We start from the raw sequence: 262,868 nt of genomic DNA, 5'->3' as shown, positions 1-262,868 counted from the left end.
CAGTGCCACCAGAGTTGCTATAAAGTTCTGAAATATATTATGTTTCTTCATAAAAGTTAAGTTCTACAGTCAGCATGAAAGTCAGAAACTACATTGCGGTTTTTTTGTTTTGTTGTTTTTTTGAAACAGAGTCTCACTCTGTCACCCAGACTAGGCTCACTGCAGCCTCCACCCTCTGGGCTCAAGCCATCCTCCCACCTCAGCCTTCTGAGTAGCTGGGACTGCAGGCATGCACCACCACGCCTGGCTAATTTTTTATATTTTTTGTAGAGACGGGATTTCACCTTGTTGCCCAAGCTGGTCTTCAACTCCTGGGCTCAAGTGATCTGCCTGCCTCAGCCTCCCAGAATGCTGGGATTACAGGCCTGAGCCACCATGCCCAGCCAGAAACATGTTTTAAACCAACCCTCAACCAACCCATACTTTGGAGAAATACCTACAGAAACTAAGATTGGTGGGAGGCCCAGCAGCGTCTCACCTCCCATCTCAGACTCAGTCCAGGACACAGGCTCAGGGGGCAGAAGGAGGGCTGATTCGCCTGCATCTTTTGAAATTCTTTCTTTCTGTCTCTGCCTCTGCCTCTCTCTGTCTTCCTCCCTTCCTCTCTCTCTCTCTCTCTCTCTTTCTCTCTCTCTCTCTTTATTTATTTCACCTGAGTTTCAGAGTCCTTGGCTGAATTTGTCCACAACTTCCTGCAGCTCTAGCTGGGAGCCGAGAAGCATCACTGAGGACCACAGCCCCTTGCTTCCCAGAGCCCGGTCCCCTGCACTGAGACTGCTGTTTTGGCGCCTGTGGTGGTCCTCTTCATCCTCCACTCTGCTTCCCAACTCACTTACCACATATGGTCACCACCTCCTGGGTCATGTCACAGGGTACCAGGGCTGGAGTTGTTTCACCAGGTCAACAGGCATGGCTGCTGCCCTAGTTAGAGAATGTCCTAGAAGACAGGTCAAACCATCATGACATCCTTGGGACCAGGGGATAGGAGACAGAGGCCCCCAGTGCACAGTTGTGTGCATTGGTGCCCATATCCCCTTGCTCAACTTCTAGGAACTGGCTCTGGCCCCCTGCACACTCCACAGGCCCCTCCTGCCAATCTGCCTCTAACAATTTTCCTGCCTTCCCCTTTGGAGGGCAAAGACCAGAGGTGGCCCCTTGTTTTGTTGAGAAGCTCAGGGATCTGGTTCTTCCAAGGAGTCTTGGAATCAATCCCTCCTTGTCACTGTGCCCTAGAGTGTCTTGTAGCCTCCATTCCCATGGGTCTTCTTGGGCAGGTGGCAAATAGAGCTGACTGAGCAGTAGGGTGACTCCTTCCAACCTAGAATCCCAAGCTGCACAGTAAGGACGTAAGAGGACCGCCAGGCCCAGCACTCCCACTCTCCCCATGTGAGGGTAAAAGTTGATGACATCTCCCAGCCCTGCGAAGGTCCCGCATCCCACTACCTGCCCTCCCGCAGCTGGAAGGGCTGACTCCTGGAGAGGGAGGATTTACCTGAGGGCTCTGACCACCTTAACTGCCCAATGCCTTTCTGGAGACAGTGGCTGCCAAAGGAGACACGGACCTGTTGCCCATCTGGACAGTGTTTGTCAGGGAAGAAAGGGCGGCTTATGCAGCAGCCAGGCAGCACCGGGAAGGAGCTGGGTTGCTCCCGCCTTCCCGTTTGCATCACGCGACTCCGCGGGTCCCAGCGCGGCCCTGGCTAACCCGGATCGGCGCCACTGCCGGGTCACTGAGCCTCTCCAGGACGGAGCCTCGCTTCGCGCAGGAGCCCAGGCCATCCTCGCTGCGGAAAAAAGGCGGGATTCCTCTCCTGACCCATAGTAAACGAGCTGCGCTGGGGCGCGGGGAGCAGACTGCTTTTCTGGGGAAGCCGTGGGGCTCTCCACTTTTCGGGGTGGGGAGGGGAAGCTGAGCAGGGCGCAGACCAGGGGCCTGCCACATGGCCTCTGCGCCAAAAGAGTAGAGCCCAGGATGAGGGGCCCCTAGCCAGGCAGACCCAGCCCAGGAGGTTTTGGGTCTTGGGGCCTTGGGTGTGGACTGGTCCTAGATGAGCCCGCCAGGTTGGGTGCCACCGGCCTTGACGGGTTCAGGAGATGGGACGTTATGTCTAGACGCCGCCACGCTTTATCGCAAGCCCGGGCCTCATCTAGACCCCAAGGGGCACCCCAACCTGTTTAGGGTTCCCGGGACTCGTGCGCTTGCCCGCCTAAGGCGGTAAATTGCCATCGTCTCCAAAGGCCGCCCCCACTTCGTCCGCTCCCCACCCGCCCCCAACCCCAGGCTCAGAACCCGCCAGAGCAATCCAGGCCCGTTCTCTAGGTCAGAAATGCCGGCCCTGGGGTCATTTGTCCCTGTAGGGAGAGCGCCACCCGCTTGCCCCGGGGCGCTGTCCAAGCCGCGGTGCTGAAGCGCTCCGGGCCCTGACTCAGCGAACACACAGTCGTCACCGCGTGCAGCCGCCACTCCCCAGCCTGGGCCCGCTCCAGGCCGCGCCCACACCGGCTAATCATCCGCCCGGATGCACGTCTGCCTCATCAGGCTTAAACTAGAATCGCCTCGGAGGTTGGAGATTCCTGAGGAGGCCCAGAAAGGGCCAATGCTTGTCCCGGGCCAGGCAGCTGGGAGAGTGTGGAGCTCCATTCCTGAGCTCCATCCCGGATCCCGCAAGCAGCGGCTCACTCTGCCTGCTCCAGACCCGTCCCCTCCAGTGAGCCCAGAGGAGGGTCCACTCACTCTCGAAGAACGCATTCTTCCCACTGGCATCCAAGCCCAGCAGACCCTGCTACCTATGGGGTGGTGGGGGGGAGCGCAGTCAGACAATCCCTGGAATTGGTCCCGCACACCGCCAGCAGTGAAGATGCCTCTCTCCCTTATTTCTGGATGCCCCCCACAGCTTCTATGGATGCCCACAACCCCTTCCTCCCTCCACCCTCAATGTCCAAGCAGGCAAAGAAGACCGGGTGTCCCCAGTGAAGGGCTCTGCAGTGAGGGGTCTAGAATCTTGCCCTTGAAGGAGTAAATGATATCCCTCGAGTTGAGCGTGATCATGATGGCATGATATTGGGCCAGGCACTAGTCCAGCAAAGAGAGGCCAGAAGAAGCAGCCAGATGGCAGTGCTGGTGCCCAGAACCATGACCTGTCTTGCCCCAGGCCCCCACGGGTGACTTCTTAGAGTCGGCCAAGGATCAGTGCAGGCCAGGAGAGAGATGAGATAATAGTCAAGGCAAAAGGGTTTTGAGAGGATGTTCCAGGGGAGCAGAGCTAGCTGCCAGCACTCATTTGGTAGATACAAATGTCGTGTCCTGGTCTCTGGTCTCGGCAGATGTGTTCAATAACTCACGTCTGGCATCTCCAACTGCTAGGCCGTTCCATTTCGAGCTGTGGAGAGCATTCTGGCTAGACCCCGTGAGCAGGGCCCCAGGGGACTGGGCTCTGTGTCAGGGATGAGTTCACACTATGGCAAAGAGCAGGTGGTGGCCTCAGGGCTGTTGAGCTGTCCCAGAACAGGATTCTTTTCTTTTCTTTCTTTCTTTCTTTCTTTCTTTCTTTCTTTCTTTCTTTCTTTCTTTTCTTTTCTTTCTCTTTCTTTCTTTCTCTTTCTTTCTTTCTTTCTTCCTTCCTTCCTTCCTTCCTTCCTTCCTTCCTTCCTTCCTTCCTTCCTTCCTTTCTTTCTTTCCTTTTTTGAGATGGAGTCTCACTCTGTCACCCAGGCTGGAGTGCAGTGGCATGATCTTGGCTCACTGCAACCTCCATCCCACGGATTCAAGTGATTCTCCTACCTCAGCCTCCCAAGTAGCTGGGATTACAGGTGCCCACCACCATGCCCAGCTAATTTTTGTGTTTTTAGATAGACATGGGGTTTCGCCATGTTGGCCAAGCTGGTCTGCAACTCCTGACATCAAGTGATCCACCTGCCTCAGCCTCCCAAAGTGCTGGGATTACAGGCGTGAGCCACCTCGCCCAGCCCAGAATCAGGATTCTTAAAATGATTGTGCTGCATACTGAATCATGTTGCTTTTGACTCTTGTAGCTGGCCCCCTTCCTTCTCTAGGGTGCCTGCTGGTACACCCTGGATGATGTCTGAGACAGATGGTGCTGCTCAGCCCCTTGAGGGGCTGCTCTGCCCCATGGTTGAGGTGGACTGTCAACCATGGGGCAGGAAGATCTAACTCCCCTCCCTCATGGTCCTCACATTGTGGGTCCCCTGGCAATAGATAATAACAAGTGTCACCATGGACATTAGAGTGACCCCAAGAGACAGAAAAGGTGGGTATTAGTGAACACATTAGGGGAGACAGAAGGGCAGAGAGGGCACGGGACAGTCACCAAGACTCCTAATGACTAACTTCTTCAAACTTCTCAGCAACATCCTCTTCCCTGTCCCCTGCTCTCCACCTCATCCATCAAGGAGCTGATGCTAATGGGGTTCCCTTGTTCAGAGCCAGACTGCTATGGTTACTATGGTAGTTAACAAACAGCCACTCCAGGCTCTTAACAAAGTAATCCTCCTGGAGGGACAGAAGAGGGCTTCTGTGGCCCGAGGACCAACATGTTACCTCTTGGCTGGCTTGGCAGCCATGGCAAGGACATGAACAGCATCCACTGAGGAAAGGAGACTGCTGGGCACACCGTGGGGAGGGGCAGGAGCCTGGAGGAAGTGCAGATGTCGGGATTTGGCTGCCGGCCACACCTGCTGGGCCCTCAGGTCGTGAGACACAAAGTGTTGCTTTACCTTCTCATTGCGGTAGCCAATCCAGAGCTGTGACAGCAGTTGTTGGGGAAGAATGTGAATCCAAACGCATTCAGCAAGCCTGCTAGAATGGGAAAAACCCAGGGGGCCCTGGGAGAGGGTCTCCCTGAAGCCCAGGGTGGCAAGGCTCCCGCCAAATAGAATAATTCAGCATCTGTATAAACCAGAATAATTCTACCACCTGGATGACCTACAGTAAGGCTGAGGAACATCACACTGGGCAGTGCACAGAGCAAATGCAACCCTCCATACACCACCTGGAATGGTCCCCGTTTCCCATTCTGCTCTCTCTGTGAGCCTAGAACAGATGCAAAGGCCCAGTGGAGGATGAGGGGCAGCCCCAGCGCACCAAGGCCTACTTTTGAGTCTGTATTTTCTGGTCCTGTGTCTCTTAGGAGTAGCCCCTTCTGCTGGAACTTCTGAGCAGCTTTTTAATGCCTCATCCCCAGACAGGAAGAGATAGTCAAAGATTGTTAGCCTTTTTGAGGCCAGATGTGGTGGCTCATACCTGTAATCCCAGCACTTTGGGAGGCCGAGGCAGAAGGATCACTTGAGGCTAAGAGTTCGAGACCAGCTTGGCCAACATGGTGAAACCCCATCTCTACCAAAAATACAAAAATTAGCCAGGCATGGTGGCAGTCCTGTAATCCCAGCTACTCGGGAGGCTGAGGCACAAGAATCACTTGAACCCAGGAGGTAGAGGTTGCAGTGAGCCAAGTTTGTGCCACTGCACTCCGGCCTGGGCGACAGAGCAAGACTGTCTCAAAAAGACAAAAACAGAAACAAAATCAATTTGATGGAAAGAAAGAACTAGTCTAAGAAAAAGAAAGAGCTTTTAGAATTTAAACTGTTTAGCCAGGTGCGGTGGCTCACACTTATAATCCCAGAGCTTCTGAAGGCTGAGGTAGGAGGATCTCTTGAGACCAGCCTGGGCAACAAGTGAGACCCCATCTCTTAAGAAAAATGTTTTAAATAATTTAAGCTGTTTAATAAAAATTCAGTAGGATTGGAGGATAAAGTTGAAAAAATCTCCCAGGAAGTTAGCTGGAGGTAGGGGAAGGAGAATTGGAGTAAAAGAAAAGGAAGGAAGGAAGGAGACGAAAAGAGTTAGTTGATTAACTTCGTATTAGTAGAAATTCTAGGAAGAGAAAACAATAGGGAGGAAATTATTATAACGAATTTTTGTAAATCCCCAGAATGGAAGAGCATATGTTTACCAGCTGAAGGAACTGATACCACATATCCACATAATGCGTGAAAAAAATACCATAGAAAGCACAGCACTGGCAATTTTGAAAAATGCCTACAGGATAAACAAAAGATCCTAAAACTTCTGGGGGAAAAGAAGTCCACCCCCTAGGGACTAGATATTGTCACAGCAACACCGGAAGAATACAGAAGTAAACTTCAAATGTTGGAGGGAAAACTATCTCCATATGGAAGTACATATCTAGTCAAAATATTGATCAAATGTAAGAGTAGAAAAAAGATATCATTAGATGTTCAGGGTCTGAAAACTTTACCTTCCATGTACCTCTGCCAGGAAACTTCCAGAGAATGTACCTCACAAACGTAAAGAAGTGAACTAAAATGCAGAAGCTGTGAGACTCAGAAAAATGGGATGTCATGGGGTGGGAGTGGAGTGCCTGGGGACCCCATAAATGAAGGGGCAGAAACACTCATGCATGACAATTCATAGCAGGAACACGAGGCAGCCAGCCCAAACAGAAGCGGGAGGTCTGAGAGCTCCAGAAAGCCTGGGAGATGCCCTGGTCATTTCCCTGTCCCACCCTCCTACCCCTGGTGCCTCACCCAGGGCTGGCAAAGGAAGGGAGCTCAACTCATATGTGGATGATGGCAGATCCAGCGCACAGGCACGAATGAGTTCATGATGAAAGTGAAGTGCCAGGGCATGAGAGTGAAGTGCCGGGCAGGCAGTTCCCTCTGAGCAGCTGTGCCACTACCACTTGACACACACTACATGCTCCTGCAGCAGCCCTGTTGCTGCCACCAGACGCCCACACCACCCCGGGAGCCTCTGTCCTCGCCCAGCCAGTCCTCAGCATTGTCCCTACCTCCATGGGAACAGATATGAGAGGGATGCTGGTGAGCGGCAAGCAGGCTGCTCCAGCAAACCCTCTTTCATAAGTAACCCAGTTAACTTCTGAGGTGCCCTGAGCATCTGCTATGCTTGGCACCAAGTGCTTTATATGTGTACTTTTTAATCCACTGGGAGGCCATTTTATAGGGAGGGAGCTGAGGCTTGGGGTCTGAGGTGGGGGCACCAGGCTCCATCTCCTTCCTCATGTCCTGTGCCGACCCTGGGTGATTACCCTCAACCTCAAGTCAGAAACCTGCCCCTTGTGGGCAGGGACCCAGCATGGCCGGAAAGGGGTCTTTGGTTGGGTTTGTGTGGTCTACATCATGAGTCCAGTCACATGGGATTCCCAGTACATGATAGGGTATTCTGGTACCTCCAAGACCTGGGGTGGCAGGGCAGTGAGAGGGAGGGTATTTGTAGACCAGATAATGCCAGATTTGGGTTCAGTGCTACTGGACCCATTCTGTATGTGGAGCAGAAACAAGGGAGCCGGGGCCCTGTACTCCGATGTCTGTAGCTCAAGGAAGGGTCTGACGCATGCCCTAAACAGAAATCCACCATGGCTTAAGGCCAGGGGCACTGGGCAGAAGAGGACCAGGCAGAGGATTGCGGTGGGCTTTGGAGAAACCAACACTGTCCTGAGCTCACATGTCAAGTACAACACAGGAACGAATCCCTTCACCTTCCTCAGCCTCAGTGTCCCCAGCTAGAAAAAGGGGGTCAAGACAGCCCCTCCTTCAGGGTTGTGGTGAGGACTGTCCTGGGCCAATTGGCCTAAGACCATAAGAGACAGACCTGTACTTCAACTAAGTAAAGATTATTGACTCTCTTAGTAATAGCAGAGACCACACACCAGAGGACACGGAGATTGCCTCACCAAACAAAGGAAAATATAGTTATTATGCTATAGTATTGGAAAAAAAGGTAGAGTGTAGATGGAATTTTTATTGCACCAGCTTTTTGGCTGGGTGCAATAGCTCGCACCTGTAATCCCAGCAATTTTAGAGGCCAAGGCAAGAAGATCACTTGAAGGCAGAGTTCCAGACCAGCGTGGGCAATATAGCAAGACCCCATCTCTACTTTTTAATAACTAAAAAAATAAATAAACCTTTTTTTAAAAAGACATGATCTTATTATATTGTCCAGGCTGGACTCAAACCCCTGGGCTCAAGTAATCCTCCCACCACAGCCTCCAGAGTAGCTGGGACTTCTTACAACAGGGAGCCACAGTGCTTGGCTAACGCACTTTTTTTTATAGACTCAAAGCTAAGGCCTGGACTACGAAGGGCCCAGTATTCTATTTTCCTTGAAAACTACATAAACTTGGAATGTGGTGCCCAGAAAACTTTTTTTTTTTTTTTTTAGATGGAATCTCAGTCTGTTGCCCAGGCTGGAGTGCAGTGGTACAATCTCAGCTCACTGCAACCTCCTCCTCCCGAGTCCAAGTGATCCTCCTGCCTCAACCTCCTGAGCAGCTGGGATTACAGGTGCGTGCCACTATGCCCTGCTAAGTTTTGTATTTTTAGTAGAGACCGGATCGATGATCCCTCAGGGATCATAGGATGGAGAGACAGAGGATCCCTGGGGAGGTAGGGTGGGAGGGAGCTGATGAGCCGTGCCACTTCTGAAATGCAGGGTGTGTGGCTCTGGTGCAGGGAGAGGCAGGTGGATGCTGGGAGGTCAGAACTTGCAAGGGCCTTGGGGCTGTCATGGGGGATGGGCCCCTGGGGCACCCAGAGTACACCGGGCAGGTCTCAGGGCAGGCTCCCTTGACCCTGGCAGGGTGATGTGGTCACTCCCTGAGGGACTCCTGTCAGGGCCCGGTCGCCCACCCTGGGCGGCCCCCATCCCACCTCAGGGCTAACCTTTCTCAGCTCCAGCAGAAAGCACCACCTCGAGTCCAGGACGGGCAGCCCCACTGGGCAGCCTGACCGCCCCCCACGCCAGGGGCCCCAGTAACCCCAGCCAGGCTGTCCCTACACTCCTTCTTCTCCCAGGTCCTGCCCCTTCTGGGAGTCAGCCCCACAGGAAGGCCCTTGTCCTCCCTTCCCTGTGCCTTCTCCTGGGTTGAGCCCTGAGCTGGATAGGGACAGAGCCAGTCCTTTCTGGGGATTGGCTCCCAGTCTGGGATGGCTCCAGGCCCTGTGCAGGTCCTCAGCTTTGCCTGGGTTGTCTTACAGTGAGACGGAGCTGCCTCCTCTGACTGCGTGGGAGGTGAAGGTAAGAACCTGATGCATGGAGGGGCTGGTCCAGGGATGTAGGGACTGGGCAGGTGGTCGGTGAGGCAGAGGAGGCAGCTGGCCTGGGCGGTGGTGGGTGAGGGCAACACGCTGTCACTGGGAGGGGCAGCAGTCCCTGCTGGACCTGACCCCAGGTTGCTGTGACTTTGGCAGTTTGATAAAATTCCAAAGTGAGAACCACAGTCCTGGCTTGGGAGTGGCTGCCCGCTTGTGTCAGGACCCCACCTAGAGGCTGGGACCTAAGACTGGTGTGTTTGTGGCCTGAGGATGGCATGTCCCCAGGTCCCAAAGCCAGCCCACTGGTGCTCATTTGCTCAAAGGCTCTCAGCCATTGAGGTCTGCCCTTCCCTGGCTCCTTCCAGCTGGCTCCCACCAGGGGTCCAGAGCCCAAGACCCAGCATCCACGGGTGGCTCTGGAAAGCCTGGCAGCTCCACTAACTCCAACATACCTCATTTGACAGCAAATGTGGTGGGAGATGAGACGAACGAGCAAGTGGATGGAAATGCTGGGAGAATGGGAGACATATAAGAACAGTACCAAAGTAATGTGTGGAGGGAGAGGCCCCTGGAAGCACTCTCTGCAGAGACAGGGGACAGGCACCCATGGCTGTGGCCTGGCACCGTCAGCCTCTCAGAGGGTGGGTGGCACACTGTCCTCGCCCAGAGGACTGCAGGCCTGGTCGCCAGATTTCCTGCCTATTCGTGCAAGCGTCACCTTGCTGGGAGGGAATCTGAATCTAGGGCTGGGACTACCCGGAGCTCAAGGCTAGGGATGCCCTGGTGACCTGAAGGAAGGAAAAGGTTCAGATCAGAGTTTTGACTCTGAGTGTCCATCCACTCTCAGTCCTGGGAAGAGAGGCCCTGTCCCAGCTTGATCTCACCTCTACCGAGGAATCATGGGGCCAAAACCGACAATTTCCAGAATCCTTGGGCTCTGGTCTTCACTGGGGTCACCCGGTGGCCTGTGATACCAGATTGTTTTTTGCACACAGCTGATAGATCTAGTGTACAAGGGCATTCCCATGAACATCCGGGGCCTGGTGTGGTCAGTCCTCCTGAACATTCAGGAAATCAAGTCGAAAAACCCCAGAAAATACAAGGTACGCTCAGCCAGAGCATAACAAACAGGACAGGCCGTGTCAGGGGCCCAGGTCTCCAGCTGGAGGGAACGTCAAGCACACCCTGGAGGGGGTGGGGGCAAAGGTCAGATGAACACCCTGGGCACAGATGGTGACACAGTCACCACAGACAAACTGGGCTCTGGTGACCCTCCCCGGCTTCAGTAACAAGCCAAAAAGCAGCTTTCTGCACAAAGAAACCTTCCTTCTGTCCTTCCTTCCCAAAGTGCTGACTGTGGGCTGACTGCCACTGGGGGCAGGGAGCCTTCCATCTGTTCTGAGGCTGCTTCCTCCTCTTGGCCCTGCCCTACAGATCATGAAGGAGAAGGGCAAGAGGTCATCTGAACACATCCACCACATCGACCTGGACGTAAGCGGGACATTAAGGAAGCATATATTCTTCAGGGATCGATACGGAACCAAGTAAGCCTACGGGAGCCACAGGGTCCCAGCAGAGATGGGGTGAATGAGAGGGATGGGGGCTTCCCTGGAGTAGAAGCCAGGGTCACCCAGGAGGGATGACACAGGTGCCAAGAACTGTCCCGACCCAGGGAGCAGCCGGCACCATGAACCGAGCACCTCCCTGGTTCCAAGCCCTGGGCCAGACTGGAACATGTGGGGCCAGAACCCAGGAGGATCCTGAGGAGATGGAAGGCAGCAAACAAAATCATGCACAATGGTGAAGGGTGCTCTCCCTGACCCATGGGGACCCATGGTAGGACCCACGGGAGGGTGGCAGGATAGAGGGCCCATGAGCTCCCCCAGGCAATAATGACAGCACCAAATGCTGGGAGAATTAGGGGTCCTGGAAACTCTCATCCAGGTCTGCTGGGAACATGACATGGCACAGCCACGTTGGCAGCCAGTTGGGAGTGGCTCACAAAGCTCAATGGACTTGAACCACACATCCCCAAAGTGTCACAGATATTGAACCCACTGATTTGGAAACTGACATCCACATGAAACCTGCATGCCAGGTTCACTGCTTGATTCCTCGTCACTCACACACGGAGCCTTCGGGGACGGCCTTCAACACGGGGATGGGGAGAGCAAGGCTGGTCCTCCCTTCAAACAGAAGACCCAGTGAGAAAAGGGAACGAGCCAGTGATGCCCGCACGAATGTGGGTGGATCCTAGATGCATTTTGCTGAGGGACAGAAGCCAGACCCAATAAGCTACCACCGTAGGATTCCCATTCCTAGGCCATTCTGGAAAAGGCCAAACCACAGGGACTGAGAAGCAGTCTGGGTGGCCAGGGGCTGACGGATCGGGGAGAGGCTGGGTGCATAGGGGCCACCCTGGAGACTTGGAGGATGAAGGAGTCGCCCCAGGAGGGGCTGGAGCGGTGGCCGGGAGACTCTGCACATTGGTTTGGAACCGTGGAGGAACTGTACACCCACAGACTGAACTGGCGTGTGTGCAAACTGAAAAAAAAAAAATCATTCAGAGTGAAAAGGATCAGGCAAGTCACTGTACAACAGGACTATTTGCATGTCACAGATGTGGATTTTACTGAAACTTTTCTTCAACAGTCTCAGGCCCTGAAGAGCTCACTGCTTATCTGGTGAATCATCTGAACCTGAAATGGGATTTGCTGTTAGGATTTGTAGACAAAGTGAAATTAACAACATCTGCACAAAACAAACCAAAGCCCCCTTTCTCTGTTTCCTAGGCAGCGGGAACTATTCTACATCCTCCTGGCATATTCGGAGAATAACCTGGTGAGTATTCCCGGCAGTGAGGTTCCCGGGCCATATTTCCATATTGACAGGAGTGGGTGTCTGGTGGGGGTGTCGTTGCTTCTTTTAAAGTTAGTATTTGTGACCCACCAGGATATAGGAGGTAGGATTCCAGCTCACCGATGGCATAAACCTTCAAGCAAGGGGGTGGTCTCAAGGGGTCAAGCTGAGACACAAAGGAGTCAGGGCCCGGACTCCTGGTGTCACCTGGGCCTGACCACCACTTCTCAGAACAAGAAATGACGCCCTCCTCCTGGGGCTGCCCCAAAGCCCATGAGCTTGGCAGCATCGCACACAGGATGGTGCTATCAGCAGACATTTTGGACAAGGTGCTGAAGTGCCTGATGGACTTGGCTCTTGTCATGAAATGAATGTGCATCCTGAGGAAGCCTCTTTTTCAGAGGAAGCCTCTTCTTCAGAGGAAGCCTCTCCAGTCACCTCTGCTCTCTCCAATGACATGAGTCCTCCCAGGTGACCTCAGCCCTCCCAGGTGATGTCCTTCCATGGTGACTCTGGCTCTTGCAGGAGGTGGGCTACTGCAGGGACCTGAGCCACATCGCCGCCTTGTTCCTCCTTTATCTTCCTGAGGAGGATGCATTCTGGGCACTGGTGCAGCTGCTGGCCAGTGAGAGGCACTCCCTGCAGGGTAAGTGAACAGCTGCCCCGGGGACCTCCTGCAGCCAGACCTGGGGATGGCCACCCTGACCAGGTGATCACAGCTTTCAGCCAAGGCACCCTCCTTGTGTCGCCAGCTTGTTGGGAGACTTTAGGATGTCTCTGCTGAGGGTCCCACAGGAGTCCACGGCTGACCCCCAAAGCCCAAATCAGACGCCTCTCATCCCCATCAGCAGAGGGCATCTCATCCTCCCCGTGGCCACCCTCTGTGTCCTGGAGCCACGCCCTCTGGCTCTGATTCTGTGCAGCTGACTCTCCCCTCCCTGAGAGTCCTCCTGCCCTCCAGCTGCCCGGGCTCCTGCTGCCATCGGTGCCCACGAATGGGCCGACCAAGCCCAGGTGGCAGCATCTCCCCATCCCCTGTTCCCTGGCCCGACCCCACTACCAGGAGATGACCGGGAAGCCCAGCGCCCACCCAGTTCCGGCCACCCTGTCGTGGCCTGAAAGTCAGGCTTGCCCTTTTTGCACCCTGGCCCAGGAGGCCTCCAGGGGAACCTCCAGCCAGGCTCCAGGGAATGTTCCCGCCCCACCTCCCCAGGGTAAAGGCCGCATGTTGGGGTCACCAGAGGGGAGGGTGGGAGGCCTTGGGGTTTGGGGGCCTCTCCAGCTGCCCAGCTCTTGCAGCTGATGGCTCCACATCTTGGGGGAAGGCTCTGATTTCATGATGGGCTGGGGGCTTCTCAGGATTTCACAGCCCAAATGGCGGGACCATCCAGGGGCTCCAAGACCAACAGGAGCATGAGGTAGCCACGTCACAACCCAAGACCATGGGGCATCAGGTGAGTTCATGGTCCCCTCAGCTCTTCCCAGAGGCCCTGCCTCCCGTGGGGCTGTAGGAGCAGCGGGGCTGGAGCCCCTCGTGGGGCTGGTGACTGGCTGAGTCCCAGCCAGGGCCTGACCTGGGACGTCGGGTTCTCCATGGGCTAGCAGTTGGTTTCCTTTCCTGCCCTGGAGGAGACAGAGGCACAGGGATGGGGGCCCAGCTCCCGCAAAGCAGGGCAAAGGGCAGTGTGTCCACCGGGAGTGTGGGAAGGTGACAGTGTTGTGGGGAGCTCTGGACACCGCCCAGTGTTCTGCACTAGGGGAAGGGTCTTCAGAGACCCGAGAAGAGGGAGGTTTTTAGGGCAGCCCAGTGGCCTGAGCACCTCTGTTGCTTCCATCAGGACAAGAAAGATCTATGTGGGCAGTGTTCCCCGTTAGGCTGCCTCATCCGGATATTGATTGACGGGGTAAGGAGGCATAGGGAGACCCTGGCTCAGGGACCTTCCTTGCCCTGCAGTGCCCTGCTTCCCCAGCCCGGGGGTCTGGCTCACTCCCAGCCCACAGGAGGCTCAGGCGGGTCCCCAAAGGACACACAAGCAAAACCCTCTGCCCAAGAGGGGTCATCCCAGGGCAATGGCTGGGGCTCAGGCCCAGCCTCATGGGCAGACTGGGCCAGGACCCGACTTGAGAGGGCTCAGGGAAGCCTCAAGCCCTGGGCAAGCCCCTCGCTCCAGGAGCCACATCCCCACTCAAATGAGTGCCCCCCATGAGGAGCTTCAAGACCTTGTCTGACCCAGCGTCCTGGAGGGCTCAGGCGACCCTCATGGGGAAGGTCACTGACTCTGGAGACTGAAGCCCCAGTGTGCGCAGCTCGAGCCACCAGCCCCAGCCTGGAAGGACCAGGTTCTTTCACACCTGCTGTCCCCACAGATCTCTCTCGGGCTCACCCTGCGCCTGTGGGACGTGTATCTGGTAGAAGGCGAACAGGCGTTGATGCCGATAACAAGAATCGCCTTTAAGGTTCAGCAGAGTAAGTCTACGTGTGCCCAGCGGGGCCTGGGGAGCCCTGGGGTCAGACCCCGACTGGCCCGAGGGCAGCTTCCTCACACTGTCCTCATGATCCGCTGTTCTGGCCCAGAGGGAGGTCCGGCCAGGTGGGCTGGGCAGGACACTGTGACACCGAGCCCATCCCTCACATGACCCAGATGAAAGTCGAGAGTGTGGTGAGCACTTCCCTGTCCGGATCGCCCCCCAGCCACAGTCTCCTGTGTATATCTGGACGCCTGCGGTGGCCAAAAAAGGATCCGGCACCGCCCAGTAGGAGGCTGAAGTGGCCACGGGGTATGAGCTGTGACCATTCCCAGGTAACTCCCCTGGCCTGATATCCACCCTGTCCCTAGAGCGCCTCACGAAGACGTCCAGGTGTGGCCTGTGGGCAAGTTTTTGGAACCGGTTCCTTGATACCTGGGCCAGGGATGAGGACACTGTGCTCAAGCATCTTAGGGCCTCTATGAAGAAACTAACAAGAAAGCAGGGGGACCTGCCACCCCCAGGTGGGCTCCAGTGCCATGTCCCCTCCCATGTCACCCTCTGGGGTAGTCAGTAGTAGGGGAGTGCCCGGGACCCGCAACCCTACTACCTGGGCCTTCCTCTTCACCTTTTCTTCCTCCTCTTCCTCCTGGACTCTAAGAAAGTACAGGAGGCCCACCGGTCCTCAGGGCAGGCGCTCAGTGCGTGTATACTGGACATGCTGTGCACGCAGGAGGGGGATGTGGGCAAGACCCTCCAACAAGCCCCCTCCCACTTTCCACAGTGTCTCCCTCTCCCCCTCGCAGGGCCCTCCAAGTTACTAGACGAGCCCAGACCCATTTGTGGGAGACCCCGCCCCTCCCTGCAAGCACCCACAGCCGCAGAGAGCAGCAGAGGCCCCTCACTCCTGCACGCTCCTCCAAGGTTGCCAGGACAAGAAGCCTGGAGCCAGGGAGACAAGGGAATCCGTGTCCCTGACCCACAGAGCATTCAGGGAGAGGGCACAGGCGGGACCCCGGGCCCAGAGCCAGAGCCAAGAGTTCAGCCAGAAGTGGGAACGGTCAGTCCTGGCATGGACTGGGCAGCCCAGGAGGGCAGAGGGTGACCCACGTCCGGGCCCAATCACCCACTGCGGAGACGGGTCCCCACGTGAGGTGACAAGGGGCTGGGTGACATCCAAGGCCCCTCCCACCTGAGTTCTGACTGGGGGCCGTATCCCAGGCCCAACAGCCCTGGGACGAAGGTGTGTGGCAGGAAGCCCCCAGCCAGTCTGAACCCTGGGGGCAGTCCCAGGAGCCACCCGCCATGCCACGACAGCTTCCCCACGCCAGGCAGCATGCACCCCTCCCTCTGGGATCAGCAGACTACAGGCGTGTCCTCGGTGTCAGGCCACGGGGGCCACACAGAGACCCCGAGGACTCCAGAGACGCAGGCAGGTGGGGCCCAGCCCGGAAAGGCCTGCGTGGGCTCACTGGAGATGCTGACCGCGTCTGTTTTCCTTTCAGCCAAACCCGAGCAAGGGTCGTCGGCATCCAGGCCTGTGCCGGCTTCACGTGGCGGGAAGACCCTCTGCAAGGGGGACAGACAGGCCCCTCCAGGCCCACCAGCCCGGTTCCCGCGGCCCATTTGGTCAGCTTCCCCGCCACGGGCACCTCGTTCTTCCACACCCTGTCCTGGTGGGGCTGTCCGGGAAGACACCTACCCTGTGGGCACTCAGGGTGTGCCCAGCCCGGCCCTGGCTCAGGGAGGACCTCAGGGTTCCTGGAGATTCCTGCAGTGGAACTCCATGCCCCGCCTCCCAACCGACCTGGACGTAGAGGGCCCTTGGTTCCGCCATTATGATTTCAGACAGAGCTGCTGGGTCCGTGCCATATCCCAGGAGGACCAGCTGGCCCCCTGCTGGCAGGCTGAACACCCTGCGGAGCGGGTGAGATCGGCTTTCGCTGCACTGAGCCACAACGTGGGCATGGACTTCCCGGCCCTGCAGTGCACCCAGCACTGATTCCGACCAGGGCACCCCCTTCAGAGCTAGGGACGAACAGCAGTGTGCTCCCACCTCAGGGCCTTGCCTCTGCGGCCTCCACTTGGAAAGTTCTCAGTTCCCTCCAGGCTTCTAGAAGCATCTGGGCCACGGCTCATGGCTGGATAATTTCCCGAGGCTTAACAACCCAAGCAAGCTTCGCATCCTCGTTTTATTTTTGGTTAAACTTATGAAAATGTATTAAGAAAGAGTGCAGCTCGAGAGAGATTCAGAGATGGAACACACCAGACCCCAGATCACAAAGCCAACCATGCCCGGCCCCTCCCAGCACCCCCAGCCCCACGACCATCGTTCTGAATTCTGACGACACCGTGAGCCTGCCTTTGTACTTTAAACTCATGGCAGGATGACCACCTTCACGTTTTGAAATAAATGTTTCCTGTTGAAATGATTTTAGATTTTAGACAGAAGTATTGAAAAGGCACTATAGTGTCCTCCTACACCTTCCATCCAGCTGCCCCTAATAATGATGTTTTGCAGTCCCATGGCACATAAGAAATTTAGGCCGGGTGTGGTGGCTCACACCTGTAATCCCAGCAATTTGAGAGGTCGAGGTGGGAGGTTGAGGTTCACTTGAGTCTAGAAGTCTGAGACCAGCCTGGGAAACCTAGGTGGACCCGGTCTCTAGAGAAAAGTCAAAGAAATTAGCCAGGCATGGTGGCGTGTGCCTATAGTCCCACCTAGTCAGGAGGCTGAGGCAGGAGGATTGCTGGAGCCCACGAGTTCCAGGAAGCAGTGAGCCATGATTGCACCACTGCACTCCAGCCTGGGTGACAGAGTGAGACTTTATCTCTTAAGAAAATTTAAGAAATTTAATGTGGGTACAATTCTATTAACTAAATAATAATGTGAACTATTATCTAAGGTTATGAAGGCTAGAATTATCCCATAATGGTGTTTTCTCCTTGGTGTAATATTTCACAAAGAGACAAAGAATACATATGTGTGTATGTGAATCATTCATGCTAGTTACCACGTAAATAAAAACAAGCAGCAAATACGAAGTTAAAAGTGAAGTTGAAGTGTAAATGCTGCTGTCCAGATGGGTGAGGCTTACTCATCCGCCAAGCGACGTCCTCAACCTCGCCTCCACCGCACACAGCGTTGAAGTTTCCATCTCAACAGAACATACACATCATGAAGCTTTACGGTTCATAAACGGTTGAGAAAGCTAACATCAAATTCTTGCATGCCAAGAGTCTACAAATTATTCCATTCACAGATGTTATAATCGGATTTATTTATTTATTTATTTATTTTGATACGGAGTCTTGCTCCCAGACTATAGTGCAGTGGCGCGACCTCGGCTCACTGCAACCTCCGCCTCCGGTGTTCAAGCAATTCTCCTGTCTCAGCCTCCCGAGTAGCTGGAATTACAGGCACGCGCCACCATACCCGGTACTTTTTTGTATTTTTAGTAGAGACGGTGTTTCGCTATGTTGGCCAGGCTGGTTTTGAACTCCCGACCTCAAGTGATCCGCCCACCTCAGCCTCCCCAAGTGCTGGGATTACAGGCGTGAGCCACCTCGCCCGACTCTGATCATTACTTCATTAGGATAAAACCATTCCTTAGAAAGGTCATTCAATTCTGATGATTGTATATCTCATATTTTTCAAATACTCTCATTGTTAATAAGCGTTTCACTCCACTAAGGCTACCCTGGCATCAAACGTATTTCAGATTTGGCTAGGCCCGGCAGCTCATGCCTGCCATCCCAGCATTCTGGGAGGTCGAGGCGGGTGGTTCACCTGAGATCAGGAGTTGGAGACCAGGCTGGCCAGCATGGCAAAACCCCATCTCTACTAAAACTACAAAAAATTAGCTGGGCGTGGTGGCAGGTGCCTGTAATCCTAGCTACTCGGGAGGTTAAGGCAGGAGAATCCCTTGAACCTGGGAGGGAGAGGTTGCAGCGAGCCGAGATTGCGCCCCACTGCACTCCAGCCTGGGCGACAGAGCAAGACTCCATCTTGAAAATAATAATAATAAAATACAGTGAGGAGTTTTTTTTTGTTTGGTTGGTTTTTTTGGGTTTTTTTTTGTGTTTTTTTGACCGAGTCTCGCTCTGTCACCCAGGCTGGAGTGTGGTGGCGCGGTCTCAGCTCACTGCAAGCTCTGCCTCCCGGGTTCACGCCATTCTCTTGCCTCAGCCTCCCTAGTAGCTGGGACTACAGGCGCCCGCCACCACGCCCGGCTAATTTTTTGTATTTTTAGTAGAGACGGAGTTTCACCATGTTAGCCAGGATGGTCTCGATCTCCTGACCTCGTGATCCGCCCACCTCGGCCTCCCAAAGTGCTGGGATTACAGACGTGAGCCACCATTCCCGGCCCAACACAATGAGTTTTAATAGACAGTCAGGATTAGGTGACATTCATCTATCTAGTCCTACATGCCATTTTGGCATTGAAGGGTTCCACAGGGCTGGAGTCACTTAGCCCTAGGTGCACAATTCTAGTGTATGAGTATACTTTTCTATTCTAAAGCCGCAATGGGCAAAATGGGTCAGTGTAATTGTAGAATTCATCTTCTACATATCAAGCACTGTAATAGGTAAACATTTTATATACATCCTCTCTAATCTTTGCAACATTCCACAAAGTAAGGGTTATTTTACCCATTGAAAAATCACTGGAAAGTCAGAGGATTTAGGGCCATTGCCCCCAACATCTACAGCCCACACCAGGATTTGAACCCAGATCTGTCTGGTTTCAAAACCCTGCCCTAATCATTTCACTGTATTACCAATCCAAGGAATAAATAAAGTTAAGGTATCTTAGTCAGATAAAAGTGGCAAATTAGACCAGGCGTGGTGGCTCACGCCTGTAATCCCAGCACTTTGGGAGGCCGAGGCAGGCAGATCACGAGGTCAGGAGATCGAGACCATCCTGGCTAACACGGTGAAACCCCACCTCTACTAAAAAAATACAAAAAATTAGTCGAGCGTGGTGACACACGCCTGTAGTCCCAGCTACTCGGGAGGCTGAGGCAGGAGAATCGCTTGAAGCTGAGAGGCAGAGGTTGCAGTGAGCCGAGATCGTGCCACTGCACTCCAGCCTGGGTGACACAGTGAGACTCCATCTCAAAAAATTTTTTAAAAATGTGGCAAATTAATGAGAGGAAAATTTAAAAAGTTAACCCCACAAACCAAGAAATCTATTTATGATTATGTTTTTTGTAAGAGACAGAGTGTTGCTCTATTGTCCAGGCTAGTCTCAAAGTCCTGACCTCAAGCAATCCTCCCGACTCAGCCTCCTGAGTAGCGGGGATTATAGGCATTACAGGCATGAGCCAATGCCCCAAGCAAGAAGTCTGTATGTTCTTATCATACGTGCGACGAAACAAAATTATACTTAAGAAACTGACAAATCATGGTAATATTTTAAATATCATGACTACACTGAAACCCTGCCAGAGGTATTTTTAAAATGTCAAGGATTTTTTCGATTTTTTTTTTTTTTTGAGACAGAGTCTCCCTCTGTTGCCCAGGCTGGAGTGCAGCAGTGAGATCTTGGCTCACTGCAACCTCTACCTCCCAGGTTCAAGCGATTCTCCTGCCTCGGCCTCCCGAGTAGCTGGGATTGCAGGCACGTTGCCACCACACCCGGCTAACTTTTGTATTTTTAGTAGAGACGGGGTTTCACCATGTTGGTCAGGCTGGTCTCACACTCCTGACCTTGTGATCCGCCCACCTCGGCATTCCCAAGTGCTGAGAATACAGGCGTGAGCCACCGCGCCCGGCCAAAATGTCAAGGATTTTTACGCTGATGTGCTTAATGTGCCCAATCTGCAATTCTAGTGGTAATCAGTGACATACCCATAAATCAGAGAGTACTTCTATGAAAATAATCACAGCCTACAAATACGGATAAAACTCCTCAGCTTTACCTCTTAGATGGTTCTAGACAGTTTCAGAATTCATGCCTCTTTCTTCAACTCTCTCATTAATTTTATTACCCTTGGCAGTAAAATAATCTTACCAATTGCTCTCCCTATGAAATTGTGAATGAAAATTCCCATTTCTTTTGCTAGGTCTTGTTAGCTGCCATCTCTGGGAAGGAGAAAGTGTTTTTATAGATAGGCATGGCAAGGACAAATAATGGAGCTGAAATGCAAGGGTGGATGGCAAATAAATTGCATCTTGTGAACTACCTCCAACTAACTTCTGCCTGGAGCACTGTGTTTAAAAGGATTCCTAGGCCACATCTGGAGGGATCCGGGAAAAAAAAAAAACAAAAGAGATGTAACGAAGGTAAGCGGAGAACCAGTAAAGTGTAGTGCTACAGTAGCCTAGGGTTTCAAGGAAAGGAGATTATAATATCCAGTCAGGCAGAGCAGCAGTCAAACAACATGAAGAAAAATGTCCATGAGACTTGGCATGTAGGAGATCACTGATGTGCCTATTGACAAGTTCAGTAGCGTTGTGAGGGAAAAGTCAATGGGCTAAAGCGGAAATGAGTGCTGACACAGAGACAGCAGGTGTAAACCAGAGACAGAGCCAGTGTACCGGATGGCTGAAGTCAAATACTTACGTAGCAAATGGGGATAGAGACACGTGTCCGATGGATGTATTGGCCTTCTCAGGACAAATATTCCATCCCCTGAAAACCACAGGAAAGGGGTAAAGAAGGATACTCCTATAGGTCAATTTACAGAAGAGAGCAAAACCTTAAAATTGTCAACGAAGTAGGAGCTAAGAACCTCTGTATCAGGTGAAGAGACAGGAAGGTCAAGACGGGGAAGGAGAAGATTTGCTAAAGATGTTGAAGAGAATGAGAGAACTAAACAGGGCTGGGCAAGCAAAGGCATCAGGCAAGGCTGAGTACTCAGATGAGGTTGAAATTATGGAATAGTTACATTAAAACAGGGTTAATCTGTATGACTAGGTGCTTTTTCTTTAGCCTTCAGATACAGAAGTAGAACAACAGACTGTGGATTGGGCTGGCATTTTGCCAGGATACAGCAGGAAGACGGGCACAGGAAAGGCCCAATGTTGGGAGTATTTCCATTAATCTCCTATGAGATCCAGGCTGGCTAGGGTAGCAAGGCAGGTTATAAGAAGAAAAATACAGACAAACTCGTGAGACTGCAGAGGCTTGGAAGGAGAAAATGTGTTGGGTGACAGTGAGATGCAGAAGATTTCTAAGGTGATACACCTGTAGAGGAGAAGGTGGAGGTCCCAGCCCGGGGAAAAGGTGGCTAATCTGCCCCTGGTGATGACCACTGGCATTAAAGGAATCCAGAAGAGATGAGGCTTTTTCTGTTTGTGGAAGTTATCTCCTTGTCCAAGTTTCTCTTCACCACTGAAAACCTCTGAAAGTTGTCAACTTCATTAAGGTAGATTCAGAAGACCTTTTGATTCAAAACGACAAAATGCTTCTAGAGAAAAAGCACATATGTCTGGTCAGATAATGCGTGTATGACTTCGGACAAATCATAGCATTTCAGTGTTTGAGGTAATCTAGTCTGTCTGTCCTCTTTATTCCTTAACTCTCCATCTGTACAGACAGAAACAATGTAATCAGCCACATAACTTGTATAAAATAAATATGAGGAGAGAACCAATTATGAAGGCAGAAGTTCTTGGGGTGAGGGGAAGAATTTTAAAATACAAAATTAACTAGCTACTTCTTCAAGAAGAAAAATATCAGGGAGTACTGAAAGAGAACAATTGCAGAAAGGAAGAGAAATTAACGTGAACAGCAACCAAAAACCTTCTAAGAATGTATCAACAGTCCAGTGGAAAACAAATACCCACCCTGATGACACCTTGATCTTGGACCCATGGCCTCCAGTACTGTGAGACAGTAACATTCTGTTGCTGAAGGTGCCCAGTCTGTGGTACTGTAAAACAGCCCTAGGAAACTAACACAGCCTGTTAGCCCACAGATGGTGGAGAGAAGGAATGCTCAGTGGAGCTCCAGGCTTACTGTCTACAGCTCCCAAAGTGTGCTACGGGACCCTTGGATGGGTGTAGGTATGCAAGATAATTTTGGGTGGTGCAGGGTGAATAATTTCAATTGACATAAAAATGTGTTTCTTTTACTGGGTAAATCAGGGGTCCCCACCTGTTAGGAACCAGGCTGCACAGCAGGAGGTGAGCAGCCAGCCAGGGAGCAAAGCTTCATCTGTAGAAACAGCCGCTCCCCATCCCTCGCATTACCGCGTGAGCTCTGCCACCTGTCAAATGAGTGGTGCCGTTCCATTCTCATAGAACCCAACTGTGAACTGAGCATGCCAGGGATCTAGATTGCATGCTCCTTATGAGAACCTAGTGCCTGATGACCTGTGACTGTCTCCCATCACCTCCTGATGGGACCATGTAGTTGCAGGAAAACAAGTTCAGGGCTCCCACTGATTCTATGTTATGGTGAGTTGTGTAATTATTTCATTATATATTACAGTGAAATAATCATAGAAATAAAGCACACAATAAATGTAATGGGCTCGAATCATCTCTGCACCATCCCTTCCCCTTCTCCCAGGTCCGTGGAAGAGTTGTCTTCAAGAAAACTGCTCTCTGGTGCCAAAACGTTTGGGGACCGCTGGTGTAAATGTTTCTAAGAATAGTTAAGCAACTTAAGCTTCACATGCTACGAAGAATACAGCTTTAAATGCTAATAAAAATAGGTGCAAATGAAAACACTCTTTCTGTGGTCCAGGGAATCTTAACCATTCTATCAGAAAGACTTGCAGCTTGGAGCTGCAGCTGCCCTCCCACATCCTGTCCACTGTAAAGCCCTGCAACACACACATACACGCGCGCACACACACACACACACACACGCTGTGCTTCATGCCCTCACTAGGGTGGTCTGGGAGGAAATGCGTGTCTTTAGGAGAAATGAAGACAACTCAGGCCCCTCATTCTCCTGGTGTTTGCACAAGTGCCTTCTCTGCAGACCATGCTTCAGTCTCTTTCTTGGTTCTCCCTCTTACTGAAAGAGAGAAGCAGAGGCCCGGCACATACTCGGCTGCTTAGGGCTCAAGCCAAGTTCGCAAGCTTCCTGGGGAGCCTAGTGAGATGAAGGCACTGCAGAGCCTCCCCAAAAGAGTCGTCGGCTTTTCGTGGATCCTTGAGCCCAGGAAGGCGATAGGTGAGACATCACAGTTCATCAGAAGACACGAGCAAACTCCGGCGAGAAAGGGCAACGGTCAAAGATTTTATTCTCTCGGAAAAGGGTTCTCGGGCTGTAAGCAGCAGGCAGAAGACTTTATTGCACGCGTAGTTAGGTGATGGCGACCTACGGTTTTCACTGGGGACTGGGATCGAGAGTGATCCGACCTCCTACTCATGCTCGTCTCTCCCTGTCTCTCTCTTTGCCTTTTGTGTCTCTCTGCCTGTCTCTCTCGCTCCTTTTCCTCTCAGCCTCCTCTGTCTCTCTCCTTATCTCTCATCCTCTCTCTCTCTATCTCACTCCCTTCTCCCCATCTCTCTTTCTCTCTCCTTCTTTTCCACTTCTCTCACCCTCCTCATCTCTCTGCCTGCCACTGTTCAGGCTCCTGGGGCCCCACGTGGATGGGCGGACACAGGACTCCTAGGCTACCTTTCATAGCGCAAGCAGAGGGCTGCAGGACCTTGGTCCCCACCTCCCAGCATCCTCAAAATGAGGGGTGTGGGGTGTGCCGTGCTCTCCTGAGTGGGCGCCCCACACTCCAGGAAGCAGAAACTGCAGGTCACAGCTGGCTCGAGTGGTGCCCACGGGGCTGCCAGCTTCCATCGTGTGATCTGCTGAGGCCAAAGCAGAGGACAGCAGCCCAGGCCCATCTCTGCAGCAGGGTGGGGGTAGGGGTGGGCTTGGGGGTGGGGATGGGGATGGGAGCCGCCAATGCAAACTGGCCCCTGGCTGGTTTCCTACCCTGCACCCTGCCATGCAAGTCCTCCTCTCCTACCCCTACCCCTGTCTGCCCCACCTCCACCCCTAGGCTGCCCCACACCCAGGCTCCAGAAGTCTCCCAGGATCCAGGAACTAAGGGCAGCCTCTGGGTTCCATAGCCCCTAGTCCATGAGTCAGCCACCCCTCTGCGTGCTGACAAACCTTGGCTCTCATGCCCCACCCCAAGCCAAGCACACAGCCCTGTCCCCCCACCAGCATTATCACCGCCTCCTGATTTTGGCCCTGACAGCCCTGCTTCCTGGTAACCTTGCCCCCTCCCACCCTGCTCCAGGCAAGCCCAAAGGCCAGGCCCTCCACCCACCCTTCCTGGGGGCCACTCTACTATCTCCTTGCCCAGATGTCTTAACCTGGCTTTACCAAGATAGAATAAATAACAGGGATGAGGCCCCGGACCCCGCCAGGAAGATGTGCCAAAATACCCTCCATTTAGAAGCGGGAACAGTGATGGGGCCTATGGATGACCCCAGGATTGTCACCCAAGCAGCAAGAAGGGCAAGGAGCCCGGTTTCCTGCCCTTACCTGGGGAGGACGTGGCCAGGGCTCCAAAAGGCCCTGGAGAGGGGTGGGCAGGAGAGCAGATCCACCCTCCTCTTGAGGAAGCAGCCACCATCCCCAGGAAGAGCAGATGGGGGCACACAGGCAGAGTCCCCACGTGCTGTAGAGCAGGGCCAGCAGAACTGTACTCAGCCCCAGCCCCAGGGGAGCTGCAAGATAGACTGAGACCCTCACAGGTTGGGCTCTGTGTCCCCACCGAAATCTCATCTGGAATTGTAATCCTCCTGTGTCAAGGGAGCAACCTGGTGGGAGGGGATGGGATCTGGGGACAGTTTCCCCCCTGCTGCTCCCCTGATAGTGAGGGAGTTCTCAGGAGAGCTGATGGTTTGAAAGTGTGGCACTTCCTGCTTCTCCGCTCACTCCCTCCTGCCGCCTTGTGGAGAAGGTGCCTGCTTCCCCTTCGCCTTCTGCCATGACTGTAAGTTCCCTGAACTGGGAGTCGATTAAACCTCTTTCCTTTATAAATTACCTAGGCTCAAGTATTTCTTTATAGCAGTGTGAAAACAAACTAATACCCCTTCCCTGAGGCGCCTTCTCCTTAGGCAACCCGCTGCCCCCATGCTCCTCCTCTGCCCCCTGTCCTTTCTTTTCCCCTCATGAGGCCCAAGTGATAAACGGGGCCAGCCCCAGTCCCAGCCCCAGCCCCAGCCCCAGCCCCATCCTACTGCAGGCCTGTGTGGCTGCTGGAGAGGCCGTGTTCCTTTCCTCTCCCCGAGCCTGCCTGATATGCTTTCTGGATCCTGGAGGAAACTGACCCCCTATTCTCATACTGGTGCAACATCTTCCAAGACCTCAAAGCTGTACCATTTGAGCCAGTCTTTTTTCTTATCTCCACTTGCTAGGGCTGTCATTGGGACAGTCCTAGAGGGTGGTGCCAATGGATGAATGGATGGATGGACAGTAGTCCAGGGATGATGTCCCTGTCTGTCCTGAACCGGGCCCTTCCTCCAATGAGAAGCCTTCCTGAGTGAGTATATACAGTCATCCCTTGGTATCCATGGAGGATTAGTTCTAGGGTCCCCGGGAATGCCAAAATCCATGGATGCTCAAGTCTCTGATAGAACATGGCCTAGTATTTACGTATAAGCTATGCGCATCCTCCCGTATACGTTAGACCGTTACTAGATTATGATGTGTAATACAATGCAGATGCTACATAAATGGTCGTGATACTGTATTCTTTAGGGAATGATGACAAGAACAAAGTCTGCACATGTTCAATAGAAACATAACCATCCAATTTATTTTCTGAATATTTTCCATCTGCTGTTGCTGAACCTATAGATGCAGAGCTCCTGGATACGAGAGCCAAGTGTGCTTTGAGAGTAGGGTGGGTGAGGTTGCTAATGAGTACAGGGGAGCAGGTGTTGATCAGGAGGGCCCTGCACTGGGGCATCTGGACGTCCTGCCTCAGGACTTGAGACTCCAGTTGGATGGCACAGACAGACTCAGCCCAGGTCAAAGCCGTCCCCTTGAAGTTTCATTTTATCCCAAGCTCTTTCTGGACCCTGGAATTTGGCATCCCCTAGGCCCTGCGTGGAAGGACAGATGAACCAGGTTTTAGATAACATGTCTAGAAGAGTGAGCCCCTACTGTGTGCTCGGCACTTTCCCCACAGGATCCTCTAGCTAGAATATCCAAGGGTCATGGAGAGAAATACCCAGTTAAAATATCAGAAATGAAAAAGCGATACCATTAGATACACTAAAAAGACCATTAGGTAATAGTATTAGCTTTTGTATTCTGAGATCCAACAGCAGCAGTCACTTCCCTCCACCCCTATGTGTATCCCACGACCACCCTGGGCGGGGAGGGCTGAGGTTAGGGAGCAGCCATGGATGCTCTGATGCTGGCCCTGGGCCTCGGGGGTGACAGTGATGAGGAACTGGGTGCACACATGAGTGGGGCAGCCGGGCCTGGCCAGAGAAGCAACACACATGTGCACAGACATGTTTACCCACATACACGTGTGCACGCACGTGCACAAACACGTTGCAGGCAGGCATGTTGACGCCTCAGGCAGCGGAGGACCCTGACTCTGGGTGCTGCTGACCCGGGCAAGGCCCCACTGTGATTCGTGCCATGACCTCAGAATGTCACTGGTGCTTAGCACCTATCTGCTCTCTGGCCTGCGTCAGTGGTCTACAGCAGTTACACACAGGCAGTGGTATCTGTGAGCAGCTCTGTGGACTCAAAGGTTTTCTCCCTGAGAGGCATGACCCAGGCCAGCTGATTCATCAGAATCAGGTGAGCGTGACCTGCTCTCTTCCCTCCAGGCGGACTTGGGGACAGTGGCTACGGTGCGGGCGGTGTTGGCCTCTGTGGGGCAGCTACCGAGGAGGGTCATCCCTGAGCACTCACCAGGCGCCCGTTCTACACTGCCCGTGTAGACGATTGGCTCTTTCGTCTCCATGGTGGCTTCGTAGAGTGGGTGCTGTTCCCAAATGTCCCCATTCGACAGATGAGACGTCTGGGGTCAGAGAGGCAGTAACCGGCCTGGGAATCCGGACATGACCCTGAGTTTTGCTCTCAGCCCTGCCGTGTGCTGTGCTGGAATTCAGGCCTGAACCCTGTGACCTCCCTGCCCTAGATCCCAAATCTGCCCAGGTTTCCCATCCCGATGGGGCAGAGCCTGGTCCTGGCAGAGCCACTGGTATAGAGCCACTGGTACAGATCCACTGACGGTCCTCAGAACACCTCTGTGCCCTAAGCTGGGTCCTGATGGTCGCTGTGGGCCCCACTGAACACACATGGTCCCTTGTCCGGGGGAGCCTGCTGCCCTTGGGCAGCTGTGGAAAATGAAGGAGCCCTGGAGGGCTGGCTGAGGGGAGACTATCTTCCCTTGTGTTCAAAGGGGTCCGGGCACTAGGGTTCTCCCCAGGTATTTCTTGCTCTGCGTGGTCCTCTTGAGGCCTTGCCCTCCTTTTGCCTCGAGTATTCCCAGGAGGGACGGTCCATCCAGCTGTTCTCCAGGACCAAGGACCCACTGTTCTTCCTCAGTGACCCAGGAAAATGAAGCCTCCTCCTGTTGGGACGGCTCAGAATGGTGGACTCCACAGTCCCTCCGCGAGAGACGTGGTTTCCATGCGTACAATAGATCTTCCTCATCCCCCAAACCCAACACCCTCCTGCTCAACAGGCGTTATTCCTAAAGTGGCTTCACTGTTCAGACTGAAGAGCCACGGTAGCCAAAGTGATGAGCGGAGTAGAACCGAGCAGTCGGGAGAGATCTTGCTCCCTGTAGGAAACTGGGCATCTCTGAGGCCCTGAGCATCCCAGGAGGCCGATTGCACAGAGACCTCTGGTCGCTGACCCCAGTCTGCCTCCACATCCCTGGAATAGCCCATCATGGGCCCTTCACCCTTGGCAGGTGGAAACCATTCAACCTGCTGGGGCCGGTGTGTCCCCATTTCATGGCATTGGGGGACAACAGGATTCTCTGTCTAGGTCCCACTGTACTCAAGTCCTTGGGAAGATGCCCACCCCTGCTTGGGACTTGAGACTCCAGAGACTGGAGCAGCTGTGGGCCACTGGGTCTGGCCCCTTTTTCCCTGGGGGCGGCGGTGGAATGGGGGTTACGCAGCCAGCCAGCATCTGGGAGCCCGGCGAGAGCGGTTCAGGTGTTCTCCGAAGCCGCCGCGTACAGTGTGACCTTTAGACAATTCTGTCTCACAGGATGGACGTGGTAGAGGTCGCGGGTAGTTGGTGGGCACAAGAGCGAGAGGACATCATTATGAAATACGAAAAGGTACAAGTCGGTCTGCTTCTTGGAGGGAGGCCTCTTCCAGTGTGCCCTGGTCAAAGGGTCCTGGGCTCCCTAGGAGCACAGGGCAGGGACGGGTGGCCAATGCCCCCAGGCCCTTGCACCCTTTACCTTGGACCCCTCAGCAAGGCTCCCTCTGGGCTACAGGGACACCGAGCTGGGCTGCCAGAGGACAAGGGGCCTAAGCCTTTTCGAAGCTACAACAACAACGTCGATCATTTGGGGATTGTACAGTGAGTCCTCTGCACTCCCCTCACCCCTAAAGCACCTGTCTCAGCTCAGGGATGGGTTTGCTTTTAGAAAGGCCTTTCTGATGCAGGACATGTCTCACCAGGTCGGGTCAACCTCCTTTCCAGGGACAGAACTCCTCCCTGACTCCCCTGCAGGTCCAGCCCGAGGTTGTTAGGCCAGAGGTGTGGGGCCCATCTAGGGAGCCGGTGGGAATGGAGACTGGGCTAGGTCAGGCCCCTGGGCGCTCAGCAGTTCTGTCGGCAAGTGAGCACAAGAGGAGCGGGGCAGCCTGAGGGTCTGGCCCTGTCTACTTGGAGACAACCCCGGTGAGATGCAAGGGTTATGGCCACAGGGTGAGGGGACGCCTGGCCCAGCCTCAGGGCTGTTGTCCAGCAGGTCTCTGAGGGCCCACCTGCCCCTGTTCTCCCCCATTCCCCTAGAGCTACAGCCCTCACTGTCCCGTGAGGGGAAAAGGCATGGTGACAATGGGGGCTGTAGCCCTAGGAGAACGGGGGAGAAGATGGGCAGGGCCCCGTTCTGGGCATCTCACGGTGAGGCCAGGGAGGCAGCAGGGCTCGCGGCTAAAGACCTGGGTCTGGTGCTGGGAAGGGATCTGGGGCCGGGTAAGAGGAGCCCAGCCAGGAGCCCATCCCTCAGGGATCACAGGATGGAGAGACAGAGGATCCCTGGGGAGGTAGGGCGGGAGGGAGCTGACGAGCCGTGCCACTTCTGAAACGCAGGGTGTGTGGCTCGGGTGCAGGGAGAGGCAGGTGGATGCTGGGAGGTCAGAACCTGCAAGGGCCTTGGGGCTGTCAAGTGGGGTGGGCCCCTGGTGCAGCCAGAGTACACCGGGCAGGTCTCAGGGCAGGCTCCCTTGACCCTGGCGGGGGGATGTGGTCACTCCCTGAGGGACTCCTGTCAGGGCCCGGTCGCCCACCCTGGGCGGCCCCCATCCCATCTCAGGGCTAACCTTTCTCAGCTCCAGCAGAAAGCACCACCTCGAGTCCAGGACGGGCAGCCCCACTGGGCAGCCTGACCGCCCCCCACGCCAGGGGCCCCAGTAACCCCGGCCAGGCTGTCCCTACACTCCTTCTTCTCCCAGGTCCTGCCCCTCCTGGGAGTCAGCCCCACAGGAAGGCCCTTGTCCTCCCTTCCCTGTGCCTTCTCCTGGGCTGAGCCCTGAGCTGGAAAGGGACAGAGCCAGTCCTTTCTGGGGGTCGGCACCCAGGCTGGGGCCGCTCCAGGCCCCGTGCAGTTCCTCAGCTCTGCCTGGGTTGCCTTACAGTGAGACGGAGCTGCCTCCTCTGACTGCGCGGGAGGCGAAGGTAAGAGCCTGATGCGTGGAGGGGCTGGTCCAGGGACGTAGGGACTGGGCGGGTGGTCAGTGAGGCAGAGGAAGCAGCTGGCCTGAGCGGTGGCGGGTGAGGGCAACACGCTGTCACTGGGAGGGGCAGCAGTCCCTGCTGGACCTGACCCCAGGTTGCTGTTCACTTTGGCAGTTTGATAAAATTCCAAAAGGAGAACCACAGTCCTGGCTTGGGGGTGGCTGTGCGCTTGTGTCAGGACCCCACCTAGAGGCTGGGACCTAAGACTGGTGTGTCTGTGGCCTGAGGATGGTACATCCCGGGGTCCCAAAGCCAGCCCACTGGTGCTCATTTGCTCAAAGGCTCTCAGCCCTTGAGGTCTGCCCTTCCCTGGCTCCTTCCAGCTGGCTCCCACCAGGGCTCCAGAGCCCAAGACCCAGCATCCGCGGGCGGCTCTGGGAAGCCTGGCAGCTCCGCTAACTCCAACATGCCTCATTTGACAGCAAATTCGGCGGGAGATCAGCCGAAAGAGCAAGTGGGTGGATATGCTGGGAGACTGGGAGAAATACAAAAGCAGCAGAAAGGTAACGTGTGGAGGGAGGAAGCACTCTCTGCAGAGACAGGGCACAGGCACCCATGGCTGTGGCCTGGCACCATCAGCCTCTCAGAGGGTGGGCGGCACACTGTCCTCGCCCAGAGGACTGCAGGCCTGGTCGCCAGATTTCCTGCCTATTCGTGCAAGCGTCACCTTGCAGGGAGGGAATCTGAATCTAGGGCTGGGACTACCCGGAGCTCAAGGCTAGGGATGCCCTGGTGACCTGAAGGAAGGAAAAGGTTCAGATCAGAGTTTCGACTCTGAGTGTCCATCCACTCTTTCAGTCCTGGGAAGGGAGACCCTGTCCCAGCTTGATCTCACCTCTACTGAGGAATCATGGGGCCAAAACCGACAATTTCCAGAATCCCCGGGCTCTGGTCCTCACTGGGGTCACCCTGTGGCCTGTGACACCAGATTGTTTTCTGCCCACAGCTCATAGATCGAGCGTACAAGGGAATGCCCATGAACATCCGGGGCCCGATGTGGTCAGTCCTCCTGAACATTGAGGAAATGAAGTTGAAAAACCCCGGAAGATACCAGGTACGCTCAGCCAGAGCACAACAAACAGGACAGGCCGTGTCGGGGCCCAGGTCTCCAGCTGGAGGGAACGTCAAGACCACCCTGGGGAGCTGGGGGTGAAGGTCAGATGAACACCCTGGGCACAGATGGTGACACAGTCACCACAGACAAACTCAGCTCTGGTGACCCTCCCTGGCTTCAGTAACAAGCCAAAATGCAGCTTTCTGCAGAAGGAAACCTTCCTTCTGTCCTTCCTTCCCGAAGTGCTGACTGTGGGCTGACTGCCACTGGGGGCAGGGAGTCTTCCATCTGTTCTGAGACTGCTTCCTCCTCTTGGCCCTGCCCTACAGATCATGAAGGAGAAGGGCAAGAGGTCATCTGAGCACATCCAGCGCATCGACCGGGACGTAAGCGGGACATTAAGGAAGCATATATTCTTCAGGGATCGATACGGAACCAAGTAAGCCTACGGGAGCCACAGGGTCCCAGCAGAGATGGGGTGAATGAGAGGGATGGGGGCTTCCCCGGAGCAGAAGCCAGGGTCACCCAGGAGGGATGACACAGCTGCCAAGAGCTCTCCCGGCCCAGGGAGCAGCCGGCACCATGAACCGAGCACCTCCCTGGTTCCAAGCCCTGGGCCAGACTGGAACATGTGGGGCCAGAACCCAGGAGGATCCTGAGGAGATGGAAGGCAGCAAACAAAATCATGCACAATGGTGAAGGGTGCTCTCCCTGACCCATGGGGACCCATGGTAGGACCCATGGGAGGGTGGCAGGATAGAGGGCCCATGAGCCCCCCCCAGGCAACAGTGACAGCACCAAATGCTGGGAGAATTAGGGGTCCTGGAAACTCTCATCCAGGTCCGCTGGGAACATGACATGGCACAGCCACGTTGGCAGCCCGTTGGGCAGTGGCTCACAAAGCTCCATGGACTTGAACCACACATCCCCAAAGTGTCACAGATATTGAACCCACTGATTTGCAAACTGACATCCACATGAAACCAGCATGCCAGGTTCACTGCTTGACTCCTCGTCACTCACACACGGAGCCTTCGGAGACGGCCTTCAACACGGGGATGGGGAGAGCAAGGCTGGTCCTCCCTTCAAACGGAAGACCCAGTGAGAAAAGGGAACGAGCCGGTGATGCCCGCACGAACGTGGGTGGATCCTAGATGCATTTTGCTGAGGGACAGAAGCCAGACCCAATAAGCTACCACAGTAGGATTCCCATTCCTAGGCCATTCTGGAAAAGGCCAAACCACAGGGACTGAGAAGCAGTCTGGGTGGCCAGGGGCTGACGGATCGGGGAGAGGCTGGGTGCATAGGGGCCACCCTGGAGACTTGGAGGATGAAGGAGTCGCCCCAGGAGGGGCTGGAGCGGTGGCCGGGAGACTCTGCACATTGGTTTGGAACCGTGGAGGAACTGTACACCCACAGACTGAACTGGCGTGTGTGCAAACTGAAAAAAAAAAAAATCATTCAGAGTGAAAAGGATCAGGCAAGTCACTGTACAACTGGGCTATTTGCATGTCACAGATGTGGATTTTACTGAAACATTTCTTCAAGAGTCTCAGGCCCTGAAGAGCTCACTGCTTATCTGGTGAAACATCTGAACCTGAAATGGGATTTGCTGTTAGGCTTTGTAGACAAAGTGAAATTAACAACATCTGCACAAAACAAACCAAAGCCCCCTTTCTCTGTTTCCTAGGCAGCGGGAACTACTCCACATCCTCCTGGCATATGAGGAGTACAACCCGGTGAGTATTCCCGGCAGTGAGGTTCCCGGGCCATATTTCCATATTGACAGGAGTGGGTGTCTGGTGGGGGTGTCGTTGCTTCTTTTAAAGTTAGTATTTGTGACCCACCAGGATATAGGAGGTAGGATGTCAGCTCACCGCTGGCATAAACCTCCAAGGAAGGGGGTGGTCTCAAGGGGTCAAGCTGAGACACAAAGGAGTCAGGGCCCGGACTCCTGGTGTCACCTGGGCCTGACCACCACTTCTCAGAACAAGAAATGACGCCCTCCTCCTGGGGCTGCCCCAAAGCCCAGGAGCTTGGCAGCATCGCACACAGGATGGTGCTATCAGCAGACATTTTGGACAAGGTGCTGAAGTGCCTGATGGACTTGGCTCTTGTCATGAAATGAATGTGCATCCTGAGGAAGCCTCTTTTTCAGAGGAAGCCTCTCCTTCAGAGGAAGCCTCTCCAGTCACCTCTGCCCTCTCCAATGACATGAGTCCTCCCAGGTGACCTCAGCCCTCCCAGGTGATGTCCTTCCATGGTGACTCTGGCTCTTGCAGGAGGTGGGCTACTGCAGGGACCTGAGCCACATCGCCGCCTTGTTCCTCCTCTATCTTCCTGAGGAGGATGCATTCTGGGCACTGGTGCAGCTGCTGGCCAGTGAGAGGCACTCCCTGCAGGGTAAGTGAACAGCTGCCCCGGGGACCTCCTGCAGCCAGACCTGGGGATGGCCACCCTGGCCGGGTGATCACAGCTTTCAGCCAAGGCACCCTCCTTGTGTCGCCAGCTTGTTGGGAGACTTTAGGATGTCTCTGCTGAGGGTCCCACAGGAGTCCACGGCTGACCCCCAAAGCCCAAATCAGACGCCTCTCATCCCCATCAGCAGAGGGCATCTCATCCTCCCCGTGGCCACCCTCTGTGTCCTGGAGCCACGCCCTCCGGCTCTGATTCTGTGCAGCTGACTCTCCCCTCCCTGAGAGTCCTCCTGCCCTCCAGCTGCCCGGGCTCCTGCTGCCATCGGTGCCCACGAATGGGCCGACCAAGCCCAGGTGGCAGCATCTCCCCATCCCCTGTTCCCTGGCCCGACCCCACTACCAGGAGATGACCGGGAAGCCCAGCGCCTACCCAGTTCCGGCCACCCTGTCGTGGCCTGAAAGTCAGGCTTGCCCTTTTTGCACCCTGGCCCAGGAGGCCTCCAGGGGAACCTCCAGCCAGGCTCCAGGGAATGTTCCCGCCCCACCTCCCCAGGGTAAAGGCCGCATGTTGGGGTCACCAGAGGGGAGGGTGGGAGGCCTTGGGGTTTGGGGGCCTCTCCAGCTGCCCAGCTCTTGCAGCTGATGGCTCCACATCTTGGGGGAAGGCTCTGATTTCATGATGGGCTGGGGGCTTCTCAGGATTTCACAGCCCAAATGGCGGGACCGTCCAGGGGCTCCAAGACCAACAGGAGCATGTGGTAGCCACGTCACAACCCAAGACCATGGGGCATCAGGTGAGTTTATGGTCCCCTCAGCTCTTCCCAGAGGCCCTGCCTCCCGTGGGGCTGTAGGAGCAGGGGGGCTGGAGCCCCTCGTGGGGCTGGTGACTGGCTGAGTCCCAGCCAGGGCCTGACCTGGGACGTCGGGTTCTCCATGGGCTGGGAGTTGGTTTCCTTTCCTGCCCTGGAGGAGACAGAGGCACAGGGATGGGGGCCCAGCTCCCGCAGAGCAGGGCAAAGGGCAGTGTGTCCACCGGGAGTGTGGGAAGGTGACAGTGTTGTGGGGAGCTCTGGACACCGCCCAGTGTTCTGCACTAGGGGAAGGCTCTTCAGAGGCCCTGGAAGAGGGAGGTTTTTAGGGCAGCCCAGTGGCCTGAGCACCTCTGTTGCTTCCATCAGGACAAGAAAGATCTATGTGGGCAGTGTTCCCCGTTAGGCTGCCTCATCCGGATATTGATTGACGGGGTAAGGAGGCATAGGGAGACCCTGGCTCAGGGACCTTCCTTGCCCTGCAGTGCCCTGCTTCCCCAGCCCGGGGGTCTGGCTCACTCCCAGCCCACAGGAGGCTCAGGCGGGTCCCCAAAGGACACACAAGCAAAACCCTCTGCCCAAGGGGGGTCATCCCAGGGCCATGGCTGGGGCTCAGGCCCAGCCTCATGGGCAGAGTGGGCCAGGACCCGACTTGTGAGGGCTCAGGGAAGCCTCAAGCCCTGGGCAAGCCCCTCTCTCCAGGAGCCACATCCCCACTCAAATGAGTGCCCCCCATGAGGAGCTTCAAGACCTTGTCTGACCCAGCGTCCTGGAGGGCTCAGGCGACCCTCATGGGGAAGGTCACTGACTCTGGAGACTGAAGCCCCAGTGTGCGCAGCTCGAGCCACCAGCCCCAGCCTGGAAGGACCAGGTTCTTTCACACCTGCTGTCCCCACAGATCTCTCTCGGGCTCACCCTGCGCCTGTGGGACGTGTATCTGGTAGAAGGCGAACAGGCGTTGATGCCGATAACAAGAATCGCCTTTAAGGTTCAGCAGAGTAAGTCTACGTGTGCCCAGCGGGGCCTGGGGAGCCCTGGGGTCAGACCCCGACTGGCCCGAGGGCAGCTTCCTCACACTGTCCTCATGATCCTCTGTTCTGGCCCAGAGGGAGGTCTGGCCAGGTGGGCTGGGCAGGACACTGTGACACCGAGCCCATCCCCCACATGACCCAGATGAAAGTCGAGAGTGTGGTGAGCACTTCCCTGTCCGGATCGCCCCCCAGCCACAGTCTCCTGTGTATATCTGGACACCTGGGGTGGCCACAAAAGGATCCGGCACCGCCCAGTAGGAGACTGAAGTGGCCACGGGGTATGAGCTGTGACCATTCCCAGGTAACTCCCCTGGCCTGATATCCACCCTGTCCCTAGAGCGCCTCACGAAGACGTCCAGGTGTGGCCCGTGGGCACGTTTTTGCAACCGGTTCGTTGATACCTGGGCCAGGGATGAGGACACTGTGCTCAAGCATCTTAGGGCCTCTATGAAGAAACTAACAAGAAAGAAGGGGGACGTGCCACCCCCAGGTGGGCTCCAGTGCCATGTCCCCTCCCATGTCACCCTCTGGGGTAGTCAGTAGTAGGGGAGTGCCCGGGACCCGCAACCCTACTACCTGGGCCTTCCTCTTCACCTTTTCTTCCTCCTCTTCCTCCTGGACTCTAAGAAAGTACAGGAGGCCCACCGGTCCTCAGGGCAGGCGCTCAGTGCGTGTATACTGGACATGCTGTGCACGCAGGAGGGGGATGTGGGCAAGACCCTCCAACAAGCCCCCTCCCACTTTCCACGGTGTCTCCCTCTCCCCCTCGCAGGGCCCTCCAAGTTACTAGACGAGCCCAGACCCATTTGTGGGAGACCCCGCCCCTCCCTGCAAGCACCCACAGCCTCAGAGAGCAGCAGAGGCCCCTCACTCCTGCACGCTCCTCCAAGGTTGCCAGGACAAGAAGCCTGGAGCCAGGGAGACAAGGGAATCCGTGTCCCTGACCCACAGAGCATTCAGGGAGAGGGCACAGGCGGGACCCCGGGCCCAGAGCCAGAGCCAAGAGTTCAGCCAGAAGTGGGAACGGTCAGTCCTGGCATGGACTGGGCAGCCCAGGAGGGCAGAGGGTGACCCACGTCCGGGCCCAATCACCCACTGCGGAGACGGGTCCCCACGTGAGGTGACAAGGGGCTGGGTGACATCCAAGGCCCCTCCCACCTGAGTTCTGACTGGGGGCCGTATCCCAGGCCCAACAGCCCTGGGACGAAGGTGTGTGGCAGGAAGCCCCCAGCCAGTCTGAACCCTGGGGGCAGTCCCAGGAGCCACCCGCCATGCCACGACAGCTTCCCCACGCCAGGCAGCATGCACCCCTCCCTCTGGGATCAGCAGACTACAGGCGTGTCCTCGGTGTCAGGCCACGGGGGCCACACAGAGACCCCGAGGACTCCAGAGACGCAGGCAGGTGGGGCCCAGCCCGGAAAGGCCTGCGTGGGCTCACTGGAGATGCTGACCGCGTCTGTTTTCCTTTCAGCCAAACCCGAGCAAGGGTCGTCGGCATCCAGGCCTGTGCCGGCTTCACGTGGCGGGAAGACCCTCTGCAAGGGGGACAGACAGGCCCCTCCAGGCCCACCAGCCCGGTTCCCGCGGCCCATTTGGTCAGCTTCCCCGCCACGGGCACCTCGTTCTTCCACACCCTGTCCTGGTGGGGCTGTCCGGGAAGACACCTACCCTGTGGGCACTCAGGGTGTGCCCAGCCCGGCCCTGGCTCAGGGAGGACCTCAGGGTTCCTGGAGATTCCTGCAGTGGAACTCCATGCCCCGCCTCCCAACCGACCTGGACGTAGAGGGCCCTTGGTTCCGCCATTATGATTTCAGACAGAGCTGCTGGGTCCGTGCCATATCCCAGGAGGACCAGCTGGCCCCCTGCTGGCAGGCCTGAACACCCTGCGGAGCGGGTGAGATCGGCTTTCGCTGCACCCAGCACTGATTCCGACCAGGGCACCCCCTTCAGAGCTAGGGACGAACAGCAGTGTGCTCCCACCTCAGGGCCTTGCCTCTGCGGCCTCCACTTGGAAAGTTCTCAGTTCCCTCCAGGCTTCTAGAAGCATCTGGGCCAGGGCTCATGGCTGGATAATTTCCCTAGGCTTAACAACCCAAGCAAGCTTCGCATCCTCGTTTTATTTTTGGTTAAACTTATGAAAATGTATTAAGAAAGAGTGCAGCTCGAGAGAGATTCAGAGATGGAACACACCAGACCCCAGATCACAAAGCCAACCATGCCCAGCCCCTCCCAGCACCCCCAGCCCCACGACCATCGTTCTGAATTCTGACGACACCGTGAGCCTGCCTTTGTACTTCAAACTCATGGAAGGATAACCACCTTCATGTTTTGAAATAAATGTTTCCTGTTGAAATGATTTTAGATTTTAGACAGAAATATTGAAAAGGCACTATAGTATCCTCCTATACCTTCCATCCAGCTGCCCCTAATAATGATGTTTTGCAGTCCCATGGCACATAAGAAATTTAGGCCGGGTGTGGTGGCTCACACCTGTAATCCCAGCAATTTGAGAGGTCGAGGTGGGAGGTTCAGGTTCACTTGAGTCTAGAAGTCTGAGACCAGCCTGGGAAACCTAGGTGGACCCGGTCTCTAGAGAAAAGTCAAAGAAATTAGCCAGGCATGGTGGCGTGTGCCTATAGTCCCACCTAGTCAGGAGGCTGAGGCAGGAGGATTGCTGGAGCCCACGAGTTCCAGGAAGCAGTGAGCCATGATTGCACCACTGCACTCCAGCCTGGGTGACAGAGTGAGACTTTATCTCTTAAAAAAATTTAAGAAATTTAATGTGGGTACAGTTCTATTAACTAAATAATAATGTGAACTATTATCTAAGGTTATGAAGGCTAGAATTATCCCATTTTTGCCTAACTTCTCGTACCTGTCCCAAGATCCCACCTTGGACTCACCCTCTGCCTTCAGCTCACGTCTCTTCAGCTTCCTCCACATGGTCCAGCAAACACACACCTGGGCTGAATGGTAGAGCTGATTGCTCATACACAAAGGTAGACCGGTGGGCAGGGATTTTCAGACTTACACAGTCAATGAGTTTTCCTTGGTGTTCTGGAGAGCACCGTTTGAGAAACACTTTGACAGTGAATCTAGGCCTCAAGATCCATCAGCTGCTCTAGCTTGAATTTTGCTCAAGCTCAGTGAACACCTGCTCTGCAGGGTGCACGTGAAAGGGGCAAGGAAGAGAAAGCTGTAGATAAAGAAGACAGGACGCAGGGGGTCTGTCTAAGCTCTATCCCCTGCCTTCAGCACTGAGGGATGAAATCCAACTCTTAGGGAACGGTGGCCACGTGCTGGGCCAGCCCCAGGCTCTCAGGATCTGACAGTGGGTGACGCAGAGCCAGGCCTTGCCCCTGGGGAGCTCTCCAGCATACACCTCCCTCTCCCCTCCCAGCGTGCCGCAAAGCAGGCGTCAACGCCATTGTTAATGCACGGAGGAGGAACCTGACTGTTAGACCTGGGTTTTCCAGGGTTGCACGGCTTCTGGGAGACGGATGTGACCCTGAGGACAGGGCACAGGCCAGTGTAATGCCAGGATGGGATGAGCTGTGATCTGTGCTGTATAGAGGCCTAGGCCAAGGTGGGACTGACGGATGACCAGGTCAGCCGGGTCACTGAAAACACTCTTGGGTCCTCACCTGCCGGTTCCCAGGAGTCCGGAACTGCCAGGAGAGTGGTGGCAGGTCCCCCATCCTCAGCTGGGTGGGCCTGGATAGAACAGCAAGGCGAGGGCACATTTCCCTGGCCATTCCCTCCAGGCACAGCTGTGACCTGTTCATTCCAAATTGGTGGAAGTATTTCCACACACACAGAACTGCAAATAGCAGTGGACGTGGTGAGAGGCGTTTGCACATGGGATAGGCAGGATTTTGGAGGCAGAGCCTCCAGGGCTTGCCGATGGGTTAGCTGCAGGGCTTGAGAGGGAACGGAGAATCCAGGATGATGTGTTCAAATCGGTCCATTCACCTCTTCCGTTCCACGCCTGTGCTGGGCACTGGGAGAGACAGATGCACACAGGAGCCCCGGCCGAGGGGAGGTGTGGGGGGAAGCCCAGAGTGTCTGGGCAGGGTAGGAAACCCAGAGCGTCTACTGGGAGCTGAAGGCTTAGGTCCACCTGGGTGCCGTCCAGGTTCTCTGCGTGTAGAAGTATAGGCTGAGCTTCCTGGAGGAGGAGTAGCTGCTGTTGCTGGTGACCAGCACATTCAGGAACGGAGACTACTCTGTCAACAGACAGGGGGATGACCTGAGGTCTGGATGGTCTAGGGGGTGGTAGGGCCCAGGAGGACCCAGGAAAGGGTCTCGGGGATGCAGAACATCCTATGGAGGGCATTTGGGAGTCAGTGCTCAGGTCACTCCGGGTCACTCAGGTCATTTGCCGGCCCCTGTCATAATTATTGCCATATGAGAGTGCCACCCGTCCTATGACATATTTTATATATTTCTGTGAATGGCCTACTTGTTTGTATTTATGAATTTATGTTTAAAGGATGGGCAGGGGTGCTCGAGAGGTCCCCAGGAGTTTCCCTCTGGGGAGAGAGGGGCCCACCCCTTCCCAGCAGCCCTCTGAGCCCCCCGATCGCTTGGCCACAGCCTCTGCCTGGAGAAAGCATCCCCCTCGGAGATATATGGACATCAGAAGAAACCTTTCTCTGTCACCAGGACAAATCCTGTTCTTATTTGAACCAAGGCCAGTTTTCCTAATGAATGCAGGGAGGACAGCACAGATCAATGAAACCAGCAGATAATCCACAAGACTGTTTCCCAGAGCTGGGAGATTTCCTTCCCTGCCAACACTTTTCCTGAAAGGTCTTAAGAATGAGGCAAACAGTTTAAGTCTCTCTTGCACTGTTCTTTTAGTGAAAGAGTTCAATGAGGAAGGAGAGGAAGTGGAGCATATGCTTAGTTTCCAAGCTGGAAAAGTGGCCCATGGTTAACCAAGACTAGATGTAAAAGCACAGGTGGCCGCGGGTCCAGGTGAGTCGGTCCTACGATGGCACGGCTGCTAATGCCAGCAGATGCTCCTGTCCTCTCCTTTCAAGACTGACTTCTTCTGGTCTTTCATTCGTTAAAATAAAATTGACAGGGCATCATCCAAGAAGCTCTACACTTTCCCTTACTTGGATTTCAGACTCTAGATTCTGCTGAGATTTGAGCTTCATGGTGAACACATTCTTGTTGTGCTTGCTGCTGAGGGGTGTGGAGGACAGAGAGATGGTGAAATGGCAAAGTGGCTCTTGAGCATGGGTGGGGGAAGCCCCCACATATCTGAGTCAGTGCCACCTGGACACTACCCTTGGAGCATCCTGCTGAGGTGGCCATTCAGGTTTTCTTTCCTTTCCTTTTATTCCACTGTTTCTGAATCACAAATAAAGATCCAAGGCAAACAGCACATTCAGATCCCCAAGCTCTCCACCTCCAATGTGACCAGGGACGTGCACCACTTCAGGCTCATGCAGGACCCACAGCCTTTGGACCTCAGCTAAGGGACCTGCTTCTCTTCAGCACACGGGGCTTGTTTGTGTTGGGGTCTGAGCCCTGAGCGCATGGTCAAGGAGACCCCCAGGTCTTTCTGAACAGAGACAGCTGGCCTGGCGGCCTCCCTCTCACTGCATGCAAGAGTCTGTTAGGGCGGCTGTCTTGCTTCTGTGTGTTGGGAAATTCAATTTAGGTACCTAAAAATGAAAAGTCCCAGGACATCTCCATGGCTTGGGATCCACAGGAGAGCATCATTGATGCTGGGGACAATTTAAACATATAGAAACCCACAGGGCTACCTTAGACAGGGCACAGGGCACAGCACCCGGGGATGCAGAGTGGAAAGTTCACCACTACAGCCTGGAATTGCCTCTGTGATGCCTTCTTCATGACACTTGGCTGCCTTCGTGGCTGGAAGGCTGAGGCCCAGATCCCAACATGGCCACAGGCTAGCAGCTTGCTTCACCTTCCTGAACTGCAATTTCTCCATCTGAGCCTCTCTCCTAAGAGGAGTGTGCAGGGTCACTTAGCCCATATGGGCCAGAAACCCCACACGGTGCCAGGCACACAGTAGGGCCTTGGCAGATGCTGCCCCCTTCTGTCTCCACCACCCTCCTGGGGCTCCCTCCTGAAACAGCCTCCCTCAGCGCCTTGAGTCTTGCACCCTAACAGCCTCTTGCACGCAGTGAGAGGGAGGCCCCCAGGCCAGCTGTCTCTGTTCAGAAAGACCTGGGGGTCTCCTTGACCATGGGCTCAGGGCTCAGACCCCAACACAAACAAGCCCCGTGTGCTGAAGAGAAGCAAGTCCTTTAGCTGAGGTCCAAAGGCTGTGAGTCCTGCATGAGCCTGAAGTGGTGCAGGTGCCTGGTCACACTGGAGGTGTAGAGCTTGGGGATCTGAATGTGCTGTTTGCCTCGGACATGAAACATCTCACAGACTGCCTGGAAGAAGGTGGAGCAGACTGGGGTTAATGGTCAGCAGCAGCAGCATCCCCACCACTGGGGCTATCCCTTTTTAGGCCTTTACCATGGGCCAAACACTGAGCCGTGGGCTTCGTGTAACTTCTAAGCACGCTTACCTGATAGAGTGCCAGCAAAGACTCAAAGAGGTGCCTGGGCTTGGCACATAGTAGCTATTGCTACTATTATGAATGTTGTTTTGTCTTTGTTTTTGTTTTGAGACAGGGCCTCACTCTGTTGCCCAGGTTGGAGTACAGCAGTGCCATCATAGCTCACTGAAGCCTCAACCTCCCTGGGTTTGAGCAATCCTCCCACCTCAGCCTCCCAAGTAGCTGAGACTACAGGTGTGCGCCACCAAGCCCAGCCAATTTTTTGTATTTTCAGTAGAGACTGGTTTTGCCAAGTCGCCCAGGCTGGTTTCGAACTCTGGGGTTCAAGCAATCTGCCCACCTCAGCCTCCCAAAGTGCTGGCATTACAGGCGTGTGCCACTGCGCCCAGCCATTATGAATGTCAATATTGACATGATCTTGTATCCTTATGCCCACACTGGGAGAGGTCTGATTGTCCCCATGTTCCTGGTGTGGAACCACATGGAAGAGGCCTATGTTATCCCAACAGTGCAGAAGCACAGCCTGAGTCTCTTCTTTGGCTGAGCCAAGGGTGTGCTGGAGAGGCCTGACAGAAGAAGGAGCGGCCCTTGTGACCAGTGCCCTTTTGGTTCACAAGGAACTTCTCCTCTTGTTGAAGTGACTTGGCTGAGCTTGCTACTTCTGCTTTGAGAGTCAAATATCAGGATCAAGACTTTAATTATCCCCAATTTACAGATGATGAAACCATATTGGGCAGGAAAGAAAGTCACCCCAGGAGAGCAAGTTGGACCTGAGCACTGGCTGAGGACAAAGGGGAATGATAATTTGGGATGTAACTTGTTAAGGGGTCTCACAAGTGTTCTTGTGATCCAGGTGTCGAGAGGATACAGCAGAAAGGTTGCCAGGGAGATGAGGGTAGGGTGCACCACAAGAGTGGGAGAAATTAAAGAGAACACGCAACAAAGCCTTGGGACACTGGGAGGGGGATGGACCACCCAGTTTTGTGCTATGGGAGAAGACAGCAAGAAAAGGAATCTGTGTTAAATCCCGACAGCCTGCATGAGAAGCAAATGCCCTTCATTTTCTTCATCAGCGGCGAGACTGGCATCCCTGCAGCTTTGGGAGACCATGCTAGTGTAGATGCCAGCTCACGCCAGCGGGCCTGACTGGGAGACCTTGGGCTGGGGTTCTGGTCTGGGGCTCCTAGGCCTGATGGGAGGAGAGTTCAGCCCCAGGTTTCCTGTACTTCAGCTCATATCCACACAATGGTCATTATTGAAATGAGAGACTCAAAAGAAGATGGAACGTGAACTTTTTTGTTGTCCCATGTGGACACCTGTGTTCGGTTTCCAGTTCTACCTCTTGCTGTCTGTGTGTTCTTAAGTAACTCACTTAAACCTTTCTGAGTCTCATTTTCTTCATTTATAAAATAAAAGACGTAACATTTATGTCAGATATTGTCCTGAGGATTAAATGGGAGAATGAACAAGCCTCTTCTGCATTCCCCTGGCATCCAGTGGGTGGAGGCCAGAGAAGCTGCTAAACATCCTGCCAGGTGCAGGACAGCCCCCATCACAAAGAATTGACCGGATCCTGATGTCAGTAAGGCAGAATTGAGGATCCTTGGTGTGGGGGAAAAAGAATAAACTCAGAAGCTTGGCAGATCTCAGTTCAAACCCTGGTTGTATCACCTCTAGCTGAGTGACCTTAGGCAGGTCTGTGAACTCTCTGAGACTCGGCCTCCTCATCGGTAGAATGAGGTAGATAAAAATGCCAAGCTCGGCCGGGCGCGGTGGCTCACGCCTGTAATCCCAGCACTTTGGGAGGCCGAGGCGGGTGGATCATGAGGTCAGGAGATCGAGACCATCCTGGCTAACAAGGTGAAACCCCGTCTCTACTAAAAATACAAAAAATTAGCCGGGCGCGGTGGCGGGCGCCTGTAGTCCCAGCTACTCGGGAGGCTGAGGCAGGAGAATGGCGTGAACCCGGGAAGCGGAGCTTGCAGTGAGCCGAGATTGCGCCACTGCAGTCCGCAGTCCGGCCTGGGCGACAGAGCGAGACTCCGTCTCAAAAAAAAAAAAAAAAAAAAAAAAAAGGTCTTAATTTTAAAAAATAGGCCAGGCGTGATGGCTCATGCCTGTAATTCCAGCACTCTGGGAGGCCAAGTCAGGCGGATGACATGAGGTCAGAAGTTCAAAACCAGCCTGGCGAACGTGGCGAAACCCTGTCACTACTAAAAATACAAAAATTAGGCCTGGCACTGTGGCTCATACCTGTAATCCCAGCACTTTGGGAAGCCAAGGCAGATGGATCACAAGGTCAAGAGATCGAGACCATCCTGGCCAACATGGTGAAACCCCATCTCTAAAAAAAAATACAAAAATTAGCTGGGTGTGGTGGCACATGGCTGTAGTCCCAGCTACTCGGGAGGCTGAGGCAGAAGAATCACTTGAACTTGGGAGGTGGAGGTTGCAGTGAGCTGAGATCCCAACACTGCACTCTAGCCTGACGACAGAGCAAGACTCCGTCTCAAAAAAAAAAATTTAGCCAGGAGTGGTGGCAGGCACCTGTAATCCTAGCTACTCAGGAGGCTGAGCCACGAGAATCACTTGAATCCGGGAGGCGGAGGTTGCAGTGAGCCGAGATCACGCCACTGCACTCCAGTCTGGGCGACAGAGAGAGACTCTGTCAAAAAAAAAAAAAACTCAAAATTCATTTTTATATAATTTCGATGACACCATAATCCTATTCTTTTGGACAGCAGTTAAGCAATAAGAATCAAGGAAAAAAATCTGATTTAATTGCTTCACTTTTAGAGAGCCAAAGCAAATAATATAAGATATAGCATGTATAAATTACCTTTGTGTCTTTTATATCATTTATATACTTTATCTTCAAGACATGAAAATGTATGCACAAAGATATTTTATATAACCATTTATAACCATACAACTTTTATAAAAGTCTGGCCGGCTGCAGTGGCTCTCACTTGTAATCCCAGCACTTTGGGAGGCCGAGGCAGGTGGATCACTTGAGGTTAGGTGTTCAAGACCAGCCTAGGCAACATGGTGAAACCCATCTCTACTTAAAAATACAAAAAATTAGCTGGACATGGTGGCGTGAGACTATAGTCCAGCTATTAGGGAGGCTGAGGTCGGAGGATCACTTCAGCCCAGGGGGTCGAGGCTACAGTGAGCTGAGGTCACACCACAGAACTCCAGCCTGGGTGACAGAGTAAGATCTCATCTCAAAAAAAAAAAAAAAAAAAAAGATCTGGCCGGGAGTAGTGGCTCACGCCTGTAATCCCAGCACTTTGGGAGGCCAAGGCAGGCAGATCACAAGGTCAGGAGATCGAGACCATCCTGACCAACATGGTGAAACCCCATCTCTACTAAAAATACAAAAAAGTAGCCGGATGTGGTGGCACAAGCCTGTAGTCCCAGCTACTCGGGAGGCTGAGGCAGGAGGATGGCGTGAACCCGGGAGGCGGAGGTTGCAGTGAGCCGAGATCGCACCACTGCACTCCAGCCTGGGTGACAGCGGGAGACTCCGTCTCAAAAAAAAAATTATAATAAAATAAAAATTCACTGAACATTAAAAGAAAATACACAAAATACGCTGGGCACAGTGGCTCACGCTTGTAATTCTAGCACTTTGGGAAGCCAAGGCAGGCAGATCATGAGGTCGGGAATTCGAGACCAGCCTCACCAACATAGTGAAACCCCATCTCTACTAAAAATACAAAAAAAAATAAGCCAGGCTTGGTGTGCGCCTGTAATCCCAGCTACTGGGGAGGCTGAGGCAGGATAATCGCGTGAAGCCAGGAGGCGGAGGTTTCAGTGAGCCAAGATGGCGCCATTGCATTCCAGCCCAGGCCACACTGCAAGACTCCGTCTCAAAAAAAAAAAAAAAAAAAACCACAAAATATATTAATAAGACTGTGGTAAGGATGGTAAGATTATGAGTGATTTCTTTCCTCTATTGCAAACTATACCATTTCCTTTATAATGTGAAGTGTTTTTTTGTTTTGTTTTGTTTTGAGATGGAGTCTCACTCTGTCACCTAGGCTGGAGTGCAGTGGCTCAATCTCGGCTCACTGCAACATACACTTCCCGGGTTCAAGCGACTCTCCTGCCTCAGCCTCCTGAGTAGCTGGGGTTACAGGTGCACACCACCGCGCCCGACTGATTTTTGCAGTTTTAGTAGAGATGGGGTTTCACTGTGTTAGTCAGGCTAGTCTCGAACTCCTGACCTCGTGATCTGCCCGCCTCAGCCTCCCAAAGTGCTGGGATTACAGGCGTGAGACACCGCGCCTGGTCTATAATGTGAAATTTTATAGAAAAATGTCGCTAAATGCTAATCAAGTCTGCCCACCAAAGATAAACCTATAATAAAACAGGGTGTCTCAGCAACAACAACAACAAAAAAAAAAAAAAAGAAAAGAAACCATAAGCCAAGCATGGTAGCACCAATCTGCAGTCCCAAATACTCAGAAGGGTGAGGCAGGAGAATCACTTGTGCCTGGGAGTTTGAGGCTGCAGTAATATAATCGCACCACTGCACTCCAGCCTGGGCAAAAGAGCAAGACTCGGTCTCAAATTAAAAAAAAAAAAAGATAGAATTTTTTAAATACTAAAAATACAACATGTGAAGTGAAAATTTCACTCGGCAAGCTTCACAACAACAAATCTGAGATGACAAAAGAGTCAGTGAACTTGAAGCTACATCGATAGATAGAATCTAATGTGAGGCCAGGCGCGGTGGCTCACACCTGTAATCCCAGCACTTTGGGAGGCCGAGATGGGTGGATCACCTGAGGTCAGGAGTTTGAGACCAGCCTGACCAACATGGAGAAATCCCATCTCTACTAAAAAATACAAAATTAGCCAGGTGTGGTGGCACACACCTGTAGTCCCAGCTACTCAGCAGGCTGAGGCAGGAGAATCGCTTGAACCAGGAGGTAGAGGTTGGGGTGAGCTGAGATCCCACCATTGCACTTCAGCCTGGGCAAGAAGAGTGAAACTCTGTCTCAAAAAAAAAAAAAAAAAAAAAAGAATCTAATCTGAAAGAGAAAATAGAGGTTAAACAAACAAACAAAAAACAGGGCTTCAGGGACCTACAGCACAGTACCAAAAGGTCTTACATACATAACCAAAGGCCTAAAAAAGAAGACAGAAAGAATATGAGGCAGGAAAGGAACTTTTGAAGAAATGATGGCTGAAATTTTCTTCAATTTGAAAAAAGACAAATCCACAGATTCAGGAATCTCAGCAAACCTCGAATAGTCAAATGCCTTGCTAAAAAGCAAACACAGAGGGAAAACTCTTGAAGCACCAAAAGAAAATGTCACATTACACAGAGGGAACCATGACTGGATAAACGGCAGATTTCTCATCATAAAATATGGAAGCCAAAAGAAAATAAACTAAAATACCCCTTGCTAAAAGATAAGGCACTGTCAACACAGAATTCTATATCCAACCACAATGCCCTTCAAAAATAGAGGTGAAATAGATACTTTCAGATAAAAGAAAGCAAGCACAATTTATCACCAAAAGATACGCCCTGCAAGAAAGGCTAAAGAAATTCTTCAGGATTAAGAGAAATGATGCTAGAAAATGCAAATCTTCAGAAGACAAAGAAGACTACCACAAATGGTAAATATCTGGGTAAACTTAGATGACTTTTAGCTCTTAAGTTCTTAACATTACATGATTATTGAAAGCCAAAATTACATTGTTGTTTTCTGGGGCTTATAATGTACATAGTTCCAACACACATGACAATAGCATAACTGACAACAAACAGAGGTGATATAAAAGAACAACTTACAAGCTTTGTATACTTTACAACTTGTACAATATTAGTCAGAAGTGGTAATACTATAAAAACAGACTGAAAAGAGTAAAGAAATATATTTAAATTGCTAGAGAAATGTGCCAAAGAATTAAGTTGAAACCCTTCCTGATATTAAAAAATTAATTCAAAAGTGAATCGCAGACCTAAATGTAAGAGCTAAAACAATAAAACTTTAGAAAAAAACATAGGAGGTAAGTCTTTAGGACTTGGTTGAACAACAGTTTTTAGACATAACACTAGATAAAAGTAGAGGCAACAAAAGAAAAAATAACTAGAATTTACCAAACCTACAGACTTTTTTGCTACAAACAAAATCATCAGGAAAGTAAAAGGATGGAAGAAATATTTACAAGTCATATGTCTGATAAGTAGTTTGTATCCAGAATACAGAGCTCTTCCACTCAGAAATAAAAAGCTATACAGCCCAGTTAAAAATTGAACAAAGGGGCCGGGCACGGTGGCTCACACCTGTAATCCCAGCACTTTGGGAGGCCTAGGCAGGGGGATCACCTGAGGTCAGGAGTTTGAGACTAGCCTGGCCATCATGGTGAAACTCCGTCTCTGCTAAAAATACAAAAATTGGCCAGGCGTGGTGGCGGGCACCTGTAATCCCAGGTACTCAGGAGGCTGAGGCAGGAGAAGCGCTTGAACCCGGGAGGCAGAGGTTGCAGTGAGCCAAGATATCACACCACTGCACTCCAGCCTGAACAACAGAGTGAGACTCTGTCTACAAAAGAATATAATGAAAAAAGATAAGTAAAAATCAACACCACAATGAGATACTACCTCATGCCCTGTAGGATAGCTAAAATCAAAAGCCAAACAATAAAAAATGTTGGCAAAGAGATGGAGAAATTAAAACCTTCATATATTGTTGCTGGTAATTTAAAATGTTACAGCCTCTTTGTCAGTTTTTCAAAAGGTTAAACAGAGTTGCAGCATGAAACAAAAATCCTAGGCCCAAGAGAATTGAAAACAAATGTCTGGATTTGCAGACAAATGTTCATAATAATAACATTATTCATAATATTGCAAAAGTATATACAACCTAAATGTTTATCAATTAATGAATGAGTAAAGAAAATGTAGTATAGCCATGCAATAGAATATTATTTGACAACAAAAAGGAATGAAGTTCTAATAAATGCTACAAAACAAATGCTTGTACATGATGCTAGGAGAAAGAAGCCACTCACAATACACCAAATGATTCCATTTATATGAAATGTGACAAATAGGGATGGAGACAGAATGAAGATTAGTGATTGCCAGGAGCTGGGCAAGTAGGGTAATGGAGAGTGACTGTTAATGGGCCAAAGGGCTTCTTTTTGAGGGGATCCAAGTGTTCTAAAATTGATTGTAGTGACGTAGAGACTCTCAAAAAAAAATAGTGTATTAGCACACATAGAAAAGTAAAACTCAATCACAAGGTGTCTGTAAGAAACACACTTTAAGGGAAGACACAAACAGGTCCAAAGTAAATGGATAGGCTGGGTGCGCGGTGGCTCATGCCTGTAATCCTAGCACTTTGGGAGGCCGAGGCGGGCACTTGATCACTTGAGGCCAGGGGTTTGAGACTAGCCTGGCCAACATGGCAAAGCCCTGTCTCTACTAAAAATGCAAAAATTAGCCAGGCATGGTGCCACACACCTATAATCCCAGCTACTAGGATGGCTGAAACAGGCAAACTGCTTGAACCTGGGAGGCAAATGCTGCAGTGAGCCGAGATCACACCACTGCACTCCAGCCTGGGTGATAGATTAAAACTCCATCTCAAAACAAACAAACAAACAAACAACAACAAAAAGATGGTGAGTGGCTACATAGTAAAGAGAGGGAGGGACATTTCACAGTAAGTCAGACAATGAAGAAGTCATAATAATTATAAATGTATGCACCTAAAAACAAGGCTTCAAAATACATGAAGGAAAATTTGGCATAAGGCATAAACAGTCAGAATACTCAGTGCCCCAAACATGGTAAGATATTTTAGCATCCCTCTTTGTGATTGACAAAACCAGACCAAATAATAATAGTCATCATCATCATCTAGCAATGTTAAAACCACTATAAACATTCTTTTCAGGTAAACTTGGTGCATTCCCCATGAAAGACCACATACTGAGCCACAAAGCTGGACACAATAGAATGAAAATAATGGGAATCATACAGATTATGTTCCCTAACCACATTAGAAAAAAAGATATGAAATGAATGACCTAGCAGCCGGGTGCGGTGGCTCACGGCTGTAATCCCAGCATTTTGGAAGGCCAAGGCAGGCGGATCACCTGAGGTCGCGAGCTCAAGACCAGCCTGGCTAACATGGTGAAACCCCTTCTCTATTAAAAATACAAAAATTAGCTGGGCGTGGTAGCGGATGGCTGCAATCCGAGCTACTCAGGAGGCTGAGCTGAGGCAGGAGAATCGCTTGAACCTGGGATGCGGAGGTTGCAGTAAGCCAAGATTGCATTACTGCACTTTAGCCTGGGTGGCAGCGCAAAACTCTGTCATAAAATAAAATAAAATGAAATGAAATGAAATGAAATGAAATAATGAAATGAAATGAAATGAAATGAAATAAAATAAAATAAAATAAAATAAAATAATAAAATAAAATAAAATAAAATATGTAGGGTTCTACCTAAAGAACCTATATATAAAAGGGTAAAGTAAACCCAAAGTAAGTAGAAAAAAAAAAAGAAATAGTAAAAATAAGAGCAGAAGAAATGAAACAGAAAAGTAACAGAAAATTTGAAGTCAAAGCTGGTCCTTTTGTCAGAGACCTCTGAACCAGAGTGCTTCTATCTTGAACAGGTGCTGGGTCAAATAAGGCTGAGTCCTGCTGGGCTGCATTCCCAGTAAGTCATGCATTCTAAGTCACAGAATGAGATAGGAGGCTGGCACAAGATACAAGACAGAAAAACCTTGCTGATAAAACAGGTTGTAATAAAGAAGGGGGCCAAAACCCACCAAAGCCAAGATGGTGATAAAACTGACCTCTGGTCATCCTCACTGCTCATTATACACTAATTATAATACATTAACATGCTAAGAGACACTCCCACAAGCGCCATGAGTTTACAAATGCCATAGCAATGCCAGCAAGTTACCCTATATAGTCTAAAAAGGGGAGGAACCACTAGTTCTGGGAATAGCCCACCCCTTTCCCAGAAAACTCATGAAGAATCCACCCCTTGTTTAGCATACAATCAAGAAATACTCATAAAAATGGGAAACCAGTGGCCCATGGCACTGCTCTGCCTATGGACTAGCCATTCTTTTATTCTTTTACTTTCTTAATAAACTTGCTTTCACTTGATGAATCCGCCCCAAATTCTTTCTTGCATGACATCCAAGAACCTCTCCTTGGGGTCTGGATTGGGACCCCTTCTGGTAACACGTTGGAAAGACCTACAAAGTTGACAGTCTGCAAGCGAAATTAATTTATTTTTAAAGAGGAAGAATACAAATTACCAAGAATAAAAGGGGAATTAGCTCTACGATCCCAAAGGTATTGAGGGCCAAAGATTATTATTAATGACTTCATGCTAACTAATTCAACAGCTGAGATGAAAAGAAGAAATTCTTTGAAAACAAAACTTATCAAAACTGATAAAACAGAATATCTGAGAAGCATTTTAAGTTGAATTATCAAAATCCTTTCCAAAAAGAAAACTCTAGACTCAGATTTTTTCACTGATAAGTTCCTTCAAACACTAAAGAAAAAATAGCATCAATCTCACACAAACATTTCCAGAAAACAGAGAAGACAATGCTTCCCAAATCATTTTCTAAGTTGAGCATGAAGAATACCAATGCATATGCCAAAAATACCAGCACCTGACAAAAAGCAGCAAGGTTACACCAAAATCCCTCACATACAAAGATGCGCAAATATTTACTATTAGCAATTTAAATCCAACAATATATTAAGAGGAATAGGCCAGTTGCGATGGCTCACACAGATTACGAAAGTAATCCTGGCACTTTTGGAGGCCAAGGCGGGAGGATCACTTGAGGTCAGGAGACCTGCCTGGCCAACATGGTGAAACCTTGTCTCCACGAAAAAAATTAGCTGCTCATGGTGGCACGTGCCTGTAATCCCAGCTACTCCGGAGGCTGAGGCAGGAGAATCACTTGAACCCAGGAGGCGGAGGTTATAGTGAGCAGAGATTGTGCCACTGTACCCATCTCCAAAAAAATAATAATAATAATAATACACCATGACACCAAATGGCATTTAGTATAACATTTGAAAATAAAACAATGAAATTTACATTAATATATTTAAATATATAGCATTATCTCAATAGATACAGAAAAAGCTTCTGAGAAAACTCAATATCCATTCAGGACATAAACCCTCAGGAAGCTAGGGCTAGACCTTACTCAACTGTGTATTCTCCATGGCATGGCATGATTATTCCTCTTAGGGTCTGTGACTATAACTATCTTTTCAATGGCAGTTATGTTGGGTTCTGTTGTCCTTGTCATATCTAAACAGTAATAAAACCTATATTTGAAAACAATCTGATAAAGTTCATCAATAAAACCCCTACAGCTGACTTATAATTAGTGGTGTAACACTGAATGCTGTATTCAAAGAATGAAAACAAGATTAAGTCAATTCTGTGAGGGAAGAGAATAAAAGGCATTACAACTAGGGAAAAAAAGAGATAAAACTGTGTTTTATGACAATCATCTATTAGAAAAATCTAAGAAATGTACCTAAAAAAACTCGTAGAATTAATATGACTTAAGGTTGTAAGAAACGGGTCAATATACAAAAATTCTATTTCCAACAAAAAATTAGAAATTTTTATAATACTTCATAATTGCTGAAAAAGTATTTAATATTTTAAAATACAAATAGCATCAAAAAAAGACAAAATACTTAAAAATAAAAATAATTTTAGGCCAGGCGTGGTGGCTCATGCCTGTAATCCCAGCAGTTTGGGAGGCCGAAGCAGGCAGATCATTTGAGATCAGGAGTTGACCAGCCTGGCCAACGGGGTGAAACCCCATCTCTACTAAAAATATAAAAATTAGTTGGGCTTAGGGTACATGCCAGTAATCCCAGCTGCTTGGGAGGCTGAGGCAGGAGAATTGTTTGAACCCAGGAGATGGAGTGAGCCAAGACTGGGCCACTGCACTCCAGCTAGGCGACAGAGTGAGACTCTGTCTCAACAAAAAGGAAAAAAAATAAGTAATTTTAAAAACAGAAGACATGCGAGACCAAAGGCTAAAAGCAACAAACGACTGCTCAGACAAAACAAAAAAGACCTAAATAAATGGAGAGATATACTATACTAATGACTAAGACTCAGTGGTTGTTAAGATGTCAGTTCTCCTCAAACTGATCAACAGATTCAAGACAATTACAATCATGATCCCATCAGCCTTTTTTGGAGAAGACAGAAAAGAGATGATTAAAATTTATACGGAAATGTGAAGGACGTAGAGTATGCAGAACTTCGAAAAAGAAGAAAAAGGTTTTAGGACTTGCAATTCTGACTTCAAGACAATATAAAGTTACCAAATAATCCGAATACTCTAACAGGGCTAGACAAACAGATTTTTGAAGCAGAATAAAGATTTCTGAAAGAGATCCCACTTAGGCAGCCACGCGATGTTCCCAAAGCAACCCGGTGAGAAAAGGAGACTCTTTTCAACAAATGGTGACAAACAACTGGATAGCCACATGCAAAAAACTCAGACCTACAAAAATAACTTCAGACGCATCACAGACCTAAATATAAATTAGCAAAAGCAAGCCCTTTTACAGGAAACAAAGGAAATTACCTTCAAGACTTTGAGGTTAGGCAAAAGTGTCTTAGCTCACAGTAAGCAATAACTACAAAAGAAAACACTGATAAATTAAACCTAGCAGATATAAATATTTCTGCTCATCAAAAGGTACAGTTAAAATAAATAGGCCGGGCGCGGTGGCTCACGCCTATAATCCCAGCACTTTGGGAGGCCGAGGCGGACGGATCACGAGGTCAGGAGGTCGAGACCACGGTGAAACCCCGTCTCTACTAAAAACACAAAAAGTTAGCCGGGCGTAGTGGCGGGCGCCTGTAGTCCCAGCTACTCGGGAGGCTGAGGCAGGAGAATGGCGTGAACCCGGGAGGTGGAGCTTGCAGTGAGCCGAGATCGCGCCACTGCACTCCAGCCTGGGTGACAGAGCGAGACTCCGCCTCAAAAATAAATAAATAAATAAATAAATAAATAAATAAATAAATGGGTAAACCACATAGACTTGGGGAAAGTATTTACAAAACATTTGTCTAACAAAGGATGAGTATTTAGGACATATAAACACCTTCTGCAACTCAAATAGATGAAAAACGAAAACAAAGAACAGTAAAGGCAAAATGAACAAACTCATCACAAAAGAGAACACACAAATGGCCAACACACAAGCTAAAACGTGCTCAATATCACCAGTTATCATGAAAATGTAAATTCAAACCACAGTGATACCACTTCTGGTCAAGATGGAGTGAATAAAGGGGACCAGATTTAGCCTCCTTGCGTGAAATAATAAAAACCTAATAAAATGAATGAAACAACAGCACTGAAGATATTGGACAAGTAACAAAAGACAGTGATCCCTGGAAGACAAAAAACAAACGGGCCACACGTGTGCCCAGCTTACTGCCTTGAGAGAGTTTTCCAGGTCGTGGAACAGGGAGGAGGAACCCAGGCAGAGCCTGTCGTCTCCCCAAGTTGAGGAAATGGAGCTGGAAGTCCAAGGAGGCCAAGGTGCCTAGAGCTCACAAGGGAGACCAGCACTGAGTAGAGAGCTGGAGAGAGAGAGAGAAATGAAGAGATCTACAAGGGCTCACCCTAGAACTTTTGGTTGAATGACAAATCAGCACTTGCAATGTAAAGGAGCTGTCCAAGGGCAAGGTGAGAAATCACCAAAACAATTAGACGTAATAGCATCCAGGACTGACTTAAGGATGTGTATAGTACCCACACCCAAAAGTCCAAAAGGAAATGACGTGATATAATTTATATCACATTGGAGATGTGACATTGGAATACTAAGAAAGAAAAGGCTTCAGAAGGAGGAAAAATTTAACCCTAAACACAACCCTGGTCCAATCAAGGAAAACATAAAAGACCCAACAGAAAGAAACTGTTTTCAAGCAACTTAATAATGCCACAGAACAAAGTCCACAAATATTTTTAAAAGGCAAACAAAACTAGAGAAACTAGAAAACAAGGTAAAATTCACACTGGCTCAAAAGCCAATCCAAATTTATAAGACTTACATAGAAGCAGGAAATTATACCCCATAATGAAACAAAAAACAAACCAATTTTGAAATGAAACAGAAAATAGAATTGGTAGACAAGTCCTTTAAAACAATTATGATGATATTTCATATGATGAGAAGGCTAGAAGAAACAACATATTAAGTAAAAATATGAATTATTTTTAAAATTTGAACTTCTAAAGATGAAAATTACAAAGTCTAAGATGAAAAATACACTTTGAAATTTGCAACACATGAAATCAAAATTACTAACCTAAATGAAACACAGAAAAAAACACTAAAAAATGTAATACGTGATAATTGAAATAACTTCAAGAGGCCAAACATATTTGTAACTAGAGCCACAAAACAGGAGATAATATTGAAAAAAATTTTTTAGAAATCATGGCCAACAACTTTTCACATATTTGAGGGAAATTATAAGCATATATAACAAGGCACTCTTTTAATGAATTATCATTCGCTAGAAACATGAAGAAAAGTGGCTGAGCGCAGTGGCTCATGCCTGTAATCCCAGCACTTTGGGCAGCCAAAGTGGGAAAATCGCCTCAGGCCAGGAGTTCGAGACCAGTGTGGGCAACGCTGCAGAACCCATCTCTAAAAACATACATACCCCCCCCCCACACACACACACACACACACCACACACATGAAAAATGGCCTGGCATGGTGGCTCACGCCTGTAATCCCAGCACTTTGGGAGGCCGAGGTGGGCAGGTCACCTGAGGTCGGGAGTTCGAGACCAGCCTGACCAACATGGAAAAACCCCATCTCTACCAACAATACAAAATTAGCTGGGCATGGTGACTCATGCCTGTAATCACAGCTACTCGGGAGACTGAGGCAGGAGAATTGCTTGAACCCGGAAGGTGGAGATTGGGGTGAGCCAAGATCGTGCCATTGACTCCAGCCTGGGCAACAAGAGCAAAACTCCGTCTCAAAAAAAAAAAAAAGAATTAGCCACGGGTAGTGGCACACACCTGTGGTCCTTCCAGCTACTCAGGAAGGCTAAGGCAGAAGGAGGTCAAGGCCATAGTGAGCCATGACTATGCCACTGCACTCCAGCCCAGGTGACAGAGTAAAAGCCCATCTCCAAAAAACAGGGTAAACCATGACCAAAATGACTACAATCAGAAATTAAAATTCCAGTGCAGCCAAGAAAAAGATCTTATTACACACTACAAAATCAAAAGAAAGTTGAAATCGTTATAATACTATCATGTAAAGTGGACAAAAATAAAAATTTTATCAGGAAAAAAGAGCATCATTTTATATACATTAAGGGTTTAATTCATCAAGAACACACAAAAATCCTAAACATTTATTTACCTATTAATAACAGGGCTTCAAAATAAATAAAGCAAAAATGAGAGAACTGTAAGAAGAAATGAAAGAATCCACAATTATATTTTAAAATTTCAGCAAACCTCTCTGTGTAATAGAACCAGGCCAGGCATGGTGAATGACACTTGTTATCCCTGAACTTTGGAAGGCCGAGACAGGATTGCTTGATCACAGGAGTTCAAGACCAACCTGAGCAACACAGGGAGACCCTGTCTCTACAAAAAGAGTTTTAAAAATTAACTGGGTGGGCCAGGCGTGGTGGCTCACACCTGTAATCCCAGCACTTTGGGAGCCAGAGGCAGGCGGATCACCTAAGGTCAGCAATTCAAGTCCAGCCCAGCCAACATGGTGAAACCCTGTCTCTACTAAAAATTCAAAAATTAGCCGGGCGTGGTGGCACACAACAGTAATCCTAGCTACTCGGGAAGCTTAGATAGGAGAATCGCTTCAACCCAGGAGATGGAGGTTGCAGTGAGCCGAGATCATGCCACTGCACTCCAGCCTGGGCGACAGAGAGAGATTCCAGACCAGCAGACAGAAAATCAGTAAGGATACAGAAGCTTGAATAACACCAAACTGACCTAACTAACTTTAGAACACTCTACACAACCTACCAGAATACACATTCTGTTCAAGTGCATTTGGAACATTCACCAAGATATACCATATTCGGGCCAAAAAAAACAACTCTTGGTACATTTAAAAGGTTTGAAGTCTTATCATGATTTTTTTCTTACCACTATGATATTTAGAAATCAGTGACAGAAAAAAAAATCAATAGGCAATCCCCATATTTGAAATCAAAACATACTTTTAAAATAACCAATGGGGGCCAGGAGCTGTGGCTCACGCCTCTAATTCCAGCACTTTGGGAGGTCGAGGCAGGTGGATCACAAGGTCAGGAGTTCAAGACCGGTCTGGCCAAGATGGTGAAACCCCGTCTCTTCTAAAAATACAAAAATTACCCGGGCATGGTAGCCGGCGCCTGTAACCGCAGCTACTCAGGAGGCTGAGGCAGAGAATTGCTTGAACCCGGGAGGCGGAAGTTGCAGCAAGCCAAGATCACGCTGCTGCACTCCAGCCTGGGCGACAGAGCGAGAATCTGTCTCAAAATATAAAATAAATAACATAACATAACATAACATAACCCATAACACCAAGGGGTAAAAAAAGGACAAATATATCAAGTATTTTAAGACAGTTAAAGCAGTGATTGAAAGAGAAATTTATACAATTACATGACTATATTAGAAAAGAAACAAATCAGTGACTTCACCTTGTTCCTTAAGAAACTAGAAGAGCAAAAGAAAGATCGAGCAGAAGTCAATGAAATAGAAAACAGAAAAATAGGGCACACTCAGTGAAATCAAAGGTTAGACTTACACTTCTGGGACGATGGAATGGACATACTTTTCCCTATTCCTCCCACTAAGTACAAATTTAAAATGTGAACATTGTAAATAAAACGAATATTCTCTGAAAGGTGGAGAGAAGGCAAATTAGCTCAGGATCACAGGACACAAGGCACAATATAGCAGTAAATTCCCTGGGTATTCTTCTTTTTGCCTAATGTATCCTACTCCTGGAATGGAAGAAGTGAGTACATCAGGACACCGATGAACACAGACCAAAAAAAAAAGAATCCCCAACAGGGCCCGGCGCGATGGCTCACGCCTATAATCGCAGCACTTTGGAAGGCCGAGGCGGGTGGATCACCAGAAGTCAGGAGTTGGAGACCAGCCTGGCCAACATGGCAAAACCCCGCCTCTACTAAAAATAAAAATTAGCTGGGCGTGTTGGCCGGTGCCTATAGTCCCAGCTACTCCGGAAGCTGAGGCACGAAAATCGCTTGAACTTGGGAGGCGGAGGTTGCAGTGAGCAGAGATGGCGCCACTGCACTCCAGACTGGGTGATAAAGATGGTCTCCAAAAAAAAAAAACAAACAAAAAAACTAAAACAGTTGTTTAAGTAAGATGCATAGTCTCATGACAACACAAAAATGCCCAGGTTTCAATCAAAAGTTATTTGTGATACCAAAAAGATATGAAGAATCCAGAAGATTTCAAATTGAATGGAAAAAGGCAATAAACAAATGCAAACATCAAGATATCTTAATTCTAATATCTCACAGATACATCAGAATTAACTGAAAAAATTTTTTGTTTGTTTGTTGTTGCTTTTTGTTTGTTTGTTTCTTGAGACGGAGTCTCGCTCTGTTGCCCAAGCTGGAGTGCACTGGCATGATCTCAGCTCACGGCAAGCTCTGCCTCCCAAGTTCAAGCGATTCTCCTGCCTCAGCCTCCTGAGCAGCTGGGATTACAGGTGCCGCCATCGCTCCTGGCTAATTTTTGTATTTTTAGTAGAGACGGGTTTTCGCCACGTTGGCCAGGCTGGTTTTGAACCCCGGACCCCAGGTGACTAACCCACCTTGGCCTCCCAAAAACAATTTTTAGGCCGGGCATGGTGGCTCACGCCTGTAATCTCATCACTTTGGGAGGCCGAGGTGGGTGGATCACCTCAGGTCTGGAGTTGGAGAACAACAGCCTGACCAACATGGACAAACTCCGTCTCTACTAAAAATACAAACTTAGCCGGGCATGGTGGCACATGCCTGTAATCCCAGCTACTTAGGAGGCTGAGGCAGGAGAATCACTTGAACCTGGGAGGCGGAGGTTGCAGTGAGCTGAGATCACGCCATTGCACTTCAGCCTGGGCAACAAGAACGAAAGTTTGTCTCAAAAAAGAAGAAAAAAAAATTCAGCGGAACAAATATCCAAACCATATCAATGAACTAAAATAAGCAGATATAAAATACAATAAAGAAAAATGGTTTTGGCGTAGTGAATTGGGGTAGAAAAAAAATACGACAAGAAAAATGGGATTCCAAAAATGTTCAAGTAACTCAAAAGAAAGCAGGAAAAAGAACAATCAAAAAACTAAAACTAAAACGAGGCGTGGTGGCTCAGACCTGTTATTCTAGCACTTTGGGAGGCCAAGGTGGGTGAATCACCTAAGGCCGGGAGTTCAAGACCAGCCTGGCCAACATGGTGAAACCCCAACTCCACTAAAAATATAAAAATTAGCTGGGCGTGGTAGCACATGCCTGTAATCCCAGCTACTTGGGAGACTGAGGCACAAGAACTGCTTGAACCCGGGAGGCAGAGGTTGCAGTAGGCCAAGATTGAGCCACTGCACTCCAGCCTGGGCAAGAGTAAAACTTTGTCTCAAAAAAAAAAAAAAAAAAAAAAAAAAAAGGATTCTGACAACATCTGTAAGTATGTAAATGACCCAAATACCTAAAAACAGCAAATAAAAGACAAAAACTGGCCAGGTGCAATGGCTCACAACCATAATCCAAGCACTTTGGGAGGCTGAGGAGAGCAGATCACTTGAGGTTCGGTGTTCGAGACCATCCTGGCCAACATGGTGAAACCCTGTCTCTACTAAAAATACAAAAAAAAAAATTTAGGCAGTCATGGTGGTGGGCACCTGTAATAGCTACTCTGGAGGCTGAGGCAGGAGAATTGTTTGAACCCACTAGGCAGAGGTTGCAGTGAGCCGAGATCATACCACTGCACTCCACCCTGGGTGACAGAGTGATGAACTCCGTCTCAAAAAAAAAAAAAAAAAGAAAAAGACAAAGATTGACAAACTAGATTTAAAAAACATAACCTACAGCCAAGCATGGTGGCTCACGCCTGTAATGCCAGCACTTTGGGAGGCCATGACAGAAGGGTCTCTTGAGCCCATGAGTTCGAGACCAGGCTGGGCAACATAACAAGACCTCGTCCCTACAAATAATAAAAAAATTAGCCGGGTGTGATGGTGCACATGTGTGGTCCCAGTTACTTGGGAGGCTGAGGTGGGGGAATTGTTTGAGCCCAGGAGGTCCAGGCTGCAGTAAACCATGATTGTGCCACTGCAGTCCAGCCTGGGTGACAGAGCAAGACCGTGTCTCAAAAAAAAAAAAAAAAAAAGGCCAGGCACAGTGACTCACACCTGTAATCCCAGCACTTTGGGAGGCCAAGGAAGGCAGATCAAGAGGTCAAGTGTTCGAGACCAGCTTGGTCAACATCGTGAAACCCGGTTTCTACTAAAAATATAAAAAATTAACCAGGCATGGTGGCGGGCACCTGTAATCCCAGCTACTCGGGAGGCTGAGGCAGGAGAATTGGTTCAACCCGGGAGGTGGTGGTTGCAGTGAACCAAGATGACGCCATTGCACTCCAGCCCAGGTGACAGTGCAAGATTCCATCTCAAGAAAAAAAAAAAAAAGAAAGAAAGAAAGAAAACATAACCTAACACTGTTTTGTGTACAAGACATTTACTTCGAATATAACAATCTAAGCACATTGAAAGCAAAAAAAAAAAAAAAATTCAAAAGGTATATGATGCAACCATTCACTAAGGAAAAGTGGATGACTATATTAATATCAGAAACAGTATACTTCAGAGCAAAGAAAAAGTACTAGAGACTAAGAAGGAAATTATTTATTGAGAGAGGGGTCAATCCACCAAGAGGACATAACATTCCTAAATGTGTATGCAGCAAAAAACCAGACTACGAAATCTGTGAAAGAAAACCTGATGGAACAGAATGAAGAAATACACAAATCCACTATAGAGACTTCAGTATTTCTCTGTAACAACTGTTAAAACTATACATATGATCACAGCAAGAGTATTTACTTCAACCCCATGAACTAACTGGATCCATGGACATTTACAGGACATTCCACCCAGCAAGAGTGGAATACTTTTTTTTTTTTTTTTTGACAGAGTCTCACTCTGTCGCTCAGGCTGGAGTACAGTGGTGCAATCTCAGCTCGCTGCAACCTCCGCTTCCTGGGTTCAAGCAATTCTCCTGCCTCAGCCTCCCAAGTAGCTGGGACTACAGGCATGTGCCACCATGCCTGGCTAATTTTTGTATTGTTTTTGAGTAGAGATAGGGAGACTCCGTCTCAAAAAAAGAAAATAGCCAAAAGTGATGAACAGGGGATATATAAAGGTACTACTGCTTGTCTCAGCAGCACATATACCAAAATTGAATCAATACAGAGAAGATTAGCATGCTCCCTGCACAGTGATGACATGCAAATTCTTAAAGTGTTCCATATTTTTAAAAAAAGATACCAAATAAGCACCCGAAAAGATGGTCAACATCATTAGCCACTAAGTAAATACGTATTAAAAACACAATGAGGTGTGTGTAGTGGTCTGTAATCCCAGCACTTTAGGAGACCAGTCTGGAGCATGACTTGAGCTCAGAAGTTCAAAACCAGCCTGAGCAACATAGCAAGACCTTATCTCTTCAAAAACATATTTCTAAAAACATTGGCTGGGTGTAGTGTAGCACACACCCATAGTCCCAGCTACTCAGAGGGTTAAGGTGGCAATGAGACATGATCATGACACTGCCCTTCAAAGCCTAGGTAACAGAGCAAGACCCTGTCTCAAAAATAATAATAATAATAATAATAATACACACAATGAGATATCACTACCCACCTATCAACATTACTAAATGAAGACTTACGTTCACATGAAAACCTGTGTGATGTTTCTAACAGTTTTATTCATAATAACCTACAAGTGGAAATAACTGAGATTATCTTTCAGCAAATAAGTAAACAAAGTGCAGTATAACCGTAACAAACACTAAGCAACAACCCGGAGGAATCTCCAAGGAATTAAACTTAGTGTAAAAAACTCAATCCCAGAAAATTACATGTTGTTTTGTTTTGTTTTGTTTTTAGACCAGAATCTCATTCTGTCACCCAGGGTGGAGTGCAGTGGTGCAATCTCGGCTCACTGCAACCTCCACCTCCTGGGTTCAAGCAATTCTCATGTCTCAGCCTCCCAAGCAGCTGGGATTACAGGTTAATCCCTGTAATTTTTGTATTTTCAGTAGAGACAGGGTTTCACCATGTTGGCCAGGCTGGTTTCCAACTCCTGACCTCAAGTAACCCACCCACCTCAGCCTCCCAAGGTGCTGGGATTACAGGCGTGAGCCAGGCACCTGGCCTTCAGAAAATTACAAGTTCTATCATCCCATTTATATAACATCCTTGAGATAACAAAATTACCAAAATGAGGAATACATTAGCAGTTACGACTAAGTCTGGCGGCAGGAGGAAAGCAGGTGTGGCTATAAAAGCACAACAGGAAGGGAGAGGATTCTGGGAAGATGGTGCAATAGGAAGCACCAGGAACCTGAGGTCGGGAGTTCAAGACCAGCCTGGCCAACATGGACAAACCCCGTCTCTACTAAAAATACAAAATTAGTCGGGCGTGGTGGTGCATGCCTGTAATCCCAGCTACTCAGGAAGCTGAGGCAGGAGAATTGCTCCAATCCAGGAGGCGGAGGTTGCCGTGAGCCAAGATCGCGCCATTGCACTCCAGCCTGGGCAGCAAGAGTGAAACTCCATCTCAGAAAAAAAAAAAAAAAAAAACAAGTATATATAAGTCAGCAATGAAGAAAATGCAGGACTTGTACACAGAAAAATCATAAAACTTTACTGAAGTAAACTGAAGACAACATATATAAATGGAAAGACATTTCATGTTCTTGGATTGCAACACCTTAATGTTGCTAAGATGTTACTACTCCAAAGCAATCTACACATTCAATAAAATCCCTGTCAAAATCCCAAGAATGTTTTTTGCAGAAATTAAAAAAAAATACATTCTAAAACTCATGTAGAATCTCAAGGGACCTCAAATAGTCAAAACAATCTTGAAAAAGAATAAATTTGAAGACATCACACTTCGTGATTTCAAAACTTACTACAAAGCTACAGTAATCAAAACAGTGTTGCCAGGCTTGGTGGCTCATGCCTGTAATCCCAGCACTTTGGGAGGCCGAGGCGGACGGATCACCTGAGGTCGGGAGTTTGAGACCAGCCTAATCAACATAAAGAAACCCCGTGTCTACTAAAAATACAAAAATTAGCCGGGTGTGGTGGCACATGCCTGTAATCCCAGCTACTCGGGAGGCTGAGGCAGGAGAATCGCTTGAACCCAGGAGGCAGAGGTTGCAGTGAGCTGAGATCAGGCCACTACACTCCAGCCTGGGCAACAAGAATGAAACTCCACCTCAAAAAAACAAAAACAAAAACAAAACACAGTGTTGTACTGGCATAAAAACAGAGCACTGAAAGAGAATAGAGAGTTCAAAAATAAACTCTCGCTTATATGGTGAAGTGATTTTCAACAAAAGTGCCAGGATCATTCAGTGGGAAAGAGACTCTTTTCAACAAATAATTTTGGGAAAACTGCATTATCTACATGCAAAAGAATGTAGGTGGACACTTCTCTTACACCGCACACAAAAATTGACTCAAAATGGATCAAAGACCTAAACATAAGAGCTACATCTGGTGGCCGGGCGCGGTGGCTCACGCCTGTAATCCCAGCACTTTGGGAGGCCGAGGCGGGCGGATCACGAGGTCAGGAGATCGAGACCATCCCGGCTAAAACGGTGAAACCCCGTCTCTACTAAAAATACAAAAAATTAGCCGGGCGTAGTGGCGGGCGCCTGTAGTCCCAGCTACTTGGGAGGCTGAGCCAGGAGAATGGCGTGAACCCGGGAGGCGGAGCTTGCAGTGAGCCGAGATCCCGCCACTGCACTCCAGCCTGGGCGACAGAGCGAGACTCCGTCTCAAAAAAAAAAAAAAAAAAAGAGCTACATCTGGGCCGGGCATGGTGACTCACACCTGTAATCCCAGCATGTTGGGAGGTCGAGGCAGGTGGATCACGAGGTCAGGAGATCGAGACCATCCTGGCAAACACGGTAAAACCCCGTCTCTACTAAAACTACTAAAAAACTAGCTGGGCATGGTGGCAGGCGCCTGCAGTCCCAGCTATTCAGGAGGCTGAGGCAGGAGAATGGCGTGAACTGGGGAGGCAGAGCTTGCAGTGAGCTGAGATCGTGCCACTGCACTCCAGCCTGGGCAACAGAGTGAGACTCTGACTCAAAAATAAATAAATAAATAAATATAAAAATAAAAATGTCAACAAATTTGCTCAACTATAACAGAAAAAGAAAGCTTACAAGAGAATGTAGAGCTCATAGTTTCTACTTAGTGTTTGTTAGATAAATGGTTTAAATGGACTGAAAATCCTGAAAAACTGCTTGAATCATAAAGAATCTTTGAAATATTATGGAAGCATTTTCTAGCTTGTTTCTTGAAACCTCTGAAAAAAACCTCCTCATGTATCAATACAAGCTAACCTGCTTTACAGAAATCAGAAGAAAACCATGGCTGGGCACGGTGGCTCACGTCTATAATGCCAGCACTTTGGGAGGTCGAGGTGGGCGGATCACGAGGTCAGGAGTTCGAGGCCAGCCTGGCCAACATGGTGAAACCCCTGCTCTACTAAAAATACAAAAATTAGCCAGGCATGCTGGCAGGCGCCTGTAATCCCAGCTCCTTGAGAGGCTAAGGCAGGAAAATAGCTTGAACCTCGGAGGCAGAGATTGCAGTGAGCCGAGATCGCACCACTGCACTCCAGCCTGGGACCCAGCGAGACTCTGTCTCAAAAAAAAAAAAGAAAAAAAGAAAACTATGTATTTTATTACATGTACACATTTGTCTTTCATATACTTGTAACTCAGAAAACCATGCTTTCACAAATGTAATAATAGAAATACAATAATATTAGCAATCATAACATTTGTGAAAGTGTAAAGAATAAACTGGCCAGATGCTGTCTCTTACACCCTAGAACCCAGGTTCTGGTCAAGGCTTGTCTTGGTTGTATGAACTCACTTCATGGACCTGTCATAAGGCTCAAAAGAGATACTGTAAACAAAAGCATCTTGTAAACTGCATAAGCCTGTAGATTTGTGGTCCATCTAAATCCAGGCACTTTAACGACTGATAGCTGTCCCCCCAGAACCTCCTTTCTCGATTCTTAACATAAACAACTTATACTTCCAAGTCCAGTTCAAAAGTTATATTCTTGGAAGCCTCCGCGTCCCTCCTGTCCATCCAGGCAGAACTAATCCATCTACACTCTAGTATTTTGCTCTCATAACTCTTGGCTCTTCCCCAGTTCATTCAAGAGTGTAACGAGCAGTTAAAATATGTCAGACATCATGCTATGCACTGGAGAAAAAATCTTAAATGTGTGAAGCTTACAAAGCTTTTTCACACACATTATCTCATTTCATACTTTAAAAATATCCCATAGGATCATGATTATGTGTTTACAATTTCTCTAACCAGAATAAATTCCCAGGGGGTAGAGACTAAGTGTGATTCATCTTTGATTCCCCAGAGTCTAATGCAGTGTCTGGCACCCAGAAGGCACCCATTAAGCACTTGATAAATGAATGAGTAAAGGAGTAACAAACACTTGTTCGATTACTAAAATGTCAATCAGGGTTAACACTGAAATAATCTTTCCACAAAGTTTCCACAGGGGAGAGGGGAAAAATACATTATATTATATACAAACACATCTGGGGAGCGAAAATTCCTCCCTATAGCAGAGCATCTCCAACTCAAGTTTAACTGTTTAACAAAGCCACATAGCAACTGAGGATGGATTTGATTTTACTACTGGACTAACAAGCTCTTAGTGAAGAACAATGAGTTCTGCATAAAAGCTCCTATGTAGATCATTCTGCTTGGTAAAACTGGACATTATTACACAAATATTAAAATAAACACTTAAAGAGCTTCTGCACAGCAAAAAAAAAAAAAAATCATCAGAGGGAACAGGCAACCTACAGAATGGGAGAAAATGTTTGCAATCTATCCATCTGAGAAAGGTCTAATATCCAGAATCTATAAGGAATTTAAACAGATTTATAAGAAAAAAAAACCATCAAAAAGAGGGTGAAGGATATGAACAGACATTTCTCAAAAGAAGATATTTATGCGGCCAACAAACATATGAAAAAAAGCTCATCATCACTGCTCATTAGAGAAATGCAAATCAAAACCACAATGAGATACCATCTCACGCCATTTAGAATGGTGATCATTAAAAAGTCAGGAAACAACAGATGCTGGAAAGGATGTGGGGATACAGGCATGCTTTTACACCGTTGGTGGGAGTGTAAATTAGTTCCATCATTACCAAAGACTGTGGCGATTCCTCACAGTGACCAATTGAAATTATATTTTACATGTAATAAAACCATTTTCTATTTACAAAAATCAAATAAATTCTCGTAAAGCAAACACGCCTCCATTTATTTCCCACTTTTTGCACAAAATTGGATTTTCACTGTAACTGAGGTGTGCTAAATGCATGGTTAATCTAGTGTCAGCATCATCTTCCTATAAATTACAGATGCCTTCTGTGAGCAGGTCTCCTGCAGGCTCATGTATGTTGTATTTTGAAATCTACTTTAGAGGATATTTTAAGACTTTTAGAACCAGAAATACCATTTGACCCAGCAATCCCATTACTGGCTATATATGCAAAGGATTGTAAATCATTCTACTATAAAGACACATGCACATGTATGTTTATTGCAGCACTATTTACAATAGCAAAGACTTGGAACCAACCCAAATGCCCATCAAGGATAGACTGCATAAAGAAAATGTGGCACATATACACCATGGAATACTATGCAGCCATAAAAAAGAATGAGTTCATGTCATTTTCAGGGACATGGATGAAGCTGGAAACCATCATCTCAGCAAACCAACACAGGAACAGAAAACCAAACACCACATGTTCTCACTCAAAAGTGGGAGTTGAACAATGAGAACACATGGGCACAGGGAGGGGAACATCACACACCAGGGCCTGTCAGGGGATGGCGGGCAAGGGGAGGGATAGCATTAGGACATATACTTAATGCATGTGGGGCTTAAAACCTAGACGACAAGTCGATAGGTGCAGCAAACCACCATGGCACATGTATACCCATGTAACAAACCTGCACGTTCTGCACATGTATCCCAGAACTTAAAGTATAATTTTAAAAAATTTAAAAAATAAAAAATAAAATAAAGTCTTGTTTCAGGGTAATATTAATTTGCGTTACCACCTATTTCAACACGGCAGACAATTGTACCATCTGAGACAAATGGAGCTTTGACATGAAATCTTAAAATACCCCATAAATGGTGGCCGGGCGCGGTGGCTCACACCTGTAATCCCAGCACTTTGGGAGGCCGAGGCGGGCAGATCACAGGGTCAGTAGATCGAGACCATCCTGGCTAACACGGTGAAAACCCGTCTCTACTAAAAGTACAAAAAATTATCGGGGCGTGGTGGCAGGAGCCTGTAGTCCCATCTACTCCTGAGGCTGAGGCAGGAGAATGGCGTGAACCCGGGAGGTGGAGCTTGCAGTGAGCCAGATCGGGCCACTGCACTCCACCCTGGTCAACAGAGCCAGACTCCATCTCAAAAAAAAAAAAAAAAAAAAAAATACCGCATGAATGGATTGATAGACAAAAAGCGAAAAAATCCAATGCTACCAGCTCTCATAAGCTCAAAATTCAATTCTCTACTCTACAAAAATCCCTGGTATAAGTGAGAGATATACTTCAAGATCTTTGCATATTCCAAAGTTTATGGCTATTACTGCCACAGAGCTTCTTCCATAAACTTCAAACGTTTGCACTGAAGAGCACTGTGTCTGGGGACTACTTTACTATCACTAGCTTCATAATGGTGTTTTCTCCTTGGTGTAATATTTCACAAGGAGACAAAGAATACGTATGTGTGTATGTGAATCATTCATGCTAGTTACCACGTAAATAACAACAAGCAGCAAATACGAAGTTAAAAGTGAAGTTGCAGTGTAAATGCTGCTGTCCAGATGGGTGAGGCTTACTCATCCGCCAAGCGAAGTCCTCAACCTCGCCTCCACCGCACACAGCGTTCAAGTTTCCATCTCAACAGAACTTACGCATCATGAACCTTTACGGTTCATAAACAGTTGAGAAAGCTAACATCAAATTCTTGCATGCCAAGAGTCTACAAATTATTCCATTCACAGATGTTATAATCGGATTTTTTTTTTTTTTTTTTTTTTTTTTTTTGATACGGAGTCTTGCTCTCACCCAGACTATAGTGCAGTGGCGCGACCTCGGCTCACTGCAACCTCCGCCTCCGGGGTTCAAGCAATTCTCCTGCCTCAGCCTCCCGAGTAGCTGGAATTACAGACACGCGCCACCATACCCGCTACTTTTTTGTATTTTTAGTAGAGACGGTGTTTCACTATATTGGCCAGGCTGGTTTTGAACTCCTGACCTCAAGTGATCCGCCCACCTCAGCCTCCCCAAGTGCTGGGATTACAGGCGTGAGCCACCTCGCCCGACTCTGATCATTACTTAATTAGGATAAAACCATTCCTTAGAAAGGTCATTCAATTCTGATGATTGTATATCTCATATTTTTCAAATACTCTCATTGTTAATAAGCATTTCACTCCACTAAGGCTACCCTGGCATCAAACGTATTTCAGATTTGGCCAGGCTCGGCAGCTCATGCCTGCAATCCCAGCATTCTGGGAGGTCGAGGCGGGTGGTTCACCTGAGGTCAGGAGTTGGAGACCAGGCTGGCCAACATGGCAAAACCCCATCTCTACTAAAACTACAAAAAATTAGCTGGGCGTGGTGGCAGGTGCCTGTAATCTTAGCTACTCGGGAGGTTAAGGCAGGAGAATCCCTTGAACCTGGGAGGGAGAGGTTGCAGTGAGCCGAGATTGCACCCCACTGCACTCCAGCCTGGGCGACAGAGCAAGACTCCATCTCGAAAATAATAATAATAAAATACAGTGAGGTGTTTTTTTTTGTTTGGTTGGTTTTTTGGGGTTTTTTTTGTGTGTTTTTTTGACCGAGTCTCGCTCTGTCACCCAGGCTGGAGTGTGGTGGCGCGGTCTCAGCTCACTGCAAGCTCCGCCTCCCGGGTTCACGCCATTCTCTTGCCTCAGCCTCCCTAGTAGCTGGGACTACAGGCGCCCGCCACCACGCCCGGCTAATTTTTTGTATTTTTAGTAGAGACGGAGTTTTACCATGTTAGCCAGGATGGTCTCGATCTCCTGACCTCGTGATCCGCCCACCTCGGCCTCCCAAAGTGCTGGGATTACAGACGTGAGCCACCATTCCCGGCCCAACACAATGAGTTTTAATAGACAGAGTCAGGTGACATTCATCTATCTAGTCCTACACGCCATTTTGGCATTGAAGGGTTCCACAGGGCTGGAGTCACTTAGCTCTAGGTGCACAATTCTAGTGTATGAGTATACTTTTCTATTCTAAAGCCGCAATGAGCAAAATGGGTCAGTGTAATTGTAGAATTCATCTTCTACATATCAAGCACTGTAATAGGTAAACATTTTATATACATCCTCTCTAATCTTTGCAACATTCCACAAAGTAAGGGTTATTTTACCCATTGAAAAATCACTGGAAAGTCAGAGGATTTAGGGCCATTGCCCCCAACATCTACAGCCCACACCAAGATTTGAACCCAGATCTCTCTGGTTTCAAAACCCTGCCCTAATCATTTCACTGTATTACCAATCCAAGGAATAAATAAAGTTAAGGTATCTTAGTCAGATAAAAGTGGCAAATTAGACCAGGCGTGGTGGCTCACGCCTGTAATCCCAGCACTTCGGGAGGCCGAGGCTGGCAGATCACGAGGTCAGGAGATCGAGACCATCCTGGCTAACACGGTGAAACCCCACCTCTACTAAAAAAATACAAAAAATTAGTCGAGCGTGGTGACACACGCCTGTAGTCCCAGCTACTCGGGAGGCTGAGGCAGGAGAATCGCTCGAAGCTGAGAGGCAGAGGTTGCAGTGAGCCAAGATTGTGCCACTGCACTCCAGCCTGGGTGACACAGTGAGACTCCATCTCAAAAAATTTTTTAAAAATGTGGCAAATTAATGAGAGGAAAATTTAAAAAGTTAACCCCACAAACCAAGAAATCTATTTATGATTATGTTTGTTGTAAGAGACAGAGTCTTGCTCTATTGTCCAGGCTAGTCTCAAAGTCCTGACCTCAAGCAATCCTCCCGACTCAGCCTCCTGAGTAGTGGGGATTATAGGCGTTACAGGCATGAGCCAATGCCCCCAGCAAGAAGTCTGTATGTTCTTATCATACGTGCGACTAAACAAAATTATACTTAAGAAACTGACAAATCATGGTAATATTTTAAATATCATGACTACACTGAAACCCTGCCAGAGGTATTTTTAAAATGTCAAGGATTTTTTTGATTTTTTTTTTTTGAGACAGAGTCTCCCTCTGTTGCCCAGGCTGGAGTGCAGCAGTGAGATCTTGGCTCACTGCAACCTCTACCTCCCGGGTTCAAGCAATTCTCCTGCCTCGGCCTCCCGAGTAGCTGGGATGGCAGGCACGTGCCGCCACACCCGGCTAACTTTTGTATTTTTAGTAGAGACGGGGTTTCACCATGTTGGTCAGGCTGGTCTCGCACTCCTGACCTTGTGATCCGCCCACCTCGGCATTCCCAAGTGCTGAGAATACAGGCGTGAGCCACCGCGCCCGGCCAAAATGTCAAGGATTTTTACGCTGATGTGCTTAATGTGTCCAATCTGCAATTCTAGTGGTAATCAGTGACATACCCATAAATCAGAGAGTACTTCTATGAAAATAATCACAGCCTACAAATACGGATAAAACTCCTCAGCTTTACCTCTTAGATGGTTCTAGACAGTTTCAGAATTCGTGCCTCTTTCTTCAACTCTCTCATTAATTTTATTACCCTTGGCAGTAAAATAATCTTACCAATTGCTCTCCCTATGAAATTGTGAATGAAAATTCCCATTTCTCTTTGCTAGGTCTTGTTAGCTGCCATCTCTGGGAAGGAGAAAGTGTTTTTATAGATAGGCATGGCAAGGACAAATAATGGAGTTGAAATGCAAGGGTGGATGGCAAATAAATTGCATCTTGTGAACTACCTCCAACTAACTTCTGCCTGGAGCACTGTGTTTAAAAGGATTCCTAGGCCACATCTGGAGGGATCCGGGAAAAAAAAAAACAAAAGAGATGTAACGAAGGTAAGCGGAGAACCAGTAAAGTGTAGTGCTACAGTAGCCTAGGGTTTCAAGGAAAGGAGATTATAATATCCAGTCAGGCAGAGCAGCAGTCAAACAACATGAAGAAAAATGTCCACGAGACTTGGCATGTAGGAGATCACTGATGTGCCTATTGACAAGTTCAGTAGCGTTGTGAGGGAAAAGTCAATGGGCTAAAGCGGAAATGAGTGCTGACACAGAGACAGCAGGTGTAAACCAGAGACAGAGCCAGTGTACCGGATGGCTGAAGTCAAATACTTACGTAGCAAATGGGGATAGAGACACGTGTCCGATGGATGTATTGGCCTTCTCAGGACAAATATTCCATCCCCTGAAAACCACAGGAAAGGGGTAAAGAAGGATACTCCTATAGGTCAATTTACAGAAGAGAGCAAAACCTTAAAATTGTCAACGAAGTAGGAGCTAAGAACCTCTGTATCAGGTGAAGAGACAGGAAGGTCAAGACGGGGAAGGAGAAGATTTGCTAAAGATGTTGAAGAGAATGAGAGAACTAAACAGGGCTGGGCAAGCAAAGGCATCAGGCAAGGCTGAGTACTCAGATGAGGTTGAAATTATGGAATAGTTACATTAAAACAGGGTTAATCTGTATGACTAGGTGCTTTTTCTTTAGCCTTCAGATACAGAAGTAGAACAACAGACTGTGGATTGGGCTGGCATTTTGCCAGGATACACCAGGAAGACGGGCACAGGAAAGGCCCAATGTTGGGAGTATTTCCATTAATCTCCTATGAGATCCAGGCTGGCTAGGGTAGCAAGGCAGGTTATAAGAAGAAAAATACAGACAAACTCGTGAGACTGCAGAGGCTTGGAAGGAGAAAATGTGTTGGGTGACAGTGAGATGCAGAAGATTTCTAAGGTGATACACCTGTAGAGGAGAAGGTGGAGGTCCCAGCCCAGGGAAAAGGTGGCTAATCTGCCCCTGGTGATGACCACTGGCATTAAAGGAATCCAGAAGAGACGAGGCTTTTTCTGTTTGTGGAAGTTATCTCCTTGTCCAAGTTTCTCTTCACCACTGAAAACCTCTGAAAGTTGTCAACTTCATTAAGGTAGATTCAGAAGACCTGTTTGATTCAAAATGACAAAATGCTTCTAGAGAAAAAGCACATATGTCTGGTCAGATAATGCGTGTATGACTTCGGACAAATCATAGCATTTCAGTGTTTGAGGTAATCTAGTCTGTCTGTCCTCTTTATTCCTTAACTCTCCATCTGTACAGACAGAAACAATGTAATCAGCCACATAACTTGTATAAAATAAATATGAAGAGAGAACCAATTATGAAGGTAGAAGTTCTTGGGGTGAGGGGAGGAATTTTAAAATACAAAATTAACTAGCTACTTCTTCAAGAAGAAAAATATCAGGGAGTACTGAAAGAGAACAATTGCAGAAAGGAAGAGAAATTAACGTGAACAGCAACCAAAAACCTTCTAAGAATGTATCAACAGTCCAGTGGAAAACAAATACCCACCCTGATGACACCTTGATCTTGGACCCACGGCCTCCAGTACTGTGAGACAGTAACATTCTGTTGCTGAAGGTGCCCAGTCTGTGGTACTGTAAAACAGCCCTAGGAAACTAACACAGCCTGTTAGCCCACAGATGGTGGAGAGAAGGAATGCTCAGTGGAGCTCCAGGCTTACTGTCTACAGCTCCCAAAGTGTGCTACAGGACCCCTGGATGGGTGTAGGTATGCAAGATAATTTTGGGTGGTGCAGGGTGAATAATTTCAAATGACATAAAAATGTGTTTCTCTTACTGGGTAAATCAGGGGTCCCCACCTGTTAGGAACCAGACAACACAGCAGGAGGTGAGCAGCCAGCCAGGGAGCAAAGCTTCATCTGTAGAAACAGCCGCTCCCCATCCCTCGCATTACCGCATGAGCTCTGCCACCTGTCAGATGAGTGGTGCCGTTCCATTCTCATAGAACCCAACTGGGAACTGAGCATGCCAGAGATCTAGATTGCGTGCTCCTTATGAGAACATAATGCCTGATGATCTCTGACTGTCTCCCATCACCCCCAAGTGGGACCACGTAATTACAGGAAAACAAGCTCAGGGCTCCCACTGATTCTATGTTATGGTGAGTTGTGTAATTATTTCATTATATATTACAGTGAAATAATCACAGAAATAAAGCACACAATAAATGTAATGGGCTCGAATCATCTCTGCACCATCCCTTCCCCTTCTCCCAGGTCCGTGGAAGAGTTGTCTTCAAGAAAACTGCTCTCTGGTGCCAAAACGTTTGGGGACCGCTGGTGTAAATGTTTCTAAGAATAGTTAAGCAACTTAAGCTTCACATGCTACGAAGAATACAGCTTTAAATGCTAATAAAAATAGGTGCAAATGAAAACATTCTTTCTGTGGTCCAGGGAATCTTAACCATTCTATCAGAAAGACTTGCAGCTTGGAGCTGCAGCTGCCCTCCCACATCCTGTCCGCTGTAAAGCCCTGCAACACACACATACAGGCGCACACACACACACGCACACATGCACATACATGCACATGCATATACTTGCACACACACATGCACACACACATGCACACAGATGCACATACATAAATACATTCACATGTATATACCTGCACACACACACATGCACACACATACACATGCATATTCCTGCAAACACACACACACACACACACACACACACACACACACACACACGCTGTGCTTCATGCCCTCACTAGGGTGGCCTGGGAGGAAATGCGTGTTTTTAGGAGAAATGAAGACAACTCAGGCCCCTCATTCTCCTGGTGTTTGCACAAGTGCCTTCTCTGCAGACCATGCTTCAGCCTCTTTCTTGGTTCTCCCTCTTACTGAAAGAGAGAAGCAGAGGCCCGGCACATACTCGGCTGCTTAGGGCTCAAGCCAAGTTCGCAAGCTTCCTGGGGAGCCTAGTGAGATGAAGGCACTGCAGAGCCTCCCCAAAAGAGTCGTCGGCTTTTCGTGGATCCTTGAGCCCAGGAAGGCGATAGGTGAGACATCACAGTTCATCAGAAGACACGAGCAAACTCCGGCGAGAAAGGGCAACGGTCAAAGATTTTATTCTCTCGGAAAAGGGTTCTCGGGCTGTAAGCAGCAGGCAGAAGACTTTATTGCACGCGTAGTTAGGTGATGGCGACCTACGGTTTTCACTGGGGACTGGGATCGAGAGTGATCCGACCTCCTACTCATGCTCGTCTCTCCCTGTCTCTCTCTTTGCCTTTTGTGTCTCTCTGCCTGTCTCTCTCGCTCCTTTTCCTCTCAGCCTCCTCTGTCTCTCTCCTTATCTCTCATCCTCTCTCTCTCTATCTCACTCCCTTCTCCCCATCTCTCTTTCTCTCTCCTTCTTTTCCACTTCTCTCACCCTCCTCATCTCTCTGCCTGCCACTGTTCAGGCTCCTGGGGCCCCACGTGGATGGGCGGACACAGGACTCCTAGGCTACCTTTCATAGCGCAAGCAGAGGGCTGCAGGACCTTGGTCCCCACCTCCCAGCATCCTCAAAATGAGGGGTGTGGGGTATGCCCTGCTCTCCTGAGTGGGCGCCCCACACTCCAGGAAGCAGAAACTGCAGGTCACAGCTGGCTCGAGTGGTGCCCACGGGGCTGCCAGCTTCCATCGTGTGATCTGCTGAGGCCAAAGCAGAGGACAGCAGCCCAGGCCCATCTCTGCAGCAGGGTGGGGGTAGGGGTGGGCTTGGGGGTGGGGATGGGGATGGGAGCCGCCAATGCAAACTGGCCCCTGGCTGGTTTCCTACCCTGCACCCTGCCATGCAAGTCCTACCCCTACCCCTACCCCTGTCTGCCCCACCTCCACCCCTAGGCTGCCCCACACCCAGGCTCCAGAAGTCTCCCAGGATCCAGGAACTAAGGGCAGCCTCTGGGTTCCATAGCCCCTAGTCCATGAGTCAGCCACCCCTCTGCGTGCTGACAAACCTTGGCTCTCATGCCCCACCCCAAGCCAAGCACACAGCCCTGTCCCCCCACCAGCATTATCACCGCCTCCTGATTTTGGCCCTGACAGCCCTGCTTCCTGGTAACCTTGCCCCCTCCCACCCTGCTCCAGGCAAGCCCAAAGGCCAGGCCCTCCACCCACCCTTCCTGGGGGCCACTCTACTATCTCCTTGCCCAGATGTCTTAACCTGGCTTTACCAAGATAGAATAAATAACAGGGATGAGGCCCCGGACCCCGCCAGGAAGATGTGCCAAAATACCCTCCATTTAGAAGCGGGAACAGTGATGGGGCCTATGGATGACCCCAGGATTGTCACCCAAGCAGCAAGAAGGGCAAGGAGCCCAGTTTCCTGCCCTTACCTGGGGAGGACGTGGCCAGGGCTCCAAAAGGCCCTGGAGAGGGGTGGGCAGGAGAGCAGATCCACCCTCCTCTTGAGGAAGCAGCCACCATCCCCAGGAAGAGCAGATGGGGGCACACAGGCAGAGTCCCCACGTGCTGTAGAGCAGGGCCAGCAGAACTGTACTCAGCCCCAGCCCCAGGGGAGCTGCAAGATAGACTGAGACCCTCACAGGTTGGGCTCTGTGTCCCCACCCAAATCTCATCTGGAATTGTAATCCTCCTGTGTCAAGGGAGGAACCTGGTGGGAGGGGATGGGATCTGGGGACAGGTTCCCCCCTGCTGCTCCCCTGATAGTGCGGGAGTTCTCAGGAGAGCTGATGGTTTGAAAGTGTGGCACTTCCTGCTTCTCCGCTCACTCCCTCCTGCCGCCTTGTGGAGAAGGTGCCTGCTTCCCCTTCGCCTTCTGCCATGACTGTAAGTTCCCTGAACTGGGAGTCGATTAAACCTCTTTCCTTTATAAATTACCTAGGCTCAAGTATTTCTTTATAGCAGTGTGAAAACAAACTAATACCCCTTCCCTGAGGCGCCTTCTCCTTAGGCAACCCGCTGCTCCCATGCTCCTCCTCTGCCCCCTGTTCTTTCTTTTCCCCTCATGAGGCCCAAGTGATAAACGGGGCCAGCCCCAGTGCCAGCCCCAGCCCCAGCCCCATCCTACTGCAGGCCTGTGTGGCTGCTGGAGAGGCCGTGTTCCTTTCCTCTCCCCGAGCCTGCCTGATATGCTTTCTGGATCCTGGAGGAAACTGACCCCCTATTCTCATACTGGTGCAACATCTTCCAAGACCTCAAAGCTGTACCATTTGAGCCAGTCTTTTTTCTTATCTCCACTTGCTAGGGCTGTCATTGGGACAGTCCTAGAGGGTGGTGCCAATGGATGAATGGATGGATGGACAGTAGTCCAGGGATGATGTCCCTGTCTGTCCTGAACCGGGCCCTTCCTCCAATGAGAAGCCTTCCTGAGTGAGTATATACAGTCATCCCTTGGTATCCATGGAGGATTAGTTCTAGGGTCCCCGGGAATGCCAAAATCCATGGATGCTCAAGTCTCTGATATAACGTGGCCTAGTATTTACGTATAAGCTATGCGCATCCTCCCGTATACGTTAGACCGTTACTAGATTATTTATGATGTGTAATACAATGCAGATGCTACATAAATGGTCGTGATACTGTATTCTTTAGGGAATGATGACAAGAACAAAGTCTGCACATGTTCAATAGAAACATAACCGTCCAATTTATTTTCTGAATATTTTCCATCTGCTGTTGCTGAATCTACAGATGCAGAGCTCCTGGATACGAGAGCCAAGTGTGCTTTGAGAGTAGGGTGGGTGAGGTTGCTAATGAGTACAGGGGAGCAGGTGTTGATCAGGAGGACCCTGCACTGGGGCATCTGGACGTCCTGCCTCAGGACTTGAGACTCCAGTTGGATGGCACAGGTAGACTCAGCCCAGGTCAAAGCCGTCCCCTTGAAGTTTCTTTTTATCCCAAGCTCTTTCTGGACCCTGGAATTCGGCATCCCCTAGGCCCTGCGTGGAAGGACAGATGAACCAGGTTTTAGATAACGTGTCTAGAAGAGTGAGCCCCTACTGTGTGCCCGGCACTTTCCCCACAGGATCCTCTAGCTAGAATATCCAAGGGTCATGGAGAGAAATACCCAGTTAAAATATCAGAAATGAAAAAGTGATACCATTAGAGACACTAAAAAGACCATTAGGTAATAGTATTAGCTTTTGTATTCTGAGATCCAATAGCAGCAGTCACTTCCCTCCACCGCTATGTGTATCCCAGGACCACCCTGGGCGGGGAGGGCTGGGGTTAGGGAGCAGCCATGGATGCTCTGATGCTGGCCCTGGGCCTCGGGGGTGACAGTGATGAGGAACTGGGTGCACACATGAGTGGGGCAGCCGGGCCTGGCCAGAGAAGCAGCACACACGTGCACAGACGTGTTTACCCACATACACATGTGCACGCACGTGCACAAACACATTGCAGGCAGGCATGTTGACGCCTCAGGCAGCGGAGGACCCTGACTCTGGGCGCTGCTGACCCGGGCAAGGCCCCACTGTGATTCGTGCCATGACCTCAGAATGTCACTGGTGCTTAGCACCTGTCTGCTCTCTGGCCTGCCTCAGTGGTCTACAGCAGTTACACACAGGCAGTGGTATCTGTGAGCAGCTCTGTGGACTCAAAGGTTTTCTCCCTGAGAGGCATGACCCAGGCCAGCTGATTCATCAGAATCAGGTGAGCGTGACCTGCTCTCTTCCCTCCAGGCGGACTTGGGGGCAGTGGCTACGGTGCGGGCGGTGTTGGCCTCTGTGGGGCAGCTACCGAGGAGGGTCATCCCTGAGCACTCACCAGGCGCCCGTTCTACACTGCCCGTGTAGACGATTGGCTCTTTCGTCTCCATGGTGGCTTCGTAGAGTGGGTGCTGTTCCCAAATGTCCCCATTCGACAGATGAGACGTCTGGGGTCAGAGAGGCAGTAACCGGCCTGGGAATCCGGACATGACCCTGAGTTTTGCTCTCAGCCCTGCCGTGTGCTGTGCTGGAATTCAGGCCTGAACCCTGTGACCTCCCTGCCCTAGATCCCAAATCTGCCCAGGTTTCCCATCCCGATGGGGCAGAGCCTGGTCCTGGCAGAGCCACTGGTATAGAGCCACTGGTACAGATCCACTGACGGTCCTCAGAACACCTCTGTGCCCTAAGCTGGGTCCTGATGGTCGCTGTGGGCCCCACTGAACACACATGGTCCCTTGTCCGGGGGAGCCTGCTGCCCTTGGGCAGCTGTGGAAAATGAAGGAGCCCTGGAGGGCTGGCTGAGGGGAGACTATCTTCCCTTGTGTTCAAAGGGGTCCGGGCACTAGGGTTCTCCCCAGGTATTTCTTGCTCTGCGTGGTCCTCTTGAGGCCTCGCCCTCCTTTTGCCTCGAGTATTCCCAGGAGGGACGGTCCATCCAGCTGTTCTCCAGGACCAAGGACCCACTGTTCTTCCTCAGTGACCCAGGAAAATGAAGCCTCCTCCTGTTGGGACGGCTCAGAATGGTGGACTCCACAGTCCCTCCGCGAGAGACGTGGTTTCCATGCGTACAATAGATCTTCCTCATCCCCCAAACCCAACACCCTCCTGCTCAACAGGCGTTATTCCTAAAGTGGCTTCACTGTTCAGACTGAAGAGCCACGGTAGCCAAAGTGATGAGCGGAGTAGAACCGAGCAGTCGGGAGAGATCTTGTTCCCTGTAGGAAACTGGGCATCGCTGAGGCCCTGAGCATCCCAGGAGGCCGATTGCACAGAGACCTCTGGTCGCTGACCCCAGTCTGCCTCCACATCCCTGGAATAGCCCATCATGGGCCCTTCACCCTTGGCAGGTGGAAACCATTCAACCTGCTGGGGCCGGTGTGTCCCCATTTCATGGCATTGGGGGACAACAGGATTCTCTGTCTAGGTCCCACTGTACTCAAGTCCTTGGGAAGATGCCCACCCCTGCTTGGGACTTGAGACTCCAGAGACTGGAGCAGCTGTGGGCCACTGGGTCTGGCCCCTTTTTCCCTGGGGGCGGCGGTGGAATGGGGGTTACGCAGCCAGCCAGCATCTGGGAGCCCGGCGAGAGCGGTTCAGGTGTTCTCCGAAGCCGCCGCGTACAGTGTGACCTTTAGACAATTCTGTCTCACAGGATGGACGTGGTAGAGGTCGCGGGCAGTTGGTGGGCACAAGAGCGAGAGGACATCATTATGAAATACGAAAAGGTACAAGTCGGTCTGCTTCTTGGAGGGAGGCCTCTTCCAGTGTGCCCTGGTCAAAGGGTCCTGGGCTCCCTAGGAGCACAGGGCAGGGACGGGTGGCCAATGCCCCCAGGCCCTTGCACCCTTTACCTTGGACCCCTCACCAAGGCTCCCTCTGGGCTACAGGGACACCGAGCTGGGCTGCCAGAGGACAAGGGGCCTAAGCCTTTTCGAAGCTACAACAACAACGTCGATCATTTGGGGATTGTACAGTGAGTCCTCTGCACTCCCCTCACCCCTAAAGCACCTGTCTCAGCTCAGGGATGGGTTTGCTTTTAGAAAGGCCTTTCTGACGCAGGACATGTCTCACCAGGTCGGGTCAACCTCCTTTCCAGGGACAGAACTCCTCCCTGACTCCCCTGCAGGTCCAGCCCGAGGTTGTTAGGCCAGAGGTGTGGGGCCCATCTAGGGAGCCGGTGGGAATGGAGACTGGGCTAGGTCAGGCCCCTGGGCGCTCAGCAGTTCTGTCGGCAAGTGAGCACAAGAGGAGCGGGGCAGCCTGAGGGTCTGGCCCTGTCTACTTGGAGACAAACCCGGTGAGATGCAAGGGTTATGGCCACAGGGTGAGGGGACGCCTGGCCCAGCCTCAGGGCTGTTGTCCAGCAGGTCTCTGAGGGCCCACCTGCCCCTGTTCTCCCCCATTCCCCTAGAGCTACAGCCCTCACTGTCCCGTGAGGGGAAAAGGCATGGTGACAATGGGGGCTGTAGCCCTAGGAGAACGGGGGGAAGATGGGCAGGGCCCCGTTCTGGGCATCTCACGGTGAGGCCAGGGAGGCAGCAGGGCTCGCGGCTAAAGACCTGGGTCTGGTGCTGGGAAGGGATCTGGGGCCGGGTAAGAGGAGCCCAGCCAGGAGCCCATCCCTCAGGGATCACAGGATGGAGAGACAGAGGATCCCTGGGGAGGTAGGGCGGGAGGGAGCTGATGAGCCGTGCCACTTCTGAAACGCAGGGTGTGTGGCTCGGGTGCAGGGAGAGGCAGGTGGATGCTGGGAGGTCAGAATCTGCAAGGGCCTTGGGGCTGTCAAGTGGGGTGGGCCCCTGGTGCAGCCAGAGTACACCGGGCAGGTCTCAGGGCAGGCTCCCTTGACCCTGGCGGGGGGATGTGGTCACTCCCTGAGGGACTCCTGTCAGGGCCCGGTCGCCCACCCTGGGCGGCCCCCATCCCATCTCAGGGCTAACCTTTCTCAGCTCCAGCAGAAAGCACCACCTCGAGTCCAGGACGGGCAGCCCCATTGGGCAGCCTGACCGCCCCCCACGCCAGGGGCCCCAGTAACCCCGGCCAGGCTGTCCCTACACTCCTTCTTCTCCCAGGTCCTGCCCCTCCTGGGAATCAGCCCCACAGGAAGGCCCTTGTCCTCCCTTCCCTGTGCCTTCTCCTGGGCTGAGCCCTGAGCTGGAAAGGGACAGAGCCAGTCCTTTCTGGGGGTCGGCACCCAGGCTGGGGCCGCTCCAGGCCCCGTGCAGTTCCTCAGCTCTGCCTGGGTTGCCTTACAGTGAGACGGAGCTGCCTCCTCTGACTGCGCGGGAGGCGAAGGTAAGAGCCTGATGCGTGGAGGGGCTGGTCCAGGGACGTAGGGACTGGGCGGGTGGTCAGTGAGGCAGAGGAAGCAGCTGGCCTGAGCGGTGGCGGGTGAGGGCAACACGCTGTCACTGGGAGGGGCAGCAGTCCCTGCTGGACCTGACCCCAGGTTGCTGTTCACTTTGGCAGTTTGATAAAATTCCAAAAGGAGAACCACAGTCCTGGCTTGGGGGTGGCTGCGCGCTTGTGTCAGGACCCCACCTAGAGGCTGGGACCTAAGACTGGTGTGTCTGTGGCCTGAGGATGGTACATCCCGGGGTCCCAAAGCCAGCCCACTGGTGCTCATTTGCTCAAAGGCTCTCAGCCCTTGAGGTCTGCCCTTCCCTGGCTCCTTCCAGCTGGCTCCCACCAGGGCTCCAGAGCCCAAGACCCAGCATCCGCGGGCGGCTCTGGGAAGCCTGGCAGCTCCGCTAACTCCAACATGCCTCATTTGACAGCAAATTCGGCGGGAGATCAGCCGAAAGAGCAAGTGGGTGGATATGCTGGGAGACTGGGAGAAATACAAAAGCAGCAGAAAGGTAACGTGTGGAGGGAGGAAGCACTCTCTGCAGAGACAGGGGACAGGCACCCATGGCTGTGGCCTGGCACCATCAGCCTCTCAGAGGGTGGGCGGCACACTGTCCTCGCCCAGAGGACTGCAGGCCTGGTCGCCAGATTTCCTGCCTATTCGTGCAAGCGTCACCTTGCAGGGAGGGAATCTGAATCTAGGGCTGGGACTACCCGGAGCTCAAGGCTAGGGATGCCCTGGGGACCTGAAGGAAGGAAAAGGTTCAGATCAGAGTTTCGACTCTGAGTGTCCATCCACTCTTTCAGTCCTGGGAAGGGAGACCCTGTCCCAGCTTGATCTCACCTCTACTGAGGAATCATGGGGCCAAAACCGACAATTTCCAGAATCCCCGGGCTCTGGTCCTCACTGGGGTCACCCCGTGGCCTGTGACACCAGATCGTTTTCTGCCCACAGCTCATAGATCGAGCGTACAAGGGAATGCCCATGAACATCCGGGGCCCGATGTGGTCAGTCCTCCTGAACACTGAGGAAATGAAGTTGAAAAACCCCGGAAGATACCAGGTACGCTCAGCCAGAGCACAACAAACAGGACAGGCCGTGTCGGGGCCCAGGTCTCCAGCTGGAGGGAACGTCAAGACCACCCTGGGGAGCTGGGGGTGAAGGTCAGATGAACACCCTGGGCACAGATGGTGACACAGTCACCACAGACAAACTCAGCTCTGGTGACCCTCCCTGGCTTCAGTAACAAGCCAAAATGCAGCTTTCTGCAGAAGGAAACCTTCCTTCTGTCCTTCCTTCCCGAAGTGCTGACTGTGGGCTGACTGCCACTGGGGGCAGGGAGTCTTCCATCTGTTCTGAGACTGCTTCCTCCTCTTGGCCCTGCCCTACAGATCATGAAGGAGAAGGGCAAGAGGTCATCTGAGCACATCCAGCGCATCGACCGGGACATAAGCGGGACATTAAGGAAGCATATGTTCTTCAGGGATCGATACGGAACCAAGTAAGCCTACGGGAGCCACAGGGTCCCAGCAGAGATGGGGTGAATGAGAGGGATGGGGGCTTCCCCGGAGCAGAAGCCAGGGTCACCCAGGAGGGATGACACAGCTGCCAAGAGCTCTCCCGGCCCAGGGAGCAGCCGGCACCATGAACCGAGCACCTCCCTGGTTCCAAGCCCTGGGCCAGACTGGAACATGTGGGGCCAGAACCCAGGAGGATCCTGAGGAGATGGAAGGCAGCAAACAAAATCATGCACAATGGTGAAGGGTGCTCTCCCTGACCCATGGGGACCCATGGTAGGACCCACGGGAGGGTGGCAGGATAGAGGGCCCATGAGCCCCCCCCAGGCAACAGTGACAGCACCAAATGCTGGGAGAATTAGGGGTCCTGGAAACTCTCATCCAGGTCCGCTGGGAACATGACATGGCACAGCCACGTTGGCAGCCAGTTGGGCAGTGGCTCACAAAGCTCGATGGACTTGAACCACACATCCCCAAAGTGTCACAGATATTGAACCCACTGATTTGCAAACTGACATCCACATGAAACCAGCATGCCAGGTTCACTGCTTGACTCCTCGTCACTCACACACGGAGCCTTCGGGGACGGCCTTCAACACGGGGATGGGGAGAGCAAGGCTGGTCCTCCCTTCAAACGGAAGACCCAGTGAGAAAAGGGAACGAGCCGGTGATGCCCGCACGAACGTGGGTGGATCCTAGATGCATTTTGCTGAGGGACAGAAGCCAGACCCAATAAGCTACCACAGTAGGATTCCCATTCCTAGGCCATTCTGGAAAAGGCCAAACCACAGGGACTGAGAAGCAGTCTGGGTGGCCAGGGGCTGACGGATCGGGGAGAGGCTGGTTGCATAGGGGCCACCCTGGAGACTTGGAGGATGAAGGAGTCGCCCCAGGAGGGGCTGGAGCGGTGGCCGGGAGACTCTGCACATCGGTTTGGAACCGTGGAGGAACTGTACACCCACAGACTGAACTGGCGTGTGTGCAAACTGAAAAAAAAAATCATTCAGAGTGAAAAGGATCAGGCAAGTCACTGTACAACTGGGCTATTTGCATGTCACAGATGTGGATTTTACTGAAACATTTCTTCAAGAGTCTCAGGCCCTGAAGAGCTCACTGCTTATCTGGTGAAACATCTGAACCTGAAATGGGATTTGCTGTTAGGCTTTGTAGACAAAGTGAAATTAACAACATCTGCACAAAACAAACCAAAGCCCCCTTTCTCTGTTTCCTAGGCAGCGGGAACTACTCCACATCCTCCTGGCATATGAGGAGTATAACCCGGTGAGTATTCCCGGCAGTGAGGTTCCCGGGCCATATTTCCATATTGACAGGAGTGGGTGTCTGGTGGGGGTGTCGTTGCTTCTTTTAAAGTTAGTATTTGTGACCCACCAGGATATAGGAGGTAGGATGTCAGCTCACCGCTGGCATAAACCTCCAAGGAAGGGGGTGGTCTCAAGGGGTCAAGCTGAGACACAAAGGAGTCAGGGCCCGGACTCCTGGTGTCACCTGGGCCTGACCACCACTTCTCAGAACAAGAAATGACGCCCTCCTCCTGGGGCTGCCCCAAAGCCCAGGAGCTTGGCAGCATCGCACACAGGATGGTGCTATCAGCAGACATTTTGGACAAGGTGCTGAAGTGCCTGATGGACTTGGCTCTTGTCATGAAATGAATGTGCATCCTGAGGAAGCCTCTTTTTCAGAGGAAGCCTCTCCTTCAGAGGAAGCCTCTCCAGTCACCTCTGCCCTCTCCAATGACATGAGTCCTCCCAGGTGACCTCAGCCCTCCCAGGTGATGTCCTTCCATGGTGACTCTGGCTCTTGCAGGAGGTGGGCTACTGCAGGGACCTGAGCCACATCGCCGCCTTGTTCCTCCTCTATCTTCCTGAGGAGGATGCATTCTGGGCACTGGTGCAGCTGCTGGCCAGTGAGAGGCACTCCCTGCAGGGTAAGTGAACAGCTGCCCCGGGGACCTCCTGCAGCCAGACCTGGGGATGGCCACCCTGGCCAGGTGATCACAGCTTTCAGCCAAGGCACCCTCCTTGTGTCGCCAGCTTGTTGGGAGACTTTAGAATGTCTCTGCTGAGGGTCCCACAGGAGTCCACGGCTGACCCCCAAAGCCCAAATCAGACGCCTCTCATCCCCATCAGCAGAGGGCATCTCATCCTCCCCGTGGCCACCCTCTGTGTCCTGGAGCCACGCCCTCCGGCTCTGATTCTGTGCAGCTGACTCTCCCCTCCCTGAGAGTCCTCCTGCCCTCCAGCTGCCCGGGCTCCTGCTGCCATCGGTGCCCACGAATGGGCCGACCAAGCCCAGGTGGCAGCATCTCCCCATCCCCTGTTCCCTGGCCCGACCCCACTACCAGGAGATGACCGGGAAGCCCAGCGCCCACCCAGTTCCGGCCACCCTGTCGTGGCCTGAAAGTCAGGCTTGCCCTTTTTGCACCCTGGCCCAGGAGGCCTCCAGGGGAACCTCCAGCCAGGCTCCAGGGAATGTTCCCGCCCCACCTCCCCAGGGTAAAGGCCGCATGTTGGGGTCACCAGATGGGAGGGTGGGAGGCCTTGGGGTTTGGGGGCCTCTCCAGCTGCCCAGCTCTTGCAGCTGATGGCTCCACATCTTGGGGGAAGGCTCTGATTTCATGATGGGCTGGGGGCTTCTCAGGATTTCACAGCCCAAATGGCGGGACCGTCCAGGGGCTCCAAGACCAACAGGAGCATGTGGTAGCCACGTCACAACCCAAGACCATGGGGCATCAGGTGAGTTTATGGTCCCCTCAGCTCTTCCCAGAGGCCCTGCCTCCCGTGGGGCTGTAGGAGCAGGGGGGCTGGAGCCCCTCGTGGGGCTGGTGACTGGCTGAGTCCCAGCCAGGGCCTGACCTGGGACGTCGGGTTCTCCATGGGCTGGGAGTTGGTTTCCTTTCCTGCCCTGGAGGAGACAGAGGCACAGGGATGGGGGCCCAGCTCCCACAGAGCAGGGCAAAGGGCAGTGTGTCCACCGGGAGTGTGGGAAGGTGACAGTGTTGTGGGGAGCTCTGGACACCGCCCAGTGTTCTGCACTAGGGGAAGGGTCTTCAGAGGCCCTGGAAGAGGGAGGTTTTTAGGGCAGCCCAGTGGCCTGAGCACCTCTGTTGCTTCCATCAGGACAAGAAAGATCTATGTGGGCAGTGTTCCCCGTTAGGCTGCCTCATCCGGATATTGATTGACGGGGTAAGGAGGCATAGGGAGACCCTGGCTCAGGGACCTTCCTTGCCCTGCAGTGCCCTGCTTCCCCAGCCCGGGGGTCTGGCTCACTCCCAGCCCACAGGAGGCTCAGGCGGGTCCCCAAAGGACACACAAGCAAAACCCTCTGCCCAAGGGGGGTCATCCCAGGGCCATGGCTGGGGCTCAGGCCCAGCCTCATGGGCAGACTGGGCCAGGACCCGACTTGAGAGGGCTCAGGGAAGCCTCAAGCCCTGGGCAAGCCCCTCTCTCCAGGAGCCACATCCCCACTCAAATGAGTGCCCCCCATGAGGAGCTTCAAGACCTTGTCTGACCCAGCGTCCTGGAGGGCTCAGGCGACCCTCATGGGGAAGGTCACTGACTCTGGAGACTGAAGCCCCAGTGTGCGCAGCTCGAGCCACCAGCCCCAGCCTGGAAGGACCAGGTTCTTTCACACCTGCTGTCCCCACAGATCTCTCTCGGGCTCACCCTGCGCCTGTGGGACGTGTATCTGGTAGAAGGCGAACAGGCGTTGATGCCGATAACAAGAATCGCCTTTAAGGTTCAGCAGAGTAAGTCTACGTGTGCCCAGCGGGGCCTGGGGAGCCCTGGGGTCAGACCCCGACTGGCCCGAGGGCAGCTTCCTCACACTGTCCTCATGATCCTCTGTTCTGGCCCAGAGGGAGGTCTGGCCAGGTGGGCTGGGCAGGACACTGTGACACCGAGCCCATCCCCCACATGACCCAGATGAAAGTCGAGAGTGTGGTGAGCACTTCCCTGTCCGGATCGCCCCCCAGCCACAGTCTCCTGTGTATATCTGGACACCTGGGGTGGCCACAAAAGGATCCGGCACCGCCCAGTAGGAGACTGAAGTGGCCACGGGATATGAGCTGTGACCATTCCCAGGTAACTCCCCTGGCCTGATATCCACCCTGTCCCTAGAGCGCCTCACGAAGACGTCCAGGTGTGGCCCGTGGGCACGTTTTTGCAACCGGTTCGTTGATACCTGGGCCAGGGATGAGGACACTGTGCTCAAGCATCTTAGGGCCTCTATGAAGAAACTAACAAGAAAGCAGGGGGACCTGCCACCCCCAGGTGGGCTCCAGTGCCATGTCCCCTCCCATGTCACCCTCTGGGGTAGTCAGTAGTAGGGGAGTGCCCGGGACCCGCAACCCTACTACCTGGGCCTTCCTCTTCACCTTTTCTTCCTCCTCTTCCTCCTGGACTCTAAGAAAGTACAGGAGGCCCACCGGTCCTCAGGGCAGGCGCTCAGTGCGTGTATACTGGACATGCTGTGCACGCAGGAGGGGGATGTGGGCAAGACCCTCCAACAAGCCCCCTCCCACTTTCCACGGTGTCTCCCTCTCCCCCTCGCAGGGCCCTCCAAGTTACTAGACGAGCCCAGACCCATTTGTGGGAGACCCCGCCCCTCCCTGCAAGCACCCACAGCCTCAGAGAGCAGCAGAGGCCCCTCACTCCTGCACGCTCCTCCAAGGTTGCCAGGACAAGAAGCCTGGAGCCAGGGAGACAAGGGAATCCGTGTCTCTGACCCACAGAGCATTCAGGGAGAGGGCACAGGCGGGACCCCGGGCCCAGAGCCAGAGCCAAGAGTTCAGCCAGAAGTGGGAACGGTCAGTCCTGGCATGGACTGGGCAGCCCAGGAGGGCAGAGGGTGACCCACGTCCGGGCCCAATCACCCACTGCGGAGACGGGTCCCCACGTGAGGTGACAAGGGGCTGGGTGACATCCAAGGCCCCTCCCACCTGAGTTCTGACTGGGGGCCGTATCCCAGGCCCAACAGCCCTGGGACGAAGGTGTGTGGCAGGAAGCCCCCAGCCAGTCTGAACCCTGGGGGCAGTCCCAGGAGCCACCCGCCATGCCACGACAGCTTCCCCACGCCAGGCAGCATGCACCCCTCCCTCTGGGATCAGCAGACTACAGGCGTGTCCTCGGTGTCAGGCCACGGGGGCCACACAGAGACCCCGAGGACTCCAGAGACGCAGGCAGGTGGGGCCCAGCCCGGAAAGGCCTGCGTGGGCTCACTGGAGATGCTGACCGCGTCTGTTTTCCTTTCAGCCAAACCCGAGCAAGGGTCGTCGGCATCCAGGCCTGTGCCGGCTTCACGTGGCGGGAAGACCCTCTGCAAGGGGGACAGGCAGGCCCCTCCAGGCCCACCAGCCCGGTTCCCGCGGCCCATTTGGTCAGCTTCCCCGCCACGGGCACCTCGTTCTTCCACACCCTGTCCTGGTGGGGCTGTCCGGGAAGACACCTACCCTGTGGGCACTCAGGGTGTGCCCAGCCCGGCCCTGGCTCAGGGAGGACCTCAGGGTTCCTGGAGATTCCTGCAGTGGAACTCCATGCCCCGCCTCCCAACGGACCTGGACGTAGAGGGCCCTTGGTTCCGCCATTATGATTTCAGACAGAGCTGCTGGGTCCGTGCCATATCCCAGGAGGACCAGCTGGCCCCCTGCTGGCAGGCTGAACACCCTGCGGAGCGGGTGAGATCGGCTTTCGCTGCACCCAGCACTGATTCCGACCAGGGCACCCCCTTCAGAGCTAGGGACGAACAGCAGTGTGCTCCCACCTCAGGGCCTTGCCTCTGCGGCCTCCACTTGGAAAGTTCTCAGTTCCCTCCAGGCTTCTAGAAGCATCTGGGCCAGGGCTCATGGCTGGATAATTTCCCTAGGCTTAACAACCCAAGCAAGCTTCGCATCCTCGTTTTATTTTTGGTTAAACTTATGAAAATGTATTAAGAAAGAGTGCAGCTCGAGAGAGATTCAGAGATGGAACACACCAGACCCCAGATCACAAAGCCAACCATGCCCAGCCCCTCCCAGCACCCCCAGCCCCACGACCATCGTTCTGAATTCTGACGACACCGTGAGCCTGCCTTTGTACTTCAAACTCATGGAAGGATAACCACCTTCATGTTTTGAAATAAATGTTTCCTGTTGAAATGATTTTAGATTTTAGACAGAAATATTGAAAAGGCACTATAGTATCCTCCTATACCTTCCATCCAGCTGCCCCTAATAATGATGTTTTGCAGTCCCATGGCACATAAGAAATTTAGGCCGGGTGTGGTGGCTCACACCTGTAATCCCAGCAATTTGAGAGGTCGAGGCGGGAGGTTCAGGTTCACTTGAGTCTAGAAGTCTGAGACCAGCCTGGGAAACCTAGGTGGACCCGGTCTCTAGAGAAAAGTCAAAGAAATTAGCCAGGCATGGTGGCGTGTGCCTATAGTCCCACCTAGTCAGGAGGCTGAGGCAGGAGGATTGCTGGAGCCCACGAGTTCCAGGAAGCAGTGAGCCATGATTGCACCACTGCACTCCAGCCTGGGTGACAGAGTGAGACTTTATCTCTTAAAAAAATTTAAGAAATTTAATGTGGGTACAGTTCTATTAACTAAATAATAATGTGAACTATTATCTAAGGTTATGAAGGCTAGAATTATCCCATTTTTGCCTAACTTCTCGTACCTGTCCCAAGATCCCACCTTGGACTCACCCTCTGCCTTCAGCTCACGTCTCTTCAGCTTCCTCCACATGGTCCAGCAAACACACACCTGGGCTGAATGGTAGAGCTGATTGCTCATACACAAAGGTAGACCGGTGGGCAGGGATTTTCAGACTTACACAGTCAATGAGTTTTCCTTGGTGTTCTGGAGAGCACCGTTTGAGAAACACTTTGACAGTGAATCTAGGCCTCAAGATCCATCAGCTGCTCTAGCTTGAATTTTGCTCAAGCTCAGTGAACACCTGCTCTGCCGGGTGCACGTGAAAGGGGCAAGGATGAGAAAGCTGTAGATAAAGAAGACAGGACGCAGGGGGTCTGTCTAAGCTCTATCCCCTGCCTTCAGCACTGAGGGATGAAATCCAACTCTTAGGGAACGGTGGCCACGTGCTGGGCCAGCCCCAGGCTCTCAGGATCTGACAGTGGGTGACGCAGAGCCAGGCCTTGCCCCTGGGGAGCTCTCCAGCATACACCTCCCTCTCCCCTCCCAGCGTGCCGCAAAGCAGGCGTCAACGCCATTGTTAATGCACGGAGGAGGAACCTGACTGTTAGACCTGGGTTTTCCAGGGTTGCACGGCTTCTGGGAGACGGATGTGACCCTGAGGACAGGGCACAGGCCAGTGTAATGCCAGGATGGAATGAGCTGTGATCTGTGCTGTATAGAGGCCTAGGCCAAGGTGGGACTGACGGATGACCAGGTCAGCCGGGTCACTGAAAACACTCTTGGGTCCTCACCTGCCGGTTCCCAGGAGTCCGGAACTGCCAGGAGAGTGGTGGCAGGTCCCCCATCCTCAGCTGGGTGGGCCTGGATAGAACAGCAAGGTGAGGGCACATTTCCCTGGCCATTCCCTCCAGGCACAGCTGTGACCTGTTCATTCCAAATTTGTGGAAGTATTTCCACACACACAGAACTGCAAATAGCAGTGGATGTGGTGAGAGGCGTTTGCACATGGGATAGGCAGGATTTTGGAGGCAGAGCCTCCAGGGCTTGCCGATGGGTTAGCTGCAGGGCTTGAGAGGGAACGGAGAATCCAGGATGATGTGTTCAAATCGGTCCATTCACCTCTTCCGTTCCACGCCTGTGCTGGGCACTGGGAGAGACAGATGCACACAGGAGCCCCGGACGAGGGGAGGTGTGGGGGGAAGCCCAGAGTGTCTGGGCAGGGTAGGAAACCCAGAGCGTCTACTGGGAGCTGAAGGCTTAGGTCCACCTGGGTGCCGTCCAGGTTCTCTGCATGTAGAAGTATAGGCTGAGCTTCCCGGAGGAGGAGCAGCTGCTGTTGCTGGTGACCAGCACATTCAGGAACGGAGACTACTCTGTCAACAGACAGGGGGATGACCTGAGGTCTGGATGGTCTAGGGGGTGGTAGGGCCCAGGAGGACCCAGGAAAGGGTCTCGGGGATGCAGAACATCCTATGGAGGGCATTTGGGAGTCAGTGCTCAGGTCACTCCGGGTCACTCAGGTCATTTGCCGGCCCCTGTCATAATTATTGCCATATGAGAGTGCCACCCGTCCTATGACATATTTTATATATTTCTGTGAATGGCCTACTTGTTTGTATTTATGAATTTATGTTTAAAGGATGGGCAGGGGTGCTCGAGAGGTCCCCAGGAGTTTCCCTCTGGGGAGAGAGGGGCCCACCCCTTCCCAGCAGCCCTCTGAGCCCCCCGATCGCTTGGCCACAGCCTCTGCCTGGAGAAAGCATCCCCCTCGGAGATATATGGACATCAGAAGAAACCTTTCTCTGTCACCAGGACAAATCCTGTTCTTATTTGAACCAAGGCCAGTTTTCCTAATGAATGCAGGGAGGACAGCACAGATCAATGAAACCAGCAGATAATCCACAAGACTGTTTCCCAGAGCTGGGAGATTTCCTTCCCTGCCAACACTTTTCCTGAAAGGTCTTAAGAATGAGGCAAACAGTTTAAGTCTCTCTTGCACTGTTCTTTTAGTGAAAGAGTTCAATGAGGAAGGAGAGGAAGTGGAGCATATGCTTAGTTTCCAAGCTGGAAAAGTGGCCCATGGTTAACCAAGACTAGATGTAAAAGCACAGGTGGCCGCGGGTCCAGGTGAGTCGGTCCTACGATGGCACGGCTGCTAATGCCAGCAGATGCTCCTGTCCTCTCCTTTCAAGACTGACTTCTTCTGGTCTTTCATTCGTTAAAATAAAATTGACAGGGCATCATCCAAGAAGCTCTACACTTTCCCTTACTTGGATTTCAGACTCTAGATTCTGCTGAGATTTGAGCTTCATGGTGAACACATTCTTGTTGTGCTTGCTGCTGAGGGGTGTGGAGGACAGAGAGATGGTGAAATGGCAAAGTGGCTCTTGAGCATGGGTGGGGGAAGCCCCCACATATCTGAGTCAGTGCCACCTGGACACTACCCTTGGAGCATCCTGCTGAGGTGGCCATTCAGGTTTTCTTTCCTTTCCTTTTATTCCACTGTTTCTGAATCACAAATAAAGATCCAAGGCAAACAGCACATTCAGATCCCCAAGCTCTCCACCTCCAATGTGACCAGGGACGTGCACCACTTCAGGCTCATGCAGGACCCACAGCCTTTGGACCTCAGCTAAGGGACCTGCTTCTCTTCAGCACACGGGGCTTGTTTGTGTTGGGGTCTGAGCCCTGAGCGCATGGTCAAGGAGACCCCCAGGTCTTTCTGAACAGAGACAGCTGGCCTGGCGGCCTCCCTCTCACTGCATGCAAGAGTCTGTTAGGGCGGCTGTCTTGCTTCTGTGTGTTGGGAAATTCAATTTAGGTACCTAAAAATGAAAAGTCCCAGGACATCTCCATGGCTTGGGATCCACAGGAGAGCATCATTGATGCTGGGGACAATTTAAACATATAGAAACCCACAGGGCTACCTTAGACAGGGCACAGGGCACAGCACCCGGGGATGCAGAGTGGAAAGTTCACCACTACAGCCTGGAATTGCCTCTGTGATGCCTTCTTCATGACACTTGGCTGCCTTCGTGGCTGGAAGGCTGAGGCCCAGATCCCAACATGGCCACAGGCTAGCAGCTTGCTTCACCTTCCTGAACTGCAATTTCTCCATCTGAGCCTCTCTCCTAAGAGGAGTGTGCAGGGTCACTTAGCCCATATGGGCCAGAAACCCCACACGGTGCCAGGCACACAGTAGGGCCTCGGCAGATGCTGCCCCCTTCTGTCTCCACCACCCTCCTGGGGCTCCCTCCTGAAACAGCCTCCCTCAGCGCCTTGAGTCTTGCACCCTAACAGCCTCTTGCACGCAGTGAGAGGGAGGCCCCCAGGCCAGCTGTCTCTGTTCAGAAAGACCTGGGGGTCTCCTTGACCATGGGCTCAGGGCTCAGACCCCAACACAAACAAGCCCCGTGTGCTGAAGAGAAGCAAGTCCTTTAGCTGAGGTCCAAAGGCTGTGAGTCCTGCATGAGCCTGAAGTGGTGCAGGTGCCTGGTCACACTGGAGGTGTAGAGCTTGGGGATCTGAATGTGCTGTTTGCCTCGGACATGAAACATCTCACAGACTGCCTGGAAGAAGGTGGAGCAGACTGGGGTTAATGGTCAGCAGCAGCAGCATCCCCACCACTGGGGCTATCCCTTTTTAGGCCCTTACCGTGGGCCAAACACTGAGCCGTGTGCTTCGTGTAACTTCTAAGCACGCTTACCTGATAGGGTGACAGCAAAGACTCGAAGAGGTGCCTGGGCTTGGCACATAGTAGCTATTGCTACTATTATGAATGTTGTTTTGTCTTTGTTTTTGTTTTGAGACAGGGCCTCACTCTGTTGCCCAGGTTGGAGTACAGCAGTGCCATCATAGCTCACTGAAGCCTCAACCTCCCTGGGTTTGAGCAATCCTCCCACCTCAGCCTCCCAAGTAGCTGAGACTACAGGTGTGCGCCACCAAGCCCAGCCAATTGTTTGTATTTTCAGTAGAGACTGGTTTTGCCAAGTCGCCCAGGCTGGTTTCGAACTCTGGGGTTCAAGCAATCTGCCCACCTCAGCCTCCCAAAGTGCTGGCATTACAGGCGTGTGCCACTGCGCCCAGCCATTATGAATGTCAATATTGACATGATCTTGTATCCTTATGCCCACACTGGGAGAGGTCTGATTGTCCCCATGTTCCTGGTGTGGAACCACATGGAAGAGGCCTATGTTATCCCAACAGTGCAGAAGCACAGCCTGAGTCTCTTCTTTGGCTGAGCCAAGGGCGTGCTGGAGAGGCCTGACAGAAGAAGGAGCGGCCCTTGTGACCAGTGCCCTTTTGGTTCACAAGGAACTTCTCCTCTTGTTGAAGTGACTTGGCTGAGCTTGCTACTTCTGCTTTGAGAGTCAAATATCAGGATCAAGACTTTAATTATCCCCAATTTACAGATGATGAAACCATATTGGGCAGGAAAGAAAGTCACCCCAGGAGAGCAAGTTGGACCTGAGCACTGGCTGAGGACAAAGGAGAATGATAATTTGGGATGTAACTTGTTAAGGGGTCTCACAAGTGTTCTTGTGATCCAGGTGTCGAGAGGATACAGCAGAAAGGTTGCCAGGGAGATGAGGGTAGGGTGCACCACAAGAGTGGGAGAAATTAAAGAGAACACGCAACAAAGCCTTGGGACACTGGGAGGGGGATGGACCACCCAGTTTTGTGCTATGGGAGAAGACAGCAAGAAAAGGAATCTGTGTTAAATCCCGACAGCCTGCATGAGAAGCAAATGCCCTTCATTTTCTTCATCAGCGGCGAGACTGGCATCCCTGCAGCTTTGGGAGACCATGCTAGTGTAGATGCCAGCTCACGCCAGCGGGCCTGACTGGGAGACCTTGGGCTGGGGTTCTGGTCTGGGGCTCCTAGGCCTGATGGGAGGAGAGTTCAGCCCCAGGTTTCCTGTACTTCAGCTCATATCCACACAATGGTAATTATTGAAATGAGAGACTCAAAAGAAGATGGAACGTGAACTTTTTTGTTGTCCCATGTGGACACCTGTGTTCGGTTTCCAGTTCTACCTTTGCTGTCTGTGTGTTCTTAAGTAACTCACTTAAACCTTTCTGAGTCTCATTTTCTTCATTTATAAAATAAAAGACGTAACATTTATGTCAGATATTGTCCTGAGGATTAAATGGGAGAATGAACAAGCCTCTTCTGCATTCCCCTGGCATCCAGTGGGTGGAGGCCAGAGAAGCTGCTAAACATCCTGCCAGGTGCAGGACAGCCCCCATCACAAAGAATTGACCGGATCCTGATGTCAGTAAGGCAGAATTGAGGATCCTTGGTGTGGGGGAAAAAGAATAAACTCAGAAGCTTGGCAGATCTCAGTTCAAACCCTGGTTGTATCACCTCTAGCTGAGTGACCTTAGGCAGGTCTGTGAACTCTCTGAGACTCGGCCTCCTCATCGGTAGAATGAGGTAGATAAAAATGCCAAGCTCGGCCGGGCGCGGTGGCTCACGCCTGTAATCCCAGCACTTTGGGAGGCCGAGGCGGGTGGATCATGAGGTCAGGAGATCGAGACCATCCTGGCTAACAAGGTGAAACCCCGTCTCTACTAAAAATACAAAAAATTAGCCGGGCGCGGTGGCGGGCGCCTGTGGTCCCAGCTACTCGGGAGGCTGAGGCAGGAGAATGGCGTGAACCCGGGAAGCGGAGCTTGCAGTGAGCCGAGATTGCGCCACTGCAGTCCGCAGTCTGGCCTGGGCGACAGAGCGAGACTCTGTCTCAAAAAAAAAAAAAAAAAAAAAAAATGCCAAGCTCACCCAGAAATAACCCCGTGCATATATGGTCAACAGATCTTTGACAAGGCCATCAAGGATATACAATGTAGATTCTTTTATTCCTTTACTTTCTTAATAGACTTGCTTTCACTGTACTGTAAAAAAAAAAAAAGGCACAATGTAGAAAGGAAACTCTCTTCAATGAATGGTGTTGGGGAAAGTGCATGAAAAAGAATGAAATTGCACACTTGTTTTACATCATATACAGAAAATTAGCTCAAAGTGGATTAAAGATTTAAATGTAATATCTGAAACCATGTAAATCCTGGAAGTAAACATAGGGAAAAATCTCCTCGACATTGGTCATAATTGGCAATATTTTTTTTGATGTAACACCAAAGCACAGGCAACAAAAGTGAAAATAAATAAATGGGACTACATCAATCTTAAAAGGTTTTACACAGCAAAGGAAACCATGACAAAATGAAAAGGCAACCTACGGGATGGAAGAAAATATTTGCGACCCATATATTTGATAAGGGGTTATTTGAAAAAATATAAGGAATTCACACAATTCAATAGCAAAAATTAATAAATACATGAATAACGCAATTAAAAATAGGCAAAGGACCCCAATGGACTTTTTTCCCCAAGGAAGATATACAAATGGCCAGCCAGCATATGAGAAGGTGCTCAACACCACTAATCATCAGAGAAATGCAAATCAAAACCACAGTGAGATATTGCCTCATAGGATAGGACGGCTCTTATAAAAAAACGACAAGAGATAACAAGTGTTGGCGAAAGCATAGAGGAAAGAGAACCCTTGTACACTGTTGGTTGGAATGTAAAGTGGTATAACCTTTACAGAAAACAGTATGGAGGTTCCTCAAAAAATTAGAAGCAGAACTACCATACGATTCAGCAATCAGGTTAGAACCTTGAAGAGAGATCTGCGCCCCATGTTTATTACAACACTATTCACAATACCCAAGATATGGAAACAGCCTAAGTGTCCAGCAACAGATGAATGGATAAATAAAATACATATAAACAATGGACTATTAGCCATTCAAAAGAAGAAACTCCTGTCCTGGATAAACCTGGAGGACATTACGCTAAGTGAAATAAGCCAGACACAGAAAGACAAGTTTTGTATGATCTCACTTATATGTGGGATCTAAGAGAGTCAAACTCATAAAAACAGATAGTAGAATGGTGGTTGCCAAGGGCTGGAGGTGGGGAAAATGGGAAGCTATTAATCAAAGGGTGTAAACTTTCAGTTATAAGATGAACAAATTCTGGAGATTTAATGTACAGCATAGGTGGTAATGGATGTAATAAATTTGATTGTGATAATTAGTACACAATATATACATATATGAAATCATCACATTGTATGCATTAAATATACACAATCCTTGTCAACTCAATATTTTTAAAAAAATTTTTAAAATGCCTAGGTCATAAGAATTCTGAGAATGAAATACAACAACATACATGAATGGACCTGCTACACAGAAGGTGCTAAATAGGTTTGTTTTGTTTTATTTTATTTCAACTCTGGCAGATGTAGACCTATTGGGAAAGAATATAGAATGCACTTGTGCACAAGGATTATCTATACGATGGTTAAATATCCTGCATACATGCCATGTCATTTCTACTCCTCAGTCAATGGATAATAAAAGCAGAACCAGCCTTCTGGTGGTCACAAAACATTTTGACATGAGAAAGGCTGATCATGAGCAATCTGGCAATGTACATCCCAGAGCGTGCATGCCCTTTGACCCACAGCTACCATGATGTCATGTCTAGCAATTAGTCCTAAGGAGATGATCAGAGATGTGTAAAGAGATTTCATTCTAACAGCATCCTCTGTAGTGGTATATGTCAGGGGCTGGTAAGCCATGTCCAGAGGAGCAGGCTGCATCTAGTCCACCACCTGTTTTTATAAAGTTTATCAGAACACAGTCATGCCCATTCATTTACAAATTGTGTATGGCTTCTTTCCCTGCAACAGCAGAGTTGAGTGTTGCAACAGAAACCTATGGCCTGCAGAGTTTAAAATATCTACCCTTTGGCCTTTTATAAAAAAAGTTTACTGATTCCTGGTGAGTATATTAAAAAGTTAGCAAAACCTAAATCTTCCAGAGTGGAGAATTAGAAAGTAAGACGTGTTGTATATAAGACAGACAGTTTGTGTGTGCGTTTATTTATAAATATATTATTCTGAAATAATGTTGTCGACATATGTTGCAGGTCTTAAAAATTGGTCAATATATAGTGTTAATCAAAAAATGGCAAATTGTAAAATGTAGACAGAATGTGATTGTGTATTTTGTGCATACACCAACAGAAAAGGGTGCTAGGAAACCTGTGGACCAACATACTAAGTGTGGCTCTTTTGATGGTGGTATCATGGATTTTTAAAAATCTTCTTGGTTTTCTGTAGATTCTGACTTTCCTGTCATGAGTATGAATAAGTATGTATTTCTTGAGAAATGTGAAAATAACTTTATCTTCCCAGATTTCTCATAATTGAAAATGTTGGAATAAATGGTCCTGGGACAGATCTTTCCATTGAGAAGGGCAGAAGGGAAACCCTGGGGATTCAGCTGGGTTTCTGTTGCATTTCTGGTAACACACAGTTGTGAAAAGCCAGTGTTGGCCGTTCCCCAGGACAGTCTGGGGTAGAGGAGGTCAGGATTTAACTACTTGAGGGTCCGGGGAACAGATGTGGCCACAGTCCTTCCTGACTCACTGTTTTCCCTTCCACAGTCCCCGTCTTCTCTTCACTGATGCACATAGATGCCTGACCAGAGGAGAGATTTAGTTTTCGTCCAAGGATTATCTGTTATGTTGCAGTTCTGAAATTCCCATAACGTTTAGGCTAGAACACAAGTGATTTCATTATCTCCAATGTGTATGGCTTGATAGAAATAGATTCCATTATGTAGCACCTTAAATCCAGATAAAACATAAGGAATTTCTATTCCATGTTTGTATGATCAATGTTAATAATCTAAGAAAATCTAAAAAGAAGCTACTTCCTATATTACAGTATGAAATAAATATGCTGAATGATTTGTTTTGGGGGGTGGAATGGAAAGGTATAAGACTGAGGAGGGTGCCTGTGGGAACAGTGATAGGAATCCTTTCTTAAGGGTTGGGTTTTACATACGTCTTTTAAAATAGATGATATCATTAATAAATTATCTGTGGGCATCATGAAAAAAGTGTATAACGTACAACTTTATGAGCTTGACAGTTGGTGAAAACTTTTCTGTTTAAAATTTTATTTGGCCCTCCCCAAAAGAAATGTTTATTTATGAGTATTAGGATAGTTCCAGCAGTAATGCCTCAAAAGAACCAGGAGGTATAGTGTTGTCTAAAATGTGGACTCAGGAGCCAGACTGCCTGGCTGTGCAACTAGCCTTGTCACTTCCTAGATATGTGGCAAGTTAATTAACTTCTCAGTGTTCTTATCTGTAGAATGGGGATAATCCTAATATACATCTCAGGGTTATATTACAAATTAAAAAAGTTAATTTTGTAAAGGACTTAGAATGATATCTGGCAAATAAAAGTGTTCATAAAAGTAAACCCTATAAAAGTGTTTACTCATTAAATACAATAATCTGAAACCATTAGTAATTTAAACATTTGTGGCTGACTTGGTAATATTTATGAAAATAAATACTGTATTTATAATCTTTGACCTTATTTGACTCCTAGGAATTTATTGTCCAGCAAACATTTTCACAGGCAGACAAAAATATTACTATAAAATCACGTTTATTACACCAATCTGTGCAAAAGGAAAAAATAGACAATTAAAATGGCCATCAAAAGGAGTATTGATTAAGTGAATGATAGTAAATCCATTCAATAGTAATCATATTATCCAAAAAGAATGAGGCATAGTCATGTGATGTGGGAAGATCCACGGCTAATGTTAAACGGTAAATGATACAAACTGTTATGCCCAATAAAATACTTTCTGTGAGAGAATATATGTTAATTTATGCGAGTGGCGCCAATGTGGAGGGTTTATGCTAATTTCATTATACCTCACAGACAGACCTGGGCTCTCCCACTCATTTTCTATGTGGCCTGGGGTAAGTCATTTATCTGCTGGAAGCCTCAGCTTCTTCATCTGTCAGGCAGTGATACCCTGACTACTCTGCAGGGTAACTCTGAGATTTCAACGTGATCATCTCAGAATATGCCTGGCAAACAGTAGGAGCTCAGAACTTGATGTTTTTTTCCTACAGCAACTGCTGTAGGGGATAGCAGCTAATGCAAGAGGTTGGTAAATCCTTATATATATCAAATATTGTAGAAACATAACTACATGCTACTATTTTTTCAAACCCTCCCCTCACCCTTTTTTTTCCCCTGAGACAGAGTCTCACTCTGCTGCCCAGGCTGGAGTGCAGTGGCGCCATCTCGGCTTGGCTCACTGCAACCTCTGACTCCCGGGTTCAAGCGATTCTTGTGCCTCAGTCTCCCAAGTAGCTGGGATTACAGGCATGTGCCACCATGCCCAGCTAATTTTTTTGGTATTTTTAATAGAGATGGGGTTTCTCCATGTTGGCCAGGCAGGTCTCCAGCTCCTGGCCTCAAGTGATCTGCCTGTCTCGGCCCCCCAAAATGCCGGGTCAAACCTCTTATATCCAGTAAAACAGCCTCACTGGGTCAATGGATATCATGTGGCTGCCTAACATTTTTACTTTATAAAAGGTCTTCCTGAGGCCATTTGAAAGTATGGATCAAAACACTTTATGAACAGGGCCACAGGTTTGCATGAGGTTTGTCAGTGGACCTCCAGGATGAAGAGACCAAAGTGACTGTGCAATTTCTAGTGGAATAATTTACACTTAAGATCTCATTTATTTATCAAAAGACCGCTGTGAGGTAGGAATTCTTAACCCCCATTTGCAGAAACAGACTTTGCCTGACACCACAGAGCTAGGAAAAAGTGGGCATAAGATCCTCATCAAGTCTGACTTCCAAAAGAAGATTCAAAAAGAAACCTCCTTGCTACCCGCCAAATCTCTGTAGAGCCAGCCATGTTCACACATGAAACAGGACAATGACAATAGCACCAGGAATAGCTACTCCTGGTCAGATGCCCTCATGAGGTCAACTCCGCGGGATGGGGACACCGGGCCCTGCTTAGGGGAAAGGAAGGGGGTTTGTAGAGGAAGCCCAGCCAGCCAAGCAACCAGAGATGGGAAAAACCTATTGGGAAGAACTTGCTTGCTCTAGCTGGGCTTTGCAAAGAACAGGAAAAGATGAGTCTGCACAGACAGAAATGGTCTAGAATGGCTGAATGTTTCATGTAGAAATTTTATTTTATGATTAATACACTCGTGCCATTTCTTGGAACCACTTGCTTGTTTAATTCTAGTCTATCAAGTGATAACTTTGTTGATATTTAGAGGCTCCTCAGTTAATTTCTGTGGGATTTTTGGTTATATTTAATAAGGAAAATAATATGAAATGTCTAAGAAAAAAAGAAACAAAGTCAATTATTCCTGAGAATGTTTAAATTTATTGAAGTACACTTGTTAATTGTTAGTATAGAACCTACATTTCATGATAGAAAACCTTGGACTTGCCAGTTGTAGCTGCTGGAATGAGGTGTTTGTCCAGTACATCCAGAACGTCGCCACAGATTAACTTTAGCTCAGTCTCAACCTGAAAAAATAAAAATAAATTAAAAAAATCAGATCGTTGAAGTCTAGAAATTCTGTAAATTATTACACATTCTATCTACCTCTGGTTTTGAGGAAGAGAGCTTAGTGTTACAGAGAATTCATTTCCCTCTCCAAACTCCCTTCCTCCCTTTTGACACAAAAGCAGAGAAAAGCTGCCTGTCGGTTATCAAAAGTATCTTTTCCTTCCTGCCTGCAATTAAGTGCTACACACACACCACCCCCCACCCCAATACCCCCTCACAGTCCAACTGCAGAATCACCAATGACTGAAACTAAACACTGATGCTACTTGGTAAATGCTGGTCAATTACATGAATCTTTCACAAAGTAGCAACTATTGTGTCCATTTACTGGGGAAAACAGAAGCTAAGACATTTGCTCAAAGGTCATCCCCTTAAAAGAACGTAATAAGCAGAGCTAGGATTTGAAACCAGGCAGGGTGCAAGGGACAGAACAAAATTCAAACCCAGGCAGTTTGCCTTCAGTACTTACATTCCTAACAAGGTTCAACAGGCAATGCCTTTAGTGGAAGAGACCAAAAACTAGTTAAGATACCAAAAATCTGTGGACCAAAGTAACAATTGCCACTCATTTATATTCATTTATAATGCTAAAAATGTGCACCACCTCTAAAGGCACATACCCAGTTTACGTCTTTTTTTTTTTTTTTTTTTTTTTTTTGAGAGGGAGTCTGGCTTTGTCACGCAGGCTGGAGTGCAGTGGCGTAATCTCAGCTCACTGCAACCTCCACCTCCCGGGTTCATGTCATTCTCCTGCCTCAGCCTCCGGAGGAGCTGGGACCACAGGTGCCTGCCACCACGCCCAGCTAATTTTTTGTATTTTTAGTAGAGACAGGGTTTCACCGTGTTAGCCAGGATGGTCTCGATCTCCTGACCTCGTGATCCGCCTGCCTCGGCCTCCCAAAGTGCTGGGATTACAGGCATGAGCCACCACGCCAGGCCTATTTTTTGTTTTTTTAGACAGAGTCTTCCCCTGTCACTCAGGCTGAAGTGCAGTGGCCCTATCTCAGCTCACTGCAGCCTCTGCCTTCCAGGTTCAAGCAGTTCTCATGCCTCAGGCCCCTGAGTAGCTGGGATTACAGGGGTGCGCCACTGTCTCGGGTTAATTTTTGTATTTTTAGTAGAGATGGGGTTTCACCATGTTGGCTAGGCTGGTCTTGAATTCCTGGCCTCAAGAGGTCCACCTACCTCGGCCTCCCAAACTGCTGGATTATAGATGTGGGCCACGCGTGGCCCAACTCTACTATTTCAATGCAGCTCCTGTACCCTAGGTCATCACTGACTTCCCAGTTGCTGAATCCAGTTGTCTTTACTGAGTTGGTCCTTAATTTAACTTACTTTTGCATTGAAGCTACTGACTGACCACAGCATTTTGAAACTCTGTTCCTCTTATTACTGTGATTCTACTTTCCTTATTTTTCATCTTATCTCTTAAGTCTGTGGCTTCTCAGACTTCCTCACAATTGATTGCTTATTTTAAAAATTCAAAAATTTAAACCTCCCGAGCAGTTCAAAAACAATATACCTTTGAAATTTTTTAAACTTTTCAGAGTTGCAAGAATAGTTCAGTGATCACCAGGTGTTACCATTTTGCCATATTTTCTTTGTCTCTGTGTCCCTCCCTTTCTACCTGCCCCCACATATATGTGTATCTATGAATATTGACATTTTTTAACATTAATAAATTTTCTTTCTGTACAATTTGAGAGTTAACTGCAGATTTCATAGCACTTCACCCCTAATTTCTTCTATACATCTCCTAAGAATAAGGGCATTTTTTTTTTTTTTTGAGAAGGAGTCTCACTCTGTCACCCAGGCTGGGGTGCAGTGGTGCAATCTTGGCTGACTGCAACCTCCACCTCCTGGGTTCAAGCGATTCTCCTGCCTCAGCCCCCCAAGTAGCTGGGATTACAGGTGCCTGCTACCATGCCTGCCTAAGTTTTGTAATTATAGTAGAGATGGGGTTTTGCCATGTTGGCCAGTCTGGTCTCAAACTCCTTACCTAAGGTGATCCGCCCTCCTTGGCCTCCCAAAGTGTTGGGATTACAGACGTGAGACTCCATTCTCAGCCTCTTTTTCCTTTTGTAATTAACAAGTGATCTATGGCATGATAGAAACAGTGTGAATATTCTGTCCCATAATAATCTTTACTTAATGGTTTCATCTGGATTGCTTCTTGCCCAAATCAAATATTACTATAGTGATTAGAAATTGGAGACTTTTCTATTTTTTCTGTATTTTTTCTATATTGTCATTCTTCTGTAAAGATTTTTTTAAACTCTTTTGTTTTTTTTTTTTTGAGACGAAGTCTCGCTTTGTCACCAGGCCGGAGTGCAGTGGTATGGTCTCAGCTCACTGCAACTTCTGCCTCCCAGGTTCAGGCGATCCTCCTGTCTCAGCCTCCAGAGTAGCTGGGACTACAGTCATTTGCCACTGTGTCCAGCTAATTTTTTGTATTTTTAGTAGAGATGGGGTCTCACCATGTTGGCCAGGATGGTCTTGATCTCTTGACCCCGTGATCCAGCCACCTCAGCCTCCCAAAGTGCTGGGATTACAGGCGTGAGCCACCGTGGCTGGCCCTATACTCCCTTTTTAAATTTTTTTTTTTTTTTTTTTGAGATGGAGGTTCACTCTGTTGCCCAGGCTGGAGTGCAATGATGTGGTCTTGGCTCACTGCAACCTCCGCCTCCCAGGTTCGAGCAATTCTTCTGCCTCAACCTCCTGAGTAGCTGGGATTACAGGTACATGCCACCACACTCGGTTGATTTTTGTATTTTTAGTAGGGATGGGGTTTCACTATGTTGGCCAGGCTGGTCTTCAACTCCTGACCTCATGATCTGCCCGCCTCAGCCTCCTAAAATGCTGAGATTGCAGGTGTGAGCCACTGCACCTGGCCCTTTTTTTTTTTTTTTTGAGACAGGGACTTCCTCTGTTGCCCAGACTTGAGTGCAGTGGTATGATCATGGCTCACCACAGCTTGGACACCAGGCTGCCTCAGCTCACTGCAACCTCTGCTTCCCGGGTTCCAGTGATTCTCGTGCCTCAGCCTCTGGAGTAACTGGGAGTACAGGTGCTCACCACCATACCTGGCTAATTCTTGTATTTTTAGTAAAGATGAGGTTTCACCATGTTGGCCAGGCTGGTCTCAAACTCCTGGCCGACATGGTGATCCACCTGCCTTGGCTTCCCAAAGTGCTTCATATTGTTAGCCCTAATTCTAGTCAAATTCCATAGCGTTCTTCCTCTTTATTTTTATTTTTTTATTTTTGAGACGGAGTCTTGATCTGTCCCCCAGGCTGGAGTGCAGTGGTGTGATCTCGGATCACTGCAGCCTCCACCTCCTGGGTTCAAGCAAATCTCTGCCTCTGCCTCCTGAGTGGCTGGGATTACAGACACCTGCCACCATGCCCAGCAAATTTTTGTATTTTTAGTAGACACAGGATTTCATCATCTTGGCCGGGCTGGTCTTGAACTCCTGACCTTGTGATCCACCCACCTCGGCCTCCCAAAGTGCTGGGATTACAGGCGTGAGCCACCGCGCCTGGCCTGTATTAGATATTTTTAAGTCAGTTTCCTAAGACAATTAAATATTTCAGGTAGTTGGGACTTTTCTTTTTTTGGTTTGTTTTATTTTGCTTAATTTAACCATTTTAAATATGATTCTCTGGGAATTTTTTCTTCAAAATATAGAATATGTGTGCATTAGTTTGCTAGGCTTGCTGCAACAAAGTACCACAAACTGGGTGGCTTAGACAACAGAAATTTATTATCTCATAGATCTGGAGACTAGAAGTTCTAGATCACGTTGTTAGAGTTGGTTTCTTCGACAACTGTGAGAAACCTTATGTTCCATGCCTCTCCCCTGGCTTCTGGTGGTTTGCTGGTCATCTTTGGCATACTTTGGCTTGTAGGTGCATCACCTGGATCTCTGCCTTCATGTTCACATGGTGTTCTACCTGTGTGCATATCTGTGGCAAAATTTCCCCTTTTTATAAGGATACCAGGCATATTGGATTAGGGTTCCTCTCTACTCCAGTAGGACCTCATCTTCACTAATTACATCTGCAATAACCCTTTCCAAATAAGGTCACATTCTGAGGAACTAGAGGTTAGAGTTTCAACATACGAAATTTTCTGGGGGGTGGGTAAGGGACACGATTCAATCCATAACAATATGTTTATGAGTAAATGAGTTAGTGTGTTATTGTCTTTCTGCCACCTCAGAATCTGAGAAAACACAGTTTCTTTTTCCATTCCTTGGGCTGTAGGTGGAGAAGGAGGAGGATGATGATGGTGATTATTTTTTGGTCATGCCCCATAATGTGACCCACTTTAAAAAACAACAAACAATTGTAAGGAGGAGAACTGTCATACACCTACTGCCCAGCTTAAAAATAATTAGATCATCTTCTTTAAACATAACTGTCATCCCATCATCACACCTAAGAAGTTGACAGTTTCCCCAGTTTTTTTTTTCTCTTTTTTTTTTGAGATAGGGTCTTTCTCTGTTGCCCAGGCTGGAGTGCAGCGGCATGATAGTGGCTCATGGCAGCCTCATCTTCCCAGGCTCAAGGGATCCTCCCATATAGCTGGGACCACAGGGGTGCATCACCACATCCAATTTTTTGAATTTTTCTAGAGATGAGGTCTCCCTGTGTTGCCCCACCTAATTTTTTTGTTGTTGTTGTTCCATTCTTTTTTTTTTTTTCTCCTGTTTGTAAGGATTTAATCAAGGTCTGTATGTAGTTTGGTTACTATGTCTCTTAGGTCTCTTTTCCTTTATAGATTCCCCTCGTGATTTACTGAAGAAACGGGGTCATTTGTCCTGTAGAATTCTCAAATTTTGATTTTGCTGATATTATCCCCAGAGTGTCATTGACCATGTTCATCTGTTCCCCAAATTTCCAAAAACTGGTAGTTAAATTTAGGTGGTTGATCTGATTCAGATTACACTCTCAGTATCGCATATGCTTTGATCAGGAGGCATAATGTGTACTTGTGTGTGCGTATGTGTGTTTTTTTAGTGATGTTAGTGGTCACTGCCTGTGTCAGCATTTCACTACCAGGGTAATTTGGCAATGTCTGGAGACACACTGATTGTCACAGCTTGGGAGAGGGAATGCTATAGGTACCTTCAGGGGTAAGAGTCAGCACAGCACAGCACAGCCCCCTAACGCAAAGTATTAATAGGCCTAAAATGTCAGTAGCCCTGAGGTTGAGAAACTCTGGCCTACTTTTGTAGTTTCATCAGGTGTTTGTGAAATGGTTTTATTCTAACTGTTATTTCTTCTTTCTTTGTTAGCTGGAATTCTTTCATAAAGAGAAACTCTTTGATCAGTTAGTTACCCAAGGTACAGTTCATACAGAAAAGGCAGGATGTATGTTTGATTCTTTCCTAGTTTTCAAAATAATGAATTAGTTCCCTAGCATCTTCCAAAATTGACCAATGAACTTTGTGTGTGTTTTTTTCTTTTTTAGTATATTATGAACTTACACGTTTTAACATATTTGTGTTTCCTTTCATCGCAGTTATTTTTATTTTATTTTTATTTATTCATTTATTGTTTTCAGGCAGGGTCTTAACTCTGTCACCCAAGCTGTAGTGCAGTGGTATAATCGCTGCCCACTGCAGGCTTGACGTCCTGACCTCCAGCAATCCTCCCACCTCACCCTCTTGAGTAGCTGGGACCACAGGTACACCATCATGCCCAGCTAATTTTTGTGTTTCTGGTAGAGACGGGGTTTTGCCGTGTTCACCAGGCTGGTCTTCAAATCCTGAGCTCAAAAGTAATCCACCTGCCTCTGCCTCCCAAAGTGTTGAGATGATAGGCGTGAGCCACCGCACCTAGCAGTTATTTTTATTGGTGCTCGTTTTTTCCCTTCGTTGAATGCTGGGTGCAGTGAATGCTGGGTGCATCTTCATGTTGGGTTCTGAGTCCTTTTGACATGAGCACATTGTCTGGTGTTGTACGAGAGAGCAAAATAAGGAAACTGGTGTTCTATGCTTATCTTGTACATTTTCCCCACACTTGGAATCAGCCATTCCTCCAGGGAGTGCAGGTTCACAGTCTGGGCTCTAAGAGAATTATAAGGTCAATGTGGTCATCATCTTTTAGTATTAAGTCAGATATTCTAAATTATTATTTACTTCTTACATTTGGCCCAAGAGTTTAACCAGATATTTTGGGAAAGAGAGAAGGAATTAAATAAATAAATCTCATGGTTAGAACTGAAGTGATAACTATACTTTCACAAGGAAATATAACTTATAACCCATGCGGAATAGAAAATTATTTTTGCTCCTTTAGATTTCTGAAGGAATGAAATGAGCTGTGGGAAGAAACTTTAACTGGAGCATCTTACCAGTATTATTCATGTTTTAACTCTGCTTCAGTAGTTTTTCAGGTTTATTACAAACCTGCAGTAGCCAACTGAATTAATTATCTCTAAACAGGGATTTAGCCAGTGGACTAGGCACACTGAAGCTTTGTGAGAGGGGAAATTGATATTCACATTTTTTCCAGCTTGTTTTGAGCTCGATATATTCTTTTTTTTTTTTTTTTTTCATTGAGACAGACTCTCGCACCGTCACCTGGGCTGGTGTGCAGTGGCACGATCTCTGCTTGCGGCAACCTCTGCCTCCCAGGTTCAAGCAATTCTCCTGCCTCAGCCTCCCGAGTAGCTAGGATTACAGGCGCCCGCCACCACGCCCGGCTGATGTTTTGTATTTTTAGTAGAGACGGGGTTTCGCTTTATTGGCCAGGCTGGTCTTGAACTCCTGACCTCATGATCTGCCTGCCTCAGCCTCCCAAAGTGCTGGGATTACAGGCCTGAGCCACCATGCCCAGCCAATATATTCACATTTTTAATAGGAATAACAGTATACTAAAATCTTTTTTAGTGCATGTTTAAGATTTGAAGATGTAATTTGACTCAGTACTTTCCACTTGCATTTTTTTCTTCCACTTGCATTTCTCCACTATTAGAATAGTGCCTGCTAAGACTATTCTAATACTTTATTATAGTTAACCCCTGCGAAAAGAGCTCCCAGAGCTTACAGTGCATTTGATTGATGTCATATGGACTATTCATTATTTTCTAAATTATTTTGTTTGTATAGAGCAATCTGAAGAGGATGTAAGTCAGTTTGATTCCAAGTTTACACGTCAGACACCTGTCGACAGCCCAGATGACACAACTCTCAGTGAAAGTGCCAATCAGGTGTTTTTGGTAAGTGAAAGAATTTCCATGTAGTCATGGGAAATTTTAAGTATGAGGATGGGCTCTTCGATAAGAAAATTCAGTTTGCTTGCTTTGCAGCTCATGTAGGTAACCTGGCCCACTTTTTTTTTTAAATAAGCCATGCTCTTATAAATTATTGATACCTACAAAATTGATTTTCATAATCCAACATTTTATTTTAGCAATTAGAGTGGGAATGTACAATTCTTTGGAGAGTATGATTCCCTTTTTTGGTTGGGCCACAGACTTAAAATGATGTTTGGCTTAGCATCTCAACCAAAAATTAAGTCATAGCAGTGGGAGAGAAAAACCTCACTAACTACATGTATTTTATTTCTGAAACAGCTATAGATTTTTGGTACCTTTTTTTTTTTTTTTTTTGAGACAGGGTCTCACCTTGTAGCCCAGGCTGGGTGTAGGGTGTAGTGGTGTGATCACAGTTCACTACAGCCTTGACCTCCCAGGCTCAAGTGATCCACCCATTTCAGCCTCGTGAGTACCTGGACTACAGGTGTGTGCCCCATCCAGCTAATTTTTTATTTTTTTGTAGAGACAGAGTCCCACTATTTTACTCCTGGACTCAAGCTATCTTCCCACCTCGGCTTCCCAAAGTGCCAAAATTATAGGCATGAGCCATCATTCCTGGCCCTATTTTTGGTACTCTTAACATAAGTAGGGGATTTTTTTTTTTTTTTTGAGACTGAGTCTCACTCTGTCATCAGGCTGGGGTGCAGTGGCGCGATCTCAGCTCACTGCAACCTCTGCCTCCTGGGTTCAAGTGATTCTCCTGCCTCAGCCTCCTGAGTAGCTGGGACTACAGGTGCCTGCCACCACGCCCAGTTAATTTTTGTATTTTTAGTAGAGACAGGGCTTCACCATGTTGGCCAGGATGGTCTTGATTTCTTGACCTCATGATCCACCCGCCTTGGCCTCCCAAAGTGCTGGGATTACAGGCATGAGCCACTGCGCCCGGCCAAGTAGGGGATTTTTTAAACCTAATTGTGAATATTTGACATCAAATTATATTGGTTCATATGTAATAGTGAATTCTTGTTGTAGAAATATCCGTATAGATTTATAGCTTGTCTCCTCAGAAAAGTAAAGGTTTTAGATGTTGGCCAACAGAAATGATGGATTTATATCAGATGACCATCAATGCATACATACTATTTTGCTTAAATACCATATATGCTTGTTGATTTTATTACTGTACTTATATGTCACATGAACATCTTTCTCATTTTGTATCCTTTTTTTTCTTTTGTCGTTCCTGTATGGAATACCTCTAGGGAGAATAGAATATGGGGAAAACAATTGTTTGGGAGTGTTTTTTTCCCTCTTTTTGAGTTCACTGGATTTGTCACTAACTTAATTCTATGCTTTTCTTCCCCACACTGCTCACTATATAACACAAGTAGTGTTGTATCTTATGGGATGGGAAATAAGCTCTAAAGTTAGCATGGAGCTGGGACATGGTGGCTCAGGCCTATAACCTTGAGGTCAGGAGTTCGAGACCAGCCTGGCCCACATGGTGAAACCCCATCTCTACCAAAAATACAAAAATTAGCCGGGTGTGGTGGCATGTACCTGTGGTACCAACTACTTGGGAGGCTGAGGTAGGAGAATGACTTGAACCCGAGAGGCAGAGGTTGCAGGAGCCAAGATCGTGCCACTGCACTCCAGCCTGGGCAATAGAGTGAGTGAGACTCTGTATAAAAAAAAAATAATTAAAAAAATAAAGTTAGCATGGAATGCAAAAGTTGTGTATAGTACAGTATGGTTTCAAGTAAACAACACTGAATAGTAATAATCCTATAAATTAGTAATATAGAGCACGTAGGCAAAATATAATCTTACAGTATTAATTACATAAGAGATAAAAGATGAGTGAGTGCATGCATGTTTTTAAATTCAAGTTTGATGTGTGCATGATCAAAGTTACGGCATCTCTGTTAGTAAAATCTTAGGTTCACTCAGGGAAGTGGGCATGAATCACTTTAATTTTGGCTTTTTTTTTCTCTTTCATGTACTACTGATGTGGAATTTATACCTTTGATTTAACATAGAGACCTTTTCATCAATTGAACATTGCAGAATTTCAACTTATGTGACAGTTTCCCCCCACAAAATAGAAGCATTTTATTTAGCTACCAAGAAATCCTAAGTTGTGGTGGTAAATGTGAGCTATTGACGCTTTCGTTGCCAGTTAAAAGTATTGTTGAGCTTTTCATAATTACTTAAATTGGCTATAACTGATGAACAGAGCAACTCATTTGTTAGGTTGTAGCCAGAATTCTGTACATAAAGTGGGTCTCTTGAAACATTAGTAAAAACAAAAATAGGCCAGGTGCAGTGGCTCATACCTGTAATCCCAGCACTTTGGGAGGCTGAAGTGGGTGGATCACAAGGTCAGGAGTTCTAGAACAGCCTGGCCAATATGGTGAAACCCCATCTCTACTAAAAATACAAATATTAGCCAAGTGCGGTGGCACACGCCTGTAATTCCATCTACTCGGGAGGCTGAGGCAGGAGAATCACTTGAAACCAGGAGGTGGCAGTTGCAGTGAGCCAAGATTGTGCCAGTGCATTCCAGCCTGGGCAACAGAGCAAGGCTCTATCTCAAAAAAAAAAAAAATTCCGCATACATAAGAAGAGAATATGCATTAAAAAAATCAGCAGAGCCTCACATTCCAGGATTTTCTACACAAGAAACCATTCCTAAAATATGTGCTTGGAATTACTAGGGTTTCTCTTGCAAACATTTTAATAACACCTCATTTGTTTTTTTTATTATAATATTTATTTAAGCAAAATTTCTTTTTTTTATTTTATTATTTTATTATTATTACACTTTAAGTTGTAGGGTACATGTGCACAATGTGCAGGTTAGTTACATATGTATACATGTGCCATGCTGGTGTGCTGCACCCATTAACTCGTCATTTAGCATTAGGTATATCTCCTAATGCTATCCCTCCCCCCTCCCCACACCCCGCAACAGTCCCCAGAGTGTGATGTTCCCCTTCCTGTGTCCATGTGTTCTCATTGTTCAATTCCCACCTATGAGTGAGAACATGCGGTAACACCTCATTCTTTAGGGGTGTGGTTATATGTGTCATGTTATTAGATCTTTACAGCAACTCTCCTGGGTAAAGCGGTTATTACTAGGTCATTTTATAGAAGGAAAAATAACCAGTACTTTTTTTTGCTTTACTTCAGTAGCTATTGCCTCCTTCAATTTGACATTTCAATCCTGGCACATAGTGGGGGCTCAACAAATATTTGCTGGAGGAATGCCATTTAAAATACAGTGATTGGATAGGAGAATATTTGAGGGCATTAACAATTTTTAAAAGCCAAAAAAAAATTACAATTGGACTTATGAGATTTTGATTTTTTTGTGTATTTTCTTTTAAAAAATAAGCTTCTCTAAGCTGGGCTTGGTGGCTCATGCCTGTAATCCCAGCACTTTGGGAGGCTGAGGCAGGTGGATCACCTGAGGTCAGGAGTTTGAGACCAGCCTGGCCAACATGGTGAAAACCCGTCTCTACTAAAAATACAAAAATTAGCTGGCCGTGGTGGCACACACCTGTAATCCCAGCTACTAGGGAGGCTGAGGCAGGAGAATCGCTTGAACCCGGGAGGCAGATGTTGCAGTGAGCCAAGATCACACCACTGTACTCCAGCCTGGGTGACAGAGCAAGACTCTGTCTCAAAAATAAATAAATAAAGTATATAAATAAATAAATAAGCTTCTGTTTTGGCTTCCTCCAATGTAGTCTCTTTGAGTAGGAAGAAATTGTTATGATTCAAACTAGTAAATTCTTTTTTTTTTTTTTTTTTGAGATGGAGTCTTGCTCTTATTGCCCAGGCTGGAGTGCAGTGGCGTGATCTTGGCTCACTGCAGCCGGCTCACTTGAACCGGGTTCAAGTGATTCTCCTGCCTCAGCCTCCCAAGTAGGTGGGATTACAGGTGCCTGCCATCACGCCTGGCTAATTTTTGTAGTTTTAGTACAGATGGGGTTTCACCATCTTGGCCAGGCTGGTCTTGAACTCCTGGTCTTGATCTGCTGACCTATATCCGCCCGCCTCGGCCTCCCAAAGTGCTGGGATTACAGGTGTGAGCCATTGCGCCCGGCCGACAGGTAAATTCTTATATCAAAAAACTGAGTTAGACTTGGTCCCTGGAGCTGTTTTCCATCCCTAAAAAGATGATGTCAAGCTATCATGTATAATAAATAACAACTCAATTGACCACATATTTTCCTTTAAGCCTAATGATGAAATAATATTATAATGAAATACTTAGAAGTTTTAAGGGAAAAAATCCTTTAAGTCATTAAATTAAAATTGAAACCAAAACAATAACTTCACTGTTTTAGGATAAAATTGGCATATGAAAGGTTTGATAGTGAACGACAGTAAGATTAACCTACTACAGCATTTGCCTTTAGCTTTTACTGAGTAATACTTGGAGCTATATATTTATAGCATTTGCTATAAATGTGCAAATGAAGACATTATTTATTGTATTACTGCTGAGATTAATATTGTCTTTTTCAGATTTCTAAAACATTACAGCAAATGCGCACATGAGGGCGCTCTAATCAGCTAGATGTGGAGAGGGTAGGCATTTGTTGACTGTTAAGTCAAAACTAGTTCTATACTTTTACAGATGGAAAAATCAAGGTCCACCAAAGAGGTTATGATTCTACACGAGTTATTCTCTAGAGGAAACAAATTGGGTATTAGAATTTTGAAAAGATTAAACAGAAATCCCTGTCAGTGAATTTATGCTGGAGAATTTTGACTTTTATCCTAGCAACTCCTTATTGAAAATCTTTACCCATGCCATGATATAATTTATCTTCAATCTTAAATGGGTTTGGTAATAGTGTTTATAAGATGTAGGAGAGTTAATTAGAATATTTATTTTTATGAACTTTTGCTTTATAAAATTAACAAATGTTAATTGTGCTTCATTTATACTTTTTTTTTTTTTTTTGAGACGGAGTCTTACTCTGTCACCCAGGCTGGAGTGCAGTGGCGTGATCTCAGCTCACTGCAACCTCTGCCTCCCAGGTTCAAGCGATTCTCCTGCCTCAGCCTCCCAAGTAGCTGGGACCACAGGCACGTGCCACCACGCCTGGCTAATTTTGGTACTTTTAGTAGAGACGGGGTTTCACCATGTTGGCCAGGGTGGTCTCGAACTCCTGACCTCAAGTGATCTGCCCGCCTTGGCCTCCCAAAGTGCTAGGATTACAGGTGTGAGCCACCAACACCTGGCCCATTTATACTTAAGGCTGATTCTCAACTGATTTGGGTAAGATCCTTAGTCTTTCCCCATCTCTGACGTAATTCCTAGTTTGTCCTTTGGCTTTCCTGTGTATATAAAGCTACCAGGCTGCTTGCAGATTTTTCGGGGAATAAGTCCCATAAACACTCACAAAGATTTTATTAGGGAGAAGCTATGATGCGAATATAGAATGTAGATTTTTTAAATTTCAAAATCAGTATGGGCCGGGCGCGGTGGCTCACGCCTGTAATCCCAGCACCTTGGGAGGTCGAGGCGGGCGGATCACGAGGTCAGCAGAGCGAGACCATCCTGGTTAACACGGTGAAACCCCGTCTCTACTAAAAATACAAAAAATTAGTGGGCGCAGTGGCAGGCGCCTGTAGTCCCAGCTACTCGGGAGGCTGAGGCAGGAGAATGGCGTGAACGCGGGAGGCGGAGCTTGCAGTGAGCGGAGATCGCGCCACTGCACTCCAGCCTGGGCGACAGAGCGAAGACTCCATCTCAAAAAAAAAAAATCAGTATGTAGAGCTGGGCATGGTGGTGTGTGCCTATTAGCCCAGCCACTGGGGAGGCTGAGGCAGGAGAAGCCCTTGAGCCCAAGAGTTCAAGACTAGCCTGGGCAACACAGCGAGACCCTCATCTCGAAAAATAAATAAATAAATAAATAAAGTATTGCAATATTTATTATATAGGCAAATTTTTTTCAACTTAAGTGCTACCCTCATCAGGGGAAGATTTGTTTGATTAGATCCCCACACAGGCTGGCCGCTTCCTCATTTCTACTTTTTCTTTTCTTTTTGAGATGGAGTTTTGCTCTTGTTGCCCAGGCTGGAGTGCAATGGCGCAATCTTGGCTCACTGCAACCTCCGCCTCCCGGGTTCAAGCGATTCTCCTGCCTCAGCCTCCCGAGTAGCTGGGATTACAGGCACCTGCCACCACACCCGGCTAATGTTTGTATTTTTAGTAGAGATGGGGTTTCACCATGTTGGCCAGATTGGTCTCAAACTCTTCAGTTCAAGCGATCTACCTGCCTCGGCCTCACAAAGTGCTGGAATTACAGGTGTGAGCCACTGCGCCCGGCCTCATTTCTACGTTTTCAAAGAAGTCAATTTTCTTTAAAAAATAAACTCTTTTGGCCACGCGGCGGCTCATTCCTGTAACCCTAGCACTTTGAGACTCAGAGGCAGACGGATCGCTTGAACTCAGGAGTTCAAGACCAGCCTGGCCAACACGGTGAAACCCTGTCTCTACAAAAAATTAGCTGGATGCAGCGGCACGTGCCTGTAGTCCCAGCTACTCAGGAGGCTGAGGCAAGAGAGTCACTTGAGTCCAGGAGGCAGAAGTTGCAGTGAACTGAGATCACGCCATTGCACTCCAGCCTGGCTGATGGGAGTGAAACCTTGTCTCAAATAAATAAATAAATAAACTCTTATTTTAAAAAAAAAAAAGCAAATCATGAAACAAAACAAAACCCAGGGCTCTGAATGAAAAAGATCTCTCCTTTAGGGGGCTAGGTGATGGAAAGGAAAATAGGTCATGAATTTCATGTTCTCATTTGTCTTCGTTAATGACTTGTATGTATATATATTTCCATTGAAGACATAGATATGCATTTGATCACCTACACTTGTTTGTATTTTGAGTCATAAATTAAGGCATTTCCTGTCCAGAAAGCACCTGACAATCTTATGATAAAAAACATGGAATTTTAAAATCACAAATGCAAATAACAAGCCAGGCACAGTGGCTCACGCCTGTAATCTTAGCTCTTTGGGAGACCAAGGTGGGTAGATTGTTTGAGCTCAAGAGTTTGAGACCAGCCTGGGTAACATGGAGAAACCCTGTCTTTACAAAAAATAAAAAATTAGTGGGGCACGGTGGCATGTGCCTGTAGTCCCAGATACTCAGGAGGCTAAGGTGGGAGGAGTGCTTGAGCCCAGGAGGTCGAGGCTGCTGTGAGCTGTGGTGGCAACACTGCACTCCAGCCTGGGTGACAGAGTGAGACCCTATCTCAAAAAAAAAAAGGAGTGCAAATAACAGATGACCTTACAAACATCAAAAGTTATGTCTTTATAATAAGTTTTGTCTACATTTAATGAAATATATTGGACAAGGAAAAAATGTAGCAGTATGCATATGGCTTTATCTTGGCCCTGCCCACTACTGTGCCCTCATTTCTTTTCCTTCCCACTGAGTCCTTCCACACTACCACACCACAGCAAACCTGACAAGCTTCTGCCTGAAATAGCACCATTGCACTTCTCTTCCCTTTGCCTGAAACATTCTTTTTTTTCTTTTTTTTCTTTCTTTTTTTTTTTTTTTTATGAGATGGAGCCTCACTCTCTCGCCAGGCTGGAGTGCAGTGGCACGATCTCAGCTCACTGCAACCTCCACCTCCCTGGTTCAAGCGATTCTCCTGCCTCAGCCTCCCGAGTAGCTGGGATTACAGGTATGCACCACCATGCCCGGCTAATTTTGTATTTTTAGTAGAGACGGGGTTTCTCCATGTTGGTCAGGCTAGTCTCGAACTCCCGACCTCAGGTGATCCGCCCGCCTCGGCCTCTCAAAGTGCTGGGATTACAGGCGTGAGCCCCTGTGCCTGGCCACCACAATCAATTTTAGAATATTTTCATTTCTCTCAAAAAAAAAATACCATACCTATGAGCACTCACTCCCCATTTTCTCCATCCCTCAGTCCTAGGCAACCACTAATTTACTTTCTTTTAGGATAGGATTTGCCTATTTGGACATTTCATATAAATGGAACCATACAATTTGTGATCTTTTGTGACTGGCTTTTTTCAAGTAACCTAATGTTTTCAAGGTTCATTCATGTTATAGCATGTGTCAGTACTTATTTCCTTTTTTTTTATGGCTCAATAATATTCTGTTGTAGGAATATAACACATTTCATTTATCTGTTTATCACTTTTTTTTTTTTTTTTTTTGAGATGGAGTCTCAGTCTGTCACTCAGGCTGGAGTACGGTGGTGTGATCTTGGCTCACTGCGGCCTCCGCCTCCTGGATTCAAGCCATTCACCTGCCTCAGCCTCCCAAGTAGCTGGGATTACAGGCACGTATACCATGTCCCGCTGATTTTTGTATTTTCAGTAGAGATCGGATTTCACTCTGTTGGCCAGGCTGGTCTCGAACTCCTGACCTCAAGCAATCCTCCCGCCTTGGCCTCCCAAAGTGTTGGGAGCCACCACACCCAGCTGTCTCCACTTTTTGACTATTATGAATAATGCTGCTATGAACATTCATGTGTAAGTTTTTGTGTGGACATATGTTTTCCTTTCCCTTGGGAATATGATGAAGCCTGGCATTGCCAGGTCATATGATAACTCTATGTTTAAGCTTTGGAGGAACTGCCAGACTATTTCCAAAGCAGTTCCAACTTCATTGCAAAGCATTTTACATTCCCTCCAGCAACATATGAGTGTTTCAATTTTTCCACATTTTCTCCAACACTTGTTATTATGTGTCTGTTTATTATAGCCATTCTTGTGAGTGTGAAGTGGTATCTTAACATGGTTTGGATTTGCACTTCCCTGATGGCTAATGATGTTTCTATGGTTTGAATGTTGGAGTCCTCCAAAATTCATGTTATAACCTAAGACCTAATGTGACAATGTTAAGAAGTGAGGCCTTCAAGGTGGTGATTAGGTCATGAGGGCTCTGCCCTCGTGAATGAAATTAATGCCCTTATAAAAAGGCTTCACATAACATTTCTTCTTCTTTTTTCCTTTCTTCTCCTGCCATGTGAAGATGCCACTGCGAGAACGGGAACAATGGAACAGGCCCTCACCAAATGCCAAATGTGCTATCACCTTGATTTTGGTTTTCCCAGCCTCCGGAACTGTGAGGAATAAATTTTTTTACTTATAAATTACTTAGTCTCAGGTATTTTGTTACAGCAGCACAAACAGACTAAGACAGAAATTGAGTGTATTTTCTTGTGCTTATTGGCCATTTATTTTCTTTTTTTTATTTTTATTTATTTATTTATTTTTAGGTGGGGTTTTGCTCTGTTGCCCAGGCTGGAGTGCAGTGGTGCAATCTTAGCTCATTGCAACCTCTGCCTCCCGGGTTCGAGTGATTCTTGTGCCTCATCTGCCTGAGTACCTGGGACTACAGGCATGCGCCACAACGCCTGGCTGATTTTTATATTTTTAGTAGAGATGGGTTTTCGCCATGTTGGCCAGACTGGTCTTGAACTTCTGGCCTCAAGTGATCCACCTGCCTTGGCCTCCCAAAGTGTTGGGATTATAGGCATAAGCCACCACCTGGCCCTTATTGGCCATTTGTATGTCTTCTTTGGAGAAATATCTGTTCAGATCTTTTGTCCATTTTAAAATTGGGTTATATCCTTTTTATTATCAAGTTGTAAGAGTTCTTTATGTATTCTAGATCCAAGTCCATTGTCAGATACTGTAGTCTCCCGTATGCTCTCTGCAGTTTCAGTTACCTGCGGGCAGCTGCAATCCCAAATATTACAGTATTTTGAGACAGAGAAAACTATTCATGTAACTTATGTTAAAGTATATTCTAGCCAGGCACAGTGGCTCACACCTGTAATCCCAGCACTTTGGGAGGCCGAGGTGGGTGGATCACAAGGTCAGGAATTGGAGACCAGCCTGGCCAATATGGTGAAACTCTGCCTCTACTAAAGATACAAAAATTAGCCGGGCGTGGTGGCAGGTGCCTGTAGGCCCAGCTACTCGGGAGGCTGAGGCAGGAGAATCGCTTGAACCTGGGAGGTGGAAGTTGCAGTGAGCCGAGATGGCGCCATGGCACTCCAGCCTGGGTGACAGAGCAAGACTCCATCTCAAAAACAAAAAGTATATTCTAATTGTTCTCTTTTATTATTAGTTATTGTTGTTATTCTATTACAGTGCCTAATTTATAAATTAAACTTCATCATAGGTATGTATGTATGTATAGGAAAAAAACATAGTACATATAGAGTTTGGTACTATCTGCAGTTTCAGGTATACACTGGAGGTCTTGGAACATATTTTGTTACATATATATCTATATATTTATAAATATATATTTATATATAGCTATATATTTATGTATCTATATATCTATAAATATATGTTTATATATCTATATTAATCTATATCTATATATGAATATATAGGTAATAGATAAATATATACATATATATATATATTTTTTTTTTTTTTTGAGATAAGGTCTCGGTCTATCGCCCAGGCTGGGATACATTAATGTTATCTTGGCTCACTGCAGCCTCAACCTCCTGGGCTCACGTGATTCTCCCACCTCAACCTCCCAAGTAGCTGGGACCACAGGCACATGTCACCACATCTGGGTAATTTTATTTATTTATTGTAGAGATAAGGTATCCCTATGTTGCCCAGGTTAGTCTTGAGCTCCTGGGCTCAAGTGATCCTCCCACCTCAGCTTTCCAAAGTTCTGGGATTACAGGCATGAGCCACTGTGTCTGGCTACATATTTTCCACAAATAAAGTGATCCTACTTTGTACATAATTTGCAAGTATTTTCTCCCATTCTGTGGGTTGTCTTTCACTTTTTTTTTCTGGAGTCCTCCAAAATTCATGTTATAACCTAAGACCTAATGTGATGATGTTAAGAAGTGAGGCTTTCAAGGTGGTGATTAGGTCATGAGTGCTCTGCCCTCGTGAATGAAATTAATGTGCTTATAAAAAGGCTTCACATAGCATTTCTTCTCCTTTTTTTGCCTCAGCCTCCTGAGTAGCTGTGATTACAGACGTGTACTACCATGCATGGCTAACTTTTGTATTTTTAGTAGAGACAGGGTTTCACCATGTTGGCCAGGCTGGTCTCGAACTCCTAACCTCAGGTGATCGGCCCGCCTCGGTCTCACAAAGTGCGGGGATTGCGGGCGTGAGCCACCATGCCCGGCACATGCATCAGTTTTTATGCTTCCTTGCTTGGACTGATTAACCAGTCAACTACTGGTTCCAATAAAGTTGGATGAGGTGGCTTATACTCTACTTATTTGCCGCCCCCGCTTCTTCCTTTTTTTTGAGACAGGGCCTTTGACGCGCTGGCTGGAGTGCCGTGGTGTCATCTTGGCTCACTGCAGCCTCAACTTCCTGGGCTCAAGCAGTCTTCCCACCTCAGCCTCTAAGTAGCTGGAACTACAGATGTGTGCCCCTATGCCTGGCTAATTTTTGTATTTTTGTCGAGACGGGGTCTCCCCATGTTGCCCAGGCTGGTCTCCAACTCCTGGGCTCAAGAGATCCGCCCACCTTGGCCTCCCAAAGCCCTGGGATTGCAGACATGAGCCACTCTGCCTGGCAACTTGTAACAGTTCTTTGTATGTTCTTGATACAAGTCAGTTGTCAGATACAGCGGTAGTACATAATTAAACATAATTATATAGAACTATATTTTATATAAGCGCAGCATTATATAAAACAGCAAAAATTTGGAAATAACCAAATGTCCAACAATAGGTAGTTAGCTAAGTAAATTGTGAAACATCCATGTAACGAAAGGTATACAACTATAAAAAATGATCTAGACCTATTTATACTGACATTGACAGATGTCTAACATAAATTACATGAAAATAGGAAGTGACAGAGAAGAGAGTATGGTATAATCTCATTTACATTAAAGTAATCAAAAAAACCAGCTTATATAATAGATACAGGCTGGGCAGGATGGCTCACGCCTGTAATCCCAGCACTTTGGGAGGTCAGGGCAGGAGGATCACTTAAGCCTAGGAGTTCAAGATCAGGCTGGGCAACATACCCAGACCCCATATCTACAAAAAGTTTAAAAATTAGCCAAGTGAGCTACGATCACGCCACTGCACTCCAGGCTTGGGGACAGAGCAAGACTGTCTCTAATAAAATAAAACAAAATAAAATAAAATAGGCTGGGCATGGCAGCTCATGCTGTAAAAGTGCTGTAATCCCGGCACTTTGGGAGGCTGGGGCAGGTGGATCACCTGAGGTCAGGAGTTCAAGACCAGCCTGGCCAACATGGTGAAACCTCGTCTGTACTAAAAATACAAAAATTAGCTAGGCATGGTGGTGCACATCTGTAATCCCAGCTACTCGGGAGGCTGAGGCAGAAGAATTGCGTGAACCTGGGAGGTGGAGGTCACAGTGAGCTGAGACTGCACCATTGCACTCCAGCCTGGGTGACAGAGTGAAACTCTGTCTCAAAAATTAAAATAAAATAAAGTAAAATAAAATATAATAGATATAGCTACATATGTGTGAAAAGGACAATAACATTAAATTATGAGTGTTTTCTGTCCTCCCTTGGGGGACCTTTCTAAATAAATAGGAGTATACTCTAAAATAATGATTAAAGGTTTAGTATAGTAAATGACTACATAAAAAAAGCAGAAAGCAAAAACAAGTAAATGGCTACAATGTCACTAGGCAATAGGAATTTTTCAGCTCTACTATTATCTTATGGGATCACAGTTGTGTATGCAGTCCATCGTTAACCAAAACATCATCATGCAGCACAGGACTGTATAGGTATGTATAACATGGACAGAAACAGACATCTCAGAAAAAGCAAGATACAAAATTGTATGTACATTATGATTAAAACAATACTAAACACTAATTTGATAAAAGAGTAACAGCAAATAATTAACTGTGTTTGGTGATGAGATCATTAGTGAAATTTTCTCCCTTTATCTTCCAATCTCTTAGTAATCTTGTATATTGTTTTTTGTAATATTTAAATAAGTTTTACAAGAGTGCTGTTGGTGGCTGGTAGTTGATATTCCTGTTTGTCTTTGTTTATGAAGCTCCCTCCTTCTCTGTGGATACCACGCTTCTTCTTACCCTGTATATCTATAACCAACTGTGAGAGAGTTTTTAATGTTTTGACAAAAATTTTTAAAGGTCCAACAGAACAATCACAATTTTTTCCACTGATTACTGTGATCCCTTTGAATAGTCTTAGCTTGCATGGTCATTTTTACAGTCCCATACTACTATGCAAACTGAGAAATGACTACATATAACATAGATTTACTCTCTATCTTAGTAATTTTAATCTTTATCATTGAGTGCTTAAAGGAACGTCTACAATGCACCATAAACCATACAGCAGAATGTTAGAATTTTCACTATAAAACCAAACACGTCATATATGCACACCCATGAAGTGTACAAACAATACATACTAAGTTATCTCTTAACACTATTTTTCCTTTTTCTGGTGTTTTGTTGTTGTTTGTTTGTTTTTGAGACAGAGTCTCGCTCTGTCGCCCAGGCTGGAGTGCAGTGGCACGATCTTGGCTCACTGCAACCTCCGCCTCCTGGGTTCAAGTGATTCTCCTGCTTCAGTCTCCCCAAGTAGCTGGGACTACAGGTGCATGCCACCATGCCCAGCTAATTTTTATTGTATTTTTAGTAGAGACGAGGTTTCACCATGTTGGCCAGGGTGGTCTCAAACTCTTGACCTCAGGTGATCTGCCTATCTCAGCCTCCCAAAGTGCTCAGATTACAGGGGTGAGCCACTATGCCCGGCCAAATCTTTAATTTCTAAACTAATTTGGAAAGACAGAAAAATTCGTATCTTCCTATGTATGTAATCAAAAAATAGTAGTCAAAATATTCATTGCATTTTCACTGTCACTCAATCTTTTGCCAATCATAATCTATTTTTTTTTAGTTTTTATTTTTAGAGACGGGGTCTCATTCCTGTCGCCCAGTCTGGAATGCAGTGGCACAATCATGGCTCACTGCAGCCTCAAATTTCTGGACTCAAGAAATCCTCCAGTCTAAGCTTCCCAAGGAGCTGAGATTACAAATGCGAGCCACTGAGCCCAACTATAATCCGATTTTTTATTTGTATATCTAATTATTATATAATTTTATATATAATTGCACAATATATACTTTATGAAAAGTAACGGTTTCTAAGATGAAGAAAATCTAACCCCTTCCATGAGTTCCAGTATCTTATTATAACTACACTAAGCTACAATAATAGCTTAATATTAAACATTAATGTTTCTTTGACCTAAGGAAGCTGATTTTTAAAAATAATAAATATTAATTTTAAACACAGTATTAAAGTATTAATAATCAAACAAAGCCACGCAGTGAAACGACATTTGAATTTTGGGAAATTTTCTTTTTTTTTCCTTTTCTTTTTTTTTTGAGACAGAGTCTCACTCTGTCGCTCAGGCTAGAGTGCAGTGAGGAAATCTTGGCTCATTGCAACCTCCACCTCCCAGATTCAAGCAATTCTCCTGCCTTAGCCTCCCAGGTAGCTGGGATTACAGGTGCCTGCCATCACGCCCAGCTAATTTTTGTATTTTTAGTAGACAGGGTTTCACCATGTTGGCCAGGCTGGTCTCGAACTCCTGACTTCAAGTGATCCGCCCGACTCCACCTCCCAAAGTGCTGGGATTACAGGTTGAGCCACCACACCTGGTAAGAATGTTGGGAAAATTTTTTCATACTAACACATTGGCATATCAGTTATCAGTTGGATAAAAGTTTTCTTCCATATAGGAAGTTATAAAATGCCACTGCCCAGAGACAAAATCTTCTGAAGAGTTATTAGATGAATGGCTGACAACATCGAATAAAAATGCACAAAGAACATTGCCATAATAAACTTTTGATATCCAAAGGGCTACATTTGAGGGGTTATATACCTAAAAGAAACCTCTTTCGGCCAATATTTACATCCCCCTTAAACTCACCTACTACTCTCTCTCTATATATGCCCATTAAGATAGGATATCTTTTGAGAACCTGCCTCCAGAAATAAAGTCTTTAAAAAGTTTGGGCCAGGCACGTGGTTCACGCCTGTAATCCCAGCACTTTGGGAGGCCAAGGCAGGAGGATCTCTTGAGGCCAAGAGTTTGAGAACAGCTTGGGCAACACAGCAAGACCTCATCTCTGCAAAAAATAATAAAAATAATTTTTAAAAGTTTAAAAATATAGCATTTCATTTTAAAAAGTGCCTAGAAAAGCAGAAGATTTTAAAACATATAAATGTCACTTGCATCACTAAATACCCCCTTAACCTTCAAACAGTCTCTACTCCAATAACACACATAACAAATAAACCCTAGGCCCTTACAGCAATTGGGTTAAGAAAGGTTAAATTTCAGAATGCATAAAGATAGGAGGCATTTCTCATTCTTATGGTAGAGACTACATGCTGTCGTCTGTGTACATGCTTACAATAATAAAGGCCAACCTTTTATTAATGTTTGCTAATAAATATCCTCCTGATTTTCCATTCCAGCTAAGATTTGATAATATAATTGACTCTTCTGTGTTTTCATCACAAGCAGCACTGTTACAGATATCATTTCCTCTTAATTTATCCACAGGCTGTGTGAATAATTTAGAAAATTATTTTCGAAGGACTCTATCTAGGGAAGTCTTTTGGGTTTTAGAGTAGGGTTCTTTCTGGTTTTCTGCAGCTGTGGGGTCACTCCATCAGAATTTCATGGTTATATCCTTTGCGCAATCTGTAACATTGTTTAAGTTCAAAACTACATACATTATTTCATCAAAATTAAAAACTTTTGGGCATTAAAAGATCCTATCAAGACCATGAAAGACAATCTACAGATATTAATATATCTGTAACCCACAGAAGTATTTGGGAGAAAATATTTGTAAATCATATATCTGATGTGAGAATAATATCCAGAATGTATAAAGAACTACAGAACTACAACTCAACAACAAAAAAGCGCACATCTCAATTCAAAAATGGGCAAAGGATTGAACAGACATTTCTCCAAAAAAGACATACAAATGACCAATAGCACATAAAAAAATGCTCATTAGCACTAGCCATTAGGAAGCTAAAAATCAAAATGACAATACTATGTCACACCCATTAGGATGGTTATTAATTGAAAGAAAACAGAAAATAACAAGTATTGGGTAGATATGGAGAAAATGGAAGGAGCACTTGTGCATTGCTGGTAGAAATATAAAATGGTACAGAAGCCGTGGAAACCAGGTTAGCTGTTCCTTAAAAGGTTAAATATAGAATTACCATATGACCCAGCAATTCCATTCCTAGGTTTATATCCAAAAGAAGTGAAAGCAGGACTCAGATAGATATTTGCACACCAGTGTTCACAGCAACATTATTCACAATAGCCAAAAGGTGGAAACAACCCAAATATGTCCCATCAACAGATGGATGTATAAACAAGATGTAGTATATACAAATTATTCAGTCAAAAAAAGAAATTAAATTCTGCTATGTACTACAACATGGATAAACCTTGAAAACATTATCCTAAGTGAAATAAGAAAGGTCAAATATTGTTTGATTCTATTTCCATGAAGTGTCTAGAATAGGCAAATTCATAAAAAGAGAAAGTAGAATAGAGGTTACCAGGGGCTGGGGAAGAAAAGGGATAGAGAATTTCTGTTTGGGATGATGAACAAGTTCTGGAAATGGACAGTGGTGATGGTTATACAATATTGTGAATGTACTTCATGCCACTAATTGTACACTTTTTAAAATAGTTCAAATGGTAAATGGTATGTTTTATATATATATATATATAACCACCATAAAAATAAAGTAAATTGCCAAAGCCAGGAGAAGGTGGGGGAGAGCTATGTACATACCCGAGTTTGTGAAGATCAGACAAAGATTCACATGAACTATTTTGAAAGTCTTTTACAATAATCCTAGTAAGACATAGCTGAAAACATAATACTGATCATGACTAAGCCATAATCCTATTACAGTGGAAATCATAATTTAGTACAATTTTTTGCTTTCTCAAAGATATGAGAAAAGCTGCATACATGTATTTATATACCAGAAAAATATACCTTTTAGTAAGGGTTTTACAGCAATGCAAATGTCAAAGTAGCACTGGCCTAAATTGAGGCAAATAGTTTTTTAACTAGTAGGCGATAACTGTGAAGGACTTAGTAAATGTGAAAACTTTGAAAAGCTGAAAAATCCACCTCTAGTATTTTGACTTCGCTGACATAGGGAAATGCACAAACATCTACTACATTCCAGATTTAGGGACTCAGGATACTAAGATAAACAGAAAAAGTCTACCCTTTCAAAAGTTTAGCTTATCTCTGCCAGGATCACAAGAGGCACTAGTGAAGAACAGACATTTTGGGGGCATTTTCAAATTCTCAAACTGACACAAATACATGAGATGCGCAAAAGTCTTCTAAATTACAGTGTAACCTACAATTGTCTATCTTCTAATAAATTCTTCTAACACATAGAGAACTTCTGTGTAGTGCAGTTTTCTGAGACCTGTAATTATAAACTTCAGTTACATTGCTATAAACTTCCAAATTGGGAGTTTGAAATATGAGCCACATGTTACTTAACGTTCAGAAGATGTATAAATGAGAGCAAAAGGTTATGGCTTAACAGAAAACTAAATAAGAAATAACTATTGATTTTTAAATAGCAACATATCACAATCATAGACACACCAATGACTGTAACCATATGGTTCTCTCAATCATCAAGCATATGCTAAATTTGTACTTAAAACGGTCCAATGTGACTTTAAAAAAAGGTTACTCTTCAAGCAGCTTTCAATCTAGTTGGGAGAGTAAATTACTACACATAAAACGTGTTATTTATGTACATATATATGTAAAAATACTCAAATACAAAGGATCCAAATGTAAGAATTCAAAGGAGATAAGTTAGTTCAGGAAAGCTCCAAAGAAGGTAAGATTTAGGCAAAGTCCAGAAGGATAGACAGAATTGAATGGAAATGAACCCTTCATAATCTAACTTCATCTTGCCTTTCCAACACATTGTACAATACAAAATTATTAGAATAGATAAAAGCAGTCTATGGCCATACCAACCTGAACATGCCGATCTCATCTGATCTCAGAATAAAAACAAATTAGAAAAGAAGCTGAGTGCAGTGGCTCACGCCTGTAATCCCAACACTATGGGAGGTTGCGGTGGGTGGATCTCTTGAGCTCAGGAGTTCAAGACCAGCCGGGGCAACATAGCAAAACCCCGTCTCTACAAAAAAACACAAAAATTAGCAGGGCATAGTGGTGCACACCTGTAGTCCTAGCTGCTAGGGAAGCTGAAATAGGAGGATGGCTTGACCCTGGGGAGTTGAGGCTGCAGTGAGCAGTAAATGTGCCACTGCACTCCAGCCTGGGTGGCATAAAAAAGTCGTTCCAGATAAGAGAAATCACAGAAATATGGAATAAGAAGAGCATACTAATTAGCCCACTTAATGCTTATTGTAGAGAAGTGGTTAAATATTTTACATAGGAATACACATGTCAAATTATATAAATCATATGGGAGAAAAAACGCTCCAAAAATTACATGGAATTTTGACATGACTTTCCAATGTACCCTATTCATACCCACTACTCATTTGCTATTTGAGAGAAATGTCTCAGAACCAGTCAAACCAAGGCTCACCTTCAAAACCAGGTGGGCACCCAAATTATAACAAGAATTAGAAATTTGTGTTTGTCCTTGCATATAAGGCTGTGTTTCATTTTTCCTTCATATTTACTACTGATTGCTTCATGAATTCAGATAATTTCAGAGCCAGGAGGCATTATTTATAACCCAAATTTTAAATGTTTATATTCCTGAAACATTTGAATATTTGCATAAATGTCATGAGACAAACAAAATTTACTCTGTAGAAAGCACAATTTACCAGATTATTACTGCTAGTTTTATTCTGTCAGCTCTCTCCTTTAAGGAGAAAGCACAGCACTAGGTAGTCCCATTTATTACATCAACATTTTAATAAGGCCAGGCACTGTAGCCCATACCTGTAATCCCAGCACTTTGAGAGGTTAAGGCCAGAAGATTGCCTGAGTTCAGGAGTTCAAGACCAGCCTGGGAAACAACAGTGAGATTCCCATTACTACAACAAAATAAAAAAATTAGCCAGGTGTGGTCCGCACATCTGGAGTCCCAGATACTTGGGAGGCTGAGATGGAAGGATTGCATGAGCGCAGGAAGTAGAGGCTGCAGTGAGCCATGATCGCAGAAATGCACTCCAGCTAGGGTGACAGAGGGAGACCCTATCTCAAAAAAAAAAAAAAAAAAAAAAAAGAGAAAGAAAGATCTGTATCTGTCCCTTGGACTATTTGCCTCCTACTCCTCCAATTCGTTCTTTATATTTCCCATAGAATAATCTTTGAAATGCACCTCTAGTCATTTTACTCAGGTGCTCTTCTTCAGTGGAAGGTACGTATGCCCTATGGTTTGAAGTCAGTCATTTCAGCATGGCAAGCCCTAGTAGTTTCTATGATTTGGTCCCTGTCTGAACACTGTGTACCCTTGCAACTGTTGCTTTCTAGATCTTGAAATGTTCTGCTTCTCCACAGGTTCCCCCTCTTATCTCTCCTATTACTTACATAAACTGCACAAATCTTACTATATAGCTTGACTGAATTTTTAGGGATGCATCCAAGGAATTATCCTGCAAAATTAAGATACAGAACATTTCCAGCACCCCAGTAGGCTCTCTTCTGTTCTCTCCCAGTCAACACTGACCCTCAGAGGTCACCACTATTCTGTCACCATAAATTAGTTTTGCCTATTTTGGAACCTCATATATACAGTAATGCAGTATTTACTTTTTTCGTGTGTATGTGTGCATGGTGAACTCATTTTTAAGACCAAATTTTATGCATCTTCTCTGTGAAGCAAAACCCTGTCTGTTCCACACAGACTTAGAGTGGCAGAGGAGTACCTTAACCTATCAAAGGCTATTTTGAGCAAAAGCCACTTTGTGTCATTGAAGCTGTAGAACTGAGCCACAAGAGGGAACTGTTAAAGTCCCAGGGTCAAGGACCAGGTACCTACGTTATCCCCACAGCACAGAAGCACAGCCTGAGTCTCTTCTTTGGCTGAGCCAAGGGCGTGCTGGAGAGGCCTGAGAGAAGGAGCGGCCCTTGTGACCAGTGCCCTTTTGGTTCACAAGGAACGTCTCCTCTTGTTGAAGTGACTTGGCTGAGCTTGCTACTTCTGCTTTCAGAGCCCAATATCAGGATCAAGACTTCAATTATCCCCAATTTACAGATGATGAAACCATATTGGGCAGGAAAGAAAGTCACCCCAGGAGAGCGAGTTGGACCCGGGCACTGGCTGAGGACAAAGGGGAATGATAATTTGGGATGTAGCTTGTTAAGGGGTCTCACAAGTGTTCTTGTGATCCAGGTGGCGAGAGGATAGAGCAGAAAGGTTGCCAGGGAGACGAGGGTAGGGTGCACTGCGAGAGTGGGAGAAATTAAAGAGAACACGCAACAAAGCCTTGGGACACTGGGAGGGGGATGGACCACCCAGTTTTGTGCTATGGGAGAAGAGAGCAAGAAAAGGAATCTGTGTTAAATCCCGACAGCCTGCAGGAGAAGCAAATGCCCTTCATTTTCTTCATCAGCAGCGAGACTGGCATCCCTGTAGCTTTGAGAAACCATGCTAGTGTAGATGCCAGCTCCCTCCAGCGGGCCTGACTGGGAGAACTTGGGCTGGGGTTCTGGTCTGGGGCTCCTAGGCCTGATGGGAAGAGAGTTCAGCCCAGCTTTCCTGTACTTCAGCTCGTATGCAGACGATGGCCATTGTTGAAATGAGAGACTCAAAGGAAGCTGGAACCTGAACTTTTTTGTTGTCTCGTGGACACCTGTGTTCAGTTTCGGGTTCTACCTCTTGCTGTCTGTGTGTTCTTAGGTGACTCACTTAAACCTTTCTGAGTCTCATTGTCTTCATTTATAAAATAAAAGACGTAACATTGATGTCAGATATTGTCCTGAGCATTAAATGGGAGAATAAGCAAGCCTCTTCTGCATTCCCCTGGCTTCCAGTGGGTGGAGGCCAGAGAAGCTGCTAAACATCCTGCCAGGTGCAGGACAGCCCCCATCGCAAAGAATTGTCTGGCCCCTGATGTCAGTAATGCAGTATTGAGGATCCTTGGTGTGGGGGAAACAGAATAAACTCAGAAGCTTGGCAGATCTCAATTCAAACCCCGGTTGTACGGCCTCCAGCAGGCCTTGGTCAGGGAATAGTATCTAGCTAAAGTTCATTGACTTCATTTTGTTTTCATTGAATTTATGTTTTGCTGGCTTTCCATTTATGAGAGTGATACAAATTTCCTTTAAACATGAAGTTGTAAATATAAACAGGTAGGCCATTCACAGGAATGTCTAAATTATGTCACAGGAAAGGTGGCACTCTCATATGGCAATAATTATGACAGGGGCCGGCAAATGACCTGCGTGACCCGGAGTGACCTGAGCACTGACTCCCAAATGCCCTCCATAGGATGTTCTGCATCCCCGAGACCCTTTCCTGGGTCCTCCTGGGCCCTACCACCCCCTAGACCATCCAGACTTCAGGTCATCCCCCTGTCTGTTGACAGAGTAGTCTCCGTTCCTGAATGTGCTGGTCACCAGCAACAGCAGCTGCTCCTCCTCCAGGAAGCTCAGCCTATACTTCTACATGCAGAGAACCTGGACGGCACCCAGGTGGACCTAAGCCTTCAGCTCCCAGTAGACGCTCTGGGTTTCCTACCCTGCCCAGACACTCTGGGCTTCCCCCCACACCTCCCCTCGGCCGGGGCTCCTGTGTGCATCTGTCTCTCCCAGTGCCCAGCACAGGCGTGGAACGGAAGAGGTGAATGGACCGATTTGAACACATCATCCTGGATTCTCCGTTCCCTCTCAAGCCCTGCAGCTAACCCATCGGCAAGCCCTGGAGGCTCTGCCTCCAAAATCCTGCCTATCCCATGTGCAAACGCCTCTCACCATGTCCACTGCTATTTGCAGTTCTGTGTGTGTGGAAATACTTCCACAAATTTGGAATGAACAGGTCACAGCTGTGCCTGGAGGGAATGGCCAGGGAAATGTGCCCTCGCCTTGCTGTTCTATCCAGGCCCACCCAGCTGAGGATGGGGGACCTGCCACCACTCTCCTGGCAGTTCCGGACTCCTGGGAACCGGCAGGTGAGGACCCAAGAGTGTTTTCAGTGACCCGGCTGACCTGGTCATCCGTCAGTCCCACCTTGGCCTAGGCCTCTATACAGCACAGATCACAGCTCATTCCATCCTGGCATTACACTGGCCTGTGCCCTGTCCTCAGGGTCACATCCGTCTCCCAGAAGCCGTGCAACCCTGGAAAACCCAGGTCTAACAGTCAGGTTCCTCCTCCGTGCATTAACAATGGCGTTGACGCCTGCTTTGCGGCACGCTGGGAGGGGAGAGGGAGGTGTATGCTGGAGAGCTCCCCAGGGGCAAGGCCTGGCTCTGCGTCACCCACTGTCAGATCCTGAGAGCCTGGGGCTGGCCCAGCACGTGGCCACCGTTCCCTAAGAGTTGGATTTCATCCCTCAGTGCTGAAGGCAGGGGATAGAGCTTAGACAGACCCCCTGCGTCCTGTCTTCTTTATCTACAGCTTTCTCATCCTTGCCCCTTTCACGTGCACCCGGCAGAGCAGGTGTTCACTGAGCTTGAGCAAAATTCAAGCTAGAGCAGCTGATGGATCTTGAGGCCTAGATTCACTGTCAAAGTGTTTCTCAAACGGTGCTCTCCAGAACACCAAGGAAAACTCATTGACTGTGTAAGTCTGAAAATCCCTGCCCACCGGTCTACCTTTGTGTATGAGCAATCAGCTCTACCATTCAGCCCAGGTGTGTGTTTGCTGGACCATGTGGAGGAAGCTGAAGAGACGTGAGCTGAAGGCAGAGGGTGAGTCCAAGGTGGGATCTTGGGACAGGTACGAGAAGTTAGGCAAAAATGGGATAATTCTAGCCTTCATAACCTTAGATAATAGTTCACATTATTATTTAGTTAATAGAACTGTACCCACATTAAATTTCTTAAATTTTTTTAAGAGATAAAGTCTCACTCTGTCACCCAGGCTGGAGTGCAGTGGTGCAATCATGGCTCACTGCTTCCTGGAACTCGTGGGCTCCAGCAATCCTCCTGCCTCAGCCTCCTGACTAGGTGGGACTATAGGCACACGCCACCATGCCTGGCTAATTTCTTTGACTTTTCTCTAGAGACCGGGTCCACCTAGGTTTCCCAGGCTGGTCTCAGACTTCTAGACTCAAGTGAACCTGAACCTCCCGCCTCGACCTCTCAAATTGCTGGGATTACAGGTGTGAGCCACCACACCCGGCCTAAATTTCTTATGTGCCATGGGACTGCAAAACATCATTATTAGGGGCAGCTGGATGGAAGGTATAGGAGGATACTATAGTGCCTTTTCAATATTTCTGTCTAAAATCTAAAATCATTTCAACAGGAAACATTTATTTCAAAACATGAAGGTGGTTATCCTTCCATGAGTTTGAAGTACAAAGGCAGGCTCACGGTGTCGTCAGAATTCAGAACGATGGTCGTGGGGCTGGGGGTGCTGGGAGGGGCTGGGCATGGTTGGCTTTGTGATCTGGGGTCTGGTGTGTTCCATCTCTGAATCTCTCTCGAGCTGCACTCTTTCTTAATACATTTTCATAAGTTTAACCAAAAATAAAACGAGGATGCGAAGCTTGCTTGGGTTGTTAAGCCTAGGGAAATTATCCAGCCATGAGCCCTGGCCCAGATGCTTCTAGAAGCCTGGAGGGAACTGAGAACTTTCCAAGTGGAGGCCGCAGAGGCAAGGCCCTGAGGTGGGAGCACACTGCTGTTCGTCCCTAGCTCTGAAGGGGGTGCCCTGGTCGGAATCAGTGCTGGGTGCAGCGAAAGCCGATCTCACCCGCTCCGCAGGGTGTTCAGCCTGCCAGCAGGGGGCCAGCTGGTCCTCCTGGGATATGGCACGGACCCAGCAGCTCTGTCTGAAATCATAATGGCGGAACCAAGGGCCCTCTACGTCCAGGTCCGTTGGGAGGCGGGGCATGGAGTTCCACTGCAGGAATCTCCAGGAACCCTGAGGTCCTCCCTGAGCCAGGGCCGGGCTGGGCACACCCTGAGTGCCCACAGGGTAGGTGTCTTCCCGGACAGCCCCACCAGGACAGGGTGTGGAAGAACGAGGTGCCCGTGGCGGGGAAGCTGACCAAATGGGCCGCGGGAACCGGGCTGGTGGGCCTGGAGGGGCCTGCCTGTCCCCCTTGCAGAGGGTCTTCCCGCCACGTGAAGCCGGCACAGGCCTGGATGCCGACGACCCTTGCTCGGGTTTGGCTGAAAGGAAAACAGACGCGGTCAGCATCTCCAGTGAGCCCACGCAGGCCTTTCCGGGCTGGGCCCCACCTGCCTGCGTCTCTGGAGTCCTCGGGGTCTCTGTGTGGCCCCCGTGGCCTGACACCGAGGACACGCCTGTAGTCTGCTGATCCCAGAGGGAGGGGTGCATGCTGCCTGGCGTGGGGAAGCTGTCGTGGCATGGCGGGTGGCTCCTGGGACTGCCCCCAGGGTTCAGACTGGCTGGGGGCTTCCTGCCACACACCTTCGTCCCAGGGCTGTTGGGCCTGGGATACGGCCCCCAGTCAGAACTCAGGTGGGAGGGGCCTTGGATGTCACCCAGCCCCTTGTCACCTCACGTGGGGACCCGTCTCCGCAGTGGGTGATTGGGCCCGGACGTGGGTCACCCTCTGCCCTCCTGGGCTGCCCAGTCCATGCCAGGACTGACCGTTCCCACTTCTGGCTGAACTCTTGGCTCTGGCTCTGGGCCCTCTCCCTGAATGCTCTGTGGGTCAGGGACACGGATTCCCTTGTCTCCCTGGCTCCAGGCTTCTTGTCCTGGCAACCTTGGAGGAGCGTGCAGGAGTGAGGGGCCTCTGCTGCTCTCTGAGGCTGTGGGTGCTTGCAGGGAGGGGCGGGGTCTCCCACAAATGGGTCTGGGCTCGTCTAGTAACTTGGAGGGCCCTGCGAGGGGGAGAGGGAGACACCGTGGAAAGTGGGAGGGGGCTTGTTGGAGGGTCTTGCCCACATCCCCCTCCTGCATGCACAGCATGTCCAGTATACACGCACTGAGCGCCTGCCCTGAGGACCGGTGGGCCTCCTGTACTTTCTTAGAGTCCAGGAGGAAGAGGAGGAAGAAAAGGTGAAGAGGAAGGCCCAGGTAGTAGGGTTGCGGGTCCCGGGCACTCCCCTACTACTGACTACCCCAGAGGGTGACATGGGAGGGGACATGGCACTGGAGCCCACCTGGGGGTGGCAGGTCCCCCTGCTTTCTTGTTAGTTTCTTCATAGAGGCCCTAAGATGCTTGAGCACAGTGTCCTCATCCCTGGCCCAGGTATCAACGAACCGGTTGCAAAAACGTGCCCACGGGCCACACCTGGACGTCTTCGTGAGGCGCTCTAGGGACAGGGTGGATATCAGGCCAGGGGAGTTACCTGGGAATGGTCACAGCTCATATCCCGTGGCCACTTCAGTCTCCTACTGGGCGGTGCCGGATCCTTTTGTGGCCACCCCAGGTGTCCAGATATACACAGGAGACTGTGGCTGGGGGGCGATCCGGACAGGGAAGTGCTCACCACACTCTCGACTTTCATCTGGGTCATGTGGGGGATGGGCTCAGTGTCACAGTGTCCTGCCCAGCCCACCTGGCCAGACCTCCCTCTGGGCCAGAACAGCGGATCATGAGGACAGTGTGAGGAAGCTGCCCTCGGGCCAGTCGGGGTCTGACCCCAGGGCTCCCCAGGCCCCGCTGGGCACACGTAGACTTACTCTGCTGAACCTTAAAGGCGATTCTTGTTATCGGCATCAACGCCTGTTCGCCTTCTACCAGATACACGTCCCACAGGCGCAGGGTGAGCCCGAGAGAGATCTGTGGGGACAGCAGGTGTGAAAGAACCTGGTCCTTCCAGGCTGGGGCTGGTGGCTCGAGCTGCGCACACTGGGGCTTCAGTCTCCAGAGTCAGTGACCTTCCCCATGAGGGTCGCCTGAGCCCTCCAGGACGCTGGGTCAGACAAGGTCTTGAAGCTCCTCATGGGGGGCACTCATTTGAGTGGGGATGTGGCTCCTGGAGAGAGGGGCTTGCCCAGGGCTTGAGGCTTCCCTGAGCCCTCTCAAGTCGGGTCCTGGCCCAGTCTGCCCATGAGGCTGGGCCTGAGCCCCAGCCATGGCCCTGGGATGACCCCCCTTGGGCAGAGGGTTTTGCTTGTGTGTCCTTTGGGGACCCGCCTGAGCCTCCTGTGGGCTGGGAGTGAGCCAGACCCCCGGGCTGGGGAAGCAGGGCACTGCAGGGCAAGGAAGGTCCCTGAGCCAGGGTCTCCCTATGCCTCCTTACCCCGTCAATCAATATCCGGATGAGGCAGCCTAACGGGGAACACTGCCCACATAGATCTTTCTTGTCCTGATGGAAGCAACAGAGGTGCTCAGGCCACTGGGCTGCCCTAAAAACCTCCCTCTTCCAGGGCCTCTGAAGACCCTTCCCCTAGTGCAGAACACTGGGCGGTGTCCAGAGCTCCCCACAACACTGTCACCTTCCCACACTCCCGGTGGACACACTGCCCTTTGCCCTGCTCTGTGGGAGCTGGGCCCCCATCCCTGTGCCTCTGTCTCCTCCAGGGCAGGAAAGGAAACCAACTCCCAGCCCATGGAGAACCCGACGTCCCAGGTCAGGCCCTGGCTGGGACTCAGCCAGTCACCAGCCCCACGAGGGGCTCCAGCCCCCCTGCTCCTACAGCCCCACGGGAGGCAGGGCCTCTGGGAAGAGCTGAGGGGACCATAAACTCACCTGATGCCCCATGGTCTTGGGTTGTGACGTGGCTACCACATGCTCCTGTTGGTCTTGGAGCCCCTGGACGGTCCCGCCATTTGGGCTGTGAAATCCTGAGAAGCCCCCAGCCCATCATGAAATCAGAGCCTTCCCCCAAGATGTGGAGCCATCAGCTGCAAGAGCTGGGCAGCTGGAGAGGCCCCCAAACCCCAAGGCCTCCCACCCTCCCATCTGGTGACCCCAACATGCGGCCTTTACCCTGGGGAGGTGGGGCGGGAACATTCCCTGGAGCCTGGCTGGAGGTTCCCCTGGAGGCCTCCTGGGCCAGGGTGCAAAAAGGGCAAGCCTGACTTTCAGGCCACGACAGGGTGGCCGGAACTGGGTGGGCGCTGGGCTTCCCGGTCATCTCCTGGTAGTGGGGTCGGGCCAGGGAACAGGGGATGGGGAGATGCTGCCACCTGGGCTTGGTCGGCCCATTCGTGGGCACCGATGGCAGCAGGAGCCCGGGCAGCTGGAGGGCAGGAGGACTCTCAGGGAGGGGAGAGTCAGCTGCACAGAATCAGAGCCGGAGGGCGTGGCTCCAGGACACAGAGGGTGGCCACGGGGAGGATGAGATGCCCTCTGCTGATGGGGATGACAGGCGTCTGATTTGGGCTTTGGGGGTCAGCCGTGGACTCCTGTGGGACCCTCAGCAGAGACATCCTAAAGTCTCCCAACAAGCTGGCGACACAAGGAGGGTGCCTTGGCTGAAAGCTGTGATCACCTGGCCAGGGTGGCCATCCCCAGGTCTGGCTGCAGGAGGTCCCCGGGGCAGCTGTTCACTTACCCTGCAGGGAGTGCCTCTCACTGGCCAGCAGCTGCACCAGTGCCCAGAATGCATCCTCCTCAGGAAGATAGAGGAGGAACAAGGCGGCGATGTGGCTCAGGTCCCTGCAGTAGCCCACCTCCTGCAAGAGCCAGAGTCACCATGGAAGGACATCACCTGGGAGGGCTGAGGTCACCTGGGAGGACTCATGTCATTGGAGAGGGCAGAGGTGACTGGAGAGGCTTCCTCTGAAGGAGAGGCTTCCTCTGAAAAAGAGGCTTCCTCAGGATGCACATTCATTTCATGACAAGAGCCAAGTCCATCAGGCACTTCAGCACCTTGTCCAAAATGTCTGCTGATAGCACCATCCTGTGTGCGATGCTGCCAAGCTCCTGGGCTTTGGGGCAGCCCCAGGAGGAGGGCGTCATTTCTTGTTCTGAGAAGTGGTGGTCAGGCCCAGGTGACACCAGGAGTCCGGGCCCTGACTCCTTTGTGTCTCAGCTTGACCCCTTGAGACCACCCCCTTCCTTGGAGGTTTATGCCAGCGGTGAGCTGACATCCTACCTCCTATATCCTGGTGGGTCACAAATACTAACTTTAAAAGAAGCAACGACACCCCCACCAGACACCCACTCCTGTCAATATGGAAATATGGCCCGGGAACCTCACTGCCGGGAATACTCACCGGGTTATACTCCTCATATGCCAGGAGGATGTGGAGTAGTTCCCGCTGCCTAGGAAACAGAGAAAGGGGGCTTTGGTTTGTTTTGTGCAGATGTTGTTAATTTCACTTTGTCTACAAAGCCTAACAGCAAATCCCATTTCAGGTTCAGATGTTTCACCAGATAAGCAGTGAGCTCTTCAGGGCCTGAGACTCTTGAAGAAATGTTTCAGTAAAATCCACATCTGTGACATGCAAATAGCCCAGTTGTACAGTGACTTGCCTGATCCTTTTCACTCTGAATGATTTTTTTTTTCAGTTTGCACACACGCCAGTTCAGTCTGTGGGTGTACAGTTCCTCCACGGTTCCAAACCGATGTGCAGAGTCTCCCGGCCACCGCTCCAGCCCCTCCTGGGGCGACTCCTTCATCCTCCAAGTCTCCAGGGTGGCCCCTATGCAACCAGCCTCTCCCCGATCCGTCAGCCCCTGGCCACCCAGACTGCTTCTCAGTCCCTGTGGTTTGGCCTTTTCCAGAATGGCCTAGGAATGGGAATCCTACTGTGGTAGCTTATTGGGTCTGGCTTCTGTCCCTCAGCAAAATGCATCTAGGATCCACCCACGTTCGTGCGGGCATCACCGGCTCGTTCCCTTTTCTCACTGGGTCTTCCGTTTGAAGGGAGGACCAGCCTTGCTCTCCCCATCCCCGTGTTGAAGGCCGTCCCCGAAGGCTCCGTGTGTGAGTGACGAGGAGTCAAGCAGTGAACCTGGCATGCTGGTTTCATGTGGATGTCAGTTTGCAAATCAGTGGGTTCAATATCTGTGACACTTTGGGGATGTGTGGTTCAAGTCCATCGAGCTTTGTGAGCCACTGCCCAACTGGCTGCCAACGTGGCTGTGCCATGTCATGTTCCCAGCGGACCTGGATGAGAGTTTCCAGGACCCCTAATTCTCCCAGCATTTGGTGCTGTCACTGTTGCCTGGGGGGGGCTCATGGGCCCTCTATCCTGCCACCCTCCCGTGGGTCCTACCATGGGTCCCCATGGGTCAGGGAGAGCACCCTTCACCATTGTGCATGATTTTGTTTGCTGCCTTCCATCTCCTCAGGATCCTCCTGGGTTCTGGCCCCACATGTTCCAGTCTGGCCCAGGGCTTGGAACCAGGGAGGTGCTCGGTTCATGGTGCCGGCTGCTCCCTGGGCCGGGAGAGCTCTTGGCAGCTGTGTCATCCCTCCTGGGTGACCCTGGCTTCTGCTCCGGGGAAGCCCCCATCCCTCTCATTCACCCCATCTCTGCTGGGACCCTGTGGCTCCCGTAGGCTTACTTGGTTCCGTATCGATCCCTGAAGAACATATGCTTCCTTAATGTCCCGCTTATGTCCCGGTCGATGCGCTGGATGTGCTCAGATGACCTCTTGCCCTTCTCCTTCATGATCTGTAGGGCAGGGCCAAGAGGAGGAAGCAGTCTCAGAACAGATGGAAGACTCCCTGCCCCCAGTGGCAGTCAGCCCACAGTCAGCACTTCGGGAAGGAAGGACAGAAGGAAGGTTTCCTTCTGCAGAAAGCTGCATTTTGGCTTGTTACTGAAGCCAGGGAGGGTCACCAGAGCTGAGTTTGTCTGTGGTGACTGTGTCACCATCTGTGCCCAGGGTGTTCATCTGACCTTCACCCCCAGCTCCCCAGGGTGGTCTTGACGTTCCCTCCAGCTGGAGACCTGGGCCCCGACACGGCCTGTCCTGTTTGTTGTGCTCTGGCTGAGCGTACCTGGTATCTTCCGGGGTTTTTCAACTTCATTTCCTCAATGTTCAGGAGGACTGACCACATCGGGCCCCGGATGTTCATGGGCATTCCCTTGTACGCTCGATCTATGAGCTGTGGGCAGAAAACGATCTGGTGTCACAGGCCACGGGGTGACCCCAGTGAGGACCAGAGCCCGGGGATTCTGGAAATTGTCGGTTTTGGCCCCATGATTCCTCAGTAGAGGTGAGATCAAGCTGGGACAGGGTCTCCCTTCCCAGGACTGAAAGAGTGGATGGACACTCAGAGTCGAAACTCTGATCTGAACCTTTTCCTTCCTTCAGGTCCCCAGGGCATCCCTAGCCTTGAGCTCCGGGTAGTCCCAGCCCTAGATTCAGATTCCCTCCCTGCAAGGTGACGCTTGCACGAATAGGCAGGAAATCTGGCGACCAGGCCTGCAGTCCTCTGGGCGAGGACAGTGTGCCGCCCACCCTCTGAGAGGCTGATGGTGCCAGGCCACAGCCATGGGTGCCTGTCCCCTGTCTCTGCAGAGAGTGCTTCCTCCCTCCACACGTTACCTTTCTGCTGCTTTTGTATTTCTCCCAGTCTCCCAGCATATCCACCCACTTGCTCTTTCGGCTGATCTCCCGCCGAATTTGCTGTCAAATGAGGCATGTTGGAGTTAGCGGAGCTGCCAGGCTTCCCAGAGCCGCCCGCAGATGCTGGGTCTTGGGCTCTGGAGCCCTGGTGGGAGCCAGCTGGAAGGAGCCAGGGAAGGGCAGACCTCAAGGGCTGAGAGCCTTTGAGCAAATGAGCACCAGTGGGCTGGCTTTGGGACCCCGGGATGTACCATCCTCAGGCCACAGACACACCAGTCTTAGGTCCCAGCCTCTAGGTGGGGTCCTGACACAAGCGCGCAGCCACCCCCAAGCCAGGACTGTGGTTCTCCTTTTGGAATTTTATCAAACTGCCAAAGTGAACAGCAACCTGGGGTCAGGTCCAGCAGGGACTGCTGCCCCTCCCAGTGACAGCGTGTTGCCCTCACCCGCCACCGCTCAGGCCAGCTGCTTCCTCTGCCTCACTGACCACCCGCCCAGTCCCTACGTCCCTGGACCAGCCCCTCCACGCATCAGGCTCTTACCTTCGCCTCCCGCGCAGTCAGAGGAGGCAGCTCCGTCTCACTGTAAGGCAACCCAGGCAGAGCTGAGGAACTGCACGGGGCCTGGAGCGGCCCCAGCCTGGGTGCCGACCCCCAGAAAGGACTGGCTCTGTCCCTTTCCAGCTCAGGGCTCAGCCCAGGAGAAGGCACAGGGAAGGGAGGACAAGGGCCTTCCTGTGGGGCTGACTCCCAGGAGGGGCAGGACCTGGGAGAAGAAGGAGTGTAGGGACAGCCTGGCCGGGGTTACTGGGGCCCCTGGCGTGGGGGGCGGTCAGGCTGCCCAATGGGGCTGCCCGTCCTGGACTCGAGGTGGTGCTTTCTGCTGGAGCTGAGAAAGGTTAGCCCTGAGATGGGATGGGGGCCGCCCAGGGTGGGCGACCGGGCCCTGACAGGAGTCCCTCAGGGAGTGACCACATCCCCCCGCCAGGGTCAAGGGAGCCTGCCCTGAGACCTGCCCGGTGTACTCTGGCTGCACCAGGGGCCCACCCCACTTGACAGCCCCAAGGCCCTTGCAGGTTCTGACCTCCCAGCATCCACCTGCCTCTCCCTGCACCCGAGCCACACACCCTGCGTTTCAGAAGTGGCACCGCTCGTCAGCTCCCTCCCGCCCTACCTCCCCAGGGATCCTCTGTCTCTCCATCCTGTGATCCCTGAGGGATGGGCTCCTGGCTGGGCTCCTCTTACCTGGCCCCAGATCCCTTCCCAGCACCAGACCCAGGTCTTTAGCCGCGAGCCCTGCTGCCTCCCTGGCCTCACCGTGAGATGCCCAGAACGGGGCCCTGCCCATCTTCTCCCCCGTTCTCCTAGGGCTACAGCCCCCATTGTCACCATGCCTTTTCCCCTCACGGGACAGTGAGGGCTGTAGCTCTAGGGGAATGGGGGAGAACAGGGGCAGGTGGGCCCTCAGAGACCTGCTGGACAACAGCCCTGAGGCTGGGCCAGGCGTCCCCTCACCCTGTGGCCATAACCCTTGCATCTCACCGGGGTTGTCTCCAAGTAGACAGGGCCAGACCCTCAGGCTGCCCCGCTCCTCTTGTGCTCACTTGCCGACAGAACTGCTGAGCGCCCAGGGGCCTGACCTAGCCCAGTCTCCATTCCCACCGGCTCCCTAGATGGGCCCCACACCTCTGGCCTAACAACCTCGGGCTGGACCTGCAGGGGAGTCAGGGAGGAGTTCTGTCCCTGGAAAGGAGGTTGACCCGACCTGGTGAGACATGTCCTGCGTCAGAAAGGCCTTTCTAAAAGCAAACCCATCCCTGAGCTGAGACAGGTGCTTTAGGGGTGAGGGGAGTGCAGAGGACTCACTGTACAATCCCCAAATGATCGACGTTGTTGTTGTAGCTTCGAAAAGGCTTAGGCCCCTTGTCCTCTGGCAGCCCAGCTCGGTGTCCCTGTAGCCCAGAGGGAGCCTTGGTGAGGGGTCCAAGGTAAAGGGTGCAAGGGCCTGGGGGCATTGGCCACCCGTCCCTGCCCTGTGCTCCTAGGGAGCCCAGGACCCTTTGACCAGGGCACACTGGAAGAGGCCTCCCTCCAAGAAGCAGACCGACTTGTACCTTTTCGTATTTCATAATGATGTCCTCTCGCTCTTGTGCCCACCAACTGCCCGCGACCTCTACCACGTCCATCCTGTGAGACAGAATTGTCTAAAGGTCACACTGTACGCGGCGGCTTCGGAGAACACCTGAACCGCTCTCGCCGGGCTCCCAGATGCTGGCTGGCTGCGTAACCCCCATTCCACCGCCGCCCCCAGGGAAAAAGGGGCCAGACCCAGTGGCCCACAGCTGCTCCAGTCTCTGGAGTCTCAAGTCCCAAGCAGGGGTGGGCATCTTCCCAAGGACTTGAGTACAGTGGGACCTAGACAGAGAATCCTGTTGTCCCCCAATGCCATGAAATGGGGACACACCGGCCCCAGCAGGTTGAATGGTTTCCACCTGCCAAGGGTGAAGGGCCCATGATGGGCTATTCCAGGGATGTGGAGGCAGACTGGGGTCAGCGACCAGAGGTCTCTGTGCAATCGGCCTCCTGGGATGCTCAGGGCCTCAGCGATGCCCAGTTTCCTACAGGGAACAAGATCTCTCCCGACTGCTCGGTTCTACTCCGCTCATCACTTTGGCTACCGTGGCTCTTCAGTCTGAACAGTGAAGCCACTTTAGGAATAACGCCTGTTGAGCAGGAGGGTGTTGGGTTTGGGGGATGAGGAAGATCTATTGTACGCATGGAAACCACGTCTCTCGCGGAGGGACTGTGGAGTCCACCATTCTGAGCCGTCCCAACAGGAGGAGGCTTCATTTTCCTGGGTCACTGAGGAAGAACAGTGGGTCCTTGGTCCTGGAGAACAGCTGGATGGACCGTCCCTCCTGGGAATACTCGAGGCAAAAGGAGGGCGAGGCCTCAAGAGGACCACGCAGAGCAAGAAATACCTGGGGAGAACCCTAGTGCCCGGACCCCTTTGAACACAAGGGAAGATAGTCTCCCCTCAGCCAGCCCTCCAGGGCTCCTTCATTTTCCACAGCTGCCCAAGGGCAGCAGGCTCCCCCGGACAAGGGACCATGTGTGTTCAGTGGGGCCCACAGCGACCATCAGGACCCAGCTTAGGGCACAGAGGTGTTCTGAGGACCGTCAGTGGATCTGTACCAGTGGCTCTATACCAGTGGCTCTGCCAGGACCAGGCTCTGCCCCATCGGGATGGGAAACCTGGGCAGATTTGGGATCTAGGGCAGGGAGGTCACAGGGTTCAGGCCTGAATTCCAGCACAGCACACGGCAGGGCTGAGAGCAAAACTCAGGGTCATGTCCGGATTCCCAGGCCGGTTACTGCCTCTCTGACCCCAGACGTCTCATCTGTCGAATGGGGACATTTGGGAACAGCACCCACTCTACGAAGCCACCATGGAGACGAAAGAGCCAATCGTCTACACGGGCAGTGTAGAACGGGCGCCTGGTGAGTGCTCAGGGATGACCCTCCTCGGTAGCTGCCCCACAGAGGCCAACACCGCCCGCACCGTAGCCACTGCCCCCAAGTCCGCCTGGAGGGAAGAGAGCAGGTCACGCTCACCTGATTCTGATGAATCAGCTGGCCTGGGTCATGCCTCTCAGGGAGAAAACCTTTGAGTCCACAGAGCTGCTCACAGATACCACTGCCTGTGTGTAACTGCTGTAGACCACTGAGGCAGACCAGAGAGCAGATAGGTGCTAAGCACCAGTGACATTCTGAGGTCATGGCACGAATCACAGTGGGGCCTTGCCCGGGTCAGCAGCACCCAGAGTCAGGGTCCTCCGCTGCCTGAGGCGTCAACATGCCTGCCTGCAATGTGTTTGTGCACGTGCGTGCACATGTGTATGTGGGTAAACACATCTGTGCACGTGTGTGCTGCTTCTCTGGCCAGGCCCGGCTGCCCCACTCATGTGTGCACCCAGTTCCTCATCACTGTCACCCCCGAGGCCCAGGGCCAGCATCAGAGCATCCATGGCTGCTCCCTAACCTCAGCCCTCCCTGCCCAGGGTGGTCCTGGGATACACATAGCGGTGGAGGGAAGTGACTGCTGCTGTTGGATCTCAGAATACAAAAGCTAGTACTATTACCTAATGGTCTTTTTAGTGTCTCTAATGGTATCGCTTTTTCATTTCTGATATTTTAACTGGGTATTTCTCTCCATGACCCTTGGATATTCTAGCTAGAGGATCCTGTGGGGAAAGTGCCGGGCACACAGTAGGGGCTCACTCTTCTAGACATGTTATCTAAAACCTGGTTCATCTGTCCTTCCACACAGGGCCTAGGGGATGCCAAATTCCAGGGGCCAGAAAGAGCTTGGGATAAAAAGAAACTTCAAGGGGACGGCTTTGACCTGGGCTGAGTCTGCCTGTGCCATCCAACTGGAGTCTCAAGTCCTGAGGCAGGACGTCCAGATGCCCCAGTGCAGGGTCCTCCTGATCAACACCTGCTCCCCTGTACTCATTAGCAACCTCACCCACCCTACTCTCAAAGCACACTTGGCTCTCGTATCCAGGAGCTCTGCATCTGTAGATTCAGCAACAGCAGATGGAAAATATTCAGAAAATAAATTGGACGGTTATGTTTCTATTGAACATGTGCAGAGTTTGTTCTTGTCATTATTCCCTAAAGAATCCAGTATCACGACCATTTATGTAGCATCTGCATTGTATTACACATCATGAATAATCCAGAGATGGTCTAATGTCTACGGGAGGATGTGCATAGCTGATATGTAAATACTAGGCCATGTTATGTCAGAGACTTGAGGATCCATGGATTTTGGCATCCCCGGGGACCCTAGAACTAATCCATGGATACCAAGGGATGACTGTATAAACTCACTCAGGAAGGCTTCTCATTGGAGGAAGGTCCCAGTTCAGGACACACAGGGACATCTCCCTGGACTACTGTCCATTCATCCATCCATTCATCCATTGTCTCCCCCCACCCCCCCATCTCGGACTGTCCCAGTGACAGCCCTAGCAAGAAGAGACAAGAAACAAGTTCACGTTGTCCAGTTTTGAGGTAATGGAAGAAGTTGCACCAGTATGAGAATAGTGGGTCAGTTTTCTACAGGATGCAGAAAGCATATCGGGCAGCCTCGGGGTGCGGAAAGGAGCCTGGCCTCTCTAGCAGCCACACAGGCCTGCAGTAGGATGGGGCTGTGGCTGGCCATGTGGATCACTTGGGCCTCATGAGGGGAAAGGAAATACCAGGGGGGCAGAAGAGGAGCATGGGGGCAGCTGGTTGCCTAAGGAGAAGGCACCTCAGGGAAGGGGACTGTATTCATTTGTTTTCACACTGATGTAAAGAAATACCTGAGATTGGGTAATTTATAAAGGAAACAGGCTTAATTGACTTGCAGTTCCGGAAACTTACAATCATGGCAGAAGGGGAAGGGGAAGCAGGCACCTTCTTCACAAGACGGCAGGAGGGAGTGAGTGGAGAACCAGTAAGTGCCACACTTTGAAACTATGATCCTCCTACCTCAGCCTCCCAAGTAGCTGGGACTACAGGCACATGCCACCACACCCAGCTAATTTTTGTACTTTTTATAGAGACGAGGTATTGGCATGGTGCCCAGGCTGGTATCAAACTCCTGGACTCAAGCAGTCCACCTGCCCCAGCCTCCCAAAGTGCTCGGATTATAGGCATATCAGCCAGCTGATGGAGCATCTTTAATATCATATTTTTACTGTAACTTTTCTATATTGAGAAATGTTCAGGTATACAAATACTATTGTGTTATAATTGCCTATGGTATTCAGTACAGTAACATGCTGTACAGGTATTTTGTAGCCTAGGAGCAACAGGGTATATACCATGTAGGCTAGGTGTATATAGCCTAGGACATACTGTGTAGGTTTCTGTAAGTACATTCTATGATGTTCACATATTGATGAAATTGCCTGACAACATATTTCTCAGAACATATCCCTGTTGTTAAGCAACACATGACTATTCCCTTGATTTTTTATTTTTTCAGAGACAGGATCTTGTTCTGTTGCCCAGGCTGGAGTGCAGTGGTGCCACGATTGCTCACTGTAACCTCAAACTCCTGGGCTCAAGTGACCCTTCCCACTTCAGCCTCCTGAGTAGCTGGGACTACAGGCACATACCACCACACCCGGCTAATATTTTTGTATTTTTTGTAGAGGTGGGGTCTCGCTATGTTGCAAGCTGGTCTTGAACTCCTGGGCTCAATCAGTCCTCACATCCTGGCCTCCCAAAGTGCTAGGATTACAGGCGTGAGCCACCACACCCGGCCCAGACTCTTTAAGTTGGCAAAATATTCAGTTATGGAAAGCAGAATGCTGGAGGATGACCAAAGGGATAATGAGTCCTGATTCATGTTGACCCTATGACTTACTGCAGGTTGAGTGTCCCTTATCCAAAATGCTTGGGACCAGAAATGTTTTGAATTTCATATTTCTTTTGGATTTTGGAATATTTGCATTATACTTACTAGCTGAGCATCTATAATTGCAATATCCAAAATCTAAAATGTTCCAATGAGCATTTCCTTTGAGCATCACGTTGGCACTCAAAAAGTTTCAGATTTTGGGTGGGAATTGAACAATGAGAACACTTGAACACAGGGCGGGGAACATCAGACACCAGGGCCTGTCATGGGGTAGGGGGCTGGGGGAGGGATAGCATTAGGAGAAATACCTAATGTAAATGACGAGTTAATGGGTGCAGCAAACCAACATGGCACATGTATACTGATGTAACAAACCTGCACATTGTGCACATGCACCCTAGAACTTTAATTAAAAAAAAAGAAAGAAAGAAAAGAAAAAGTTTCAGATTCTGGAGCATTTCAAATTTCAGATTAGAGATATTCAACCTGAACACAGCTTCAAATAAGGCTAATTTATTTATTACATGGATCCTGACCTTGAGTTAAGTATTCAGAACAAAAATAAAATGTCCCAGCCTGGATAGAGTGACAATACTTTCTCTCCATTTCTATCTCAAGCTATTAAAGATTACCTGCGGCAGCATTCTTTTGTTGGAACTTGGTTAAATACATGTTCATTCCTTTCTTAAAGTCCTGAGAAAACACAATTTTTAAAATCCAGGGAAGTCAGATCTCAGAATTTATAGTATATTTGTATATTAGTAATCAAAAACAAATTTACTCAAATACTCAAGTATCAGATACACTGAAACACATATATCCTTCTGATGCCTACTGCCTTTTATTTAATAATGCGTACTCTATGCCTTCTATTCTTGCTCTTAAGTTTTATAACAGCCTCCCATTTCCACTCCCAAACACACCTGCACATCACTCATCTAAGAGACCACAGTAGTCAACTTCAAATAATTGAATTCTCATTCTTTTTGGTCATTAAAAAAAATGACAAGCCAGAAACTATTTGGGAACTTAATCCAAATAAAGTGAGACTTTTTTTCATGCAAAACTCTTATGATTTCACCATGAAAGAATGAAATACTTAAAGTTTTTTTTTTTTACCTTATCCCCAATGTAGTCATGCAGCATTCGGATGACAGATGCACCTTTGCTATATGATATAGCATCACATATCTCATCAACCTCAGATGGATGGCCCACACTGACCTGGCAGACAGTGTGATTCAGGGTTATGACAGGAAGCAGATAGCCTGTAATACTGAATTACATAAAACGCTTTCTAGGAAAACCCTTCTAACTTACATTTTTCTGCCTTTAACTCACTCATAATGTATAACGATGGTCCTCAAAAAAATGTAGTAACTAATAATAATAAAGTTGAATAGAACATGATTCCTGTCATCCCTTAGAGCTTGGGTTCCAGTCCTGGCTTTGTTCTGCTGGGAAAGAAGCCACTATGGTTCTGTTTATTTTTGGGGTAGTTGCAGAGGAGTGATGAGGAAGACATGGAGGTGAAGAACATTAGATTTCTTGCACTAATTGTAATGAATTACAATTATATGGGAGCCTAATTAAATATGTTGAAGTAGGATTATAACTCTAGTTCTTTAGATACAAAATTTATATATATAAACTGAAGTAGGGATAGGCTAAGTCAAGAGAATTAAAGTATTCACAAAACAGACCCTGACAATAAAATATGTCCAGAATTTTCCTTGACATAAACAATGGAACCATAGTGTTACCCAATAGGTATGACTTCTCCCATACTACTCTTTTTCTTTTTTTTGGCAGAGTTTTTTGCTCTTGTTGCCCAGGCTGGAGTGCAATGGCACGATCTCGGCTCACCGCAACCTCTGCCTCCCAGGTTCAAGTGATTCTCCTGCCTCAGCCTCCCGAGTAGCTGGGATTACAGGCATGCGCCACCGTGCCCAGCTAATTTTGTATTTTTAGTAAAGACGGGGTTTCTCCATGTTGGTCAGGCTGGTCTCAAACTCCCGACCTCAGGTGATCCACCCGCCTCAGCCTCCCAAAATGCTAGGATTACAGGCGTAAGCCACTGCGCCTGGCCAGACCAATTTTTTTTTACTGCCTACCTTTAAAAGAAATGTTTAATTAGAACTTAGACTTACTAGCTTTTCAAGACTAGAAATATGAACCAGTAAAATCACCCATGCTATTTTCTCTTCTTTTCAAAGTCCAAAGTATCTATGTAACAAATTACGTATTTCATTGTAAATGAGAGCAGTCATAGGCTAATGGTTAGAAAGTATGGCTCACTTCAATAGGATGGCTGTTATCTAAGGCGTCAAGCTCCTGGGCACGGGTGTAATCAGCAGAAACAAACTGAGTCCAAATATCATACTCTGGGAAGCAGTGGTCTACACACAGATATTCAATCCAGGATGCAAAACCTTCATTTAACCAAAGATGAGTCCACTATTCCTAAAAACAGAAGATGAAAATACTTAAAGAAATTGAAATGATTGTCATTCTACTAATCTAAAACACTCACATGTCCCTTCCACTATATTCCAAAACTCACAATTTAATGACCTAAAATTCAGTTCAAAACATTTCGCAAAGAACTCACATTTCTGAAAAAGAGAGAAGACTAAAAGAGATGTCAAGAAAGGCCAACTGGTGATATTAGAATTATATCTGAGGGTCATTTTCTTTTCCTTTCTTTTTTTTTTTTTTTTTTTTTTTTTTTTTTTTTTTTTTTTGAGACAAAGTCTTGTTTTGTCACCAGGCTGGAGTGTTCACCAGTAGCTGGGATTACAGGCATGTATCACTATGCCTGGCTAATTTTTGTATTTTTAGTAGAGATGGGGTTTTGCCATGTTGGCCAGGCTGGTCTCAAACTTCTGACCTCAAGTGATCCACCTGCCTCGGCCTCCCAAAGTGCTGGGATTACAGGTGTGAGCCACCATGCCTGGGCCAAAGGATATTTTCAAAACATTGTAAATAACTTCTCCCCCAAACCCAGACAGGGTCTCATTCTGTTGCCCAGGCTGGAGTGGCAGGGGCACCATCGTAGCTCACTGCAGCCTTGAACACCGGGGCTCAAGCAATCCTCCCGCCTCAGCCTGCCAAAGTGCTGGGATTACACACGTAAGCCAGTGCACTCAGTCCTAAGTAACTTTTTAAATACCAAAGGTAGAAAAGGAAGAAGAGGGAAAAAAAAAAATAAGCCCATATATGGAAAAGGAAAAGACAGCAGATAAATATAGGCAAATAGAGGTGGAAAATATAATCACGTAGAATTTAGTATAGTAAAGGATTATCTCTGAAAAACAAAAACAGAAAACTATCAGAGCCAAATAAAGAAAAATGGAAATGACTGGGGAAAACCACTCACTAATGAGTTGAATGTTCAAGAGAAACTGAGAAAGAGTACTGCTTATATAAAAATTATGTGAAATTAAACAAAAATGTAGTTTAGTAATGAATGGTGTTTAAGCACTTATGGAATATAAAATTATCACCTGTTAAATAAGAATGCATAGTAAATGGAATGGACAAAGAATATGAGTGACAGATAAAATCAGTTTTTAAAAAATTTTAAAGATCTTAATCTAAATTTTATTAAAGTTGATTAAGCCTATTAGTGAAAGAAAGCAGGCCAGGCACAATGGCTTGCTCCTGTAATGCCAATACTCTGGGAGGTCAAGGCAGGAAGATCACTTGAGCCCAGGAGTTTGAGATAAGCCTGGGTAACACAGTGAGACTCCATCTCTAAAAAAATTAAAAAGTAAAAAAAAATTAGCTGGTCATGGTGACACACACCTGTGGTCCCAGCTACTTGGGAGGCTGAGGCAAGAGGATTACATAAGCCCAGGAAGATGAAGCTGCACTGACCCATGATTGTGCCACTGCACTCCGGCTTGGGTAACAAAGTGAGATCCTATTCTCCATCCCCAACCAGTCCCCCCAGAAAAGGCCAGGTGTGGTAGCTCATGCCTGTAATCCCAGCACTTTGGGAGGCTGAGGTGGGAGGATTGCTTGAGCCCAGGAGTTTGAGACCAGTTTAGGCAACAAAGTGAAACCCTGTCTCTACAAAAGGCAATACAGTGAAACCTTGTCTCTACAAAAAGTGCAAAAATAAGCTGGGCATGGTGCCACACACCTGTAATTGCAGCTACTCAGGAGGCAGAGACAGGAGGATTGCTTGAGCCCAGAGGTCAAGACTGTAATGAACCATGATTGTGCCATTGCACTCCAGTTTAACTGACAGAGTGAGACTCTGTCTTAAAAAAAAAATTATTTTGATATTAAGTGATAAGTGGCTATTTGCCTAGTAGCTTCCTAAAATAAACTAGCATAAAATGAAACTTATTTTCCAACCTATCCCTAAGCCCTTGGAATTTCAGTTCTAATAACTAGAATAGTTACATAAAACCAGTAAAAAGTTGTTTAATAAGAATGTACACATTTCCCCTACTAAAATTTATTGCTTGTAGTTTCAAAATAAAATCATAAAGTTATCTCAAAGCCAAGCAAAAAAATTATTTGGTACAAAGTAGCAAACTCGCTGCATTAGAAGAAAAGGCCATTTCTTCACATATTTGAATACAGGCACCAACACATAGTTCCACATGAAATTATATTTCTTTTTTTTTTTTTTTTTGAGATGGAGTTTCGCTCTTGTTGCCCAGGCTGGAGTGCAGTGGCGTGATCTCGGCTCACTGCAACCTCTGCCTCCCAGGTTCAAGCGATTCTTCTGCCTCAACCTCCAGAGTAGCTAGGATTACAGGTGCATACCACCACGCCCAGCTAATTTTCTATTTTTTTTTTAGTGGAGATGGAGTTTCGCAACATTGGTCAGGGTGGTCTCAAACACGTGACCTCAAGTGATCCACCCGCCTCGGCCTCCCAAAGTGCTGGGATTACTGGCGTGAGCTACCGTGCCCGGCCTGAAATTATATTTCAAAGAATTTTTTTCACCTGTAAAATTTTAAACATCCAAAATAAAAGGAAAAGATTTATTTTCAAGGGTTGACTTTCTGTAGAAACTCTCTGAGACACGTAACAGTTGATAAATGTCTTACATTCTTATTTATATAACGTATGGACTCAATCTACATTCAAATCAGGTTCTGCTCTTTGGCAGCCTAAAATGTCAGGGAATCTAGCTGGCTCCAGAATATCCAGTTATTTAATTGCAGAGGTACATCTAGTTCACTTATTAAATCCTGTGCTCCCAAGCTCTAACACAGTTGGCATTCATAAATAGTATTTACTTAGAGTAAGAGTGAAAAATCAGGACTGAAGGACAGAGATCATTACTGCAAACATTATAAGGATTTCAACAGAACAGCTGGAATTTTAATACAGCTTTATTCTGCAGTCACTCTGCAGTTTGTTTACTTTTATTTCATTAAATTTCAACTTAACATTTTAGGCAATGAAAAAACTGACTCCTAAAAACATTTCTCTCTAATTAAAGATCAGTCTGTTATTCATCAGGTTACTTTTCAGCTGTGAGTCAGATTAACAAATAAGATTCAAGAAACTACAGTTAGCCTGGAATCTCACTGCATGATTCATTCATCTACACCTAAGAGGAATCTTTTCCTCTCACCCAAATTAGTATCTTGACTTTTCCCATTTGCAGACAAATTTTAGAACAGTTTAGGAAGTGTCTGTTGAATAAAGACTGTCCATATGCCCTTGTTCAATGCAGAGATTCTGATAAGCCCTTTCAAAGTGGACCTTTTAAAATAATACTTTTCTATCACTCAATTATTTTTTGGCACAGTGTTGCAGCCAAACTTGAAATACTATGTAGCCAAAATAATGTGGAGTAGGATGAAGATAAATATATTTGAGCACTTAAAAATATTAAATACCATAGTAACAAGATTTCCAAACCATTGATGGGCAAGTTCATGTCCCACAACCAGAGCAACCCACTGGCGGGATGAAGAACAGGAATTTTTTGGATCAATAAGCAATGCAGTCTCCCTATGTTTAAAAAAAAAAAAAAGAGAAACAAATTTAAACAATAAAAGTGGGCATGCATAAGTTGGGAAGATTCAGACAGTAAGTCAGATGGACAAGTTAGGCTTTAGAGATATTAGGAAAATATTTCCTAATATGGAAAGAAAAAGTTTCACGAAGATTAAAGACTACCCCAACAGAATTAATACAACAGAATATCAAAGATGTGACACAAGTTTAATTATCAGTTTGTTGATAGAATAGCTGCCTGAAATTTTGGGAAAACATTGTCTAAGGGATTAGCGATTACTGTGCTAGATGGAGAGAGAAGAAAGTCCTTTCATTAAATGAGGGGAGTGGTGGAGGAAGATGCATTCCATAGTCCCAAAAACAGCACTGAGCCGGCCGTTCAACACTTAGCTCATCTAAGAAGGCAATTGAAAGTAGAAGGCAAAAACTTGTTTACAGACAGACTCTGCTTTTAAAAGTTATTCAACTCACATGTTTATGTTGTGGTGACAGACATGTAAAAACTTGGCTAGAAGATATGAAATTAGGGAAGGTTCTCCAAGCTGGATAAATAGCTATGAAACTACTGGCAGGAAAGAAAGGCACTGCAATGAGAAACTTAGCCAAGAATATATCTAAAAATGCTACTACCGCCAGATGCTCACTTTAAAATCTTACACCCTCAGACAGTAGCACCAAAGGGAGAGGTGTCCATCTGCATTCTTGAAATGTGCATGGAAGTGGGGGAAGGTAGAAAAATTTACACCATATCGTAAAGCAGAAGCTACTCAACTGTGATTAGGAGGGAAGCCCTTTTGAAATCAGTGATTTGAAAAGATAAGGCAGGGTAATACATCATTAACATACCTATAAGTAACAAGGTCCCAGTTCTCCATGGCACCTTCACAAAATAAATATAAACATTTATTGAGATATATATATATATATATATATATATACTCTTGCATCAAAAGTCACAAAATTTTAAAAAGTTATTACAATTCAGCAATAAAATGAAATTTACTTTACCAGCTGCAAAGTCTGCAATAGCAATGAGATCAATTTTAGGTAGAGGATAAGGAACATTGAAGTAGTCCTTATAAAAAGGCAAGGTTTTAGCAGCAACCTATAAAAGTATAAACAAAATAACCATCTAATAAATATGTTATTATAATTCATATTGAAACCCACAAAGGAATCCTGTTGCAAGCCAATGTATCTTAAATTACTAGAAATGAATCCCAGGGAGCCCTACCTCCGAAGACTGCCTTAGCTCCAAACTTTGAATACAATGGCCAAACTTTAATCCATTTATAACTTGATATGAAAAATATAACTACATATTTTCCAACCCATTCCCTAGAGAAATTCCACTCTTATATTCTCTTAATTATTATTTTGTAAAATAACGAAACACCAAGGTTGGCATTTCCTAAATTCTATTAAAAATAAACCAAGTAGCACAACTTTCAGATTAAATTATAAATAACTGTACTAATAATTGACCAGAAATGTAAATTCCCCAACCTGGAGTTATGGACTGCTGGAACAATCCTCTTCAAGTACATTTACCTCTAATGCAAATTTTCCTTGTTCTGCTTTGCCAACAGGAGTGTAAACACAGACACACACACCATCTTTTGACCTTGTTTCTACAAAGTCATATTCACCCACAACAAATGCCACCAGATATGTAGATGTAACAGGTGTGCGGGCAAACTTCACTTCCACTAAATTTTCATCATCAGGGTATGGTTTCCGGTCAATTACATTCTTTAAGAAAGAAAAAAAAGAAAAATTTAAATAGGTTTACATTAATACCATAGAGCAAATACCAGCCAAAAACTGTAGGCTTTATTGCATCTCTTTCCCCCTTTCTATTCTAGCATGGCTTATTTCTCTACCCCAATTCATCCAGTGCTTTTATGCTGTCTTTAAGAAGGAAAGTGGTCTGATAAAACACTCATACTAAGAAGCTGGAGGCTGAAGTGTTAAAACTACCAAGGACCTGTGAGAGAAAAGAGGAATGGACTTTTCTCGAATACTTATTATAAGCCAGGCATTGGGATGATTTAAGTAAGGGCTTCATACTTTTCAACTGACATAAGTTTAGGAGAAAATGACTATTAATAAAAATAAAATAGGGGCCAGGCGCGGTGGCTCACGCCTGTAATCCCAGCACTTTGGGAGGCTTAGGCGGGCGAATCACAAGGTCAGGAGATCAAGACCATCCTGGCTAACATGGTGAAACCCCGTCTCTACTAAAAATACAAAACATTAGCCAGGCATGGTGGGGGGTGCCTGTAATCCCAGCTACTTGGGAGGCTGAGGCAGGAGAATGGCGTGAACCAGGGAGGCGGAGCTTGCAGTGAGCTGGGATCACACCACTGCACTCCAGCCTGGGCGACACAGCGAGACTCCTTCTCAAAAATAAATAAAAAAAATATAATATAATTGTAGAATCTCCCATTTCAAAGGATACAAACTTCTAGATCGAGGGCATTCTCTACCAAAGTTGGCTCTAAGCTTATTTGTGAAGAAATTTCAACTTTACCTTTGGAGTCCCTAATTTCCTTTGGTGTTCTCCCTCTTTTTCCTATTCAGGCTCCATTTCCTCAAGCTCTCTCTATTCTTCCTTCCAAGGAAGACTTATTCAAGAACACACTGATAAATTCACTCATACTAAAGTGTGAATGAATATTTCTGCTTAATGTATTAGCCTCCTCTTCTAAGAATATGTGTGAAGAGAATGACATTCTATTTATGGGATGCTCTCCCCCAGTAAATACATAAAAGAGTTATTTTCAGGTGCAGCAGGTTTTTCCAAGTTCCCCACACAAGACAGTCCTAGACAACACACTTCAAGTGGGGAATGCTTACCCTGTTCATGAATGAGATCAATAACACTGGTGAAGAGAATACATTCCAAGAATACAAACAGCCAGAAACCTAAATATACTTCATTATGCAGCTACATCTTTTGAATTCTTTTAACTTTTTAAAAAGATAGAGACAGGGTCTTGCTCTGTTGCAACCTTTTTTTTTTCCCCCCGAGATGGAGTCTTGCTCTGTCACCCAGGCTGGAGCGGAGTGGCGCGATCTCAACTCACTGCAGCCTCCGCCTCCCAGGTTCAAGCAATTCTCCTGCCTCAGCCTCCCAAGTAGCTGGGGTTACAGGTGCCTGCCACCATATCTGGCTAATTTTTGTATTTTTAGTAGAGATGGGGTTTCACCATGTTGGCCAGGCTGGTCTCGAACTCCTGGCCTCAAATGATCCACCTGCCTCAGCCTCCTGAAGTGCTGGGATTACAGGTATGAGCCACCATGCCTGGCCTATTTTTTTTTTTTAAGAGATGGGGTCTTGTTCTGTCACCCAGGCTGGAATACAGTGGCGCAATCATGGCTCCCTGTAGCCTCAAACTCCTAAGTTCGAGAGATCCTCCCACATTAGCCTCCCAAGTAGTTAGGATTACAGACACCTGCCACCATACCTGGCTAACTTTTAAGTTTTAAATCTTTTGTAGAAATGAGGTCTCACTATGTTGCCCAGACTGGTGTCAAACTCCTGGCCTCAAGCAATCCTCCTGCCTTAGCCTCCCAAAGCACTGAGATTACAAGCAAGAGTCACTGTACCTGGCTTTCTTATGACATTTAATAAGTCAAGACCTTTTTCTTTTTTTTTTCTTTTTTTTTCTGAGATAGGGTCTGGCTCTGTCACCCAGGCTGGAGTGCAGTGGTGTGATCTCAGCTCACTACAACCTCCGCTTCCTGGGTTCAAGTGATCCTCCCACCTCAGCCTCCCAAGTAGCTGGGACTACAGGTGTGTGCAACCACACTCAGATAATTTTTGTATTTTTAGTAAGGACAGGATTTCACCATGTTGGCCAGGCTGGTCTTCAACTCCTGACCTCAAGCGATCTGCCTACCTTGACTTCCCAAAGTGCTGGGATGACAGGTGTAAGCCACCATATCCAGCCCAAGACTTTTGCTTTTAGTTACTATAAATCTATTAAACTTGTCAATTTACCTCTCTAAATTAAAAGAAGTAGATAATCTTATAAATGTATTTAACAAGGAATTTGACAAGGACAAAATCCTCCAAAAATAAAGCTATCAAGAAAAAGAGGTCTTGGCTGGGCATGGTGGCTCATGCCTCTAATCCCAGCACTTTGGGAGGCTGAGGCAGGAAGACAGATTGACCCCAGGAGTTTGAGACCAGCCTGGGCAACATAATGAGACCCCAACTCTACAGAAAAAAAAAAAAAAGAAAGAAAAAGAGGCTTATTGAAAATAAAGAAAACTATTATTTATGTTCCTATAATATACCAGCACTGTGGTAGGTGGTTTCATATTATCCCATCTAATCAGCAAACTAAATCTGCTAAAGCCTATTAAAATTTTAGATAAACTTATAAACACATACATACCATGTTTGATAAAGCTACTCTGTCTTTAGGAACAACCAATGAGATATCAAAAGTTGCTTTGATAGCAGGCTCATCCCAGCAAGGAAAAGCCCTTCGGGCATCAGTAGCCTTAAGAAAAGAATATGAAATATAAATACCTTAGAATTAACCTAACAAGTTATTTCATAAAGCAGTCGCCATTTCCCTCTGTCATTCATTCATTCCCTTGTTCAAATATTTACTTTCTCTTCAGTGCCAGGCAACAAGCTAGGCATTAACTAGAAAGAAAAGACAACACTTGCTACCACTGCCATTCCAGCAAATATCCAGGAACAGTGTCTGCTATGGATTTTAACAATATATTATAATTATTTACAACTAAATTTTTGTTTACATTTTAACATTTCAAATTTAATGCAAATGCCTTCAAATCAATAATGTTAACACAACACAGAGCACAGAACAGTAAAGAGTATGCTATAAGAATTCAAAGTTGGGAAAACATGGTAAGTTGCCTCTCTGGCTTTTATTTTTGAATTAAAAATAAAAATATTCTCAATCTTTGATGTGCTTTGTTCTTTATCTGGAATGGCAGCAATGGGAATAAAGACAGATGCTCTATCAATTCAAGACAGGTCATTCATTTAATGGCACTTCCATATGCTACACATAAAACTGTCGCCACTTGACCTACTTGAGTCCTTACTCTTTCATTAAAAATTTAAAAAAGAGCAACCTTATGAAAGCAAAATAAAACTTAGGGGTTCTGCAGGGTATCAGTTATAAAGGAAAGACACTTCAGTAAACAGAATTTTCCATTTATTTAGTAAATAAAATGGAACCAATGACAAGATACTGTATCATAAAAAGAAACAACAGACTGGGTGCAGTGGCTCATGCTTGTAATTCCAGCACTTTGGGAGGCCGAGGTGGGCGGATCACCTGAGGTCAGGAGTTCGAGACCAGCCTGGTCAACATGGTGAAACCCCGTCTCTACTAAAAATACAAAAATAAGCCAGGCATGGTGACACATGCCTGTAATCCCAGCTACTCGGGAGGCTGAGGCAGGAGAATGGCTCGAACCTGGGAAGCGGAGGTTGCAGTGAGCCAAGATTGCACCACTGCACTCCAGCCTGGGCGACAGAGCAAGGCTCCGACTAAAAAACAAACAAACAAACGAACAAACAAACAAACAAACAAACCAAAGAGGTAGAAGAAACTTGGCTGACTACATTCTCAAAAACATTAAATAAATAATGAATTCTATCAATGAATAAAAAAGACATCTGAAAAGAAGGGAGAGTATAAGGAAAGAAATGGCAGCACAGAAGCATTTAAATTAGAAGCAGCAGCAGTAGAGAAATGAATTTATACTAAAGGAAATTAATGACAGATAACAAGATTTAAGTTTGAAAATATCTAAAGGACAAAGTGATAAAAGCAATTAAACATAATTTGAGAGACAGATACTAGAGCTAAACTGAGTATTAACTGAGAAGGGAATGGAATGGATATCACAGTGAAGATATAACAGAAAAACTCTTTCACACTGAAAAATTACCTGAATCTAAAAATCAATAGGGTTCACCAAGTACTATGCAAAAATCAATGAAAAGTGAACACCTGGTTTAAAAAACAGTTTAATTTTCGATATCAAGATATAATTTAACAAGCAAGCAGGAAGAAAATAAAGCAAAACGAAACAACATCTTACCTACAAAGGAAGAAGAAACATTTTAGTCTGTGACCCCTCCTCTTGAAAAAGTGAGATGTAGAAGACTTTGGAAACAATATTCACAGACTTTTGAAAGTGAAAAATTGTAAGCTGATTGTACTACTCTTACAATTGAATGAGCTGGGCCTATTACTCATGGCAAGAGAGAACTCACACCACAGGGAACCACTGGTGTCTCCATAAGAATGTAAGAAAGAACCCACTATACGATTTGGGATTTGGTTTACATGATTTGGAAGAGGGTCTAAGTAAACAGGGATTCACTCTAGATTGAGTGCTGCAAGAAGTCCTATGAGGCAATTCTATGGGTATGTATCTCAATAAATCTTATCTATACGGAGGCCAGACTAGAGCAAATCTAAAACCGTAATTGGTAAAGAAGCAGTAGTCACTCATTTTAACTGAGAGATGGAGATGTTTGATATTTTGCGGGTAGCATAGTGATCCTGTATGTACTGTACCTAGGCAAAATTATGGATCCCTTGTTTTGTCTCACTTTATTATGGTCTCAAGTAGCCTTGTCTAAAGTTGGTATTCTGTAATATTATGTCTAATAGGGAGAATAACACGGGCTAGCTGTGAGTGCCAGACAACCTCTGGATGTCAAAAGTTGCTCTTTTTACCTTTTTTCATCAACAAATCTATATACCCAGTAAATCTGGTCATGTATAAAGGCAAATGAAAGATTTTTCAGAAAAGCAAAGGTTTAGGAATTACATTACCCACATACCTTCTCCTAAAAAAAAAATTGTTTAGAGACATACATCAGCCAACCATTCCAGGATGAAGTGTTCAAAGTGGGTAGAGAAAGGCATTGGAATCATTCAAACACAGAATTAAACCTAAATATCTGTGGCAAATATTATTCTAAACAGAAGGTAACATAAAATTATTGAAAGAGAAGATACATCAGGTAAAACAAATTAGTAGTAAACTGGATAAAAAATTTTAGGTTATCCCAAACAAGCAAACAATATAGGGATATGGGCAGAAACATAAGAATGGATATCATGAATTGTTTCTTTATCCATACTGAAATTTATAGAAATAAATTTAATTAGATTTAACACTTAAAAATACGACTAGCAGATTCAAAACAATGTATATAATTTGCAAATACCTGACAAATAAAAATCATCCTGGCCTACGTAGGACAGCAAATATATATATGTGTGTATATATATATGTATACACACACACACACACACACACACACACACACACACAGAGAGAGAGAGAAAAAAAATCAAAGACAGCACAGATACTACAGTAAGATAAACAAAAGATGTCAAAGAAGGAAAGGAATTCTAGAAAACAGCTAATAATACTGTAGGAAAAGCCATAGGTGTCAAATACTAAGAGAATGATTTTAAGAAAGGTACACAGTATATAGGCAATTCAGGTATCAAAATGTGTCGTGTGTTTGAATGTCTGTGTGTATAACTGTATATAATCATTCCCCAACCCATACCCTTAATTCCCTCCTTTCTATAGAGATAATGGCTAAATATAAAATAAAAATTCTAAAATTGTGAATACAATCATGGCCAAGGGCACCTAGCCTCAAATAATCACCCCACATAATAAACACACCTTTGTCAGAATGCCTAATTTAAGAATAATAATATTTTAGAGAAGAATAACCCATACCTCAAACTGTGTTACAGCAGCATAGCGCACCTCTCCAGAAGGGGTAGTATACTTACTTCTATAGAAACCTTTCATTTTGTCATTCAGCTCTCCAACAAAATCTATCTTTAAGGTTCCCGTACCTGTGATTGAAGATAAATAAAAAACACTTTTATGGAGATGTTAAACACAGTTACCAAAAATATGTCCTCAAGACACTATATTCAGTTAGCTATTTACAATGTTCAAATCATTCCTTCCTTTTTCAAATATTCCTCCTGGCAATGGAGAGAATACAGTACTTACTAAAGTAAAAGGCAGACTAATCCTAAAATAACTCTTGAAAGTCATGTTTAGGGTGACTGCCTAAAAAGTTATTAACTTAGTCTCAAACTACCAATATGTGAAAATAAGAACAGGAAAGGAAACAAACATTTATTCTTAAATGCCTGATATGTGCTATTGTGCACAGTGCTTTTAAAATATATATAACTATTTATAAACCTGGAAGTAGATATTGTCCTCATTTTTTCAGATGAGGAAACTGAGGCTGAGAAGCTAAATAACTTGTCCAGTGTCATAAAATTAGTAAGTAGTGAGAATGGGATAAAATGTTAAGTCCAGAATCCATGCTCTCTGCCAATTATACATGTGAATTGGTCCTTTTACACAACTTCATGCATAGAAAGAGAAATGTAGCCAATTACTCTATCAAGATAAGACACTAAATGTTTACTCCAAATGGAACACTGATTGCATAATTTTGTAAGGAGCTATAGGGAAGACCAATGATTTGATCAGCAACAGGGCATAAAACAAATTCTTACAAGTCACCTCAATCATTTGAAATCTGACAAAGAAATACATTTAATTAATAAATTATTAAATGCAAATAAAAATACAACTTAAATATGTATTCTATTGTATAAGAGCAAAAACAATTTAGACAAAAAAGTGAGCTTTTTTGAGTTTATATACTTTCTTTTTTATAACATAAAAAATTATAATTATTATCTAGTAATCATCTGCTAAATACAGATGCATGGCAAAACAGTAATCCCATTCTGTGTTTTACAAATCAAGTCACGAAAAAACGTAGAGGAATGGTGACTTTTTAGTTGACCATTTTAAAGGCCCTACGTATATCAAGATTTAAAGCATGGGAAGTCTAACAAATCAAAGATAGGGCATGACTATAAAGTAATTAACCAATCATACCAAACTTTTATATCCTAATGTTTCAAATTGTCATTTTGGAACGCTAAAGAGCAATGACATTTGACATTGTTCAAAATGTTGTGACTTTCTCTTTCTCTCTTTTTTTTTTTTGAGACAGAGGCTCACTCTGTTGCCCAGGCTGGAGTACAGTGGTGTGATCTCGGCTCACTGCAGCCTCCGCCTCCTGGGTTCAAGCAATTGTGCCTCAGCCTCCTGAGTAGCTGGGACTACAGGCGGGCACCACCACGCCTGGCTAATTTTTGCATTTTTAGTAGAGACAGGGGTTTGCCATGTTGGCCAGCTGGTCTTAAACTCCTGGCCTCAAGTGATCCACCCACCTTGGCCTCCCGAAGTGCTGGGATTACAGGCATGAGCCACTGTGCCCAGCCCCTCTGACACTCTTTTGAATGATCTCAAAGTCAAATCTTCATCTTATAAAATTGAATTTGCTTTTGGAAAGGACCAAAAGTTATGGGGAGTGAGAGTCTACAGAATAAGTGAATGACAAACTACAAACTGTCTCTAGCCTGATGCCTCAAACTGGTTCTGAAAGTAATTTAAGTGAAAATTTCAGACCTTTAGAGCAAAGTCACCACTAATGAAAGTGCTATATTCTTAATCATTCTGAGAAAAAAACAACTCAACTGAAGCTTAATTGAATAGACATTTGTGATGTTTATTTTTTAGAAATCAGATATTTGTAAATATCTAAAGAGGACAATGAATACTTTTTTCTTTAAAGAGAATGACAGGTTACTGGGACAGTATATATGGATATAGTAAAATAATTGATAATTCTAAATGATACTAAAAAATTAAACTATAAAGCAAAATTTAAATTAAAAATTTTTAATTTCTATTTTCTTTAGAAGTTCACTTAATTTTTTTAAAAAAGCAAATGTATTCACATTAATAAAGTTTGCAAAGAACGTCTAACAGATTATAAAAACCTACTACCTTTAATGGAAACTATATGATGGAATTTTATGTTACAATTCCATAAGTGGAATTGCCCAGTCTGTTTCACTAAGTCAGTCAACTGTTAAGATGTTTTTTAAATATAATTCATATTTCATGGTAAATCTACTTGCATTTTTTCCTAGTTGGAACATAAGTGGTTTTAAAACTCATAACTAAATAAGAAAGACTGCTTACACTTTTACTCGGTTTTAAATCTCCAAGGCCATCAAACCATAACAAGATATTGACAGTGACCACTTCCAAAAAGTGGCATACTAAACAAAATACAAAGTATTGGAAAGAGTTATTACCTGAAATTCAAACAAAACACAAGTTAAAGTATTTAAAAATCATTAATAAGTTTAATTAGTGTCACATTATATGATACCAATTACAAAGTATTTACTTACTATTCATATAGTAGAATTTTAGGGCAAGTAGGAGAAAAAATGACTTTTTAATAAATTTCATTTATCAAATTTACACCATATTAATGAACGGATTGCCAAATTGTCTAATTTTATACCTATCAACACACATAATTTACACCACTTCCTCAAATTAGATACCTTATTTCATATCCAATGTATGAAATATTTATGTTTGGGGTTGTAAACCTTTTGAAACATACATCAAGCTCGTTTATAAAGTAAACAACTGAAAAATTGGGACTTCCATCAAAAACCTTAAATGTTTAAAGCTTAGGAGAGTATAACAATTGTAAAACCTGGAGTAAATCTTGAAATACTTTAATAATAAGAAATTTAATGAGTCTACTAAATGCTATAAAAATAAAGAGATTAATTTATACAAAAAGGGAATAAAGATCGTTGCCTTTGTGTCACCACCTCTTTTTTTCTTTGGAAAATGGAGTCTCAGTCTCAGTCTGTCACCCAGGCTAAAGTGCAGTGGTGCAATCTCGGCTCACTGCAACCTTCGGCTCCCGGGTTCAAGCAATTCTCCTGCCTCAGCCTCCTGAGTAGCTGGAACTACAGGCGTGCGCCACCAGGCCTGACTAATTTTTGTTTTTAGTAGAAACAGGGTTTCGCCATGTGTCACCACTTTTTATTATCTTGTTTTTGACTCTTCAAAATGCTGACAACTACCAGTGTTTCTCCATATAAATGCCACCCTCAGGACCCTCAGCCACTAATTCTAAGGTTGTTAGACCTTACAATAATTATGGTAATTTAATCACTATCCCAGAATGGTGCCAATTTCAGAAAAGTAGGTTTTACTTAGCTGTATAATAGCTTGCATTACTGTTAAATTTGATGAGGCTAAACACAAAGGTTATTAATGTCCTCCTAAGATAAGCTCAGTATTTGCTTCATTATCAGATAGATCACTTGTGCAATCTGTCTTGAAAAAGATTAACTTCATTTTTAAAGCAAACCTTGGGAAAATGTGAAAGCCAATGGTTTCAAACAGATATTCAATAATTCAATATTGTCGGCTGGGCGTGATGGCTCACACCTGTAATTCCAGCACTTTGGGAGGCCGAGGCGGGAGGATCACGAGGTCAGGAGATCAAGACCATCCTGGCTAACACAGTGAAACCCCATCTCTACTAAAAATACAAAAACAAAATTAGCCGGGCGTGGTGGCGGGCACCTGTAGTCCCAGCTACTCGGGAGGCTGAGACAGGAGAATGGCATGAACCCAGGAGGCAGAGCTTGCAGTGAGCTGAGATCGCGCCACTGCACTCCAGCCTGGACGACAGAGCGAGACTCCATCTCAAAAAATAATAATAATAATAATTCAATATTGTCACACCTGCAAGATAATTTTTCTGTTCTAATATTTATATCAGTTGTTATATTAGCTCAAAATTGTTATATTGGCCAAAAATATCAAAAATTATGTTAAATCATACTATACTAATGGTCATAACCTTCTCTAACTTGTTTGTTATTATTTGAAATAGCTTCACCATTTAGCATGTCTGCTGTAAACAGACCTTATCAAGAATGATACATCTCTTATATACTAGTAATAAATGGCCTCCAATATTTACAGTTAAGGGGAAAAGAAGAAAGGTGCAGAACATTATGTATGGCATGGTGATTTCTGTGTTCTTAAAAAGTATATATATAAATGCTTACAAAAGCAGGGTATAGTTTTGAAAGGAAAATTTCATTTCATTCTGTTGAGGAATGGAGCTGAGAAAGAAGACAGGGTAGACTGGCAAACAAAATTTCATTGCATAGCATTTGAATTTCAAATTATGTAAATGTACTATGTTTTTGAAATATTTAATTTGAAAAATAAAGATAGCACAATGTGGTGGTTAAAAGTGCAGACTTTTGAGTTAAACTGCTTGGGTTTAAATCCCAGCTATGTTACTTACTAGCTATGTTACCTTGGACAAATTATTTAAGTTACTGAAATCATTTTTCTGCCTTAGTTTATCTACAAAATAGAAGTAACAGAATCTGGCTGGCGTAGTGGCTCATGCCTGTAACCTCAACATTTGGGAGGATGGCAAGATCCTCTCTCTGAGGTAGGAGGATCACCTGAGGCCAGGCATTTGAGACCAGCCTAGGCAACATAACGAGACCCTGTCTCTACAAAAAAATTTAAAAATTAACCAGATGCACTGTCATGTGTAGGCAGTCCTAGCTACATGGGAGGCTGAAGTGGGAGAATCACTTAAACCCAGGAGTTTGAGGCTGCAGTGAGCCGTGACTGCACCACTATACTCCAGCCTGGGTGACAGAGAGACTTTGTCACAAAACAAATCTACCTCAAAAGGTTGTTGAAAGGACTAAATAAATTAATATTTTTGAGGCACTTAAAACAGTACTTGGCACAGATTATGTCGTGTGTGTGTGTGTGTGTGTGTGTGTGTGTGTAATACATATCTTCTATCATGTTAGAAGTTTCTGTCTACTCTTCCCTGGTGAATTCTAGCAAATAAACTGATTCCTTTTGATAAATATAGAATGTTTAACTTTTTAAATTTAATGAAAAATGGTTACCATATTTCCTAATGCTGAACAACAATTCAATCTACGCTTTTATTTTCTATACTGGCTAGGTTTATATATCTTTTGGGACTATTTTTAAATATCAGTTTTTTAATATTTCTGCCCCTCACTTCACTTATTTCATTTGTTTCTGCTCTTAAAACTTTCTTCTACTTTCTCCAAGTTACCTTTTGTTTTTATGAGTTTAATGCTTAGCTAATTAATTTTCAGTCTTTCTTCTTAACTAAATATTCTAATATTTTATCTGCATATGAAACATGTTTATCCCTAATGTTTCATATGTGGTAATTTCATTATTCAGTTCTAAATATTTTCTAATTTCCATAACAAGTCTTCTTTGACTCAATTATTCAGAGGTATAATTTTTTCAAATATATAAAAAGGGATTTTTTTCATTTCTCTTTTTCTATTGACTTCTAATTTTTTCACAGTGTAAACACAGAATATATATAGTCTGTAATGATATAGATTTAAAACTCTAAAATTTTTTAAATTTCTATCAAAGTAATAGTTCACAGTTTAAAATACGTAAGCTCCAGGCCCTGCTCAACACTAGGCCCTACTCCCCACACCCTGCCCCTAGAAGCAATCAATTTCAAACTCTGTGACTTCTAAATGTCTTGCTTACACAGCTATTTTTTCTTTTCCTTTCTTTGAGACAGTCTTGCTCTGTCGCCCAGGCTCGAGGGCAGTGGTACAATCACGGCTCACTGCAGCCTTCAATTCCTGGGCAAGCAATCCTCCCACCTCAGCCTCCCAAAGTGTTGGGATTACAGGCATGAGCCACGACCACGGCCTATTTCTTCATTTTTCAACTTTAGACATTTTCTCTTCACTGTAGAAAGTCATGCTTTAGCTAATCCATCCCCCACTCCAATATCTTTTACAAAGAATCAAATTTTCTATGACCTTGCAAATCTGAAAATATTTTTACTCCGAAATTCAAAGTTGGGCTAAGCATGCAATCTTAGGTTGAAAATCAGATTCACTTTGTATTTTGAATGAACAGCTTCATTAGAGTCTAAGTTTCCACTGTTCCTAATGGTAAGTCTAGGACTATTCTGATTCCTAAATTTTAAAGGTAGTATGCTACCTGCCTTCCCTCCTATTGCCCCCTATCCCAGACAGGAACTTTCTGGGAGTTTTACTTTATCGCAGAAGTTCTAAAATTTCAGTCAGTGTGGCAATTTTTACATTTTTTAAGCTAGTCTCTCTCAATGGTGTACCTTTGCAAACTGAAGGCTCCTGCTCTATCAGTTCAAGGAAATGTTCCTGTCTTTTTGAGTTTCTCTTCTGGCCGGGCACAGTGGCACACGCCTGTAATCCCTAGCACTTTGAGAGGCCGAAGTGGGCACATCACCTAAGGTCCGGAGTTCGAGACCAGCCTGGCCAACATGGTGAAACCCCAACTCTACTAAAAATACAAAAATCAGCTGGGCGTGGTGGTGTGTGCCTGTAATCTCAGCTACCCAGGAGGCTGAGGCAGGAGAATCACTGGAACCCACGAGGTGGAGGCTGTGGTGAGCCGAGATTGCACCACTGCACTCCAGCCTGGGTGACAGAGCAAGATTCTGTTGCAAAAATGAAAATTAAAAAATCCTCTTCCCATTTCCTCTGCTTTCTGTTTTACTAGATGGATGTTGGTTCTGCTGGACTGGTTCTCAAATCTATTTTTCTGTTTTCTATCTGTTTTTTCTACTGCTTGGAAGTTTCCTCAACTTCATCTTTAACACTTTTACTGGGTTTTTTATACCTATCATAATTTCCAAGTTTTCCTGCTGTAATTCTTCCTATCTGATGGCATTCTGTCCTGTCCTTGTTTAATGCACGCAATGCTTTCTCTTAACTCTCTAAGGATAGTAATTAGCTATGGGTTTGTTTTTTTTTTAACTTTCTTTAGATTTGTCTTTGCTTTTTCCAACTTCCTTTATTTCTATTATACTTATAATTTTGCTTTTTGCCCTATCTTTCATTAGAAACTTTTCGCAAATGTCTGTTAAATGCTACCCCAGTGACTTTGGGCTTGGTCATGCTACTTGCTTTGGTCAATGAAATGTGAGTAGACATCAAGTATACCACCATCACACAGAAATTTTATTTTTTATTTTATTTTTTATAGAGACAGGGTCTCACTACATTGCCTAGGCTGGTCTCGAACTCCTGGGCTCAAGCAATCCTCCTGCCTCAGCCTCCAAAAATGCTGGGATTACAGGTGTGAGTCACCACGCCTGGCCATGCAGAAGTTTTAAATGTGTCTTTGTGGTCTAGCTTTCTCCCCATCCCTGAGCCTCTGCCCTCTGCCATGCATGATACAGAGAGTGGCTGCTCGCTGACTACTAGTCCTGGAAAGACAGTTGGGAGCCAAGTGGAGCCAGCAGAGTTGGTGATATGGCTGCATATGATCAGCAGTCCTCATGGCCCATGTGTAAAAAAGAAAGAAATCTCAGTGGTTATAAGCCACTGAGATTTGTGATCCTATCTGTGGGTTAAATTATATACATAAATTTATATATACATAGGAATATTTCTAGACAGATTCACCAGACAATGGAAGTAGAAGAAATCAGCGAAAGAATCTCCTTCCTTTTCAAATTATATTCTTCAATAGCTTTTAATACATGTTCATGGCAAAGCATTTTTTGTTTTGTTTTGTTTTGTTTTTTGGGACGGAGTCTCACTCTGCCACCCAGGCTGGAGTGCAGTGGTGCGATCTCGGCTCACTGCAAGCTCCACCTCCCGGGTTCACGCCATTCTCCTGCCTCAGCCTCCCGAGTAGCTGGGACTACAGGCACCTGCCACCATTCCCAGCTAATTTTTTGTATTTTTAGTAGAGACAGGGTTTCACCGTGTTAGTCAGGATGGTCTCGATCTCCTGACCTCGTGATCCGCCCGCCTCGGCCTCCCAAAGTGCTGGGATTACAGGCGTGAGCCACTACGCCCGGCCCATTTATTTTTATAATAATTACACATAAAGGGCCTCCAAGAGCACTGAAATAAAAGACTAAACATCTCCAATTTAAATTTTTTCTAAAAATAATTTTATATTAATTCAATAGATTCTCAGTAGGAAAATTGTGAAAATCAGACAAAAGATATAAATAAGAATAAAAATCACCAATTATGTCAACACCCAGACATAATTATCATTTTATTTGTGCCATTTAGAGACATGATTCACCACCTTAAATATGTAATTTTATATTCTTCTTTTCAATTTTACATTATAATAAGCACTTTACAGGGTTAAGAATTCGCAAACCTCACTTTTAATTGCTAAGTATATTTCACTATATAGATATATCATTCCTGGCTTGATCATTTCCTTAGTGTTGAACAAATATATTAATTATAATTTTTTACTACCGTAAGTAATATCTCAGACACTTCTGGGCATAAAGTATTTTCTGTATTTATGACTTTTCCTTGGGATATATTCCTATTAGCAGAATTGCTGGGTCAAAGGACATGAACATATTTAGGCTCTTGATATACTGCCAGAATGCTTTACAAAAAAATTACATGGATTTATACTCCCCCCAGCGATATCAAGGCAGCCATATCATTGGGAATTTTTAAAATTTCAGCTCACATGAGAAGCAAAAATTTCTCATTACTAGGAGGCTCAATATCTTTTCGCATGTTTATTAGTCATTTACATTTTCTTCCTTTTGAATTATCTGTTCCTTTTCATTTGTTCATTCATCAAAGTCTTAGTACTTCACCAATTGATTGGTATATAATTTCTTCCACATATACTAAGCTCAGAAAGTCTATTTCTTTGTGCTTTTATACCTAACAATAGTAACATATCAACGTATCTTTCTTTCTGTGCCCTCAATAACACAATACCTATTTGATCTCTGGTTGTATATCAAAATCATCTGTGACCATTCACTTCAGGGATTTGGATTGAATTAATAGAAGATGGAGCTAGGTAAAAGTATTTTGTTTGTTTGTTTTAGACAGAGTCCCACTCTATCACCCAGGCTGGAGTGCAGTGGCATGATCTCGGTTCACTGCAACCTCCACTTCCTGACTTCTGGCGATTTTCTTGCCTCAGCCTTCTGAGTAGCTGGGAGTATAGGGATGAGCCACCACACTGGGTAATTTTTGTATTTTTTGGTAGAGATGGGGTTTTGCCATGTTGGCCAGGCTGGTCCCTAACTCCTGGCTTCAAGTGATCAGCCCGCCTTGGCCTCCCAAAGCGCTAGGATTGCAGGTGTGAGCCACCACGCCTGGCCTAGGTAAAGGTATTTTTAAAAAGGTAAAACTGGAAAACAATACATTACATTCTAGGATAGAATGATCTTTAGTTTTTGTCCTGTTTTTCTTGGCTTGTTTGTTTAAAGAGAATATAGAGTGACAGGAGGTGGAAACCCTGCTTTTCGTAGCCCAACTTCCGCAGAAGGAAATGCTGGTGGCCCAAAAGTTGCAACAAACCTCTTTAAAAAGCTCTTAATACAGCTGGGCGTGGTGGCTCCTGCCTGTAATCCTACCACTTTGGGAGGCCAGGGCGGGCAGATCGCTTGAGATCAGGAGTTCAAGACCAGCCTGGCCAACATGGCGAAACCTTGTCTCTACTAAAAATACAAAAAAATTAGCCGGTGTGGTGGTAGGCACCTGTAATCCCAGCTACTCGGGAGGCCGAGGCAGGAGAATCACTCGAACCTGGAAGGTGGAGGTTGTAGTGAGCCAAGATCATGCCACTACTCTCCAGCCTGGGCAATAGAGTAAGACTCCGTCTCAAAGTAAAAAAAAAAAAAAGCTCTTAATACTTAATCTGCTAATAACAACGAGGGAAAAAATGGCATACAATAAATTTCTCTGGAGGAAGTCAGATGTCACTATATTCATCACGAGATTTTACAAAAGCTATGTCTCTTACCTGTTTGCAGAGTACTAGGGAAAGACAAGGTGACTTTTTCATCTTCATTCTGATAGTTAAATCCTGTAGCATGTATTTCTGGAATGAGAAAAAAAAATACTTCACAATTCTGACTGGACTGACAAGACGAAATCAAGACTGCAACATTTTCAAGAGCAAAATCTCTACAAAAACTAAATATTCTTAATTTGGTGAATTAAGTTCCTATTAGCAAGAGTTTCATTTCAAATGAGCCTATTCTAGGTTACATTAACTACATTAAATATGCTCCTTAAAAATAATTACAAATTCTTTAAAATTCACAAAACGTCAGTGATGTACAGGAAAGAAGGCTTTATAAATGTGATGCTTTTCTATCAGATTCCTGTGTGACTATGATATTGTGATATTGCAGTCTTACTCATGAACATTTGAGACTTGGCAACTTGCCAAGATTTCAGTGTTAAAGATACATCAAGGAAAGGTCTGTTCCCCAAAGGTAAGTAGCAATTCAAACTAAGATATAAATCATACCCACTTCTGGTAAAATTCTTTGTTGTGGCCAGGCGTGGTGGCTCACGCCTGTAATCCCAGCACTTTGGGAGGCCGAGGCAGGCGGGTCACCTGGGGTCAGGAGTTCAAGACCAGCCTGACCAACACGGAGAAACCCCGTCTCTACTAAAAATACAAAACTAGCCGGCTGTGGTGGTGCATGCCTATAATCTCAGCTACTTGGGAGGCTAAGGCAGGAGAATCGCTTGAACCCGGGAGGCAGAGGTTGCAGTGAGCCAAGATCGCATCATTGCACTCCAGCCTAAACAACAACAGAGAAACTCTGTCTCAAAAAAAAAAAAAATTATTTGTTGTTACATGAAAACAGGTATGCAAATTGAATTAAGGCTTTGACTTACTCTCTGCCAGGAATGAGAAGAGACTGCTTATTTGACTGATACTTTAGGATGCTTGGACATGTTAGGGAAATAACCAAAGACACCAACTTCCAACTATGTCCTATCCCCATTCCAAATGAAAAGCTGGCCAATCAGGCCGGACATGGTGGCTCACACCTATAATCCCAGCATTTTGGGAGGACGAGGCGTGTGGATCACCTGAGGTCAAGAGTTCGAGAACAGCCTGGCCAACATGGCGAAACCCCATTTTTACTAAAAATATAAAACTTAGCCAGGCATGGTGGCAAACGCCTCTAATCCCAGCTATGCGGGAGGCTGAGGCATGATAATTTAGAATTGCTTGAACTCAGGAGGCGGAGGTTGCAGTGAGCCGAGATTGTGCCACTGTACTCCAGCCTGGGCGACAGAGCGAGACTCTGTCTCAAAAAAAGAAAAAAAAAAAAAAAGTATAAGGTAGGATGTAGAGAAACTGGAGCATATATTGATAGTGGGAATGTAAATGGTGCAGCCACTTTTGGAAAACAGTTTGGCAATTCCTCAAAAGGTTAAATACAGAGGTATCATGTGATACAGCAATCCCATTCCTAAGTATATGTCCAAGAGAAATGAAAACACATGTCCACATAATGTTTGTATACAAATGTTCATAGTAGCATTATTTATAATAATCCCAAAATGAAAACAACTCAAATGTCCATCAACTGATGGAATAGATAAAATGTGGTATATCCATACAACTGAATGTTATTTGACAATAAAAAGAAATGAAATAGCTGACACATGCTACAACGTAAATAACCTTGAAAACATTATACTAAGAAACCAGCCACATATTTGTCCATAACAGGGCAATCTATGGAGGCTGAAAGTAGATTCATAGTTGCCTAGGGCTAGGTGATAGAGGGGAAATAGGCAGGGTACTTTCTTTCTGGAGTTCAGAAAGTGTTCTAAAATTGATTGTGATGATGGCTGTACAACTCTGTAAATAGACTAAAAACCGCTGAATTGTATGCTTTAAATATTAATAGATGACATGTATGGTATGTGAATTATACATCAATAAAGCTATTATTGAGGTGGGGAGAAAGGAAAGTACTACAGAAAGACAAGGGAGGAGAGGTGGCCATGAGTACCTTTATCAGTCACAGGATGCTGTGGGTAACAATGATTCAGATTACATAACATTTTACAGGCAAGATGCCCATAATTCTTCCTTTCTTTTATGAATCACCCAAATATAGGATTTCAAATGTTTCTGCTGTCACTATGGTTCACACATTTTTATAAAGCCAAAATCTCTACAAAACCAATTAAGAAACTGTAATTTCAGATTTTAAAAGAACTTTAATAAATCCTCTAATCAAATCTTCCTCATTTTACAGATGAAGAAAATGAGACATATAAAGTTAATGGTTTGTCACATGTTAACTAGCTAGACTACAACTCAGTTCCCTCACTTCTATTGCCAAAATTATTTCTACAATCACAAGCTAGCTCCTAAATTTGTTTGGTTTTGTTTTGTTTTTTGAGACAGGGTCTCACTTTGTTGCCCAGGCTGGAGTACAGTGGCACTATCTCAACTCACTGCTACCTTTCCCATCAGGTTCGGGAGATTCTCCCACCTCAGCCTCCGGGGTAGCTGGGGACTACAGGCGTGAGGTGCCACTAGGCCCATCTAATCTTTTGTATTTTTAGTAGAGACAGGGGTTTCCCCAGGTTGTCCAGCCTGGTCTCAAACTCCTGGATTCAGGCAATCTACCCACCTCAGCCTCCCGAAGTGCTGGGATTACAGGGCTGAGCCACCGTGCCTGGCCCAGCTCCTAAATTTGAATAGAAATCAAATTTGACAAGAATCACTTCAATGCTTAAGAATGTTCCTTTCTGGGCTGGGCGCAGTGGCTCACGCCTGTAATCCCAGCACTTTGGGAGGCCGAGGTGGGTGGACCATGCGTGGTGGTGCATGCCTGTTATCTCAGCTACTTGGGAGGCTGAGGCAGGAGAATCACTTGAACCTGGGAACGGAGGTTGCAGTGAGCCAAGATGTGCCACTGCACTACAGCCTGGAGACAGAGTGAGACTCTGTATCAAAAAAAAAAAAACAAAAAACCTACAGCTGTTGAATAAAAAGGTAAACAACCCAATTTAAAAATGGCAAGACTTAAACTTCACAAAGGAAAATTTATAAATGGCAAAAAAAAAAAAAAAGCACATAAAAAAGTGTTCAGCATCATTAGCCATTAAGGAAAGGCAAATTAAAATCACAATGACATATCACTACACATCCATTAGACTAGGCTATTAAATGACTGACAATAAAAATGTTGCCCAGGGCCAGGCATGGTGGCTCTTGCCTGGAATCCCAGCACTTTGGGAGGCCAAGGCAGGAGGATCACCTGAACCCAGGAGTTCAAAACCAACCTGGGCAACACAGGAAAAATAAAAAAAAATTAGTCATACGTGGTGACACAAACCTGTGGTCCCAGCTACTCCAAAGGCTGAGGCAAGAGCATTGCTGAAGCCTAGGAGGTTGAAGCTGGAGTGAGCCATGAACATGCCACTGCACTCCCATCTAGGTGACAGAGTGAGACCCTGTCTCGAAAAAGAAAAAAAAATGTGCAGGGTGTAGCACAATAACTAGAAGTCATGCTGGTGGTGCCTCTTTTACTATTCAGACTGTAAGCATTTTCCAACCCCAGGGTTTCTGCATCTGCTTGCAAAGTCTCCAGATATCTAAACACTTTATGTCATTCAGGCCTCTGCTCAAATCACTTTTTTTTTTTTTTTTGAGACAGGGTCTCACTCTGTTGCCCAACCTGGAGTACAGTGCTGCCATCTTGGCTCACTGCAACCTTGACCTCTCAGGTTCAAGTGTTCCTCCCACCTCAGCCTCCCAAATAGCTAGGACTACAGGCGCCCACCATCACACCCGACTAATTTTTGTATTTTTTATAGACATGGGGTTTCACCATGTTGCCCAGGCTGGCCTCAAACTCCCGAGCTCAAGTGATCCTCCTGCCTCAGCCTCCCAAAGTGCAGGGATTACAGGCATGAACCACCACACGAAGCCTCGAATCATCTTTTTTTTTTTTTGAGATGGAGTCTTGCTCTGTCGCCCAGGCTGGCATGCAGTGGCATGATCTTGGCTCACTGCAACCTCCGCCTCCCGGGTTCAAGCACTTCTGCCTCAGCCTCCCGAGTAGCTGGGACTACAGGCACGCACCACCACGCCTGGCTAATTTTTGTATTTTTAGTAGAGACGGAGTTTCAGCACGTTGGCCAGGATGGTCTCAGTCTCTTGACCTCATGATCCACCCGCCTCGGCCTCCCAAAGTGTTGGGATTACAGGTGTAAGCCACCACGCCCAGCCTCAAATCACTTCTTTAAAGATCTGTTCTATCAACTTGAAGAACAATCCTCATTCTATACCCTCTTGTGATTTTACAGCACTTATCACTACTTTACATCACATATTTGCTTGTTGCCTGTCTTCTCAAATATCAGAAATGTTGATGCTTGATTTTGTTCACAGCTCTACTTCCAATGCTAGCAGTTTCTGGCACATAGTGTGTGTTCAGTAAGTATCTGTAGAATGAATGAATCACTTCAAAAGCAACAGACTAAGTAATTATGTCATGGAGATCATTAATGCTACTCATATGAAATATATTAATGAAAAATCACATTTACTAATGTTATGTGAATAGAGACATGGCTAGGGATAAAATTTCCAGTCACAACATAATATACTGATTCAAATAAGGATCTATCTCAAACCTCTTAGAAGATAATATTTGCTCTGGAACTGTTAGACTGTTTAAAGGGTAGAAACCCATAAATACTGAAGATGCATATGAGAAGTCTGAGGAGGCTTCACTGGAGAAAAAAGTATTTCTAAATTAATGTTTACATTAATACTAATATATAATTAGTATATTTATATATTATAGTAATATATAATACTGATATGATAAATGAATAATTCATTCACTAATACAGTTTGCAATATATTCATAATTGGAAATGTATATATGTAAATTAAGCATTGTACATAGACACTTCACTATATATCGTGTATCAATACAACTTAAACTTGATCGAAAACTTTTAAAAATGGAGTATGAGAGAATCTTATAAGGTATATATGATTATTCAATTCTCTAAGCCTCCGTTTCCACACCTATAAAATTAAAATCATATCATTACCTAATTCTTTCTTTTTAAAATTGAGATAAGGGTCTCACTATGTTGTTCAGGCTGGTCTCAAACTCCTGGGCTCAAGCACTGGCAATCCTCCCACCTCAGCCTCCTGAGTAGCTGAGATTATAGGAGTATACCATTGTGCCTGGCACCTGCTTCTTAATTAAAGATTGGGGGCCAGGCACGGTGGCTCACACCTGTAATCCCAGCACTTTGGGAGACCGAGGTGGGAGGATCACTTGAGGTCAGGAGTTTGAGTCCAGCCTGGCCAACATGGTAAAACTAAACATACAAAAATTAGCAGGGCATGGTGGCGTGCGCCTGTAATCCCAACTACTTGGGAGGCTGAGGCAGGAGAATCGCTTGAACCTGGGAGGTAGAGGCTGCAGTGAGCTGAGATCGCACCACTGCACTCAGTCTGGGCAACAGAGTGAGACTCCATCTCAAAGAAAAAAAAAATTATATAATATACTCTTATATAAAACACACAGCACAGTTCCTAGTTATTGTTAAGAAACATTTTTCAGGGCCGGGAGCAGTGGCTCACGCCTGTAATACCAGCACTTCTGGAGGCCAAGGAGGGCGGATCACGAGGTCAAGAGATCGAGACCATCCTGGCCAACATGGTGAAACCCCGTCTCTACTAAAAATACAAAAAATTAGCTGGGTGTGGTGGCACGTGCCTGTAGTCCCAGCTACCCAGGAGGCTGAGGCAGGAAAATGGCGTGAACTCGGGAGGCGGAGCTTGCAGTGAGCCGAGATCGTGCCACTGCACTCCAGCATGGGCAACAGAGCAAGACTCCATCTCAAAAAAAAAAAAGAATCACTTTTCTAGATCATAACACACCTTACAGTTCTTTATTGATCCAACTGCAATTGGTCCATTATATACATATATATAACAGCTTTTGCTGAAACTACTTATTAGGCCTTTTAAATATAATTAGCATTTTAAAATCTATAAACATATATATTTGGGTATAAGCATCTATGTGTAAGTGTGTTAGTCATCTATTAAATAGAAGTAAAATTTGATTATAAACATAGCATGTATAAAACCATGACCAGGCTGGGCATGGTGGCTCATGCCTGTAATCCCAGGACTTTGGGAGGTCAAGATGGGCAGATCACCTGAGGTCAGGAGTCTGAGACCAGCCTGTCCAACATGGTGAAACTCCATTACTACTAAAAATACAAAAATTAGCCAGGCGTGGTGGTGCACGCCTGTAATCCCAGCTACTCGGGAGGCTGAGGCAGGAGAATCGCTTGAAACGGGGAGGTGGAGGTTGCAGTGAGCTGAGATCACGCCACTGCACTCCAGCCTGGCTGAGAGAGCGAGACTCCGTCTCAAAAAAAAAAAAAACAAACAAACAACAAAAAAAACCATGGCATTATAAAATGACCATAAGCAAAATCAAAAGAGAAGTATATATTGGGGAAAAAATGCTCCAACTCATGATGGAAGGTTAATTTCACTCAAATATAAAGACCACGTTTTAAAAAATCAATAACAAGAATAAGAATAACACTGAAATTTAAAATGGACAAATATGAATAAATTACAGAAAAAGGAAACATAAATGGTTTTTAAAATATAATGAAGAGATTCTTTTTTTTTTTACAATTAACTAAACTTTTTTTAAAATTAACTAAAGTTGGTATTTCACTAGGACGATTTAGCAGATGAAATGGGTTTTAAGTTTAGAACACCATTTCTTCTTCCTTATTACATTTCCCTTTTTAATGTTAGCCCTCTACAAACACACACGTATATACACACACACACACACACACTCTGCATCAAAAAAGCCTTCCTACATTAATACTTGAGCATGATAACCTTACAATGAAAGGTAAATCATTAGTTGAATCATGAAACATTTTCTTCCCCTTGTGGAGAAAAATCAAATTGCTTTTCCTCTGCTCTTACACCACAATCATCAACACAGTAGACTTCTGTGACCAAATGTGTGGGGATTTCTCCCCACCAACAAGAAGCAATCAGTTCTGCAGAAGATACCACCAGCTGAGCACCTTCTAATCCAATTCAATTCTCATGCTATCTACCTGGAGATAGCATTAGATCCCACAGGCTGAGAGAGGGCTCAGTCTCACAAGACTGCCCCCACTTCAGACACTAGTTGTAAGGCCAGGCCTCATCCAGAACTTCTGGCCAACCAGCTTCAAGTCAGTGTTCCCATGACCCCCTTCTTAGGTTTGATTAATTTGCTAAAGCTGTGCCCAGAACTCAGGAAAACACGTGTACTGGTTTATTATAAAGAATAGCACAAAGAATGCAGATGAAGAGGTGCACAGAACAAGGCATGTGGGAAGGGGTGCAGAGCTCTCATACCCTCCCTGGGTGCACCACCCTCCAGGACCCTCCACGTGTTCAGCTATCTGGAAGCTCTCTGTACCCGGTCCAGGACTTCACTGGACCGTCACGACTGAAGCATGGACAACCGGGTAGAAATATGATTGGACAAAGTAGGACCTAATGCTAACAGACTGAGTGGGGAAACCTAGCAAGGCCTCTCTGTTCAGAGTCTTCTTGGCCTCTCTGTGCAACTTCTTTCCTCCCAAGTACAGGGCAGGATGCCTTCTGAAATGGGGGTCTTATGACCTCCAATCAGACAAGGTAGGTCAGATAATTTCTTTGCTGTCAGCTCCAAGACAGAATGTTGGGGGATGATCAGAGTATATTTTTAGTTTCTATTGCCTGCTTGGGGAGAAAAAGGAGCAGGTAAAAGCAAGGCAAGAAAAGGTCAGAGAGCGATTCTGTTTTCTGAAGCCTGCTTCTGAGGTTTAAAGTGCCCCAACGTTATTACAAAAGACCATCTTTCACTTTTATTGATCTGAAGCTGTACTGAAGCCACTTCAAAAACCAAGAATAAAAGGCCAAATATTTCAATAAAATATATGTATATTGTTTTAGTCACTTAGGAAATAACAGGGACTATGGGTGTTCTATGACAGAAACTGTGGATGAAAACCAACATATGTATCATAATATCATAGCACCCTCCCCAACCTTTTTTTTTTTTTTTTTTTTTTTTTTGTTTGAGACAGGGTCTCACTGCATTGCGTAGGCTTGTCTTGAACTCCTGGGCTCAAGCAATCCTTGTGCCTTGGCCTCCCAAAATGCTGGGATTGCAGGCATGAGCCACTGTGCCAGGCCCCCTTTATGTCTATACATAATAAAACTTAATCACATAAAAGGAGGTATAGGGAAAATGAGAAGTACAAGATGGTATTTCAAGAGGCAACATTAAAAAAAGATTGAAATTTTTTAAAATAGCTGAAATCATTATTGCTTATACCATCTATACAAGCATCTAGTGGATTCTGCCTAGGCATTACATTGAGATACAGAAATAAAATCTTCTAAAATTTCAATATCAGAAGTGCCAAGTCAACTGTACTTCAAATTTTCCTTTACAAATTATCTATTTGAAACTCAGAATGTATTTTCCTCCAAGCCACTGCTATACTTAAACAAGTAATCTAAACCACATAATTCTATATAGCCCACATATACCAGTGTAGCTCAGTACTAGATCAAACACATTGTGAGGTTTTATTTTGTTTTTTTATTCAGATAGCAACTTCCCTATCATATTGTTTATGTGGTTTTAGAAAGCAGTTCAGGTGCAAAAAAATAAAGTTCACAGTTCAAAGAAGGCCTACAGTGACTACCTGCTACTTGGAACATACTTTGTTTCTCCACAAAGCTGAAAATAATGTTGCAATGGGAAAGAAAACACATCATTCTGGAGGATATCCAAGGGGGATTCAAGTGAAAAATGGAACCAAGAACTTACTTTGCAAAGCTTCAAGGTGACCTCCTTCTCACCGTAGGGCATAAAAGCCAATCAGATATATGCATAGTTACAGTTCAAGCAGTACCTATACTGACAGGTCCCATATTTTCAAATGGATTTCACATTTATATAACATAGTGATGGTTCTATCCTATTAGGCTATCTAAAAAGTCTAAAAAGAATGAGCATGTGCCAAATATAAATCTGGTTCAACAGAATCAAAAAATTCCTTCTAGGGTGCCCCTGCTCTTAATAAATGACTGTGAACTATTTCATTAAAATCACTCAGGATTCTGGACCAGGATTTCCATTGATTATGTGGTCTTACACGGTTACTTAATTTGTCTAGGTCTCAGTTTATCTTTTTTTTTTTTAAAGGATTTTATATTTGGGTAATAGAGGAGTATATAATTCAAACTAATTATCTCTCTCCTACTTGACACCCACAAAACTAAAAAAGCTGGAAGGAAGGGAAAACTTCTCCTTAAAAGAATCATAGAACAAGATAAGGTGATCAAGATGAAGAAGAGGATGAAATTCCATGAAGAGGAAGCTTTGCATTCTAGGCCACTTTTGCTCTGGGGTCATTTGCTGATCTAGCAGAGATGTAGCAGATTTGGAAGCTGAGGCTATAGGCCCCAGGGACAAAAGTGGAAATCCAGGGCCCATCAACACTGGGGGCTTTGTGGCTGGGTGGGCACTGTGTCTGTAATCCCAGCATTTTGGGAGGCGAGGTGGAAGGACTGCTTAAGCCCAGGAGTTTAAGTAACATAGTCTATCTAGGTAGCACAGTGAGACTCTGTCTCTATTAGAAGAGACAAGACAAGACAAGACAAGAAGCTTGAGTAAATGACCCCCTGCTTTGGGCTTGAAACCAAAAAAGTGATATCCTACCAGGAAAGATGAACAAGAAGAAAAGCAGTCCACAAGTGGAATGTGATTAAACTTCTGAACATCTGAAGCCCAGACACTGGAAAAAGATGAACCTTAAGTATTAGTAACCAACGGGGAACAAAACAAAGCTCCCCTAGATACTAGCAAACTATTCATATACCTGCTTACTATGTTCAAAAATATAAAATCCCAATCCTGAAAAATTTGGCAAGTAACGCGAAGTTACTTTAAAAAAACAAACAAACAAACAAAACCCCCAAAAAAACCCAAAACCAAGCAAAACAAAGAAAACAAGCAAATCTGGAAAAATTAATTCTAGAACAAAAATATGTAATAAGAAAAAACAGGCCAGGCACGGTGTCTCATGCCTGTAATCCCAACACTTTGGGAGGCTGAGGTGAGAGAATCCCTTGAAGCCAGGAGTTCGAGACCAGCCTAGGCAACAAAGCAAGACCCCATCTCTACTAAAAAAAATTAGCCAGGCACCATGGTAGCGTATATCTGTAGTTCCAGCTACTCAGGAGGCTGAGGTGGGAAGATCACTTGAGTTCAGGAGTTTGAGGTTGCAGTAAGCTGCGATCCTGTCACTGCACTCTGGCCTGGGTGACAGAGCAAGACCCTGTCTTTTTTTTTTTCCCTCTTTTTTGAGATGGAGTCTCGCTCTGTTGTCCAGGCTGGAATGCAATGGCGCAATCTCGGTTCACTGCAACCTCCGTCCGCCTCCCGGGTTCAAGCAATTCTCCTGCCTCAGCCTCTCAGGTAGGGGGGACTACAGGCATGCGCCACCACGCCCGGCTAATTTTTTGTATTTTTAGTAGAGACAGGGTTTCACCATGTTAGCCAGGATGGTCTCGATCTCCTGACCTTGTGATCCACCCACCTCGGCCTCCCAAAGTGCTGGGATTACAAGCGTCAGCCACCACACCCAACCGCAAGACCCTATCTTAACAAAAAAAGAGGCCGGGCATGGTGGCTCACGCCTAGAATACCAGCACTTCGGGAGGCCAAAGCAGGCAGATCAGCTGAGGACAGGAGTTCAAGACCAGCCTGGCCAACATGGTGAAACCCCGTCTCTACAAAAACACAAAAATTAGCCAGGCGTGGTGGCAGGCGCATGTAATCCCAGCTACTTGGGAGGCTGAAACAGGAGAATCGCTTGAACCCAGGAGGCAAAGACTGCAGTGAACCGAGATCTAGCCACTGCACTCCAGCATGGGTGACAGAGCGAGACTCCGTCTCAAAAAAAAAAGTGGGGGGTGGGCCAGGTGTGGTGGCTCATGCCTGTAATCCCAGCACTTTGGAGGCTGAGGCATGTGGATCACTTGAGGTCAGGAGCTCAAGACCAGCCTGGCCAACATGGTGAAACCCCATCTCTACTAAAAATAGAAAAAATTAGCCAGGAATGGTGGCACAAGCCTGTAATCCCAGCTATTTGGGAGGCTGAGGCAGGAGAACTGCTTGAACCTGGGAGGCAGAGGTTGCAGTGAGCCGAGATCACACCACTACACCCCAGCCTGGGCAGCAGAGCGAGACTCCATCTCTAAATAAATAAATAAAAATTAATTAATTAATACAAATAAAAACCCACAAAAATGAGCCAGGTGTGGTGGCGTACACCTGAAGTCCCAGCTACTCGGGAGGCTGAGGCACAAGAATTGCTTTAAGCCGGGAGGTGGAGGTAGCAGTAAGTTGAGATAGAGCCACTGTACCCCAGCCTGGGTGACAGAGACTCTGTACAAAAAAAAAATAACACGGAATCAAATCATAATTGCCTGGGGAAGGAGCAAGGAAAAGGGGAGAAAAGGATTATAAAGGGGCATGAGGAAATGTTCTAGGGTGATGAATATGCTCATTACCTGGTTACATTCATGAGAAAACTTATCAAATTACATATTTTAAGATGTACCCTTTATAGTATGTCAACATTACAGGTACTCTCACAAAGCTATCAACAAAAATAGGAAAGAAGCAGCAGCAAGCAACAACAGCCATAACTACTGCCTGGAGAATTTCCCCCAAAACAAACAAACCAAAAAAAGTGTGGGCTGCAGCTAAAAGCAGTACATTTTTAGGATTAAAATTTATATTTAAATGAATATAATAGAAAGAAGGACTGAAAAGTAATAAGCCAAACATCCATCTCAAGACTTCTGTTTGTTTTTTGTTTTTTTTTAAGGGCAGTCAAGTGAAGCAGTGGGAGTGAAGGAGGAATAAAGAAATCTGTAACTGGCTATGATTGATGAGTTATAAACACCACTGCACTGGGACCAGCCTAAAGAAGTTTTTTTAAATCTGCAAAGTAGACCGGGCACGGTAGCGGTGGCTCACACCTGTAATCCCAGCACTTTGGGAGGCCAAGGCGAACCGATCACTTGAGGTCAGGAGTTTGAGACCAGCCTGACCAACATGGTAAAACTCCGCCTCTACTAAAAATACAAAAATTAGCTGGGTGTGGTGGCACATGCCTTTAATCCTAGCTATCAGGAGGCTGAGGCATAAGAATCACTTGAAACCAGAAGGCAGGGATTGCAGTGAGCCAAGATCACGCCACTGCACTCCAGCCTGCGTGACAGAGTAAGACTCCGTCTCAAAAATAAAAAAAAAAAACCTTGCAAAGTAAACCCAAAGGAAGCAGAAGTTAATAAGGAAATAATAGTTAACTGAGGTCTACAAAGCAATGGTTAGTTCTTTGAGAAAAAAAGCAAGAAAACTGAAAAAGATCTGGGATCAAGAAAAAAGTAAAACAGGCTGGGTGCGGTGGCTCATGCCTGTAATCCCAGCACTTTGGGAGACCACGGCAGGTGGATCACAAGGTCAGGAGTTCGAGACCAGCCTGGCCAACATGGGAAACCCCATCTCTACTAAAAATACAAAAATTAGCCGGGCGTGGTGGCCTGCGTCTGTAGTCCCAGCTACTTGGGAGGCAGAGGCAAGAGAACTGCTTGAACCCGGGAGGCAGAGGTTGTAGTGAGCCGAGGTCACGCCAGCACAAGACTCCATTTCAAAAAAAAAAAAAAAAGTAAAACAGAAGGCACAAATAAATAAAATGAGCCCTGACTACTACCTAACTTCCCTTCTAATTCTATTAACTTGAAACTATAGCAGAGCTTCCCTAACTGTGGCAGATCCAAACATGTATTACAGGTTTATCAAGATAATAATTCCCTTGGCCCTTGGACCAGCCTGGTAGGCCTAGAGCAATGAAAGATCTCTGATACCCTCCAGTTGTGAGCCTCCTCTTCCTTATGTACCAGGAAAACATCAGTTTCTACTAATGCCTTGAAAAAAAGTAAGGAAGCATTGATTTGGAGAACAACTAACTCTTCCAGCTTCACACTTAAGAACAGCATACATGGCCGGGCGCGGCGGCTTGTGCCTGTAATCCCAGCACTGCGGGAGGCTGAGGCAGGCGGATCACCTGTGGTCGGAGGTTCGAGACCAGCCTGACCAACATGGATAAACTCCATCTCTACTAAAAATACAAAATTAGCCGGCTGTGGTGGTGCATGCCTGTAATCCCAGCTACTCAGGAGGCTGAGGCAGGAGAATCACTTGAATCCGGGAGGCTGAGGTTACGGCGAGCCGAAATCATGCCATTGCACTCCAGCCTGGGCAATAAGAGCGAAACTCCATCTCAAAAAAAAAAAAAAAAGAACAGCATACACTACAATGTTACTAACATTATGCAATCAGTGTTTTCTCTACATTTAATGCAAAAACTACATAATTTACAGCAGTTTTTTATGCTCTCCATTTTCTTAATATTTAAAATACTGTAAAGAATCTTTACAATTAGTAAGTATCTTGATGGTAGTCCTCAAAGGGAAGTAAAATACAAGTTAAAGCTGGTAACAAAATAATCTCAAATACGAAATAATTTTGTTACCCATAAAGTTACTAGGATAGAGCACATGAAGAAATGCAGACCTGACAAGTCCCCCTTATCTGCAGTTTCACTTTCCACAGTTTCAATTGCCTAGAGTCAACTACAGTCTGAAAATATTAAATGGAAAATTCCAGAAACAAACAATTCATAAGTTTTAAACTGTACTGTTCTGAATAGTGTGATGAAATCTTGTGCCCTCCCATTCCATTCTGCCCAGAACATGAATCATCCCTTTCTCCGACCTATCCATGCTGTATATATATGCCACCCAGCCCATTAGTCACATAGTAGCCATCTCAGTTATCAGATTGACTGTCAATGTATCACAAGGCTTGTGTTTAAGTAACCTTTATTGTACTTAATAATGGCCTCAAAGCACAAGAGTAGTGATGCTAGCAGTTTGGAAATGTCAAAGAAGAAGAGTGAGTATAATACAATAAGATACTATAAGAGAGGCTGGGCACAGTGGCTCATGCCTGTAATCCTGGCACTTTGGGAGGCTGAGGCAGGAGGATCGCTTGAAGCCAGGAGTTCAAGACCAACTTCAGCAATAAAGCCAGACCTGACTCACAAAAAATTTTTACAAATTTGCTGGGTGTGTTGGTGCATACCTATAGTCCTAGCTAACTGGGAGGCTGAAGCAGGAGGATCACTTGAGCCCAGCAGTTTGAGGCTGCAGTGAGATATGATGGCACCACTGCACTCCAACCTGGGCAACAGAGACTCTGCCTCTAAAAATAAATAAATGAAATAATTTTTTTTAAAAAGAAGATATTGGCTGGGCGCGGTGTCTCATGCCTGTAATCCCAACACTTTACGAGGCTGAGGGGGGAAGATCACCTGAGGTCAGGAGTTTGAGACCAGGCTGACCAACATGGAGAAACCCTGTCCCTACTAAAAATACAAAATTAGCCAGGCGTGGTGGCGCATGCCTGTAATCCCAGCTACTTGGGAGGCTGAGGCAGGAGACTTGCTTAAACCCGGGAGGCAGTGGTTGCAGTGAGCCGAGATCACACCATCGCACTCCAGCCTGGGCAACAAGAGTGAAACTGCATCTCAAAAAAAAAAAAAGATATTGTGGCTCACACCTGTAATCCCAGCACTTTGGGAGGCCGAGGCGGGCAGATCACGAGGTCAGAAGATGGAGACCATTCTGGCTAACACGGTGAAACCCCGTCTCTACTAAAAACACAAAAAATTAGCCGGGTGTGGTGGCATGCGCCTGTAGTCCCAGCTACTCAGGAGGCTGAGGCAGGAGAATCGCTTGAACCTGGGAGGCAGAGATTGCAGTGAGCTGAGATCGCACCATTGCACTCCAGCCTGGGCGACAGAGCAAAGTCTCAAAAAAAAGAAAAGAGAGAGAGATGCACACAACATTCATGTAACTTTTATTACAGTATATTGTTATAATGGTTCTATTTTTTATTAGCTTTTGTTAATTTCTTACTATTTCTAATGTAAAAATTAAACTTTATCATAGTACATATGTATAGGGAAAAACATAGCATATATAAGTTTTGCTACTATCTGTGGTTTCAGGCGTACCATTGGGGGTCTTAGAACACATCTGCCATAGATAAGGAGGAACTACTGTATGACAGACTTACTCCATTTATCTAGATTTTCTTCGTTTCATTCAATGTATATTTATTAAATCCCTACTATATGTCAGATACCAGGGAAAACCACAAATGAAAAAGAATGAATCATAATTACTGGATCTTTTTTTTTTTTTTTTTTGAGTAGAAGTCTCTTGTCCCCCAGGCTGGAGTGCAATGGCGTGATCTTGGCTCACTGCAACCTCTGCCTCCCAGGTTCAAGCAATTCTCCCACCTCAGCCTCCCGAGTAGCTAGGATTACAGGCGCCTACCACCACACCCAGCTAATTTTTGTACTTTTTTTTTTAGTAGAGACGAGGTTTCACCATGTTGGCCAGGCTGGTCTTGAACTCCTGACCCTAGGTGAGCCGCCCGCCTCGGCCTCCCAAAGTGCTGGGATTACAGCCATGAGCTACCATGCCCGGCCCCTCAAGGATCTTAAGATTCCATTGAAAAGTAGTACAGACATGACACAAACAAATAATTGCAATATGGTGTGGTTACATTAATGACAAGCAATAGAGTGGCAAGTACATGGACCCTAGATCCAAACCGCCTGGGTTTGAATCCTGGCTCTAACATTTATCAGTTTTATTACCTAAAGTAGATACCCTCTCTGTGCCTACGGTTGTTCTCTATATGAACAGGTAATGCACTTAGTGCCTGGTATAGAGTAAACACTAAACTCATCATTATTTTTATAATTATCACTATTAAACATTATATTATGAAAAATGTTTCACTTGGTTAGGCACCTAACCTGAACTGGAGGTTAAAAAGAAGATAAAACGTTCCCTCTATAGTCAGCAATAAGCCAACTAAATTCCTAAAACAGCAGTCACTAAAGCAATCCATATCACCTTAAGGCTATTTAAATAACGTTTTAAAACTTACCAAGTATAACTAAGACAAAATTTAAAACTATTCTACGCTCATATACTTTGTATATAGCCATATGGAAACCTACACAGGTTCTTTATCAGACAGCCCCTCAATATTATTCAAAACCAACAAATGTAAAAATGAAAGAATGCAAATACACTGCAAACTTCATGTTCTTTATCTCTGATTTGCACTAAAAAGGAATAAAGGGGCTGGCTAACTATCACTTGCTCCTTCTAATGCTGACATTTATTTGGCTCCAGTTTGAACTAATGATACTTAAGGGTTGTTTATTTGAGAATGGATCTATCCTGCATAGAAACCAGAATATACTTCACAGATAAGCATAGAAATCCAAACAAGGGCCAGGCACAGTGGCTCATATCTGTAATCCCAGCACTTTGGGAAGCTGAGGTAGGAGGACTGCTTGAGTCTTGGAGTCTGAGACCAGCCTGGGGAACATTGCAAAACCCCATCTCTACAAAAATTAAAAAATTAGCCAGGTGTGGTGGCACATGCCTGCCATCCCAGCTCTCCGGGAGGCTGTGGTGGGAGAGTAACTTGAGCCCAGGAGGCTGCAGTAAGCCATGACTGTGCCACTGCATTCCAGCCTGGATGACAGAGAAAGACCTGTCTCAAAAAAAAAAAAAAAAAAAAGAAATCCCAACAAACAAGATCAGAAATTAGAAACTTAAGACTTTTGTCTTAATGTTAACACTATATAAACTCTTCCTCTTTGAAAAATATGCCCTCTGTTTGTCACTATTGTCTTGGCAATTCGTTATACTTTCTCACAAGCAAAGAAACCTATTTCAGACTTGCGTTCACACTTATCAAACTATCACTTAAACAGAGTATTTAAGGTCTGGTGCAGTGGTTCACACCTGTAATCCCAGCACTTTGGGAGGCCAAGGTGGGCGTCAACAGTTTGAGAGCAGCCTGGCCAAAATGGGGAAACCCCATCTCTACAAAAATTTAAAAATTAGCCAGGTTTGGTGGCACACACCTGTAATCCCAGCGACTTGGGAGGCTGAGGCACAAGAATCGCTTCAACCCAGGAGACGGAGGCTGTAGTGAGCCGAGATAGTGCCACTGCACTCCAGCCTGGGCAATAAGAGTGAGACTCTATCTCAAATAATAATAATAATATTTAATAAAAACTCTTTGAATGACACAAATTACCACTTAGGCAAAAAGAACCTTGGTATTTACAGGGGTAAAAAGTTCAAATAAATAATAAACTTCATTTATTATTATATATAAGCCAAGGGAATTTATTATATGCAAGGGAATCACTGTTCAGACAATGAGCTGAGGGGCCAGAATTTGTGAGACAGAAGGGGTCCTTTTCACACAATATTTACTTGAAGTTTCACAATAATCAAAGGTATCTGCTTTTAGCCCAGTTATTCATGTATACACATCAACAAGATTTAAATTAACCAAAATGTTAAATGTTTATTAAGCTGCCACCATATAATGTAGGTTTTGGAACTAGTATTTAAATGGAAGAGTATATCTTCAGAGTAAAGTTCCATTGAGAAATAGAAAAGTCTGTAAAACCAGGTCTCGTCTTATAACAAGAAACTGATACTGACTTCTGTAACAAAGCTAAATAGTCTCTTGATGTGTAGTTGGCACAATTCCAGAAATCTAAACTACTAGCAAATTTGCTTATATCTGGTATAACTGGGCCGGGCGTGGTGGCTCATGCCTGTAATCCCAGCACTTTGGGAGGCCGAGGTAGGTGGATCACCTGAGGTCTCGAGTTCGAGACCAGGCTGGCCAACATGGTGAAACCCTGTCTCTACTAAAAATACAAAAATTAGCTGGGCGTGGTGGTGCACGCCTGTGATCCCAGCTACTCGGGAGGCTGAGGCAGGAGAATTGCTTGAACCTGGGAGGCAGAGGTTGCAGTGAGCAAGATCATGCCATTGCACTCCAGCCTGGGCAACAAGAGTGAAACTCTGTCTCAAAAAAAAAAAACAAAAAAACATATATATATATATATCTGGTATAACTGTTACTATATCTAAAGAAAGGGATGAGAAACAAACCTTTAATTTCTACTTGAAATGATTTTTCATTTTTGCAAAGAGAAAAGGGTACATAACTAATATCCAAACAGAGTTAATAAAAGCCTATTAAGGATTATTTTAAAACAAGTTATTTAAAAAAAAAAAAAAAAGTTCTACTAGTTGCAGTGAGCCGATACTGCACCACTGTACTCCAGCCTGGGCAATACAGCAAGACTCCATCTCAAAAAAAAAAAAAAAAAAAAAAACAGACACATGCCCATAGGTCTTTTAGGATGACTGCACATATCACAAAAAAATGGCCTTTTTCTTCAAATAAAAACTTACACAAAGAAGCAACAATTGGCCAGGCACGGTGGCTCACACCTTTAATCCCAGCACTTTGGGAGGCCGAGGCGGGCGGATCACAAGGTCAGGAGATCGAGACCATCCTGGCTAATACGGTAAAATCCCGTCTCTACTAAAAATACAAAAATTAGCTGGGCGTGGCGGCGTGCGCCTGTAGCCCCAGCTGCTGGGGAGGCTGAGGCAGGAGAATGGCGTGAACCCGGGAGGCAGAGCTTGCAGTGAGCCGAGACTGCGCCACTGCACTCCAGCCTGGGCGACAGAGTGAAGACTCCATCTCAAAAAGAAAAAAAAAAAAAATTAAAAGAAGCAACAATTTCATGCCTTAAAAGTAATTTTCTGATTTTACTTTTATCTTTTTTATTACATATATATATATACACACACACACACACACACACACACATACATACATGTGGAAGCCCAAATCTATCCCTGTTCCCAATCCAAACTATTTTTTTTTTTTTTGAGACAGAGTCTTGCTCTGTCGCCCAGGCTGGCGTGCAGTGGCACAATCTCCGCTCACTGCAACTTCCACCTCCCGGGTTCAGGCGATTCTCCTGCCTTCAGCATCCCAAGTAGCTGGAATTACAGGTGCCTGCCACCACGCCCAGCTAATTTTTGTGTTTTTAGTAGAGACGGTGTTTCACCATGTTGGCCAGGCTGTTCTCAAACTCCTGACCACAGGTGATCCGCCCACCTAGCCCTCCCAAAATGCTAGGATTATAGGTGTGAGCCACCACACCTGGCTGCCCCCAATTCAAACTTTAACAACTCATACAACTTCCCATTCTCTTAAACTCTAAAATTACATGGGCTTACACATGACTTCAGGTTTTTTCCTGTTGCTGTGGTAGAAAAGTGTTGAGAAATGTACCTTAGCTAGTTCTGAAGGAAAATATTTTTTTTTTGAGACAGAGTCTCTGTCACCCAGGCTGGCGTGCAGTGGCACGATCCTGGCTCACTGCAACCTCTGCCTCCTGGGTTCAAGCAATTCTCTGCCTCAGCCTCCTGAGTAGCTGGGATTACAGGCACCCGCCACCACACCCAGCTAATTTTTTTATTTTAAGTAGAGATGGGGTTTCACCATCTTCGCCAGGCTGGTCTTGAACTTCTGACGTCATGATCCACCCACCACAGCCTCCCAAAGTACTGGGATTACAGGCGTGAGCCACTGCACCCAGCACTGAATATATATTATGTATCTAAAATAATTTAATGTTTTATCAGAATCTCTCTTCAAATCTTCTTTTCCATTAAGTTTTCATTTCTCTCCTGACTCTCTTAGTAAGAACACTAACTGGGCTTCCGTGAGATACAGATCATTATGAGCTTAGCAACATTCGGTTACACATATTCAAAACTTTTCAGTCAGGTCGGGCGCGGTGGCTCACGCCTGTAATCCCAACACTTTGGGAGGCTGAGGCGGGTGGATCACGAGGCCAGGAGTTCAAGACCAGCCTAACAAACATGGTGAAACCCCATCTCTACTAAAAATACAAAAATTAGCCGGGTGTGGTGGCACACGCCTGTAATCCCAGCTACTCAGGAGGCTGAGGCAGAAGAATTGCTTGAACCCCAGAGGTGGAGGTTGCAGCAAGCTGAGATCGTTGGGCGACAGAGCTAGACTCCATCTCAAAAAAAAAAAAAAAGAACTTTTCAGTCACCTGAATTCTATCCCGACATTTTTAGTACAGGAAGATAAAAAACAAACTTGAGCTGAAACCATGCCAGCTGGAAGGTACACATTTATATTACTAGATCTACCTATCTACATACCACTTTAAAACCACACATCGAATTTAAACATTCTCTACCTGCAACAAAGAAAGCCTTGTTGCTTTGATATACCTGGCTAAAGTACTTCTATTTTTCTCCACAGTTAAAGAAATTAAATAATCACTCTTTCATTTACCAGACAATTTTTTAAAAGTGGCACTCATTCAAGTCCATTTGAAGAATCTGTTCTTCCAGCAGTTTGATCTAATTTACAATCAATTGAACTTAAGTACTTCTTCGGAACAGTATGTTCAACTGCTACTACTTTGACTTTCTATAGACAAAATAGTTTAAGAAAAAATCATAAATGTTATGAGGCCTTAAAATGAAACTTCTTTTCAGTATAATGTAAAGGAGAGAGGAAATCAAAATATAAAATGTAAGTTAAAAGATCAAATGTGTAAATTATTTTATTTTATTTATTTTTTTATTTTTTTTTTTGAGACGGAGTCTCGCTCTGTCGCCCAGGCTGGAGTGCGGTGGCGCGATCTCGGCTCACTGCAAGCTCCGCCTCCCGGGTTCACGCCATTCTCCTGCCTCAACCTCCCGAGTAGCTGGGACCACAGGCGCCCGCCACCACGCCAGGCTAATTTTTTGTATTTTTAGTAGAGACAGGGTTTCGCCGAGTTAGCCAGGATGGTCTCTATCTCCTGACCTTGTGATCCGCCCACCTGGGCCTCCCAAAGTGCTGGGATTACAGGCGTGAGCCACTGCGCCCGGCCTTAAATTATTTTTTATTAAAGAAGTCTCAGAGTAACCAATAACCATTTTGACAAGGAATGTCTAGGTGAAATCAAAAGTAAAAAGGCAACCAGGTGTGGTGGCTCTTGCCTGTAATCCCAGCAACCTGCGAGGCCAAAGAGGTCGGATCCCTTGAGCCCAGGAGTTCAAGACCAGCCTGGGCAATATAGGAAGACCCCCCCCATATCTATAAAAAAATACAAATACGAATATTAGCCAGGCATGGTGGTACACGCCTGTAATATCAGCTACTTGGGAGGGTGAGGTGGGAGGATGGCTTGAGACCAGGAGACAGAGGTTGTGGTAGTTGAGATCATGCCACTGCCCCCCAGCCTGGGTGACAGAGCGAGACTCTCTCAAAAAAAAAAAAAGTAAAAAGCAATCCAGCTCCAATACTGATGTACTTGTAAGAGTTTATGCCAAACTTGGTATCTATTTAAAAATCAGCTCATACGGGAATAAGATTTCCAGTCAAAATGGACTACTTTCATACTAAAATTATAAGGTCTAAAACAGTTCTCGGCCGGGCGCGGTGGCTCACGCCTGTAATCCCAGCACTTTGGGAGGCCGAAGCGGGTGGATCACGAGGTCAGGAGATCAAGACCATCCTGGCTAACACGGTGAAACCCCGTCTCTACTAAAAATACAAAAAAATTAGCCAGGCGTGGTGGCGGGAGCCTGTAGTCCCAGCTACTCCGGAGGGTGACGCAGGAGAATGGCGTGAACCCGGGAGGCGGAGCTTGCAGTGAGCCGAGATCGCGCCACTGCACTCCAGGCTGGGGGACAGAGCGAGACCCCGTCTCAAAAAAAAATAAAAAATAAAATAAAATAAAACAGTTCTCATTTTATAGACACTAATCGAGTTCCACATTCTATACCATGTTTCTTTTTAGCATGTTCTTCCCCTGTAACTAACTCCATTATTTAGCTTCTAATCTTCATATTGTCTCATAAAGCAAATGTTTTTCTCTGAATTAGGAGTATGACTTATCTCAATTTTAAACTATAGTACAAAAAGAAAAAAAAACTTTAAGAAAAACATAAAAACGAAGCCTCTTTGAGGAGCCTTTCATGTTCAAAGTACTTAATTTTTCAAATAACTCATCAGCTTTATTATGCGTATTATATTCATTTTATACTTATGAAAATATGATTTCCCTAGTACCACAAAATAAGTTAATCTTGGAAGTGGAATTTTAATTGTGACATTTGCCCGGGTGTGGTGGCTCACATCTGTAATCCCAGCACTTTGGGAGGCATGCAGATCACCTGAGATCAGGAGTTCAAGACCAGCCTGGCCAACATAGCAAAACCCTGTCTCTACTAAAAATACAAAAATTAGCTAGGTATGATGGTGGACACCTGTAATCTCAGCCACTCAGGAGGCTGAGGCAGGGAGAACTGCTTGAACTCACGAGGCAGAGATAGCAGTGAGCTTAGATGATGCCACTGCACTCCAGCCTGGGCATCAGAGCAAGACTCTGTCTCAAAAAAAATAAAAATAAAAATAAATTTAAAAGTAAAATAAATTGTGACATTTATTTCACAATACTGTTAGGTTATACTATTCAATATTTCCCATAAACATTTTACCCTTTTTCTTTTTCTTTTTTTGAGTCAGGGTCTCACTCTGTCGCACAGGCTGGAGTGCAGCGGCGCAGTCATGGCTCACTGCAGCCTCGGCCACCTGGGCTCAATAGATCCTCCCACCTCAGCCTCCCAAATAGCTGGGACTACAGGCACGCACCACTATGCCTAGCTAATATTTTTGTTTGTTTGTTTGTTTTTGTTTCGCCATGTGGCCCAGGCTGGTCTCAAACTCATGGGCTCAGGGATCTGCTCGCCTCAGCCTCCCAAAGTGCTGGGATTATAGGCGTGAGCCACTTCACCCAGCTGAATTTACCCATTTCTAAAGTAACAAACACTGAAGTCTTAACCTGAAAATGTCTCTCTCTCTCTCTCTCACACACACACACACACACACCCCACATATGCACATGCAGACAGCAAATTAAAATGGAAAACAGCTCTTACCTTCATCTCCTTCTGGTGCATATGAAGCTGTAATAATATCAATATCAGCACAATTCATCACAATCTGATTAGTCGCCTGCCTCACCTAAGGGGAAAAGGAAAATCAACAGTGTCAGAAATAGCCTAGATTAATAGTATATACAACTTGGCCAGGTGTGTTGGCACACACCTGTAATCCCAGCACTTTGGGAGGCTAAGCAAAGAGGATCGCTTGAGCCCAGGAGTTTGAGACCAGCCTGGAAAACATGGCGAAACCCCATCTCTACAAAAAATACAAAAATTGGCCAGGAGTTGTGATGTGTGCCTATAGTCCCAGCTACTCGGGAGGTTGAAGTGGGAGGACTGCTTGAGCCCAGGAGGTTGAGGCTGCAATAAACTGTGATTGTGCAGCTGCACTCCATCCTGGGCAACTGAGCAAGACTCTGTGTCTCTCAAATAATAATAATAATGATGTTCGTAAGACTTGAACTAATATCACAGTCAATTTTTTAAAATCCAGACTTCGCTAAAACCTAGACTGAGAATTTATGCATCAATGGTACAAATAAATGAAGTTTTAATAATCCAAAGCAACTCATATTTTCCAAATTATATTAAAAACAATAATGGATGTTTAAGTATTTCACATCACTTACATCTAACCAATGAGCCAAATAAAATAATGTTTTCTACTTAAACTTTGATTTTAAACTATTAAAGGGCTGGGCACAGTGGCTCATGCCTGTAATCCCAACACTTTGGGAGGCTGAGGCAGGAGGATTACTTGAGGTCAAAAATTCAAGACCAGCTTGGGCAACACAGTGAGACAAAAAAAAATTTTAAATTAGGAGGGTGTGATGGTACCCACCTATAGTCCTAACTACAGGAGAGGCTGAAGGAGGAGGATCCCTTAAGCCCAGGAGGTCAAGCAAGGCTGCAGTGAGCTATGATTACATCACTGACCTCCGGCCTGAACAACAGAGTGAGACTCTGTCTCAAAAAATAAAAATAGGCTGGGGGCATCGGCTCACACCTGTAATCTTGGCACCTTGGGAGGCCGAGGCAGGCGGATCACTTGAGGTCAGGAGTTTGAGATCAGCCTGGCCAACATGGTGTAACCCCATCTCTACTAAAAATTAGCCAGGTCTGGTGGCACACACCTGTAATCCCAGCTACTCACGATGCAGGGGCAGGAGAATCACTTGAACCCAGGAGGTGAGCTTGCAATGGGCCGAGATCGCACCATTGCACTGCAGCCTGGGCGACAGAGTGAGCCTACGTCTCAAAAAAAAAAAAAAGAATACAAAAATCAGCCAGGCAAGGTGGCATAGGCCTGTAATTCCAGCTACTCAGGGGGCTGAGGCACGACAATTGCTTAAACCCGGGAGGCAGAGATTGCAGTGGGCTGAAATCCTGCCACTACACTCCAGCCTGGTAACAGAGTGATACTCTATCTCAAAATAAATAAATAAATACGTTTAATTTCATAAAAATCTTAATTAGGAAACATTTCTTACAACATATTGCAATAATTATATATTTTAACCTGCACATCAAACTCACCATGAGGCCTTCTGTGAGGATAGAGGAAGAAGGCTGATACTATAAATTATGTCAAAACTTTATACAATAACTCTTACCACCGAGTGTGGTGGCTCACACCTGTAATCCTAGCACTTTTGGAGGGTCAGGCAGGCAGATCACTTGAGGCCAGGAATTCAAGACCAGCCTGGCTGACATAGAGAGTAGAGAGACCCCATCTCCACTAAAAATACAAAAATTAAGGCCGGGCACGGTGGCTCACGCCTGTAATCCCAGCACTTTGGGAGGCCGAGGCAGGCGGATCATGAGGTCAGGAGATCGAGACCATCCTGGCTAACATGGTGAAACCCCGTCTCTGCTAAAAATACAAAAAATTAGCCGGGCATGGTGGCAGGTGCCTGTAGTCCCAGCTACTCGGGAGGCTGAGGCAGGAGAATGATGTGAACCTGGGAGACGGAGCTTGCAGTGAGCGGAGATTGTGCCACCACGCTCCAGCCTGAGCAACAGAGCAAGACTCTGTCTCAAAAATAAATAAATAAATAAATAAACAAACAAACTAGCATCTTGGTCCATGTTTTCCTGTGCACACATGAGAGAATTTTTCCATGGAAAGGAACCTAATAGTGGACTTTCTGGATTGTTGGACATAAATCTTCAACTTTACCAAGAACTGCCAAATTATCCTCTAGAGTGGTGTCAACTGACATTCCCATGAGCAAAGAATGAAGAAATCCCACTTTCAGCATGTTCTGAAAAACTTTAGTATTTTTGACAATCTAATGGGTATTAAATGATAGTCCTGGCCAGGCACAGTGGCTCACGCCTGTAATCCCAGCACTTTGGGAGGCTGAGGTGGGTGGATCACTTGAGGTCAGGAGTTCAACACCAGCCTGACCAACATGGTGAAACCCCATTTCTACTAAAAAAAAAAAAAAAAAAAAAAAAAAAATTAGCCAGGCCTGTGGTGCGTGCCTGTAATCCCAGCTACTTGGAAGGCTGAAGCAGGAGAATCACTTGAACCCAGGTAGTGGAGGTTGCAGTGAGCTAGATTGAGCCATTGCACTCCAGCCTGGGCAACAAGAGCAAAACTTTGTCTCAAAAATTAAAAAAAAAAATTTTTGTACTGATAGTCCATTGGTTTAATCAGAATTTCCCTGATTACTAATAACATTGGTTACTATGCATCTTTTCTCGTGTGTGTGTGTGTGTGTGTGTGCACGCGCCATTAAGTTTTTCCACTGTGAACTGCTTGTTTAACACTCTTGTGCATTTTTCTTTTTTTTTTTTTTTTTTGAGATGGAGTCTCGCTCTCTCACCCAGGCTGGAGTGCAATGATGCGATCTTGGCTCACTGCAACCTCCATCTCCTAGGTTCAAGTGATTCTCCTGCCTCAGCCTCCTGAGTAGCTGGGATTACAGGTGTGCAACACCACACCCATCTAATTTTTGTATTTTTAGTAGAGATGGGGTTTCACCTTGTTGGTCAGGCTGGTCTCAAACTCCTGACCTCGTGATTCGCCCGTCTCAGCCTCCCAAAGTGCTGAGATTACAGACGTCAGCCACCACGCCTGGCCTCTTGTGCATTTTTCAATTTAGTCATAACCTTGCTTAAAACAAAACTTGTTTTGTTTTAAACAAAACTTCAAATTCATTTCCAGACATTTGAATGTTCTAAATCTAAAATAACAAAAACACAGATGCCCTAAATCACAAAGAAATGCTTCCTGAGGCAGGTAAGTGTAGCAAGCCATGTGGAAGCTGTGCACAACCCCTTAAAAGAAGGAGGTGGTAGCCATTTCTTGGAGCCAAAGAATTATCGCTATGGTGACTGGCAGGTTTAGTGCTGACAGATCTTCCAATTTTTTTTTTTTTTTTTTGAGACGGAGTTTTGCTCTTGTTGCCCAGGCTGGAGTGCAATGGCGTGATCTCGGCTCACCGCAACCTCCGCCTCCCAGGTTCAAGCGATTTTCCTGCCTCAGCCTCCCTAGTAGCTGGGATTACAGGCATGTGCCACCACGCCCGGTAAATTTTGTATTTCTAGTACAGACGGGGTTTCTCCATGTTGGTCAGGCTGGTCTCGAACTCCCGACCTCAGGTGATCTGACCGCCTCGGCCTCCCAAAGTGCTGGGATTACAGGCATGAGCCACCGCACCTGGCCTGATCTTCCAATTTTTTTTTTAAAAGCTACAAATTCAGATTTCATGTGCAGTCTCTCTATTTTTTATTAATGGTAACTAATTCAAGTTTTCAGAAACACTGTATAGACCAAACAAAATCTGTGTGCAGATCAACAATGCTCTTAGACAACTGAACATACCACAAAACTAGGTAAGAACATCAGAGTAGTACGATATCTGCATGAAAGACCTGTATACGGGTAATCATTTATTAATAACCAATACATATTTAAACATGATTAGCTGGCAACTAAAATTACCTGCCTAAATGAGAGACAGTAAATTGCAAAGTCTATAATGAGCTATTCAAAATCTGTAACACATAAAGTGAAACTACTTTGGCTTACAAAAAAAAATGCTTCTCATAAGTCTTCATGTTTCAAAACAAAGACGTCATTTAATGAATGGCTTATCTTTTAAGCAGCAATATTCCTTCACACTATTTCACCAAAACATACCTAAATAGCACTAAAACCTTTGTGTCCAACTGGCGATTTATAGCACTAAAGTTGAACAAAAAAACAAAAAGAATTCTTTGCCTATTCAGAAGTTGACTTAAAAATTCAGAAACATGGCTGGGCACGGCAGCTCATGCCTGTAATCCCAGAACTTCGGGAGGCCAAGGTGGGTGGATCACGAGGTCAGGGGTTCGAGACCAGCCTGGCTAACATGGTGAAACCCCATCTCTACTAAAAATACAAAGATTAGCTGGGCGTGGTGGCAGGCACCTGTAATCCCAGCTACTCGGGAGGCTGAGGCAGGAGAATCGCTTGAACCCAGGAGGTGGAGGTTGCAGTGAGCCGAAATCGCGCCATTGCACTCCAACCTGGGCGACAAAAGCAAGACTCCATCTTAAAAAAAAAAAAAATCAGAAACACAAAGAAATGAAGCACTTACTGGGGTATGCTCCAATGGGTAAAATGAATAAAAACCTTTCTGAGTTTGAAGTTTATGCCAGCAAAATAATAACTGTGGTTTAGTTACTGGTCTTAATCATTACCTAGGCAACCACACTTTCATCCATCAACATCTACAGTGAATTTCACAGTAGCCAAGCAGTTAATCCACCAATGTCAAGATACCTGTACAACATTATACATGCCAAATCACACAGCACATTACTACTGCAACCATTTGAGAGAAAGTATTTGTGCATTTTGGAAAGGCACCATGCACAACATCCAATTTCAAGTACCTTCCAACTCCTCCTGTGTTTAGGGGAAACTCATCTATTTATACTAATGAATTAAGCTGTTTCTTGAATTGCTACTAATTTTTTTTTTCCAGGATACTACCATTTCTGGAAGGGTGGGAGGGAGGAACCAAAGGAACAAAGGTACTTATCTTAAAAATAGAAATCCATTCACATTTTAAAAATTGGTCAGCATCTTGTCTTATATTAGAGATGCACTTATTTAAAAAGTTGACCAATAATGGGATAATCTATGTAAAGTCTCTGTTTTAGCACTTAGTGCCTCATATGTAGTCATCACTTAATAGATGTTAAGACATACATATACACACACACAGGTTAAATTGTGCTCTCATATCATCTAACAGCATTCACCTAACAGTTTATAAAGCTTCTGATCAGAATGATATGAAGTTTAAAAACTATGTATTGTATTATATGGCACTTTGGATATCAGCATATGTGTACTACCCCAAGAAGGTAATTTAAAATATCTGTCTGGACATAAGTGTATGTGCTGACTACAACGCAGTATAACACTGCTCTTTGTGATGCTGCTCTTCCAAACAGTAGTGCTGACCTGATGGTGTAGTACATGATTTCTCACCTTTGACACCTTCATATTAGTAAATATTAGCTGTGTGTTCCACTATCAAAAAAACAGGTAATAATTCAAAGAAATTTCAGCATTAAAATCTTCAGTTTCCCAGTTTAAAACACAAGTGAAACAAGGTTGGCATATAAAAGTGCACTGATAACAAGCTCATTTTCAATTTTTCTACTTGATGTTATTAAAGGATAGAATGTTAGTGTATCCTTGCTTTGTTTCAAACCCAGGATTAAGTCTTCTTGGCCTCCTATATAGACTGCACTTCAACTGAGCCAAATACTAAGTAAGGGCTGTACCAAAGAGGCAGCTTGACGCCTGGTAACAACTTTACAATGGAAGTTTCCTATGAGCTAGGGAGGCAGAAATCGGAGATAACATTTTCCTGAATGAGTCTTTACTATAGTCACTCAGGAACATATCTTACATGTACGATAGTAAGACTCAAGAGGGTTTTTTTCTGATTGTCAATGTCCTGAGACTTCAGTAAAAGAAAATCTCCAGTGTGACAATTCCAAATGCCAGTCTGAAGCCTGAGTCAATTTGCCTAATAAAACTGATTTCACCATTAAAATAGCAATAATTGTTGCCTTGGTGGAACAGTTCTATAATAGCTAAAGACAAGAAGAAGCAGATAATTAGTAAACTCAAGTTGAGCCAAGTTTTCTAACAAGAAACACTGAAAAGAGCCATTTGCAGAAGGTCAAAAATAATTACCATTAATGTAAAAATGCAAAAGGCACAGAATATTGGTATGTGATGTTTGTGGCTACTAATATGCAATTAAAGTTTTAAACTATACGTAGGAATAAAAAGGAATAATACGCACCTACCTGAAGAAAGAAGTTACTTCTAGAGGCAGGGTGGGACGAGATGGAAACGGGCTTTAGTGGTATCTGTGACATTTTATTCCCCCCCAAAAAAAGCATGCACAGTCTGATGAAAATGGGGCAAAATGTTAACATCTGTTTAATCTCATAGTGTGTGACTTTCTTGTATTTCTAAAATACTTCCTAATTTAAAATAAAATTTTAAAGAGATTACAAGTGACCAAATAAACCAAGAACCACATACTTGTATGGTGTTCAAAACAAAATCACTAAAATCTAGAGAACTAATCTCAGTTAACAACAAAAGCCATCCGAAGGCTCAGTTATTTCCAACTGACTCACATACAGATTAGAGTAAGATTTACTTCACAACAAGAGCAGGCTCATTTATGTGGCAAAGTTCGGAGAAGCTTCACAGATAATTTACTACTCAAGACCACATTTACCCAGGTTGTATCAGAGTATCAGTTGTATCTAGAACCAGGAAGCTAAAAAGAAAGAAAAAAAAAAAGGCCTGGATGAAAAGCCAAAATAGGTGATACAAAGTCCGTACAATAAAACACATACCCTTTACTCAGAAGAGAATCCAACAAACTCTCACACAGCAATTGATTTTTTAGCCCAAACAAGCTTGTTTATCTGGCTACTAAGGCTTCTTCAGATGAAGTTCAGTAAAATACAAGAGGGAAGAAATTGCACAACAGGCAGCAACAAGGCACAATAAGCAGCAAGAAGAATCTGAGAGTAAGGAAAACAAAACAATTTTAAAGAACAGACACAGGCTAGCCGGGTGCGGTGGCTCAGGCCTGTAATCCCAGCACTTTGGGAGGCCGAGGCGGGTGGATCACAAGGTCACGAGTTCGAGACCAGCCTGGCCAATATGGTGAAACCCCTTCTCTACTAAAAATTCAAAAATTAGCCTGGCATGATGGCAGGTGCCTGTAGTCCCAGCTACTTGGATGAGGCAGGAGAATCGCTTAAACCCGGGAGGCGGAGGTTGCAGTGAGCTGCGATCACGCCACTGCACTCCGGCCTTGGCGACAGAGAAAGACTCTGTCTCAAAAAAAAAAAAAAAAAAAAAAGAACAGATATGGACTAGGCGCGGTGGGTCATGCCTGTAATCCCAGCACTTTGGGAGGCAGAGGCGGGCGGATCACCTGAGGTCGGGTGTTTGAGACCAGCCTAGCTAACATGGTGAAACCTGGTCTCTACAGAAATACAAAAATTAGCCAGGTGTGGTGGCATGCACCTGTAATCCCAGCTACTAGGGAGGCTGAGGCAGGAGAATCCCTTGAACTAGGGAAGTGGAGTTTGCAGTGAGCCGAGATCGCACCACTGCACACTCCAGCCTGGCCTAGGCAACAGAGTGAGACTCTGTCTCAAAAAAAAAAAAAAAAAAAAAAAGAACAGATATGGCTTGGCGCGGTGGCTCACACTTGTAATCCCAGCACTTTGGCAGGCGGAGGCAGGCAGATCACCTGATGTCAGGAGTTCAAGACCAGCCTGGCCAACATGGTGAAACCCTGTCTCTACTAAAAATACAAAATTAGCCAGGCGTGGTGGTGCATGCCTGTAATCCCAGCTACTAGGGAGGCTGAGGCAGGAGAACTGCCTGAACCCGGGAGGCAGAGGTTGCAGTGAGCCGAGATTGTGCCACTGCACAATCTCCCTCCTGCCATCTTGTGAAGAAGGTGCCTGCTTCCCCTTCCCCTTCTGCCATGATTGTAAGTTTCCGGAACTGCAAGTCAATTAAGCCTGTTTCCTTTATAAATTACCCAATCTCAGGTATTTCTTTACATCAGTGTGAAAACAAATGAATACAGTCCCCTTCCCTGAGGTGCCTTCTCCTTAGGCAACCAGCTGCCCCCATGCTCCTCTTCTGCCCCCCTGGTATTTCCTTTCCCCTCATGAGGCCCAAGTGATCCACATGGCCAGCCACAGCCCCATCCTACTGCAGGCCTGTGTGGCTGCTAGAGAGGCCAGGCTCCTTTCCGCACCCCGAGGCTGCCTGATATGCTTTCTGCATCCTGTAGAAAACTGACCCACTATTCTCATACTGGTGCAACTTCTTCCATTACCTCAAAACTGGACAACGTGAACTTGTTTCTTGTCTCTTCTTGCTAGGGCTGTCACTGGGACAGTCCGAGATGGGGGGGTGGGGGGAGACAATGGATGAATGGATGGATGAATGGACAGTAGTCCAGGGAGATGTCCCTGTGTGTCCTGAACTGGGACCTTCCTCCAATGAGAAGCCTTCCTGAGTGAGTTTATACAGTCATCCCTTGGTATCCATGGATTAGTTCTAGGGTCCCCGGGGATGCCAAAATCCATGGATCCTCAAGTCTCTGACATAACATGGCCTAGTATTTACATATCAGCTATGCACATCCTCCCGTAGACATTAGACCATCTCTGGATTATTCATGATGTGTAATACAATGCAGATGCTACATAAATGGTCGTGATACTGGATTCTTTAGGGAATAATGACAAGAACAAACTCTGCACATGTTCAATAGAAACATAACCGTCCAATTTATTTTCTGAATATTTTCCATCTGCTGTTGCTGAATCTACAGATGCAGAGCTCCTGGATACGAGAGCCAAGTGTGCTTTGAGAGTAGGGTGGGTGAGGTTGCTAATGAGTACAGGGGAGCAGGTGTTGATCAGGAGGACCCTGCACTGGGGCATCTGGACGTCCTGCCTCAGGACTTGAGACTCCAGTTGGATGGCACAGGCAGACTCAGCCCAGGTCAAAGCCGTCCCCTTGAAGTTTCTTTTTATCCCAAGCTCTTTCTGGCCCCTGGAATTTGGCATCCCCTAGGCCCTGTGTGGAAGGACAGATGAGCCAGGTTTTAGATAACATGTCTAGAAGAGTGAGCCCCTACTGTGTGCCCGGCACTTTCCCCACAGGATCCTCTAGCTAGAATATCCAAGGGTCATGGAGAGAAATACCCAGTTAAAATATCAGAAATGAAAAAGCGATACCATTAGAGACACTAAAAAGACCATTAGGTAATAGTACTAGCTTTTGTATTCTGAGATCCAACAGCAGCAGTCACTTCCCTCCACCCCTATGTGTATCCCAGGACCACCCTGGGCGGGGAGGGCTGAGGTTAGGGAGCAGCCATGGATGCTCTGATGCTGGCCCTGGGCCTCGGGGGTGACAGTGATGAGGAACTGGGTGCACACATGAGTGGGGCAGCCGGGCCTGGCCAGAGAAGCAGCACACACGTGCACAGATGTGTATACCCACATACACATGTCCACGCACGTGCACAAACACATTGCAGGCAGGCATGTTGACGCCTCAGGCAGCGGAGGACCCTGACTCTGGGCGCTGCTGACCCGGGCAAGGCCCCACTGTGATTCGTGCCATGACCTCAGAATGTCACTGGTGCTTAGCACCTATCTGCTCTCTGGTCTGCCTCAGTGGTCTACAGCAGTTACACACAGGCAGTGGTATCTGTGAGCAGCTCTGTGGACTCAAAGGTTTTCTCCCTGAGAGGCATGACCCAGGCCAGCTGATTCATCAGAATCAGGTGAGCGTGACCTGCTCTCTTCCCTCCAGGCGGACTTGGGGGCAGTGGCTACGGTGCGGGCGGTGTTGGCCTCTGTGGGGCAGCTACCGAGGAGGGTCATCCCTGAGCACTCACCAGGCGCCCGTTCTACACTGCCCGTGTAGACGATTGGCTCTTTCGTCTCCATGGTGGCTTCGTAGAGTGGGTGCTGTTCCCAAATGTCCCCATTCGACAGATGAGACGTCTGGGGTCAGAGAGGCAGTAACCGGCCTGGGAATCCGGACATGACCCTGAGTTTTGCTCTCAGCCCTGCCGTGTGCTGTGCTGGAATTCAGGCCTGAACCCTGTGACCTCCCTGCCCTAGATCCCAAATCTGCCCAGGTTTCCCATCCCGATGGGGCAGAGCCTGGTCCTGGCAGAGCCACTGGTATAGAGCCACTGGTACAGATCCACTGACGGTCCTCAGAACACCTCTGTGCCCTAAGCTGGGTCCTGATGGTCGCTGTGGGCCCCACTGAACACACATGGTCCCTTGTCCGGGGGAGCCTGCTGCCCTTGGGCAGCTGTGGAAAATGAAGGAGCCCTGGAGGGCTGGCTGAGGGGAGACTATCTTCCCTTGTGTTCAAAGGGGTCCGGGCACTAGGGTTCTCCCCAGGTATTTCTTGCTCTGCGTGGTCCTCTTGAGGCCTCGCCCTCCTTTTGCCTCGAGTATTCCCAGGAGGGACGGTCCATCCAGCTGTTCTCCAGGACCAAGGACCCACTGTTCTTCCTCAGTGACCCAGGAAAATGAAGCCTCCTCCTGTTGGGACGGCTCAGAATGGTGGACTCCACAGTCCCTCCGCGAGAGACGTGGTTTCCATGCGTACAATAGATCTTCCTCATCCTCCAAACCCAACACCCTCCTGCTCAACAGGCGTTATTCCTAAAGTGGCTTCACTGTTCAGACTGAAGAGCCACGGTAGCCAAAGTGATGAGCGGAGTAGAACCGAGCAGTCGGGAGAGATCTTGTTCCCTGTAGGAAACTGGGCATCGCTGAGGCCCTGAGCATCCCAGGAGGCCGATTGCACAGAGACCTCTGGTCGCTGACCCCAGTCTGCCTCCACATCCCTGGAATAGCCCATCATGGGCCCTTCACCCTTGGCAGGTGGAAACCATTCAACCTGCTGGGGCCGGTGTGTCCCCATTTCATGGCATTGGGGGACAACAGGATTCTCTGTCTAGGTCCCACTGTACTCAAGTCCTTGGGAAGATGCCCACCCCTGCTTGGGACTTGAGACTCCAGAGACTGGAGCAGCTGTGGGCCACTGGGTCTGGCCCCTTTTTCCCTGGGGGCGGCGGTGGAATGGGGGTTACGCAGCCAGCCAGCATCTGGGAGCCCGGCGAGAGCGGTTCAGGTGTTCTCCGAAGCCGCCGCGTACAGTGTGACCTTTAGACAATTCTGTCTCACAGGATGGACGTGGTAGAGGTCGCGGGCAGTTGGTGGGCACAAGAGCGAGAGGACATCATTATGAAATACGAAAAGGTACAAGTCGGTCTGCTTCTTGGAGGGAGGCCTCTTCCAGTGTGCCCTGGTCAAAGGGTCCTGGGCTCCCTAGGAGCACAGGGCAGGGACGGGTGGCCAATGCCCCCAGGCCCTTGCACCCTTTACCTTGGACCCCTCACCAAGGCTCCCTCTGGGCTACAGGGACACCGAGCTGGGCTGCCAGAGGACAAGGGGCCTAAGCCTTTTCGAAGCTACAACAACAACGTCGATCATTTGGGGATTGTACAGTGAGTCCTCTGCACTCCCCTCACCCCTAAAGCACCTGTCTCAGCTCAGGGATGGGTTTGCTTTTAGAAAGGCCTTTCTGACGCAGGACATGTCTCACCAGGTCGGGTCAACCTCCTTTCCAGGGACAGAACTCCTCCCTGACTCCCCTGCAGGTCCAGCCCGAGGTTGTTAGGCCAGAGGTGTGGGGCCCATCTAGGGAGCCGGTGGGAATGGAGACTGGGCTAGGTCAGGCCCCTGGGCGCTCAGCAGTTCTGTCGGCAAGTGAGCACAAGAGGAGCGGGGCAGCCTGAGGGTCTGGCCCTGTCTACTTGGAGACAACCCCGGTGAGATGCAAGGGTTATGGCCACAGGGTGAGGGGACGCCTGGCCCAGCCTCAGGGCTGTTGTCCAGCAGGTCTCTGAGGGCCCACCTGCCCCTGTTCTCCCCCATTCCCCTAGAGCTACAGCCCTCACTGTCCCGTGAGGGGAAAAGGCATGGTGACAATGGGGGCTGTAGCCCTAGGAGAACGGGGGAGAAGATGGGCAGGGCCCCGTTCTGGGCATCTCACGGTGAGGCCAGGGAGGCAGCAGGGCTCGCGGCTAAAGACCTGGGTCTGGTGCTGGGAAGGGATCTGGGGCCGGGTAAGAGGAGCCCAGCCAGAAGCCCATCCCTCAGGGATCACAGGATGGAGAGACAGAGGATCCCTGGGGAGGTAGGGCGGGAGGGAGCTGACGAGCGGTGCCACTTCTGAAACGCAGGGTGTGTGGCTCGGGTGCAGGGAGAGGCAGGTGGATGCTGGGAGGTCAGAACCTGCAAGGGCCTTGGGGCTGTCAAGTGGGGTGGGCCCCTGGTGCAGCCAGAGTACACCGGGCAGGTCTCAGGGCAGGCTCCCTTGACCCTGGCGGGGGGATGTGGTCACTCCCTGAGGGACTCCTGTCAGGGCCCGGTCGCCCACCCTGGGCGGCCCCCATCCCATCTCAGGGCTAACCTTTCTCAGCTCCAGCAGAAAGCACCACCTCGAGTCCAGGACGGGCAGCCCCATTGGGCAGCCTGACCGCCCCCCACGCCAGGGGCCCCAGTAACCCCGGCCAGGCTGTCCCTACACTCCTTCTTCTCCCAGGTCCTGCCCCTCCTGGGAGTCAGCCCCACAGGAAGGCCCTTGTCCTCCCTTCCCTGTGCCTTCTCCTGGGCTGAGCCCTGAGCTGGAAAGGGACAGAGCCAGTCCTTTCTGGGGGTCGGCACCCAGGCTGGGGCCGCTCCAGGCCCCGTGCAGTTCCTCAGCTCTGCCTGGGTTGCCTTACAGTGAGACGGAGCTGCCTCCTCTGACTGCGCGGGAGGCGAAGGTAAGAGCCTGATGCGTGGAGGGGCTGGTCCAGGGACGTAGGGACTGGGCGGGTGGTCAGTGAGGCAGAGGAAGCAGCTGGCCTGAGCGGTGGCGGGTGAGGGCAACACGCTGTCACTGGGAGGGGCAGCAGTCCCTGCTGGACCTGACCCCAGGTTGCTGTTCACTTTGGCAGTTTGATAAAATTCCAAAAGGAGAACCACAGTCCTGGCTTGGGGGTGGCTGCGCGCTTGTGTCAGGACCCCACCTAGAGGCTGGGACCTAAGACTGGTGTGTCTGTGGCCTGAGGATGGTACATCCCGGGGTCCCAAAGCCAGCCCACTGGTGCTCATTTGCTCAAAGGCTCTCAGCCCTTGAGGTCTGCCCTTCCCTGGCTCCTTCCAGCTGGCTCCCACCAGGGCTCCAGAGCCCAAGACCCAGCATCCGCGGGCGGCTCTGGGAAGCCTGGCAGCTCCGCTAACTCCAACATGCCTCATTTGACAGCAAATTCGGCGGGAGATCAGCCGAAAGAGCAAGTGGGTGGATATGCTGGGAGACTGGGAGAAATACAAAAGCAGCAGAAAGGTAACGTGTGGAGGGAGGAAGCACTCTCTGCAGAGACAGGGGACAGGCACCCATGGCTGTGGCCTGGCACCATCAGCCTCTCAGAGGGTGGGCGGCACACTGTCCTCGCCCAGAGGACTGCAGGCCTGGTCGCCAGATTTCCTGCCTATTCGTGCAAGCGTCACCTTGCAGGGAGGGAATCTGAATCTAGGGCTGGGACTACCCGGAGCTCAAGGCTAGGGATGCCCTGGGGACCTGAAGGAAGGAAAAGGTTCAGATCAGAGTTTCGACTCTGAGTGTCCATCCACTCTTTCAGTCCTGGGAAGGGAGACCCTGTCCCAGCTTGATCTCACCTCTACTGAGGAATCATGGGGCCAAAACCGACAATTTCCAGAATCCCCGGGCTCTGGTCCTCACTGGGGTCACCCCGTGGCCTGTGACACCAGATTGTTTTCTGCCTACAGCTCATAGATCGAGCGTACAAGGGAATGCCCATGAACATCCGGGGCCCGATGTGGTCAGTCCTCCTGAACACTGAGGAAATGAAGATGAAAAACCCCGGAAGATACCAGGTACGCTCAGCCAGAGCACAACAAACAGGACAGGCCGTGTCGGTGCCCAGGTCTCCAGCTGGAGGGAACGTCAAGACCACCCTGGGGAGCTGGGGGTGAAGGTCAGATGAACACCCTGGGCACAGATGGTGACACAGTCACCACAGACAAACTCAGCTCTGGTGACCCTCCCTGGCTTCAGTAACAAGCCAAAATGCAGCTTTCTGCAGAAGGAAACCTTCCTTCTGTCCTTCCTTCCCGAAGTGCTGACTGTGGGCTGACTGCCACTGGGGGCAGGGAGTCTTCCATCTGTTCTGAGACTGCTTCCTCCTCTTGGCCCTGCCCTACAGATCATGAAGGAGAAGGGCAAGAGGTCATCTGAGCACATCCAGCGCATCGACCGGGACGTAAGCGGGACATTAAGGAAGCATATATTCTTCAGGGATCGATACGGAACCAAGTAAGCCTACGGGAGCCACAGGGTCCCAGCAGAGATGGGGTGAATGAGAGGGATGGGGGCTTCCCCGGAGCAGAAGCCAGGGTCACCCAGGAGGGATGACACAGCTGCCAAGAGCTCTCCCGGCCCAGGGAGCAGCCGGCACCATGAACCGAGCACCTCCCTGGTTCCAAGCCCTGGGCCAGACTGGAACATGTGGGGCCAGAACCCAGGAGGATCCTGAGGAGATGGAAGGCAGCAAACAAAATCATGCACAATGGTGAAGGGTGCTCTCCCTGACCCATGGGGACCCATGGTAGGACCCACGGGAGGGTGGCAGGATAGAGGGCCCATGAGCCCCCGCCAGGCAACAGTGACAGCACCAAATGCTGGGAGAATTAGGGGTCCTGGAAACTCTCATCCAGGTCCGCTGGGAACATGACATGGCACAGCCACGTTGGCAGCCCGTTGGGCAGTGGCTCACAAAGCTCGATGGACTTGAACCACACATCCCCAAAGTGTCACAGATATTGAACCCACTGATTTGCAAACTGACATCCACATGAAACCAGCATGCCAGGTTCACTGCTTGACTCCTCGTCACTCACACACGGAGCCTTCGGGGACGGCCTTCAACACGGGGATGGGGAGAGCAAGGCTGGTCCTCCCTTCAAACGGAAGACCCAGTGAGAAAAGGGAACGAGCCGGTGATGCCCGCACGAACGTGGGTGGATCCTAGATGCATTTTGCTGAGGGACAGAAGCCAGACCCAATAAGCTACCACAGTAGGATTCCCATTCCTAGGCCATTCTGGAAAAGGCCAAACCACAGGGACTGAGAAGCAGTCTGGGTGGCCAGGGGCTGACGGATCGGGGAGAGGCTGGTTGCATAGGGGCCACCCTGGAGACTTGGAGGATGAAGGAGTCGCCCCAGGAGGGGCTGGAGCGGTGGCCGGGAGACTCTGCACATCGGTTTGGAACCGTGGAGGAACTGTACACCCACAGACTGAACTGGCGTGTGTGCAAACTGAAAAAAAAAATCATTCAGAGTGAAAAGGATCAGGCAAGTCACTGTACAACTGGGCTATTTGCATGTCACAGATGTGGATTTTACTGAAACATTTCTTCAAGAGTCTCAGGCCCTGAAGAGCTCACTGCTTATCTGGTGAAACATCTGAACCTGAAATGGGATTTGCTGTTAGGCTTTGTAGACAAAGTGAAATTAACAACATCTGCACAAAACAAACCAAAGCCCCCTTTCTCTGTTTCCTAGGCAGCGGGAACTACTCCACATCCTCCTGGCATATGAGGAGTATAACCCGGTGAGTATTCCCGGCAGTGAGGTTCCCGGGCCATATTTCCATATTGACAGGAGTGGGTGTCTGGTGGGGGTGTCGTTGCTTCTTTTAAAGTTAGTATTTGTGACCCACCAGGATATAGGAGGTAGGATGTCAGCTCACCGCTGGCATAAACCTCCAAGGAAGGGGGTGGTCTCAAGGGGTCAAGCTGAGACACAAAGGAGTCAGGGCCGGGACTCCTGGTGTCACCTGGGCCTGACCACCACTTCTCAGAACAAGAAATGACGCCCTCCTCCTGGGGCTGCCCCAAAGCCCAGGAGCTTGGCAGCATCGCACACAGGATGGTGCTATCAGCAGACATTTTGGACAAGGTGCTGAAGTGCCTGATGGACTTGGCTCTTGTCATGAAATGAATGTGCATCCTGAGGAAGCCTCTTTTTCAGAGGAAGCCTCTCCTTCAGAGGAAGCCTCTCCAGTCACCTCTGCCCTCTCCAATGACATGAGTCCTCCCAGGTGACCTCAGCCCTCCCAGGTGATGTCCTTCCATGGTGACTCTGGCTCTTGCAGGAGGTGGGCTACTGCAGGGACCTGAGCCACATCGCCGCCTTGTTCCTCCTCTATCTTCCTGAGGAGGATGCATTCTGGGCACTGGTGCAGCTGCTGGCCAGTGAGAGGCACTCCCTGCAGGGTAAGTGAACAGCTGCCCCGGGGACCTCCTGCAGCCAGACCTGGGGATGGCCACCCTGGCCGGGTGATCACAGCTTTCAGCCAAGGCACCCTCCTTGTGTCGCCAGCTTGTTGGGAGACTTTAGAATGTCTCTGCTGAGGGTCCCACAGGAGTCCACGGCTGACCCCCAAAGCCCAAATCAGACGCCTGTCATCCCCATCAGCAGAGGGCATCTCATCCTCCCCGTGGCCACCCTCTGTGTCCTGGAGCCACGCCCTCCGGCTCTGATTCTGTGCAGCTGACTCTCCCCTCCCTGAGAGTCCTCCTGCCCTCCAGCTGCCCAGGCTCCTGCTGCCATCGGTGCCCACGAATGGGCCGACCAAGCCCAGGTGGCAGCATCTCCCCATCCCCTGTTCCCTGGCCCGACCCCACTACCAGGAGATGACCGGGAAGCCCAGCGCCCACCCAGTTCCGGCCACCCTGTCGTGGCCTGAAAGTCAGGCTTGCCCTTTTTGCACCCTGGCCCAGGAGGCCTCCAGGGGAACCTCCAGCCAGGCTCCAGGGAATGTTCCCGCCCCACCTCCCCAGGGTAAAGGCCGCATGTTGGGGTCACCAGATGGGAGGGTGGGAGGCCTTGGGGTTTGGGGGCCTCTCCAGCTGCCCAGCTCTTGCAGCTGATGGCTCCACATCTTGGGGGAAGGCTCTGATTTCATGATGGGCTGGGGGCTTCTCAGGATTTCACAGCCCAAATGGCGGGACCGTCCAGGGGCTCCAAGACCAACAGGAGCATGTGGTAGCCACGTCACAACCCAAGACCATGGGGCATCAGGTGAGTTTATGGTCCCCTCAGCTCTTCCCAGAGGCCCTGCCTCCCGTGGGGCTGTAGGAGCAGGGGGGCTGGAGCCCCTCGTGGGGCTGGTGACTGGCTGAGTCCCAGCCAGGGCCTGACCTGGGACGTCGGGTTCTCCATGGGCTGGGAGTTGGTTTCCTTTCCTGCCCTGGAGGAGACAGAGGCACAGGGATGGGGGCCCAGCTCCCGCAGAGCAGGGCAAAGGGCAGTGTGTCCACCGGGAGTGTGGGAAGGTGACAGTGTTGTGGGGAGCTCTGGACACCGCCCAGTGTTCTGCACTAGGGGAAGGGTCTTCAGAGGCCCTGGAAGAGGGAGGTTTTTAGGGCAGCCCAGTGGCCTGAGCACCTCTGTTGCTTCCATCAGGACAAGAAAGATCTATGTGGGCAGTGTTCCCCGTTAGGCTGCCTCATCCGGATATTGATTGACGGGGTAAGGAGGCATAGGGAGACCCTGGCTCAGGGACCTTCCTTGCCCTGCAGTGCCCTGCTTCCCCAGCCCGGGGGTCTGGCTCACTCCCAGCCCACAGGAGGCTCAGGCGGGACCCCAAAGGACACACAAGCAAAACCCTCTGCCCAAGGGGGGTCATCCCAGGGCCATGGCTGGGGCTCAGGCCCAGCCTCATGGGCAGACTGGGCCAGGACCCGACTTGAGAGGGCTCAGGGAAGCCTCAAGCCCTGGGCAAGCCCCTCTCTCCAGGAGCCACATCCCCACTCAAATGAGTGCCCCCCATGAGGAGCTTCAAGACCTTGTCTGACCCAGCGTCCTGGAGGGCTCAGGCGACCCTCATGGGGAAGGTCACTGACTCTGGAGACTGAAGCCCCAGTGTGCGCAGCTCGAGCCACCAGCCCCAGCCTGGAAGGACCAGGTTCTTTCACACCTGCTGTCCCCACAGATCTCTCTCGGGCTCACCCTGCGCCTGTGGGACGTGTATCTGGTAGAAGGCGAACAGGCGTTGATGCCGATAACAAGAATCGCCTTTAAGGTTCAGCAGAGTAAGTCTACGTGTGCCCAGCGGGGCCTGGGGAGCCCTGGGGTCAGACCCCGACTGGCCCGAGGGCAGCTTCCTCACACTGTCCTCATGATCCTCTGTTCTGGCCCAGAGGGAGGTCTGGCCAGGTGGGCTGGGCAGGACACTGTGACACCGAGCCCATCCCCCACATGACCCAGATGAAAGTCGAGAGTGTGGTGAGCACTTCCCTGTCCGGATCGCCCCCCAGCCACAGTCTCCTGTGTATATCTGGACACCTGGGGTGGCCACAAAAGGATCCGGCACCGCCCAGTAGGAGACTGAAGTGGCCACGGGATATGAGCTGTGACCATTCCCAGGTAACTCCCCTGGCCTGATATCCACCCTGTCCCTAGAGCGCCTCACGAAGACGTCCAGGTGTGGCCCGTGGGCACGTTTTTGCAACCGGTTCGTTGATACCTGGGCCAGGGATGAGGACACTGTGCTCAAGCATCTTAGGGCCTCTATGAAGAAACTAACAAGAAAGCAGGGGGACCTGCCACCCCCAGGTGGGCTCCAGTGCCATGTCCCCTCCCATGTCACCCTCTGGGGTAGTCAGTAGTAGGGGAGTGCCCGGGACCCGCAACCCTACTACCTGGGCCTTCCTCTTCACCTTTTCTTCCTCCTCTTCCTCCTGGACTCTAAGAAAGTACAGGAGGCCCACCGGTCCTCAGGGCAGGCGCTCAGTGCGTGTATACTGGACATGCTGTGCACGCAGGAGGGGGATGTGGGCAAGACCCTCCAACAAGCCCCCTCCCACTTTCCACGGTGTCTCCCTCTCCCCCTCGCAGGGCCCTCCAAGTTACTAGACGAGCCCAGACCCATTTGTGGGAGACCCCGCCCCTCCCTGCAAGCACCCACAGCCTCAGAGAGCAGCAGAGGCCCCTCACTCCTGCACGCTCCTCCAAGGTTGCCAGGACAAGAAGCCTGGAGCCAGGGAGACAAGGGAATCCGTGTCCCTGACCCACAGAGCATTCAGGGAGAGGGCCCAGAGCCAGAGCCAAGAGTTCAGCCAGAAGTGGGAACGGTCAGTCCTGGCATGGACTGGGCAGCCCAGGAGGGCAGAGGGTGACCCACGTCCGGGCCCAATCACCCACTGCGGAGACGGGTCCCCACGTGAGGTGACAAGGGGCTGGGTGACATCCAAGGCCCCTCCCACCTGAGTTCTGACTGGGGGCCGTATCCCAGGCCCAACAGCCCTGGGACGAAGGTGTGTGGCAGGAAGCCCCCAGCCAGTCTGAACCCTGGGGGCAGTCCCAGGAGCCACCCGCCATGCCACGACAGCTTCCCCACGCCAGGCAGCATGCACCCCTCCCTCTGGGATCAGCAGACTACAGGCGTGTCCTCGGTGTCAGGCCACGGGGGCCACACAGAGACCCCGAGGACTCCGAGATGCAGGCAGGTGGGGCCCAGCCCGGAAAGGCCTGCGTGGGCTCACTGGAGATGCTGACCGCGTCTGTTTTCCTTTCAGCCAAACCCGAGCAAGGGTCGTCGGCATCCAGGCCTGTGCCGGCTTCACGTGGCGGGAAGACCCTCTGCAAGGGGGACAGGCAGGCCCCTCCAGGCCCACCAGCCCGGTTCCCGCGGCCCATTTGGTCAGCTTCCCCGCCACGGGCACCTCGTTCTTCCACACCCTGTCCTGGTGGGGCTGTCCGGGAAGACACCTACCCTGTGGGCACTCAGGGTGTGCCCAGCCCGGCCCTGGCTCAGGGAGGACCTCAGGGTTCCTGGAGATTCCTGCAGTGGAACTCCATGCCCCGCCTCCCAACGGACCTGGACGTAGAGGGCCCTTGGTTCCGCCATTATGATTTCAGACAGAGCTGCTGGGTCCGTGCCATATCCCAGGAGGACCAGCTGGCCCCCTGCTGGCAGGCTGAACACCCTGCGGAGCGGGTGAGATCGGCTTTCGCTGCACCCAGCACTGATTCCGACCAGGGCACCCCCTTCAGAGCTAGGGACGAACAGCAGTGTGCTCCCACCTCAGGGCCTTGCCTCTGCGGCCTCCACTTGGAAAGTTCTCAGTTCCCTCCAGGCTTCTAGAAGCATCTGGGCCAGGGCTCATGGCTGGATAATTTCCCTAGGCTTAACAACCCAAGCAAGCTTCGCGTCCTCGTTTTATTTTTGGTTAAACTTATGAAAATGTATTAAGAAAGAGTGCAGCTCGAGAGAGATTCAGAGATGGAACACACCAGACCCCAGATCACAAAGCCAACCATGCCCAGCCCCTCCCAGCACCCCCAGCCCCACGACCATCGTTCTGAATTCTGACGACACCGTGAGCCTGCCTTTGTACTTCAAACTCATGGAAGGATAACCACCTTCATGTTTTGAAATAAATGTTTCCTGTTGAAATGATTTTAGATTTTAGACAGAAATATTGAAAAGGCACTATAGTATCCTCCTATACCTTCCATCCAGCTGCCCCTAATAATGATGTTTTGCAGTCCCATGGCACATAAGAAATTTAGGCCGGGTGTGGTGGCTCACACCTGTAATCCCAGCAATTTGAGAGGTCGAGGCGGGAGGTTCAGGTTCACTTGAGTCTAGAAGTCTGAGACCAGCCTGGGAAACCTAGGTGGACCCGGTCTCTAGAGAAAAGTCAAAGAAATTAGCCAGGCATGGTGGCGTGTGCCTATAGTCCCACCTAGTCAGGAGGCTGAGGCAGGAGGATTGCTGGAGCCCACGAGTTCCAGGAAGCAGTGAGCCATGATTGCACCACTGCACTCCAGCCTGGGTGACAGAGTGAGACTTTATCTCTTAAAAAAATTTAAGAAATTTAATGTGGGTACAGTTCTATTAACTAAATAATAATGTGAACTGTTATCTAAGGTTATGAAGGCTAGAATTATCCCATTTTTGCCTAACTTCTCGTACCTGTCCCAAGATCCCACCTTGGACTCACCCTCTGCCTTCAGCTCACGTCTCTTCAGCTTCCTCCACATGGTCCAGCAAACACACACCTGGGCTGAATGGTAGAGCTGATTGCTCATACACAAAGGTAGACCGGTGGGCAGGGATTTTCAGACTTACACAGTCAATGAGTTTTCCTTGGTGTTCTGGAGAGCACCGTTTGAGAAACACTTTGACAGTGAATCTAGGCCTCAAGATCCATCAGCTGCTCTAGCTTGAATTTTGCTCAAGCTCAGTGAACACCTGCTCTGCCGGGTGCACGTGAAAGGGGCAAGGATGAGAAAGCTGTAGATAAAGAAGACAGGACGCAGGGGGTCTGTCTAAGCTCTATCCCCTGCCTTCAGCACTGAGGGATGAAATCCAACTCTTAGGGAACGGTGGCCACGTGCTGGGCCAGCCCCAGGCTCTCAGGATCTGACAGTGGGTGACGCAGAGCCAGGCCTTGCCCCTGGGGAGCTCTCCAGCATACACCTCCCTCTCCCCTCCCAGCGTGCCGCAAAGCAGGCGTCAACTCCATTGTTAATGCACGGAGGAGGAACCTGACTGTTAGACCTGGGTTTTCCAGGGTTGCACGGCTTCTGGGAGACGGATGTGACCCTGAGGACAGGGCACAGGCCAGTGTAATGCCAGGATGGAATGAGCTGTGATCTGTGCTGTATAGAGGCCTAGGCCAAGGTGGGACTGACGGATGACCAGGTCAGCCGGGTCACTGAAAACACTCTTGGGTCCTCACCTGCCGGTTCCCAGGAGTCCGGAACTGCCAGGAGAGTGGTGGCAGGTCCCCCATCCTCAGCTGGGTGGGCCTGGATAGAACAGCAAGGCGAGGGCACATTTCCCTGGCCATTCCCTCCAGGCACAGCTGTGACCTGTTCATTCCAAATTTGTGGAAGTATTTCCACACACACAGAACTGCAAATAGCAGTGGACATGGTGAGAGGCGTTTGCACATGGGATAGGCAGGATTTTGGAGGCAGAGCCTCCAGGGCTTGCCGATGGGTTAGCTGCAGGGCTTGAGAGGGAACGGAGAATCCAGGATGATGTGTTCAAATCGGTCCATTCACCTCTTCCCTTCCACGCCTGTGCTGGGCACTGGGAGAGACAGATGCACACAGGAGCCCCGGCCGAGGGGAGGTGTGGGGGGAAGCCCAGAGTGTCTGGGCAGGGTAGGAAACCCAGAGTGTCTACTGGGAGCTGAAGGCTTAGGTCCACCTGGGTGCCGTCCAGGTTCTCTGCATGTAGAAGTATAGGCTGAGCTTCCCGGAGGAGGAGCAGCTGCTGTTGCTGGTGACCAGCACATTCAGGAACGGAGACTACTCTGTCAACAGACAGGGGGATGACCTGAGGTCTGGATGGTCTAGGGGGTGGTAGGGCCCAGGAGGACCCAGGAAAGGGTCTCGGGGATGCAGAACATCCTATGGAGGGCATTTGGGAGTCAGTGCTCAGGCCACTCCGGGTCACTCAGGTCATTTGCCGGCCCCTGTCATAATTATTGCCATATGAGAGTGCCACCCGTCCTATGACATATTTTATATATTTCTGTGAATGGCCTACTTGTTTGTATTTATGAATTTATGTTTAAAGGATGGGCAGGGGTGCTCGAGAGGTCCCCAGGAGTTTCCCTCTGGGGAGAGAGGGGCCCACCCCTTCCCAGCAGCCCTCTGAGCCCCCCGATCGCTTGGCCACAGCCTCTGCCTGGAGAAAGCATCCCCCTCGGAGATATATGGACATCAGAAGAAACCTTTCTCTGTCACCAGGACAAATCCTGTTCTTATTTGAACCAAGGCCAGTTTTCCTAATGAATGCAGGGAGGACAGCACAGATCAATGAAACCAGCAGATAATCCACAAGACTGTTTCCCAGAGCTGGGAGATTTCCTTCCCTGCCAACACTTTTCCTGAAAGGTCTTAAGAATGAGGCAAACAGTTTAAGTCTCTCTTGCACTGTTCTTTTAGTGAAAGAGTTCAATGAGGAAGGAGAGGAAGTGGAGCATATGCTTAGTTTCCAAGCTGGAAAAGTGGCCCATGGTTAACCAAGACTAGATGTAAAAGCACAGGTGGCCGCGGGTCCAGGTGAGTCGGTCCTACGATGGCACGGCTGCTAATGCCAGCAGATGCTCCTGTCCTCTCCTTTCAAGACTGACTTCTTCTGGTCTTTCATTCGTTAAAATAAAATTGACAGGGCATCATCCAAGAAGCTCTACACTTTCCCTTACTTGGATTTCAGACTCTAGATTCTGCTGAGATTTGAGCTTCATGGTGAACACATTCTTGTTGTGCTTGCTGCTGAGGGGTGTGGAGGACAGAGAGATGGTGAAATGGCAAAGTGGCTCTTGAGCATGGGTGGGGGAAGCCCCCACATATCTGAGTCAGTGCCACCTGGACACTACCCTTGGAGCATCCTGCTGAGGTGGCCATTCAGGTTTTCTTTCCTTTCCTTTTATTCCACTGTTTCTGAATCACAAATAAAGATCCAAGGCAAACAGCACATTCAGATCCCCAAGCTCTCCACCTCCAATGTGACCAGGGACGTGCACCACTTCAGGCTCATGCAGGACCCACAGCCTTTGGACCTCAGCTAAGGGACCTGCTTCTCTTCAGCACACGGGGCTTGTTTGTGTTGGGGTCTGAGCCCTGAGCGCATGGTCAAGGAGACCCCCAGGTCTTTCTGAACAGAGACAGCTGGCCTGGCGGCCTCCCTCTCACTGCATGCAAGAGTCTGTTAGGGCGGCTGTCTTGCTTCTGTGTGTTGGGAAATTCAATTTAGGTACCTAAAAATGAAAAGTCCCAGGACATCTCCATGGCTTGGGATCCACAGGAGAGCATCATTGATGCTGGGGACAATTTAAACATATAGAAACCCACAGGGCTACCTTAGACAGGGCACAGGGCACAGCACCCGGGGATGCAGAGTGGAAAGTTCACCACTACAGCCTGGAATTGCCTCTGTGATGCCTTCTTCATGACACTTGGCTGCCTTCGTGGCTGGAAGGCTGAGGCCCAGATCCCAACATGGCCACAGGCTAGCAGCTTGCTTCACCTTCCTGAACTGCAATTTCTCCATCTGAGCCTCTCTCCTAAGAGGAGTGTGCAGGGTCACTTAGCCCATATGGGCCAGAAACCCCACACGGTGCCAGGCACACAGGAGGGCCTCGGCAGATGCTGCCCCCTTCTGTCTCCACCACCCTCCTGGGGCTCCCTCCTGAAACAGCCTCCCTCAGCGCCTTGAGTCTTGCACCCTAACAGCCTCTTGCACGCAGTGAGAGGGAGGCCCCCAGGCCAGCTGTCTCTGTTCAGAAAGACCTGGGGGTCTCCTTGACCATGGGCTCAGGGCTCAGACCCCAACACAAACAAGCCCCGTGTGCTGAAGAGAAGCAAGTCCTTTAGCTGCGGTCCAAAGGCTGTGAGTCCTGCATGAGCCTGAAGTGGTGCAGGTGCCTGGTCACACTGGAGGTGTAGAGCTTGGGGATCTGAATGTGCTGTTTGCCTCGGACATCAAACATCTCACAGACTGCCTGGAAGAAGGTGGAGCAGACTGGGGTTAATGGTCAGCAGCAGCAGCATCCCCACCACTGGGGCTATCCCTTTTTAGGCCCTTACCGTGGGCCAAACACTGAGCCGTGTGCTTCGTGTAACTTCTAAGCACGCTTACCTGATAGGGTGACAGCAAAGACTCGAAGAGGTGCCTGGGCTTGGCACATAGTAGCTATTGCTACTATTATGAATGTTGTTTTGTCTTTGTTTTTGTTTTGAGACAGGGCCTCACTCTGTTGCCCAGGTTGGAGTACAGCAGTGCCATCATAGCTCACTGAAGCCTCAACCTCCCTGGGTTTGAGCAATCCTCCCACCTCAGCCTCCCAAGTAGCTGAGACTACAGGTGTGCGCCACCAAGCCCAGCCAATTGTTTGTATTTTCAGTAGAGACTGGTTTTGCCAAGTCGCCCAGGCTGGTTTCGAACTCTGGGGTTCAAGCAATCTGCCCACCTCAGCCTCCCAAAGTGCTGGCATTACAGGCGTGTGCCACTGCGCCCAGCCATTATGAATGTCAATATTGACATGATCTTGTATCCTTATGCCCACACTGGGAGAGGTCTGATTGTCCCCATGTTCCTGGTGTGGAACCACATGGAAGAGGCCTATGTTATCCCAACAGTGCAGAAGCACAGCCTGAGTCTCTTCTTTGGCTGAGCCAAGGGCGTGCTGGAGAGGCCTGACAGAAGAAGGAGCGGCCCTTGTGACCAGTGCCCTTTTGGTTCACAAGGAACTTCTCCTCTTGTTGAAGTGACTTGGCTGAGCTTGCTACTTCTGCTTTGAGAGTCAAATATCAGGATCAAGACTTTAATTATCCCCAATTTACAGATGATGAAACCATATTGGGCAGGAAAGAAAGTCACCCCAGGAGAGCAAGTTGGACCTGAGCACTGGCTGAGGACAAAGGGGAATGATAATTTGGGATGTAACTTGTTAAGGGGTCTCACAAGTGTTCTTGTGATCCAGGTGTCGAGAGGATACAGCAGAAAGGTTGCCAGGGAGATGAGGGTAGGGTACACCGCAAGAGTGGGAGAAATTAAAGAGAACACGCAACAAAGCCTTGGGACACTGGGAGGGGGATGGACCACCCAGTTTTGTGCTATGGGAGAAGAGAGCAAGAAAAGGAATCTGTGTTAAATCCCGACAGCCTGCATGAGAAGGAAATGCCCTTCATTTTCTTCATCAGCGGCGAGACTGGCATCCCTGCAGCTTTGGGAGACCATGCTAGTGTAGATGCCAGCTCACACCAGCGGGCCTGACTGGGAGACCTTGGGCTGGGGTTCTGGTCTGGGGCTCCTAGGCCTGATGGGAGGAGAGTTCAGCCCCAGGTTTCCTGTACTTCAGCTCATATCCACACAATGGTAATTATTGAAATGAGAGACTCAAAAGAAGATGGAACGTGAACTTTTTTGTTGTCCCATGTGGACACCTGTGTTCGGTTTCCAGTTCTACCTTTGCTGTCTGTGTGTTCTTAAGTAACTCACTTAAACCTTTCTGAGTCTCATTTTCTTCATTTATAAAATAAAAGACGTAACATTTATGTCAGATATTGTCCTGAGGATTAAATGGGAGAATGAACAAGCCTCTTCTGCATTCCCCTGGCATCCAGTGGGTGGAGGCCAGAGAAGCTGCTAAACATCCTGCCAGGTGCAGGACAGCCCCCATCACAAAGAATTGACCGGATCCTGATGTCAGTAAGGCAGAATTGAGGATCCTTGGTGTGGGGGAAAAAGAATAAACTCAGAAGCTTGGCAGATCTCAGTTCAAACCCTGGTTGTATCACCTCTAGCTGAGTGACCTTAGGCAGGTCTGTGAACTCTCTGAGACTCGGCCTCCTCATCGGTAGAATGAGGTAGATAAAAATGCCAAGCTCGGCCGGGCGCGGTGGCTCACGCCTGTAATCCCAGCACTTTGGGAGGCCGAGGCGGGTGGATCATGAGGTCAGGAGATCGAGACCATCCTGGCTAACAAGGTGAAACCCCGTCTCTACTAAAAATACAAAAAATTAGCCGGGCGCGGTGGCGGGCGCCTGTGGTCCCAGCTACTCGGGAGGCTGAGGCAGGAGAATGGCGTGAACCCGGGAAGCGGAGCTTGCAGTGAGCCGAGATTGCGCCACTGCAGTCCGCAGTCTGGCCTGGGCGACAGAGCGAGACTCTGTCTCAAAAAAAAAAAAAAAAAAAAAAAATGCCAAGCTCACCCAGAAATAACCCCGTGCATATATGGTCAACAGATCTTTGACAAGGCCATCAAGGATATACAATGTAGATTCTTTTATTCCTTTACTTTCTTAATAGACTTGCTTTCACTGTACTGTAAAAAAAAAAAAAGGCACAATGTAGAAAGGAAACTCTCTTCAATGAATGGTGTTGGGGAAAGTGCATGAAAAAGAATGAAATTGCACACTTGTTTTACATCATATACAGAAAATTAGCTCAAAGTGGATTAAAGATTTAAATGTAATATCTGAAACCATGTAAATCCTGGAAGTAAACATAGGGAAAAATCTCCTCGACATTGGTCATAATTGGCAATATTTTTTTTGATGTAACACCAAAGCACAGGCAACAAAAGTGAAAATAAATAAATGGGACTACATCAATCTTAAAAGGTTTTACACAGCAAAGGAAACCATGACAAAATGAAAAGGCAACCTACGGGATGGAAGAAAATATTTGCGACCCATATATTTGATAAGGGGTTATTTGAAAAAATATAAGGAATTCACACAATTCAATAGCAAAAATTAATAAATACATGAATAACGCAATTAAAAATAGGCAAAGGACCCCAATGGACTTTTTTCCCCAAGGAAGATATACAAATGGCCAGCCAGCATATGAAAAGGTGCTCAACACCACTAATCATCAGAGAAATGCAAATCAAAACCACAGTGAGATATTGCCTCATAGGATAGGATGGCTCTTATAAAAAAACGACAAGAGATAACAAGTGTTGGCGAAAGCATAGAGGAAAGAGAACCCTTGTACACTGTTGGTTGGAATGTAAAGTGGTATAACCTTTACAGAAAACAGTATGGAGGTTCCTCAAAAAATTAGAAGCAGAACTACCATACGATTCAGCAATCAGGTTAGAACCTTGAAGAGAGATCTGCGCCCCATGTTTATTACAACACTATTCACAATACCCAAGATATGGAAACAGCCTAAGTGTCCAGCAACAGATGAATGGATAAATAAAATACATATAAACAATGGACTATTAGCCATTCAAAAGAAGAAACTCCTGTCCTGGATAAACCTGGAGGACATTACGCTAAGTGAAATAAGCCAGACACCGAAAGACAAGTTTTGTATGATCTCACTTATATGTGGGATCTAAGAGAGTCAAACTCATAAAAACAGATAGTAGAATGGTGGTTGCCAAGGGCTGGAGGTGGGGAAAATGGGAAGCTATTAATCAAAGGGTGTAAACTTTCAGTTATAAGATGAACAAATTCTGGAGATTTAATGTACAGCATAGGTGGTAATGGATGTAATAAATTTGATTGTGATAATTAGTACACAATATATACATATATGAAATCATCACATTGTATGCATTAAATATACACAATCCTTGTCAACTCAATATTTTTAAAAAAATGTTTAAAATGCCTAGGTCATAAGAATTCTGAGAATGAAATACAACAACATACATGAATGGACCTGCTACACAGAAGGTGCTAAATAGGTTTGTTTTGTTTTATTTTATTTCAACTCTGGCAGATGTAGACCTATTGGGAAAGAATATAGAATGCACTTGTGCACAAGGATTATCTATACGATGGTTAAATATCCTGCATACATGCCATGTCATTTCTACTCCTCAGTCAATGGATAATAAAAGCAGAACCAGCCTTCTGGTGGTCACAAAACATTTTGACATGAGAAAGGCTGATCATGAGCAATCTGGCAATGTACATCCCAGAGCGTGCATGCCCTTTGACCCACAGCTACCATGATGTCATGTCTAGCAATTAGTCCTAAGGAGATGATCAGAGATGTGTAAAGAGATTTCATTCTAACAGCATCCTCTGTAGTGGTATATGTCAGGGGCTGGTAAGCCATGTCCAGAGGAGCAGGCTGCATCTAGTCCACCACCTGTTTTTGTAAAGTTTATCAGAACACAGTCATGCCCATTCATTTACAAATTGTGTATGGCTTCTTTCCCTGCAACAGCAGAGTTGAGTGTTGCAACAGAAACCTATGGCCTGCAGAGTTTAAAATATCTACCCTTTGGCCTTTTATAAAAAAAGTTTACTGATTCCTGGTGAGTATATTAAAAAGTTAGGAAAACCTAAATCTTCCAGAGTGGAGAATTAGAAAGTAAGACGTGTTGTATATAAGACAGACAGTTTGTGTGTGCGTTTATTTATAAATATATTATTCTGAAATAATGTTGTCGACATATGTTGCAGGTCTTAAAAATTGGTCAATATATAGTGTTAATCAAAAAATGGCAAATTGTAAAATGTAGACAGAATGTGATTGTGTATTTTGTGCATACACCAACAGAAAAGGGTGCTAGGAAACCTGTGGACCAACATACTAAGTGTGGCTCTTTTGATGGTGGTATCATGGATTTTTAAAAATCTTCTTGGTTTTCTGTAGATTCTGACTTTCCTGTCATGAGTATGAATAAGTATGTATTTCTTGAGAAATGTGAAAATAACTTTATCTTCCCAGATTTCTCATAATTGAAAATGTTGGAATAAATGGTCCTGGGACAGATCTTTCCATTGAGAAGGGCAGAAGGGAAACCCTGGGGATTCAGCTGGGTTTCTGTTGCATTTCTGGTAACACACAGTTGTGAAAAGCCAGTGTTGGCCATTCCCCAGGACAGTCTGGGGTAGAGGAGGTCAGGATTTAACTACTTGAGGGTCCGGGGAACAGATGTGGCCACAGTCCTTCCTGACTCACTGTTTTCCCTTCCACAGTCCCCGTCTTCTCTTCACTGATGCACATAGATGCCTGACCAGAGGAGAGATTTAGTTTTCGTCCAAGGATTATCTGTTATGTTGCAGTTCTGAAATTCCCATAACGTTTAGGCTAGAACACAAGTGATTTCATTATCTCCAATGTGTATGGCTTGATAGAAATAGATTCCATTATGTAGCACCTTAAATCCAGATAAAACATAAGGAATTTCTATTCCATGTTTGTATGATCAATGTTAATAATCTAAGAAAATCTAAAAAGAAGCTACTTCCTATATTACAGTATGAAATAAATATGCTGAATGATTTGTTTTGGGGGGTGGAATGGAAAGGTATAAGACTGAGGAGGGTGCCTGTGGGAACAGTGATAGGAATCCTTTCTTAAGGGTTGGGTTTTACATACGTCTTTTAAAATAGATGATATCATTAATAAATTATCTGTGGGCATCATGAAAAAAGTGTATAACGTACAACTTTATGAGCTTGACAGTTGGTGAAAACTTTTCTGTTTAAAATTTTATTTGGCCCTCCCCAAAAGAAATGTTTATTTATGAGTATTAGGATAGTTCCAGCAGTAATGCCTCAAAAGAACCAGGAGGTATAGTGTTGTCTAAAATGTGGACTCAGGAGCCAGACTGCCTGGCTGTGCAACTAGCCTTGCCACTTCCTAGATATGTGGCAAGTTAATTAACTTCTCAGTGTTCTTATCTGTAGAATGGGGATAATCCTAATATACATCTCAGGGTTATATTACAAATTAAAAAAGTTAATTTTGTAAAGGACTTAGAATGATATCTGGCAAATAAAAGTGTTCATAAAAGTAAACCCTATAAAAGTGTTTACTCATTAAATACAATAATCTGAAACCATTAGTAATTTAAACATTTGTGGCTGACTTGGTAATATTTATGAAAATAAATACTGTATTTATAATCTTTGACCTTATTTGACTCCTAGGAATTTATTGTCCAGCAAACATTTTCACAGGCAGACAAAAATATTACTATAAAATCACGTTTATTACACCAATCTGTGCAAAAGGAAAAAATAGACAATTAAAATGGCCATCAAAAGGAGTATTGATTAAGTGAATGATAGTAAATCCATTCAATAGTAATCATATTATCCAAAAAGAATGAGGCATAGTCATGTGATGTGGGAAGATCCACGGCTAATGTTAAACGGTAAATGATACAAACTGTTATGCCCAATAAAATACTTTCTGTGAGAGAATATATGTTAATTTATGCGAGTGGCGCCAATGTGGAGGGTTTATGCTAATTTCATTATACCTCACAGACAGACCTGGGCTCTCCCACTCATTTTCTATGTGGCCTGGGGTAAGTCATTTATCTGCTGGAAGCCTCAGCTTCTTCATCTGTCAGGCAGTGATACCCTGACTACTCTGCAGGGTAACTCTGAGATTTCAACGTGATCATCTCAGAATATGCCTGGCAAACAGTAGGAGCTCAGAACTTGATGTTTTTTTCCTACAGCAACTGCTGTAGGGGATAGCAGCTAATGCAAGAGGTTGGTAAATCCTTATATATATCAAATATTGTAGAAACATAACTACATGCTACTATTTTTTCAAACCCTCCCCTCACCCTTTTTTTTCCCCTGAGACAGAGTCTCACTCTGCTGCCCAGGCTGGAGTGCAGTGGCGCCATCTCGGCTTGGCTCACTGCAACCTCTGACTCCCGGGTTCAAGCGATTCTTGTGCCTCAGTCTCCCAAGTAGCTGGGATTACAGGCATGTGCCACCATGCCCAGCTAATTTTTTTGGTATTTTTAATAGAGATGGGGTTTCTCCATGTTGGCCAGGCAGGTCTCCAGCTCCTGGCCTCAAGTGATCTGCCTGTCTCGGCCCCCCAAAATGCCGGGTCAAACCTCTTATATCCAGTAAAACAGCCTCACTGGGTCAATGGATATCATGTGGCTGCCTAACATTTTTACTTTATAAAAGGTCTTCCTGAGGCCATTTGAAAGTATGGATCAAAACACTTTATGAACAGGGCCACAGGTTTGCATGAGGCTTGTCAGTGGACCTCCAGGATGAAGACCAAAGTGACTGTGCAATTTCTAGTGGAATAATTTACACTTAAGATCTTATTTATTTATCAAAAGACTGCTGTGAGGTAGGAATTCTTAACCCCCATTTGCAGAAACAGACTTTGCCTGACACCACAGAGCTAGGAAAAAGTGGGCATAAGATCCTCATCAAGTCTGACTTCCAAAAGAAGATTCAAAAAGAAACCTCCTTGCTACCCGCCAAATCTCTGTAGAGCCAGCCATGTTCACACATGAAACAGGACAATGACAATAGCACCAGGAATAGCTACTCCTGGTCAGATGCCCTCATGAGCTCAACTCCGCGGGATGGGGACACCGGGCCCTGCTTAGGGGAAAGGAAGGGGGTTTGTAGAGGAAGCCCAGCCAGCCAAGCAACCAGAGATGGGAAAAACCTATTGGGAAGAACTTGCTTGCTCTAGCTGGGCTTTGCAAAGAACAGGAAAAGATGAGTCTGCACAGACAGAAATGGTCTAGAATGGCTGAATGTTTCATGTAGAAATTTTATTTTATGATTAATACACTCGTGCCATTTCTTGGAACCACTTGCTTGTTTAATTCTAGTCTATCAAGTGATAACTTTGTTGATATTTAGAGGCTCCTCAGTTAATTTCTGTGGGATTTTTGGTTATATTTAATAAGGAAAATAATATGAAATGTCTAAGAAAAAAAGAAACAAAGTCAACTATTCCTGAGAATGTTTAAATTTATTGAAGTACACTTGTTAATTGTTAGTATAGAACCTACATTTCATGATAGAAAACCTTGGACTTGCCAGTTGTAGCTGCTGGAATGAGGTGTTTGTCCAGTACATCCAGAACGTCGCCACAGATTAACTTTAGCTCAGTCTCAACCTGAAAAAATAAAAATAAATTTAAAAAATCAGATCGTTGAAGTCTAGAAATTCTGTAAATTATTACACATTCTATCTACCTCTGGTTTTGAGGAAGAGAGCTTAGTGTTACAGAGAATTCATTTCCCTCTCCAAACTCCCTTCCTCCCTTTTGACACAAAAGCAGAGAAAAGCTGCCTGTCGGTTATCAAAAGTATCTTTTCCTTCCTGCCTGCAATTAAGTGCTACACACACACCACCCCCCACCCCAATACCCCCTCACAGTCCAACTGCAGAATCACCAATGACTGAAACTAAACACTGATGCTACTTGGTAAACGCTGGTCAATTACATGAATCTTTCACAAAGTAGCAACTATTGTGTCCATTTACTGGGGAAAACAGAAGCTAAGACATTTGCTCAAAGGTCATCCCCTTAAAAGAACGTAATAAGCAGAGCTAGGATTTGAAACCAGGCAGGGTGCAAGGGACAGAACAAAATTCAAACCCAGGCAGTTTGCCTTCAGTACTTACATTCCTAACAAGGTTCAACAGGCAATGCCTTTAGTGGAAGAGACCAAAAACTAGTTAAGATACCAAAAATCTGTGGACCAAAGTAACAGTTGCCACTCATTTATATTCATTTATAATGCTAAAAATGTGCACCACCTCTAAAGGCACATACCCAGTTTACGTCTTTTTTTTTTTTTTTTTGAGAGGGAGTCTGGCTTTGTCACGCAGGCTGGAGTGCAGTGGCGTAATCTCAGCTCACTGCAACCTCCACCTCCCGGGTTCATGTCATTCTCCTGCCTCAGCCTCCGGAGGAGCTGGGACCACAGGTGCCTGCCACCACGCCCAGCTAATTTTTTGTATTTTTAGTAGAGATGGGGTTTCACCGTGTTAGCCAGGATGGTCTCGATCTCCTGACCTCGTGATCCGCCTGCCTCGGCCTCCCAAAGTGCTGGGATTACAGGCATGAGCCACCACGCCAGGCCTGTTTTTTGTTTTTTAGACAGAGTCTTCCCCTGTCACTCAGGCTGAAGTGCAGTGGCCCTATCTCAGCTCACTGCAGCCTCTGCCTTCCAGGTTCAAGCAGTTCTCATGCCTCAGGCCCCTGAGTAGCTGGGGTTACAGGGGTGCGCCACTGTCTCGGGTTAATTTTTGTATTTTTAGTAGAGATGGGGTTTCACCATGTTGGCTAGGCTGGTCTTGAATTCCTGGCCTCAAGAGGTCCACCTACCTCGGCCTCCCAAACTGCTGGATTATAGATGTGGGCCACGCGTGGCCCAACTCTACTATTTCAATGCAGCTCCTGTACCCTAGGTCATCACTGACTTCCCAGTTGCTGAATCCAGTTGTCTTTACTGAGTTGGTCCTTAATTTAACTTTCTTTTGCATTGAAGCTACTGACTGACCACAGCATTTTGAAACTCTGTTCCTCTTATTACTGTGATTCTACTTTCCTTATTTTTCATCTTATCTCTTAAGTCTGTGGCTTCTCAGACTTCCTCACAATTGATTGCTTATTTTAAAAATTCAAAAATTTAAACCTCCCGAGCAGTTCAAAAACAATATACCTTTGAAATTTTTTAAACTTTTCAGAGTTGCAAGAATAGTTCAGTGATCACCAGGTGTTACCATTTTGCCATATTTTCTTTGTCTCTGTGTCCCTCCCTTTCTACCTGCCCCCACATATATGTGTATCTATGAATATTGACATTTTTTAACATTAATAAATTTTCTTTCTGTACAATTTGAGAGTTAACTGCAGATTTCATAGCACTTCACCCCTAATTTCTTCTATACATCTCCTAAGAATAAGGGCATTTTTTTTTTTTTTTGAGAAGGAGTCTCACTCTGTCACCCAGGCTGGGGTGCAGTGGTGCAATCTTGGCTGACTGCAACCTCCACCTCCTGGGTTCAAGCGATTCTCGTGCCTCAGCCCCCCAAGTAGCTGGGATTACAGGTGCCTGCTACCATGCCTGCCTAAGTTTTGTAATTATAGTAGAGATGGGGTTTTGCCATGTTGGCCAGTCTGGTCTCAAACTCCTTACCTAAGGTGATCCGCCCTCCTTGGCCTCCCAAAGTGTTGGGATTACAGACGTGAGACTCCATTCTCAGCCTCTTTTTCCTTTTGTAATTAACAAGTGATCTATGGCATGATAGAAACAGTGTGAATATTCTGTCCCATAATAATCTTTACTTAATGGTTTCATCTGGATGGCTTCTTGCCCAAATCAAATATTACTATAGTGATTAGAAAATGGAGACTTTTCTACTTTTTCTGTATTTTTCCTATATTGTCATTCTTCTGTAAAGAATTTTTTAAACTCTTTTTTTTTTTTTTTTTTTTTGAGACGAAGTCTCGCTTTGTCACCAGGCCGGAGTGCAGTGGTATGGTCTCAGCTCACTGCAACTTCCACCTCCGAGGTTCAGGCGATCCTCCTGTCTCAGCCTCCAGATTAGCTGGGACTACAGTCATTCGCCACTGTGTCCAGCTAATTTTTTGTATTTTTATTAGAGATGGGGTCTCACCATGTTGGCCAGGATGGTCTTGATCTCTTGACCCCATGATCCAGCCACCTCAGCCTCCCAAAGTGCTAGGATTACAGGCGTGAGCCACCGCGGCTGGCCCTATACTCCCTTTTTAAATTTTTTTTTTTTTTTTTTTTGAGATGGAGGTTCACTCTGTTGCCCAGGCTGGAGTGCAATGATGTGGTCTTGGCTCACTGCAACCTCCGCCTCCCAGGTTCAAGCAATTCTTCTGCCTCAACCTCCTGAGTAGCTGGGATTACAGGTACATGCCACCACACTCGGCTGATTTTTGTATTTTTAGTAGGGATGGGGTTTCACTATGTTGGCCAGGCTGGTCTTCAACTCCTGACCTCATGATCTGCCCGCCTCAGCCTCCTAAAATGCTGGGATTACAGGTGTGAGCCACTGCACCTGGCCCTTTTTTTTTTTTTTTTTTTTTTTTGAGACAGGGACTTCCTCTGTTGCCCAGACTTGAGTGCAGTGGTATGGTCATGGCTCACCACAGCTTGGACACCAGGCTGCCTCAGCTCACTGCAACCTCTGCTTCCCGGGTTCCAGTGATTCTCGTGCCTCAGCCTCTGGAGTAACTGGGAGTACAGGTGCTCACCACCATACCTGGCTAATTCTTGTATTTTTAGTAAAGATGAGGTTTCACCATGTTGGCCAGGCTGGTCTCAAACTCCTGGCCGACATGGTGATCCACCTGCCTTGGCTTCCCAAAGTGCTTCATATTGTTAGCCCTAATTCTAGTCAAATTCCATAGCGTTTTTCTTCTTTATTTTTATTTTTTTATTTTTGAGATGGAGTCTTGATCTGTCCCCCAGGCTGGAGTGCAGTGGTGTGATCTCGGATCACTGCAGCCTCCACCTCCTGGGTTCAAGCAAATCTCTGCCTCTGCCTCCTGAGTAGCTGGGATTACAGACACCTGCCACCATGCCCAGCAAATTTTTGTATTTTTAGTAGACACAGGATTTCATCATCTTGGCCAGGCTGGTCTTGAACTCCTGACCTTGTGATCCACCCACCTCGGCCTCCCAAAGTTCTGGGATTACAGGCGTGAGCCACCGTGCCCGGCCTGTATTAGATATTTTTAAGTCAGTTTCCTAAGACAATTAAATATTTCAGGTAGTTGGGACTTTTCTTTTTTTGGTTTGTTTTATTTTGCTTAATTTAACCATTTTAAATATGATTCTCTGGGAATTTTTTCTTCAAAATATAGAATATGTGTGCATTAGTTTGCTAGGCTTGCTGCAACAAAGTACCACAAACTGGGTGGCTTAGACAACAGAAATTTATTATCTCATAGATCTGGAGACTAGAAGTTCTAGATCACGTTGTTAGAGTTGGTTTCTTCGACAACTGTGAGAAACCTTATGTTCCATGCCTCTCCCCTGGCTTCTGGTGGTTTGCTGGTCATCTTTGGCATACTTTGGCTTGTAGGTGCATCACCTGGATCTCTGCCTTCATGTTCACATGGTGTTCTACCTGTGTGCGTATCTGTGGCCAAATTTCCCCTTTTTATAAGGATACCAGGCATATTGGATTAGGGTTCCTCTCTACTCCAGTAGGACCTCATCTTCACTAATTACATCTGCAATAACCCTTTCCAAATAAGGTCACATTCTGAGGAACTAGAGGTTAGAGTTTCAACATACGAAATTTTCTGGGGGGTGAGTAAGGGACACGATTCAATCCATAACAATATGTTTATGAGTAAATGAGTTAGTGTGTTATTGTCTTTCTGCCACCTCAGAATCTGAGAAAACACAGTTTCTTTTTCCATTCCTTGGGCTGTAGGTGGAGAAGGAGGAGGATGATGATGGTGATTATTTTTTGGTCATGCCCCATAATGTGACCCACTTTAAAAAACAACAAACAATTGTAAGGAGGAGAACTGTCATACACCTACTGCCCAGCTTAAAAATAATTAGATCATCTTCTTTAAACATAACTGTCATCCCATCATCACACCTAAGAAGTTGACAGTTTCCCCAGTTTTTTTTTTTTCTCTTTTTTTTTTGAGATAGGGTCTTTCTCTGTTGCCCAGGCTGGAGTGCAGTGGCATGATAGTGGCTCATGGCAGCCTCAGCTTCCCAGGCTCAAGGGATCCTCCCATATAGCTGGGACCACAGGGGTGCATCACCACATCCAATTTTTTGAATTTTTCTAGAGATGAGGTCTCCCTGTGTTGCCCCACCTAATTTTTTTGTTGTTGTTGTTCCATTCTTTTTTTTCCTCCTGTTAATCAAGGTCTGTATGTAGTTTGGTTACTATGTCTCTTAGGTCTCTTTTCCTTTATAGATTCCCCTCGTGATTTACTGAAGAAACGGGGTCATTTGTCCTGTAGAATTCTCAAATTTTGATTTTGCTGATATTATCCCCAGAGTGTCATTGACCATGTTCATCTGTTCCCCAAATTTCCAAAAACTGGTAGTTAAATTTAGGTGGTTGATCTGATTCAGATTACACTCTCAGTATCGCATATGCTTTGATCAGGAGGCATAATGTGTACTTGTGTGTGCGTATGTGTGTTTTTTTAGTGATGTTAGTGGTCACTGCCTGTGTCAGCATTTCACTACCAGGGTAATTTGGCAATGTCTGGAGACACACTGTCACAGCTTGGGAGAGGGAATGCTATAGGTACCTTCAGGGGTAAGAGTCAGCACAGCACAGCCCCCTAACGCAAAGTATTAATAGGCCTAAAATGTCAGTAGCCCTGAGGTTGAGAAACTCTGGCCTACTTTTGTAGTTTCATCAGGTGTTTGTGAAATGGTTTTATTCTAACTGTTATTTCTTCTTTCTTTGTTAGCTGGAATTCTTTCATAAAGAGAAACTCTTTGATCAGTTAGTTACCCAAGGTACAGTTCATACAGAAAAGGCAGGATGTATGTTTGATTCTTTCCTAGTTTTCAAAATAATGAATTAGTTTCCTAGCATCTTCCAAAATTGACCAATGAACTTTGTGTGTGTGTTTTTTTCTTTTTTAGTATATTATGAACTTACACGTTTTAACATATTTGTGTTTCCTTTCATCGCAGTTATTTTTATTTTATTTTTATTTATTCATTTATTGTTTTCAGGCAGGGTCTTAACTCTGTCACCCAAGCTGTAGTGCAGTGGTATAATCGCTGCCCACTGCAGGCTTGACATCCCGACCTCCAGCAATCCTCCCACCTCACCCTCTTGAGTAGCTGGGACCACAGGTACACCACCATGCCCAGCTAATTTTTGTGTTTCTGGTAGAGACGGGGTTTTGCCGTGTTCACCAGGCTGGTCTTCAAATCCTGAGCTCAAAAGCAATCCACCTGCCTCTGCCTCCCAAAGTGTTGGGATGATAGGCGTGAGCCACCGCACCTAGCAGTTATTTTTATTGGTGCTCGTTTTTTCCCTTCGTTGAATGCTGGGTGCAGTGAATGCTGGGTGCATCTTCATGTTGGGTTCTGAGTCCTTTTGACATGAGCACATTGTCTGGTGTTGTACGAGAGAGCAAAATAAGGAAACTGGTGTTCTATGCTTATCTTGTACATTTTCCCCACACTTGGAATCAGCCATTCCTCCAGGGAGTGCAGGTTCACAGTCTGGGCTCTAAGAGAATTATAAGGTCAATGTGGTCATCATCTTTTAGTATTAAGTCAGATATTCTAAATTATTATTTACTTCTTACATTTGGCCCAAGAGTTTAACCAGATATTTTGGGAAAGAGAGAAGGAATTAAATAAATAAATCTCATGGTTAGAACTGAAGTGATAACTATACTTTCACAAGGAAATATAACTTATAACCCATGCGGAATAGAAAATTATTTTTGCTCCTTTAGATTTCTGAAGGAATGAAATGAGCTGTGAGAAGAAACTTTAACTGGAGCATCTTACCAGTATTATTCATGTTTTAACTCTGCTTCAGTAGTTTTTCAGGTTTATTACAAACCTGCAGTAGCCAACTGAATTAATTATCTCTAAACAGGGATTTAGCCAGTGGACTAGGCACACTGAAGCTTTGTGAGAGGGGAAATTGATATTCACATTTTTTCCAGCTTGTTTTGAGCTCGATATATTCTTTTCTTTTTTTTTTTTTAATTGAGACAGACTCTCGCACTGTCACCTGGGCTGGTGTGCAGTGGCACGATCTCTGCTTGCGGCAACCTCTGCCTCCCAGGTTCAAGCAATTCTCCTGCCTCAGCCTCCCGAGTAGCTAGGATTACAGGCGCCCGCCACCACGCCCGGCTGATGTTTTGTAGTTTTAGTAGAGACGGGGTTTCGCTTTATTGGCCAGGCTGGTCTTGAACTCCTGACCTCAGGATCTGCCTGCCTCAGCCTCCCAAAGTGCTGGGATTACAGGCCTGAGCCATCATGCCCAGTCAATATATTCACATTTTTAATAGGAATAACAGTATACTAAAATCTTTTTTAGTGCATGTTTAAGATTTGAAGATGTAATTTGACTCAGTACTTTCCACTTGCATTTTTTTCTTCCACTTGCATTTCTCCACTATTAGAAAAGTGCCTGCTAAGACTATTCTAATACTTTATTATAGTTAACCCCTGCGAAAAGAGCTCCCAGAGCTTACAGTGCATTTAATTGATGTCATATGGACTATTCATTATTTTCTAAATTATTTTGTTTGTATAAAGCAATCTGAAGAGGATGTAAGTCAGTTTGATTCCAAGTTTACACGTCAGACACCTGTCGACAGCCCAGATGACGCAACTCTCAGTGAAAGTGCCAATCAGGTCTTTTTGGTAAGTGAAAGAATTTCCATGTAGTCATGGGAAATTTTAAGTATGAGGATGGGCTCTTCGATAAGAAAATTCAGTTTGCTTGCTTTGCAGCTCATGTAGGTAACCTGGCCCACTTTTTTTTTTAAATAAGCCATGCTCTTATAACTTATTGATACCTATAAAATTGATTTTCATAATCCAACATTTTATTTTAGCAATTAGAGTGGGAATGTACAATTCTTTGGAGAGTATGATTCCCTTTTTTGGTTGGGCCACAGACTTAAAATGATGTTTGGCTTAGCATCTCAACCAAAAATTAAGTCATAGCAGTGGGAGAGAAAAACCTCACTAACTACATGTATTTTATTCCTGAAACAGCTATAGATTTTTGGTACCTTTTTTTTTTTTTTTTTTGAGACAGGGTCTCACCTTGTAGCCCAGGCTGGGTGTAGGGTGTAGTGGTGTGATCACAGTTCACTACAGCCTTGACCTCCCAGGCTCAAGTGATCCACCCATTTCAGCCTCGTGAGTACCTGGACTACAGGTGTGTGCCCCATCCAGCTAATTTTTTATTTTTTTGTAGAGACAGAGTCTCACTATTTTACTCCTGGACTCAAGCTATCTTCCCACCTCGGCTTCCCAAAGTGCCAAAATTATAGGCATGAGCCATCATTCCTGGCCCTATTTTTGGTACTCTTAACATAAGTAGGGGATTTTTTTTTTTTTTTGAGACTGAGTCTCACTCTGTCGTCAGGCTGGGGTGCAGTGGCGCGATCTCAGCTCACTGCAACCTCTGCCTCCTGGGTTCAAGTGATTGTCCTGCCTCAGCCTCCTGAGTAGCTGGGACTACAGGCGCCTGCCACCACGCCCAGTTAATTTTTGTATTTTTAGTAGAGACAGGGCTTCACCATGTTGGCCAGGATGGTCTTGGTTTCTTGACCTCATGATCCACCCGCCTTGGCCTCCCAAAGTGCTGGGATTACAGGCATGAGCCACTGCGCCCGGCCAAGTAGGGGATTTTTTAAACCTAATTGTGAATATTTGACATCAAATTATATTGGTTCATATGTAATAATGAATTCTCATTGTAGAAATATCCGTATAGATTTATAGCTTGTCTCCTCAGAAAAGTGAAGGTTTTAGATGTTGGCCAACAGAAATGATGGATTTATATCAGATGACCATCAATGCATACATACTATTTTGCTTAAATACCATATATGCTTGTTGATTTTATTACTGTACTTATATGTCACATGAACATCTTTCTCATTTTGTATCCTTTTTTTTCTTTTGTCGTTCCTGTATGGACTACCTCTAGGGAGAATAGAATATGGGGAAAACAATTGTTTGGGAGTGGTTTTTTCCCTCTTTTTGAGTTCACTGGATTTGTCACTAACTTAATTCTATGCTTTTCTTCCCCACACTGCTCACTATATAACACAAGTAGTGTTGTATCTTATGGGATGGGAAATAAGCTCTAAAGTTAGCATGGAGTTGGGACATCGTGGCTCACGCCTATAACCTTGAGGTCAGGAGTTCGAGACCAGCCTGGCCCACATGGTGAAACCCCATCTCTACCAAAAATACAAAAATTAGCCGGGTGTGGTGGCATGTACCTGTGGTACCAACTACTTGGGAGGCTGAGGCAGGAGAATGACTTGAACCCGAGAGGCAGAGGTTGCAGGAGCCAAGATCGTGCCACTGCACTCCAGCCTGGCCAATAGAGTGAGTGAGACTCTGTATAAAAAAAAATTAGTTAAAAAAATAAAGTTAGCATGGAATGCAAAAGTTGTGTATAGTACAGTATGGTTTCAAGTAAACAACACTGAATAGTAATAATCCTATAAATTAGTAATATAGAGCACGTAGGCAAAATATAATCTTACAGTATTAATTACATAAGAGATAAAAGATGAGTGAGTGCATGCATGTTTTTAAATTCAAGTTTGATGTGTGCATGATCAAAGTTACGGCATCTCTGTTAGTAAAATCTTAGGTTCACTCAGGGAAGTGGGCATGGATCACTTTAATTTTGGCTTTTTTTTTCTCTTTCATGTACTACTGATGTGGAATTTATACCTTTGATTTAACATAGAGACCTTTTCATCAATTGAACATTGCAGAATTTCAACTTATGTGACAGTTTCCCCCCACAAAATAGAAGCATTTTATTTAGCTACCAAGAAATCCTAAGTTGTGGTGGTAAATGTGAGATATTGACGCTTTCATTGCCAGTTAAAGTATTGTTGAGCTTTTCATAATTACTTAAATTGGCTATAACTGATGAACAGAGCAACTCATTTGTTAGGTTGTAGCCAGAATTCTGTACATAAAGTGGGTCTCTTGAAACATTAGTAAAAACAAAAATAGGCCAGGTACAGTGGCTCATGCCTGTAATCCCAGCACTTTGGGAGGCTGAAGTGGGTGGATCACAAGGTCAGGAGTTCTAGAACAGCCTGGCCAATATGGTGAAACCCCATCTCTACTAAAAATACAAATATTAGCCAAGTGCGGTGGCACACGCCTGTAATTCCATCTACTCGGGAGGCTGAGGCAGGAGAATCACTTGAAACCAGGAGGTGGCAGTTGCAGTGAGCCAAGATCGTGCCAGTGCATTCCAGCCTGGGCAACAGAGCAAGGCTCTATCTCAAAAAAAAAAAAAAATTCCGCATACATAAGAAGAGAATATGCATTAAAAAAATCAGCAGAGCCTCACATTCCAGGATTTTCTACACAAGAAACCATTCCTAAAATATGTGCTTGGAATTACTAGGGTTTCTCTTGCAAACATTTTAATAACACCTCATTCGTTTTTTTTATTATAATATTTATTTAAGCAAAATTTCTTTTTTTAATTTTATTATTTTATTATTATTACACTTTAAGTTGTAGGGTACATGTGCACAATGTGCAGGTTAGTTACATATGTATACATGTGCCATGCTGGTGTGCTGCACCCATTAACTCGTCATTTAGCATTAGGTATATCTCCTAATGCTATCCCTCCCCCCTCCCCACACCCCGCAACAGTCCCCAGAGTGTGATGTTCCCCTTCCTGTGTCCATGTGTTCTCATTGTTCAATTCCCACCTATGAGTGAGAACATGCGGTAACACCTCATTCTTTAGGGGTGTGGTTATATGTGTCATGTTATTAGATCTTTACAGCAACTCTCCTGGGTAAAGCGGTTATTACTAGGTCATTTTATAGAAGGAAAAATAACCAGTACTTTTTTTGCTTTACTTCAGTAGCTATTGCCTCCTTCAATTTGACATTTCAATCCTGGCACATAGTGGGGGCTCAACAAATATTTGTTGGAGGAATGCCATTTAAAATACAGTGATTGGATAGGAGAATATTTGAGGGCATTAACAGTTTTTAAAAGCCAAAAAAAAAATTACAACTGGACTTATGAGATTTTGATTTTTTTGTGTATTTTCTTTTAAAAAATAAGCTTCTCTAGGCTGGGCTTGGTGGCTCATGCCTGTAATCCCAGCACTTTGGGAGGCTGAGGCAGGTGGATCACCTGAGGTCAGGAGTTTGAGACCAGCCTGGCCAACATGGTGAAAACCCGTCTCTACTAAAAATACAAAAATTAGCTGGCCGTGGTGGCACACACCTGTAATCCCAGCTACTAGGGAGGCTGAGGCAGGAGAATCGCTTGAACCCGGGAGGCAGATGTTGCAGTGAGCCAAGATCACACCACTGTACTCCAGCCTGGGTGACAGAGCAAGACTCTGTCTCAAAAATAAATAAATAAAGTATATAAATAAATAAGCTTCTGTTTTGGCTTCCTCCAATGTAGTCTCTTTGAGTAGGAAGAAATTGTTATGATTCAAACTAGTACATTCTTTTTTTTTTTTTTTTTTTTTTTGAGATGGAGTCTTGCTCTTATTGCCCAGGCTGGAGTGCAGTGGCGTGATCTTGGCTCACTGCAGCCGGCTCACTTGAACCGGGTTCAAGTGATTCTCCTGCCTCAGCCTCCCAAGTAGGTGGGATTACAGGTGCCTGCCATCACGCCTGGCTAATTTTTGTAGTTTTAGTACAGATGGGGTTTCACCATCTTGGCCAGGCTGGTCTTGAACTCCTGGTCTTGATCTGCTGACCTATATCCGCCCGCCTCGGCCTCCCAAAGTGCTGGGATTACAGGTGTGAGCCATTGCACCCGGCCGACAGGTAAATTCTTATATCAAAAAACTGAGTTAGACTTGGTCCCTGGAGCTGTTTTCCATCCCTAAAAAGATGATGTCAAGCTATCATGTATAATAAATAACAACTCAATTGACCACATATTTTCCTTTAAGCCTAATGATGAAATAATATTATAATGAAATACTTAGAAGTTTTAAGGGAAAAAATCCTTTAAGTCATTAAATTAAAATTGAAACCAAAACAATAACTTCACTGTTTTAGGATAAAATTGGCATAAGAAAGGTTTGATAGTGAACGACAGTAAGATTAACCTACTACAGCATTTGCCTTTAGCTTTTACTGAGTAATACTTGGAGCTATATATTTATAGCATTTGCTATAAATGTGCAAATGAAGACATTATTTATTGTATTACTGCTGAGATTAATATTGTCTTTTTCAGATTTCTAAAACATTACAGCAAATGCGCACGAGGGCGCTCTAATCAGCTAGATATGGAGAGGGTAGGCATTTGTTGACTGTTAAGTCAAAACTAGTTCTATACTTTTACAGATGGAAAAATCAAGGTCCACCAAAGAGGTTATGATTCTACACGAGTTATTCTCTAGAGGAAACAAATTGGGTATTAGAATTTTGAAAAGATTAAACAGAAATCCCTGTCAGTGAATTTATGCTGGAGAATTTTGACTTTCATCCTAGCAACTCCTTATTGAAAATCTTTACCCATGCCATGATATAATTTATCTTCAATCTTAAATGGGTTTGGTAATAGTGTTTATAAGATGTAGGAGAGTTAATTAGAATATTTATTTTTATGAACTTTTGCTCTATAAAATTAAAAAATGTTAATTGTGCTTCATTTATACTTTTTTTTTTTTTTTCTTTGAGACGGAGTCTTACTCTGTCACCCAGGCTGGAGTGCAGTGGCGTGATCTCAGCTCACTGCAACCTCTGCCTCCCAGGTTCAAGCGATTCTCCTGCCTCAGCCTCCCAAGTAGCTGGGACCACAGGCACGTGCCACCACGCCTGGCTAATTTTGGTATTTTTAGTAGAGACGGGGTTTCACCATGTTGGCCAGGGTGGTCTCGAACTCCTGACCTCAAGTGATCTGCCCGCCTTGGCCTCCCAAAGTGCTAGGATTACAGGTGTGAGCCACCAACACCTGGCCCATTTATACTTAAGGCTGATTCTCAACTGATTTGGGTAAGATCCTTAGTCTTTCCCCATCTCTGACGTAATTCCTAGTTTGTCCTTTGGCTTTCCTGTGTATATAAAGCTACCAGGCTGCTTGCAGATTTTTCGGGGAATAAGTCCCATAAACACTCACAAAGATTTTATTAGGGAGAAGCTATGATGCGAATATAGAATGTAGATTTTTTAAATTTCAAAATCAGTATGGGCCGGGCGCGGTGGCTCACGCCTGTAATCCCAGCACCTTGGGAGGTCGAGGCGGGCGGATCACGAGGTCAGCAGAGCGAGACCATCCTGGTTAACACGGTGAAACCCCGTCTCTACTAAAAATACAAAAAATTAGTGGGCGCAGTGGCAGGCGCCTGTAGTCCCAGCTACTCGGGAGGCTGAGGCAGGAGAATGGCGTGAACGCGGGAGGCGGAGCTTGCAGTGAGCGGAGATCGCGCCACTGCACTCCAGCCTGGGCGACAGAGCGAAGACTCCATCTCAAAAAAAAAAAATCAGTATGTAGAGCTGGGCATGGTGGTGTGTGCCTATTAGCCCAGCCACTGGGGAGGCTGAGGCAGGAGAAGCCCTTGAGCCCAAGAGTTCAAGACTAGCCTGGGCAACACAGCGAGACCCTCATCTCGAAAAATAAATAAATAAATAAATAAAGTATTGCAATATTTATTATATAGGCAAATTTTTTTCAACTTAAGTGCTACCCTCATCAGGGGAAGATTTGTTTGATTAGATCCCCACACAGGCTGGCCGCTTCCTCATTTCTACTTTTTCTTTTCTTTTTGAGATGGAGTTTTGCTCTTGTTGCCCAGGCTGGAGTGCAATGGCGCAATCTTGGCTCACTGCAACCTCCGCCTCCCGGGTTCAAGCGATTCTCCTGCCTCAGCCTCCCGAGTAGCTGGGATTACAGGCACCTGCCACCACACCCGGCTAATGTTTGTATTTTTAGTAGAGATGGGGTTTCACCATGTTGGCCAGATTGGTCTCAAACTCTTCAGTTCAAGCGATCTACCTGCCTCGGCCTCACAAAGTGCTGGAATTACAGGTGTGAGCCACTGCGCCCGGCCTCATTTCTACGTTTTCAAAGAAGTCAATTTTCTTTAAAAAATAAACTCTTTTGGCCACGCGGCGGCTCATTCCTGTAACCCTAGCACTTTGAGACTCAGAGGCAGACGGATCGCTTGAACTCAGGAGTTCAAGACCAGCCTGGCCAACATGGTGAAACCCTGTCTCTACAAAAAATTAGCTGGATGCAGCGGCACGTGCCTGTAGTCCCAGCTACTCAGGAGGCTGAGGCAAGAGAGTCACTTGAGTCCAGGAGGCAGAAGTTGCAGTGAACTGAGTTCACGCCATTGCACTCCAGCCTGGCTGATGGGAGTGAAACCTTGTCTCAAATAAATAAATAAATAAACTCTTATTTAAAAAAAAAAAAAGCAAATCATGAAACAAAACAAAACCCAGGGCTCTGAATGAAAAAGATCTCTCCTTTAGGGGGCTAGGTGATGGAAAGGAAAATAGGTCATGAATTTCATGTTCTCATTTGTCTTCGTTAATGACTTGTATGTATATATATTTCCATTGAAGACATAGATATGCATTTGATCACCTACACTTGTTTGTATTTTGAGTCATAAATTAAGGCATTTCCTGTCCAGAAAGCACCTGACAATCTTATGATAAAAAACATGGAATTTTAAAATCACAAATGCAAATAACAAGCCAGGCACAGTGGCTCACGCCTGTAATCTTAGCTCTTTGGGAGACCAAGGTGGGTAGATTGTTTGAGCTCAAGAGTTTGAGACCAGCCTGGGTAACATGGAGAAACCCTGTCTTTACAAAAAATAAAAAATTAGTGGGGCACGGTGGCATGTGCCTGTAGTCCCAGATACTCAGGAGGCTAAGGTGGGAGGAGTGCTTGAGCCCAGGAGGTCGAGGCTGCTGTGAGCTGTGGTGGCAACACTGCACTCCAGCCTGGGTGACAGAGTGAGACCCTATCTCAAAAAAAAAAGGAGTGCAAATAACAGATGACCTTACAAACATCAAAAGTTATGTCTTTATAATAAGTTTTGTCTACATTCAATGAAATATGTTAGCAAGGAAAAAATGTAGCAGTATGCATATGGCTTTATTTTATCTTGGCCCTGCCCACTACTGTGCCCTCATTTCTTTTCCTTCCCACTGAGTCCTTCCACACTAGCCACACCACAGCAAACCTGACAAGCTTCTGCCTGAAATAGCACCATTGCACTTCTCTTCCCTTTGCCTGAAACATTCTTTTTTTTCTTTTTTCTTTCTTTTTTTTTTTTTTTTTTATGAGATGGAGCCTCACTCTCTCGCCAGACTGGAGTGCAGTGGCACGATCTCAGCTCACTGCAACTTCCACCTCCCTGGTTCAAGCGATTCTCCTGCCTCAGCCTCCCGAGTAGCTGGGATTACAGGTATGCACCACCATGCCCGGCTAATTTTGTATTTTTAGTAGAGACGGGGTTTCTCCATGTTGGTCAGGCTAGTCTCGAACTCCCGACCTCAGGTGATCCGCCCGCCTCGGCCTCTCAAAGTGCTGGGATTACAGGCGTGAGCCCCTGTGCCTGGCCACCACAATCAATTTTAGAATATTTTCATTTCTCTCAAAAAAAAATACCATACCTATGAGCAGTCACTCCCCATTTCCTCCATCCCTCAGTCCTAGGCAACCACTAATTTACTTTCTTTTAGGATAGGATTTGCCTATTTGGACATTTCATATAAATGGAACCATACAATTTGTGATCTTTTGTGACTGGCTTTTTTCAAGTAACCTAATGTTTTCAAGGTTCATTCATGTTATAGCATGTGTCAGTACTTATTTCCTTTTTTTTATGGCTCAATAATATTCTGTTGTAGGAATATAACACATTTCATTTATCTGTTTATCACTTTTTTTTTTTTTTTTTGAGATGGAGTCTCAGTCTGTCACTCAGGCTGGAGTACGGTGGTGTGATCTTGGCTCACTGCGGCCTCCGCCTCCTGGATTCAAGCCATTCACCTGCCTCAGCCTCCCAAGTAGCTGGGATTACAGGCACGTATACCATGTCCCGCTGATTTTTGTATTTTCAGTAGAGATCGGATTTCACTCTGTTGGCCAGGCTGGTCTCGAGCTCCTGAGCTCAAGCAATCCTCCCGCCTTGGCCTCCCAAAGTGTTGGGAGCCACCACACCCAGCTGTCTCTACTTTTTGACTATTATGAATAATGCTGCTATGAACATTCATGTATAAGTTTTTGTGTGGACATATGTTTTCCTTCCCCTTGGGAATATGATGAAGCCTGGCATTGCCAGGTCATATGATAACTCTATGTTTAAGCTTTGGAGGAACTGCCAGACTATTTCCAAAGCAGTTCCAACTTCATTGCAAAGCATTTTACATTCCCTCCAGCAACATATGAGTGTTTCAATTTTTCCACATTTTCTCCAACACTTGTTATTATGTGTCTGTTTATTATAGCCATTCTTGTGAGTGTGAAGTGGTATCTTAACATGGTTTGGATTTGCACTTCCCTGATGGCTAATGATGTTTCTATGGTTTGAATGTTGGAGTCCTCCAAAATTCATGTTATAACCTAAGACCTAATGTGACGATGTTAAGAAGTGAGGCCTTCAAGGTGGTGATTAGGTCATGAGGGCTCTGCCCTCGTGAATGAAATTAATCCCCTTATAAAAAGGCTTCACATAACATTTCTTCTTCTTTTTTCCTTTCTTCTCCTGCCATGTGAAGATGCCACTGCGAGAACGGGAACAATGGAACAGGCCCTCACCAAATGCCAAATGTGCTACCACCTTGATTTTGGATTTCCCAGCCTCCGGAACTGTGAGGAATAAATTTTTTTACTTATAAATTACTTAGTCTCAGGTATTTTGTTATAGCAGCACAAACAGACTAAGACAGAAATTGAGTGTATTTTCTTGTGCTTATTGGCCATTTATTTTCTTTCTTTTATTTTTATTTATTTATTTATTTTTAGGTGGGGTTTTGCTCTGTTGCCCAGGCTGGAGTGCAGTGGTGCAATCTTAGCTCATTGCAACCTCTGCCTCCCGGGTTCGAGTGATTCTTGTGCCTCATCTGCCTGAGTACCTGGGACTACAGGCATGCGCCACAACGCCTGGCTGATTTTTATATTTTTAGTAGAGATGGGTTTTCGCCATGTTGGCCAGACTGGTCTTGAACTCCTGGCCTCAAGTGATCCACCTGCCTTGGCCTCCCAAAGTGTTGGGATTATAGGCATAAGCCACCACCTGGCCCTTATTGGCCATTTGTATGTCTTCTTTGGAGAAATATCTGTTCAGATCTTTTGTCCATTTTAAAATTGGGTTATATCCTTTTTATTATCAAGTTGTAAGAGTTCTTTATGTATTCTAGATCCAAGTCCATTGTCAGATACTGTAGTCTCCCGTATGCTCTCTGCAGTTTCAGTTACCTGCGGGCAGCTGCAATCCCAAATATTACAGTATTTTGAGAGAGAGAAAACTATTCATGTAACTTATGTTAAAGTATATTCTAGCCGGGCACAGTGGCTCACACCTGTAATCCCAGCACTTTGGGAGGCCGAGGTGGGTGGATCACAAGGTCAGGAATTGGAGACCAGCCTGGCCAATATGGTGAAACCCTGCCTCTACTAAAGATACAAAAATTAGCCGGGCGTGGTGGCAGGTGCCTGTAGGCCCAGCTACTCGGGAGGCTGAGGCAGGAGAATCGCTTGAACCTGGGAGGTGGAAGTTGCAGTGAGCTGAGATGGCGCCATGGCACTCCAGCCTGGGTGACAGAGCAAGACTCCATCTCAAAAACAAAAAGTATATTCTAATTGTTCTCTTTTATTATTAGTTATTGTTGTTATTCTATTACAGTGCCTAATTTATAAATTAAACTTCATCATAGGTATGTATGTATGTATAGGAAAAAAACATAGTACATATAGAGTTTGGTACTATCTGCAGTTTCAGGTATACACTGGAGGTCTTGGAACATATTTTGTTACATATATATCTATATATTTATAAATATATATTTATATATAGCTATATATTTATGTATCTATATATCTATAAATATATGTTTATATATCTATATTAATCTATATCTATATATGAATATATAGGTAGATAAATAAATATATACATATATATATATTTTTTTTTTGAGATAAGGTCTCGGTCTATCGCCCAGGCTGGGATACATTAATGTTATCTTGGCTCACTGCAGCCTCAACCTCCTGGGCTCACGTGATTCTCCCACCTCAACCTCCCAAGTAGCTGGGACCACAGGCACATGTCACCACATCTGGGTAATTTTATTTATTTATTGTAGAGATAGGGTATCCCTATGTTGCCCCGGTTAGTCTTGAGCTCCTGGGCTCAAGTGATCCTCCCACCTCAGCTTTCCAAAGTTCTGGGATTACAGGCATGAGCCACTGCGTCTGGCTACATATTTTCCACAAATAAAGTGAGCCTACTTTGTATATAATTTGCAAGTATTTTCTCCCATTCTGTGGGTTGTCTTTCACTTTTTTTTTCTGGAGTCCTCCAAAATTCATGTTATAACCTAAGACCTAATGTGATGATGTTAAGAAGTGAGGCTTTCAAGGTGGTGATTAGGTCATGAGTGCTCTGCCCTCGTGAATGAAATTAATGTGCTTATAAAAAGGCTTCACATAGCATTTCTTCTCCTTTTTTTGCCTCAGCCTCCTGAGTAGCTGGGATTACAGACGTGTACTACCATGCATGGCTAACTTTTGTATTTTTAGTAGAGACAGGGTTTCACCATGTTGGCCAGGCTGGTCTCAAACTCCTAACCTCAGGTGATCAGCCCGCCTCGGTCTCACAAAGTGCGGGGATTGCGGGCGTGAGCCACCATGCCCGGCACATGCATCAGTTTTTAATGCTTCCTTGGTTGGACTGATTAACCAGTCAACTACTGGTTCCAGTAAGGTTGGATGAGGTGGCGTATACTCTACTTATTTGCCGCCCCCGCTTCTTCCTTTTTTTTCAGACAGGGCCTTTGACGCGCTGGCTGGAGTGCCGTGGTGTGATCTTGGCTCACTGCAGCCTCAACTTCCTGGGCTCAAGCAGTCTTCCCACCTCAGCCTCTAAGTAGCTGGAACTACAGATGTGTGCCCCTATGCCTGGCTAATTTTTGTATTTTTGTCGAGACGGGGTCTCCCCATGTTGCCCAGGCTGGTCTCCAACTCCTGGGCTCAAGAGATCCGCCCACCTTGGCCTCCCAAAGCCCTGGGATTGCAGACATGAGCCACTCTGCCTGGCAACTTGTAACAGTTCTTTGTATGTTCTTGATACAAGTCAGTTGTCAGATACAGCGGTAGTACATAATTAAACATAATTATATAGAACTATATTTTATATAAGCGCAGCATTATATGAAATAGCAAAAATTTGGAAATAACCAAATGTCCAACAATAGGTAGTTAGCTAAGTAAATTGTGAAACATCCATGTAATGAAAGCTATACAACTATAAAAAATGATCTAGATCTATTTATACTGACATCGACAGATGTCTAACATAAATTACATGAAAATAGGAAGTGACAGAGAAGAGAGTATGGTATAATCTCATTTACATTAAAGTAATCAAATTGATTCTTGGACTCTTGATTCTTGGACCTGTGAATCCTGGCTATAGGAGAAACAGTACCATATATTGGATGCTGATTCAGAGCATACATGGCCTTCTGGAGAACTTTGCCCCAGCCCTGCAAAGTATTGTCATAGTGACTCCAAAAGGCCATTCCACCATTCTATCAATCCAGCTGCTTCAGGATGATGGAGAACATGGTAAGACCAGTGAATTCCATGAGTATGAGCCCACTGCCACACTTCTTTAGCTGTAAAGTGAGTGCCTTGGTCAGAGGCAATGCTGTGTGGAATTCCATGCTGGTGGATAAGGCAATTTCATGAGTCCACAAATGGTAGTCTTGACAGAAGCATTGCATACAGGATAGGTAAACCCATATCAGGAGTAAGTGTCTATTCCAGTGAGGACAAACCTCTGCCCTTTCCATGATGGAAGAGGTCCAATATAATCAACCTGCCACCAGGTGGCTGGCTGATCACCCCGAGGAATAGTGTCATATTGAGGGCTCAATATTGGTCTCTTCTGTTGGCAAATTGGACACTCAGCAGTGGCCATAGCCAGGTCAGTCTTGGTGAGTGGAAGTCTATCTTGCTGAACCCATGTGTAGCCTCCATCCCTGCCACCATGGCCACTTTGTTCATGGGCCCATTGGGCGGTGACAGGGGTGGCTGGGGAAAGAGGCTGAGTAATGTCCACATTACGGCTCATCCTCTCCACTTGATTGTTAAACTCCCCCTCCACTGAGGTCACTCGAGCACTCACATGAGATACAAATATCTTCACAGTTTTTGACCATTCAGAGAGGTCCATGTACATACTTCTTCCCCAAATTTCTTTGTCACCAATTTTCCAATCATGCTTCTTCCAAGTCCCTGACCATCCAGCCAAGCCATTGGCTACAGCCCAGGAATCAGTGTATAATTGCACATTTGTCCATTTCTCCTTTCATGCAAAGTGCACAACCAGGTGCACTTTTCAAAATTCTGCCCACTGGGAACATTTCCCTTCACCGCTATACTTCAGGGATGTCCTAGAAAGAGGGTGTAGTGCTGCAGCTGTCCACTTTTGGGTGGTGCCTGTGTATTATGCAGAACCGTCTGTGAACCTGGCCCTAGTCTTCTGTTACTCTGTCAACTGATCATAGGGAACTCCCCATGAGGCCATCAGTGCAGGCTGGGGGAGAGAAGGCAGGTGGCAGGAGTGAAGACCCTGGGCATTTGAGCCATGTCCTCATGTAACTTACTTGGCCTTCAGGACCTGCTTGAGCCTGATCACATATATACCACTTCCACTTGATGATGGAATGCTGCTGTGCATGACCCACTTTATGGCTAGATAAGTCAGAAAACACCCAGTTCATGACAGGCAGTTCAGGTCACATGGTGACTTGATGACCCATAGTCAAACGTTCAGTTTCCACCAAAGCCCAGTAACAGGCTAAGAGCTGTCTCTCAAAAGGAGAGTAGTTATCTGAACTAGATGGCAGGGCCTTGCTCCAAAATCCTAGATGCCTCTGCTGTGATTCACCTATGGGAGCCTGCCAAAGGCTCCAAACAGCATCCCTATTTGCCACTGACACTTCAGGCACCACTGGACCTGCTGTGTCTTATGGTCCAAGTGGCAGAGCAGCTTGCACAGCAGCCTGGACCTATTGCAGAGCCTTCCCCTGTTCTGGACCCCACTCAGAACTGGCAGCCTTTCAGGTCACTAGATAAATGGGCCAGAGTAACACACCCAAATGAGGAATGTGTTGTCTCCAAAATCCAAATAGGCGCACTAGGCATTGTACCTCTTTCTTGGTTGTAGGAGGGGCCAAATGCAGCAAGTTATCCTTTGCTTTAGAAAGAATATCTCGGCAGGGCCCATACCACTGAATCCCTAGAAATTTTACTGAGGTAGAAGTTCCCTGAATTTTAGTCAGATTTATTTCCCATCCTCTGGCATGCAAATGTCTCACCAATAAGTCCAGTGTGTTTGCTACTTTTTGCTCACTGGATCCAATCATCATAATGTCATTGTAATGGACCAGTGTGATATCTTTCAGAAGCAAAAAGTGATCAAGGTCTCTCTGAATAAGATTATGACGCAAAGCTGGAGAGTTGATATACCCGTGAGGTAGGACAGTAAAGGTATATTGCTGACCTTGCCAGCTGAAGGCAAATTGCTTCTGGTGGGCCTTATGGACAGGAATGGAGAAAAAGGCATTTGCTAAGTCAATACCTGCATACCAGGTACCAGGAGACATGTTAATTTGCTCAAGCAATGAAATCACATCTGGTTTCATTGGAAACCAGCTGCAATTGGAGTCACAACTTGGTTAAGCTTATGATAATCCACTGTCATTCTCCAAGGTCCATCTGTCATCCACACAGGCCAAATGGGAGGCTTGAATGGAGAGGTGTTGGCAATCACCATCCCTGCATCCTTCAAGTCTTGATGGTGACACTAATTGCAGTCCCTCCAGGGATGTGATATTGTTTTTGATTTACTATTTTTCTAGGTAGAGGCAGCTCTAATGGCTTCCATTTGGCCTTTCCCACCATAATAGCTCTCACCCTACCAGTCAGGGAGCCAATGTAGGGGTTCTGCCAGCTGTTGAATATATCTATGCCAATTACACATTCTGTCATTGGGGAAATGACCACAGGATGAATCCAGGGACCCACTGGGCCCACTGTAAGTTGGACCTGAGCTAAAACTCCATTAATTACCTGACCTCCATAAGCCCCTAATTTAACTGGAGGAACACAGTGACATTTTGTGTCCCCTGGAATCAACGCCAAATCAGAGCCAGTGTCCAGAAGTCCCCAAAATATATGATCATTTCTCCTTCCCCAGTGCACAGTTACCCTGGTAAAAGGCTGGAGGTCTCCTTGGGGAAGGGTGGGAGAAAGATTCACTGCATAAATTGTCAGTAATGTAGTGGGGTCCTTCCTCAAGGGGACCCGGCCTCCGCTTCATTCAAGGGTTTTTGGGTCTCTAAACTGGCTCAATCCTGGAAATTGATTGAGGGGCCGTGATTCTCTGTTTTTATGATTCAAATTAGTCGTTTGTCCATTTGACCTGGAAGTTCTTTGTTTGTATAATTTAAGTAGGAATGCAGTAGGCTTCCTATCAATTTCACTTCTAGGAACACCATGATTAATTAGCCAATGCCAGAGCTCTACACGAGTCAGACTATTCTGATTGCCACTTTGCCTCTGCTGTCCATTACAGTAGTTATGCCCACCTTGCCTTTCATGGTTGAGTGCTGCCACTTAGCCCCTGCTACCTTGGGATCCAATTATTCCCATTGTATTTAAATTTTGTAGTTGAGTGACTGCAGTTCCCACCGTTAGATCTGACATACAGAGAAGAGCAATCACAGGGCTCTTCAAAGATGCTGGTGCCATGCTTGCAAATCTGTTTCGCAAGCTATTGTTCAAGGGTATATCTTCGGGACCCTCCCCACTGGGATAAGTAGGTCTAAAATGACTAATCCACTCCACCATCCCAATCTCCCTAAGCCTTCGGATCCCTTCCTCTACATTAAACCAAGAGAGATCAGGCATTTCCAGCTTGCTCACAGTGGGCCATCTTTTAATCCATATTTCAGCTATCCAAGCAAATAAACTATTAGAATCTTTTGTAACTCCCCAAGCTGCAACATTAAATGCAGAATCCCTACTTAGGGGCTCAAATCAATAAATTCAGCCTGATCCAACTCTATGTTCCTTCCACCATTATTCCATACCCTTAATATCAATTCCCATGCATGTTCTCCAGATTGCTGTTTTTATAAATTAGAGAACTCAAACAGTTCTTTTGAAGTGCCGTGCACCTCCTCATGGATCACACTCTCAACCTCACCTCCAGGGGCCCACTGGGACTTTAGTCTATTTACAGGTCTAGACTGTCATCAATGTAATGGACCAGACTTTAGTCTAGTTACAGGTCTAGACTGTCATCAATGTAGTGGACCACGAAACAGGGGTGTTGGGGTGGCTCCTGAGGAGAATCAACATTATTTTGCCTGGCAACTGCCTCAGAGGAGGCCATCACTGTTGCCTCAGGCAGCACAGGGTTTATCTCCTCAGACAAAGGTGGAAAGGCTGATGGCACCACGGGTCGGGAGTGGATGTTGCTACTACTGGGGATGGGGAAGCTGTTCCTTCTGGCAAAAAAGGTTCATCAGAGTTTACAAACTCAGTGTCCCCAGCTTCATCTGAGTGCTCCCACATTTCCCCATTCCAAGTTGCAGGGTCCTATTCTTTTCCAATCAATGCCCTCACTTTAACAGTAGACACCTAGTGAGTCTGTACATGCACCTTTTGTTGCAGGTCAGCCACTTGCATGATAAGAATTTGTGTTTGTTTTTTCACAATTTCAGCTCTTTCTCTACAGAAGATAAGGGTCTCACTCAGGGCAATCTTAGCAGATTTGAGGCTCAGTATCTGCTTCTGAAGCCAGGAGACATAATCCCTGAGCTCATCGTTTTCTTTCATCACTTTGTCTATTGAACTCAGGAGCAACCAACCAGCTTCATTATGTTCCTTGGTTCTCCACATATGGTCAAAGGTATTATGTATAGAGTCACTAAACTCCTTGCCTCTCATGAGCAGTGAATCAGGAGTGCCAAATGCATTTACTTTGCTTAACTCTCTAAACAGTTCACACCAAGGACTATCAGTGTTCTCCATACTATTAGACGTAGAGTCCTTAGCATTTTGGGGTCTAACCATATTAAGCAGCCAACTCTAGAAAACCCAAAACCAATGAAAGAACTCCACTCTTAATATTCCATTTCTCTAGAACCACTCCTGGTACCAAAATCTGGATTAGTCAGGGTCCTCTTAGAGGGACAGAACTAATAGGATATATATAGATAGATAGATAGATAGATAGATAGATAGATAGATAGATAGATATAGATATATATATACACACATATTAGGATATATATAAATATATAATATATACAAATAAATCATATATGTGTAAGTTAACATTTAATATGTATATATTATATAACACATATTATATATATAACACATATATATACATATATATAAGTGTAAGTTAACACTTAATAAATCCCATATATATATGGGATTTATTAAGTGTTAACTTACAAGATCACAAGGAAACAACCAGCAGAGGAGAAAGATGTAGGCTGGGAGGCTAGGCCCTCTCTCCTTTTCCAAGTCCCTAGCAGAAAGACAAGAGGACCCCCTAAGCAAATGAATCAGGAGTCACTGTAAATAACAAATGTCTCCTTGAGGAGCCCAGGGACATAGGGTCCTGAGATTTAGAAGCAGCTAACACTGCCTGAAGAAATTATTTCCCTGCAGCTGTGCTGGTCTCCCAGTTGGGAATGTTTCCATAGAAGGGGAGAGTCTCCCAGACCATCCTCCATCAAGTCCCATCAAGCCCATCTTCCCTGAAAAAAATTAATTTTGATTTTCTCATTCCTTCTGAATATATATATTTTACACACTTATCATGTAGAGCCATCCCTTGGTATCCACAGGGGATTGGTTCTAGGAATTCTCATGGCTTCCAAAATCTACACATGCTCTAGTCTCTGATGTAGCATAGTATTTGCCCATAACCTATGAACATCCTCCCATATACTTTAATCTCTAGATTACTTAGAATACCTAAACAATGTAAATGCTATTCATAAATGTAAATGTAGATCATTGTTATACTGCATTGTTTTTTATTTGTTTTTCTTTTTTCTTTTTTAGTTTTTGAGACAGCATATTGCTCTAGCGCCCAGGCTGGAGTGCAGTCATGTCATCTCAGCTGTTTGTAACTTCCGCCTCCTGGGCTCAAGCGATCCTCTTGCCTCAGCCTCCCAAGTAGCTGGGACTACAAGCATGTGCCACCTCACCCAGCTAATTTTGGTACTTTTGTAGAGAAGGGGTCTTGTTATGTTGCCCAAGCTGGTCTAGAATGCCTAAGCTCAAATATTCCTCCCACCTTAGCCTCCCAAAGTGCTGGGATTACAGGTGTGAGCCACTAAACCTGGCCTATTGTGTTTTTTTCTTCCCCAAATATTTTCCATCCATCATCGGTTGAATCCACAGATTTGGATCCCACATATTCAAAATGTCGACTGTATCTAAAAATGAAACTATTTAAAAGGTAGAAAAATGCAGCCACAATTTTGTCTCTCAATTCTTTTCTTCTATTTTCCTGTATGCTAGACTCAGTTGGGAACCCAAGACAGAAGGAGTTTAGAAGGGAGAACAGGTAGAGATAAGTGGGAAAGAGAGGGTTTTAAGGCCCTCAAATCTGTAAAGGGTGAATGCAGACTGCAGTACAGGACTGCCAGCTGGTCTCTGGTCTCAGCCTCCAGGAAGAACTGTGGCTATGTCACCATCCTCAGCTCATCTTGCTCCTTTGATCCCTGCCTCTGCTTGCTCGGCTCCTGGCCTCCTTGGAGGAAAATGCCTGTATCAATGGGAGCATGATGGAGGGTTCCAGGTTGAGGTGGGATGGGGGATAAAGACATGTTTGCATGAACATGTCCTAAAGGAACATGTACATAAGGAAATGGACTCCCATCTGGAGAGTGAGCTGGGGGAGGTGGGCACTGCAAGGAGTAGGAAAATAGGCCGGATGCCTAGAAGTTGCTCCATAATCCATAGTTCCTTTCGAGTGTCCTGCTTTGTCTGTTCTGGCTTTTGCCCCCACCCGGAAACCTGGAGAAACCTCAACTGGAACGTCAAGTAAGCAGATTCCAGCTCTCTGGGCCCAGGGTGAGAAAAGGAAGTTGTATGAAAAGAGGAGAAAGGAAAAAAACAGTCTCATATTGTGCAACAGGTGAAGTCCCACATTGCCCCTTCGAGGATTCCATTCTGCTGTTTGTAATTCCTGGTAAGCATTTCTTCATGAGGCTGCCCTGGCCTCCTGCAGCCTTCCCTGGTGGCCTTGCCTCTGTGGAGCTGAGCTCCTCCCTTTCCATTAGCTGAGGGGCAGGGAGGATTGGGAAAGGGACTCCATCATGAGGGAGGATACCGGGACTCTGGCCCTAACCCTGCCTGCTCACTAACAATGAACCAGAGACAGGTCATGGTTCTGCTCTGGGCTGCATCTGACAGATGAGAGGATGGACTCTTTCCCAGATAGGAATCCAGGACCCCTCAGAGCACCCTAGATGTCTCAAGAAGAGGCATGCTTCCTAAGGGTCTTGGACCCTGGATCAAGCCTCAGCCCCAGAACTCAGTTGCTGAAGCAGATCTCCTCTTGGAATGCCTCTCCTCATTATAGTTCATCTCCTTGAGGTGTGTCCCTCTCACCCTGGGTTCCTCCTGCAGGGAGATTTGGCTCACCCTCTAGAATGCTCCCTTTCCTGCCACACTGAGCTATTGGGGGTCACTATCAGTGACACATCAGTTGGTGGTTGTATTTGTTTCCTATTGCTGCTGCAAAAAATTACCACACACTTAGTGTCTTATGACCACATATTTATTCTCTAAAAGTTCTGGAGGTGAGAAGTCTGAAATTAGATTCACTGGGACACTCCCTTTGGAGGCTCTAGGGGAGGAACAATTTCCTTGCCATTTGCAGCTTCTAGAGCTGCATCCTAAAACCTCTTCACTCCTGGCCTCTTCTTCCATCTTCCAAGCTGGTAGCATAGCATCTTGCTTCTGCTGTCACATTGCTACCTTCTCCTCTATTACCAAATTTTTCTCTTCCTTCCTCTGGTAAGGACACTCACAACTACATTTAGGGCCTGACCAGATAATTCAAGGTAATCACTCCATCTCAAGATCCATAACTTGATCATATCTCCAAAGTCCCTTTTGCCATACAAATTGACATTCACAGGTTCTGGGGAATAGGATGTGGATGTCTTGGGGGCCATTATTCAGCTACCATAGTGATCTATACCTTGTCTCTGGCTTGGGGTCATCCATTCTCTCTCCCATCCCGTCCCCTCAGAATAGAATTGTGTATCTTTCTCCAAATCTGCACCCTAATCTTACAGACCATCCCAACTGCTCCTCCCTTCACTCTCTTTAGGCTCTGAGAACATTCTAGGAGACTGCTCTCCAACAGAACTTTCTGCAATGATGGACAGAAAGTCCATAATGCATGCTGTCTAACCTGGTAACTAGCCATGTTACCAAGGTCTACTGAGCACTTGAAATGTGACTAGTGTGACTCAGGAACTAAATTTTAAATTTTATTTCATTTTAATTAAATGTAATGAAAATGTAAATAGCCGCTTTGGCCAGTGGCTAACATATTAGATAGCTCGGATCTAGGCAAATGAAAGCAGAAACTATGGCCAGGCACATTCTTTGCTGCTAGCCTCTTCCCACACCTGTTTTGGATCAGCTCTGCCCCCTAACCTCCTTCTCTCAGTGCCCGCAGAATCTGAAGTAAGTTTCCACTGGGGCTCTGGAATGACAGAGGTGACTAAGGGCAGGACAAAGAAAGGAATTGTGTCTGTTGACCCCAGAGAAGTACAGGGCCCCAGTTCTGCTTTTGCACAGGACTAACAACACTCAAATGATTTTCAAGGTAGTCTCTGCCTTGTCCTTACTCAACCGGTCTCCCTTTTGAGGACCACAGAGGTGTGTCACTAGGGAATGTGTGCAGGAAAGGGCCTGAGCTTGGGAGCTGGCACTGGCCAGGCTCCTGCTCTGCTATGTACTCGTTGAGTGGCACGTGGCAAGTTACTTCCCAGGCCTTCTCCCTCAGTTTCCATAAAATGAGAGGGTTGGACCAGATGGTCTAAAGTTTCCTTTTAGCTTTAGTAGACCATGAGTCTATGTCCTGTGGATCAGGCTTTATTGTGCATGTAATTCAATTTCAGAGCCATGTAGTCTCTGACCCATGGAATGGGAGTACTGATTGAAGGATAATTAAGTAGAAGTGGCTTTAGGTTACTCCTGCAACACTTCCAAACAAAACCAGACCTCCATCCTTCTGTCATCATGACAACACTTCACAGTAACTTGGGCTTTAGAGTGCTGATCTGTCAACTAACTAATCTAATCCTCATGATGATCCTGACAATTGTTAGGTCCATTTTAAGTGAAAAGGCTGAGGCTCAGAGGGGGAAGGAGAGAATCTTCCAGGTGCCCAGTCCCATGATGGGTGCTTTACACATCACCTCGTAACAGCCCTTCGAAGGGGTTAATATTATCTACATTTCACACTTGTGAACACTGAGGTCTAATAAAGCAAGATGACTTTCCCAATGTTATGCTGATAATAATATGATGAAGTCACTTTTCTCACTCTTCTTCCGCCTTTGCTGTGCTGCTTCCCCTCTTTACAACTCCCCCCACAAGATGTTGAAATGATAACCTCCTTTTTAAAGGCATTTTTTCATGACACTCCCCAAGCAGACCTACTAGCCTCAGCAAGTCACTTCACCTCTCTGTGCCTCTCTTTCCTTAACTGTGAAACTGGGGGCAACAGTCCCTACTTCATAAGGGTGTTAAAACCCTTGTTGAAAGTACGCAGTGAGATCATGTATTAAGAGTGTTCAGCCCAGAGCTCATATTAAGGACTCAGCAATTGCGCATTCTTACTGCTTTTGGAAACTGTAGCTTGCCCCACCGCCCAATGGTACCAGGCAATTCCTTTTACCCCCAAATCAAATTAAAATCACAAAGAAACTGTTTGCATTTTATTTTAAAGTTTTATTATGAAAACACATGGAATTAACGGTGTTATCCATGTATTTGCAACAGCAGAGAAAGAGTGAGAGTGGACCATCCCCATAGGGGACACTTATCCTTTGGCTAAACTAATATAAATAATGGAAATAACACCTAATACAATAATACAGCACATAAAAGAGATTACATTAAGAGAAGAGACAGGAACTGCGGAGAGGAGTCCTGAGTATGGAGGAGATGCGGCTCATGGAGAAGCATCCAGGCTCAGGTGACCTTCCCTGAAGACTTCCTGTCTCTGAGCAGCTCAGTTCAGTTCCAGGTCATACACGTACTCCTGGACCCAGGACTCACTGGGGTCAGCGCAGACTTGCTTGCCTCTTTTGGTTTGGAATCCGTAGAACAAGGAGCAGACAGATTAGAATCCCATGGGACCTTTGAGGTCATCTGGCTTTATCCCTTGCCTGTGGTAGGCATCTTCCTCTGCCTGACCATGGTCCATGTGGGGCAGCTCTGGTGGATGGGATCCTTCCCGGAGCAGCACTGGAAGCAGACTCCCTGTAACTTCCACTCACTGGATTTAGCTGTGGGCCCCAGGGGTTGCCCAGATTAGGAACCAGTGGGCATTGCAATCAGTATGAATAGATTGCCCCATTCCCTGCCAGCCTGGTAGTGACTTTTCCACATGTTTTTCTAGCATGGTTTAAGGAATTGGTCCATATCTCACGGGACCTGTCTGCCTTCCCCTGCTTCCCTGTCCTCTGAATAACTTCCTCCCCAGGAACCCCCTTCTGTCTCGGCTGCCACTCAGCCGCCTTCAGCACTTGAAAAGTGAGTTCATGACCTGTGACCTCACTGCTGTCAGGGAAGGCTTCAGCCCTGAGAGCTGCCTCCCCAACGCTCATCACCCCCTCCCCAAAACAGGCCCCCTTTAAAAATCCAGCCCTCACCCTTGCCTCCCAGGGCAGCCAGGGGTTGATACTCACACCACAGCTGGCTGGGAGCAGAGGCTGCTGGTCTCATAGTAATCTACCACAAAGTTGCGAGGAAGCTTCCTCGCGGTGTAAGAAAAGCAGCAGGCGGTGGGAGGGTCTGAGCCCACTGAAAGGAAAGGCCAGGGTGAGATCAACACTGCCCATGGGAGCTGTTTATTTTGACTTCTAATTTTGCATCTTCATTGAGCATCCCTGTGGAGCTACCAGAACCCCAAATATGGTCCCTTGTATCCATTCCCACCTAACATGAGCAGGAGTCTTATTCTGAATAGTGGATCTTCAGAGAAGAACGAGAAAGAAATCTAGAAGATTGGAACTGGATTCAGTCTCAGAACACATCGCACTCCCTTCATATGACAGATGGGGAAACCAAGGCACAGAGAGGGACAGGGGCTTGCTTGAACAAATAATTAAAGGCAGAGCCAATTCAACAGTCTGACTTCCAGCCCATCGTTTTCCTCTGCTGGTTGCTAATTCTTAAGAAAATAGGAACTTGAATGTTACTGAATATCTACTAGACTCTACATTTAGCAGCAGACTACATGGCAATCTTCCTAGCTGCCTTTTGTCCCATCCCCAGATCCCACTGTTTGCCAGCCATGACTAGAAAAAAGGACTCTGCCTACACCTTGACTCGAAATAGCAGCTGCAAAAGTAGACTTACTTGGTGCTGAGAGTGCTAGAGAGCAGAAGGCAGCTACTAGCACGAGGAGAGACAGGACAGTCACGCAGAGCTTCATGGTATTGGTGGCAAAGAGGTTTTCTCAGAGGTGAGGCTGCAGAACTCAGAAGCTTCAGAACCTAGCTGTGTCCTGTGCTGATACTGAGTTGGGAATCTCTCTTTATAGGGACTCTGAGGCCTAGGACAAATGTGGGGGCACAGGAGAGTGAGTGGAATTTCCATGGTAGAGATGATGTCATGGCTCCTGAAGCTAGCTGAGTGAGGAGTTCCTCTCAGCTTCTCTTCCCCAGGGCGATGTCATCATAGAGGAAAGATGAGGGAGGTGCAGGCGAGAAGAAAAGGGAAGTGGTACAGCCAAAAGCAGTGACCGAGACTGGGGAGAGAGTTGCAAACCCCAGAGGAAAAGATGAAATGTTCACACCTGCTACAAGTGGCTTGTAGACAAGAACTGTGCTGCTCTTGGTGGTTGGCACCCCCAGATGCTGGAGGGTTCATGCCAGTCTTTCCAGGCTGGCCACAGTCCTGGCCCCAAGAACAAAGCGGGAACCAGGACTCCCCCATCCCCTTCCTGTGCCTTCTTCTGCTGAGCTCAGTGCCACTGACTTTTGTGCCCTATATGTTTCCTTGGGCATGAAGAGTCCAGCATTGGATGTGCGGAGGGACCCAGTAGGGTGGCTCAGGAACATTTGTAAGTTCTTATTGGACACTTACCTTGTACCAGGCACTGGGAAAGCTGTGTTACACATATTATATATAATCCTACCATAATCTTGAGCAGGGGTGTCTAATCTCATTTTACAGATAAGGCAATTGGGGATCAGAGAGTGGTCCACTGATGGCGCTCAATGCCACAGAGCTGATGAATGGCACTGCCAAGATTTGAATCAAGATTCGAATCAAGATTCATCTGACTCCAAAGTCCATTTTCTTTCCATGCTGTAGTCTCCAGAATAAACATAGAGTGTGACCACAAAGAGAAACCATTGACTGATAGACTGCTAGGAGCTATTCCACACTCAAAGACCGATTATACTCAGACTTAATTCAGGGAAGGGATAGGGCTAGTCTGTCCTAGGACAAGGAGGGAACGGAGAAGAAATAAAGATTTCAAGATATTTTCTTGGACCAGCAAAAGACCAGGACAAATTAACCAGTAAGAATCAAGTCTGGAAGACCCAGATAGAGAATGTTCTTCTAGTATAAAAACAGAATTGAGCTGGGTACAGGGCCTCACACCTGAAATCCCAGCACTTTGGGAGGTCAAGGCAGGCAGATTGCTTGAGCCCAGAAGTTTGAGACCAGCCTGGGGAACATGGTGAAACACTGTCTCTATAAAAAACACACATACAAAAAAAAAACTTGACTGGGAGTGGTGATACACACCTGTAGTCCCAGCTGCTCAGTAGGCTCAGGTGGGAAGATCACCTGAGCCCAGGAAAGTCCAGGCTGCAGTGAGTGGTGATTGTGCCACTGCACTCCAGCTTGTTTGACAGAATGAGACCCTGTCCCAAAAACAAAGCAAAGCAAAACAAAACAAAGCAAAACAAACCAAAACAAAACAAAACAGAATTATATACCTAGTAATGAGTTTATCTATGTTACAGGCAAAATGTGTAATCTAAGGATGTGGGTGTGTCCCAGCCAGTCCATAGGGAATGCCCATGCTCATGTTAAGCCCTGGCTGGTTTGACAGTTGCTGGGCACCTGTACAGAAGGTGAAGCTTACAAAGGCCCTGCATACAGGAGTGTGCAAGGTTGGACAAATGAAGGGAATGAGGATAATTGGATCAAGACCTCTATCTGCCTTTAGCTCCACTACTCTAACCCACCTGCTCACCTTTAACCCCACATTGTTACCTGCTCTTCTCTGAGAAAGAAAAAAGAAGAGTAAAAAAAGGGAGCCATGACTTCAAACTATACCACAGGGCTGCAGTAACCAAAACAGCATGGCTTTGGTACAAAAACAGACTCATAGACCAATAGAACAAAATAGAGAGCTCAGAAATAATGCTGCATACCTGCAGCCATCCGAACTTTGACAAAGTTAACAAAAACAAGCAACAGGGAAAGGACTTCCCAGTCAATAAATGGTACTGGGATAACTGGCTAGCTGTATGCAAAAGATTGAAACTGGACCCCTTCCTTACACCATCTGTAAAAATCAACTCACAATGGGTTGAAGACTTAAATGTAAAACCTAAAATATAAAACTATAAAAATATGATACCTGTAAGATAACCTAGACAATATGATTCTGGGCATAGGATCTGGCAGATATTTCATGATGAAGATGCCAAAAACAAATCACAACAAAACCAAAAACTGACAAATGGGATCTAATTAAACTAAAGAGCTTCTGCACAGCAAAAGAAATTATCAGCAGAGTAAAGAGATAACCTACAGAATGGGAGAAAATATTTACAAACTATGTATCTCACAAAGGTCTAATATCCAGAATCTATAGGGAATTTAAACACATGTACAAGCAAAAAACAAACAACTCCGTTAAAACGTGGGCATTGAACATAAACAGACACATTTCAAAAGAAGACGTACACGCGGCCAAGAAACATACAAAAAATGCTCAGCACCACTAATCATTAGAGAAATGCAAATTAAAACCACAATGAGATACCATCTCAAACCAGTCAGGATGGCTATTTTTAAAAAGTCAAAAAATAACAGATGTTGGTGAGGCTGTGGAGAAAAGGAACACTTATACACTGCTGGTGGGAATGTAAATTAGTTCAGCCATTGTGGGAAGCAGTTTGGCGATTTCTCAAAGAACTTAAAACAGAATTACCATTCAACCCAGCAATCCCATTATTGGGTATATACCCAAAGGAATATAAATCATTCTACCATAAAGACATGTGCACATGTATGTTCATCGCAACAGTATTCACAATAGCAAAGACATGGAATCAACCTAAATGCCCACTGATGGTAAACTGGATAAAAAAAATTTGGTATATATATATATATATATATAATGGAATACTTCTCAGTCATAAAAAAAAGAACAAGATCATGCCCTTTGCAGCAACATGGATGGAGCTGGAGGCCATTATCTTAAGCGAACTAACACAGGAACAGAAAACCAAATACTGCATGTTCTCACTTATAAGTGGAAGCTAAACATTGAGTACACATGGACACAAAGAAGGGAACAGCAGGCACCAGGGCCTACTTAAGGGTGAAGGGTGGGAGGAGGGTGAGGATAAAAAAAACTACCTATTGGGTACTATGCTTATTACCTGGGTGATGAAATAATCTGTACACCAAACCCCCCGCAACACACAACTTACCTATATAACAAACCTGCACACGTACCCCTGAACCTAAAATACAAGTTAAGAAAAAAAGGGACCCACAGCATCTGGGAGCCACAGGAGAGGTTGGAGCAGCATCCTGGGGTACTTCAGGGTCATTAAATAAAGTACAAGGTCATCCTGCCTCAGCACTCTCCCTCCCTCCCCACCCGCACACACAAGCTGCACTTCTCTCATCTGTTCTCTCCCCCTTTTCTTTGTACAGCTCTTGCTTCAAATGTTCTGATCTTCTCCAAGACCCTCGCCCCCAGCTGTAATGTTCCGTGTTGCCTGATAGCAGATGTGTTAGTACCTCTCCTGGCCTTTCCTAGTTGGTGCAGTTTCATCTTCATGCATCAAGGACCTCACTTTAAGGGAAGCAGTATGTGTTTCATGTTCTCTGGATTCACGCAGACTTCGTTATTTATGACATTTTTGTTCAGCCCAATGTACTAACCATCTGCTCTTTGCCAGGGCAGACAGAGCTGAACGAAGCCCCATCCCTGCCCTCGAAGAGTTCCATGTCTAGTGATGGCATTGACAGTGACAGAAATAACTATCCCAAGAGGTGGAATAAGCTAAGTGTCATGTCAGAGGAAGAAACAAAGTGTCAGGAAGCCTGAAGGATGGAGAAGGCTGTCTATTAGCTGTAGATGAGTAGTTTCAAGTTAAGTCTCAATTCCCACTAGAGCAGCTGTCTGAATGAGCAGGGTGGAGGGGTTAGGAGGAAGCCTGTTCTGGGGCTTCAGGAGAATAATGATTGATAAAATGGGTGATTAGCCATCACTGAGCCATACAATGAGTTTGTCTGTTGACTTTTGTTTCCTCGCCTTGATCTGATCTTTGGCTCATGGGGGTAAAACGTTTTGATGGATCTTCATGAAGATCCTAACAACAATACTATGTCTGCACCAGTGGAAGTCCACACTGAGAGTAAAAAGGACTTGTATCATTTTGTTCAGCAATATTAACTTACCCCCCACCCCCAACAAGATTTAGACACTGGTGCCATTTAGAACTCCTGGAGGGCAAACGTGGAGACCGGAAAGCCAAGAAGAGCCAATAAACAAATGATTCTCAAATACATGACAAAAAAGATGTTCATCTTCTCTAGAGAAACTTCCCTGATCTCTTTCCCAAGTAAACTCTGTATCCTTCACTGTGCTCCTACAGTCTCCTGAACTACTTCCTTCTTACCACCTATCACATATTTATCTATTCATGTGGTTTCCTCCCCGACTAGAAAGTGAGCTCCTTGATGCAGAAACTATGTTATGCTTATCTCCATGGAGGGGATGTGATGAGTAATATGGACTCAAGATGTGGACCCCTATATAGCCAAATGAGTAAACCAAGTATGAATGAACTGGGTGTTCTGACATTCCACCCAAAAGGTGATTCCTCAGCCCTGATAGTGTGGTACTTCCCCTTCTCCCCCACCCTCAACCCACGCATCCAGTAGTTTTATCATAATGGATACTATTCTTGGACTCAACTCTTTGTAGCTCAGGGTTGCAAGAAGTGACAGCAAGGGTCATCCATGGTTCCAGGGAGCTCCATTCAGAGGGCCACCCTCTCACCCCTGAGCAGGGAAGCCCTTCTTTCCCCCTCACTTGTGGTCATTTAGAGGTTCCCCCCCCCACATCCTTGACCACCACTATATTCATAACTCCATTCTGGGCATTTTTACATTTGTCTTGTCATGTTGTCCTCAACCTCCCAGGCTGCAGACAGGCCCAGCAGCCACAGCAGTAACATGACCTTGAAAATGCCCTGGTATTTTTCATTTTCCTCAGCATATCCGTGGCCTGTGGTTTTACCTGACCCTGATCTGTTTTGCCACGGTACAGATTAGGAAAGCAAAACCTAGAGAAGTGAAAAGACCTGATCAAGGTCACACAGGATGCATGTCAAGACCCAAGGCCTACAATTCCCAGTTCAGAGATGACCAGAGTCCCTCTACAGGTATGACCTTCTGAGATTACACATATAGGCAATCTCTGTTAATAACAGACTCTCAGAAGAGATTACCAAAGTGCTGAGGAGCAGGGTAGAGAGGCAGTCAATCTGGACATCCTGGCCTCTCCTAGAGTGTTGGGGAGACCTCTGAGTGTTGGGGCCAAGAGGTGGCCTCCAGGAGGTGGATGCCTAGAACTAGAGAACTCCTGGAGGGCAAATGTGGAGACTGGAAACCCAAGGGGAGCTGGAACATAGGGTCATTTTGCCAAGATAAGAAACCAAGACGAGGCAAATCCTGTGGTTTTGCCAGTATGGTATCCAAGTCACTTTGGGGGAAATGGGAGCAGAAGCTGAATTGTGGATTGAAGAAACAAGTACACAATTATCCAGAGTGCAGCATTCTTCAGGATGAAATCTGTAATGCTGTAGTAAACTGAGGAATGAAGAGACCAATATGGGAGAACAGGAGGATATTTATTTTAAGGTGTGCACTGGCTCAGTGAATTCATATCCAAAAAGCTGAGCATTTGGAGCATTTCAACAAAGACAGAGTGGGGTTTTACAAGCAGGCTTGCAGAAGCAAAACTAAAGCAGTTAATCATATAATGATAGGTCCCATAGTCTATAGCATAGCATAACTTGTGGCCTTGCTTAGCTGGTGGCCTTACAGCTGCACTGAAAGAAAAACAGAACTGGCTAAATACAGACATTTGTCCCTTTTTTTTTTCTTCAGACTTGTTATGGAGGTGGGGTGTCTGGAGCCCATTCCTTTGGCTTCGACTTCTCAAACAACGTTATCTTATAACTGTCCTTGAAGCGAGCTTGCTAGGCAGAGGAAAACTTCTCCTTTATTGCCTGTTATTTTCTTGGAATGAATGAGTGCATATTTATTTTTTAAATTTCTGCCTCCATAGGACAGTGAGCGGTTGGAGCAGCTCATCGGTGACTGCCACACTCTGACTACAGAGCTGGCCAGCCCCACTCTTCTTACCATGGAAATGGACCTTGGTCACCGCCACAGCCTGCTCTTAGTTGTGAAAGGCAGAGGTCAGGAACTTCAGGAGATGTTAAATTCCTGAGAGAGGGGTAAAGCCTCACCAGCATTCATGAGGTCAAGAAAACTTTCAGTATTCCTTGTGAAGCATCTTCCTTCAAATTGTTTCTGGCCTTTTTCCATGCAGGCGATAGGGAATACTCCAGCAAGAGATGAACATAATTCAGTAAAGCTGTATTGAGTACCTACTGTGTGACAGGCATTGTGTCCGAGGGCGAGGGTAAGCACTTTAGATGGTGGTAGTGAAGTGTTATGGAGGGCTTCCAAAAAATTTGAGATCTGTTTTTGTTTTTTTTTTGAAAAAAAATTTATGGCCAGGGGTGCTGGCTCATGCCTATAATCCCAGCACTTTCGGAGGCTGAGATGGGTGGATCATCTGAGTCAGGAGTTTGAGAATAGCCTGGCCAACATAGTGAAACCCCACGTCTATTAAAAATACAAAAACTTAGTTTGGTGTGGTGGCACATGCCTACAGTCCCAGCTACTCGGGAGGCTGAGGCATGAGAATCTCTCGAAACTGGAAGGTGGAGATGGCAGTGAGCCGAGATAGCTCCACTGCACTCCAGCCTGGGTGACAGAGCGAGACTCTGTCTCAAAATAAATAAATAAATAAATAAATAAATAAATAAATAAATAATATATATATATATAACTAATATATGTATTATATCTATATATTTATAACTAACATATATATCAGTTTGTTTTTCTTTTATAGAAAGTATACGTGGTCGTTTGCAAAACTGAAAAAATATAGGGAAGCATATATAAGAAAATTAAAATTGCCCTATCATTCTGTACCTAGCTTTATATTTTACTATTGGTACTTAATATTCTTTCATGACCTAGTATATCTTATTATTGCTACTTAGTCTTCTTCTGTGCCATTACAAACTTAAATATTACTCAAAAATGGCATGAATATACACATGATATTTTATTGCATAGATATACCAAAAGTTGTATTTAATCATTCACATCAGTCCATTTACATTGCTCTAACTTTTCTCTATTATAGGTTAAACTGAAATTAGCCAGGCAAAGACAGGGATAGGGGTATCCAGGCAAAGAACAAGAGACCTGCACTTGTTTCGGATATAAAATGGAGGTATTGAAATATTTCAATAATAATAAAATGGTAATAGTAATAATAGTAGATAGCACTTACTATGAACCAGTAA

At 46.7% G+C, this 262,868-nt stretch overlaps 6 protein-coding genes, 3 long non-coding RNA genes and 3 pseudogenes across 42 annotated transcripts, besides 3 other annotated features; 7 read left to right on the top strand and 5 right to left on the bottom strand.

The window, feature by feature from the left end:
• TBC1D3JP (TBC1 domain family member 3J, pseudogene) lies at positions 9,029 to 16,847 on the top strand (annotated as a pseudogene).
• Positions 13,825 to 14,484: an enhancer, noted in NCBI's record as "H3K4me1 hESC enhancer chr17:34495357-34496016 (GRCh37/hg19 assembly coordinates)". NCBI's record gives its function as "activates a minimal SCP1, AML or CMV promoter by ChIP-STARR-seq in naive H9 embryonic stem cells {active_cell/tissue: H9 hESC(naive)}" and the evidence as "EXISTENCE:reporter gene assay evidence [ECO:0000049][PMID:30033119]".
• TBC1D3F (TBC1 domain family member 3F) lies at positions 27,042 to 37,951 on the top strand. Its single transcript, NM_032258.5, is given in 15 exon segments — positions 27,042 to 27,152; positions 28,581 to 28,653; positions 28,816 to 28,901; positions 30,185 to 30,224; positions 30,707 to 30,787; positions 31,231 to 31,338; positions 31,668 to 31,777; positions 33,029 to 33,077; positions 33,621 to 33,741; positions 34,455 to 34,549; positions 34,934 to 34,999; positions 35,463 to 35,562; positions 35,933 to 36,085; positions 37,067 to 37,469; positions 37,471 to 37,951. Coding segments are annotated over 14 exon segments (1,650 nt in total). The 5' UTR covers positions 27,042 to 27,152; position 28,581; the 3' UTR covers positions 37,637 to 37,951.
• On the bottom strand, positions 40,974 to 93,104 carry LOC100420852 (nitric oxide synthase 2, inducible pseudogene; annotated as a pseudogene).
• On the top strand, positions 61,631 to 61,737 carry RNU6-1192P (RNA, U6 small nuclear 1192, pseudogene; annotated as a pseudogene).
• Positions 78,110 to 89,032, top strand: TBC1D3H (TBC1 domain family member 3H). Of its 8 annotated transcripts, none has more exons than NM_001123392.4 (14): positions 78,128 to 78,238; positions 79,667 to 79,739; positions 79,902 to 79,987; positions 81,270 to 81,309; positions 81,792 to 81,872; positions 82,316 to 82,423; positions 82,753 to 82,862; positions 84,111 to 84,159; positions 84,703 to 84,823; positions 85,537 to 85,631; positions 86,016 to 86,081; positions 86,545 to 86,644; positions 87,015 to 87,167; positions 88,149 to 89,032. In NM_001123392.4, the coding sequence occupies exons 2-14, from the start codon at positions 79,668 to 79,670 to the stop codon at positions 88,715 to 88,717; spliced, it is 1,650 nt and encodes a 549-aa protein (NP_001116864.3). In that variant the 5' UTR covers positions 78,128 to 78,238; position 79,667; the 3' UTR covers positions 88,718 to 89,032. The 8 variants fall into 8 exon arrangements, with proteins under 8 accessions (XP_006722118.1, XP_011523474.1, XP_011523478.1 ...); XM_011525173.3 differs by having other exon boundaries at positions 81,087 to 81,309; XM_047436636.1 differs by having other exon boundaries at positions 78,382 to 79,739; positions 81,087 to 81,309.
• LOC102723414 (uncharacterized) lies at positions 104,997 to 117,376 on the top strand. Its single transcript, XR_429949.5, has 3 exons — positions 104,997 to 105,122; positions 108,137 to 108,244; positions 117,321 to 117,376. It is a non-coding gene; the product is annotated as an uncharacterized LOC102723414 (long non-coding RNA).
• Positions 117,377 to 131,803: 14,427 nt separating this feature from the next.
• Positions 131,804 to 151,166, bottom strand: TBC1D3G (TBC1 domain family member 3G). 9 transcript variants are annotated; one of them, XM_047435086.1, is made up of 16 exons: positions 147,682 to 151,166; positions 146,503 to 146,659; positions 146,016 to 146,076; positions 141,080 to 141,152; positions 140,832 to 140,917; positions 139,509 to 139,731; positions 138,946 to 139,026; positions 138,395 to 138,502; positions 137,956 to 138,065; positions 136,659 to 136,707; positions 135,995 to 136,115; positions 135,187 to 135,281; positions 134,737 to 134,802; positions 134,174 to 134,273; positions 133,651 to 133,803; positions 131,804 to 132,687 (listed from the first exon to the last, which is right to left on the bottom strand). In XM_047435086.1, the coding sequence occupies exons 4-16, from the start codon at positions 141,149 to 141,151 to the stop codon at positions 132,119 to 132,121; spliced, it is 1,833 nt and encodes a 610-aa protein (XP_047291042.1). In that variant the 5' UTR covers position 141,152; positions 146,016 to 146,076; positions 146,503 to 146,659; positions 147,682 to 151,166; the 3' UTR covers positions 131,804 to 132,118. The 9 variants fall into 9 exon arrangements, with proteins under 9 accessions (XP_047291042.1, XP_005276971.1, XP_047291046.1 ...); XM_005276914.4 differs by having other exon boundaries at positions 142,581 to 146,076; positions 146,503 to 146,607; XM_047435090.1 differs by having other exon boundaries at positions 139,509 to 139,548; positions 142,581 to 146,076; positions 146,503 to 146,607.
• Positions 151,167 to 151,375: 209 nt separating this feature from the next.
• LOC101060212 (puromycin-sensitive aminopeptidase-like protein) lies at positions 151,376 to 192,466 on the bottom strand. 2 transcript variants are annotated; one of them, XM_047437249.1, is made up of 7 exons: positions 192,280 to 192,466; positions 169,177 to 169,254; positions 159,145 to 159,266; positions 155,781 to 155,888; positions 152,926 to 153,126; positions 152,383 to 152,479; positions 151,376 to 152,254 (listed from the first exon to the last, which is right to left on the bottom strand). In XM_047437249.1, the coding sequence occupies exons 1-7, from the start codon at positions 192,335 to 192,337 to the stop codon at positions 152,175 to 152,177; spliced, it is 744 nt and encodes a 247-aa protein (XP_047293205.1). In that variant the 5' UTR covers positions 192,338 to 192,466; the 3' UTR covers positions 151,376 to 152,174. The 2 variants fall into 2 exon arrangements, with proteins under 2 accessions (XP_047293205.1, XP_047293206.1); XM_047437250.1 differs by lacking the exon at positions 151,376 to 152,254 and having other exon boundaries at positions 152,302 to 152,479; positions 152,881 to 153,126; positions 192,280 to 192,462.
• An 8,651-nt stretch (positions 192,467 to 201,117) lies between these two features.
• Positions 201,118 to 201,974, bottom strand: LOC102724956 (uncharacterized). The gene is made up of 2 exons (XR_429947.4): positions 201,881 to 201,974; positions 201,118 to 201,433 (listed from the first exon to the last, which is right to left on the bottom strand). It is a non-coding gene; the product is annotated as an uncharacterized LOC102724956 (long non-coding RNA).
• On the top strand, positions 201,959 to 212,924 carry TBC1D3I (TBC1 domain family member 3I). Of its 8 annotated transcripts, none has more exons than NM_001291463.2 (14): positions 201,993 to 202,148; positions 203,577 to 203,649; positions 203,812 to 203,897; positions 205,181 to 205,220; positions 205,703 to 205,783; positions 206,227 to 206,334; positions 206,664 to 206,773; positions 208,022 to 208,070; positions 208,614 to 208,734; positions 209,448 to 209,542; positions 209,927 to 209,992; positions 210,456 to 210,555; positions 210,926 to 211,078; positions 212,041 to 212,924. In NM_001291463.2, exons 2-14 carry the CDS (start codon positions 203,578 to 203,580, stop codon positions 212,607 to 212,609), a joined length of 1,650 nt encoding a protein of 549 aa, NP_001278392.1. In that variant the 5' UTR covers positions 201,993 to 202,148; position 203,577; the 3' UTR covers positions 212,610 to 212,924. The 8 variants fall into 8 exon arrangements, with proteins under 8 accessions (XP_006722287.1, XP_047291060.1, XP_011522487.1 ...); XM_006722223.4 differs by having other exon boundaries at positions 204,998 to 205,220; XM_047435105.1 differs by having other exon boundaries at positions 202,292 to 203,649; positions 204,998 to 205,220.
• Positions 202,028 to 202,527: an enhancer, noted in NCBI's record as "H3K4me1 hESC enhancer chr17:34591505-34592004 (GRCh37/hg19 assembly coordinates)". NCBI's record gives its function as "activates a minimal SCP1, AML or CMV promoter by ChIP-STARR-seq in primed H9 embryonic stem cells {active_cell/tissue: H9 hESC(primed)}" and the evidence as "EXISTENCE:reporter gene assay evidence [ECO:0000049][PMID:30033119]".
• Positions 202,528 to 203,029: an enhancer, noted in NCBI's record as "H3K4me1 hESC enhancer chr17:34591003-34591504 (GRCh37/hg19 assembly coordinates)". NCBI's record gives its function as "activates a minimal SCP1, AML or CMV promoter by ChIP-STARR-seq in primed H9 embryonic stem cells {active_cell/tissue: H9 hESC(primed)}" and the evidence as "EXISTENCE:reporter gene assay evidence [ECO:0000049][PMID:30033119]".
• Positions 212,925 to 228,755: 15,831 nt separating the features above from the next.
• On the top strand, positions 228,756 to 241,280 carry LOC105371747 (uncharacterized). Its single transcript, XR_934703.3, has 3 exons — positions 228,756 to 229,014; positions 232,009 to 232,116; positions 241,194 to 241,280. It is a non-coding gene; the product is annotated as an uncharacterized LOC105371747 (long non-coding RNA).
• A 12,409-nt stretch (positions 241,281 to 253,689) lies between these two features.
• On the bottom strand, positions 253,690 to 255,500 carry CCL4L2 (C-C motif chemokine ligand 4 like 2). Of its 11 annotated transcripts, none has more exons than NM_001291469.2 (3): positions 255,346 to 255,500; positions 254,673 to 254,787; positions 253,690 to 254,270 (listed from the first exon to the last, which is right to left on the bottom strand). In NM_001291469.2, the coding sequence occupies exons 1-3, from the start codon at positions 255,419 to 255,421 to the stop codon at positions 254,267 to 254,269; spliced, it is 195 nt and encodes a 64-aa protein (NP_001278398.1). In that variant the 5' UTR covers positions 255,422 to 255,500; the 3' UTR covers positions 253,690 to 254,266. The 11 variants fall into 11 exon arrangements, 10 of the variants coding, with proteins under 10 accessions (NP_001278398.1, NP_001278404.1, NP_001278400.1 ...); NM_001291475.2 differs by having other exon boundaries at positions 253,690 to 254,260; NM_001291471.2 differs by having other exon boundaries at positions 253,690 to 254,250.
• Positions 255,501 to 262,868: the final 7,368 nt, after the last annotated feature.

Source organism: Homo sapiens, chromosome 17 (assembly GCF_000001405.40).
Source record: "Homo sapiens chromosome 17, GRCh38.p14 Primary Assembly".
Lineage (NCBI taxonomy): Eukaryota > Metazoa > Chordata > Mammalia > Primates > Hominidae > Homo > Homo sapiens.
The sequence above is the reverse complement of the archived record's forward strand: the minus strand, read 5'-3'. Positions and strand labels throughout refer to the sequence as shown.

Excerpts from the sequence above, each read along its gene's own strand:
- TBC1D3H (XM_011525172.3), top strand. The coding sequence starts at position 79,668 with ATGGACGTGGTAGAGGTCGCGGGCAGTTGGTGGGCACAAGAGCGAGAG. Across the intron at positions 79,740-79,901 it reads TCATTATGAAATACGAAAAG|GGACACCGAGCTGGGCTGCC; the intron begins GTACAAGTCGGT and ends TCTGGGCTACAG. Across the intron at positions 86,645-87,014 it reads CGCCTTTAAGGTTCAGCAGA|AGCGCCTCACGAAGACGTCC; the intron begins GTAAGTCTACGT and ends CCCTGTCCCTAG.
- TBC1D3G (XM_047435086.1), bottom strand. The coding sequence starts at position 141,151 with ATGGACGTGGTAGAGGTCGCGGGCAGTTGGTGGGCACAAGAGCGAGAG. Across the intron at positions 138,066-138,394 it reads AAAACCCCGGAAGATACCAG|ATCATGAAGGAGAAGGGCAA; the intron begins GTACGCTCAGCC and ends CCTGCCCTACAG. Across the intron at positions 134,803-135,186 it reads CCAAGACCATGGGGCATCAG|GACAAGAAAGATCTATGTGG; the intron begins GTGAGTTTATGG and ends TGCTTCCATCAG.
- LOC101060212 (XM_047437249.1), bottom strand. The coding sequence starts at position 192,337 with ATGAATTGTGCTGATATTGATATTATTACAGCTTCATATGCACCAGAA. Across the intron at positions 152,480-152,925 it reads AAGGAAAATTTGCATTAGAG|GTTGCTGCTAAAACCTTGCC; the intron begins GTAAATGTACTT and ends ATACTTTTATAG. Across the intron at positions 152,255-152,382 it reads TATTGCAGACTTTGCAGCTG|GTGCCATGGAGAACTGGGAC; the intron begins GTAAAGTAAATT and ends TATTTTGTGAAG.
- TBC1D3I (XM_047435104.1), top strand. The coding sequence starts at position 203,578 with ATGGACGTGGTAGAGGTCGCGGGCAGTTGGTGGGCACAAGAGCGAGAG. Across the intron at positions 203,898-204,997 it reads GATCATTTGGGGATTGTACA|GTCCTGCCCCTCCTGGGAGT; the intron begins GTGAGTCCTCTG and ends TTCTTCTCCCAG. Across the intron at positions 205,784-206,226 it reads AATACAAAAGCAGCAGAAAG|CTCATAGATCGAGCGTACAA; the intron begins GTAACGTGTGGA and ends TTCTGCCTACAG.
- CCL4L2 (NM_001291475.2), bottom strand. The coding sequence starts at position 255,421 with ATGAAGCTCTGCGTGACTGTCCTGTCTCTCCTCGTGCTAGTAGCTGCC. Across the intron at positions 254,788-255,345 it reads TCTAGCACTCTCAGCACCAA|TGGGCTCAGACCCTCCCACC; the intron begins GTAAGTCTACTT and ends CTTTCCTTTCAG. Across the intron at positions 254,261-254,672 it reads TGCTCCCAGCCAGCTGTGGT|TGAGTGGAAGTTACAGGGAG; the intron begins GTGAGTATCAAC and ends AGCTAAATCCAG.